General features: G+C 43.3%; 1 protein-coding gene across 9 annotated transcripts; it reads right to left on the bottom strand.

Moving 5' to 3' along the window:
- Positions 1-90035: 90035 nt before the first annotated feature.
- HIVEP2 (HIVEP zinc finger 2) lies at positions 90036-240935 on the bottom strand. 9 transcript variants are annotated; one of them, XM_075708429.1, is made up of 12 exons: positions 240655-240935; positions 230355-230750; positions 203011-203116; positions 174456-174517; positions 149539-149636; positions 118908-118952; positions 112020-117645; positions 111112-111266; positions 105832-106007; positions 103098-103199; positions 101641-102551; positions 90036-91825 (listed from the first exon to the last, which is right to left on the bottom strand). In XM_075708429.1, the coding sequence occupies exons 7-12, from the start codon at positions 117432-117434 to the stop codon at positions 91007-91009; spliced, it is 7578 nt and encodes a 2525-aa protein (XP_075564544.1). In that variant the 5' UTR covers positions 117435-117645; positions 118908-118952; positions 149539-149636; positions 174456-174517; positions 203011-203116; positions 230355-230750; positions 240655-240935; the 3' UTR covers positions 90036-91006. The 9 variants fall into 9 exon arrangements, with proteins under 9 accessions (XP_075564544.1, XP_075564546.1, XP_075564543.1 ...); XM_075708431.1 differs by lacking the exon at positions 240655-240935 and adding an exon at positions 234778-234804; XM_075708428.1 differs by lacking the exon at positions 230355-230750 and having other exon boundaries at positions 174452-174517.
- Positions 240936-257525: the final 16590 nt, after the last annotated feature.

Below are 257525 nucleotides of genomic sequence, written 5' to 3'. Positions count from 1 at the left end.
TATCATTTGCATCTGTGCAGAACAAGTACACAGGTAAATCCAAAGTTTACACAAAGTCATGTTTCAACATTCATTGATTGGTATGTATGAAATGCGACATCTCCCACCGCAATTCTATGTTTAATGCTCTTTTTCACTAAACAAAACAGAAGGCATTCAACTATATATAGATATATAAATATACACCTAGATCTCTCTCCGCACATATTTTTATAATAATGCACACAGTGAATATGACAGAGGAAACCACAATGTGTACCACAGACAATCTAAGAGCAATGAACGGTGCTAAAACTTAAGTTTAAGTATTTAAATACAAGATGAATACTTTGTAAGCCCATGGGTTCATTTGTCAGTCTCTGTACTTCAGATATACTGTATGTACAGACACCTCCATCGGATGGCATTGCAACATTAGAATAACCTGGAATACAATAACCAGTAATAAATAAATAACATCTTTCTGGGCACATAACATTATCAGTATCAGTATCCCCCTCCCCACCCCTGGCTGATTGACTTGATTGAGTTTTTGGGGGGCACAGAGTTTAAACAGTGCTCAGGCAACATTAGGGAATTTCGCATTGCTATTCTGTGTGCATAATGACACTGAGTTGTGTGTGTGTGCGGAGAAGAGACAAGAGCATAAAATGCTTACTTGTTTTTGTTCATAGAGATTAAAATCTATATAAATGTGTGACACATTAGCACATGGCCATGACTGCCAAAAGTGCATCTTTCCTCACGAAGCACGTCTCACCCCATGACAGGTTTTGTAAAAATTGTAGCTACATGTGTCACTGAAATGATGGGCTGAAATATCAAAGGTATTTTCCAACAATGTTTTCAGAGGAGAATGTCTCCTAATGGAAATTTTCATTTTTAAAAAGGCCTTTTTTTCCACCAAAATATTTTTAGCCAAATGTTTAATTAATTGTATTCAGAAGGTGACCAGAAAGTTGTGCTGTGAGGTTTTTCAGTTGCCAAGCAGGTGGATGTACAGTGATTAGGGATGTGGATTTGTGCCTTTCTCTGCTCTTTGCATGCATTTTTGCACGCAGAGATCATTTAATGCTGTGATCGCGCAAATGGCGTATTTTCCCTGGCTGCAAACACCTGGCGGGAGGAGGATGTCCTGATGGTATTCCGTCCAGAAACACTGCTGTCGCTACACGGACCTTAACGGAACCTCAGTCTCGTAACTGCAAATACTTATGTGGTGGTATGAATGCAAGTCAACCTGATTCACTTAAAATGTAATTATTAATGAGTGTTGTCAGATATCTTTAATAAGGGAAATCATTTAGGGAGAAACTATGTACAACCATTTACTGAACTTATATTTTATCAACCCACTTGCTTAACTACTGTAGATAATAGTGTTCACATAGCAGCTTACTGTGAGATTTCTCCCTGATTAAGGTGTTTAGAAGCGAAGAGAATGAAAACCAAACATTCCTGAAAAAATGAGGAATCAATAAAACATAATAGATTAGTAAAATATAAATAAAAAGCAAACACAGTATCCTGACTGAAGCTGAGCTGTAACCTAACTATCAGCTTAATGTACAGCTACCTATATTTTTGCTGATTTAAGACTTTTTTCTCTTTTTTTACTACCATGTAGTAATCTTAAACTGTCTGTGTCAGTTAGATGCTCTTGAATGCTCTCAGTTCTACAAGGTAAAGCTTCTACTTTGTAGTTGACATGCTGTAACCTCCCTTGTATATATTTATTTATTTGTGAGGTTAAATATGTCAAATATATTTAGCTCTATGATGACTGTTCTTGTTACTTTAAAACTAAGCTTCTGCTTCACCATAGAAGAAGAGGGAAAGAATAATTTCTTATATATGTTTTTTTCCAAACACCTTGTGAAACAATTTACTGTAGTTCTATCTTTTAGAAGTATGAGGAAACATGTCAGTGTAATTTGTAATACCAGTCAGTGGAATATAGTGTAACAGGTTTGAAGATGGACTAAAGTGGAAACAAACATTTTCAAGTAAACATTCTTGATGTTAGTGTTCCAAATAATTAAAGTCTTTTAATAGTGAATGGTTGATTTTTTTTCTTTTTTAGTGTTTAATGGCAAAAATTGCTCAGTGGAATTCCGGAAAATAATCTTGTGTTTATTAAGTATGTGAGACAGGTACATGCCTAGCCAAAATGTTGCAAATAAATGTGCAAGATTAATGCCATCTCATCAGAGGAACGCGTTTTGCAGAATATGCTTTTCTCTTATGTGTTTTACTCAATGCCACATCCAGTGAATGATCTGGAAGTTATGTAAGTTCGTTTATTTATGGTAGCAGTCATCGTCATAGAAATGAAAGGAAAATCAAGGCAACAGACAATATGCTGGGATGATCTTTTAGAAGTAATACAAATGAAAAATCTAACACTCAGGAGTTATTTCTATTCATATATTTCTTTCTAGATGAATGTAGTCCCTCATTATCAATAACTTGATTTAACTTGTAATCATACTTTGACTGATCACTGTTGAAATATTTTAGTCAGCTAATCATTTAATACACTAATATATAAACATTAAATGTAACACACTAATAGCCTACCTTTAAATGTTTACCTTTAAAGAACACAGAAGCCTGCTGAAATGTGTCAGATCTGCTCCCCTGTATTTAAGTCATCATAGAAAATGCACAGAATATGAAGATTTAGTGGCAATATTTTTAGAAAGCAATCAAAAACTACCCCATGTGCTAAGTGGCATTTATTAGTGAGGATGCTGGGTATGCCTGTGGACGGCCTGTCCATGCGTGTCTGTGGACAGCGAACACTACCCTTGAGCTTTATGCCTTGAACGGTGTGGGAGGACCCTCTGAGGGAAGGAGCCCAGGGTTTTTTTCCAAGTAGGATCTTGGCAGATGCCAAACTTGTAAGGAGTGATTTGCAGCATTTGGGGGTGGATTTATTTTTCTCCTCGTTTCATCACTTTTTAAATATCAAGAACAATTTTATTTTAATCCTCTACTGTTAACAGCTTCCTACTGTAACCCATTGAGTTACATAAAATGCCACTTCATTTTAGTACTTTTGAAAGGCTGATCTATAATCAGACACATCTATGTAACCACAGGGACAACTATCAAGTTACAGGGCAGCAGTGTGTCATTCATAGAGCCATTATAAAAAGTTGTTATGCATTTACTATATATAAAGATGTAAAACCATATATGGGTCAGCAAATTAGGCAAAGGGCTTAGAAGTTAATGTCAGGGAAACCAGTCACGCAAACTAGTCTGTGGAGCAGCTGTTTCATGCCCAGTGCTTCAGCTGCTGCTATGCTTAGGAGGCTTTCCCTTCACCCTCCACTTAGCCAGTCTTTGGCTACTCAGTCCGTTTAATTTTCAGAGCTCCTGGCCCCATTGTGGCACTTCCATCATTTGGGAACAATCATTTGCTGCAATGCTAGGGAAAGGGAGAGGGGAAAAAGAAAGAAAACGAAACTGAAAGGGAAAGAAGGGGAAAGGGAAGGGTAGTTGCTAAGGCCTGCTCCGCATCTTCTTCACTTTCCACGTGATTTCTTGCCCCTTCCCCAGGATAGGTTACCCTGACCGGTGATGGAGGCAGGCCATTGGAGTAGGTGGAACACACCACCATGGCTATTTGTGCACATGTCAGTTAAAACTCATATTTTTGACCCTCCAGCTTTAAGCTGAAGATCTGCCATGCTTCTTCAAGGCACCAACTCCAGTATTTCCATGCTTGGAGTCTAACCTAGCAATAATATCTCTGTAGTTCAGGAATAACATAATGCCCCTCATGATGAGAAATCAGTCTGATAAGCTTGAAGCACCACACCAGAAATAGCTAAATAAATCTCATGGAAACCTTTTCTGGAAAGATAGCCCTTCCTCAGATACATCTGCTCGTTCAAAGCCAATGCTGCTATTGGTCTTTGATTAAAGCCCAGATTTAGTACTCATGAGGAGTGCACATTGTGGTGATGTCCATATGGATTGTATAACCACAGCCATCTGACAGCAATTTGAATGACACGGTTTTCTCGAGGTGTGTGGAATGACCTACCCTACAAAATAAATGCCAGCTTGAATCTTTAGCACGTACCAGATGATAGCCTAAACTGGGCACTTTGTATCCAGACTATTCTAGTAAGAGTTCTCAAAAAACATAGTTTTAGGTAGAAAAGAGTTCTCAAAAATCCTGACTGTTCCATATGTGAAGTGTAGGAGAAAGAGCAAATGATGATAACTCTGGTCTGATGTTTCCTTCTGCTGCCAGGTTTTTCCCATCCTGGAAGCCCACCAAAGCAAGGGAAGAAAAGGGCTGTAGGGGAGTGCATCCTGCTCTGCCTAAGGGGCGGAGGGCTCCCGCTGTCCCTGTCATGCTGCATTTCACAGCACTCCAGTTCCAAGTGCAGTAAATGCAATAATATTACACATTTACAAAATTCCACTCTGGTTTTCTTTTCCACTCGCCTGGCACGACTGCTCGTGCTTTTCCAGCAGAGGGCAGTGGCATATTGCTAGTTGTAAAGCTGTTAAAATCAAGTGAAAAATGCGACAAGATTCTTCCACATGTAAGCACCAGCGCAGAGATAAGTAGGAGAGTTCATATCAGGTTTGTCTATTTAGCAATCTGTTACATCACCGGATAAACCAAAACACTCTGCGCTCGGGGAAGTGAGGGGAGAGAGCTGTCTGCCTGCATTTGGGCATATTCAGTGAAAAGAGAAATACAGAGCCTCTCTGTCTTTTCTCTTGCTGGTTCCTACATTTTCTCCTTTTTTGCTCTGAGGGGATGCGATGGAATTAGCAACTGCTACGCTGCTGTCAGCTAGGCAAAGGCAGCTCAGCATTTCAGGTTTGCACACTAGCTTATTCCTGTACTGGACAAATGATTTGGTCTGCTGGGCTGCCATCCTGTGACTCAGAAACCCACTGTATGCATAATTATCCAGGGAGGCAACAAAAACCAGCAGTCCTCTGTTGACAGTGGCACACAGGCCCATGCCTACCTACCACTTTTTCCCTCAACAGCAAAGGGCCAGAGCTGCACCCTCTGCTCCACACACTCTTTCCCCATGGCACATATTACCAGGTCAGCTCAAGCAAGGTGCAGAACTGCTTGGCTACATGCTCAGCTGTACAGCTGCCCCTAAGGCCACTTGGTCATGGGGCAGGACTGACCAGAAAGATGCTCCACTGGAAAACGGCATCGTGTTGAAATTAAAATGTCTCATCTCCAAATCTGGCAAGATCTTCAGGGCAAAAAATCTGAAACAGTTTGAATCCCCGCCCCCATCTGTGCTCGTCCCAAGAGTCTCACTAGCTTATCCCTCTCACCCCACAGCTGCACCAGCATGAAGCTGGCACAAAGCTAAGGGAAGAGTGGTGGTCTGGGGCAGATGGGGTCGGAAAGCCAAGGAAGGACATGACCTGCTTTAGACTCTCCTACTTTTTTTTGGAGAAAGCCCATAGCGTGGCTGCCCTGTCTGTGGGAAGAAGGAGCCGTGGGAAGGGAGGCCCAGGAACAGTCAGGACTTGGTGTACAGACTGGGCACAAGACTAATATCATAGAATCATAGAATGCTTTGGGTTGGAAGGGACCTTGAGAGATCATCTAGCCCAACCCCCCTGCAGGGAGCAGGGATTGAACCCGTAACCTTGGCATTATTAGCACCACACTCTAACCAACTGAGCTAACCCCTTAATATGACAGATGTCACGACATGATCACTTATCCAAAACACTTCTGATGTTGCTGTTGCACAAGTTCAGAGTCGCAGCACAGCTGCGTTACTGGCACGTCGCCTCTCGGTGAACTTACACAAGCAGGGCTCCGCGCAAGGCAGGAGCCAGCGTGAGTTCCCTGCTGTTTCTCTGTGCTCCGTACAACCCACACTTGCTTCCCAGGAAAGTAGACGTGCCAGCATGCCTCTCAGTCTGGCTGCAAATGTCTCATTGCTTAGGCGTGGTCGTTTTCTAGACTTATCGGAGGTATGGGGTGAGCTGGGCATCATGCAGGTGCTGACAACACTACCCAGACCACAGAGCACAATCGACAGATTAGGACAGTGAGGGTGCTCAAGAAAGGAGGGCGAGCATGGGAAAACAGGACTTACAAAGCTTTACAGGGGCACTGGAGGACAGGAGCTGAAATACTGTGGTTTGCCATGCAGAGTGCAACTCAAAGAGCTCTCGGAGGAGTTCTCTGTGTGTTTTTGCAACAACTCAGTGTGAGACGGGCCCAGGCTCAGCCCTGCAGGGAGGACAGCTTGGAGGGATGCAGCTCCAGCAGCCTCACTGGACCTTGACTCATGGATGGCTGCTTCATCGTTTCTTTCGTGTAGCCTAGAGGTGGTGGTAACTGTGGAGCAAGATTTGAAGCAGTCAGGCTAATGCCTGTTGCAGGTTAGCAGGATGTATTTAGACAGGCTGGGCCCTAAAATGGTCATCCAAACCAGTCCCCACACCCCTGGTCTGGTTAGGTGGCAGCTTTTACTGGAGATAAGGAACTTTTACATTTATTTTACCTACATTAGATGGAAGAGAAGCTGGGGTCAAGCCTGCCAGTTCCTAGTAGGTGACTGTAAGGATCACACTGTGGAGGTACTTCACTGGCTTTTCAAAGAAAAGGTGAGCCTGTTCAAGCCCCACAACGCAGACCTCCAGATCTTTGTACCAGCTTCAGACAGAGGCAAAGTGAAGTGAGTCTGTCGTGGTGCTTCTGAGGTGGCTAGGCAGAACTGAGAGAAAAGCCAAACGCACATTTCGTTGCAGAAAAGACCAACCTGAAAAGATCAGCATAGGCAGAAGCAGCCTGTTCCTGAGAGTGTGACTGTCAGATACTGTTGCTGGGTAACGCATCCTGCTCTTTTATTCTCATTGATTTTTAATGCTTCCCAAAATGGGTCATTTTCACTTTGCCTGTTGTTTTCACCCAAATTGATGTGTGCTTTGGTTGAGCAAATAAGCAATCCTCTGATCAAATTCCATCCTACCAGATGCTGTATATGATGTTTCCTACATTCAGGCAAAGAAATCTTCTCACTGCAATCAGACTGGACATCAACTGGGGACTAGCATAAGGATAGTCTATAAATTGCCTCCTGAACAAGGCAAAGGTAAAGAATATGTCCTAGTGAAGCACCGGAAGACTTTCAGCGCAGAGAAGACCCTCTATCACAGGCTGATCCTGGGCTTCCTAAACCCACTCATGTGGGTGCCACCATCAACACCGACAACAGTATCAGGTGACATACAGAGACAACCTCCTGCCCTGTGATCCTCTTTAATTTCATGTAACTATTTTTACTAACACAGTACACTGCATGAGGAGGAAGGTGCTCCCAGAATAAATTAATATCAGTGCCGTATCTCCACAACTTATCTTCTCCCCCCTAATTTCTCAGCTGTAAACCCTTTGCCCATAACAGCTGCTCGATCCACCATATAGCTTCACCCTCCCAAAAAAAGACCCCACACCCATCACACTTCCATGCTACCATTAATCACCCTAGTCACCCATCTGTCCCACTGAGGCAACAGCCCCTATCCCTTCGCTTACCGCAGTCTCTGCTGTAGATTTAAAGCAGAGATGGCAGCAAGAGCAATGGCTCCCAGCTCTTGGGCAGCCTGGCATTGGCACGGCGCTGCGGCACAGCCGGCCAGCCGTAACCTGCCGTGTGCAGGCAAGGCATGTGCTGGAGGAGCAGTCGCAGGCGCCGTTGCCACCACTACCTCTCAGCCCTGGCCCCTTTTAGAGGTGGGCTGCAAATCTCTGGGTTAGGCATATGTATCTTAGGGTTGATTTTGACATAGGTAAATTTGCCTTAAAGCAGGGAGGAAAATTAGATGCCCTCCTGAGATCCTTTCTGGTTCCATTTTCCTTTTCTGTTACTGTTTTACTCAGATTAACATCCTTGTAGGAGCATTGCCATCTCCAGTAGGCTTGTGTGGGCTATTTACACCAGAAACCAGGGCTTCTCACCGGTGCCTTTATGGACCAGGTCAAATCTATGCCAGAGCTTCACATACCTGTTTCACTCCTTAACCTTTGTGCTAAATTCATGTTGTTGCCTGTGTGAGCTCTACTATGAGCACGGTGGCCTGCACCTCCTTTGACTCTGCCAGCTAAAACTAACAGGCCCTTAATCTCCCAGTTAAAAGAAAACCATCCATTACTGAAGATGCTACAAAAGACAATTTGGTGTTGTCTTTCAGTGAGGCTGAAAAAAAGAACGTGAGAAAGAAGCTTCAGGGATAATGTTAACACGAAGAAGTTTGACTCAAAGCATTGACATTTGCCAGGGATGGCAAGCATTAGCTTCTCAAATGCTTGGGCATGCAGATGCAGAGGCTGCTGCAGTGCTCCCTGTTTAAGCAGCCATTTCAGCAGGTACTCAGCAGGCAGTGGGACGGGAAAGATGTAAGTAACAATGCATATTGGGACCACATGTGGAGGGAGGAATATCCCGATGCACATACACACATCCCAGCCACATCTGAAAAACAGGCCATGTGTTTCTTCTTTTTCTAAACTGCTGCATACACAATCCAGTGCAAAAGCAAAACACTAGCTGCAATTGCCCCAAAGTCCAGGATACAGAAACTAACAGATAGTTTTCCAGGATATTTTCAAGTAAATGGATCAACACAGTTCCACATTTAGGCATTTAATTAAATGGCTCGATTTTTGTTATTTTTCATACCACAGGAAAAAAAATTCTCCTTTTGGCAGAGAGGCCTTCCTCCTTAGATCTCAATCTCTGCTAACAGGGTTTCTATGCACACAAACCTTGAATTGTCTTGGTGCATACAAATCATGAGGTTTTGGCTGCCTGATGATAGGAGCTGCGGTGCCTTATTCCCGTAAAGCAGACATTTCAATGTGTGTAGAGTAGCCCTATGATTGTGATTGGCATGTAGCTACTTTCAACCAGCTTGTTTCTCCCATGGCTGGCACCATGCCAAGAGAAGCACTTTAATATTTAGGTGGTTGTGGAAAAGCAGCAGATGCAATAGCTGAGGAACAAAAAAAAAAAAAATACTGCTTTATGAAGTGTTTTGGCTCTTTTACCCGTTCTAAATAATTACCAATGACTAAGTGCCTGAGTTCAGAAAACAGAGGTTGTTTGTCTAGCACACCTTCATTTGTCCAGTTTGGGATGGATAGGGTCCTCTGAACCAACACCCACATGTAAGATAGGCAGCTTTCACAGAAATAGGTTTTTTAGATCAGCTAAAATAGGACCAGTTTTCTTTAACTCTTTTGCCATACAATCACGATGTATTTATTAAGCCACACCACTGAAGGAGGATGAGGAACATCAGCTTCACTTAGGCTGAACAGAGCCCTCTTTATTTCTTGCCCCAGATGGAGGCCTCACCCTGAGCTTAGCATTGTGCATAGCCTCCCTACATATTTTTTGGTTCTCTAGCATGGATGTTCTTTCAGTGGAGCATTATTGCAGTGGTTCTCCAGGCCTTTCTCACATGTAACAAAAATGCACAAACAACCCCTATGGGTCATTCACTTTTCCATTTTATCAGGATCCATTTAGCTGCACAGCAATAGCTTTTAAATTCAGATAGTTATGTGACATACATTCTCACTGTAGAGGTAGCAGAAGCTTAAAGCCATGGGGCTGATGTTTCACCATGTGTAATCTCCTTGTCTGGCCTCTCATATCCCATCCACAAAGTTTGGCATCTTTTCTCAAGCACTTAGCTTTCCCTTTCCATAAATCTTGGGGCTCAGACATACAATCAAGCTATTGCCATTTAAAAAGTTTGCCCAATCCTCCTGAGTCATTGGGGCTGCCAAGGTGAATGTCCTTCACTGACCTCTTTTTTCCTCTGACATGTTTTACCTTATACTTGCCACAAGTTAAGAATCGAGCTAGTTGCTGCCAGTCCTCACTCAGCTGATGCACATTGGATTGCTGTAACAGAACCACGTGCCCGAGACCTGAATGCACTGATTTATTGAGTGTGACGTGCTACTGATGTCTTCTTGTTGTGCCTATGAAGCAGGGTGTAACTAGCTATATAAAAAAAGATAAATTATTTCTTGTCTTTGCAATGATTTTGGTCATAAGAATAAATCATTTCAGAGTGGATGAATGAGGCAATTCTATTTGCAGCCTCTATAGCTGAATAATTTCTATGTACGTGAAATTACCATTATTTTTAAAAGGCAGGAACATCAACGTACAAGACCATTGGATAATACATATGTAGTATTTAAAAATATCTGCAGTTTTTTTAGTAGCATAGATTATAACATGTGGGGGGAAAAAAGGGAAAATACTCTGTCACACTGGATTTACCATACCTTTGTCTGTAGAAGGAATGCTGCTTACAAGTTTATGGCAATGGAGTTTTAGACTAAAACAGATTTCAAACCCCTGAGTAAGGAAAAGGGGGTTGCAGCTGGTCAGTCACTGCATGAGGGTGAATGAACAGCACATCTTGCACTTCTCTGTCTAGGAGGACAATAAATCATTTGCAAGCACACTTACCAAAATGTAAATTGACTGTCTCCACTTGTCCTGTTAAATCTATCAATTGCAAGAAATTGTCAGATAGCTTAAACCAAAAGCAAATTTATCATTAAGACTCGGGAATGAGTCAAAGCGAAAAATCAAGGCAAAGGGCAGCCTTAAATTATGTCATTTGTCTCCTGCAGCCATGAAGCTCTGGTGTAAAAGCCATCCCAAGTCTGGCCCATGAGACCGTCCCCAGGGTGGTGATGGCTGACTCCTGTGACACTGTGCACGAGGTGAATGGACCCCTAGGTGGCTCTGCTGGAAGAGCACCAGACTTAAAATGAGGGGGTCCAGGCTTAAGCGTGGTCCTGGTGGGAGAATTTGTATTTACTGCTCAGTGAGGGGTTTGGCCTGACCCCTGAGGAAGGGACCTGCCAGGGCACCCACCTGAGTCGCACTTCCCCTGGAAAGCAGGGAGTGAGGGAGGAGAAGGGGGTTGAGCATTCAGCCTGTAGTCCAACATGTGGACACCATGTACATCCTTACTGGGGATCTGGGAGAGCTCCTGCACTCTGCACGGAGACCAAATGGAGCCCGTCATGAGACAGGCATTACAAGGGCAATGGAGCGCTAATAAATCCCAAGACCTGTGAGGCCAGTTTGCTTTGCTCAGTGGGAGTCGTTCTAGAGCAGCACAGGATGAGAAGCATTTCCCCCACCAGGAGACTGCATTACAGAGCGAGACACCATCTCGCCTTTCCTTCTCCTTCCTGGCCCTTTTCATCTTGCGGTCGCTATGCTGCTGAAACAAGACCTTCCTCCTGACAGCAGTGTTAGGTGAAGCTCCGTTTCTGCGAGTTCATTAATCCGACTGTCATCTTGTCCTTAAACTCCCCCTGGATCTCCTGGTGAGCACTCTGGCACTCGGAGTACACCGACGTTCGGAGGTAGGCACATGGGCAGAAAGGAGATGGTGCTTCCAAAGTGCCTGCTGGCACCCTAAGAGCCTCGTGCTCTTTATCTCAGCCCCAGGCTTCCTCTGTGACTCTCAGCAGTGGTGAGTTTTTCACTATCTGTTTTCCTTCGGCGGCGGTTTGGAGATAACTCCAGCTAATGGGGCACTATTCTTAGCCAGCGGCGTGGCAGCAGGTGCAGCCGTGGGCACAAAGCCGCGCGTGGGACGGCAGCAGAGCCACAGCAATACCATCCCGCCCCACAGCCCCAGGGCTTCAGGCAAGTCAAGAGTGCTCAGGGATGGGTGGATGATTAAAAATAAGCTCAGGCAGGTCCAGGGTACTCAACAGCTAGAGAAAATCCCATCTAGAAATGTAGAGGAATAATCAGCGATAAGTGGCCATGGAGCAAGTTGTAATAAGCCACACGGAAATCTTTGCCAACAGAAGCCGTGCTGCTGTTTGTAACTGCAGCTGTGCCTGTGCTCATTGTGCTCCTGTAGCCACAGCAGTGTCAGAAATGCAGAAGGGGAAGTTTTACCTTTCTTTGAGCTGTTTTCTCTCTGTGAAAAGTGCTGCCACATGTGCTTGGCTCAATAAAGCCATTCCAACTTCTGCGTGGAACAGTTCACGAAAAAGCACAGCAGAGGGGAAGCACAGAAAGGCGAATGTTGCTCAGACTCACCAGTGACACTAAAGAGCCACAGATTCATGAGTAAAGGTGTTCCTATGAAATCTGTCACATGTCAAATGTTAAACTTCTGTCTGGCATAATTGGCTTCAAATTCAGGTAAAGACATAGATAAATTGATGCATAAGCTATAAGGCAACAAAGACATTCAAGAGAAGTAAGAGAAAATGTTGGTAAAGTTTCAAATATTTTTACTGGGATAAGTTTACAAATTATATATTTTTAATTCTTCACCATCTTTTTTCATTTTTAAAATAAAAACTGTATGTACAAAAAACCTGCAGACACTGACAGATGTTTTCTTTTTATTTATTTATGTTTTTGAAAAGAAAACTACTGGGGAGTAGTGGTCAGAACAAAGTTTTATTTTTTGTCAGAAATCACTTTTCATTCCACAGTGGTTTCAAGCCTGCATTTCAGTGTGTTCAGAGGAGCCCCTCTATGCCTGAACAGTGCTACCTGACTGCAAGCAGCACTGAGGACAACACGTTTTTCCCATTCTGCAAGAACTTCTAAGATTTTTTCCTGCTTAATACAGGGAAAATCCACTGAAATGAAAGTTCCCAGCAGAGGATCTAATAACAAAAGGCACTAGTATAAGTTTTTTCTGAATTCATCCAGTGCAGAAGTCCAACAACTGAGGACATTGCAGGCTACAGTGTATGGCTGAATTAAAAATAGTTTTACTGTCTTTTGAGTGGGCAAGTAAGGCTGCAGTAGTCAAAGAGCTGCCTCTACCTCCTACAGCCCCCTTGGGCAGCCTCCTGAAAGATCTTATCTGGTTTATAGGGTTTCATGTGGCTCTTTGCATGCATGAACTTCATCTCACCTGGTATCTACAGAATGACTAAGTTACTTGTTGTACATGCAAAACTTAACTCCCAACATGCCTGCAAAACCTCTGCCTGCATCCAACTTCCCGTTGTGGCACCACCCTGTAGTGGTGGGGTACTGGGTACGGGGGCCCCTGGCTTCTTGTAGCAGCATGACCAGCGAGGCACTCTTCAAACTTGTCACCCCCAAAACACCCTTTGGCTCATGGGCCATTCTTTGAGGCACTGCTCTTTGGTGTTGAAGGGTTCAAGCCAACTCCCTGGGTGCTACCTGCTGTTGGAAAACTGTTGGGCTTAGCAAAATTGGGATGTCCTCAAGAAGAAGAAGAAAGAAAGAAAAAATAAATCCATGTGGAGGGACTGAATGATAAATAGCTGCGGCAGAAATGCCTGATCAGTTGTAGCTGCAAGGTCCCTGAATGCTGGAACACCTGGCTTGAATAGAAGGGGCCTAGAGCTACCTCAGTGTCAGTTTTTACTCTTTTTGGTATTCTTTAAGAATATTAGGCAGAGAAGAAGATTTAGACATCTTTGTAATGTATATTGCTCATGTGTAACATTATTTGTCACTTCACTGAGTATTTTTCTACATTTAAATGGTGTCTGGGGCTTTTTAGTATACCAAGGAGACTGGTCTGTGAAGACGACAGGCATGTAGGTATCAGAAAGGGTTTAGTCTTTTCCCTCCCCTGGCCAGTGCCCACAAGAACACCACACAAACACACAGCATGGTCATGCAAAGGTGCAGCACAAAGCTGTTTTGCTCCCCACCTCCCATCTGAGCTCTGCATTCCTCCAGCCATTGAGTTCACCCTCTCCCAGATTTGCACTCTTTGAAAAGTATGAGAAAATAATTGCCTCTTCGCTTTCCAGAGCCCAGGAAAAACATCCCTAGCAAGCAGGCATTCGCTTTAGGCTGGCTCAGCAGCAAAACCAATAACTCAGTGAACATTGGTAGATCACCACTGAAGACAAGCCATAAAAGTAAGAAAAAATTTCGTAGATTGTACATGCTGCCTCTTGTTCTGTATCTGGCTGGTGGACAGAGAATTCAATCTCTAGTATGACCAAACCAGCACACTCTATTATGCTAAACTCATTGGAAAAAATCCTCCTGAAAAGAATAAAAAGTTTGTAAATAATTTCATTGTGGTCATGGATTTCAATTCTTTTCTTTTTGGTCATTCAGTCAAAGGAGTTTTTAACTATTTTGGTGTGAGATTCTCAGAAAAGGTATTTGCAAATTCTAGAGTCAAAAATTTGTAGGAATCTTTGTACAGGATGCAATTAATAACTTTCTCTAGACAGTAAGGAGGTAGTTTAGTTACTACATTCACTACATCTACTACCGTCAAACTTGCCTAATTTTTATGCTAAAGCTTTCTTACCTTAAGTAATGTTTACTGTCTTTTGGAATGGTTTGAAAGATACACAAAAACACATGGGAAAATACCATTATACCAAACTCCTATCAAATTCTGAAAATAGGCTGAAAAAAAAAGAATAATTTTCTTTAAGTACCACAAGATGAAATAATAATACCATTAGGTTCTCTTGTAATTGCGTTCTGCTTCTTCGAACAATTAGATGCACTTATGTTTTCAAGCACTTCTCTGCAAACATGAGGATTAGAAATGAATACTTTACTTTTTAAATGCAATTAAGACAAGCAAACAAACAACCCCAGCTTCAGTTGGCACAAATCAGCATAGTCACACTGGTGGAATTACAATCTATGCTGAATTGCTTCAGTTAATAATCACAGGTTCTTGCCATTTGTCTTTGTCACTCCATTTATCTCACATGCTGCTTCTTTCCCAGCCCTGTAATAAATTCTAAAGAATTAAGATATAAATGCTTACAAAGCAACATGTTTACCCTGTGACAATCTGAATCCTTTGCTTTTAACCATAACTGATGCAGCTAGAAAATTTGTCACTACAAGAGGTCTTAGTGTTCATAAGTACTTTTGGCAAACTTTCTCAAAGCTGAAAGAGTTAACTCAGGGTCTCACTCTGTTATTGGAACACACCACAACCAATTGCAGAGTAACAGCAGTGCTGTATGACGTCAGGTTAAGTCAGAATTAGCCCCACAGGCTCCAGTGACGTGATACGCACCTGCAAGGTGTCGCAGGAGTGCCAACATCTCCATTTCTACCCCCCTGCTAGGCCTGCCTTGGTTTTGGTTGTCTTACTCCTCTTCCTTCTCTGCTTCTTCAGGTCACTCAGGAGGGCAGGTTGGGGGGAAATGTTTCCGGACGCCAGCCTGGAAAGCTGCAGTCCCTTTGGTGTTTACCTGTGCGGACCTGCTGGTCCTTGGCAGGCACTGTGGGCTCTGTGTGCTATTTTCTCACTGGAAACCAGAGCTATTCGTTCTTCTCTCAGAAAAAATGGCCCCAGGATGGTGGGTAGCCAAAGACCCCAGACTAGAAGAACTGAAGGTAAACTGAGAGTCACAGAGTTCTGTGGCCTTGGCACTCCATTTTTGCCCTTTTTAGGGAGCCTGTTCTGGTTTTCCTTTCTATATCACCATTGTTGGGACAGGAGTAAGCCTAAGTGGTGTAAGGGGACTCCTCATAAAGTTCATTTTCTCAGCTTATTTATTCTGTATCTTGAGTTTACTCATAGCATTTGTAGCCACAAATAATGCAACTGTTCAACTGTCTCTTGGTGCGTAGTTACCAAAGTGACAGAGCAGTGTTAAGTCAAAGGCCTATTTTATATTAGCCATAATCCCTTTTAAACTGAGTGTTTCAATTTGTAATTTCTTACCCTATACTACTGGTGTTTATTTTTGTTTAACTTTTATGTTGAAAATATCTTATTTCATATATTTCAGCACAGTAATGATTCTACATAAGTTTAAAAATTCCAATTATAATATAATTTTAAAGACTCCAACACTGTTTTATGGGCTGGCTCACTGCACCTTTTTTTTTTTTCTTCTTCTTCTTTTATTCTTTTATAAAAAGCAAATTCCAGTTGTGAGTTCATGAGCTGTAATAGAAAGGAAATAGATATCAAATCTTTGTTCTGGGCTCAATAAACTACAAGTGCAATCTAGAGTTTATGAAGGGGAATTCTTTCCATAGATTTTTTTTTTCTACTTCTCCAGACAGAAACAATTTTCTGATTTATTCTTCCTCCCTTTCCAGAGGTTCTGTTTCAGCAATACACCAGGTTCCACTCCCTGCCACACAAGGATCACAAAGCACTTGCAACCCTTGAGCTTATGATTTACACAAGATAATGCTTTTCAAACATGTGCAGCACATTCCAGTATAGAACTGATGACAGCGTCTAGGGGAAGAGCAATCAGAAATAAAAATCAAGAGAACATTCTCTGTCTCTGAGGGTGGGTATCAGTCCTTGATGCCACCTTTCCATCCTACACTGTGCATGGACTACAGCAGAGGGAAAAGGACAGCTAGTGCATTTCTAGAGGACAGCCCTGAGGCAGTCCTCAAGTGGCCAGTCTCTCCTGCGCCCCTGCTCCTTCCACCATCACTGCTGGTGCACAAAGGCCACTGCCAGATGGTTTTTGGTGTATGACAACTTGACAGCATCAGACTGGAAGGCTCTGAACAAGGCACTGATGATGCCACTTTTCAATTTTGTCCTCCAGAGAAGCTGGACCCTTCTGAAAATGGCATCGAAGGGAACCTCTGAAAGCACGAGGGCAATATAACAAATGCAAGTGCAATACAGCATCCGTACAGGAACACTTAGGAGTACTAGGAGAAAAAAAAAAAGCAAAGAAAAAAGGTTAAAACTCTCTATGACATTTACATAAACAGAATATAATCATCCCTGCTAGCTTTAGCCAGGCTAGTATTAAGATTCATTTCTTGTCCAAAACATAATATTTTATGTGTCTCACAGGATCAGAAATGAACTCTCAAGAGATTTAAAGCATGATTTTTTATGTCTTTCCTAAAACGGAAGCATTCAAGTATTTACATATGCTTATATTCCTGAATCCTATCATGTTTGCAAAGTCATCTGAGTTTCCTCTGCTTTTTTGATTGCATGGTGAGAATGACACAATTTATATGTATTGTCCTGTAAGTCTGTCTTCTGTCAATATTACAGTACTAATGGTTCAAACATTTTAAGATAAAAATGATCATCACAGAGAGGATAAGAAAGCAGAAAACTTTTAAAGAAGGGTCATAAAGTCTGCATGTCTTCCCAAATTTTCAATCAAAATTTCTAAACACAACAAAATGGCACATGAGTTCAGACTGAAAATTCATCCAGCTTAGTATTTTGTCTGGCCAATAGAGGCTATCTGCAGGTACTTTGGGAAAAAGTACAAAAAACAAGCCATGTCTGAAGTGATTGTTGGTAGCTGATTTTGAGCCCATTAGGCTGGATTTGTCATTTTTCCCCTCATACAGTACTTTACATTACATTTCATCTATCATTTTATTCCCCTGTTGCCCAGTACTGTGATATCACACTCCAGCTTCTTACTGTCATCTTTCCAGTTGAGTATCCCAAATCACCTTCAGACTTCATCACCTCTCTATTTTCCTCACAAATCATGTATAGTAAATTTAACAGTACAGCCTGCAGTAATGCATCTCTCATGGGGCTACATTAGAAACCTCATTCCATTGCTAAAAGTTTTCGTTCTTTATCTTTTAGCAGTTATTTACCCCAGCGGGGTTTCCTTCTTTGTTGATGGGGATTTTAGGTGGTTTTAGAGGTTTGTTAAGCCCTCTAGAAAAAGATCTTGCTGAAATCTTGCAGAAAGTCCATATGTACTACATAGATCTACATATATTACTTACAAAGGACTCTAACAGCTCTGTGAGGCATAACTGCCTTTGATAACATCCATATTGCCTGTTCCTTCCTGTAATGTGTTATCCAGTATCTGTATATTCTACTCTTTATTAGTTTTTTTACTGATTTCCCAGAATGAAAAATTAGACCCACTGGTCTACATTTTCCAAGACCACTCTTTCAGTGACTGAAGTTACCTTTGTCAGCTTTAATTTCTTTGCTATTGTTGGAGGTTTAAACTATGTGTTATTACCACGGGTAATAGTTTAGCAATTCTGTGTTGGAGATTCTTCAGAATGTGTGGCAACCAGCATCATCTAGTCCTGGCAACCTGTACCGTTTTTCCTACTTCACCTGAAAGCCTGAAATGTAAATACCTGCAAGAAATTCTGTTATAGTTTACATGGTAGCCTGACCTGAAAAATACGTGGTTTTTTCCCTCTGTTTTAACAGAAAAAAAAAGTCTTTCTCATGGTTTATGTGCAAGGCAGTACATTCTCTTGCCAGCAAAAGGAAAATGCATCGTGTCTTTTTCTGGGATCCTCCCTTCCTTCAGGCTGTGCCTCGATACACAGACGGCATCACCCAGCCAGCAGCTGGCCACAAGTGGTGCACAGGGGCAGTTCACCTCTGGGCCCCTCGCTGTGTCTGGCCAGCCCTCTCTCAGTGGCTAGCACCTCACAGCATCAGGAGAGGAATAGTTTAATGGCCTTCTCTACTCATCTAATCACTTTTTGTTTGGGGCTACAAAGTACATAGGACGATGCCAGTCATTTAGTATTACACACCTAAAAATCTATATACAGTCTATACATGCTGTTGCTCCAGCCACGGAGTTAACCATAACTTCAATAAAGTCTGTGTCTGTCAAGGTCTGTAACTGGTGTTGCCCTGTGGGTATCCCATGGCTAACTGAGCACTGAAGCAATCTTGTTCCATAACAGCTGATCAGAAAAAGCATAATTTAGGCATGCTCTATGGGGTACTTGAGGGAACAAGACATCAAGAATAATGACATTTGAGGAGCAGGTGAAAAAAGACCTCATTTTTAATGAGAAAGGATAAGGGAGCATTCTGCTGGAGCAGAGCCATGAATTATGCTGCAAGAAATTTTAACTTCTTAAGAGTTAAGCCTGCATTCCCACTTTCCATGATCATGACTCCTAAAAAGTAAGAGAAAATAATAACCTCATAGATATGAATTTAAGTGAGGCTAGATGAGTCACTAGAAAATATCACGAGGGAGCCCTCCTGTAACGATAACTCTGAATTAGATGGATTAACAAGATCTTTCCATCTCCAACTTCCATCTCTTAACTAAGATTTTCCATATTTTACCAAGAGTGTTAATTCACGACTTTACCCCACATACACTCTCCTTTAGAAAATCTGATGATGGCTATGTCAGGACAATACACGTAGGTTTTCCTGAGTCTTTGTCCTCATTCAGGTTCATCTGCTCCCTCTCCACAAAAGGTATGTTGAGCAGTCTGTAGCTTGACTATAGATACTAACTATGCATAGTTTTGAACAACATAAGGGAGCTCATTCTGGACTTTTCTCAGCTCTTTTCAGTATTTTCCCCAACTTCCTTATCATTCCCAGCCCAAGATTATCTGGCTTTATTTTTAATTGTCCCGCAAACCCCCTTACTCAGGGAGAAGAAATAATTCACAGCTGGTATGTTCCTTAGTGCCTTTGCCAATCAAAACATGCAGCTTGCCATTTACTGGCAACATGGTTATCATGATTCAAGCCACTTGGCTCTTCTCTTAGGTCCCTCTGGCGTGTAAAGGAAAATTCACACCAGTGAAGAAGAAAACCATCGAGTCATTAAATATTTATTTGAATATTTAAATCTTTGGCTGCAGAGAAGTGTCTAGGGAGAGTTCCATATTTAACAAGGGGCTTACTGAAACCATGCCTGCAGACAGAGTTCTTGCAATTCGCTGATACATGTGCTGAACGCCTCTCTGCAAAAGAAAGATGGAATTCTGTATTACAAGAGACACTAACATATAAACAATTCCTTTCTAATTTGGGATTGCAAGGTGATGCTGGTGGAGCACGAGATCAAATTGCCAATGATACTACATGTGGTGAGGAGGAAATTATTCTCCGCTTAGTTACACAGACTCTGGGTTACAAGCTGGAAGTCAAATGCAATGATCCAGAGCTTGACTGAAAGTAGAGTGTGACCTGTCATGTCTCACACACTGAGAATTTTCAGACTTAGACAATCCATGGTCTTTGGGATCTTTGGCCTCAAACTGAATCTTGCTTGTTCTCAGAGAAGCTGTGTTTGGAGCATGGGCTCAGCAGCTGAAAGACCACTTGGACACAGTGTTGAAAGAGCTACAGTACATACTAAGGTCTCTACCTTTTGCAGGTGCTGCTTGGTAACATGGTCCATTCTCACACCTCCTGGTTCATAGAACTGCTATAAGCCAAGGCAATATCCTCTATGTGCCCTCTTATGACACTATCTCCTGCCATGAAGCAGAAGAAACCTTACACGTTTATAAATGAGTTAAAATGAGAAAGGTAAAATCAAGAGCATCTAATAGATGTGCAGAGCAAAGAAGGCTTTTTTTTCCTTCTTTTGAATGAAAAATAGCTATTGTATCATAAGAATTATTACAACATTAAAAAGAGAACTTAGAGAAAATCAAAACCCAGACAGGAAATACAGTAGAGGAATATTTTTTGATCCTTCCAAAAGTTTAAGACCTCGAATGAGGTCTTAAATGCACAAGGGCAGGCAAAACCCATTAATTTTACAGTTGTATTTGTTTAGCAAACCAAATGGGCAATACTCCTAAAAATAATATGTTCCTAAGGCAGGATCAAATAAATTAGTCTAATGCTTGGAAAAGAAGGCAGTTTATTCAGAATTGGGAATGTCTTCCTAGGAAGACTTCACTGGCTTGTCTAGATGAGAAAGAATAATATTGTGATGACATAAAAGTCTTTCTTTCTCCCTTGTTTACCCATGTATGTTCTAAGGGAAAGTTTGTTTCTTCTATGACTGCATGTCATAAATTTGTCTATACAAATCTGAACTGACATGAGTGGCAAACAGAGGTCCCTTCCTGTGAAGTTGTTCAAGATTCAAATCCCTTTTCCTAGGGAGTGTCTCCTTACTAATGGCAAGGAAACAAATCTAATAGGAGAGAGCCATTCCCTGAAATAATCAATACCCATTGGTTACAGTGCTCGGTTATTCTTAGAAAATCAATCCTGATTTTCTAAGAAAATAGACCAGATGTTGGTCGCTGGCACCACCGAGTTCTTGGTCTCACAGCTGACATTGCCCACGGGAATTGTCAGTTTTGTGCTAGACTGACTGGTCAAATAACAAATGCACTGTATTCAAGGACTCATTACCACACACTTAATCATACTCATAATGCCAGGCTGGCACAGCTGTGTACCAATGCAAATAATGCCTTTCAAATATTAAGTTAAAATTTTAAAAAATCCCTAACTCAACAGAAGAATAAGATTATTTTTTTAAATTTAATTTCATTCTTGGCAGACGTCTAGTCTTTAGGAGGCCAACAAATAAGTAAGTTCAAGTAAGTTAAATAAGCTTTCAGGATCTCCTTAGTTTCTTCATCATTAAGCGCCTAACAAATTAAAACTGGAAATATTCCCCGCTGCCCTAAAACATCTCATCAATCACAGACTTGTGTTTGTGTTGACATCTTTTTCTTTTCCCTCCAAAGAAAAGAAGTTGGCTAAACAGAGCATCTGCCTAGAGCCAATCTTTTCCCCAAAGGAATCTGGTGCTTATTGGAGTGAAATGAAACTACCAGTTTCCAACAACTATTTGTGACAGGGAAATAGGAATAAAAAAACCTTTTAGCATAAAAAGTAATTGCTTGATCAGTTTAAACACTTGAATAAGCCCTCCTTCTTCTCCAAAATGGTAATAATTATAACTTTAAGCCTCTCAGTAATAAGTCTTTCTCCTTACTGCCTAACAATTCACACCAAGGCTATAGATATACTTACTAGATGTTCAATATATGTCATAAAAAAAACCCCATCCCTGAAAAGAAATTTCAAACACTGAGGCACCCAACTTGCAGAAAATGAGCAAAATACACAGGAAGGACACATATTTGTTTCATTCCAGTTATCCATTGCACATAAAAGAGAAGTGAACTCAGTCGGGGAAGGGAAAGGAAGACTTAGGATAGAATGTATAACAGCATCTAGTTGAAGGACCAAATCCTGCTATGGGACTTAGGGTCCTAAACCCTACTGCATTCTTCTTTAATGTGCTTTTGGAGTTAATAAGAAATATAATGTAAAAAATGTAGACAGGGATGAATCAGGAATGTAATGCCTCTGTGTGCAAAAAACACTAGAGAGTCAACTAAAAATCTTTTTCAGTTGCTTTTGAGAAAAGAGAGGCAATATTTGCAGGCAGCGCTGAGCACAGGTGAGAGACACAGAAGGACAGAGGTATTGCCTATCATTTTGCACCTGCTTAGCTTTTGCCAGCTACCACCAGAGCCTCTAAATGTCTGCCCCTGGGCAGTGCAAGGCTCCCTGAGTCTTGGTGGTACTGAGCTTCCCAGCACCTGCCTCATTCCCGGGCTTCCTAATGTCCACAGATGGGTGATCCTGGCCATGGGGCCCAGCACGCCCCACTCAAGGTATGCCAGCAGGGAAACATGGAGGGGTCCTTTCCAGCTGTTCCTCAGTCTGGCAGTTAAAGCACATGGGAAACGTGAGGCCATGCTTTAGGGTCCTCTTGGCTTGGACAAAGTGAAGACCATTTCAATTCAGCTGAATTCAGACCCCATGTGAGCCATCCTCACCAGGACTATGTTGCCCCAGGTTAGGAAGTTTGGGGGTTCTATATCTGATCCTGGACCTTCCCCATCCAACCCATCAAAGTGGTTCACATGCCATTACCTCCCTCCTTTTTCTTTTCTCAAATCTGTTCCAACAGTCTGTTTGCCTTGCCTCAGTTTCCTGGCTTTCCTCAGTTTCGTGGGTTGCACACTTCACTCATAACCATTGGTTTAGATTCAGCACACAGAGCTGAGGATGGAAGGAGATGAAGAGGGACAGAGATGTTCTCTGCTGCTGCTGTCAACAGTCTGATCTGTGCTTTCTTCTCTCTCTGCCCCACCAGTGCCACTTCCATCCCTCCAGGCCTTGCCCTGGAAATCCACCCCAGTGGAATGACTGTCAGGCTTTCACTTACGAACTGAGTGCCCCGTGAATATTTTATATTTAAAACTTTTGCCTGCAGACCTGATAAAGACTCACATACAGAGGATTAGGTGAGATTTGCTTATTGTGTACAGTGAGAGCAACCAGCACCGGCCAGGGTTCACTTCCTTTCTGGCCAAAATTTTGAAAAAAAATAAATGCCCAGACACTGATAATCTTACTCAGAAGTTCTCCTCCACATTTCAGCATGTCTTCATAAAAATCTCATCATTGCTAGCTCCAAGTCTTTGGACAACATTATGTTCCCTTTTTCATTTGCTATCAAAGAAAGGGTCCACTCCACTGCTCTGGGACCTGAGGATGCACACCGTGGCGTTCCTCAGACCAAAGGACGTTAGTCTTGCTGAAGAGAGGTCCACTGTAGTGGACAGAAATTGTTTCAGCCTCAACTGAACTGTCCTACCCACAAATGGACATCTATAATTTTTGCCTTTTCAAGGCCATATGCATTTGTTATACAGGAAGTACTGTCATTTCTCATGTGGTTTGACCAAGAGGAGATTGACACAGTGATCATAGATAGCTGAAGGAAACCTGCAGGCACTGAGTTGTAGCCTGCATTTCAGAGCTGCTCCAACATTTGAATACTCTGTGCCTGTCTCCCTAGGGCACTCACCACACCCGTTGCCCCTGTCAGGGAGCACATCCAGACAGCTCTCTGGCCAGCCAAGCCATCAAGGCAAAAGGGTGAGTAGGTTAGCACTCAAATAACTGTTCCACCATGTACTTTCATACCCTGATCATTAATTCTGCATGACTAAAGGTTTGCTGAGCTTTCTATGCAGCATATTACCTTGCCAGGGTCAGCCATGTTGAGATTTCCAACCTTATGATCAGGAGCAGGTGAAAAGTAGCTGCCTTTCTGGCTGTGCTTCAAGCCACATTTGCTCTTCTATTTGGATGTCTCCCTCACTTCAAAATTTACCACTGAGCATACCTGCCTGTATGTTCATTTCTTTAGGTAGTACCTCTTCTAAGCTCCTAGGATGTGCAGTGGCTTGCTTTGGTTCAGTCATGCAATCTGAAAGACTTCTTACAACTGCAAATAATGTCATCATGTGACCGTTTTTGGGCACAAGTTGAAATACAGGAAATTGCACTGAAACATAAGAAAACTGGTTTTTTACTGTGCAGTTGACAGAACACTGGAAGATGTTGCTCAGAGAGGTTGTGACATCTCCATCCTTGCAGATATTCAAAACTGGACTGGACATGGCCCTGAGCTCCCTGCTCCAGCTGACCCTGCTCTGAGTGGGGAGGCTGAACTAGATAATCTCCAGAGTTCCCTTCCAACATCAGCCATTCCAGGATTCTGTTTTACATGAGCCATTTCATGCACATAGGACACAAGAAAATCTTGTGATAGCCTTTCACAGTCTACGATGGTCATTAAGAGTCCCAGTTAGGGCTTTACCTCATGCTTAGTGCTGGACCTGAAGCCTCAGTTGCAGTTAGATAGCAGAAATACCTTCCCAAGGAAGAGGGGAGGGAGGGCTGTGTGGCAGCACTGTAACAAACCCATGAAAAAATCCAATGTAATGATTTTGAAGTCTACTACATCAGAATGCAAAGCATATGTTGAAGAAGTTTTAAATTAAAAATCTTATGGATATTTACCACTTCAGAAAAAGGTTGATTTGCTTTTTCCAGACTAAAAATGTTTTTCTTGCTGCCATCAGTGAAGAATGCGTTAATGAAAACAAATTTCCTGTGGACCTTTGATGCCATCTGAAAGTAAGAAGAGGAATTGCTGTTCCTATTCAGATTTTGGTTTCCATGACGCAAGCTGTCACTGGCAATGATGTTATACTGCCACTTCCACAGCATATATTTATCCAGCACTCACATACCCTGACTGGGCACTAAAATTTGGCTAATTCCTTCTGCATCCCACACAAAAATGTCAGGGTCACTTGCATTACAAGAACACAATGACAATTCCTTGCACATTGTTTGTGCTTCTATAAATGAAATGTAATTCCCCACCCCAAAACGTCCAACAAGGTATTGGATAGTAATTTCATACACTTAATACAATATTTATATTATTCCAGAACATGTTCCAGAATGCTTGTGTTTCAATGAACTGAAATTACTTACAATATATTTTTCATACTAAGCAAGGATGTTCACCATCACAATGAATAGCAGCAAATTAACCCCACATACTGCCTTAAGATGAGGAAAATATTGGGTAAACAACGCATTACTGAAGTCACGTGAAACAGCTTTCGAAGACACATTTGTAAGTCATCTGTATAACTTCATGCTCAGTAGCTTAAAAGCTGAGAAAATCTGTCAAAATATATTCTTTGGTAAATAATCACCTTATTTTCCCACAGCTGTAATTTTTTTCCCCTTGCCTACTATTATAAATGGCTTTGGAAAATAATTCCTTTCTGTTTATTTGCATCCTCATCTGTGAACCAGAATTGCTGATGTTATCAGGATAGACTTTGGAACAAAGCTCATTAAATATTGTTAGCCTAACCCTACAGTCCCTAAATGACTAAAGTTTCTTTTAAAATTAATGTGAGGTTTCTCTGTGAGAGGACTTAGCATTATTATTGTACTGCACTATTCTTCATTGTTCCAGACACCATTAAGCACAGTGCACAAACACGTGGTGAAAAACTGCAGAGCATGGGCAGCAAGTCCCTGAAAGCCACAAAAATACTTAATACTGGTGATGCCCCACTCTACAACTCTAATAATCGTTGTAATGATAGGGACTTGATAGAAATGCTGGTGTATAATTTTTATTGCTAGGATTAGCACACTTGTAATCAAGAGTATTGTTTTTCCTTCTTGGGGAAAATGAATGCAAAAACTAAAGTGAAAAAAAAAAATCTAAAAATACTATTATATTAACTACAGAGAGAAACAGTCCTTTGCCTCACCAGAGTACGAAAGGTGACATGAAAGGGGCAGCCCTGCACAATGCTGTTAGAAGTAGAAAATGTGCAAGGATGAAGGACACATTTATATCTTTCCCTGGCTCACTCATAGCCTGCAGCATGCCTGCCCCAGTGGAGAGGAAACAAACCTTTCAGTAGGTTTCCAATGATAAGACGCAGACATTTATATGAAGAGCCCATGCAACTCCTTCGGTAGGATAACCTTTAAGACCTGATAGTCCTGATGTTTCAGGGTATAATGCAGCCGCCATCCGGGCCAGTGACCTCTCTTTCCACAGACTGCCGATCACAAGCGATGGTGTGCTTTGGGGTGAGAGGCTTCCCGGTGCCGGCACCTTTGCGGTGCTGGATGCGGCAGGGCATTTGGAGCCCCAGCTACCCCTGGCACAGCAGGGACACGGCAGAGCAGACCCTGCCGCGTGCTGGGGACCTGTTTACACACCTCGGCGCAAAACCCTGGCTGTGGGGGTAACAAAGTCACGCTGAGGCTGAAGCCAAACAGACAGCTGGCAGCGCAGCCCGAGGGAGCCCGTGTACCCTGATCTGTTCCCACAGCTGGGAATCTCTGCCCTGGGCAGCGCCGGCCCTTGCAGCCGGCCGGTGTCATGGGGAGGGAGGTCTGGGGGCCATAAAGGCACTGTGCACCTCTCCTTGCCTTCCTTGGGAGGGATACCCGAGAGGCACGTACCCCAGTAGGGAGAGCACAAAGTCGCCGCCTGAGATTTTTCCCAGTAGTTTTAACACCTTCCTTGGACCATGCCACACAGTCCCTACACACAGGCTAATATGGAAATGTCAGTGTTCCTCTGCTGCCCTTCGCCTTCTACACTGCTGCCAGCTTGGGAAGCCCAGCTCTGATTGCAGTGTCACAGTCCCTGCAAGAACAGTGGTTTTGTTCTGCGTCCTTTCCCCTGGGACCGAGGTTTACACTGTTTGGATGCTATTTGGGCCTAGAGAATCTAGGCCACTTCAGAGAGCAGTAAGTTACATGCTAAGCAGTGCATAATGAGAAACCAGAATTATTTATGAGAAGAACAACTTGAAGTTTATTTTATTTTATAATGTTTTTATAAAATGGCATATTTTCATGTTTTAAATAACAATATGTCATTTAAATAATGAAAATATTTGTTGAATATGCAATCCTAGAACTTCTGTTCTAAAATGTGTATGGGTTGAAAATGTCTCTGATCTAGACTGGGCTCTTTAGTCCCTGGCATTACATTAAAAAGTAATTCTAAACCAGAGGAATTTGTCCCCCCATTCATCTATTAAATTTCCATGTATGATTACTTTTCACAACTCTGGAGTTCCTGGATGCTAGACTTCAAGTTTTACAGAAACATTACTTTCTGAATCACATTCTCGACTGATTGTGAGGTATCACAATGTCATGAAATATTGTATCATAATTTGGCTTGGTTTATGTCAACATTTTCTCTGCAATGTAGATGTCTAAAGAACCAATAAACATAGGACTCCATGCCCTTTTTGATAAGCAAATCTTCCATTTGAAGAGTATTGACTGCTTAAATTATTGGTGGTCATATGCACCACCACTGTACATAAAAATCTTCCAGTGACTTATGGATGAAATTTTATTTGGCAACCGATGTTGTTTTGTCTGTACTGTCCATGTCTCTCATATTCTACTGATTAATTAACATTAATTGGATAATAAAAATAAAGGGGGGTTGTTTCTAGAAACTATGTTTGCCACGGAATGTGGCTGATTCAATAGGTCTAGTACTCAGACAAAAATCTCAGAAACCTACACTGAATTAATCCTTAAACTAAAGTCAAAGAAGATACAGAAACTTTCTGGTTAATCATCTGAGCTTCTGTTCAGTTCAATACTACCACAGGTACTGCTTTATAGTAGATGCCATGACGGATTTCAGACCCTGTTGAAAAGTAGTAGAAGTTTATTCTGAAAATGTCCTACTGACAAAAAAGGACCAAGGTACAAGAGAAGGAATATAGCATTCAATAGTTTCCCAAGTAAAAGCTTTCAGGGATTGTTCCAGAGTTGGTGAAAGCATTTTATATCCTGCCACTGACTGCAGAGGAGTTTGGATCGGCTTTTAACAGTGGCGTAGGGGTCATAAGAGCTAAGATTCCTTTCAACAGACAAATAACAGAGTGAGGAACTAGAAGCCTACAATAATTTGATTCTGCAGGGATTTTCTAATTATTTAAATAAGAAAATGCTACAAATAAATATTTTCTTTTGTATCATACTTTCACATCATATTACTTTCCTATAATTCTTTTCACTTGAAAATTTCCAACTGCTTGAAAAACATTAATTAAAGTTAATAGAATAAACAATGCAGAATCTCACTGTCTGAATTGGAGTCAAGTATCTGATTTGCAAATTAATTGCAAAAATGGGGAGAAAGAGTTGTAACTGATTTTGTTCCAAGTTCTTGAACTGATGCCTAACACATTTTGGACATCAACGTTACAGTTTTGAACAGTTTTGGTTTTATGGTATGTTAAAAAAAAAGGAAAATGCACACTCTGCTAAAAAGGCTGTACATAGATTGAAAAATGGGATCAAAAGTTGCCAAATAATAAAGCCTTGGACCTTTTCTGCTTGGCAAGCTCACACATAACTGTAAATTGATTTTTATCTGTTTGGAACAATTTTAGTTATTATCACTTTTAACAGTCACTTTACTACACAGATCAATTTACCAATACCAAAAGCCACTTGTGTATTGTTTGTGCATAGAACATTTATTTGGCCTCACTTTTAAAGATCTCCTTCTAACAAGACACTAATGAAACTCATCTGTATTATGCAGGTGCTCTACAACTGGACCTGATGGGAAACAAAACTGAATTTCTAGGATGTGTGGCAGTAGGATGGCCAGCAATGCCAGGGCACCCAGGCACTCTGCCATGGAGACAGGTACCTGCAAGCCCATGGACTTTCCTGCGAGCTGGAAAATCCACATTTGGGTAAAAACCAACCCTGTCTTTTTGGCCAACTATTTAAAAAAATGGTGGGCTGCAAGAATAATCTTTCTAGAATAAACTTCTCTCTAGAGGAATGAAGGTTTACCAGAAACAGTGAAAATGACCTCTCCTAAAGTCCCAGAAAAACTCAGTTGATCGATCCCTTAAAACTTAGAAAATATGACAGTAGATCTTTAGCTGTCTACACACTTGGTCTGGTACATCATAATCTGGCATATGATTTCTGATGTGTGGTTTGAGGAAAATGGTTTTGATAAGTAAAGACATGTGATTCAGTGTTGGTTTGGGGTTTTGTTGTTTTGGTTTGGGTTTTTTTTTCCCCAGTGATTGCCATGGGAAAGACTTCAACACCCATTTGGAGGAACTGATTTGAATTTTCGTTAGGAAAATTCTAACACTTCCAAGATAATGAATCCCCATGTCTCTCTTTTCTTCACAGAAGTTAGGAGACTGGTAAGGAGTGATAGCAATATTATTGATTAGCCAGCAACAGCAGAATCAAATCACCCAGTTGCAGAAGCCATATGGGACATAACAAAAGTGATATAATAATCACAACCAAGTGCCACTGCAATTTCCCTCCAAACAACTTTCTGATTGAGCCGGCTGACTGGAAGAGAATGCAAAAAGCACAGGCACAGGTTTCCCAAAAAAACCTGCCATTGCCAATGGAAACCTAGCTGCTGGGAGCTTCCCCTTGCTGAATCTATCTGGATGTACTCTATCAAAGAGTACCTCTGGCTACCACAACTCATTGTGTAACTTCAGAGTGTAAATTCCCAGCTAAGAAATTGCCAGCTTGCTCTTTTTCAGACAAGACCTGCTAACAGTGAGCCTTTTAAGGACAGCAGAGGGGGCTCCTTCGTGTTTGATACAAAGCATATACTTCTGGAAAGGCTCTTCTCAATAAACAATAGCCCATATAATCTAAACCCTCCACCCATTAGCAGCAGATTTGCAGATGACCTTGCTGGAAAAAAAAAAAAAAAAAAAAAGAGAACAAAAAGAGATTATATCTTGTAGTTGGACTGCTACGATGGTCTAAAGCTTGCATTCATCAAATCTGATTCTTTCTACACTCACTGCAAAGTCCCTCTTTTGACTTCATTGGAATTACTGCAGACTTTAAAAAATGTAAATGCTAGGAGAAGCCATCTCAGTCTACTGGCATGGTGCTTCAGAAAGATAATTTTGTGGTTTAAGATGTTTATTCCAGGAAGGGAATGTGTATGAAAAATAGTTTAGCAATTTAATCTCCTGAGTCATTTCTATAAGATTATTGACGGATGTCTCTCACTAAGCATTGTAAAAAAACAAAAGGAAGTGGAAATTGCCCTAAGAAAAGATAATGCAGACCCAAGGATGCTTAGAAAATATGTCTGGGTTATAAAGTCTGTCAGAAGAAAGTGAAATGTAAGCAACAGGTGATTCTTCAGTCTTGCTGGAGATGTGAATGTGCAGTGTTGAATCAGAATAGAACAGAAATGTATTTTCTATTGCCTCATCTGTAATAAGTTAGACTGGCAGCCTAGATGGTCAAATAACTCAACATGACCAGAATTTATGCAATGGGCAGTTAAAGTGGATCTTGAACAGTCACCGCGGTGAGTAATGAGTTTTAAGCTGGAACAAAACAAACTATTTTCGGGCAATTTCTCTTGTTCACCTGCCATAATTTCCCATTCCCTTTCCCCTACTCCAGGCAAGTTTTCCAACAGACTCCTTGTATAAATGTAGATGCTAGTGGTAGAATTCTGTCCATCAAATGCAATAAAATTTATGCCCTTTGCTTCAAAGTAATTGGGATTTTCCCCTGGAAGTGATGTTTGGATTACTGCTGAAGCTTGCATACTTGGGTTGATCTGAGGTGGTTGTTCCTTCTTTTTTATGTCAAGGGGAAATATTTGCATAACAAAATTGTTTCACTTTTATTGAAAGTGCATCCTGCATTATTGCTTGCTAAAGTATTTTTTAATTTCTTTGCATATCCAGTTGATGAAGTTAACGTGCACTCATAAACAGAGCTGCAGAAAACAAACAGTGGCAATAGAGCATTTTGACCTGGTGCACAATATACACAGCAGGTCACTGTGCAGATGCTCTGACTTACAGTGCTGAACTGAATGGGACAAGAAAATGCCATGTGCTCACAAACCAATTATTTGTGCCTGGCTGATTCCAGCTGACTGCAAAGTGCTTCTCTCAAGCTCTCTGTCAAGGCTGAGTACCAGTGCTGAAAAAAAACAATGCAGTATGTGAATAATGAAGAGCAGCATGGTTAAGAAGAATAAACACAGAGATGGGAGGTGAAAACTGCTAATTTTCACTTGGCCTTGGATCTTTGTATAGCTTTTGGCAGATTTCTTCGGTCCAGGCCTTGATTTGTCCATTTGCAATGCAGGGGTAACAGTTTCCACCTATTCTATTTCCACGTTGTCACAAGGAGCATTTGATGCTTGTATCACACCTTGGAGACATACTCAGTTGTTTTACTTATGCTTTTCTTTTTTTAATAGAGCTTACGCTCAGCCACACTGCAGAGTCTAGAACATTGAGCACCTTCTCACCATAGCACCAAATATGTAAAGAAGACATCAGACAGTCCTCTGGAAACCTGCCCAAATTTGGTCATAATATCAGCTGTCATGCACCAGCTGCACTATGTGGGAGGCGGCCTGGAGGGGACTGAGCATTGCACTACAAAGCTATACGGAGTGAGCAGGCCCCTTCTCCCAGGGTCTCCCAACTTCTGTGGCTAGGAGAATGCCATGGCAACTGCACGAGGAGATTCGTGCCTCTGTCTTGCATAGGCCTTATAAAGATGTGATGATCACAACACACTTTATAGGAATCTTATAAATACACTTACCTGGATGGATGTGTGACTGTGCATATATGGCGAGAGAGAGGATCGATCAGTCTTTCTGAAGCACTAATTTTCTTAAGCAAGCATAGCAGAAGAAGATCTACCAGGAAATGTATAGTCCTCCAATTCAGATTGTGTCTTCCTGAGCTACACAGATACTACAACAGAGGCAGAATAAACTTAGCTACTTACTGTCACCATTGCTGAACACATCCGTGGGAAAATCATATCTGAACATGTGACTAACTTCTAAAGTAACTGTAACATGGCAGATATTAAGGGAGTTGAACTGAAGCTGAATGGTCCATCTCAGTTCTACCATTTCCTAAATTTTGCATGCTTGACTTCGCAATCATAGTGTTTCTTTAATGAAGTTTTCTCATTTGAAATAAATTATTTGCTTAGATAACATTATCTAGATGATTCATAGCAACAGACCCATCCATATTTGTACTCAACATGTTGCCACAAGTGCTAGTTACAGGCAGCACTCATTCCCTTACACTCTTACTTAAAAGTCAAAACAGAAGGAAGAGCATTATAATGGTCTTGCTGGCTGAAGTCAGATTTTATACTTTGCAGCTTCATTAGATGCCATTACACCACAGGATACAGACAAGCAAAGCCTGGATTGATCCTACTTGACTAAATTCTAAATGAATGGAAAATAACTGCATGGTTTGCCAAGGAGCAGCAATAATGGCATGACAAATCTATGATTTCTATCAAGACTTATGTCTTTACAGAACTTCTTTTCAGTTTATGTGTTTCAGCTGTGGTCATGGAATTTCAAAAACAAAGACCTTTTTGCAAAATGATTTTTCAAGCAAACTGAAAAAAAATATTGATTTCTTGCAATGTAATTTTAGAGTTTTTTCATTTCACTTAAAGATTCATGCCTTATCCCAAGCACAGAAACCTCATGGTATTTTGGAAGCTTATTTTATTACATTGATAATTACCAGTCATCAAAATGCACTCTACTCCCCTCTCCTGAAAGAGATGCAAGCAGGAAAAAATTGGGCATATATGGTGTAGGAATGTATCTGGAGAGGATGAATCCTTTAATGAGTTGATATTCAGGACAAAGTGTTAGGAACCTGGTCTTGTGGACTTTACTTCAGTATGATTTTGAGTAGCTCATCTCATCTTTAGTTCTGATTTTATCTTTCCCCAGAAAATCTCATAAGAAGGATACTCTCATAAAAAATATCTCCAGAAAACTTCAGAAACCATCTTATTCAGAGGATGTGGAGAAGATATGACATCTCAGTTTACTACTGTGATCACCATAACAATTTGCATTTCTGAAGAAGTTCTGTGCAATAGGGAATACGCTACGATTTTTCACTCGAGTTCTTCAGTGTGTGATGGACAGTTTTATTCTCTTCCACTTCCTGCCATATTCTTTCCGATCACACAAAGTAAAAACAGTGTCTTGAAAACAGTTTTATTCAACACACTAACTGGGAGGTTCACTTGCAGGGTCTTGTCTAAATACACAGGTCTAGCTAGGAAAGGGCAGAATAACCCTCTATTTAGACAAAACTCATTCTCAGATAAAACCCCACATTTTTCTCTCAAGGTGAAGAATAGCTTCTTTTGGTATTCAGGAAGCAACAGTTCTCAATAATTTGGCATGGCAGAGGATGGTGTGGGAAGAATCAGATATTAAGGAACTCTTCCATTGCTAAAATGAATGTGCTTGCACATGCTGGGATTTGAAGATCTACATTTTCTTTGCTGGTCTCTCTTAAAATATGTTTTGACCAGACTGGGCGAAAAGAATGAACAAGATGTTCTCTTGTCATGCCCCGTAGGTATGTTTTCAGTGGTGTGGGATTTGTTAATAGAAGGTTAATTCTCTCTCTTATATTAAACTTTCCTCCTTTTTCCATCTGAGATTACTCCATCTCCAAAACAGATTACTCAACTAGCCAGGCAAGTCTAACCTTATGACATAGGTGTATGATTAAAGCAGAATCCAAGTCCACAAATCTGGCTATGACTTACAAAGTATGTGTCCAAGAATAAATGAAAGGGTACCATGACCAGACAGAGCAATGCCTGCTCTGGAGCTGGAGAATGGAGAGCATGCCGGGAGGAAGGTGTCCAAGAATTGCACTGCTCTGGGCTTTTTCAGGAGAGCCTGAAGAGGAGAAAGGAATATGTATAGGTCAGTGGAAAAGAAGTGAGAGTCCTATAGAAGCAAGTAAAAAGGTTTAGAAGTTATTAATAAACCAAAGAAGAAGAGAAAGAGCTCTAAACCTTTTAACTGCTATAGAAAGTATAGTTTTACTTAAATATGGAAGAGTAGAAGTTTAATACTAGTAGGGGCTGACACCAGAATGAAGTAGGCTTTGCTTGTAGAGTAATTCTGATTACAAAACAGATTATAAATTTCTGCCTGATTATGATAATTATTTTGGCCCTCTGTTTCAGCACTCTTCTGGTAGCACAACAGTAATGTCAGTTACCAGAGCCTCTTTCTGTGGCATTTGGCTGTCTGTTTGTCAATATGCATTTGCAGCAAAGAAGCATTGAAAGGTCTGGGGGTTGGATTTGATTCAAGCAACCACCCAAACGTCTGAAAGCTTATCCAATCTTTCTGCATTTTTCATTTCTTGAAAAAGAGAAAAAGCCATTGAAATTTTCACAAAGACGGCCCTTCTCTGAGATTTCTGCTACTTCTGGTTCTGCTTTTAAATGGAAAAATGACGGGGGAAAAAAAAACCCCACCATGTCAAATACTTTAGAAATATATAGAAGTTTATTTCTTTAAAGACATGATTTTTGCTACATTTTCTGTAATTAATTCAAGTGAATGAACCCATTTTCAGTGTTGAAGACACAAGCAGATGTGGACACAACTATCTGAAAAGTCTAGACCCTGGATATCTGAAAGCCTGAAGAAAGAAAATGAGATAAAATTTAGAAAGCTGGGGGGGGGGGAGCGGAAAGAGCTTTTTCTACAGTAGCTGTAATTTGATCACAAAAGAGATCCTGGTTTGGGGCTCTAATAGCAAGTCAAAAGCACTATGACCACTTCACATAAAATCTGATCTGCTATGAACTTGCTTGTCTAAACAGTCTGATTATTAAGCTTGGTATTTTGGTATAGCCCTCACTTCAGTCTGAGCATCATTTGTCCTCCTGCAAGTAGCCTGAAACTGGTGAAAAGGTCCCCAAGGCATCATACAGCCTATATCATTTTATGCAACAGAAATACAGCTGTGTGCCAATGCCTGACCTGGATCAAAACTAGGTGCTATGGCAATGCACAAAACAGGTCAGAAAATGAGAAAATGGCCAAATTAAGGAGAAAGACAATTTGGGTATAAAATACAGAGGAGATTACTAAAATGGAAAAACAAAAAAGGAAGTGTTTTCAAACTCTCTAATTAATTCCTTCAGCAACTCCATTTCATCCTATTCCTCTATCAAATAACACACTGTCTTTTTAGGAGATGTCAGTAAGTCTGGAAAACAAGAAGTACAAAGCTGTGGCATTGCATAATAACATAGTCCATTTTTAAAGGTGATACAAATTGAAATCAAGAAGAAACTTGCAGATAGCAAGGAAAAGGCTTTTTAAAAGAAATACAAGACACCTGATTTTCAAACAGAACTGCCTTTTCTGTGTAATAGAAGCAGAGGCATACAGGCTCCTGTACTGGGACTCTGCTAGGCACTAAGATGCTATACATGCAGGATCCTCCTAGTGTTCCCAAGAAATCAGCTAAACAGCTTACAAGAGGGGAAAGGGGGAAGGAGAAAGTCTCAAGACCTAGCAGCTGTGGGATTCCATTTTCCCCACAGAGAATATTTTCCACCTTTCCTCATATAAAGAAGATAAAATACATACAAGAAAAGTTTAGTCTGTTATTATATTAAGTCATGAATATAATATTTTTCCCCTTGGCTTTCCAAACTGGAACTTCATCAAGCTTTAATAAAACATTTGAATGGTAAGGTACCAATGCATGCCACCGGTAAATTAGCTTTATCTCGGATTAAGTCCAAGTCATGAAAGCCATTTTTTTGGATTAACGTTTAGTGGCTAACCTATTGCATTTCAGTTGCATAAGAGGCAAGGTCATTTTTCATGAGAAATCCCTAACATTGCTTTCTTACTATATTTTGGAGACGTGTACTTCTCTTTTTCTAACATTATGTGTAACAGGAGAGATTGGATGATGAATTAGAGAAACTGGTATTAAAATACACGTTTAAAAGTTCTGGAAACAAATACTGCAATACTTGGCTACAGGAGTCTGTTAGTGGTAGTGGTACATTGCACCAATCGACAGAGCAAGCATCTGTGTTGAGTTGTTTCATGTCCTGCTGATGAGAAGATGCTACCAGTGAAGAAGTGAGATGTATTTCAGCATGACTAATGATTACAGGATCAGATTGATATTTATGAGATCAGACATTCCTCAGGCTTGCTGGAGCACTGAGGCACTGGTGATGGGAGAAAAGAAGAGAGGAGATACTGCTGGTCTCCCACCCAGCATCCACTCTGGGGAAGATGGGTTTGGAAAAAAACAGCGATGAAAGTGTGATGGTCCCCATGTCTGAGAGTTGTAGTGTTATTCTGGGTGCATGGTCATGGCTTCACTGGTTTATGTATTACATACCGAAATAAAATAAAAAAAAACTCAACAGCAGGAATGAGGCTGGGCTTTTTGTTGGTTTTGTCCTCCTCTTCTCTGACAACAAAGAGACTCTGCATCATGATCACTGCTCTGCTAAACCTTTTCCTGATAGACAAGTCTCTGGCCATCACTTTTTCTCACCAATAAGTGATTCTTCTGTTTTCCCTATCCCTACTCAGAACCTCCTCCTTCTTCCTCTCCGAGTACGCCTCAAAACCCTGATTACCAGGCATCCCCTTTCTCTTCTTTGTGTAGATATCAGATGGACCTTTGGACGTCATCATGCTGACATCCAGGTATCCTGCTGATCTCCGTTCTTCCTGCCCAGCCCCTCTATCACCTATCTCCAGCCCTTTTTTTGTTATTCTTCGTGTAACACACTTCTTTTAATGTCTGGGACAGGGAGGAAAATAATCCTCAGATGCCTATCTATAAGGAACATTTCTCCTGTGCTGCCCTGTAATGCCCCACAGGGCATTAACCATGTATCCCTCCAGCAAGTTCCTGCAAAATCATGGGAAACAAGGGATGGGGTGAAGAAAGACCCTGCACCTCATCCTCTGTTGCTCTGTACGCTGCATCTTCTCATAAAATCGTGTGTCCTTTCTTTGGGCGGGATACACCACTCTTGTCTCTGAACAAAAAGCTGCAGTACAATTCAGCATGAGGCAAGAATCCTTATGGAGTACTAAAATATCTGGCATTACAGCATGAGTCTTTGTGATACCTGAGTTAGTTTTTTAATGACTTCATTTCTGAATCCATAGTGACATCAAAACTGAGAGTCAGTCTTTTGGGAATTTTCATCTAAAACATCACTTTTTTTAAGACAGTGTTTCCCTTGACAATGACCAGGATTCCTGCCAGCATAAACACAGACTTTTTTTTCATTGGACCGTCTGTGTGTGAGTCAGTGAAATGGATGCTGTAGTCCAGAGAGAGGTTTAAAACATCAGCTATTGTGCTTCTGGCATTTTCCTCACCTTTCAAAAGGAACAATCTTGGGCTTAGAATTTTCTTACTTTTTTCATTAGTGTGTTCTAGGCAATGGCCTGATTGCAAATTTTGGGCAGAGAATAATGCAGAAATGTCTTGCTGATTTTTGATGGTATTTTTGAAGTTACAATTCCTTCAATTCTACAGGAAATAAGAAATACTAAGGTCAAACAAATGTCAGCTTCAAAGGTGGAGAGCTCGAGGCATTTACAGTTCTGAATACCTCAGAATTTTCTAGTGATTCTGGTACAACAATAAGATTCACAGAAGTCAATTCAGTAAGAGACTGTTCACCTAATGCATAGGGACAGCAAAGTCTATATGGCAAGGGTCAATACTGATTGATTTGATGATTATTACTCCTTTCCTGTTCAGGAGGAAAAAAAAAAAAAAAACACTGCAAATTCAAAACCTCTGCTACACAATACAACTAACCACATTATCTGGTAAGGGACTAAGCAAAACACAGTAAATATAGACCAAAAGAATTGCTAAGGGAATGTGGCTGGAAAATAAAGCCAACAGGGGCGCTGGAGGGAACACTAAGGAAACTGTTTATTGAACCATAACCTGTTCCATATAGGGTAAAAACTGATTTACTCCTCCCAAGCTTTCTAGAGTTTACTGATTCACTAATTTAGGTCAGAAAAGATATACTTAGCTAAAATAGTTCTTCTTTAATTTGTTTTGCATTAAACAACAACATATATGTATTTATTTTAGCTGGCATGTTTATTTGATCAAAGGTTTTTTCTGGGTCACATTAATTTATGAACGAGACTCCCATGATCCATAAGCACTTATGTTAACTGGCTTAACATAACCTTTTCATGACCTTTGAGCTTGTAAAGTATTTTTAAAAAATTTTAGCAGTCTTTCTTTGGACTTGTCAGAGATGATTTATTTATTTTGCACTTCTACATGTCTGCTTTTAAAATTTGCCAGACAAATACCAGTTATGAAGATTTGTGTGTCTGGTACTTCAGTACTTCTTCATATAAGATAAGCAGATGAGATTAGCTCCTTTTCATAATGTGCTATAAACAAGTATGGATATAAACATATATATATGTAGACACACACACGCACATATATATATATATATATATACTGAGCTTGCTGAGTTTCAGTTACTGACCATCCATAAGTCCAGAGCAAGACTTGCCAATATATACTTAATGGGTTATGGACTTCAGAGACAATCAATAAGGTAATTGAACTGCACAAGGTTAATTTTCTGGGGTTTTCTTCATACTAAAACTGACAGCCCATGTTACAGTGATCATCTGACCCAGCATATCCAGGCTGTAAAAGGTTTTCCCACTGCTGGACTGAGCTGTCTTCCTAAAATAAAAAATATTGTAAAGTTTATTATGATAGATGGCAAATTTATCACCATCCAAAGGTCCAATCATCTCCACTAATGGAGATGATTATGGGGACCCATAAGATATCGGGACCCACATCTTATTTCAAGACTAAATGTTTCTGTCTTCAGAGCCCTGTCACGGATCTAAGCTGCACTTATGCAGTCTCTTATCACACTGCTATGTATGTTTAACAAAACAATGAAAACATCTACCCTTTGACATATACAGTCTTCATGTAAGTAACTATAATGTGTTATTAGGGTAATCTCTCAGCATTCCCTTCAATATATTCATGAGTCTGAAGACATATTTACATCATGCAAAGAGGCACAGTGCAGAGACCAATGACCATTATGGGCACCTGCATGGCATGCATGCTTGGTGGAGGTAACAGGGCAAGCTCACAGAAATCTAGCCCCCTCAGCTCCTCAGCTCCTTAGTCCAGATGAAAGTGTGCAGTACATTGTCTCTATGGGGTCTGCATCTGGAGATCTAGATGTAACAGCTAGGTCAGCAGTACCACTGCGCAAGTTCTTTACTTTATTACTGGAATCCAGGCTTGGTCTTCCAGCACCGTATCATTTTTCAGCTCTCTACAATACCTCTACAACATTTTTTAAATTGTGAACATCTTGAACTGAATACAATAACCTCCATACAACCTACCATTTGACCAGAAACTAACCCTGGGAGAGACCCCCACATACTGATGCTTCTCTCAGGCTACTTGTAAGACTAGAGGAGGATACTAAACCGTGGTGGGGCCCTGTACCCGACTGCTGTCCAAGCATCTCAGAGGGAAGCAAAGTGACAGAGCACCCAATGAGGGCAGGACAGAGTGACATTTATAAATGTTTACGAGAAAAGATTGAGCTTAGGTAAGGGGAAAGATACAGAGTCTTACATAGTAGTATAACCTTATGCTCTACGTACTTTAATGTTTTGTTTGGAAGATGCTGTTCCTGTGTCACTGACAGTTAATGGTGGCAGTGATTCCCAAAGGAAACTCATCCATCTCTCAAACTCAGATCAGTTTTCCATGTCAATAGGGTTCCAAAACTGCTCAACACTTTGTCATAATAATTCTTCTTTTCCAGTTTCCATGCAAAGAAATATGTTGTCACCCATGGCTCCAACTCAGTGATGGAATGCAGCCAAGAACAGGAAGGAGATGTACAAACACAGATCCAGGGTCTAAAACTCAGTCACCCTCTTCTGTGCTTCATTTTTCTGCCTGTAAAGTAGAGAAAGAACTTTCCAACTGATCATGATCTGTAAAGATAAGATCCACTATGAAGCATTAATTATTCAGAACCATAATAAAACCAGTCATTTAAATTAAGAGAGAAGAGGGGTAAAGGCAGTAGAACAACTAGATTTACTACTGAGGGTGCATCATTCTGGCACCAAAAATTTGTATGATACCCATGCAAGCTGAAGTACTGGACTCAAAACAAACTCACTAGGCAGAAGCCCTTTAGGACTGATTTACCCTGCAGTAGGGTAGACCCATACCATCCCATGACAGATTAGGTACCTGGGTACACAGTGCTAGATGCACCCAGGTAAATATAGCTCAGGTCTCATTTGAATAGCCATAATTTAATTGTGGCTTAATAAATCTACAGGAGAGAATAATTTATTTTTTTAATTTACTTGAGAAGCTTTGTCAACGGAAATAAATCACTTCATCCTGTTAAACCATTTCACAGAGAATATGTGCAAAGGGGAGTAGACCCCATTTCAAAGCACTCAGCAGTCAGCCAAAGTGACATCTCTCTGACAGGTGACACATTCTTCCTTGCAAGTTTCGGAAATTTAACACAGTGCATAGACTTTTGTTCAATAGTTATGTAATGTTCACAGCTCCTAAGGGAAAGATTAGGATATCACACAGAATGAGAAGTTCTTGTACACATAAAATAAGCCAATATTAAGATTCTGTCAATATAAATGTGTTGGTGTCTGTTTCCTAGTCTATTGTAGGAAAGAAAAATTATGCATACAGCCTCTTCTCTGTCATTTCTAGCCTCCCCCTTTTCAGCCAGTCAGCAAGGCAGTACCATATGCAATGACCTGGACTAATTATTTATTTGTGGCAATTGTTCATGTATTAAGCAGTCGGAATGCTTAAACAGGAAGGTTGCTTCCTTCCATAACACATTTACCATCTGAATTAAATGGATCATAAAAGGAAAGGATTAAAAAAAAGTAGTAAACTTGCATAATTTCCCAATAAAGCTCTGATTCTCCAAGGCATTTAAGCATCTAACTCCCAGTGAAATAAGTGCCTTCCACTACTTACAGATACAGACCAAAGCTTTGGCACAGCTGCCAGAATCCACACATACCCTTTTGGTCCTTCAGAGTAGCTCTCTTTTTAACATTTTAGTCAATGGTAATATAGTGGAGGAATTCTGAAGAGCAGTTTGAATGAATCATAGAGGAATGTTCAGCAATTCCTGCTGCAGAAAAGCAAGTTAACAATGAATAGATGGAAACACTGTGCCCCCCAAAACTGTTTCCTCCAGATGACAAAATGTTCTCCTTAAGCTCCAGTTTGTTTCCCATTCCTGACTTCAGCACGGACACTGAGTGAATCACTTCAGTTCTGCATTAATTTTGTCTTCCACCTTTCGGTTTACTTAATGTGAATTTCATCTTGGCTGAAGTGTCAAGCTGCTAAATAAATATCAAGACAGTATTTACCAACAAATAGTGAGAAACAATTAAGAAAACCATTCTGTATGTAAAGAGAGGAAATACTCTGAAAGCTGCAAGGTAACAACGGCTCCTGAAACCCTTTTTTCTTTTTTCTTTTTCCTGAAGTCGGAGAAAAACAGAAGGAGCTCAGCCTGTTGTTTGGGCTACTGAAGTCACATTCAGAATATGGTGTAAAACTGATCATTAAAACATAGCACTTTAAGAGGAAGAAAAACAGCATTGGGTAATCAGATGTACTCTAACATATTAGGCACAAAATTAGAAGCTCTTTGGTATGTTCCCATAGGCTTTCTTAAGGCAAGCCAACTATTTGAACTGAATTTGTCTGCTTGGAATTATGTTTGATTTCACAAAGGTAAAATGCTTGCAAGTCATATAGGCATATGGGATTCAGATGATTTCAGCTGGTGACTTCAGGGTCATTATTTTTGACCTTTCGGACAATTTCTGCCTGGAGCAGACATGGATCCAGCATTCCACAGAAAATGCTGGCACTTCAAGCATAGTGGCACTGGCTTGAGGCTGCAGAGTTTGTTCAGCAGACGGTGAGCCCTTTTTCGCTCAATAAATCAGCATTTTTTATTTCCAGAAATAATATAAATTTCCCAAATAGCTGATAAATATTCTTAAGTCAGAAAAGGCTGCAACATGGAAAGGGCTTTAAGATGCATAGGGAAGTCCTCTGCTTCCCACGAGGCTGGCAGCCAGGAGTCCCAAGAGGAAGCTCTCTGGGGCTGAGCTGTGGCTGCCCGGTTGCTATTTGACCAAGGCTGTCAGGAAGGGTCTGTTGGCTTCCTGCAACCATCAGTTGGTCATGTTTTTACTGGATTCATCATCCTTCTGCTGGTGTTTGGCTCTGACTGATCTGTGTTGGTTGGGCAGACACATCAGGTCAAAGAGTTGCTTCTTGCTGACAGTGCCTGGTTTGGTGCAGTCAAGGAGGAATAGCTAGAGCACAGCCTGGGGTTATTGCAGCTATGGCTCCAAACTTAGAGTCAACATGAAATGGGGCATAACTGCTTAGAACTTGTGGCTGACTTGCAGAAAAAATCACCAGGCATCAGCTGGCCTCTGACAGCAGGCAAGCTAGAGGAGGCACCCTGTAAATGACAGCAGCCTGCTCCAGGCCCTTGTGCCTTTTCCCAGTCATGATACATATTTTACATACACATGGGCACCACAGTGCTGTTCTCTCACTAAATGAAGATGCACGGACAACCCAGCCCAGCCTGAAGATCATTGACCAGGACAGTAGGCCAGCTAGTATGTCTGGGGTCATCCAGGGCTCCAACCATACAGATTCCAGCTGTGGCAAATAAATACACTGAATTCACAAAGAGTGATTCTCCAGATCAAAATAAAGAGTTCTTAGGCAGGAACAAAGACTGAGATTTCCAGCAATCAAACTAGGTAGATAAATAAGAGAATCATAGAAAATAGACCTGGCTGGGTCACCTAGTTCATCCAGCTGAGAGCCCGGGACATCCAGGACAGAACTGTTGATGTCAGTCTTGTAATGAGTTGGAATTAACTAAGTGTGGGGTAGGCAGATGAGCAGAAAGCCAGACTTGGAAGAGTTAAACCTCAGGAACAGCCAAGCACTCAGAAGATTTACTGTAGGTGGAATTTCATTACACAGAGAAACTCATGGCTAGAATAAGCTGCCAAAGGAAACAAAAGAAGCTACTACCTTACTTTAAAGACTTAAGAAAATATTTAAAAGAAATAAATATTTGGTAGTACATCTGCCATCTCAAAGGATACCTAGCTTCCTTTCATCCCTACAGTGTTTTCTATTCCAGCTGCAGGATATTTTTCCTCGTTGCACTGTTAATTCTTTTTTTTTTTTTTTAAAAAAAACACCTTTTATAGATTAGGCTTTAAAGCAGTATCTGCTACATTTTGAGTTCGTTCTTTATGCTCACCCAAGCTACTGTTAGTCCCAGTCCCAGCAGAATGGATACAAAAGCAGCTTTTCTCTGCCTTTTAGCCTCTCCTCAGCTTGAGGATGAAGAAAATGGCTGTGTCACCCCCCAGGCTACATCCGAGGAGGCTCAGAGCTGCTCTACTCATTGCCTGGCATCTATGGAGTACAGGGCACTTTGACATCTGCTCCAGGCTGGAGAATATGCTGACACTTAGGCGTCCCTCTCTGCTTGCAAGTTGACCTGTAATACTGGAGTTTGGCTTACTTGTTCTGCTGACAGGCAGTGCATAAAGCACTGCATGGGACCATGAAGGAATACCTTCTAAATCTCTAACCTCAGCTGCGACAACAAGAAAGAGTTAAAAAAATTTAAGTTCTGAATTTGGAAGTTATGATTAATTTCTGTGTGGGGAAGGAGAATTATACATGTATTAGTTTCACCATGTGAGGAACATATTTTTGCCATTACCTAAGTAATGAAGCTCCAAGGACAAGAAAAAGGAACTTGGAAGCCCTATTTTTCCCATTTTGATCCAATAGCAGCGGGGGTCTGTGCCTCCTATGTCAGCTTGTTATAATGAAGAGTTACTAAGAGGTTTTTCTGCTTGTCAGCTTTCTGACAACTCTTGAATGTGGTAAAGGTGGGCTAAGAGATGATTAGTCACCACCTGCCTCTAACAAACAAGTTCTCTTGAGTAACTCATGTGAAATGTTTAACTATGAATAAACTCATTTAAAGCACCAGCTCTCCCGAAGGCTATCTGGTGGCAATCAGGCCCTGTTCCTCTTCCCAAGCAGGTGTCTTGAGCACTGTCCCACAGCACAGCTCCGCAGCCACACACTCCAGTCCTGAGTGCCTCCCGGGTGCCAACTGGGAGAAAGCCAGGGGAAGAGGCACGCAGCGCAGTTTATGCTCAGTGCATAACAAGCATTTTGCATTTTGCTTCAAGTCCCATTAGGCATATTTAGACAATACAAGGACGCTGGGTGTAAAGACCTGGACACCGTTCCTTGGCCCGGAGCTGCTTCTCCCAGCAAGGGGAGCGCATGCATCCCGACTGCAGTATGACAGCCACAGCTGGGACACGGCCTGTGGGTGTCCTTCCGTGCTACAGCTTGCTTTTTGCATGGTGCAAGGAGCTTCAAATGCCCTTCCCGCATGTTTCTGTGCCAGATGTGTTTGATATATGCATATTATGAATAGGAACAACAAAAATAATAGTATGTATTATTTTATTACTTTCTGATTCCCTTTAATTCCTCTTCTACCATTTTAATTGCATTCCCAGCTTTGTACTTTCAGTCCACTACACTTCTTACCTTCTTTCTCCCACCTCCTTTAGCTCTCCAGTTGCACTGTATGTGTCAACATCAACATATATTTTGCCCCCAAAGTCTAACATTAAATTCATAGACCACCTGCACATGTACTGACAGAGACACACACGCAAAAAGTATGGAAAGTTGTAACAAAAAGAAACGTTATGTGTGAAGAAGTCAATGCATGTCTTTAGACTTCACACTTTTCTGGCATAAAATGGTTCCCTAATTTGTTACAATACTTGTCTAATAGTAGCAGTCCAAAAGCCTACCTACATAAACTACCACAGTCTGGTCTGCTGGTACCTAAACTAATTCTTATGCATATTGTGCCTTGGGCTGTATTCAAAAATGAGTTTGGCAGCATCCTTTTATCATTTAACTTGGAGTGTCTCATTCCTTTTCTCTGCTGGACTTGTCTTCTAACACATTTCATAAATACCCTGGGCACTAAGGGAAAGTTGGCAACGTTCATTCAAAAGACCTGCTTGAAGAGAAAGAGGAAGATGGTAATTGATGCCTATGTAAGATGATGAAGAAAATGCCTGAAGAGCAAACATGATGATAAACAAAGGAGTAAGTGGAATTAGCTCTAAACATTACTCTTCCCCCTTTGCTGGGAGGTGGGCTCTGCTCTCTCCTGAGAGGGGGCTATGTTCCCTTCCATGTCATCCTGAAGTGTGATTGAGGGCAGCTTGTTATATTTCTACTTACTTGTTGAAAAATAGATTTTGTGTGGTGTTTTTGTTTCTAAGGAGTTGTGGTATGAGCTAGCAGGCTGCTAGATAAATACCCAGATGCGTACTTCAGAGTTCTAAATGGAGGGAGAGACAGTATTGTAATTCAGCTGTTAAACCAAAGATTGTACATGTAGCATTGGCTGAGATATTTTCCCAGGCAAGAGAAACGACTACCCAAGCATAGGTACCATTAAAAGAATTCACATAGTAAGGTAAAAGCAGCACAAGTTTCTGGAGAACATGCAGACCAGAACTGACAGTAGTGTTGTAATAGACACTCATATCCAGGTGAGTCACAGAGTTTTAGACCTTTTGAGAATAAGATATATTTTAGCAAGGCAGATCAACCCATTGAATGTAAGTTTGTTCATCTGACACTGGGAATGAATGGGTCTGCCCCTTGTCACTCTACATTTTGGTTCTCTCTCATTTCAGTTCTCCCGTATTTTCCTATATCATGCTGAACAGAAAACCACCTTCAAGGTGTTCACTTCCCAGCTCCCAGGGATCATATGGTTTCATTTAGATAAAAAGGCTATGTGATTTACAAGGGTCAAGCCAGTATCAAACATGCTCGTTGCACCAATGCCAATTCCTTTTGAAGCACAAAATCCCACAGCTGCTGTTCTAAGTTTCCACATCTGCTCCAGGCTGGAAGAATGTTTTCAGATCATAGAGTGAATCAGCTAAAGAAGAGAAACTTGCATTCTTTGGCAAAGGCTACAGGTGCAGGGTGGGTGGAAGTCGGGGGAAGGGGCAGAAAGCACCATACAAATTTCTCCATCAAGCCTGGGGAGAAGCCTGTTTTTATGCTAGCCCAGTCCCTGGAACATTTCCCCATGAAATACAGTTTGCCATCCATTTTCTGGGGAGCACACTTTTTTGATTCCCACAGAAGTGTATGCTAAATACTTGATGGTATAATTTTGCCTTCAGATAAAAGATCATCTCTCTGTATACAGAATATTTTCAGTACTTTCTGTATTCAGTTGTACTATGGAGAGGGGTTCCTGGCTGCTGAACTGGACTTTGCCATCTATGTTTAAATTCTGCAGGATGATTTATTTGTGAACAATCCATGTTGCTTCCATTTTATGACATGTTGGGCAATTATTAATTTAAAATTCTTTGGTTCCTGTTTTGCCCCCAGATAAGCAGATAGAGTTGCCATTGAACTGTAAGGGCACATGAAAATCACATGATCCTGACACCCACTTCCCTGTAATCCATCCCCCATCATCCAATACAGGACAGTCAAACAATTGTTGAGTCCTCTCCAAGATTAATCCACTCTTGTTTTAATGGGCAGAATAGCCTGGGTAGCTTTTTCTGAGACTGGACTTTGCATTTTCTAATGCAGAAAAAAAAAACTCATTCTGTTCATAGAAAGCTGATCAAAGAGATGAAGAAATCTTCCTTGCACTGATTAAACCTTTTAATTTGCTTATTTGCTGAAAGAGTCACAGATATGCTAGATAACATCCAGGGTCATAGTAAGGGTCTACAGAACCATCTCTGAAAGGATGTGACAGTGAGGTACCTTCAGTGCTGGTGAGGGAGAATAATTTGTGCCTCTGCAAACAAGAATAGCTTGCAGAGTGAATGAGGAGCCCAAAGACAGGAAGGAAGAAGTAAATCAAGAAAATCTCAGCTACACTGAATCCACAAAGCTGTGCAGTTTATGGATACATGATGGTTGCTACAGAACTGACAATTATATTCACATTACCAATGACACTTTCGACTATAAAGCCCTCACCTTAGTCCTGGTGTCAGCGAACTCATTATGACAGAAGGCAAAGAATTTGGTCAACCCAAATATAAACTATCACATTGTCCTTTTCTACCAATACTTCCAAGAAAAAGGAAAAAAAAAAAAAAAACCAAACCAATCTGCATGACATCTTTGCTCTCCTCTGTCACTAAGAGTGAAAACTTTACGGAAGACATAACAAGTCTTCAGGAAACCTTGAAAAAGAAATAAAATTTAGAATTTCTTTATATTCTACACATTAACTGAACTAGCTGAAGAGGAAGAATAGATGAAAAGAGTGTGTTTTGTTGAAGGTAAAGGAATGAAAACCCCTTGCTTTAAAGTACTTACAGTTTGCAGGTCTGAAGTCATCTTCATTTTGATGTTTCTGACCTGTATTGGTACAGCTCGGCTGGTTGACTGAAACAAATACTACCTCAAGCAGAGCTAAAATCTATTATTATTGTTGTTAATTAACAACTGTTGGTTTAAAAAGTACTTAATGTATTTTCCCTGTTTCTTTATAGTTAGAATATACAAAGGGATTTCATGTTTCCATTAGAAATTTAATTTTCTTTCATGTCTTAAGAAGTATTGCAGGAACTTAAAAGTAGCCACTAGATGAGTCCAGATGGCACACCTAATATCTGTGAGCCTAACCCAAAACCATAGACTTCAGCAATTTTTACATCAGGCTGTGTGAAAGGACAGATCAGGATGCAAGAACTCTAACGTAATCTAAAAGCTAAAGCTCTGTGAATATAACTGACTTTACACAGCCTTAGGTGCATGCTTGTATTGCAATACTCAAAAATAAAATAATAATAATAAACATGCTGGAATTCAAAGGTCTCTATTCTTCAGCACCCTAACATGTTGTATGCAATACACAAATATAATGAATCCCTGGTCCTTGATGTTAAGTGTTTTCAATCTCAGCAGTTAGAAATAACATGCTTACATTAAAAGTGTGCTATTCACCTCAGTACTTCTGAAAATTGCCAGAAAACTGCCCAAAAGTGACAAACATGTAAATGAGCTCATTTTCTTTCTTTTCACAGAGAGTCTCTGTGAAGCTGATTCAAAGCAGTGTTCTCCTACACAGGGCCAGTTTGCACAACAAAGTGATCCAAATTACATATTGTGCAATTCCTAAAGTATCCATGTTCCCAAAAGAAAGTTACTTTTTGCCTTTTCTGTTTGTTTGCAGGTATGTTCAGGATGGTGAGGAAAATATTTCTTGTACCTGTGCTAGGAGTAACTGGACCAGAGAAACAAGCTGATGTGTCTGTGCTACGATAAGACATTTCCATGCTATTTCTTTCACTAAGGAAAGAGGAGGACGGAGAATAAATATTTCCATTAAAAAATTGGAGTGTCTAATCCAAGCCAGGTAAAGTAGTAATGGACCAAGTGGCAAGTTCTCGGTGGCTTTTGAGAAAGCTGTAAAATCAGCTCAATTTATTATTGTGGACACAGCCTATGCAATTGTGGCAAGAGAGGCATTGTCAGCTCAACAGCCAGTTTAATGACCCAGGAGAGACCTTTCAGAGCTGAATGGCTGGCTGGAGGGAACTGGGGAAAGGGGATTAGTGGAGACATCTGCTCTTCCTCTTTCCTTGCTGTAGCTGTTTTGTAGATCAACGGAAAACCTGTTTCCAGCTTTGCCAGTTTGTCATTTGTCAACCTAAGTAAACAGACCATTTAAAGAAACGTCATTGCATCACAGGAGCCTAGGACTCATTCTGTTCTGCTAGCTCTCGCCAATGCCAAGATTAACACCTGTGGTAGGAAAAGTAACGTAACCGCTCACCAGCCCAGAACAGGCTCTCACTCGGTATAGCCAAGTGCCCTCTCTTCCCCCCCGCCCCATCTTCTTCTCCCCAGGCAGGAGAGATTTTCAGAGATTCAGAGGTAGATAAAGACCTTCAGCTAGTGCAAACTCGTGTGGCTTCTCTGACTTTTTACACAAGCTGAGGAACCGGTGCCAAGAGCAAAGAGTTATTTTCTGTAGGAAAGCAGGAGAATATAAATTTAATTCTCACACTCTGTTCCACCAAAGCTGGCATGAGCAGCCACTGCTGAGTGACTGCTGTTTACGTGTCCCACTTCCAGCAGGTTTTATGAGCATATGTTATATCTACAGGAGATCTGTGTAGGGAGCAGAAACAAAGACACTATGGAGCAATTGGTCTTCGTCAACTGGAGAAATGCTTAAAAAAAGCACTTTTACACATGGAATCAGAACTGCACCAGTGCGGAGGAGTGAGTTTTATAGGCAAATTTGGGGACCAAGGGGGCACCACTAGCAGTGAAACTGGAGCAGTTCTTCTGCTACGGATGGTGGAGCAGAGAATAGGGATGTCCTAACTCTGCTTTACCAGGAGCCCAGGTCCTTCCATAGAAGCATCCTCTCCATCACTTCATTAAGGGCAGAAAGGACGAGAAGGTGTGGAGGAGACCTTGAAACTGCAGGATCTGCAAGGGTGGAGACCTACTACACCCTGAGGCTTGCTGTGGGAGCACACTGCTCCCAAAGCCCACGCAAGCATCAGAGCTTGGACGGTGGCTTTACGCGGCCTCCCTGTGAAGTTGCAGATGGGCCTGGGAGAAAACGCACTTTCACAGTCTCTGTGGTTGTGAGTAGCCAGCAAAGAGGAAGGCATTCTGCCTCTTTCCAAGGTCAAAGCTTGTCTGCAGAACAAGTCTCAGTCAGACCCTCACAAGTCATATCAGCCGTTTTTCTTTCCCAAGCATTTTGTTACACTTACTAGTAAAAGGATCACTTAAAATTTCAAAATGTTTCATGCAGAAAGGAAACCTTTTGTTTTCAATGCTATTTGTCAGCAACCAGTTACTACTTATTGTAAGCATTTGTTTCATATTGTGACAGCATGAAGCACTCAATGGAAAACAGGTAACTTGCTCAGGATAGTTCATTTTAGATACAAGAGATCATGCATACCTTGATAAGTCCAGATCAGCAGTTCCTATATGTCTTCGGTTCTTACCGCCCTAAATCAGCTTCACAGGGACACAGAGATAAATCTTAAAGCAGAAAATGGTATTTATGTTGAATTCAAACAGCTGAAGACCACCACTGCTAAGCTTTACTAGAATAACGACTAAGTCCTGCTATCTGATATCCAGCAGATTTTGGGAAGGAGCTTAGCTGAACTTACTACCCCAATGACCGGCTTTAACATTTTTGAACAGGCACATAAAGCACATTTCCACCCCTTCTTCACCCCCTTTCCCCCACCAGTGGAAACACTTTCAAGCTTTTCTCACTCAAAGCTAGTTCAGGATTTTGAGGAGAGCTAGTGAAATGATTCATTGGGCAAAAACTCATATGCGAATGCCATACTTTAGGACAGATTTACAAGAGCAGCCAAGGAACAGTATTCAAATTCCCAAATCAGTGCAGGAAAAGAGTACAAGGCAAGAAGAGGCAGTTGCTCTTTTCTGACCTTGCTTTCCACTTCGGGGGAAAAAACCCAACGCTTCCAAAAGACACAGAACTCCCACTCTCTATTCAGACGATTAACGTAAGAACAGTTCTGACATATGTACAGAAAACTTGCCAGATTTAGCTTCTGTACCTTTCTAGTAATTGCTTCCAGTTATGTAGCATGGCTGCAGTATCTGGAAAATGAAGTCAAAAGTAGCGATTAATTCAACAAAAATCTTCTCTGTTTAAAATGGTTTGTTACAGAATCCTCTTGCATGAAGATTCACAGGCCTTTTAAAATCAACCCAGATAAATAAAACCCCTGATCTAGCACTTACTCCAAAGACCTTTGAAATCCTATAGTCAGGCCCTTACAGTCTGAAACGCTTTTCCATACTCAGCATCTTTTCCTTCTTCTGAGGAACAACTCCAACATTTCTGTCTACACCTGCAATTATCTGAAATAAAGTTCAACATGGAAAACTCATCTAGAGGGGAAGTATGTGTTTAAAATATCTAGCTCGGGTCATTCAAACACCAAATTTATATTCTCTAATGTAATTATTTAGTCACAAGGGACCAGACTTTTAAGCTACTTTTAGGCATTTACAGATCAAAAGATCTTTTAGAAAACCCCACTTAGCATCCAAATGCCTCTGAAAAGGAACTCTGGCATATACTTTTCAGTGAGCATGGAGGTGATCCTTTTGCCAAGCAGGTGGAGTAACCAGTGACCAAGGGCTCAATTTTCTAGTGCCCATAACTGACTTTTTCCAGTGAAATGTATCTGAGCCAGAGGTTCGCAGTGACAGAAACCAGCTATCAACCTCTGATACATCAGCATTAGACTGTAGCTCAGAAGAGCTTAACTCTGAAAGACGATACATCTGTTAAACATCTTGGCATTTCTGAAAAGCTGGCTGAGATTGTATTCCTTGAATCAGCTCGTAGGTACTCATCTTGAGGGTCTTTTAACCCAGTCTGAGCAGCACTCTGAATATAGCTCATCTTCAATGAGATATGCTCAGATATTCAGGAATCTGATGGCAAGATGTGGACCAAAGGAAAATAACATATCCTGTATTTCTCAATAATTACTAAGAGGGAAAATTAATTACTTTGGAACTCTCTAGTGTTCATGTACTTCTTCCCTTTTATTCCTTTTTCACATACAACTTGCATGTAAAAATGTGAGCTGACATTCTCTCATGCTTCAGGATATGAATCACCTGTCGATAGACTTGGAAAGAAAATTCCTCTAACAACAGTTATATGTAAATATCCTCTGTCAGGTTTCTTGGGCTGGGGTTCGATGGTCTTATTAAAAACAGGTGAAGGGGAAATTCAAACTGTAATGGCTCAGCAGTGGTAAATTGTGACCAAGGTATGATCTGGCATGGAGGGCAAGAAGGCCCAACTGCAGAACAGGTTAAACTGGCTGGAAGTAGGAATGCCAGAGACAGAATGACTTCATGTAGGGGAGTGAGGCTTCCCTTGGTGCTGCCATAAGAAACAGTCACAGCATTGTCTTGTAGCAGTCCTGTAATGTGAGTGCTGAGAAGCCACCTTTGGGCAGCAGAGCTAGGCTAGGCGATGGACCCAGGGCCTGGCTGAGGGTGCTGATGCACAGGATTGGTGCTAGTGCAAGTGTATATAAGGTGAAACATCTTTGCAGACTCCTTGTAGATCCTCTTATGTCTGTAAAACACTGTCCAACACATTGTTCATCAAACCTTTATATTTAAGCACAAAATTGTGATTAATTTTCCTCCAGGGAGACAATACAAATTCCCCAGTAGGTGGATACAAGACTTGTGCAGCTTAACAGCTCACATCTTGCTAGTCAGCTGATGGCCCTCTGACCCAGCAATTCCCTTCTCTGCCTCGCCTTGCATACTCTGATGAAAAACTAGTTTTACTTAATCTTTGCATACCTATCTATATTGAAACCATACTCCATTCCAACTATTTTTATGGTGTTTAGTTAAAGCATGTACCCAGGAAAAAACTTTATGATGAAAAATATGGGGAACTCATTAGGTTATGACAATCAACCCCTTTGGTTTTCCACACATAAACCATTATAGTGCTCATTTCTCCAGAACAGAACTTGAGTTGAGAGCCCTTATATTGACCACAAGCCACTTGTAGAGGACAGGTGAAATCCTGGTCCTGCAATCTGTTGTGGTTTAACCCCAGCCAGCAATTAAGCACCACGCAGCCTCTCACTCACTCCCCCTGCCCCTGTGGGATGGGAGAGAGAATCAGAAGAATAGGAGTGAGAAAAACTCCTGGGTTGAGATAAGAACAGTTTAATAATTGAAATAAAGTAAAATAGTAATGATAATAATAACAATATAATAATAATAGTAATAATAATAGACAAAGCAAGTGATGCACAATGCAATTGCTCACCACCCATCGACTGATACTCAGACAGTTCCCAAGCAGTGATCGTTGTTCCCCAGCCAACTCCCCCCAGTTTATATACTGAGCATGATGTCATATGGTATGGAATAGCCCTTTGGTCAGTTTGGATCAACTATTCTGGCTGTGCCCCCTCCCAGTTTCTTGTGCACCTGGCAGAGCATGGGAAGCTGAAAAGTCCTTGACTAGCATAAGCAGTACTTAGCAACAACTAAAACATCAGTGTGTTATCAACATTATTATACTAAATCCAAAACACAGCACTATGTCAGCTACTAGGAAGAAAATTAACTCTGTCCCAGCTGAAACCAGGACAAATCTCAGCCAAATCTTAAACTGTGTCAGGAAGGCCACGATGTTACCTATTATTTCAACTTCCACAGAGACACCAGTCAATAAGTCTTTCTTTTTGATATCTGCTGGGGATTTTTACCCAGGTTTTCAGGACTGTGCCTTTAAAGTTCAGGGCAGAAAATTATACCTAAATACAAGAGAGTGAACTAAGGGGAATTTACACTGCAATAAAGACTCTGTACTCCTTCCCAATGTCTCTGCTCTCAAACCCATCCCAGGATGAATTAAATACCACCTAATTACATATCTCCAGTCTGTGGAAAAGGCCAAGAACCACAGACGTATGTGTCAAAGAAACTGTACAAGCACCATAAAGAGAGCTACCTAGGATCAGTCTGTAGGAAGCACCAGGCAAGCCTGCTTGTAGATTTTAGGATATCTGAATGTGGCCTTTAGTAGCATTAAGCTAGAAGTTGCTTACTTGACTTTCAAAGGGAGCAAACAAGGGAGACCTAGAGTCTAGAAAATTCACAGATCAACTTGCTCATCTGAATTTTGTGACACAAACAGGCCCTTAGACTTTGAGAACTGGGACTAGTGAAACCTCTGTTACCCACATAGTCACTCCCATCATCTATCTGTGCTAAAGAAAAAGGACTCAAATGCCACAATGTGTTACATTACTGCAAGATTTCCATCTTGCTATCAAACTTGTCATCAAAAATAGCTGTACACAGATTGGTTTTGTTTGTCCTTCATTACAGGGAGATGGGAGAGACCAAAATGGGTGAAGTATATGTCTTCAGACAATATAAGCTAAAAGCTCAGACCTGCAGTAACTCAGTTGCTTGCAGTCATCTATCCAGGCTCTTGGGTTTGATGAGACATTTTTATTAAGCCAGGGAAACCCATTACAGTATGCTGGTCATTAAAATAAGTGACCGGGATATATATTAATGCAATAAAAGACTTAATAACAGTTTCATTTACTTTTCTGTACCTTAGTCATTTAAAGAAAGGACACTCCACATCTTCTCTCTAGTTGTGCAGAAGAGCCAGCAGGCAGGTGGGTCTGTCCCAGTGGGACTGCTGCTAGCGTACTGCACAAGGATTTTGGAGACAACAAAAACACAGGGAGGTTAGTGTGGTGTTAAAGAGATTTTTAAATACAGATGTACAAAGCCATAAAAGGATGATTCAGAAGTGATTCAAGCAAAGTATCTCAAACCTTTGGAGAAGACCATTCCCAGAGCATTTCCTGTATGTGAAAGTATAATTTTGGTTGAATCCTTTACACAGAAGGTAACATCTTAAGCCTATCACTTGCAACTGTCTGCTGGTGACTCTGTTGCCTCTGTTGCCATGACCATATCTTCATTACAGAATCAAACTATTTGCCTTGCAGTTAATGCCTTTTGGGCTAGCCTGGCTGGAGTGAGAGCACACTGTGAAATAACACCTGTACTACACACAATGACTGGCTTGCCATGTAGAGAGATTGGATTAGCAGCTGGGGAGCTGAGCTAATAAACTGTAGCTAATGTTCCCTTGTGAGCCCACTAATTTGAGTTAAAAATGCCACCCTGCTCGAATTAAGGGGCTTGTGTGTAGAAAGGATTTGCGATGGTAGCAACACACAGGTTATAACAGCAGAAAACTCTCTGATAGTTATGATGACCTTTGAAGCTCTGAGAAAAAATACAATTAATAAATGATATAAGCTTGTAAAATGATCTAAACTAGAGATGATGTGATACACTTCTCTGAGTGTCACTCAAAGCCAAGAAGGAAGGAAAAGGTATCTTTACATTGTTGTTAGGTCTCTCCAGATGTGCAGCCAGCTTGAGGAAGAAAGGGGACTTGGCAACCTCTGTCAGCAAGGCACATCCCCATCTGCACCAGCCTGTCTGTCCCAAACACCACAGAGCCATGGTGACAGCCACAGCCTCCTTCTTACGTGCCTCAGACACAAGAAGCCTGACAATGAGAGCCACAGGATTGCCCTTCTGGCCTTTTCCTGCCCTAGAAACCCTACACCTACACACAAGCACAAAGAGGCTTTTCCAAAAGCCTGTTTCAACATCTAAGTCTCCTTGTATGCAGCAAAGCCAATTTTTAATATTGTTCTCTATAACAGGGGCCAGAAATATTTCTGTCTTCCAGGACCAGAACTGAATGCCAGAAGACACTAAGAGTTGCACCTCTGGGATGCATTGACAATCCAAGTTTTGCTTTACTTTAAACCAGCAGACAAAGTCCCGTAGGACTATTCAAGCCTACACAGAACAATAATGCACAGTATATAGAGCCCTGAACTGATGCCAACTGAGTCCACAACAGAAGCGGAGCAGGGTACTTGTGGCAGCCAGCCCCCGTCCCCTGCCGATGGCGCAGTGCTGCACTAGCACAGCAACTTCCAAACCCAACCTAGCACCAGCCCCACTGCTTCAGGCCAGGATCAGGGTGCAAAGGATGCAAAGGATCCAGGATCAATCTCACTGTTTGGACCACTTTTGGATCACAATACCTGCAATGTTTCTTAAAATTCCTGAATAGATTGGTTTTTCTCCATATATGGTATCTTGCTGACCTGGTATTGATACTGCATCTGCTTGCAATTAGAGGATATGGTGCAAAACTTCAGTGTTACAGAATTAAGCCATGTAGGGAATGCATTTATGATCTTGAGTGAGGCCTAAGTTGTTTCTAGGCTGTGATTAAAGCACAAAACAGTTTAAGAACAGGAAAAAAGCCAGCTATCTTGCTATGTCTACCCTTCTTTCACTTAGATTTCTATTATGCTTACTTGTTTTTTACCATGTCACTCACCTCATCTTTTGTCCAGAAATAAATCTAGGTGACTCTTAAGCTTATTTATGTTCCTTGCTTCAATTTCTTTTCTTGGTACTTTATTCCAAATGTCAACTGAAATTTTTGATTTATAACATTCTCAACTTTTTGGAGCAATTTATAAATTCTAGGTGTGGCCACAGTAGTGGAAGTGTCACCTGAAAAGGAAAAGCAGGATCTGATATCAAACCCTCAAAGTATGTTTTTCAATTTGACTTGCTTCCCTTTTGTTCTCCAACATATGAAACTTTTTGTAATAGCTATTGGCTATGATGAGCCTATGGCTTTTTTTAAAACCACATGACTGTTCAGAGGGAAAAACACCAATTTGGTAATGAGACACGTTATGTAGATACCAGCCTCACATTTGCCATTGCAGGCACAGTCTTGGGATATTGTTCATGTTTCCAAGAGTAAAATGTAGGTGCCACTAACACTTTCTCATGGAACCGTATATTGTTAAATCAATGTAATTTTGAGGCAGCTTCCTCTAAAGGGAATGCAAGATTAGGATTTGCAGATCTCTTCACTTTCTATGCCTCCAGGTCTAATCTCTTAAGGTAAAGTTGGCTCTTGGGTTCTCAATAAAGCTAATCCAAATATTTTCAGTGATATTTCTTATTTCCAGAATTGCTATTCTGCCAAACCTAGAATGTTTTGTTAATCAAAAAGGTTTCCTATAGCCTATCACAGAAGAATGTAGAATAGCCTGAAGTGTTATTTATAAGGTAATCACCTTACCAGGAGCAGCTGTTGTTTTCCCATACGCCAGGTTAGTGCCAGGTTCATCTTTTGACTGTTTTCTCTCTCCTGATTCTTCTCGGTTGTTATTGCTAAAAGACTCTGAAATTCCCATTTTCATTCCACCACATGTGGACCAAAACCAAATTTCAAAACCTCAGAAATACTTACCAAAAGAAACTGCTGTTTTCTGGCCAGGGGTAATCAACAATGCTAACTACAAACACTCTTAGCACAATAACCCAATACAAAAGAAGGGGAAATCTCACAACGAGTGTAAACATTGTGATGCTTGCAAACCACTCCCAAATGTATTTTCAAATACATTCCTTTATAATTGCTCGGGATGATGCCTAATGAGCTGACAGTAAGCCAGTGACAGTCTAACACAGCAGAAGTTTAGTGCTTCCTTTTTTGGACATTCAAGTATTCCCTATTGTTTCAAAACTGGTTAGTAACGCTGTCTCATTGCCTTTGCCATCCAACAAGCCCTTCTCTAGCAGTGACTCAGTCAGGTTCTGGCACCGTGTAGGATAACGGAGAAGTGTTAATAGAAAACGCTTGGTGACATAGATAGGAGGAGAAGGGGAGGAAAGATGCAAAGCAGAGTTCTGGCTCTGTCGTGTTGTCTCTAATTTGTGGAGTTTTCCACTCTTTTTGGAAACTACAGACGCTGGGGGTCACCACACTGCATTCCCTGGATAAGCAGAAATCCCAAAAAGCATAAGTTAGCAAACACCATGTTATTGCATGTTGTTCCTATTAAAAAGATCATTTATTTCAATGGTCTGTGTTACTTTTGTTCTCCGTTATGCATCTTGGATTATTTTTCTGTTTCCTATACTGTGAAGTTTCATAGTTATGGAGCACTGCAGCTGCTGAGTGACACTGCTGTACCAGGGATCGACCCGCTAGTTACTAGTGTGTAGTGATTGTACCTGATTGGAATGGGCAAGAACATTACTTTTCAGATGAGACATGATCATTGCATCCCATAGTATCTATATTTTGTGTAAAATCCTCTCATATGAAAGGCAAGAGGGAAACTCCCACTGTCTTTATCTGTGCCAGTATTTCATTCTGCAAATTTTATTTTTTAGAGCTCATAGAGTAACTGGTATCTTTGTCCTCTGCAGTTGCAGAGCCTTCAGCAAGGTAGATGGGCATGACTAGGAACACAAACTGCCTTCAGGAGTTTACCTTCTTTTCTTTTCACATGTTATCCATGTAATCAAAGAATTTAGCCCATTGTCTTTGTTCCCACATCAGCTTCACATAGGACTAACACTTCTGTGTTAAAGAGATACCTCTAATCTGCAAGTTGAAAGAGTCCCCAAAATACAGGTAAGACAGAATTTTTCAGATAACATGGACATGGTTCTCCTTCTTGATGTAGTGCCGACATTTTAATGGAGTCCTGTAGCTAATGGAGTAATATAACCCTGACATTAACAATCTAAAACTGATGCAAGAGGAGAGTCAGGTTCTGTATATTTTATTAGCTTTTAAAACTAAAACAGTAAAAGTAGTTTTGAAAAGAGACAGAGAGGTGAAGAGGTCTGAATAAAACTGAGAGGAGGCTAAGTTCAGTTTATTTCTCATGTATTTCTTGACTATATGTCACCTTGAACTCCTATGAAAAGCATGCTTTTCTGTACTATTGTAGTTTTTCTCGTTTCTGCTTTACAGTCTCTCGGGACACCCACTAAAAGCATGCCAAAGGGGGGTGGAAGGGTGGGGGCTTAAATATTTTAAATCTATTAAATAAAATAACACTTTTGAAATACTTAAAACATATGGAAATGTGTTTCCCCCCATATGGGAATTCAGCTGTTCCCAGGAACAGCCTGGGTGTCAGGAGACCAGAGCAACATATGAGGAATGTATTAAACAAATGATGGAGGGAGGATTGAATAGCTTGGGGAGCTGGAAAAATATTACATAACTTTTCATCTTGAGTCTACCCCAGACTGACAGTGCAAATGAAAATCATTAGACTCTGAAGACAGTTTGGTGGTCCATGTGGAATCACTTGGTGGTTTCTCTGGAGTTACTAATAGACAGCTTTCTACATCACAGAAACTTCCATACATTTATCACCCTTTTCAGCAATCTTAGTGGAAGCCAAGAAAAAGGGTTTAACAGAGAAAATCATTTAAGCATATGCTTAAAATTAAGCACCTGCTCAAGTACTTTGGATGAGAACCTTAAAAACTGCACTGCTAATACATGTGGTAAAAATGTGAAGAGCAGACAGGAAAGCTGGACTGTTCATGCAGTACCTGTTCTGGAAAAGATTTTATTTTCATTAAATAGCTTTTAGCAATATCACATTGTATTTAAAAAAAGGGAAAAAAAGAAAAAACAATCAAGGCTATATTCCAAAGGCTATCTGTAATGGACTATCAGAAAGGAGTAAGCATATCAGTATCCTGTGCTCTCTTACCAGGTGCAGACCATGCTGAGTCCCCTCATGTCCTTGCATTTCAATGTAGATTCAATTAACAGATCACATCATATTTTCCATTTCTTTGCACTGGGCAAATACTGTTACAAATACTGAAGCAACTTCCAGGTAAATCAGTAGAAGTATACAGCAAAGTGCAGTACCAAAGGTCTCACTGGAGTCTTACCAACTAATGCAGTTGTGTTAGCGCAGTGCAGACACATCAACATTGCTTCCAGGTTTGAAGCCAGCTGAAATACCACAGATTAGTGCTGCATTGAATGGGACAGATATACCCTCCTCTTCCCACAGTGCAGGGAATGGAGCTGCTCAGGGGTGACTGTGCAGGGCCTCACCATAAGTGACAGAGGCAGAGTGCTCTTCTGTCCTATTTTAAGAGACATGTTTTTCACTTATTTATCACATAACTGCAAGGAAGGGTGAATGCATCAATCCAGCCTCAGCAGGGGGACACTGAGCAGCATTGGCCAAACTTGCTTCCAGTGCAGAATTTATACTAATGCCAAGCTGGAAAAAAAAAAAAACAAAACCCAACCTAACAACAAATCAGACTTAAAAGTGTTATCTTTATCTCATCTAAAAACTGCACTTAATTACATTCCTGAAATAAAACTGAAGAGAAATAACTCATTGGCCATGATTGTTTTTTGATTGCACTGAAACTGCATCAGGAGTACTTGAAAAAGTGTAAAAAGTGTTCTGTAGTAAAAAGGGTTTAATTTTGTGAATAGATGTAAGCTTCTTACTAGCAATGTTAATTGTGGCAGACCTTTCTTCTGCCTACACTCTATTCTTTCTACAAATTAACTAGAAAATGAGAAGATATATTTGCTTCCACCTGACTACTAAGTTCATATACTACAATATGCAGCTAAATACACCAGTGATAAGACAATCTTTTATGACCTTTCCTTACTTCCCCTCACAAAAGGATTTAAGAATCACAGGAGCTACCACATTTTGTCAGCCTGAAATGCACGGAAATATTGAAGCATGTCTTGATCGGCTGTTTTCATCTGTGCCAGCTTTACATGCCAGAAATTACATTAATAGAAAAATCTCTGCTACAATTTTTAAATTCTTTAAGAATGGTAAAATTTCAGAAGATAAAACAAGATAACATGTTTATATTTTGTTCATAATGTGCTATTTTTTATGATAACATTCTAGAATTAGTCTACTCCAGTATTTGCTGAAATTTATGACCTAATGGATTAATTACATGGCAAAGTAAGGAATTGATGACAAATTCTCTGGCCATAAAATGTGATTCTGACTTAAAAATACATCATGATAAAGCAGAAAAAACCCACAAGGATTTGTTCAGGCATATATATCATGGCTCACCTTCCTAACTTCATTTTCACCCTACCTAACAGAGTTATCCTACTCCAATTCAGCCAAATTGTCAAACATGAAAGAAACTGAAGGCATGGTCTTGCATCTTGTCTTGAAGAACAGTTCTGAAAGGAATTTGTGGACAGCAGTGGGGTCAGCACACAGTCCTCTTGGGTCCCGTTCCAGCTCTGGGGGCTGGAGCATGCTTGGGTGGGTGCACACTCTTCTGTCTCTTTTCCATCCCAGCACACACCCTTCATCCCAATGTCCTTCAACTTTTTTCTCCTGCACTCTGTTTCCTGACCCCTTCCCTGACCAGTGCCATGGTCCACTCACCAGCTCTCTGGACCCGGTCCTCTTCCCAAACCCAAGACAAGCCCAGCCCCAGAATAAGACTTTGTCTCTGGTCCCCGACTAATCTCAGCCTTTCCACACCCTCCCTTCCTGGCTTCCCCTCCCAGTTTCTTTGCCAAGCTCGTGTGTCCCCACCCCAACGTCCCCAATGACATTCCTCCCTCCTGAGGTCAGCTTCCCACTTCCCCTGACTCCAGCTACTCATTTCATTACCCTCCATGTCCTTATCTGCTCCTTTCCTCTCAACTTAAATCACATGGCTCCCTTCTGTCCCACTGCCCAGGCTGACCACAGCAGGGGAATACAGGGGCAGAGGGCAAATGCTCAGGGTTCCGTGTCCCACCCTCCTTGGCACGGTGCAGTGGGAAGCTGCCTTCGCAAGGAAAGCCCAGCTCCTTTGCTCGACTGCAGGAGAGACCTTTCCTGGCTGCTCTCTGCAGCTGCAGTGTGATCAGCCACAGGCACTGAGAGGCTCAGACCTGCTCGCCACAGCTGCAGTTTTCAAAGCACTTGCTTGACTTTTAGTCAACTCTGTAATGAGCAGGTATACAGAATTTTTCTCCCCCCAAATCTTGTAACTTCACTGATTTTCATGGGGATTTAACTTGGCATTGGGAAAGGGCACATCCCAGCCTTCTACCAAATTTCAGCTTGCTGTTTCAGAGCAAAAAAGCACCAAAGCAATCCAAAGGAGGCAATTCTTTTTTAACATAGTCAAACAAGGTTTTATTTCTTGTGTTGCAGGGATATCTGAACTACTTTGATAGAAATTTTCCTTCAGATTCATAGGACAGCATTTGGCATGGAAAACTTCACCCCAGCTGTTACTGTGACAGGCTAGGAATACTGACAAGAGAGTCATGCAGCAGTAGGTGATGCTACTGATAACCCATGGCCATTCCAGTTCAGCTGGTTGTACTTTCTGCTCGAAAAATGTTGCCTGCATTTAAGGGAACTCTACCAACCTGCCTGCTGGTACGTGGTTTTATGTGTCGAAGTGTCCAAGCACATGCATAGCCCCAGTCTTCATCAGCTTGCAGTTTATCAAGGCGATACCTAGAATGGAAATTGTAAGAGGATCATCATCATCTTCCACAAACACTGCGACACAAGCTTTATAGATTTAATTATAAAGCATGAAACAAACCAAATAATGCTTAGCCACTGCAGGCTACTATGGAGGGACACACATGATGAGCGGAAGATGGGAAGTTGCAAGTTTAGGGTAACATAATGAAAAGTGTAAGAATGTTAAAAAACACGTGGATTGTCAGCCTTGATTCTCTTTATTCACTGGAATTACTCCCCATTTACTCCTGCGTAATGAAGTGGCAATCAAAGTCATGCAGCATGAGCCTTCTCTTGGCAGGCACTATGGAGCATGCAAGTGTGTTATGGGGCTGGCAAGAGACCCAGGAATTTACAGCACTGCCCTCTCTGCTGTGGGTACCATATGCATGTGACCAATAGGTCTTTCCTCTCCAAGGGTTAATAGATACCATGCACCACTCCAGTAGCACACTCATTTCTGCTGGGATTGTTCAGTACAGGGAGGTACGTATGCCAACTCCTGCCTTTTCTGTTCCCCCTCTATTTTATGCTAATCTTTGCTGACCTGAACAAGCAGAGCTTTCTGAAACTGGACTAGAGTTTTCAGGAGGAACATGATAAAAACAATAAGGAAAAGATTTTAATCTCCAGACAGATGTTAAGAGCACTTCAGCTGACACGGTCAGATGCCTACCCTCTCTTTCCTTGCTCCAGGTCTTGCCTAAGGGGACAAAAAGGCAGGGCAAGTCCTAAGTGAATCAGTTACGAAATATCTTCCAGCACTCTGGCATTTGCTTCAGGGACAACAATCCTGCAGGAGTGAGGAACAGGGACAGGAGCTGGTGAGGAAGCAGAGACCCTGGCCTGCACAACCCCCCAAGCAAACCAAAACCCTGGCAGACCCTGACAGCTCCAGCAAGGAAAAGACACATTCCCAAAGAGGGAGCAATACAGCCCTTTGGGCTATCTTGTTCCAGTCATGCCTTTCTGGCCTTACAGAAATACAGGATGGACTTTGAGAAATTACAGACTGTTCAGAAAGGAGTTAAACACCAAATATAAGAGTGCCCCTACTTTCACCCAAGACACCATGATTTTATTACACTCTTCTCTGAAAGTTGACAGGCTGCATGCCAAGCAGTTTTTAATTTTTTTTTTTTTTTTCACTTTCTCACACGCAGAAATTCTCCTCAAAAACCTCTTACTTTTAAGCTAAGTGCCAAAAAATGCTCAAGTGCCAGCCAATGACTCATCTTTTAAAAGCCTGGCTTTTGGAAGGTGGTTTTCATTTCAGGAACTTAGGATTGCTTCCTGGATACTAAACATTGTGGGATCAATAATTAGACTAGAAAAATGTCAAAAAAGAAGGAGTTTAAATATTTAAACATCAGTCATCTTTGGGAGTTCTGTTAACTAGAGATACGTGGGAGTTCCAAGAGAAGGAAAAAACAGGAAGGCCAAGAGTTTGGCTGATGACTCAAAATGGCCAACATCCACTTCTTTTTTTTTTTTTTTAATACTGAAACATATTTTAAATCATTTTAATCTCTTTTTAATAATGGAACCAGACACATACATCACATTGCCTTGGAAAGAGTAGAAACACTATCTTTTTTTTTTATGTGGATGCAAATGGAAAGCATATGATGACATTCCATCTCTTCCTCCCCTGTGCTATGCTTCACCCATTTCTCAACACACAATGCAGACATACGGCCTTTATTAGTGCTGTAGTTACATGTCATCGTTTTGCCATCACGCAAGCCAAACTTTTGAAGTGCGCTTTTGCTTCCAGGGATTTCCTTGTTTACACACCACATAAAACCTTACTTGCACCACGATAAGGGCATGTGGGAGCACAGAAGCCTGTGCACAGGTGAGGGCATCTATCAGCAGGCAGGGAGGAGGAAGAGCACAGATCTGCTTTTAAGCCTGGCACAAGCATGGAGTGTTTCTGTTTGGAGGCAATACTGTTTATCAGCCCCAGCAGGCCAGCAGCGGGACAACTCAAACAGCAGATTTTTAGAGGGACTAAACAAAGTGGTAGAAGAAAACTTAGAAAGCAGAGGGGAAAAAAACCCCATATTTTTTAAGTCAGAAACGAAACATGAATTACCTCTTCCTACGTTTGATGCAGGCTCTCCAGCATAGTATCTGGGGTAACTGTCTTTCTTTTATTATTTTGCTGAGATCATTTATTCTTTATATATCAAGGCTAGCAATTATGACTCTCAAAAGTTGCTTATAAACACAGTTCACAGCTTATGCATAGGACACTCTGACAGGGTGCGGGTGCCCTTGTCCATGGGTGTTCTGGGTGAAATATATATAGCTATCTGGTTATTCTGGGACTGGTAACATCCTGGACAGACATTGCAATATGTTAAGAAGCAGTTTTGAATGAGTCCAATGACATGGTATAGATTTTCCGGGAGTACAAAGGGCTATCAGAATTCTCTCCCACCTAACCTGTTCTTCTGTATCAAAGAGAAACTAGCACCAAAAGTTTCAAAGTAAGGTCAAGAGTCCTTGATTTAGCTAGTTACAGCACTAACTGTCCCTAGAGAAAATTATTCATAACCACTCAGCTGAAGCAGATGTATGTTTAGCAATTAGAAAGCACGCCACAACTTTGGGGCCTTTTTATCCATTGGTTATGTTTTGGAGCAACTACTAATGGAACCATAGCTTATTTTTTCTCCTCACACAAATCAGCCACAAAACAGAAATTTCTCCTATCCTGTCAAAAGAAACAACCAACCATCCAAACATTATACCCACAAACCAGTTTTAGTTCCCAGAAATGAAGATTTTCAAACCATGTTACTAAGTGTCATAATGCAAACATCCCATGCTATCTTTTTTTTCCAGTGTGTTGACAGCTGCAGGTTAGGTAACATTATTCTTTTTCAGTTAAAATATATAAAAACATAGGCCACACAATTCTCTTTAAAAACCTCTCAGTGTGCCACATTGCAAACACAGCCAGCAACAAATGTCACCTACTGCCATAGTGCTGGAGGAAGTTTTTTATCTGCACTGGTGAGCTGGTTCATACAGTGGCAGGCTTCAGACCTCCACTTAATTTCCTGCTTAATCACCCTTGCTTGCAGAGTCCAGTCTCGCAGGATGCTCAGGTCCCAGTTTTGCTACCAGGAGAGCTGCTTAGCTTCCTACACTAGGTGGCATGGAAGGACTAAGTTTCGCCACCCCCACCACCGTCCGATGGCAAACGATACTGCTGCTCTGTGTCTTAAAATTTCTTTTGCTTGTATTCTGCAGAAATATTTATTTTTTAATTTAATCACCTGGCTGAATTTATTGGGATAAATGCTGAAACTCTTCTTTGAGGGGTTCCCCTGTGACTTTTCCATTCCAACTGAGTGGTGAGCTCTTCAATGTCCTTGGTGACTTTCCCTCTTGACTTTCCAACATTGACTTTCAGCAGCCAGATATTACACGCTCTAACTCTGTACCTTACCCAGTTAAGTCTCAGGTTTCCCATTAGTCCTTCTTGTTTCCCCATTACTCTACATTCATATATGCCAAGAAACAGCCCTGACATCTTTGAACTTTTACAATTCACAGAGCAGGAACTTGGAAGCCTGTGTCTGAAAATACTTCCAACTCCGCAGAATCACAACACTTTAGATATCTGAAATAGGCAGAGTTCTTGAAGAGGTCAATTTGCTTCTTACCTTGCTCAACTACTAAGCTGATTACTGCAAATTATTGACCCTATAAAGCAACCAGGCTGGATCCATCAGTGCTGTCATTGGGAAGGGCAGCATTGCTCAATACTGCGATTGCACTAACAGCACAACATATGCACTGCTACTGCCCTGCTGCAGCCCTCCTAGTCCTTACCCCTACCCCACTGAGGATACAGGTGTGTAATGAAGGTCATCTCAGTCAAATCAGGATGGATGCAAAATCATTTGGATGTGAAAACTTAGAGCATAGTCATTACCTTGTATTATTACCTCTCCACTGTCACCGCAAAGCACCTCGTTTCTACCTGGCAGTTTCCAATACTATATGTATGCAACACCATTCCCATTACCTCACCGTCCTCCTGACATGCTACTTAACAGCTTTCCAGCAAATGAACCCTGCCCATGCACACACCCCACCCCCCCCACCCCCCCCAGCCCATGTAAGCAATCTGCCTTCCTCTGCCTGGGGGAACAACAGGGCTTAGATTATCTCTTGAGGTGCTTTCCATCCCTGTTTTCTATGATTCCCTGGGGACAGGCTTATCTCTGAGGTAACATCTTGCAGGACTCCAGGGTTACACTGGTGAACGTGTTAAGGCCAGAAACAGGGAGGGAGATGTTTAGCATTAATGGCAGGGGCCTCACTTTTCGAAGTGGAAGATTTTCTCATCATGTGAACAGGGTTGAGTCATTCAGGTTTTGTCAGCTGGAGGTTCAGAAGAGATGTCCCAAGACCGTTTACTGTACTTTTTAATCTGATCCTGCAGTCCCAGCTATTTAACTCTGTCTTGCCCTACTTTCTGCTCTCTTGTCCTTACTGAGGTGATTTTTCCTTCCCTCTTCCTCACTGCTGTACTGAGCTGGCACCTTCTCCCTTCCCTTCTGCCTGGCCCAACCCTCCATGGCCTTTGCCAGGGTACAAGGAGAACCAGAGAGACCACCTGTACCGGGAGTAGAAAAAGAAAATGTAAAAACCACCTAGAAGCAGGCTGAAGCCAAGGAAGGATAGAGTCAGGCACAAAGCTCAGGAGTATGTTTAACCCTAGTTTTGGTTCAAGGAGGTGTCTGGTGGATATACCCTATGGCCATTATAAATGCCTGTATTTCATCACTTGTTACACAGTTGTAAGCACCACTAGTACATTTCAGTTTCCATGGTATCTACAGAAGTATACTTTCTGGAGGAAAAGAGTTCCCATGAGGAGCTATAGACTACGGCACTGTCACCACTTGGCACAGGGGAGCCCACTGTGCAGCATGAAAGGGAGAAGGCAGTGCTACCACACAGCTCCCTCCTGGCCGCATACCGCCCTGTGTTTCAAAACAGGGTGAAAAAACTCCAAGCAACTCCGAGGAAGACCTGGGAACAAACAAAAATTAAATCATGCCTCTTGGGTGACCATATGGCAATACATGCTGTCCTCAGTTTCACCAGTGCTGGTGTAAACAAGAGCTAAAAATTACACATAGGGCACAAACAAACACATGACAATGTGAAACACTATAAAGTTTTAATTGCCACTTATTTGGTTAAGCCCTTCATAGCTCTCTGCTCGTGAGTCTTGAGCAATGTGGTCATTCCATCCTCGGGCTCATAAAAATTTACTGCACGCCTTCACGTGTTCTCCCTATATAGCTCCGTTTTATTTCACTGGCAAAATACGGCCAGCTGGAGTTGCAGCTCTGATTAACTGAATGCTTGAGATATAGAACGCAGTCCCCAGAATACATCATATTCATGGTAATACTCTGACTGTAAAAAAGGCTTGACTTTTTAAGCTGCTCCAGAGATGCAGATAAATGTAATGTGTCAGAAATAGGGACCACCTACACATCAGATCACACTTACAAGGATAATGTATGCAGGCGTATAAAATTGCCAAGGAACACAAAGCCACCCAGAAAGGGGTACTTCCCCAGGCTACTGACTGGTTTATTCCACATTTCACTGACTTTATAAGGCAGCCGAGTGACATTTGGTTTCAGCAGAGCCACCTGAAGGGATGAAATTGCACTGTTCTTGGACAGTCAGCACCAGGGACATTATGATTTTAAAATATCTTGCCAAAAGACAAAGCCACAAGCAAACAGCATTGCAAATCAGAACCTTCTTACTTCAAAATCATAAACAAAAGTGATGAATATGAGCTTCCTAGTAGAGACACTGAAACAGCTCCATTAATTTTTAAGACTCCAGTTCTTAAGATTGCCAAAGCATTTTTAGGGGGAGGGAATTGAAACATTTTTCTGATATTCTAAAAAAAAAGAAAAGGGGAAGAAAAGAAGGAAGAAATGCAGTTCTGTGACTCAGAGGTGCAACTGAAATAAAAATCTAAACGTTGCCACAAGTGGGATCACTGAAGCCCAAAGCAAAACTCGACATTGTGGAAATTTCCAGAGGATCTTGGAAAAATTCATTGCTTTTAGACAAAGAACAGCAAAATGAAAAGAATGTCGAAATGAGAACTTGAGGATGAAACCAAATGGAGTAGTTAAAGCTAAATCTTTACTATTTCTACAGTCAGAGAAGTAAATATTGATTGATATATAGCTCGGTATTGTAAACATATTTCAAGCTTACTGCCCTTGTTCCACACATCTGAGGAGCAGAAGACAGGAAGAGTCATCATCAGTGTGCTAATGCCAGGTAATTTTTCATGTTTCTCAGTAAATGGGAACACTGTTCTTGTCTGGTTTCCCAGAGTTCATCTGAAGAGCCCTCAAACAAAAGCAGCCAGCTTTGCTTAATCCAGATATGATCCTGTAGCCTTTGGAAGAAACAGCAGGAATGAAAAAGGTGTAGTGGCACCCCAGCTCCCACCTCAAACACGTGTCCGTCACCATGGACTGTTATGTCCAGATGCTCTGTGTTGCCAAATTTACACCCCATGGTTGTGCTGGTGATTGAAACCTTGGATAGTACAGGAATGCCATGCTTAAGTCCTGCACACACCAGTGTGTCCCTGCACTTCCCAGGTGAGTGCCCCAGCTACCTGGCCATCGTTCGCACTCTTGCTCTCACTCAGCACCTAGGAGAGGAGGGCTTGCAAGGAGCTGCCTGAGGCGCACGGGTGCCTAGAGCCTCAGACGCTGTGCTGGGGAGTGCAGGGTGCCCTCTCAAAGCTCTGGTGTATCCTTTAGGCAGATCTGAATCTAGCTCTTCCACCTTGCAGACGAATGTCCTACAAATCCCTTTCTGGCTACTCTAAACTTAGCTAAGGGTCTCCTTAGATACTCCATTTGAAGCCAGTCTACTTGGAATAAAATGCTTTTAACAGGCGCTGAAGCAGAAGACAAATGTGAAAATGATTCACACGTCTGGGAAGTGGATGTTTGGTTTCTAGAGCATGTTGCAGTGAATGTAAAATGCTGCACACGGAGTGGATGTCTCATCAGGAGACACCAAGGAACAATGCTCCGAGCCTTGCATAGTCGCAACCAGCTTGCAGGCGGTTAGTAAAAACATTGTCCTGTGCGGCACATGCTCTGAGATTTCTTCAGAGATGGAAACTGAACTAGTTCTCCTAAGGTTTGATGCGTGCTCCAGGCTACTGGGTAATACATACTCCCACAGCAGCTTTTGTGAATCTAGCATTTATTTCTTTGGTCTGCAAGGACCCAAATCAAAATATTTTGAACACTTTAGATGTTCTGAGATTTTGCTTCACCAAGAAACCAATTTTTTAAAATTTTTTTTAAAGTGTTTTTTGTGTTAGAATGAGTGCATGAGTTGGCATCTGAGCCAAAAACTTCAGTTAAGTGCACAGCTCTTCTGGTGGCAGATTGTTCCCTGTAGGAGGTCTCTGGTTGTTCTTCACATCTCATGGGTGTTACAGAAGTAGTTCTCAGGGAACTATAAAAAAGGAGAAAGCAAGGTTGTTTGGCATATTCAGAATAGAGTGTTCATGTAATCAGAAGAAAATATTGCATTGAGTTCTGTGAATGGTACACAGATACTATGGGCAATTGGAGCCTTATACATTTATATAACTCGTAATTACTTAATTCAATTATTCAAAGAAAATTACTTCACACCCCCACAAAATACCCTGTATCTTACTAAGGAGACAGATATGCCTGGTTTTACACTCAAGTAATGTCACCTCCAGCAGAAGCTCATTTATTAAAATACCAGAATACTGCCATATGATGCCTATCGTAACACCCACCTCCCACACACGCAGGGCAGTGTGCCTCTTATAACAAAGGAGGCATTCATAGCTATTATCTTGAAAGGTAGTAGGGGTGATAAATGTATTAAAAGGACCAGAGAAATGTTCACATCATGAAAGAAAAGCTAAAACAGCTTAGGGGTGTTTTCAGTGGAAGTTGAGGTGCCTCCATGCTTGCTATCCTAGGACCAACTTCCCTTCGCCTTGTCAAAAACTTTATTGTAGCTTTGAACTTCACCTGAGTTTTAGAGCTACCAAGAACCCTGAAGCCAAACACTTCACCCTGTGCTCCCAAAAGGTCCAAACCTAAATTTGGATCTCAGCTTTTTGGCTAGGGCCCTTTGGCTAAGACACTTTGCAGCTTTGCCCGGACCTGTTACCACCAGGACATCTGCTGCTTGTTCGAGCTCGGTCATAGGCAGGAGCAGGAGCAGGGCTTCTGAGAGCCCCTTTGGTTTGGGTTAGACAGATTTGGTGACTGGATTCACTGCTCCCTTGCAGCAGGGTGCTAGCTGCAACTCGTTTTGATTTTATTATCGCTACAACACTCTCAGTCTATTAATATGTCTTTTGTGCAAAAACCAGTCTGGCACTGTCAAGAAGGAAAAGGTGGTAATGAAGAGACTTTCAAGCTCCTAAACTCACTCCAAACTATCAGAAAAAATTATTGAGAGCTATAAATTCTTGGGACAGAATTAAAGAAAAAAATGGAAAAGCAAAACCCAACCTCAGTACTGCCAGGTCACTGCATGCAAAGTGAGTTCTCTGATTTATTTCTTCGCCCTTGCTTTTGGTGAATATTTTAAAAAGATAACAGATTTCCAGTGAAGCAGCCTGACAAATGACATTTTAAATTAGAGGTCAGCCCTCCACATTGGCCACGTGAAGTTAGCGACAACCTGTTTGCCCAGTTGGTAGCTGAAGGTGCTCAGCAGGTTTAACTGCAAAGGTGACAGCTTTGCTTTCTTAGCTCTGATTGTGTTATTCAGAGCAACCTGCCACGTCTCTGGTGTCGAAATCACAAAGCCCCCTGAGACCCAACCCGGGCACAAGCTGCTTCCAAACCGGAACATCCAGATTTGGGTGTTTTTACATTAGCCACAGGACAGAGATCAGCAGTCATGAGGTTCACGTAGGGTAGACCTTCCCCTTTCCTTCATCAGCTTTAACTCCTGAAGCACAGCAGATGCATGCTTCACCTCAATGCCATGTCCCGACCAATGCACGCAGGAGGCAGGAAAACTCAGTGCATGCTATATAAAGCAGCAGAAACACACACATTGTGTAACAAATATCTGTTGAAAGGAGATAAAGAGACAGCCCGATTTCTTTCCCTTTCTTGTTTGCCTGTGTCCTCATTCCCCTCCGCCCGCCTGCCTTGCTGTCTGGGGGAGGTTTCACATTGCATTAGCGTTACCGCCTGTGCCTCGGCCGACCGTCGCAGAGGGTCTGCTGCCGTGCCACCGCCGCTGGCCACCTGGCAGCTGGTGGGGGACAGCCTCCGACAGGCAGGACAGGGACCTCTCTGCAGTGACAGACCCTGAGCCCGAGGGGCTGGAAAGGGTCTAGAGGCAGATCTGCTGGGGAGCAGAGCAGCGACACGGTGTCGCAGCTCTTCCCATCACTAGCCACCACTTCCAGCTGCCATAGGTAGGGTAGCTTTAGTAGCTCTCAAAGTCTACTGTCTTAACACTGATGATCCCCAGCTAGACCTCAAATCTCAGCAGGGAAAAGATATCTTTTCTTTTTTTTTTTTTTTTTTCCCCAGGGAACTCCATGGTACTGTGCAATGCCTCTGGTATCTAACCTCATTAAAGGAGCTCGTCTAACTGCGCTGTACTGAGGAAACTCTCACCTCCCTCAAAGGCAATGACTCAAGATACTAATCAGTGAAGCGAGGATGTCTGAGGGTTTTTCCATCCACTACTTCAGTCTGGGCTATACTTTTCCTTCCCCCATTACTGCAGCCACAAACACTGCGCTCATGTTGCAGAGGAAGGCATCCAGTGGACTGCCTTGGGTATATTTAAAATTAAGCCAAGTGCCAAATAATTAAAAGTGGCCCTGAGCACACCCAGAAGAGACTATTTTCTGCCTTTCCATACTCTTCTCTCTTTACTGCTCTCTGTTACTGTCTTCTCTGGTTTCTGTTATCATTTTACCTTTGCAGCCTTTTGGGGGTTGAGCAGAGGAAGACACCCCTTCTGAAGAAGACCCTTAAAGGAGATATGGCTCCTACATTTGGCCCTGAAAAATAGTCACAGCTGCTGACCATCACAGCTTTATCCCTGGCTGTTGAAGAGATGAGATAGGATCACCCTCAGGATTCAGAAATATACCTTAATAAGGCCTGACCTAACAACATCACACCTGTTAAAGTCACTCTGTTCACATCTCTGGAGATAAAGTTGGGAAGTTATGACCTTCTTGAAGTTATAAAAGGTGAAGGGACTGACAGCAGCCACACACAGAATATGGGGATTTTCTGAAAAACCTAGGATACCCCCACTCCCACTTACTTTTCCTGACAGTGCCTGCCCCGGTCCTTCAGGCCCATGCAGCAAATCCTCATCAGGACTTATTACTAACAACACTGAGCCGCCTCCAAAAGGTTATTATTAAAAGTCATTCATTACAATAATTTGCAACCCTCATTTAACGTCAGCAGACCTTTATCTTTCAGCCTGGGGGGTTATGCTAGCTCCTGCAAGCCAAAGCCCAATCATAACAAGTGTCTCAGGTTGTAATTACAGGGTGATTTCCAATGATACCAACTGCCTATTTTGCCTCCATACATTTTCAAGGCCAAAGGTTGCCTCTTTATTTCAATTCCTTTGCATCTACACAGGGAAAAAATATCCTTTAATAAATGGATAAATTAGTGGAAAGAAAATATATTACAAATAAATCAACTGGACCGCCTATGTCTGTGCTCGACGCAGAGGGAGAGGAGATGGGGGCTGGCTGAGGCGGGAGCAGAGCATGCTCTCGGCAGGCGAGGCAAACGCTTGAGCAACCGGCTGCTCTCTCTTTCATTAGGAGGGGAAAGGAGCGGTGCAATTTCAGACTTCATTCCTCATTTCTTTGAGGTTGATAAGTTGAAATCAGTTCAGATTCCTCCTACATTTCTCCTCCTCCACCACCATGGTGCGTTAAACCTTCTTGACCCAAAAAAATGATGCCTGCTACTCCCTCGGCTCCATCCTGTACCCTTCAGCTGAGGGACAAGCTAGCTCAGTGAGCCACTTAGGCAGGTGCTTAAAGTTAAATACACAGCTAAGTGCTTGGCTGGGTCAGGGCCCTCCTAGTTTGGAAAAAACATGCTTTTGCAAGAGGTTTTTTAAGAGATTTAGGATGCTGTCTTGACCAAGTTCCTTCATAATTCCCTGGCACAGAGCTAGAATCTCTCAAAATGCTCTTGTTGGGTTCTTTTTCTTTTTCTTCCAAAAAAAAATCAAGATGAAGTTATATTTCAAGAAGCAAGCAAAGTAACTGAGGCATATTTATATTCTGATTTACACAACAATTAATGATAAGCAACATAATGAAATCCTAAATTAATGGAGGGGGGAAAGTCATGAATATAAGCACTGCTGAAACATTTTTGATGTATGTTTTCTGGTTGGGATGAACAGTTATGTTTAACCCGAGCCAAATCTCAGGAATGCAATAATTTCCATTGAAAATAACATTGTCTTTCATATTATTTTTTCATGGATATGCAAATATTTGATAAATACACTGTCAATGGACCACAAGAAAGACAATATTTTACCTAGAGAAGGTGTGCTGAGCCTAAGACACAACAAGGGATAATGAATGCTCATGTCAGAGTAATTCATTTTATTGGTTGCATACTAAGAATTATTATTTTTTCTACAACCTGTCACATATACTCCTGTATTAATATCAATTACCAGATAAAGAACATGGTTTTTAATCCAAGCTGTAAGGAAAAAAATAAAGTAAAAGTAGAGCCTAGAAATTGGAAATAATTGCAAGAAATTTTTGTTAACTATAGGCATAAGGAATTTGGTCAGATGTTAGAAACACATCCGACAAGACGATCCCAGCCTATTTAAAGGTTGTGGAATGCATCTTTCCCTTCAGCAATGCAACTGTTGACAAGCTGCCAAAACTCTGAATTGCAAATCCTCCAGCCATTAATAAATCAAAGGAAATTCCAAGAAATAACTAAGGCAGTTTAAATGACTTATTTTGTTATAGTAACTGCAAATTCTCCATGAAGATATATGGGATCTGCCACAAGTCAAATGTATTTAAGCCACCCTCGGTGGGTATTATGACTCTGCTGGTAAAGACATGTTGTATATAATCCAGGCATGTTTGCAAGGACCTGATCTGGCTTCTGCTGAAGGCTGAATTTTGGTGTAGACTCAAGCTAATTAGAGTGAAATGGCCAGTAGGCTGCACTGTTGATCTGGGAACACCATGTACTTTCATTTCAGGGGGTATTTATGTGGCTGGGGAAAATCTTTTCCTCCTAGGGAAGGGACCTCAGGGGACTGCACTCAGGGAAATGCATTACTTCGAGTAGCACACTTCCTGAGCTGCCTTTAGCAAGTCAACCTGCCTGCTACCACCCCAGGCCCTGCTTTGGCCTGAGCAGTTAGCAGTTTGGGCCATGCAGAGTGCTTCCATTAGGATGGCTGGCTGGCACAAGTCAAGTGTTTCTTGGGCATTGACTGTTTTATTTACAAAGAAGGTGCAAAGACCTGTTTCCCTTAACGGGGAGGAAACAATCAGGAGAGCACTGTAACTGATGAGAAGAAGTGGAATATGCCCAGTCCCAGAGGCACAGTGCTTCACTGTGAAGACAGCCAAGCCCCAATGAACTCTTCCCCCATCCTGTGGGATGCTGGGGTGGGTAGACTGCCAATCCCCTGTAAACTCACTGAATAACTCTAGGTTCAAAACCATCTCTGTAGATGACTTTATCAGATCTGGTCAAGAATTTTATTACTCTCAGAGTCTCTTGGCTCCTTCCTGGACAAACTTCCAACCATTTTGTAGAGTAGTTGGCTGCTGACAGCAAATATTGATTGCCTGTTTCTGCCTCAAGCAAAGGCTTACACACATCAAAACCAAATCAAAACAAAGCAAAACCATGATCCATTGATGATCCCATGAGATACGGCTGCACAAGGGCTGCTCTTGTCTTACATGGATCCTTTTCTGTAACATAAACATCACCTCTCCTGTGCCAATGCTCTTTACCCTGCCTGCGTTTTACGCAGTTCTTTATGGGAAGGCAAATCACTAAGCGACTGCATCGAGTTTGCTGTCATCATGTATTTTTTAACCAAGGTGCTGAGGGAAGCTGAAGGACAGGATGACGTTAGGCCACTTCCTATTTTGAAGGGAGACATTTTCATCTCTTTGAACTTTGCAGCTTTCTTATAAATGGTCATTTATGAAATCTACTGGCTCACTTCTTATTTTGGGGTTGTCATAGTTCTCTTTTATAAAATAAGCAAAATATTTGCATGGATTGCACAAACAGGTAAGAATCCATAACCTATGAGACCTCTGGTAGCTAAAATTTAAAATTCATCTGTAAACCTGGACTTCAAAACCAGACTCTTCTGGTGGCTGCTTTTTTCTTCTTCTTTTTCTACTCTTTGCTAGAACACTATTGCAATACAGAATTTATTATGTCTTCTGCTTTCTGAGGCAGTGCTACTTTACCACAGCAAACCATCTGCCTACAAACTATTTGTTTGATCTGTTCCCATAAAAGTCCTCTTTTCTGGAGTTTATGACACAACAGCAAAGAAATCCACTGTCCCAGCTATCCAGAGATTATTGTTCAAACTTCAGAAGTCCATTTTCCAAATGTCCATAATTTCCCCAGATCTGAACAGCTCCACAACACTACATCACATTCTGCACCTGAGACTAATGCGAGGCTTATTTTGGGTCCCTTATTCTCTAGCGTTGCTCTGCATGACCCTTCTCACTACAGTCATGTCACGTGTGAGCTGGCACCCATATTCCTGTGCAGTCCCCAGGTGTTACTGCTTTCAATCCTTAAATTCTCATTCTTAGTTTAAAGTGTCTCATGTCTTCCTTCTTTGCCTGTTGTACTGGGGTACAATTCCCTCAAGTGGCTGAGTGGCCTTCACTAAGCTTTTGGGATGTTCTGTTGTGAACAGCCTCAACCTTATGGAAGTCCTTTCATGACCTTCTTTTTTTCCTCACTGCACCCAGTTGATCACTTGTCTCAAGTTTCTGTATCATTGCCAGTTGCCATGGGTTTACCAAGCAAATATAGCACTTGTCAAAAGTCTTCAGAAATATCACAGCCCAGTTTTACATCCTTCTTTCCCTCGTGTTTATTCAACAGAAAGTTGCCCTTGCCAAGCTTGCGATGACAGGCTGCCATCTGAGCAGGGGTTCCTTCCACTTCCACTGGGCTACTGCAGGGATTCCTCAGTGCATTGCACGTACCCCTGACACCTCCTCTCACGCTCTTCTCACTGCCTTTGCTCTGAAAGGCAAAATGTAGTTCAATACCTAACAGTTGTCCAGAGTCTGTTTACCCTGCAAATCCATGCTAAAATGAAGGTGTGCTCTCTCTCATGCACTTGTGCATGCATTCCCCCACTCTCTCTGAAGGCTGCAAGGGTTAGGTGAGACCTAGTTTCTTGGAAGAGGATTTCCTGGGATGACAAGGATCTTGCTCCCCAGAGGAGATTGGTAGATTCTCATAATTATTTTAAGTCGAGTATATCTAGCGTGCACATCAGTCTCACCGAGTCTGGAGCTGCTGTTGCAACATCTGGCTGAGTGCACCTTGTCAGCCACACAATAGATTGAGTCAGCTGCAACACTGAATCCTTGTGTCTTGAGCCTTTGGGTGTGAGCAAGAGTCCAGATGCTCTACCTGTCTCCGGGGTCAGTAAACAAATTCTTGAGGAATAGATCCTTCACCTAGTACTGTTTCCTGAGGAGTGAGACCCAGGAAAACTACCTGTTCCTGGGGTACAGACAGATCTCCCAGGATTTAATTTTCCCAGAGTTTTAGGAGAGAAGCAAAACTTCTGGTTTATGTATTAACTCTTCAAGAACACATACACAGTATGTAACCAAACGTGCAAAAATGAGTAGATACATGTGTATAATTTTTCTGGTTTGTTTTTTTTTTTTTTACCTTTTTTTTTTTTTAAGCTTTAATTGAATTTCAAGGACAAACATCTTCACTGAACCTCTTTTGTCCCTAGTCCCTTGGTTCATCCACGCTCTTGGGTGTCCTTGTAATTCATGTGCATTCAACAGTGCTGGGATTTCCCTATCTTAAGGATTTCCTCCTGCAGGCTGTTCTTCAGCTGTATAAGCTGATCAAGGTTTAAAATGATTCAAGAGGGTGCATTCTCTATCCTCTGTCAGATCAGTTTCTTATTTACCCCATCTGATGACGACAGTACCTTGCCAGGTGACAGCATTGCCAAACTAAGTTATGCAGTGATGAACAAGTTTGACTTGACAGGAGAGAGCTTATTGCTCAGAATGAGTGCATTGCAATGGTATCACTAATTATCATCGCAAGCCCTGTGCCAGGTCCTCCTAGGAACGTTAGTCCGAGTCAGACGGTGAAAGGTAGTAGCAACACAAAAATCAGGCTTCTGATAAAATGGAGTTTTCCATATCACACAAATGTACAGGAGCCATAACCCATAAACTGTTCTTAGACAGACTCCCCAAATCATCACATCTGCCATAGACACCAGCTGCCTCCCGCATAACAAAATATTACAGTACTTATTCTCTTGTATGTCCTGACTAATATACCTCCCTTGGCTCACTAGAGTAACTGGATATTAATGTGCCACAAGTACAATGCAGAGAAGAATCCAGCAAAATAAATGTTCAGTACCATGGAAGCAACCTATGCTCCCATGATATGAAGCAGCACTTAATAAGAGAGGAACAACTTATATCTGTTACCCATGACACTGGTACTTTAGGATATTGTTTTAAATCAATGCATCTTCTCACTCAGAATACAGAAAAATAAAGGTAGAATTTTCTAGTTTACCTCTGTTCCACATATCTCATTTTATATTTGAAATTTGAATTCTTCCCCTCATGAGTTAGAGTTTTAAAGGAGATATTCTGAACAAAGGCTTGCATGTTTATTTGCTTTTGAGCAGTTGACTTCTCTGTTAGGAACGTTCAGTAAACCCAAAGCTTCCAAAAAGCAATTCACTACAAGTCAGAAGTCAGTTTCAAATATTTTACCTGGCCCCATCCTCAGCAGCGGCCAGCTCCTCACATACAGCTCTTTGTTAGAATATCTCTTCACAAGTTTGAATATTTTAACTTGGTCTCACACACAGACCTGCTGTAATTTTGTTGTTCCTGTGAGGGACTGGTATCTGAATGGGAACATCATAAAAAGATCATGTAATAAGAAATATAACCTGGTATAAGAAGAGATCCTTCCAGCATTTCTAGGGGTTTTTTTCTGTTTTGTTTATTGTTATCTCCCCCTCTTTTGGTTATCAGCTTGCAATTTAAAAAGACCAGTGTCCCATCCCTGACTCTTGGGAAGCTGTGAGCTTTACCCTTTTTTCAGAGCCTTCCTCTGGCCTGGGCATTTGTACCCTGGGGCTCAGTCCCCCCAGGCCTCCCTGAACAGTCTCCAAATTTCTGTGCTGATTGGAACAAACTCTCCAAAGCTTGCAGTTTTTCCTTGTACCTTATTGTCAGCTGTCCATAAACTGTCACTAGGCTGGTGATGAAGGGCAACCATGAAAAATTCTACCACTGAGACAACAGGAAAATGTTTGAAAAACTTAAGCTTGCTGTGACACTGTGAGTTCGCAGCACTGAGGGTTATGATAGCAACCATCATCACAATGTTATATTTGGTGAGGTGGAAACAAATAGATTTTTAAATACAACTGTGTATGGTTTGTTGAAGCCATGTGTAGTCTAAGGCCAGATATATTTGGTCCACAAAAGTACAGATCTGGTTTTGGTTGCCATTAATACATTTTGTACCCACCTGGAAACCTCAGAAAGTCAAAGCAAAACTCATCTCCAGGCAGCTTTTTTCTTCCAGCTGCTCATCAAAATCATGCAAAATTGAAAGCAAAATCCTCTGTTCAATTAAATCGTGATAGCTCTGTTATAGGATCTGCATCAGCAGAGATGAGGTGCTCTGGAGGGCTGCACAGGAGTGGAGTGCTCCCTAGCCCTCCCTGTGTGCTCGGGACAGGCTCACATCTCCCCCAGGGGCCAGGAAGCATGCTCCACGAGGAAATTTGGCCTCCAGTATATGGTAGAGGGTTATCTAGCCCAGGAGCATGGAAACAACTGCCAGGTTTCCTGTGCTGTAGAAATAGGGTTACCCATTACACTGCCACAAGTGTTGTGCTTGGAAGGATGCACTGTCTGAAACAAAATCTTGGCCAAAGAGGCAGACAAAATCTGTGACTAAAAGAGCTTACAAGTTAAGGCACAGACCATACGATGATTTTAAATATGTTTAGTCAATGGGGCCTCTCTGGGTGTTAAATTAAGCACATACCTCCAGCTTTGTAGGACCAACCCCCCCTGAAATTTCTCTCTGTGGGAGTTTGGTACAGACACACAGTTTTTCCATCCTCTCGGTCTTTTCTTCTTACGGAGCATTTGCACACAAAACCTCCCACAGCTCTTCCTGAGGTAGGAAGCCTTTGGAGGGTATGCTGGAGAGCTCAGTTTTTCCTTCACAACGAGCAAGGCGAGTACAATTAATGCACAGAAAGTAAAGCCTTTCCCCCCAGGAGCTGGAAGCTCCTTTTCTGGCACTCCCAGCTCTTCTTAGCAAGCACCAAGCATTAGTCATGAATATGAACTCCCCAACCCCCAGCCCAACTGGGGTGCATTTAATGCTACATAGCACAGGCCTTATTCACATTAATAAACACCCGCTCACTTAAGTAATCCCATTGATGTCATCAGCATGAGCAAGAATTGCAAAATCTAGCTGCTTTTATGTAGCATTGTGTGCTATAGGGATGTTTTTAGCGGTGGGTATAAATTTTTATCCATTCAGCTTGCACAACCTGTCTCATCGTCCAGCTGAGCTCTGGGTCCCCCACCAAGGTGACAGATTCTTGTTCATCACAGAGGCCATGCGGTCTCTTGATCTTCCCTCTGCCTTCTCAGAGGATTTCTGTGGATACAAAGCAACAGCCTTAACAGCAGCTCTCTCCTTAGCTTCAGTCCCTGGTATCACTTTCAAAATTACTGACAGCCAACTCGCCTCTATCATTAGGATCCCAGATGCCAGCAGAAACCAGGTGCAAAAGAAGAAAATAACATTTCCAACTCCAATATGCAATCTGAATTCCTGAAGTGCAAAGGAGTGCACGTATGCTGTAATACAAACCCTGGGAGGTAATGTTTGCCTGTAGTTTGACTTTGCACTAAGATAACAAGAGAGTAAGCATACCTCTGCGTTATGAGCTGAGCCAGTTCCCCCTCTTCAGCTGAGCCAGCCTGCTCATATGTCAGAGTAGCTCGTAGCTGGGCAGGAGCTTAAACCCCAGTGAGAGAGGCTGGAGCTGATACTACTGTGGCTGGACATTTTGGGCAAGCTATAGCCATGTTCACCAACTCCAAATGCATGTCCACTGAGAGAGGCAGGTGACTTACTAAGCTTTGCGGATCAAACGAGATGCTGTGGGATCACTTAACGACTTTGTTAATACAAGAGCCTTTCTCTAAGTATAAAAAAAGCCTGCCAAGAAAAGGGCAATATTTCAAGCTGCGGTTTAAGCACTGAATTTTCCAGGTGGAGGACATGAACAAGGCCCTGGGCAGCTCTTATAACATCCTGCTGGAAGAGGGCACAGCATAAAGCAGAACACCTTACAAGTTCTCCAAGGAGCTTGACCACCACCGAGCAGGGCTCCACCTCCAAGGAGATATGGCAGGGCTGAGCCACATGACAGTCCTGGACTGTGCAAAGAGCCCCACACCAGAGCAGCCTTGGCAGCGGCATGCAGGGATAGCCAGGGCTGGGAGGACATGTGCAGCAGGGCTCCCTGTGCCAGCGGGGTGTTCACTGCTCATGGTCTGGTGTCCACCACTGGGTGAAGGAGATTGAGTTATAGCCTACCCTATCAACTGGTGTTTGCGCCTGCGCTGCTCACTCTGGGTGGATTGTGACACTGTTCAAGGATACATGGCCGTTTTCCTCTACAGGACTCGAGGGTGTAAGACATTATTTCCTTTGAGACCAGGGCTAGCTAGGCTTTGCCCAGCAGAGAGACCCAGAGAATCCGTCTTACCTGTAGCAAGAGGGGATTTGATGTGGGAAGGAAGAGGATCTTGCTGACTTAAACTCTGACAAAGTTCTTGACATTGTACGTGGTAAACAGGGAGTGAAGGGCTGGCAGAGTTAGGAGAGAGAAATAACAGGAAAAGGGTGAAAAACGGACGCAAGGCTCTGGTGAAAATAAAATTATATCTAGGGCTCAAGTGACAAACTTTTAGAAACTTATGGGCCTCTGCTAAAAGCATGCCTGTGCTGTGAGTGCACAAAACAGCAACGGGTGCACAGGCGTGTAGCTCTATGCGGCTGCAGAGAGCCCTTGACACACAGCAATGCCAGCAGCCTGCAGGCAAAGAGCTGGCGGCCCGCTGGCACCGAAATGCCCCCAGTCTGCCCACACCCCCCACGGTTCACCAGCTCCAGCCCTCCCCTGGTTACCCGTTGCCTCACTACAGGCAGTCAAAGCTGCTGGCAGAAGACGGCCCCTGATGTCTCCCCTCCCCACGTCGGTTGTCATTTTCTTGGCATTTGGGTTGGCTTGTGTGCATACAGGCAGGTGCATGCACACCCTCCGCGCAGATACGCGCAGGGCGCGGTTACGAAGCATCCATAGGGTTTCCTGCTAGGCAAGGACATACTTCTACCAGCCTGTATCTACAGAGGACTAAACAACAACGAACTAAAGGCCAACCTTGTACATGTTAAGAAACACCACGAAAGCAGGAGAGCAGCAGAGCAGCACTGGGAATCATGTTTCAATAAGTCACAAGAAGAAAATAGCTTGTGTAAGGTATGAACTAGCTGTGTGAGCAGACCAGGTGGACCTATACCATTGACGGGCTTTGAAACAGACGGTCCGTGCTGGAAAAAAATGTTCACTAATATGCACGTGTAAATTTTTCACAACGAGGTGGAAACATCAGAAATAACAATATCGGCATCTGCCTGAGGACAGTTGCTACCTTCTTATAACAATTTTTTTTTTTTTTTTGCATCTGGTTCCATTTATGACTCATACTTCCCAAACAAGCCATATGTTGCTGCAGAAGGCCTTTAACTTTGCTTGATTCATATTGAGCTGTATTCCTGGCTGTCAGCCAAGTAAATGTAATAAAACCACTTTTTCCATCAAAAAATAAAAATGAAATCCCATTTGCAGTGAGATTTAATTAGCAGCCAGTAAGTCATTTTGGTGTTGAAAGCATGCACACTCATGTTTTGTTATAGCCTGATTTGCACCTTCAAACTCCATTGTAGCATTTTATTTGTTATAATACAGAAAGGTTTCCTCTCCCCCCGCCCCCCCCCCCCCCCCCAGCCTTCATTTCACTGCAGATCCTGTAGCACTTGAATGATGGTAAATTTTTGGAAAATGTTACACCCTCTGAGCTCTTCTCTTTGGATGTCACATTTTGCATCACCTATTTAGAACATTGTGACATTGATGATTTTAACATCCTGAACACCGAGCTGACAACAGTAATTTCTGCTGAAATAGGCAGTCTATCAAGAAACTTGTGTATAGAATCAAGAGCTGGCATCCCATTAAAGCCCGCAGAATACAGATGACTAAATCAGCATCACTGCTGATGTTTCTGAAACTAACAGGCCAAAGGGGGGGAAAAAAGAATCTGTCCTACCTATTTAAAACAGTCAGAGACTTTCTTCTTCACTGCCCTTTTTAATGTAATGAAATTCTCAGGTGATGTGCATTGTGACAACACATTTTTGGCTCCTGTCTCATATTCCCCCAGGGAGGGGTAACGTTTGACACTGTTGGCGTTATTTTGAATACCTTAATTTTAAGAAAAACAGCAAACCGAACCGTTGGAGGGTTTAGCTTGTCCCCTTTCCTGGAAAATCAGACTGCAGGAGCCAGGAAACTTTGCAAGCTCCAGGATACAGAATTTCCAAGTACTTTTTGGGAGCTCATGGGGCACAGGCCGGCCAGAACAGCCTCGAGCAGTGCATCCCCCAGGAACGGGGGCCCTGGAGCCCCCCGCCAGCCCCCTGCCCTGCCCAGCCCTGCCAGGCTGAGCCCCCCAGCCAGCGCTGCCCCACCAGCGGCTTTCCTGGCACTGGCCGAGGCAGCGCACGGCGGCGCAGTAGCAGCTAGAGAGGAAGCCCAGCCGAAGTTTAGGCTGCTGAAAGCAGCATTAACTCTCCCTTGGATTTCTGCATGGAAATCCAGCGGGTTAGCGCAGGGCAATGCTCTAGACAGTGGCTGATCCTTTGCTCTCGCAGCCTGGCGGGGATCCAGCTCTGCAGAGAGCCCGCAAAAAAACGTTTCACGGGATCCCGCAGGGCAGGGGCAACGCCACAGGGGTGTTATCTGCCTCAGCTTCTTCCCGCTGCCTGTGTTAATTGATGGAGCAGGCAGCGGGGCTCAGCTTATAATATCACCCAGCCCTCTTCACCCCCAACCCTGAGAGATCAGCTGGATCTGAATCCCTTCTGCTCACAGTAGGACCAGAGGAAATAGAGATGGAAAAAACTGTTAGACTATTTAGCTCATCTTCTGCCAGAGAAAGACTGCTCCCTGCAGTACACCATGCCTTTGCCTTTTTTCTTTTTTCTTTTTTTTTTTATTTCAGAGTTAAAATCCCCCCTCTCTACTGAGTATCCAAAGAAAACTTCTGAAAGATTTAAGATGAGTCCAAGATGTCTCTTTGTACCAGTCCCATGAGTTAAAATGTCATCAAGAAATATGAAATGGAGAGGAAAAACTTTGTCACAAAACTGGTCAAAGCCTCTGCTTTATCATTTTCCTTTTTCCTGGCAGTAAAAATGAACAGGCTATTTCAGCCATGAGTGTTTGTTAGTTGTTTCATTCATTTGGGGTTTTTTCTTTCTTTCTCTCTGGCTAAATATGGATGTCGTGGAGAGAAGAAAGATTGTGAGAAATAACAAATGGAAGTGAAGTGCTAGACGTCATTAAGTTAGTCATTAAGAAGTTTTAAGGGCCAGATTTTCACATGTGCCCAGAATCCAGCAGTTTCTGCCGAGAACAAGTGCTCAGCACTTTTGAAAACTCTGACCACTCACCTAAGTGGCTCAGTCAAAGATCCCAGCTCTTCAGAAAGTCTGGTTTTTGGAATAGTCACCCTTTTGAAGTAACCCTTTGGAGACTGTGAGTATAAATCTGTTTAGGAAGAATAAGCACACAGGTCCTCCCCAAACCTTCATTTGCCTTGCAGACTACACAATGCCAGTGTTTAGAGGCCCAGCAGTAATATGCCTGGAGGATTCAGGGCATTTACACCAGCACTCAGGGTATTCAGGGACCAGCTCCTTCCACGGCTTGGAGCTGCCCCCCCACAGCCCCCCTGCCCTGGCAGAGCGTGGCTGAACCAGGCAAAGACCTTCACTTCTCTAGGAGCAGATGGGAAGAAAAGGAGTTGGAACGGCAAAATGCCAAGTACTCTGACATCCCTGCAACTTTAGCAGCGAGATTTCTCATCACCTCATGGAAACAAGCCTTCAGAGACTGCATCTCCTGCTGTTAAAATGAATGTGGAAACTCCATTAGTTTCTATGGCATGGTGTCAGCCTCTTCTTATATTCTGGCAGGGGAGAGGGAAAGGAAATGCTGTTCTCCAGTACGGAGCTGGATCTGCCTCCACTGGCTTTCTCCACCTTGCTGGGTGTTCATGGGCCTGTGCACGCCGCCATGCATATTCATCCTGACTGCTTTGCTTAGCAATACTCCTGTCAGTTAAGAGATGGCACTCATCAAGAAAGAATGTGAAAACGCAGTTTATGTGGTAATATTGTTTTTGTTTTTGATTAAGCCTGCTGCTGATCAAGCTCCCCTCATCATGTCAGCTTCAGAATGAATATTCATACAATGCAGAAAAGCAGGGAAACTCACTAGAGCAGAAATTTTTACTGGTTTTCAAAAAAACGTTGTTTTCTTCTACTGTTGCTCCCATCAGCCTGCAGTCCAGCCTGCAAGCAGCCAAGCTCATGCAGATTATTTGTATGCTTGAACAGACCTCAGAGGTGTTAGAATCCCAGAGTCCCTTGGCTGCTCTACAGCAGAGGTGCACAGGCACCCCTGGAGCTAGCTTGATGCACGTTGGCTGAGGAGCTTGCCTGTAGCTTTGATGAGACTGGAGGTGATTTTACAACGTACAGCAATGCACAGTGCAAGAGGATGCCATCCCTGTTTCTTAAAGCTGCGGGGAAAATGACACCAAGGCACCATGTGCAGCCAGTTGCCAGCACGGTGAGCCAGCAGTCCCTGAATGCCAGTTCACCTTCTATGGGGATTCCAGTGGTTCATGGTCATTGCAGCAGTCTGCTCCCAAGGACAAGTTTAATCTAGCTCTGCCTCCACAGTGGTCCAGCTCAAGATTATCTGGTATAAAAAGAAAGAGACATTTCTCTTTTGCTTAAATTCAATCACATACCTAATAAAGCCCTAACACATATCAACCGTATGTACAGGGCACCTCTATGCTTGTAAGTTAAAGAAACTCTTAAAAAGAGTTTTCCTCACCACGCACAATCATTTGGAAAAGACTTATGTACACACAACAAATGAGCTTATTATAGGTCATGTAGGCATCACATAGCGGCAAAAGACAAGTATTTCACAGTGAAAGCCGTTTCCCACATTCCTGGTGCTATCGGTGGTACCGAATCCAGTCAAAAGCAGACATATCAAAGATAGCCCATACACACATGACAGATATAGCATATGCAAAGCCCCCAAGAATAATTGCAGAACAAGTCAACCCATCCAGCAATTTCATCTTAAATTGAGCCTACAGTGAGCATACGTTCAGGATCCGTGTTTAATGTATGTAATCTGTATATGAGAAAAGGACACAGGGACATCATCACAGTAATAAACTCAATTAGCACTCAGACTGCTGATTTTTTCATGCAGGCAATTTAACTGAAAAAGAAACCCCCAAACAGTGGCTAGACTAAAATATATGATGTGCTGTGCAGGTTTTGCATTGAATATCCTGGATTTACTTTAAGGACATTCTTTAGAGAATATTGATTGGGATTTTCAGGGGTGACTAAATGACTTAAAAGGATAACTCCCATTGACTTGTTCCACCATGCAATGGAATAAATCAATAAGGCTTGCTCTCCCTCAGCTATTCAGGGCAAAACCTAATAAAGGATTCAGGCATTGCAGCACCTAACTTTTGGGCCTTGGTCTCTGAAGCCCAGAACTATTAGTCTGTCATCTGCCCCTCCTCTCCATTGGACACAGGATAGTCAATCACCTCAGAAAGGAGCTGGATGCCAAGTAGGAAGCATGTTTGAAACCATGTTCTCCAAGCTGTCTAGAAGGCTGCAGGCTTGAGCTCAGTCCCTGTCCTTCAAAGTCTCTGTCACACCACTCTACTCACTGGCCTTCCAGATGGCTCTCTCCCTACTGAGCAGGGCACATGGAAAGAGCTTTTCTTCTTGGGGACAATAGGCTGCAATCTTGCTGAGCCAATGTATCTTAATTTCTTGCCTCACAGTAGCAGGACTTCAGCAGGGAAGAAAAAGACTCTTCTGCCCCTCGTGGGATGATACTTAGGGCACTCTCCTAGGAGGCTGGAGTTGTTGCTTGAGCAAGGGAGAGGTTTCAACACAGAATTTTGGGATTTTTTTTTTTTTTTTTAGATACCCAGGGAGGGGCACCAAGTCATTAGGCTAATCCAGAAGAGGATACAGCACTTGCCATAAGTATAATTCATCAGGGAGACCCATTTCATCATATGTCAGGTATTTTCAAAGACCCGCTCGGTAGGGCAGGTGCTTTGGAGAGTCTAGGCCAAGAAATGTGTGGTTTCTGGTGTCCAGCTCAGTTTGGAAGGGGAAGCGGCATGAAGCAGTTCTGAGGAGAGAAGTTCAGCTCGTGCCCAAAAGCAGAACTGAAGCCTCAAACAAGGAGGCACCTTGTAAGTCTACCTGCTGCTGGGATTAAACAGGAGCTGACTGCAGCATTCTTGGATTGAAATTTTTGTACTTAAGTAGCTTGACTCCATTTGGGTCTGTAGGGCTAATGATGTCCTTTATTGGTGTTAATTCTTATCCACTGCTGGCAATGTGTCCTGCAGCAGGGAAGTCCTCATAAAGGTATTTAACATGCGACGGAGTTACTACCCTGAGTCAGAATCTAAAGCTTCGTAAGAGCATTGTGCAGGCAGTTATATGAGACCAATATGCTCTCTGTTTTGCTGACGCAAATAAATCCTGAAGTGACTCTGGTGACAGTGTTCTGTGAGAAGGGAATAAAGAGAGCTTGCCAGAGCATCTGTATTTCCCTTGTGCTTTACAGAAGAGACATATGGATCTTCATAGAAAATTATAACCTTCTTGAAAAATATAATAGGTAATTATATTCCTGACTTAGAAATTCTATAACATACTGCATATAAAAATCCTCATTCAGTTCTGCAGTTTTCTAGAGTGCCCTGTTAAATCTCTTCTTTTCATCCCTTTTAAAAACACAGAACTTTTACATTAGAGACCTCAGAGTTACTCTTCTTGGTCCCATCAGGCCTATGTGCACCCACCACACCAGGTATTTTGGAGGAACCCCACCACCCTCAGAGGGGCTGTCAGCACACACAGGCGCCGCCAGTCTTGCCCAGAGACCAACAGCCCCGGCTGGGAGCCATCCGGTCGCATTCCCGCGGCACTGAGCCCGAGCCCGTAGGTTGAGGCGCGATGCGTTAGCTCAGCACAGCAGGGCACAAATGAAGCCCCACGCCGTCGTTCCTGCTGACATCTCGGAGCGGGCTGCACCAGGGAGCGGGCAGTGCGCTCACAAAATTATCTGCCCCCAGTCCCGGTTGCTGTAGCCACTATGTTGGTTCCAAAAACTCCTTATGCCTGGGAAAATTTTGTCAGATGCGTCTGCCTTGCTCCCCCACATCCCTTCCAAAGCATGAAAAGTGGTCATCATCAATGCCTACGCCTTGTATGAGGATATGTTTTTTTTTCAAAGCAACATATAAACAATAACTCATTAAGAAAATAAGATTAAAAGTACCTGAAACCTCTTTAGGGTTGCTCCACTGTAACCCCAAAATATCACATGTAATTTCAGTGATACTTCCTCAATGATTATTAGAAAAAAAAAAAGTTGCCCCAAGGCTGAAAAGGTGGATGGTAAATTGCAGCTGCAAATTAATTAAAATAATCAAACAAGCCAGAGGTAACTCCCACAGTAAGGGGGCTGCTTATAAAAGTAATGTTAATAGAGCTTTTACCATCGGGGGGTGCCTGGTTCCCTTTTAATAAAATATCTGTGATTACCTGATTAGCTGATCATTGTGCAGAGCATTTTGTTCTCAATACAGCCATGCAGCCAAGGAGGAGAAGAGACAGGCTTTTATCAGATAAGGCTTGTTTATTTAAAATGTATAATTGACTTCTTTTTTTTTATGGAAGCATGATCCAACAAGCTGCTCGCCTCCAACTACGTATACTGCTCCTCTCTCCAGTCTGAGATTAGCCAGTTTTCTGGCACACGCTTATCTTGGCAAGGTTAACGTAATGACCTGGAGTAAAGGTAGGAACACTGCGGTCGGTGGATATGAGAGACTAACCTTTAATGGTTAGAAGCGGTCACCGTCCATAATGACAATACACTCGTCCTATGCCATCATGCTAGAATTATGACAACGTACCAGCTGTGGCTCTACGCCCACATGGTATTATTGGAGAAATAAACTGGTTTAGTTTGATAACATCCGAGGAGGCCAAAAGATGATCCACGTTTTTCGCTGCCGCTCACATTCTTAAGGGCGCTTCTTGTACGGAAAAGCCGTGCTTGGGAATAAAAGGTTCTGACGATACACTGGAATGCCAGTAAACTTGGAAAATTCAAAGAACACATGAAAACTAGACACCTCGTGCATGTAACTGTATATTTATTTCTTTTTAAAGAACACTCCTTAAATGTATTGTAAGTCAATATACAAACTTGTTTTCACAGATTTATAATCCACTAAATAGCACAAAATATAACCCAGGCCGTTGGTTTCTTTCATCTGTGCGCGCGCGCGCGCGTGCACGCGCGCGTGCTGCTGGTGGTAGCGGTAACCCACCACGCGTGTTCAAACACAAGCCCGGGCTCCTCCTGACTTTCCTCTGGAGCAAACCTCACCCAGATGGAGACCCTGCTCTGGAAGACTGCGACTTTCCTGCCCGTGAATCCCACTCCTTGAAGAGGCCGGGGTGGCGGTGCTCTTGCTGGCAGGGCCACGCTCCTCCGTCCACGGGACGGGGACGGGGATGGGGATGGGGACGGAGCCTCCCCTGAAGCTGTCCCGGGAACCGCAGCAGGGAGCGACCAGCCATGGCTTTCGAGTGCAAGGAAACACCTTGTTTTCCCGCTCCAAGCCCCTCTCTGACGCTCCGGGGCACCCCTGCACGACACCTACACCCCACGGTCAGCCCTGGCGCGCAGGGGACTGCCGGGGCTCGGCGGGGGGCCGCGTGGCCAGCCAGCGGGCCAGCTCCTCGCCCAGCCCCGTGCGGCCGTAGGGGCCTGGCCACCCTGCTGATGGAGGCAGGGGAGCGGGGCGAGCCGCGGCCGGACTCTGCCTCCCGGCAGCCAGCGGTGCCCCGGCTCCGCGCCTGGCAGCACAGCAAACCTCGCCTGTCCCGGTGGGGTTACACAGACGGCACCAGTGATGCACTTGCACATATTTACATGGGGTGGAATGTTTTCCCATAGCTTTTTAAAGGAGTATATAGATCAACATGTTCACATAAGACCAAATACTTTTAATATATTTATAACTGTTTTATAAAGCTTTGAAAAAACCCACAATAGCACATTGTTTTACTTTAATGCTTTACGGTACTATCAGTTTAAAATCACAATCAGCACTTAAGTTATAGTCAATCCGGCAAACAAGAGACAAAAAAAAATTACAAGAGTTAAGAACTGACTGATACATCCTTTATCTTTTTTTTTTTTTTAACTAATGCATAAGTGCAGAATAAGATAAGATACTCTAGTTTAAATATCTTGTTTTACAATATACATTTTGTTCTAATTACGCAACAGTAAATCCCATGCTTCACATAGAAAAGCAATCCACAACATTAAGAAAAAAATTTACAATTTATGAAACAAAGTAAATAAATATTAGTATTACAGAATCAGAGCTGTACATAAAAGCTGTTCAGTTTTAATCATATAAAAATATGTTTTAGTGCAACCTCACATATATTGATGCTGTTTTGCTTTACATCATTTAGATCCAAGTGTCCAAAAAAGGAAAGAAATTACATTTATTACAAAGCAGATACACAAATTCTAAAATATGTACAAATTACCGCTAAAAAAATGCTTATAAGAATATAAGCAAAGTAAAGAAAAGGCACAAACATCTGTACAATTTAAAAGTACCAGACCCAATAAGAATTTCAAATTTAGTTTTGGTCAGGCTCATGATGACTTGTTATTTTATCTAATTCTTTTGATATAACAAAAGTATATATAATAGCAAACTACTGTAACTTAGAACAGGCATGCTGTAAAGTTGAATATTTCTTCTATCTCTAGAAAAAAAAAAAAAAAAGTGGGGTAAATGTATGGGCGAAAGTCTCCATGCATCTCAGATCAATGTGGCTTGCTCTTCTCAGATGACGGATCTTTCCTTTCCTGTGTGCTTGATGGGGGGTCACTCCTGCTGTGCAAGCCCAACTGCCGGGCGTCCACAAAGCTCTTGCTGTAAAAGGCGGGATGGGCTAACGCAGTCTGTGGTGTACCAAAACTGTCCTGTTCACCACCGTGCAAGTCAGGATGGGTGGCTGAGGCACAGGTCTGGCCCGGCTCAGATCCACTAAAGTGTTTAATGCTAAAATGTGCACTTTCTAAGGGTTTCTGGTGAGGCTCAGAAGGCCTCTGCAGCTGCTCCGCCCCGTGCAGAACGGCTTCTTCTGTGGCGATTCGCAGAGAGGCTATGGCTTTTGTACAAGTCTGTATGTTCTCCTCCTGCTCCCTCTCGGTAGCTACCACGCTGTCCTCCGACGTGCTCTGCGTCAGCAACAGCAACGGCGAGGAGGGCGCGCTGGGGGGAGCGGCGGAGTGCAAGCTGTGCGGAGAGGTACGTTTCTCGTGGTGCTTAGACATACTACACGATTCTTTTGTAAGGATTTCGGCAGTTCCTCTTTGCTTCTCCTCAGAGCTCTCCCTCTGCAGGGCCAGAGTGGACGGAGGATGTAAACCTGAAAGGGCCACTGGTACTGAATGGACCATCTGGATACCCCCGATAGGCATCATGGGGATGGGTGCTCGGATCTGTTGCTGGGAGTGTAGTGGAAGATGACTGAAGACGTAGTCGCTCGGACCTTCGGGGAACGGGCTAGACCCACGGTGCTCCATACCTCCTTTTTCTCCATATACGTTGAAGTAAGGCCCCTGAGACAACCCCCTTCTCTGTAACCAGAAAAAAACAAAAGAAATGTCAGTGCTGCTACTAGCAAAATTCTTGTCCGGCTGCCAAACCACCTATCTGCTTTCCTGTCTAACACAACCTCCCATTCACACAGCACCTTTCATCCAGATGGATCCCAAAGCATTTGGAAAACTCCACTAATTGCTTATCCAAACAACAGAGGAGGTTTTGCTTAGCTCAGCCCTACAGGGCTCATGCCTCTGAGGTGAAAGGCAGCAGCTAGTTAAGAGTGCTCAGCAACACAATGCAGCAATTTAGGTCAGGAAGTGAAGAGTATTATGTTCAACTGAAACTGAAGAGAGAATTTGGGGTGATAGAGTTTCATTCCCCAAGAGAAATTTGGCCAGGACCTCCATCTTACCCTCTCTTTTGGCAAACTCTGCAAACTGTGCTGGTATTGGCAGTCCACACTGGGTATCAAGACTTTCTTGCAGAGAAACACACATCCAAACGCTCCCAGCTCACCACCACTGCTTGGCAGTACGGGAAAAATCTGACTGCATGTACGTGTTTTCTGCCTGATGAAAGATCCTGCTCTGGAGCCCCAGAGAAGGCACTTGTTCCTCCTACCCTCCACCGTGAGCTTTCCCCAGTCCTTGGTGAAAGGGGACGGGTATTTCCATGAAAGTTCAAGTGCCTCTGTGCAACGAAGACACACATTTTTATAGTCAGTAAGACAATGGAGCACCACTCTGGCCTATCTGTAGTGTAAACAATAAATAACAACAAAAGCCCAGGCATTAGCTGTGAGTGAAAGTGATGAGTCTGTCGCAGGGAGACTCACCCACTCATAATGGGCTTGAGAAGAATGAGGGATTTTGTAACAGCTAATAAAAACCGATCTCACAATATTGACATTTTCGGTGCCTTCCCATTAGTTCCTGCCTTGGAAGAATGAATAGCTCCATCCCCACTCACTATTAAATATGCCCTGGGCTTCTGGGTTTCTCTTCGTTTCATTTTTAACTTTTAAAATTGGTTTTCCATCTGATGATTAAGTATCATTTATTGCAGACCAGAGGAATAACGATGACAGAAGTGCAGGATGACATTTTTATAATTGTGTGTGGGACTTGGCCACACAACTCTCGGGGACTCCCATAGGAAATTAAATGAACGAAAATGCTCGTCTCTGCTCTGCAAATTGACCAAACGCCTATCAGTTGCCCCAGAGCTGTACTGCTACCACAGTCTTGGTGTGGCAGCCCGAGGACTGCGCTGCTAAACGCCAATGCATTAAAGTGGCAGCACTTCACTGCTGGGAAATCCTAGCTCTCAAGGCGTTAAGCAACCTCTTGATCCCATCCCAGGGAACTGGTTTAGGGGGCAATTAAAGATTCAGTTTCTGTGCTACCCAGGGGCTCAATCTCACTGTGCTCAGATGCTTTGTCCTGTTTGATATAAATCAACGTCGAGACAGGAAGGGTGACCCATAATCATCAGACTCGAACTTCAGAGATGTTATTATTCAGAGACTAATCTATGTTGGGAATTTTCCTATTCAGAAAGTGAGACACTTGAGTCTCACAAAAGAGAAACTGTCATAAGAAAGCACAGTGACAGCATGTTATACTGCTGAATGGGGAAAAATTTACAGAATAAACTGCGGTTGCCAAGCCACAAGACATAGTTCACCTACCCTGTCAGTCCTTCCTATCACCAACCTCACCTCTGCACAGCTGTCTGCCCCCTTTTTTTTTTCCATCTTTGGTCTGTCAACCTGTTTCTCAGTCATACTGTCCTCTTGGCTGTTTCCTAAGCCATGACATTTATCACTATTGCATCTGATGTGAACTTGGGCTAAGGGAAATAGAGCAAAAGCAACCGAAAAAAAAGGAGTAAAACTCATCGAAGAACAAACCTAGTCATACACAAATCCCTAATTGAGAAAGACACTGGCTTGTACTCTGCCACAGTTTCAAAAGGGAATAGAACAACTGTCTGTCCTTGTCAGACAGAGGTGGCTAACATGATAGAAACTGCTACACACTTCAAGATCAGCAGTATCATCCAATATATGTCTCATATGCATAATTTCTACATAGGCAGTGTGTGCATGTCCACTGGATGCCTTCCAAGCCTGGCTGAGCACATAGCAGATTATCTTTCTCTAGCTCTGGAAAGTAAGTTTGGAAACGGCCAACATAAATGGTTACAGGCATTAGCAACTGTTCATACCTCTTACCCTGCTTTTATTTCCTTTACCAATATCTAGCATTTTTATACCTACAAGCAGACAGACATATACATATTCACGGGGAAAGACTGAATAGTAAAGGAGCTGTCTTCTTGTCACAAAAATCCTGGAAATCCAAAGACTTTACTCTGTTGACAGGGCGAGTATTAGATCCCATCACTGAGCACAGTGCAGAAAGTCACGGTATCTTTTTTGCAGTGCAGTCAGAATGGGTTGCTGCCAGCACAGTGAGATGATCTCCTTTCTTTGTCAGGTGATGGGAATCCAGTTAATTTCCTATTAATTCTCATTTGTTACAGTTTAGCATATTTCCCTCCAGCTCCAGGTGACATATAATTTCCCAAGCAACAATATTCTGTAGGAACTTTTCACTAAATTCTCTGACCTGGTCATAAAGCTAGACTGCCACACCACACCCCTGAGCAAAGCCTTATCCAGCTTCACAGGTCCCACAGAATGCCTCAAGGATGAGATAGGGTTTACCCTGTATCTGGTACATCACCCAAAACAGGCTACAGGGGATTAAGAGGAAGATCGCATTTCAAAGCCAAGCACCCTTCACAGACATCCTCCTGGCAGTCTGAGACCACAGCTGGCAAAAAGATGGCGGGTGGAAAACAATCTCTGATTACCATATCGTAATGTACTTGAGGCTTTTTAAAGTTAAAAAACAGAAGATGTTGAACTCTACTGTGACATTCAATAACACAGCATATTACTGATGTGCTTTCTGAAAGACATGATGCTTAATAAAGTGCCTATAAATCTGAAGAGTGGACTTCAGTTGCAGGATCAGCGTGATTTGCAGTCCTACTGAGAATGCACCATAGCAGCCCACATACACCAGTGGACCTATTTACAGTTTACCTGGACTTTAGAAGTTTTATGCTGGCTCTCTGTAGGGGAATGCATTTCACTCAAGATGATAAAGTATTGAGTGCTTGGGAAGGAATGTAATATCCATATGTCTGGGATGATCAAAGCACCTGAAGTCCTATCAACCTTCAAGTGGATATAGAATCATAGAATCATAGAATCATCTAGGTTGGAAAAGACCTTTAAGATCATCCAGTCCAACCATTAACCTACACTACCAAGCCCACTCTAGACTAATCAAGGGTAGACCAGACTAAACCATATCCCGAAGTGCCACATCTACCCGTTTTTTAAACGCCTCCAGGGATGGTGACTCCACCACCTCTCTGGGCAGCCTGTTCCAATGCCTGACCACCCTTTCCGTAAAGAAATTTTTCCTAATTTCCAGTCTAAACCTCCCCTGGCGCAGCTTAAGCCCATTTCCTCTTGTCCTATCGCTAGCTACTTGGGAGAAGAGACCAACCCCCACCTCACTACAACCTCCTTTCAGGTAGTTGTAGAGAGCGATAAGGTCTCCCCTCAGCCTCCTCTTCTCCAGGCTAAACAACCCCAGTTCCCTCAGCCGCTCCTCATAAGACTTGTTCTCCAGACCCTTCACCAGCTTCGTTGCCCGCCTCTGAACACGCTCCAGCACCTCAATGTCTTTCTTGTAGTGAGGGGCCCAAAACTGGACACAGTATTCCAGGTGCGGCCTCACCAGCGCCGAGTACAGGGGGACAATCACCTCCCTGCTCCTGCTGGCCACAGCATTCCTGATACAAGCCAGGATGCTGTTGGCCTTCTTGGCCACCTGGGCACACTGCTGGCTCATGTTCAGCCGGCTATCTACTAACACCCCCAGGTCCTTTTCGGCCAGGCAGCTTTCCAGCCACTCCTCCCCAAGCCTGTAGCGTTGCATGGGGTTGTTGTGACCGAAGTGCAGGACCCGGCACTTGGCCTTGTTGAACCTCATACAGTTGGCCACGGCCCATCGATCCAGTCTGTCCAGGTCCCTCTGCAGGGCCATCCTACCCTCGAGCAGATCGACACTCCCACCCAATTTGGTGTCGTCTGCAAACTTACTGAGGGTGCACTCGATCCCCTCATCCAGATCATTGATAAAGATATTGAACAAGACTGGCCCTAAAACAGAGCCCTGGGGAACACCGCTCGTGACCGGCCGCCAACTGGACTTAACACCATTTATCACTACTCTCTGGGCTCAGCCACCCAACCAGTTCTTTACCCAGCGAAGAGTATGCCTCTCTAAGCCGTGAGCTGCCAGCTTCCCGAGGAGGATATTATGCGAGACGGTGTCAAAAGCTTTGCTAAAGTCGAGGTAGATGACATCCACAGCCTTTCCATCATCTACCAGGCGGGTCACCAGGTCATAGAAGGAGATCAGGTTGGTCAAGCAGGACCTGCCTTTTGTGAACCCATGCTGGCTGGGCCTGATCCCCTGGTTGACCTGTACTTGCCTGTGGAGTTCGCTCAAGATGAACCTCTCCATAATCTTCCCCGGCACCGAGGTCAGGCTGACAGGCCTGTAGTTCCCCGGGTCCTCCTTCCGGCCCTTCTTGTAGATGGGCGTCACATTGGCAAGCCTCCAGTCATCAGGGACCTCCCCTGTTAACCAGGACTGTTGATAGATGATGGAAAGTGGCTTGGCAAGCTCCTCTGCCAGCTCCCTCAGTACTCTTGGGTGGATCCCATCCGGCCCCATAGACTTGTGAGTGTCCAGGTGGCATAGCAGGTCATTAACTGCTTCCTCCTGGACTATGAGGGCTCCATTCTGGTCCCTATCCCTATCCTCTTGCTCAAGGGCCTGAGTACCCTGGGGATGACCGGTCTGGCTGTTGAACACAGAGGCAAAGAAGGCGTTAAGTACTTCAGCCTTTTCCTTGTCCTCGGTGACAATGTTCCCCCCCACATCCAGCAAAGAATGGAGATCCTCCTTGGCTCTCCTTTTATTGCTGATGTACTTATAAAAGCATTTTTTATTGTCTTTTACAGCACTGGCCAGATTGAGTTCTAGCTGGGCTTTTGCCTTTCTAATTTCCTCCCTGCAGGACCTAACAAGATCCCTGTACTCCTCCTGAGCTGCCCGCCCCTTCTGCCAAAGGCAGTAGACTCTCCTTTTTTCCCTGAGTCCCCGCAAAAGCTCCCTATTCAGCCAGGCCGGTCGATTTCCCCTCCGGTTGGTCTTACGACACACGGGGACAGCCCGCTCCTGCGCCCTTAAGACTTCCTTCTTGAAGAGGGCCCAGCCTTCCTGGACCCCTTTGCCCTTCAGGACCGCCTCCCAAGGGACTTTCCCAACCAGGGTCCTGAAGAGGGCAAAGTCTGCCCTCCGGAAGTCCATGGTAATAGTTTTGGTGCCCCTCCGCTTAGCATCACCCAAAATTGAGAACTTTATCATGTCGTGGTCGCTAAGCCCGAGACAGCCTCCGACCTCGACATTTCCCACAAGCCCTTCTCTGTTGGTAAACAGCAGGTCAAGCGGGGCACCTCCCCTGGTAGGCTCGCTTACCAGCTGCATTAGAAAGTTATCCCCCACATGCTCTAGGAACTTCCAAGACTGCTGCCTCTCTGCTGTGTGGTATTTCCAGCAGATGTCTGGCAAGTTGAAGTCCCCCATGAGAACAAGGGCTAGCGATTGCGACACTTCTGCCAGCCGCTTATAGAATGCCTCATCTACCTCTACCTCCTGGTTGGGTGGTCTATAGCAGACTCCCAACAGGACATCCGCCTTTCCAGCCTTCCCCCTCATCCTTACCCATAAGCATTCCACCTTGTCATCACCACTGTCGAGCTCTATGCAGTCGAAACACTCCCTAACATACAGAGCCACCCCACCGCCTCTCCTACCCTGCCTATCCCTTCTGAAGAGCTTATAGCCCTCCAGTGCAGCACTCCAGTCATGAGAGTCGTCCCACCACGTTTCCGTGATGGCGACTATGTCATAGCCATCCTGCTGCACAAGGGCCTCCAGCTCCTCCTGTTTGTTGCCCATGCTACGTGCATTGCTGTACATGCACTTAAGCTGGGCTGTCGATTTTGCCCCCAATGTTGCCATGCCGCCCCTGGGCTCCTTACTAGCGGGCCTGTTTATATCCCCTTCCCCCTTCAAACCTAGTTTAAAGCCCTCTCAATGAGTCCCGCCAACTCTTGGGCGAGAAAGTGGTGCCTAACTCCCTTCAGCCCTTCTGAATATATTGAGACAGGCTTCAGATTTCAAAATGAATGAAGTGCAACAAAACAGCAACACAAGCAAAATCCACTGCCTCCTAGAAGCTAAGAGAGTTGCTAGGGACAAGTTTATATGGCTCACAGCAAGACATATTCACAGTCTCATTGTGTCTAGCCCTGGGACTGGAAGAAGCAGCAAAAGCTCTGGTCCACACTTGGAAGTAGCAGGGTGTAGTAGGAGTGGGGACAAGCAGGAACAGAGTGAAAACTGTTGGTGCTGGATCCCATGTTCATGATGTGAGTGTTAGGGGGTTGGAGGGGAAGGTTGCTTCGGACTAACCCTATGCGGTGTCTTCTCGCTCACTTGAATGCCCACTCACAGTTTAAGTGCACCTGCTGCGCTCCTGGTGCACATTTTCTGGTCTAATTTCATCTGAAAACAACCCAGGTCACTTACTCCAAGACTGCTCTGCAATGTAAGTCAAAGCACAATAAATGTGACAACAGATACATATGCCTGATCCAAACTAAAATGCTAACAGAGATGCACTCAGTGTGCACAAAAGCAGCCTTCTCATCTCTCCTCCTTCTCTCAGGACTGGCATAAAATCACTGGGGAGAAGAATCAGAGCCCTTCAATAATGGCACCAGCCTCCTCAGAAAGGACAGAAACCTCTGGCATTGACAGAAGAGAACAACCTGAATGTATTTCGAGAGCAATGGGGATCTGCCTTTAAATTTAAAGACAGGCATTTAATTTGCTAAAGCCAAATGTGCACCAGCATCAACCAGAGCCTTAGGCTACTTTGGAGAGAGTATCCTGTTGCAAGAGTGTATCCTGTTATTAACTGCCAAAGAAAAAAAAGTATATTTTTCTGTGTTTTTGTACAATCTACAAAAATAGTTACTTTCCCCATGCTCTTTTCCACTTCCTAAAGAAATAATTTCAATTGCTTTCTATGTGGTGCTTTCAATGCCAGAGCACTTTACAAGCTCTTTGCACAGGACCACCAAAGTGCATGAACGTTCAAGGGGAAGCAACTTGAAGGGGAATTAGACCAGCACTGGCCAAAGACACTAGAGCAAATACATCAATTTCAGTGGAGAAGAAAGAAAACTGGCCTCTTCTGGGAACTGCAGGCAGCAGAAGCACAAAACTACTCTTATTACTGCAGGAACTGGGAACCCAATGCAGCTCTGAAAGAGGAAGCAGGATTGTAAGCTGGCATCTGCATCACTGATGCAGTTGCTAATCATGTTCTGATTTGCTGGATGTCACTTCTCTGAAAGTGAAAAACAGCCTTTATTCCTTTTTCTTCTCTGACAGCTTTCATTTATAGCAAGCTCAGGTGTTCTTTGTCTTCCCACACACTGAGTATAATAACTTGTGTTTCACCTAAACTCAACTACTGTTTGGCTAAAGTATGTCTTCCAGAAAGGCATCAAGAGTTTAGGAATCCATCTTTCCTTCATTGCAGTTTTTTGTCAAGATGGGCAATCATCCTCACTTTGTCATTTCCTCATTTAAATTTGCCTGGGCTCCGCTTCCAGTGATGCCCGTGTTCAGGTTCCAGTAACTGTACTGAGGTCTGGGGTTTCTCTCTCAACACACTCAACATGTCACTGAGTTACAGATGCTTTCTGTAGGACAAATGATCTTTTACATTGGGTTTTTCACTGCCATGTGCCTGGTCCTACCTCAAAAATAAGGTAAGTGTTAAAAGCCCATCTGGCATGGTGGACTTTCCAAAAGAAGGAGCTAAGGGTGCTAAAAGAGTCCTTACAATGTGCTAAACGCCTTGCTGGAAGGTGTGCATAACACACAAGGCAAACATTACAGCAAGAACTGTCAGATGGCCAAGGGTGACTCTTACATACCCTTTTGCCAGTATCATCACACATGCAAAATCTCTACTACAGGATGCCAGTGGAAGTGTCTAACACAGGACATTAGGGACTTGGGCTCCCTGCACAATGTCAGCTGTAGCGTCTCACATAACCCCTTTCATTTGATATTAAGACATAATGACTGTTAAACTGGTGGCTCTTTATCCTCTTTTTGTGCTTCCTTAGTCAGTAGGACTGCTGGCTGGATTTGTATCCTCTCTCAGCTGCGCAGTGATCACCCCCATGAGAGTGCAGCAGGGTTTCAACATGCCCTTCCTCAAGGACCATTTATCAGCCACCCCGCTCTGCTGCTCTCTCCAACAACTTACCAGGCCACGGGGCCATCTCTAAGATGTGGGAGAAGTACCTGTGTTGCTCTCTCCTACACACATGGCCGCTCACACTGCAGCTTTCCCTTAACCCCCTTCTCCCTGGGAAGCCACTTTGGATCTGCCAAGCTGGAGGCATCTCAGCTCTGTTCGGTCCATCCTTGCCTCCGCCACCTTTGCCCAGCTACATCCCTCGCTCCGCTCCCAGGTGCAGGTAACACATCAGCCTGGCTCCACAGAGGAATTCACCCCAGAGCTCTGGAAACACCGATTTTATGAGCTCAGGGTTCAACTCTTCTGCTCTACAGAGAAGAACCACAAAGATCACACAAAAAGCCGAGAAGACTGTCGATGGGGAAGCAGGGAGGAGAGCCGTGCTGGGAGGAGGGCAGGGAGGCAGCGGGAGCCTGTCACAGCTTGCCGGGGTTACACCCACGCATACGGGCTGACGAGGCAGGCAGTGAGAGGGCAGCAGCAACATCAAACATAGCGAGGGAAGCAGACTAAAAAAATAAATAAATAAATAAATAAATGCATACATAGTGAGGCCGTTCCTTAACTCTAAAGACCAAATTTATTTGTGGAGTGAGTGCTTTGTGAATGCTAGGGCCTGTCCAAAGTGCCAAGTCGGCAGTTTCTGAGAGCTGATTTACTGAAAGGGAACAGCACAGACAGCAGCTGTGCAAGTTTTGCATATTTCCATTTCCACCCAGACGGTTGTGTCCCTGTCGAAACAGCCAGTCCTGATGGCGCTTTCTGCGGGGCAGACAGCTGCCTGCTCCTGTCACACGATAATATCCTTTAAACTCCAGTCATAGATCCTGATGTCAATGGGCACCCTGCTTTTCGGAGAGGTTCTATTTTTTTTAGTGTTTTTATTGCATTAAACAATACATCAGTGATGGGCACCATACTGCAGTATCAGGGCCTTAAGCCCTGATCTGGGCTCGATCCCATCTGACAGTCTGGGAGGTAAAAGGTTTTACAGTGCTGTAACAAGCCCCACACGCCATGTAAGCTTCCTGGGCCGTTTTAAAACGAAGACGAGGGCAGTTAATGTAAGCCAGCCTAATTTCATTGAAGTTAATGGAGCTACTCAGGCTTGTACCAAGTGAAGATTTGACCCTTAGGCTGACTCTATGGCATCTAACTTAATCAACATCCAACTTGGTCCCCATCTATTCTGAATTTCTTGCATTTGTTCCAGGACTTCCCGACAAGGGTCAAAGCATATGCCTTCTTCTTCTACAAAGCTGCACAGTTTTTTAAAATACTATGCACAGATTAGGTTAGAACACTGGTTTTGACAACAGGAGTGAAAATACTCTGTCATACTTACTGAATGCCCCACTGCAATAGGTTCAGACTGTAAATATTGACCCATGGACAACGCCGGATTATGGTATAAGCCCCTCCGGGGAGATGCCGCTCTAACAGAGGCCATGTATCTCCTCTCTCGCCTAGGAGACAAATCTCTTCGAACAGACACATCCTTTCCTGGTGACATTGGTCTCCTTGGCGATAGGTGACGTCTTGGTGATGCGTCCCGTCTTGGGGATAACTCTCTCCTCAGCACAGCCTCCTTCCGTGGGGAAAGGTGCCTCATGGGTGAAATATCTCTTCGGGGTGACAGATGCCTTCTGGGTGACAAATCCCCTTTTGGCATTAAATACCTCTTTGGTGAGTTATCTCTATAGGGTGAAGAATCGTAGCCAGGTGACGACTGTCGACTGGAAGGTGAGAGGTCCCTTGGAGACGAACTGGGGTCTATCGAAAGCACGTAATCCTCATCCATGCAGCTAGGTATGTCTAACCTGTCTTTATCGGGCTCTGAATCGGTACTCTTGCTCTGGAAAAACCTCTGATATTCTGTCATCTGTGAGTCTTCACAGGAGTCGCTTGGTGTTATAAGCTGAGTAACCTGAATGCTAGGTAAGGTGACCAAGTAACTGATGAGGGAGGAGTGTCCCACGGGAAGGGAGCCCTCGGGGGAAGCCCCCTGCGACGCCCCAGCTGAGTTCACCGACAGGGAGGAGAACCGAGGGGGCTGTGGGCTGGTGCTTCTTGATCTGGTTTTTGGTGTCGAGTCTCCCTGAGTATCATCAAAATCATCCTCATCTTCATCGTCATCGTCATTGTCATCGCCATCCTCGCCATCTGACTCCTCCGCGTCAGAAAACTGGTGCTCTGCTGAAAGACCTGCCAGGCTGCTACTCTTCTCTGCCTCCTGCTGCATGTCCTCCATGTTTTCTGAAACAGCCATGGCAAGTCAAAATGGTGAGCACACACTCCACCTCTTATGCCTTCCGCCACATTCATTCCCCACCCAGCATACCCATTGCCGTTGCCATCGCTGGATGCTCTTCATCTGGAATGGCTGCATAAAGCCATTCTTCATAGTCTGAAACCTTAATTTTTCATAATAGTACCTTAAAATTCTATATTTGAAAGGAAGTATAAAAATCAAATTCACCCTACCCCACCTTGCAACTTCACTAAACGTTGCCATCTCTCACATCTAAATTGAAGATTGGGAACTTTGTATTAGACAGAAGACAACAGATCATACTTTTATTTCTAGCTCCTCCCCACGTATCTTAATAAAAAATGTAACTCAGACAAATGGATTGGATTGATTTTTTATACTTCCTGTTTATTAAGAAGATGCGTCTTAATTAAAAAAATGCCCCAAATACACTTAATATATCTTCCCATGCCAGCCACTGTGCTAAAGTGCAATGAGTCATTTGCATACTCCAGAGGCCATTCCAACTAAATTAAATCATTCTGACATACCTGCTTCTTCAGTTTCAGCATCATCTATGGATGTCATTGATACTCCAAGCTCCAGGCATTTTTTCATGTGTGCTTTAGACTTCATATGTTTTGTCAGATTTCCTACGGATCAGAGATTAATCTTATTAATGGACAACAGCAAAGATCACTCTTCAAGTCAGGTTTTGGTGTATCTTAACTCCGTTATCCTGCAGATGGGTGGTGGTTTTTAGTTTAAAAAAAAAACCTCAACAAACAGAGCTGACTCATCCAGCCCATTGCCCTCAGAGCCTGTTTTAATGAGAGTGGGTTTTTGTATTTTCCAAAAAACCAAAATTTTCAAATAAACTTCAACTCAGCACCTGAGAGGTATATAGGCATCTCTACAATTTTCCACATGAAATTTAGGCACCTCAACAAGCTAAAAAACTCACTTTTGGATGTTACGTATCCCTGGGCTCAGTGTTCATGATATGTACAGACTGCCTGGACATCAAATAAGTCCAATGCACACCAGCCGTTCAGGGCTCACACTCCTAGCTTCCTTGAAAGCAGTACTTTCAAGCTAAGGGCTCCCATTTACTTCACATGTAGGCTCCAAACGTTCAGTGTGTTCGAAGCATTTTGAAGTAGAAGTACCCCACAAAAAAGACATTTATGGGAGACTTCTCTATGCAAGTTTACCATCTAGCTGCAATCGCAGGACTGAGAGGAGCTGTACTTACATCATTCACCTGGGATGGGGGAGATCCAGGCTAAGCTCCCTACTTTGGAGTACGGATCTGAACCAGACACAGCAGGGGTTTGAAATCAGATCTCCCATTCCCCTGAGGGAGCAATCTAACACTAGACTATTGACTTTCTGGAGTGCCTGTCTTGGTCTGTTTTTTTCACAGATAAGAAAACTGGGTTGAGACTGGCCCCAAGAGACATTTCATGGCAAAGAATCTTGAGCACAAAGCACAAGCTAGAGAAATAACAGTATCACTCTAATCCATTAGCCACTTCAGTCACATTTGCAACACCCAACGGGGAAGCATGGCACAAGCAAGCCCAACCCACTATCACGACATGGTGCTTCTTAGCTCAAGGAAAGCACTCTGTGAATGTACCTATGCTGCTTTTGGGACCCCAACCAGCATCCCCAGAAGGTGCATGTGGCACATGTAACCTGAGGGCAGGAATACTGCACCACGCTGTTGGATAGTGGAGGTGTGGTTAGAAGCTCACAAGCCAGGCTTCTCTCCTCTGACTTTCAGTCCCAGCTAGTTCAAATAATTCCCTTCTGAGTAAGAGTTTCTTATTGTGCCTGTGCACTGCATGAAAAGTCTAACTTGGCCACTGATGCCTCTGGATGGCTAAACACTCAGGGTGTACACTGAAAACCTAAGTGCCTCTGAAGGTCTGTACCCTACTGTTCTCAGCAAAATAGCGACAATTGTTACGAGGCTGACAGCTGCTCATAAGCAGTAATACACCAGTTAAACACTTCATGTACTTTGAAGAATAACTTAGCCTCTTTGTACTCGTGCCCTTCTTGTGCAATAGCGTACCACCTCCTCCCTGTTTCTTCTTCTCTGCCAGAAATGCTAGCCTCAGCAAGCAATTTCACATTTCTTTCCATGCCATCTGCTCTTCCTGGAATGTCCTCTCTGAACACAGCTGCAAAACCACAATCCTCCTTCAAGTCCCTCCTCAAGACCCATTCCTCCAGCAATGGCAAATGTAAACAATGATCCGAGAACAGCTCACCAGATGGTCTATTGGGACTATGAACGAGCAGCTCCTTGTCTTTGTCTCTACACCCCCATGAAAGTTCTCATCTTAAATTAGGTTGATGGGTCTACTACCATTCCCATCTTTGGCAGAGGAAGAAGTGCTGGAGTCATGGAAACTATGACAATACTCAATCCTCAAAACAGCCATGAAGTTGCACTGGGATCTTGGGAGAAATTTCCTTCAGCTTCCTCTCTCCTGCTTCAAGTAAGTTCACCACACTGGGACCAGAATCCGTTTCCCTTGTATGCCAAAGGGAAGCTAAGAAACTGAGAATGTAAGGCTCATTTGGGCTGTGCTACAAAGAAATGCTACCAAAGAAAAGGATTTTTTTTTCTTTTAAGGAGATAGTTGCAACGCAAATCCGAATTCCAAAGAATATCATTATCTGTGGCCTCAGGGTGACAAATGGAAGCTTTTTTCTGTGCTGATAAATACATGTGAACACAAGCTATCAGATCTCTATCCATAATTAATGCCACAGTGGATGGAGTGGCCCATCTGGGAGACATACATTATTTATAAACTTGAAACTGACCCACTGTAAAGCCCGTGAAGGCATGTTTTCCTCAGCAGCTGATGCTCTGCTTCTACATTATGTCATAACAAGTGTACTCTCCTGGTAGCATTTAAGTGTTGCTGCAATTAAAATTTGCACCATGTAACAATTTTGGCAGAAAGTATTATTTGTAAGGGAGGTTCTTATACTACTACATTTTCTCTGCAGACAGATGGACCAGCCAAGAGCCTATAGCTCTTAATGAAGCTATTCAAGGAGTCTCAGAGTCTCACAAAATCCCTGGATCAATTAAACAGAAGAGAAAAACCTCTCTCATGAATTTCTGTATACATAAACACAATAATTTTATTCTGAAGAAAATTCTCTCCTTGATTGCAAAGGGTGCTTGGATCCTACATGGCAAAATAGTTCAAGATTTGTTTGGGAAGTGGCAGGAGTTCAGCAAAAAGGGTCGAGTACCTTTAGTTTTGAAGGCAAAATTGCACAGCTTGCATACATAAGGCCGGACATCAGTATGAGTGCGGATATGTTTTTTGAGCATGCTTGGCTTTTTGCAGCGAATTCCACATTCTTCACAAATGTACTTTCCTCGGCCACGACCTCTGACATAGACATAATCCTCATTTGATTTATACCTGTTGGAAGAGAGCAAGCATTTAAATCATGCAGACTTCAGGTCACATACATGGACAAACATCACCTCTATGCATCTGATCCTGATCCTGTATATATCTCATCATAACAAATCCACAGAAGTCCATAAGAACTAGTGAATTTTCAGGCTGGAACTCACAAAGTATATTTGCCTTTCAGGGAACGCACTGGTCCCAATGTGCTTTAACAATACGAGACCAAAGGGTTGCAGTGTGAGAACAGTATAACCACCTTGTCAGGAAACAGATTAGCTACCATTCCTATAGGCACAGCGCAACTCCAAATACAAGTCTGCAGGCTGGATTTATTTCAGCTAACTGTAGTCTTGTACAATGTAGGCATCTACCACCACTGAAAACAGCGTTGTTTTGTGGCACAGTTCATTTAACTATTTTAGTGTATTTATCCCTTGGGATCAGATAAATTACATCCTGGAAATGCCCGTTTCTCCCCATTAAGCATAAAGGGAACGCAGATGACTAGCAAGGATGTACACATTTACACTACAGATGCCTGACGTTCCAAAGATGGATCCCTCCCTAAGGGACACCAAGTTGAGTTCACTCAGGTACGTGCTGCTTTAGAAATAAAATGGGAAACTTCCAACCTGCATACTCAGCAGAAAGCTGTTAAAGGATTTTTTTCTTAGCACAGGCGTAAGCATTCCATGCTATTTTTGCTGATTACATAGCGTGTAGTTAGACAATAAATAAGATATGCAAATCTATGTAGAGCTGCACATTGCCTTTACTATCTTGATAAATTGTTAATACTGAAATCTAAAAGGGCCCAGGGGATCTGCTCAGGCTGTTTTGAGGTTTGAAGAGTGCTGGGCATTCCCTAGAGGGAGAATTTCATCCTCATTCACCCAAAGTAAAATCCAGAAATTGCGAGAACTGAGAAATAATATTTTTTCTGCCCTCTGTCCTCCGCTGCCCTCTCCCTAAGCAGCACAAAGTACTTTCAGTCACCCTGTGGATCTGCAGCCCACAAAATATCGTTGGTTACTGACAGTCAGTGCTTTAAATAAATAAGGGACTGTGTGAAAGATTCTGTTAATGTGATGATAACTCTACAAGAAGCAAGTGGCAATTTTTGGGTTACAGAGCTGAAATATTTTTCAAGTGTGCTTTACTTAGATGAACACTTCTTCCATATGTTCAGCTATATCACTGGCAATATAAATACTGAAGCTAATATCTTAGAAATACATAAGACACTGTCCTGTTCTCATGTCTATCTTATTATCTATTAAACACATCAGCTCCTCTTTCAAATGTGGGTCCCTAAATTCAGTTCTTTTCATCTTCTTTCCAATAAAGTTGGCCCTTTCCCTTTTCCTTCATTGTCCCTGGTACTCTGGGCAAAACTGGCATAGTCTAATGTCATTTAATATTTAGCCATCTCTCCAGCAGGTATTTTTGTGTAACATTTCTGGGATTCTGCTTTTCTGTCTGCCCCATTTCCCAGGTTCTCCTTCACACACACATGCCAATGACTCCTTGTCATCTATCCACTGCTTCATCAACTACCTCCAGGCTTTCTCCCACAGACAGAAAAAATGTCCATTATTGTTTGAAAGACTGCCATTTTATCTTCTTTTCATCTCTCCTTGCAGTCTGATCTTGCTGGGATGGAGTCTACCATATCACCCCTGACTGATACTAGTAAGATAAATGCTGTGTTATAACATGTGCTTTTCTGTTGCTCCATCTCTGCTGTTCCTCTGCCTGACCTCATTCCACTGGCTTCTGTCACCTGTCAGATCTCATTGGGCACAAAGACAATTAGACAAGATCTGTCTCTTCATCATTCATATGGACGGTTCTTGGCCATAACTGACCTTGACTCTCTAAGTATGCTTCACCATAATGACAAGTGTAAGAAAAATGACACACGCAAATTTGACACTTAAAGATGGCCTCGTCCAAAAACTGAAACACCAGAAGACTGAGTCTATGGTGATTATTTTTCTAGCCCCCAGGAATATTAGCTCTTACTACTAACTCGTGCCTCTCTCAAGGCTTTCAGTAATTTCCCCCTGCCCACTACACAACTTTCATATAAGGAAAGAGCAGGTCATATAAGGAAAAGCAGGTCACTGCTGCTCTGAGCTTGATTTGAATGGGACTCTAGAGTTAAAAAGCATTAACAAGTCCTGCAATTTCTATCCAAAATGTTATTTTATTGGGGATTTTCAATTAGATCCTATTACTGATAGATGTAAAAGCACAAACATAAGCAAACCGTGAACTCTTGCTGTCAGCTGATAATGTGATTAAGTCAGATGTCAGGTGAGCAGGCATGTTTGCCCTGTCCCTCCTTTCTTTTCACTTCATGCCATTAGTAACTAACTGCACTGCAGCAAGTACTGAACTTCATATTGCTGCTTTTCTTTGAGGAACACTGCTTCATATCCCATCAGGGTTTTGCAGTCACAGGTGATGGAAAGCAGATTTTGTGATTCAGATCATTTCATTCAAATCAAGGCACCTGCCAGAGGTAATAATATGGTTGTTAGCTTCTTCCTTCAAAACTCCCTCTGCTGCGATGCTTACAAACTGCTCTTGATGGTCTTTGGTGCAGCGAGGTGGTGATATGCTGTGACATCTACTTTTTGGCTCAACTCCATTCATCCTGTTCCTTCAGCTTCTTCTCACTCTTCCCCAGCCCCGTCTATTTGCTTTTTGCCCACCTGCCATACGAGCACTTCACTCCCCTGGAACAAGGCAGCTGCACAACTGCACTTCCCTGCCTAGTGGACAGGCTTTCCCACAAACCGAAAACTGACAACCGTAGATCTTTCTCAACTATGGATTCTGAATTGCCTTCTTCACACTTACAAAGCAAAAGCAATCAAGAAGCCTAAGCAAATCCACTCCCCAAGACAAACAGAAAACAAAATGAAAATACGCTGCTGAAACAAGGTATCACCATGCATGCTTGTCTGTCCAGGGGAGAAAATGTGAAACAAAGATGACAGACATTTGCTGCATAGTTCAGTGCACCACTTGCACATGCCAAGATGACACGAAGATGAGCTTGACGAGAGTAGAGCAGAACAGAGTACAACAGAATAGCTCTACAAAGAGCAAGGAAGCATGGAAACCCACCCATGTTAAAAACTAGCTTTCAGAAGTCATAAACAAAACCCTGAAGAGGAGGACAAATTCAATAGTCAGGACAGAAAACAATGAAAGACATGGTTATAATACGTAAAGAATATTAGACCCATTTAAAAAAAAAAGACCAACCTAATTAAAATAATAGATCTACCCTTCCACAAATAATTCCTATAAAATGTATGATAAAATTATGATGTATACAAAAAGAGTGGACCCATTAACATTATATCATCTCATTCACTGTAGCTTTGCGGATTATATGCGTGTATTGGGGAAGTCCCAGTCTATTCCACAGATTATTTGTCCCTCCCACTCCAGAAATTAATGTGCACATCAAGGTTTCTTACGTTTTGTTCTACTCAAAGGATACCTAAACATAGCCAAGTATTACTGGGACACATTTCTAGGGGACACATGAATTATATGTCTTTATGCAAATAGTTTCATAGACCTTATTGGTGCACAGGGAAACTTAAGATGGTGTAAGTAACATGCAAAGTTTCTTAAAGAAGGTGTTAGATGATAGAGGCATTTTATAGAGTGATCTGTTGCAGCTCACACTTATCTGAATCCTCCTTTAAGTTGCTTTTCTTAACACACTTTTACTTTTCTGACCTCTCATCACACAGCTTACAGCAGTGCAGACTATCTTCAGCTGGGTGATCCAAATTCAGAAATGATGCATAGCAGGAAGCAGGCAAATTTTGTACTTCAAAGTGGGTGTGAGGTGAAGCAACAGCTCTTTAAACTTCTTGTAGACTTAGGCTCACCCCTGAATTTGGGTCACTCTTGTGCAGCCAGCCTACTGGCTTGGGTACAAGGACAATGTACAATTACAGACAACAGCCAGGATGAGGATGTCTGGGCCAGCATACCTATCACAATCTCCAAAGTAACATTTTCAATCTTTCAGGGAAGATGTAGGCTATACTCCTTCACTCTTGCAGACTACAGAGAAATGCCAATGCTCATTTCATGGAGACTATCCAAGTGGAGCCAAAACACATAATGTTAATGAAGGACAACTGAGATTTTAAAGTGTACAAACTGATGGGAGAAGGAAATGGATGTACGAATTTCTCACATCTCTATCCTGACCTATTTAGTTACCCCAATAAAACAGTGCTGTGAGACCATCTGAGTTTGGTAAGACTGAAAACCACATCTTGTTCAGCTACCTGACTATTCACTACTAACAACTGGCGAATTAATTGCATTGTGTCAGAATTCTGTAAAAGAAATAAAACAATATCTTCCATTTTAGAGTGTACTGCAGAGGCAAACAAGTGTTCATTTCATTTGTGTTTTATAACAAGCTTCATAAGCTTCAAAACAATGCTAATGAACTTTCAGGTCTCCCTTTTCCCTCTCTTACTTGTTTCTGTTATCACTTGAGTGATAGATGGCAATGGTAAAATTAAACATTATTTTATTAACCATATATGACAGATCTATGGATTAGGCTTAGATACCATAGATTTCATTGTCATCTCACATTTTACCTCCAAAATCCAACTTCAGTAAATAATAAAAAATTACAAGAATAAGAATAAGCATGCCTAGCTAACCCGTTCAAGTGAGTGGACATACACAGACTCTAAAAATGGAAAGATAACCTCATGGAAGCCATTAAATACAAAGAAATGGTATAGAAAATATCAAAATGTTAACCATTTATCCATTTCTTTATGACGTAAGGAACAACACTAACAATTTTGAGGGAGTGCTCTCACACAGACAGAAGATATAATTGTCCTAATAGCAAAGTAGAGCCAAGAGTTAAGTACACAGGTACCCTGTAGTTTAAGACTGACATATACATAAAAAAAGAAGAGGCTTGGGAGCTACAAGACATGGCAGGAATACAGGAGACTGTTCACATCCTAATTCATTCATATTCATTTTCAAATGTCTTTAAAATGACAGGCTGAGCTTGAAATTTCCAGTTGCATTTTCTTACCCTCCTTCAAAGATTTTAATTCGTATCGGCTCAGTTTGTTTGGATGTAATGTCTTTATCTCCATGAATGTCTCCTTTTACTCTTTCTTTTATAATATTCCCCACTACTTTCTTTTCAAGCTTGCTGCCAAACAAGAAGAATGGCTCGTGTTTCATCTGTAGAACAAAGTCAAGGAAGGGTGTTACTGCTGGAGCACACAATAAACGCACACTTCATTTCAAGTACTTTTAACATTCCAGGTCAAAGCCAAACTCTCATTTTGGTGCAACTCTATAAGATGAATTCATTTGTCCCATTTAATTTGACGGAGAATAAGAGAGGGGGCAGCATGGACAAATTTTTACAAGAGTCTTGACAGAAAAGACAGCACCATATCCTTCCTCAGAAAAAAATCATGGAAAATAGAGATGGAAAAGCCTTAGACAGTAATTTACTGCCATTACAGAATTTTCCCTGGCACCATTATCTAATGCTTAGTCCATGAGGAAGAGTCAGCACGTAAAAGACATTAAATGGATCTGAAGATCCTTACTCAATTTTAACTTAATCTTTACTTACGAACACACATGGATGTTTGTGTCTGACACTGTTTCAATCAGGACATGGCAAAAACAAAGGACAAAATAAAAGGAGATAATGTATCAGGCTCTGGCACACATGAAGGGAGGGCTTTAAAAGCCTCACTTTTTACCTCTGATTTTGAAAATGGAGACAGAGACAGCAGAAGTAGCAGAGCTTGCAGAAGGGTAAACTGAGGCTCGAAAGTTGTCACGGGAAGATGTCAATGTCTGATTTCCCAATGGGGAATGTTTTTTTTTTTAAAAATCATTAACATACATTTCATAGTTTACTAATATTTTCTCAGATAAAGATATACTAATTTAATTTTACTAAAACCTCTTATTTACCTGAGCAAACTGCTTCCATGCACTTGATGATGTCAGTTTACCAGCTCCAGGTCTATGCATAGCAGCCAGAGTGTAGATTTCTGTGGTGTTTTTTTGCTTGGACCTTAAAAGTGCTAAGGTGGTCTTTGTACTTAGCCCAGATGGGTTTGGGTTACATGAACTTATACACCATGAAGCATAAACAGAAGATTTGAGGGTTGGTTGCTGAATGTAATTGGGTTTTGTATAGTTTAAGAAACACCAGCTCACAGTAGTAGTAGTGCGCAGACTTGGGAACTGAAGGATCTGCTGAAAATCTGCTACGTCTGTCAGGAGAATGGTTGAGCCTGTGACTTTCCCACTGGTATTGGATGACATCTGGACTAACATCCCGAGAGGCAATTTTTGATGTTTCAGTTGGTCTTCTGGCTGAATTTCTCCTGGTGGCAATGAAGACCTCTGTGGACTCATGCTCATATCTGAGGCTGTTTCATCCACATCCAGTTCTTCTGGCGAGTCTCTTCCTTCAGAAGGGCCACTGGACTTCTGCCCTGGTGACGTGGAATCAAAACTGGAAAGTTTCTCCCTGCTCAGGGGGAAAGCATCAGCTGTTGGCATGCTAACAGGTGGGAAATCTTGAGATGATGAGGATGACAGCGGTGAAGAGGATGACATGGATGGCAGACTTTCTTTTGGCTCGGTAGCACAGCTCTGCCGTACTAGTTGAGGCTTCTGCATTCTTGGAAAATCTTTCTTTATATCTGAGTTAGTTAACTCAACTGCACTTAGCTCCTCAACTATCTGCCCATACATTTTTTCTTCTTTGACTCGTTTCTGCTGCTTGGTCTCCATGAAGAGCTCCAAGCTGCTGGCAGGTGAAAGCATTCGTTTGCCTCCTCCCAAGGTAGAAGCCATGTCAGAACTGGAAGGCAAACACAGGGGAATTGGTGGCTCCAGTCCGAGTGGTAGTGTCTGTGGCACTTTCCACAAAGGATATTTTTCTAGCCCTCCATGCTGACCCAACATCTGAGCTATGTTAAATCCAATCCCTTGCATGGTTGCATTAGTTGCCAATGTTCTTTGAGAAACCGTCTCATCAACTTTACAAATTACAATCGCAGGACTGTTGCTCTGTCCAAGGATCTGGGAAATGCTTGTGTACATGACACTACCGTAAGATGGCACATGGGTTTGAATCCTGACGGGAACAACTGTTCCTGGCAAAGACTGTACAGATCCATCACTTGGGGAGTCAAAATCTGTCTGAAGATGCTGCTCAGAGGAGGTATCTGTTGGTTTAATGCTGTGGTCTGACTGGTACTTAGCAAGAGTATTTTTTGAATACTGCCCAGATGTTCCTGAGAAATGCTGGTATGCTTGCTCTTTAGCGTGCACATAATCAGCTGGTTTCTTTCCAATAAGCTCTGGTGTGTGTTCCAGGTGGTAACTTGGAGGAACGTCTGTTTGGAAAGGCTGTTTGACATAAGATTTCTGCAGCTGCTGTACAAAATGATGCTGGAAGTGTAGAGGTTCTGTGCATGGCTGCCACAAGACAGGCTGCTGAGACGGTGGTAAGTGAACCATGCAGACAGGTGGATATGGGAACTGAAACAAGGTGCTATGAATAGGGGGAAATGGGACTTTTTCCTGATGTGCAAATAGCTGCTGCTGCTCTGATGGATGTTTGTTAGGAATATAAGGTGCTTGTTGGATCAAGGGAGCCCTTAACATTTCCGGGCTGTCTGCAAGAAGAGCCTGTTGCTGGGCAAGGTGGGATGAGCTATTACTAAGCTGAGCACAAGAGCCAATAGCCTGTTTTCCAGAGTCATCTACCTGGATGGGCTGAAGTACAGACGAAGGGGAGTGATGCCAGGCAAGCTGGGAGGAGCGAAGACCAGCCTGTGCATGTTCCATCTGCTCCTGCTTTATACTTTGTTCCGTGCTCTGATCAGTCTGGGAAATCTCTGGAAAACCGGTGAAGGAAGCCTGGCGAACCAAGAAGCATTTCTTCCTTTCTCGGGATGGAGACAGTGCCGTAGTAGGTGTCACAGCTGAAGAGGCATGAGACAGGTTCCCATAATCAAAGGATTTACTTCGGATCTCTGGGATTTCAGCAGCATGAGGACAGGGCATCTGTTCAGATGAGCAGCGTCTCATTTCCCTCTGATGGTGATGCCCAGGGACAGAAAGTGAGTAAGCACCAGCTGGAACTGTTAAAAACTCAGACTGCTTTCCAAACTCATCTTGTTTGGGAGGCGTGATGAACTTCATATTCTCTTCTCTTTCAAACGACATTGAAAAACTCGAACTGTGGGACAAATTACTTTCTTGGCTAGGGCTGCGAGAGAGGCTTGTACCTGTGGACTCAAAGCTGGATTCTCCAGAGGAGTGCTCCATGTCAGCCAGTCGTAAACGCTTCTTTTTGGGTGGTAGCTTTTCAGCTGGAAGTTGAGAAAGGGTTTCACTTCTCTGGGGCCACTGGAATTCTTCAGTGGATCTCTCCTGCTCTTTACTCTGCACTTCTTTATCTTTCTCAGGCTTATCTGGCTCCTCTGTGACACGAATTTCAGGTACCTGTATGTTGTGCTGGCGAACCAACCTGGGCTGCATATGATACGGCTGAGGCTGCTGGGATGGAGACGGCTTACTGGTGTCAGCATTTTCCATTTGTGGAGCTCGGTCTGGGCTCATTGGGGACTCACAAATCTCACTCTCGCATGTTTCAGATGGTGAATAGATCTTTTCCTGCTGGCATGCCATATGTTCTGTAGATTCAGACCTTTCAAATGAGTTTGGCCTGCTCAATGAATTTGTGTGCTGAATGACAGAGATGACATTTCCAGGGGGCTTTCTAGCCAGTGATTCTGCAGTCTTTTCTTGCTCTGCAGTTAAGGATGAGTCTTCCAGAGAAGCTGCCGGGCTTCCAGACTGCAAGTAAGGCCTGCAGATTTCAAAACGTTCCGCATGGCAATGGGCAGCATTGTCCAGGCCTTGAAGGGCAAATCCGCTCCTTGGCACTTCCTGAATTTGGGATTTGGGATCAAAGTCCAAAGGCTGAATTCCACCAGTGGTGCCAGTCATACTGCTGCAAAGCATGGGACTGTCCTCCTCATCTCCAACACTCTCCTCTTTCCTGCGCTTTCTGTTTTCAAAAGTTGTTCCAAGCATGGATGGCACCACCTGAGATTGTCCAAGTGGATCAACAAAGTACTCTCCTGCCTTGTTCATCCCACCTAAGGATGGTGAGTCCCTGTAGTTCTGCTTCTGAGCTTCAAATTCTTCCCACTTTCTGTAGTGCTTTCCGCTGGCATCATAGTCATAAAAGGTCTTGTCTCCTTTCTTCTCTTTTAAGGATGGTCCTTTGTCACCGGCTGTCTGTCTGCTGGAAGCAATAATGATATTTTTCCCTGGTCTTCCATGATAGTCTGAATCTGAGTGCCCTTCCTGCACAGAGGGCAGTTCAAAGGCAGCCTGTCTTCTCAACATCCTTTGGTGGGATATTCCCACTGTCCCAGGATAAAATACATCATCTGAGCCAGTCATCTTCTCGTCAAATGAATGGCTTCCTCTCAGAGATGGGGGAATACTTAGGTTGTTTGCAGAAGATGTTGGCATGGAGTTACTTCTAATAAGAGGAGTGGAATCTACTGGGGGCTCTAGAAGGATGGGCACGTCACCCTGCTGACTGACTTGGTACAGGCTGGATTCACTTTTGATGGATGATGTGGTAGTCTGGGATTGCCTAGATTCTGTATTGCTGCCTGGATAAACTTGTGTAGATTTAATAGTGCTCAAATTACTGGAGTCAATGAGTTCTTCTTTATTTGGAGTCAGCTGAGAAATATGTTCCTCAAGCATCTTGATATCTAATCTGTTATTTAAAAGAGGTAATGGCTCTGCTTTGCCCTTTCTACCCATTAAACTGTGTTCCTGATTTGCTGTGGCTACTGTTAGTGCTGTCCTTTGATTAATCCTATAGAACTTCCCAAAGATGATCTCTTCGTAAGACTTTGCATTAGTATTTGGTGGGCTAATTTGCTGCTCAGCACTTTCTGAGCGGGAAAAATAACCAGAGTCAGTGCTTCCTTTACTGTGTGGGCTCAGAAGGTTTAACGACTGCTCAGAATCTTGCCCTTTCTTCTCTGACAGTCTTAGTGCAAGTCGCTGTTTAACTGTATGAGAGTCATCAGACTTAGTACTTAAGGATGGGTTTTGCAATATATCAGAGCCAATATATGGTGAATTCTCACTGGGTAACTGAATTCCACTTTTAGGGATGATCAAAATGGGCACTTTCATTGGCCCCACCAAGGACTCTTCCATGGAGGAGTGAAAACTGCTCCTGCTAGCAATGTCCAGGGGGAGCTGTGGGACAGGGCTCAGTTTGTCAGACCCTTCCACTAGGAGTGGGGTCTCCTCATCAGTGTCCGTGCTCTGCTCGCCATCTGAATGTATTTCAGCTTCCACATCAATGTAACTGGCATCTAGGTCCAATTTAGAGACTGCTGATTCTGTGAAAGGTACCAACCCTGCTTTAATTGCATGGGCATGTGACTTCCTGTGCTTGTAAAGGTTGCTCTTCGTCTTGAAGGAGAAACCACAAGGAACACAAGGGTACGGTCGCTCTCCAGTATGAGACCTAATATGCTTCTTAAGTACACTAGGTTTGGCACAAGCCCGATTACAGTAAGGACAAATATACTTGCCAGGCTTTTTGGGTTTGTGCTCCTTTTTGTGAGCATCATCTGATTGTTCTAAAGATTTCTGTGAATATTGGCTGTATGCAGGGTTCAAACTTGAAATCTTCTTCCTGGAGAAACCTCCGCTATGGCTATGCATATGAAAAGGAAACAAGTCCTCTGAGGCAACTGATTGCAAGTGGCTAGGAAACTGCCACGGAGGGCCTTCCAAGCTCTGATGTGGCTTTATGTTGTGCAAGAAGCCTTGTGGCAATGAATGCTGTGGGAAAGAAAGTGAATGTTGACATGAGTAAGGACTTGGACGATGCTGTGGATATTGCTTCTCTGTGACTTGCTGTGCAGTTTCATTCGATGATACCAGTTTCCCAGAACTAAAAAGTTGTGCTGATGCTGTGTTTCCAATTTGCTCGTGATCTATTTGTGGTTGCCTCTGTAATTCTTGATTGCCAAAAGTGCTCATCTTAATAACAGCTGGATGTTCTTGCCTCCATCTACTTGGTACTTTAGCAGTTTCTCCAGACCTTGAGGTAGCTTTTTGCCCTATAGCTGTGTCCCCAGAGTCCATTTTGTTACACAAGGTCTTAAGTGCTAGTTCACTTGAAAGCTGTGCAGACACATGGAGTGTGTCCAAAGCTGTGCTTTTTAAAGTTTTGTTGCTCCCATTTTTCCAGGGCTGTTGCAAGTTCACAGACTTTTCTTTCTCTTTGGAACTTTCCACGCAGTAGTCTATAGGCATTAGATTTGTGTCTGTACACTAATGTGGGTATTATACAGTTCTGTTCATGGCAGGAACTTTCCTAAACAGTTTATTATACATTTGCAAAGACTTGTTATAGCATTTGGACATTTTCCATTCTTATTAAATACTGAGATGCAGAATGACCCAGAGATATTTGTGATCTACTAGAGCAAAGTTCTCTTCATCTCTTCCATGGTGACACAGCTATCTGTAAGGAAAAAGCAAAAACAAAGAAACCACACACACCAATTAATACAGCCATGCAAAATAACATCGATGCAGTCAGTTGCACTTTCATTGAGCCTTTCATGAAACTTATTGAGGGACTTAAGTAAAGGCAACTACATGTCACAAAACCCCCTTTTGTCAGGCTCCAGAAATTGCACACAAGCGTAATCACTACTCAGTAAAAGCCTTGGGAACAGAAAACAGGGATCTAGACTTTCCAAATTGAATAGAAGCTTTGGAGGGCTTTCTGGGGACAGTTTAAAGGCTCGATTCTCAGAAAGTCCACCACCTACTGTCAAAGCGCTGTCAGTAAATCGCTGCTGAAAATGGAGTCCTAACACCACGGGTGGGAATTACCTTATCCAATATTACTCACCTACAGTTCAGACATGCACTTTAGTCACCCAGCCTTCCTCTAAAGTCAGAGAAGGGTGATCAGTACTTCCAGAGGAGAAATCTTTCCATATCGTGATGGATATTTCAGACATTGGGGATGTCTATGCACATGGCCCTCCACTCTGGAGATGCCCATTTCTAACTGTCAGCTAGGCAGTAATCCCAGATGACTACCTTTGGAGTACATACCAAATTTTAAGATGGCTAAAGTGAGGTACTTCTTACCTTAGACCATCTAACTGGTTTTACAAGAAGATGTTGATCACCCTTTTAAACCACTTTTAAACAGCCAAAGAGACATCAAATAAGCATTCTGAATGCAACATTACTGGTACCCTCCCACATCTCCATCTTCCAATCACTATATTAAATTTTAGTGAGAATGTCTTACTAGAGGTAAAACACGTATTAAAGAAATGAGCTACGACTGTGTTTATGTGCCTTTAGCATTTTAGATTTCAACATCGAAATTTCCATCCAGTTATACATGTACTGTTTATACTTAAATGCACTACGTTTCCACAGCTGTACTATAAAGAAGAAATGCTCAGAGGTATGATTTTCATAGACAAGTACAGCATTTGAATTTGAAGAACAATGTAGGTTTTCTGCTTCCATATTATCCAAACACAGGATATTTTCTGGATGCAACAGTGAGAATTATAAAGACAGTCATGATTTTACAATAGCGAGGAAAAGGGTAAAAAAAGCAGTATTAGAGATACTGGAATATTTTTCATTCCTACAGTGGAAAAACTGAATTGGGCTTGAGGAAACATTAGCAAAGTGCAGGCCAACACATAAAGAATGGGAATATATGATTTTTTTTCAGTATAAAACAATTACCTGCATCTTCTAGGAATCTAATAGGCATGACTATCTTCAAATTTCCTGTAGTAAAAAAAAATACAGTCATAAGAAATTCTTGATACTAAGCATACTGCTGAAGAAAGTTTTCTATTCTTTACAGCAGAGGCCCAAAAAATTTCATTTATCCATCCACTGGAAAAAATTCACATTGTGTCTTAGAGGTCTGAGCAACCACATTTTGATGAATAATGAGTGCGAGTCTTTTTAAAATATTTGGGTTTCTAGCGTGTAGATGAGTAACTGCAAGTCTGAACTGATGCAGTCTCACCTTCCTGAATCGGTCAAAAGAGAGCTGCCAATGTCCCTCTTCATTCCTATGCCTTCGCTAAGCCTGGATTATCCCTGAATCCCATTGGCAAATCCTGTTTCAATGCCTCTCTCCAGCTAATACTTTTATGCTCCAGGCCTCTCATTAAATGTTTCACGGACCAGAACAAAAACCTGTCCTGGGTGTCACCACTCAGGTACAAGAAAACATAATGAAATGCAAGTAGGCTTCCAAATCAGTTAACACCAGTGGGATACTGCTCAAGAATATGTGGCTGCCTTCTCAGAGAAGAAAACTGCACACCAAACGCATGGTTAAAAGACTTCTGACTGCCACGATTTGCCACCTGTCTGACCACCACCAGACTGCAGGCTACTCTTTGTATTGCAGAAAAGACTGGCACAGAGAACATCTCTAAAAAAGGGAGCCTGAACATCATCTCCCTGCCCTAAAAAGCATTTCTCCTGTCAGAGGAGGACCCTCCCTTCCAGTTTCAACACATCCTATCTTGAAAACAGATTTTGGCTTTTGTTTCATTAAAAAGGATATTTGTTCAATTGTCATAACAAAAGCAACACTTATGGCTTTTCTTTGTGGTTTTTATTTAGGACACAAGTCAGAGCATCTCTAAAGAGCAGATGTTTAGAAATAGCTGGAGTATTAGCTTCAGAGTATGGGATATAGGCTACTATAAGGATCCTCAATTAGAAACTGTCAGAAAAACAGCTAGAGCACTCATGCTTTCTCCACTGAATAAAACCAACAGATGACAAAATAGTTGTCGTGGTTTAACCCAAGGACCACACAGCCGCTCGCTGACCCTCCCCCCCGCCAGTGGGATGGGGGAGAGAATTGGAAAAAAAAGTAAAACTGGTGGGTTGAGATAAAGGCAGTTTAATAGGGCAGCAGAGGAAGAGAAAATAATAATAATGATAAAAGAATATATAAAACAAGTGATGCTCAATGCAATTACTCACCACCCACTGACTGATGCCCAGACAGTTCCCGAGCAGCAATTGCTGCCCCCCGGCCAACTCCCCCCAGTTTATATACTGAGCATGACGCCATATGGTATGGAATAGCCCTTTGGCCAGTTTGGGTCAGCTGTCCTGGCTGTGCCCCCTCCCAACTTCTTGTGCACCTGGCAGAGCATGGGAAGCTGAAAAGTCCTTGACTAGCATAAGCACTACTTAGCAACAACTAAAACATCAGTGTGTTATCAACATTATTCTCATCCTAAATCCAAAACACAGCACTGTGCCTGCTACTAGGAAGAAAATTAACTCTATGCCAGCCGAAACCAGGACAATAGTAAAGTCTATAAAAGAAAAAAATCATTAACAATTGAAAAATAATTTTTAGTTCTTTGTAATTAATAACACTTTCAAAGAACAAATGGACGTTAGCAAAGCCCCATGACTTGACATAAGTAGAATCACTACTGTGCCACCTGTTATCAATTATTTATTTAGTAGTACAAATAGCATATCAGTAGTTAGGAGAGCAATAGCTAATGAACGGTTGGTTTAGTCAAATATGGATAACATTTTTAAATTGTAACTATAGAAGAATCCTATATCATACAAAATAAGAGCAAGCTACCAAATACAAACCAGAATATTTCAGGTCATAATGTCATTCAGCTTTGGTGTGCTAATAGTTTTTTAAATAACTGTCTTGACTGATTCTCTAAAAGAAAAAAAGTAATCCAAGTAAAACTTTTAAAAATTTTCCTAATCTGCTTCCTCAAATAACAAGTGTCGCTACAAATGGAAAAAGAAATCCTCGTGCGCGATTTACGAAGTGGTTACTACGGAGCAGCTCTGCAGTGGCTTATGAGGAAACGGCAAGTAAGTGGCAAACCATTTTCGGCAGCTGAGCTATCCTGAATATCAGGTCAGTAATGATGCAAATATACGAGCACAGATGTAAAGGAAAATGTGTGGCTTGAGAAGCTGAAACAGGGACAAGAGGGAATGTTCCTCACTGAGAGAGCATGAAGTTATTAGCCATCTTCAAAGAAAAAATACTTTTCTCCTTATTAGGCAATTTTGCAAATGGTGAAGAAGAAACTTCTAGAAGATGGGACTACCCTTTCTGTTCCATACTCCCTCTATCGAGAGCACCTCTAGAGAAGAAATCTGCCAGTCACGGAAATGTGACAGTAATGGTTCTATTTCAGCAAAAGATGATGCTAATATACTTCCAACAATTTTCTGTTCTGGACTGAGACCTCCATTACAGAGTTCAAGCCATTCTGCGGTCCTGCTATTTTGAGAACGTTCTATATAATTTTTCAACCTACGCTATGAAACAGGTATAGACTAATTACAGGGATTATTGATGGCTTAAATTTGGTCAGAGTCACTCTCCTGGGGAAAATAAATCCCTTTCCAGAACCAACATAATCATTTCTGGTTTGGTTTGAGCTGCCGTCCATCCTGTGTCAAAGATGGTTTTAATATTATTTCTTTTGGTTTCTTTTTTTTTTTTTTTTTCCTTTCCTTCTCCCTAACGGAAGACTGGCCTAACTGGAGAAATCTAAGACGCTGCAAAGCTAGTTTGCATTCTGTCTGTTTTCTCCAGTCAAGCTTCTATCTCATCTGCCTGCATCCACAGCCTAGCTTAAGCTGACAACAGACTTCCATTTTTCAGCTGATTAATGTTCCTCCTTTAGAAAACACTGTAAATATGCTTTTCAATATTGCTCTTCGTCAAACATATACTATTCAATAGACAGAAACTCTGTGTATTTCAAGTACTACATATGTCAAACTAAGGAACTAAGGATGATGAAAATGCACGTTTTTCTTTAATACCTTTGGCACGGTTCAGCTCTGCTGGAGTGACTAAGAGGAGCCCACCTACATGGATCAGAAGCCGTACGGGAGTTGCGCTGAGCACATTGTTTGACAGGAGCTGCAAAGTCCTGCCTGGCCGGGGGCCAAGCCAGGTTTCCCGGTAGGAATGTGGCCCGGGAGCCAGCTCCCCCAGCCACACTAACTGCACTATCTGCCCGTTTCAAACCGGGACATTTTACTTCTGCGAAAACTTTGAACATGAGAAGATTACTGGGAAACTGGGAACTGTATTTATGTCAGATGCACCCACTAAATCAAGACTTTTAAAACTTTCTAGAAAGGAGCATTATCCTGTTGCTCCTTTTCCTAAGGTGCCTTTGTGAGCTGCATGCAGAAGACGCGTGTCTGGTTGACTCCAGAGCTCCAAGATTATTCCTTCCTTCCTCCCCCCCCCCCCCCCCCCCCCTTTTTTTTCAGACCATTTAAATGGTTACACTCAACAGCTTTAAAATAAAATTTGGCAAAATATAACTTTTACTACTTCTCAATTTGTAGCTCATATTACGGCTCTTGAAAGTGAACAAATTGGAAGCTTATGGCTTCCAGGCTAAATCCTGAGTGCACCATACAGAATAAATATTGACTCTAGCGTAAGGACTAAGGGTCAGATCCAGCCCTGCTTTAAATCTTTTCTGTCCAGCTCTGCCAGCACAAAGCCGGCCTAAAACCACAGTAACTGGCCCCTGAAGAATTCGTATTCTATAGGGCAAGCATTAGCACAGACAAGCTGCAGTGGCTCCTATGAAATCCTTGCATTCATGCACAGACCTCTGCCAAGACCCTTATTAGGGAAGTCTAGTTTATTCCTGGGATAAGCCCAGCAGCCTTACAAGAAAGAGAGGCCACCTCTGAGCTCTTCCCCACCTGCAACTCAGAAGAAAATTGCCTTGGCCTTTCAGGAAGAAAGACAGCACACCTTTGGCTTGCTGTCCTACCCCACGTTTCCCTCTGCCCCGCTAATGATATTACCCAAAGAGCTATCTGGTGTTGACACCCCAGTGAAAAAAAAAAAAAAAAAAGACAGGGAACCCTAATAAAGCATGGATTTACAGCTGCTTCTACTTAGGCAAAGTCACAGGTGGGCTAAGTCTGAAGAAGAGCTCTCAACCAGCAGTCAGTGTGCATCTCTGAACTGAAGGATTTAACTGGCACGAAGACAGATAAGCATTTGTTCATCCTTCTTTGCAAGGTTATATATTCATTCATGGGCTGAGGATGTTATGTAGCAACATAACAAAAGGAATGCAGTCCTTGGGATATATAGCTTTGGCATTTTACACAAATGAAAAAAAAGATGACCAAATGACCAACTGCAACCTTTTTTTAACTACTTGACACCACACTTGCAGTCTTTGAACTGTACTTACTAAAAGGGTAAGGAAGAAGAAACATTTCTTAAATTTCCCAGTTTTGTAAAAAGGCTGCCCGTTCTTGACTGGAGGGATTCTCTTCGCATTTCCAGCAGTCCCTGGTTAGGGGTCTGTGCTGGTTTTGTCTGGGGTAGAGTTTATTTTCTTCATAGTAGCTAGTATGGAGCTATGTTTTTTGTTTGTGCTGGAAACAGTGTTGATAATACAGGGATGTTTTAGTTACTGCTGAGCAGTGCTTACACAGAGTCAAGGCCTTTTCTGCTTCTCACCCCACCCCACCAGTGAGTAGGCTGGGGGCGCACAAGAATTTGGGAGGGGACACAGCTGGGACAGCTGATCCCAACTGACCAAAGGGGTAGTATTTCCTTAACAGATGACATCATGCTCAGCATATAAAGCTGGGGGAAGAAGAAGGAAGGTGGGGACACTTGGAGTGATGGCGTTTGTCTTCCTAAGTAACCACTACGTGTGATGGAGCCCTGCTTTCCTGGAGATGGCTGAACACCTGCTTGCCAATGGGAAGCAGTGAAGGAATTCCTTGTTTTGCTTTGCTTGTGTGTGCAGCTTTTGCTTTACTTATTAAACTGTCTTTATCTCAACCCACGAGTTTTCTCGCTTTTACTCTTCTGATTCTCTCCCCCACCCCACCCAGGGGGAGTGAGCGAGCGGCTGCGTGGTGCTTAGCTGCCGGCCAGGGTTAAACCACGACAGGGTCCCATCTGACTGTGGTTTTGTAGCTGGCCTTCTACCTGTCTATTTGAACACCTCTAGGAATGACTGTAAATTCCTATGTCAACCACTGGCACTTGGCAAAGTCTTGAATTACTGGGGAATGCAAGGATGCCTGTGCTTTTGCTGCAGTTTGGCAGGAGTTGTAAGACATCCTTTTACACATGCAATTCCAAGAATGCAGCCCTTTTAAAACAGGTTAGGTGTATTTATTTTAATCTCCTACTTTCTGTGTTGTAATTGCTGTTGTTACCTCTTCAAATCTGAAGACACTACTCTAATTTGTTCATTTAATTCCACCCCAGATGTTCTTCCTGGCCTCCGGATTTCAGTGCTTAATTGAACGTATTGCCATTCTTCAAAACCAGCCAGAGAATCACAGTTTTGAAAATACCCTGAAACATTCAGAATAACACACATGTTTTTTACATTTGGGCAGCTGAACTAATCATTCCACTGTGTTTTTTAAAATGTCATTTAAAAGTACTAGCAAATACAAAAACAAATACTGCTCAGCAAGTACACACTACAGTACGCTGTGAATTTACTATTAAATGATCAAACAAGATGTACTGAGCTTATTTGAGGAGAAGCTACAGGGCAGAATCTGTTCGCCACTGCTATGTTGGGTAAACACTTGTGCTGACACGGATTCCGTGAGAAGCCAGAACTGAGGGGTCTGACTGAGAGGATCCAGTTACAGACGCATCAAGGGTAGACTGCAAGCTCGCTGTGACCAAACACCAACTTCAGGCTTTTACTCTCAGGTTTCTATGAACGCACATTTGTGTCCCTGGTAGCTGCTGGTTTCAAGGGACAGGATCTGTGACGTAAAACTAGAAGTGGTATAAAGCCTGGCATCCTGATTTGTATGAGGTTCAACAAGGCCAAGTGCCGGGTCCTGCACTTCGGTCACAACAACCCCATGCAACGCTACAGGCTTGGGGAGGAGTGGCTGGAAAGCTGCCTGGCCGAAAAGGATCTGGGGGTGTTGATAGACAGCCGGCTGAACATGAGCCAGCAGTGTGCCCAGGAGGCCAAGAAGGCCAACAGCATCCTGGCTTGTATCAGGAATAGTGTGGCCAGCAGGAGCAGGGAGGTGATTGTCCCCCTGTACTCGGCGCTGGTGAGGCTGCACCTGGAATACTGTGTCCAGTTTTGGGGCCCTCACTACAAGAAAGACATTGAGGTGCTGGAGCGTGTCCAGAGAAGGGCAACAAGGCTGGTGAAGGGTCTGGAGCACAGGCCTTATGAGGAGCGGCTGAGGGAACTGGGGTTGTTTAGCCTGGAGAAGAGGAGGCTGAGGGGAGACCTTATCGCTCTCTACAACTACCTGAAAGGAGGGTGTAGTGAGGTGGGTGTTGGTCTCTTCTCCCAAGTAGTTAGCGATAGGACGAGAGGAAATGGGCTCAAGCTGTGCCAGGGGAGGTTTAGGTTGGAAATTAGGAAAAATTTCTTTACGGAAAGGGTGGTCAAGCATTGGAACAGGCTTCCCAGAGAGGTGGTGGAGTCCCCATCCCTGGAAGTGTTCAAAAAACGGGTAGATGTGGCACTTCGGGCCATGGTTTAGTCTAGTCTACCCTTGATTGGTTTAGGTGGGCTTGGTAGTGTAGGTTAATGGTTGGACTGGATGATCTTAAAGGTCTTTTCCAACCTAAACGATTCTATGATTCTATGATTCTATGATTACTATTGCAGTGCTTGCACTAAATCTGCCTCATATTTTGAGAACTATTCTAGAATCTCAGCCATTGAGAGATGGCATATAACAGCACATTCTAGTTAACTGTAGTAGTATTGATTATTTCAGTGATTTTAAGGCTTTACCAAACTCACCTTAATCTTGTTAATTCAGATAATTCAAACTATTATTGGAGACTGTTATCTGAGTATGTTGAAGACAATAACTGGAACCTGCCTGCTTAAAAGCACGCTGAAGCCAACTCAAAAACCAAATAAATAAGCAAATCTGCTGTACTCTAACACCTGTTAACCTTAACTGTAGGAATTTATACCAGTCTCAGACACTTCATATAAACGTCAATGGGTACATTCTGTGAAGAAGACAACGACTCTCCTTTCCTCCTCTGAATGTGATCCGACTGAATCAGAGGTCAAGCACACTCTATCCCTTCTGCGGTGACCTTACAGAAAAATCAGGTATGAAACAAGAGTCTCTCATTTGACTTCAAGGAGCTTTGAACAGATAGGACATTCAACTCAGAGTGACTAAAAGGAGACAAATTATTCCAACAGCAAGTAAAAGTAAGAGCCAGATTCTGCTCCACATTATCCTGGCATGAATCTGAAACAATGAGTTGCAAATCCAAGGACATAATTCCAGATTTATTCCTCATAAAAACAAACAGAATCAGACATCACTTAGGTTTAGGCTCTTACATCCTACATACTAAATACCGGAGGTTATTTGTTCTGAGGTAAAAATAAACTAATCCAACACCTCTAAGATGTCTACAGAGAAATTCATAACAAGTATTGCAATAAATGTTCAATTACACGGTAGTAAGAAAACATGGGCGATTTTCTTGAAGAGATGCTGGCTTGCATCATAAATGCTTAGAGCACAGCTGCAGCAAAACACTCAGTTTTTGCTATGTTAAGTATCTCAAATACAATTTTAAATTGCCACTCTCTATAGAAAAATAGCACCCCCAAAAAAACTTAATTTCAAGTTGAGTGTATTTTAAGAAGCCATAGAAGAAGCCTACAGCAGAAATGCTTTAACACTGACTTTTCACTATAATGACAAGGATTGCTCATTTAAAGTACATCACTGTTTCCTGTTTCAGCATCATACACAATGTACATATTACTACTGGATGGAAAAAATGTATAAAAAAAGCTTTCACGTTGCCAAAGTCCAACTGAACACAGACATATTTCCACAGGATGACTATAAAAAAAAAAAAAGAGAGAGAGAAAGCTACACAGGAGCCAAATTCATCTTAAACACTTCCTTTAAAGGTAAAAGTTTGCAAACAAACCACAGTTCTTCTCCTTGAATTGAACAAAAACCTGCTATCAAAGAGATGCCAAACCAGCTGGCAGGACAAACAGTCTTGTCAGTCAATTAGCTGCTAATTGATCTCTCTGATCCCACTGCTTTTAACGGATCAGGTAAATATTTTGTTTCTCGTTGCCTAACCTTGCTGTGCACATAAGAGCCTGTCGGAGGTGCTTAAGCGTGTCAAAAATACAACATCTACCTGTTCTGACTGACCATCTTCTGACATGGACATCCTGAATTTATCTGTATACAAGAGCAAAGGCTTGGCATTATTCAGATATGAAATTAAACAAGAGAATTATATAAACTGCTAATATTCTCACATTGTTACTTATTTCCTTGGGGAGCGAGTTAAAAAACAAAAAGGGATGAGTAAAATACCAGTCATTTCCCACGTGGACCTTAAAATGTGATGGCAGAGCAATGACAGATCTGACAGACAGCACTTCCAGTGTTATTAAAATTTCAGAAGGCAGCAAATGTATCAGTCATTTTGCCCCCCTGCCTTTTCTTTTGAATCATAGTATGCAGCAACTTAACGAGAGTGAGAGCAGCTCCCATGCAGAGAACAGTCAGAAACACATGCCCACCACTAAGGCCCTCTTTAAACCCTGTTTTGATGGCTGAAGTTAGGTTTATAAGATGCCTAATCCCATTGGTCTTAACCTGCACAAGAATGAATTTCTCTCAAGGGTGAGTTAAGTAGTAAGTAAACAGTATTTACTAAATGCACATTAACAATGTACAGTGGTATCCAAAGTGGTGCGGAGATACAAATGGGCTCTTAATTCTTGGGCTACTCTCTTCATCAGCAGAAACTCAACTCTCTCTCACTTTCTTCTGAGCCACAGGATACCGTGTGAAACCGGAAGAATGTGAAATAGTTTCCGATCACTATTTGTAGGATTACTTTTCTTTTTTTCCGCACCTGCAGTGTAGAAAAGAAATGCAGCTTTGGCCTTGCTGTTGGCCCCGAACTATCATCATGTGACCGAGCAGGCATTATGTAGGCCCCAAAAGGCTAAATACCTAAAAATCTGTGAAAAGCAAAGGCTCAGACAATAACCAATGATGCTATGTGATGCCATTGCGCTTGCGATTCAAGTTTTGCATTTGCAAGAACTGGTGAAAATTACTGAGATTAAAGATTTTTTTTCTCAATTCAACACAAAGAAACATGTTAATCAGAAAGGGAAATTTCACACCTTATAAAGGACAGATTAACTAAACTATGAATTTAGCAGCACTTGTGAAAGATAAAGTATATGCAAAGAGCAAGATTCCCGTGTGGACATGGTTTGTAGTCATTTCTAGATTTATAAAACATCATCTGTGGTAAGAATGGTAAGAACAGTGTCACTGGAGAGTTCAAACTGCCAACGTTGTCAGATATAACAATTTTCCTAACTGAAACGACATGCAAAGTCTGACATGCCTTTTCATTTTCACACAAGAACTGCAGCCTTGGGCAGCAGCTGGGGAGAACAGACCTGTTCTGGTAAGTCTCTGCTAAGATACCATAAAGCTTTTCCCCAAGTTTTCCCAGGAAAAAAAAAATAATCGACATTTGTGTAAATATTGCATTATTTTTAGGTACAAAGTAATTATTATTCTGTTGCCAAATGGAAATATTAGGCAAATATCAGGCCTTTGCCTAGCTTTTTCATCTTAGAGGGAAAATATCGCTGAATTTTCTGGGAAGTGAGGCTTTTTTAGTTTAAAAGTTACACAATCCTAATTATGCAACCACGGCAGATTTTGCGAACAGCTATGCCTCCTTTCACACCATGTCAGAAGAAGCCACTTGCACTTCACATGAAAATATCAGTGTCTTTCAAACACTTTCTTGAATGAGCAAATGCACTGTCTCTGACGGACACCCTCACCTGGGGAAGAATTACATAGGAAGACATTTATAGTATCTGAGCTTGCGTTTGTTTTTCACTCACACCAATTATTATACAACCTTATTTTGAAACCTGTCATTGTTTACTAAGCCCTGTGGTCACCACATGTCAAAACAAAAACAGACAACATGCTAAACATCAGTAGCATGTTCTTACCATTTTTTTTTCCATTTTTTGCAACCAAAGTAGAATGGGCCTTTGTGGCAGTTCTATTTCAATCCATTCTGAATAGTTTGTTAAAAGTTCAGCTGAGATCAGCTGCTAAGCCCCAAATCCTATATACCACACAGATGTCACAGCAGTCACTGCTCTGCAGCCAAAATGTTTTGTTTTGACTAGTGACTCAATACAGGCATTTTGCTGTAGCAAATTTAGTCACTTAGCATTGCCTAAAGACTCTGACTACTACAGTGGTAATATAAGATACATTAATTAGACTGCACATTTAAGGATGCTGCTTTCTTTGCAACCCTCAGGATGCCTGGCAGGGGAAAAAAGAAAAAAAACCCAGCTCTTTAAAATTACTCTGGCCATATTTTACAGTACTTCCTTCTTTTTATTGCATGAAGCATGGAAAGTCAGTATGTATACTATCCAATTGCATCAGAACACCTCTTAAAAATTCAGTAAAACATGCCTATGCTTTCTGCTGCGTTTTGTAGGTATACATGACATTTCACTCTTTGCAGTTAGGTTTCTTTCTACAAAACACAAATCAACTGTGTTTATTAACATGAGCATCACTATCCTGAGCAAACACCTCTGAAAAGACGAAGGTCTACCAAAATGCCTGAATCCACATATAATACCTCTGTTACACCACAGGGTTGTGCTGATATTTGAGGGACAGGCCAAGCTGGCAGCTGAGTTAGATTGTCAACAAGTGCAACACAATAAAACCCAAAACATTTCTTGGGAAAGACGCTGCTCGGGTTTCATGATGACTATGTCTCAGACAAGGTTAGACCACAGTGCGGTATTATAGGGCATTCCTAGTACAAACAGCACCTTAAAGTTTCATACATGTATCCCACATCGCACCAACTTTTGAAACTACTCCAAGGAAATCTGCAATGTGAAACCATTGCCCTGTACTTAATAAGTGGCACAACTGGATGCCAAATCACTCCTACCCAGGAAAAGTCTAAGTAAGGACAGCAAAAATCTTCATTTCAGCCACCAGGCAAGAACTCAGCAGGCTCTGAGAGGACATTTTCAGGGCTGATGGTGTATCGAAAGGGAAAGCAACCGCTGCTCAGCTCTAGAAAACTCTAGACAACTCCAGGTTGCCTGGAGGAACAACCACAGGGTTCTCCTTCTCCTTCATCATGCTTGGCACATTCCATTCTTTCCATTGTCAGAAGTGGAAGTGAAATCAGGTAACGATCCGGCCCAAAAGTCTCTTGGGTGCTTGTGATACACCAACGACGCTTGTACATTACAAACAAAAGAAAGCATCACCAACGTACAATGATAGAATGGTTTGGGTTGGAAGGGACCTTTAAAGATCATCGAGTTCAACTCCCGAACATCCCCTAGTCCAGCCCCCAACATCCCCTTTACAGACAGGGAAACAAACAGAGTATACGCACAAGCATATAGGGCTTCAAGTTTTCTAAGCTACACTTAAACTAATTAATTACTAAATGTTCCTTGGGATAGCTCCTAACAATCTGAAAAACTGCGTTGCGAACCGAAAGCACGTAGGCTATTTTCCTTAAGACTAAAGTGCAATGTTTTAGCACTCAGACCACCCAAAACAATTAATCAACTTGCTTATTCAATTGAACTCTTCCCCTTACTTCCCTCTTCCTACCACCCTCACAGGATTTGAGGACACCCTGTTTGCCTGGAGATGGTGAATCACTACAAGCCAGCAGGCCCACTCGGTTCCTCAAAAGACACAAAAGGTGTAAAAATAGCTCGTACTAATGAAGCAAGTACAGCGTCAGCAGCCAGATGAGCGTGGGTGATCAGATAAGGGTCTGTTGTTGCAAAGGGCAAATTATTAAGAGAATGCTTCTCCCTCTCTCTCTCTCTCTCTTTTTATTAAGCTTTGTTCTTCCTTCGCTGAAACCAGCCCCCTGCAACGCGTGATAAATGACACCTGACAAGATTGACTGCTCCTGTAATTGCAAGTTTCATACCGGCGCAGGAAACGGTGCCTCACTACGAGCTGAAGGTACAGTGGAGGTGTCACTAAAAAAAAAATAAATAAATAAAGAGAGGCAAAAATAAAGCCTAAAAATAGCCAGGACTACCCACTGAGTGTGACTGTGTGGGTATATTTAGCTGGTCTAACACCAACTTTTCTTGTTAAAAACAATCTTACCTTTATGCAAAACAGCTTCCTGTTTCTAAACATAACTTGAGAAATGTGAGAACATGAGGGAGGAAAATTCAGATTTTGAAATTGTCCCTTTTTCACTGAGATTACAAAAAGATTAAATGTGAAAAGGCCAGGTAGATCTTCCGCATGGGTTTTGCATCCTGACATCCCGTAACAAATAGATGAGAGTTTGCTCTTAAGGCATGCTAATACAGCCCATTGGACTAGGAAATGGATTCAGAAGCAAAACCAGAGCTGTACCAGCAAACTTCTCTGGTGAGCAGAAATGGGACTCTGAGAGCCGAAGGAAGGGGGACACGTCCTGTGCCAGCTCCGCTGCCTGGGCCAGCACTGCCCTCAAAAGAAGGCTGCGCCCCACCACAGGTAGACACACAGACCTACAGACTGATGAGATGCGGCTGCACTTTTACAGCCCTGTTCTGCAAGTCTCATCTACTCGGAGGCCAATTTACATCACTGTACCAGCACAAAGGAGCTTTTAGGAAGGGTGTAAATATAACTGACTCCCATTGAAGGCACTCCTATGCTGCCTAATAAAGCGGCACGAGTATAAGCGACCATCTGGCCAAGTGATACAGTTTAGTATCCTACGAGGAATATCAAGAAGCACTTCCAACCGCACGTTTGAATTTCTGATTCCCAAATACCGGTACTGGGAGGAATTAATGAATGCGCCTCTAAAGTGCTGGCACCGTACCTGTGTGCATCAGCTGGCACGCACAGCGCGCTGAGCGGAGAGCAGCGCTCAGGCTCTTCGCGCCGTATCTGCTCCACGCGGCTGCAGCCAAGGGCTTGCCGCACGCCCAGGCACTGGAGGGCTCGCGCCGAGCCCCAGCCCGCCTCCGCACCGCCGGCACCTTGCTCACCGTGCCGCGCTGACCACACGTTGAGGCCACTGCTCGCCCCACCTTACTCTGTCGGGAGCCCTGCAACTCTCACAGGTTTAATTGCAGTAGGTATATCCGCAACTTAGCGGTGCCGACGTTCAGCAGCCTCTCTTCCCAGGGCGACTTTGCACTTCTGCACAATGTGAGTTTTGCTCCCCCTAACCCAAAGGGAAGGCAAGCCCGGTCCCAAGGACTCTCTTAAGAGCGTCTGCAACTGTTTAAAGTACATTGCTGCAATATTACTACTGGAAGTAATACGCATGCCAACTTTCTAGTGCTCCACATGAGCTGCGCAAGGAAATGGTCTTTTTTACAGTGATGGTTTTTCTATTTAATATCGTGACTCCTTTGGCTGATGCTTACATGAGGGTTTTGTTTCATTATTATGCAGCCTTCCTGTGTGGCTCCAAATACCTCACATCAATCGTTCTGGGGCCAGGGTTAAACAAAACCGCACAGGTTTATAGCAGACCTTTTCTCTCATTTACAACAGGAAAAAAAGCCCACTGTGAGACAATGCCAACTTCACATGCAAGGTTCAATGAAAACGATTATTCTGACATTATAATTTTTATTTTCTTCCGATTTTAAAATAAAAAGAAAGTAATTGAAGTTAGTAAGATTGTATTTTTAACATTATATCCAGTGGGAAATTGAGAGCATGCCCTTTTCTTGATATGCTGTGATTAATTCCCATTGAAACAACCATTCTTTGTTCAGCATCATAGTTTTGTCTTTTCATCCTATGCCTTATCAGTAAATTTAATAGTCACTGATTTTTTTTACTAGAATAGATAAACATTGTGATGCAAGACAAGCCAGCTGATGATACTATTCTTCAGACAATGTAATTTTCATCTGAAATGAATAGTAAATGTTATTATATTAGGGGAAATATGGAGGTAAAAATAATTATTAGTAGGTTTAAATACTGAAGACCATACTCTGGCAGTACATTTACATAAAGTTAAGAGGAGACAGGACCACATACTCCAAACCACTCTGAAGTTATAAAGCTAACAGTGATCAGAACCTCAGCCTATCCCCCCACTCAGATTTGGAGCAGAATTTTTGTTTAAGTAACAGTTGTATATTACCTATCTTTTTAAGACTTTACCTATTTAAAAAAAAATGTACAAAGGAGAAGATGAAATTAGAAATATATCAGGAAAGCGTATTAGAAAAATTAAAAATTACCTTTGCTGTACACTTAGGAGAATATTTGTTATTATGCGGTATTTTCCAAAATAATGTAGAATAGACTGGTGCCTTTTCCCCGAAGCCCTGCACCCCGGGGCCGGCTGCATGTGGTGGGCAGAGCCTGGCAGCTGCCCCCCGGTGTTGGCAAGGTGCCGCCTCAGCCCCCCTGCACCCACACAGCCCTTTGGCCTCAGGGCTCTCAGTAACCCCCAAAAGAGACAGCTTTAACCGTGCACAAAGGCAATGTAGAACCGAGAAAGGGGCTGACTGGAAAATAATTCGAAGGAAAGAAACGGTAACAGATGCACCCCTTGGTGGGATCGCTGTGCAGTGGCACAGCTGGCAGACGGAGGGGAGGGGGGCAGCCACGGATCAGGGTGGAGCAGGGCAAGGGGCTGCCTGACCACATCCCATCCAGCCCAGCCCGGTTCAATGCCACCTCCCGCCTTCCCCAGGCATGCCAGCGCTGCCGGCTCGCCTTCTGCTGCCCAAATGTCCACGAGGAGCTGCTGGGCCAGCACAAAGCCCACCCACAGGGGGTTCAAGCGCATGAAAACTTTCTGTTTTCATTGCCCCATACCACACTCAGTCACGACACAGGCAAGGTAACGAGCAGGAGCAAAACAGAACAGGGTGGTCGCTCTTCTTTTCAGTAAGTTCCTGCTATGGGCTTTCTCCATTGGCCAATATTTAAACTGTGGGTGTTGGAAACTTGTTTTCCTGAGTGTAAATAAGTCCCTAACTTGTGCCTCCACAAGCACGTGGCATAGGTGGCGTGGGAGACCAGGGACGGTGGCTGCCTGAACCTCGGGTGGGACAGCGGTTCCATGACAGCGCTTTTCACAAAATGAAAGCCTACACTCGGTGACGGCACCACCGACTTCGCATCCTGGGCAGGGGCACCCCACCGCGGGCGAACGGAGGCAGCGGGCGCCAGCACAGGATCGCAGGGGAGGCTGCGACGGGAGCCACGGGCAGCAGTGAGAAGACAGGGCATTAAGTAACGAGGGGCTGCGCTATCGCACATCTTCCTACATCCTGCCGCAGGTCGCTTTTCCTGCCGCAGCCGCCTCCCTCCCACCCCTGCGCGGTGTCACTTTCACCGGCGTGCGCTCCCCTCCCACTCACCAACGTGTAACGCGCACCATGATTTATGTCACCTCTCTGGTCCGGGATCTCTTAGGTGCGAGCAATAGATGCAGTCTACAAAAGGTTAGGATTAATGCTTTATTGGCAATTACAGCAGGCAAGCGGCTCAGCTCATAATGCAATTTTTCCCTCGCGAAGACCTGTAGGAGCTGGGAGCAGGTTGCCACAGACCTGGCGCCTGCTGCACGCTGACATACGTCCTCGCTGCTGGGCGAGAGGGCAGGTCCAATTAGGTGTCTTGGATTATTAACATTCTGCTGCTTCATCTGTTGATCACGTATCCTCCTCTCAGCCCCTCTGCACCCCAGCTTGTGCAACGCACCGACACCTGCGGAGGCACTGCTCTACTCGGGAAAGCTCCAATGGAAATCTGGTGGAGGAGATGGGCCACCTCCCTTTTGCAGACCCGAGCAAGGGGGCAGAACGGCCGCAAAGTCGAACAGATCACTGTAACTAGGATCCCCAAGCTAAAAGATGAGAAATATGAGATATCTGCCCTGCCGGCAGTAATAATTACGATGTATTATTAACAAAACTCGGGTTTCATCATTAACTTGACTCAGGTTTCAAGAGCTGATCTCACCCTAATCATCCTCCACATTACATCCAGTGTTTCCCTCGGAGCTGAACCAGTACCAGCAAGAAAGGCTGCTGGTGACTATTACACCAAAGAGAAAGCACAGGTAAAAATGAGCTATAAATACCACAATCAAACAGGTGCAAAAAATTACAGACAGATTTTTAAGTTGCCCGAACCCAGGGCGATCTCACCACTCAGACCTGTTCCTGCCAGAAAGATGGAGCCTGTAACTTCAAAGCAGCTGAGAGAAAAGGGCTCACTGTCAGCATGTGCTGCGTACGGCACAGCTGACACGACGCTGCTTCTGCAAAGGATTGACTCCACTCCCCTCAAAGGTGTCAGTAAAGTCACAGCTCCTCTCTTGGATCTCAAAACATGAGAATGGCCACCTACATGTTTGCTGTAATGAAGCAGCCAACTGTCTCAGTCACAACCAAACGGCTGCAACAAAAGACCCTTGTTTGATTTTGTTCCTCTACCAAGCTCATCATCAGAGCAACTAAGGTCTTCAAAAGCTTTTTCTCAACCTCTAAGTGTGAGATGAAAATGCCGTTTTAATTGTAGATCGGTGAGGTCTGCTTGAGTAAAATAACCCCAATCACTCAGATGCAACTGCGTAACAAACACCACTCTTCTAGCAGGGAGCCTAATTGCTCTGCTAGCACCAACAAAGAGCTGCCGGTTCATTAGAGCAAGCTGGAGGAGCTGCTGTTTGCATCTTCACAAGCTGGAGTATTTGATTGCAATACTGCTACGGATGTTTGATCCAAAATTCAGCCTCTGATTTCTGATCAGCAAAACTTAAAAGCAAAGAAGCTATCAGTCTGATATTTTTCTTCATAGCTTTCTTCAGGGTAACTATTTTTCTCCTTGATCTGTTCAAGGATGTCAAATCTAATCTTAAGATAGGATTTGGACTTTTATATTCTATATAAACCTGCTTAGTAAAAAAAGTAGCAAGAGCAGAACTGATGTGAACCAAATTGCGGTTTCACATGACATCTGGATGACACGATGCTGGCAGTCACAGTGCTGTCCTGCAGTCTGACTTCACCAGGACCTCGCCAGAAGGTGCAAAGGGCAGAAGGCGGCCAGAAAAAGGCCAGCAGAGGTCAAAGGCAGCCACGCTTCCTGCTGGCTGCTCACAGCAGCTTTGGACAGCGGGTGACCAGGCAGATGGCAGAGGAAGCTTACTCCTATCTTGTCCAACGGTGAAACGATTTGCTGAATCACACTAAAGGGGAACGCGGCAGCCAGTCCCGCCATGACATCCAGGAGCTCCCTTTACCTGTTGCAGTGGCCCCCAGGTGCAGTCCTGTGCCCCTTCTGGGAGCCCACGCTGCTGTGCTCAGGTTTGCCTGTCCACCCCCTCCTTCCCTCATCATACAGCTTGGATAAACCATTGCCTTGCTTTATGCTTTAAGAACATGTATTTCTGTTCCTTCTTCCTTCGCAACCATCTTTAGCCTGAACACTTTCTGAATGGAAAACATAAATCTAATTTCAGGCAGATACCTGCCTCAGCAAGTCTATCAAGAGCAGCTTATTTTCTCAAACTCAAACTCCACATGCGAATACCTCCACATACGGGCTCAGACATACCTACGTAAAGAGGTCCATTTGCCTGAGTGTTTGCTAATGAACGCTTGGCAGTCAGAGGGACACCACAAGAGCATCCAGTCGTTTTTCATTTTTTAAAGAAAAGGTTACTTACACCTCTAGGAACAAAGCATTGCTGCGGTTGCTTATAAAATGCACCACCCCCCCTGGATTCAAATCCAAATCTTAACATTGACATGAAAATTAAAGGTGCAAAGAAGAGGAACTTTTTTTTTCCCACCTTTTTATGCAGTTTGAATCAGCTTGTGGGAAAGTTAATAGAAATATTCCACCAGTGAAATGGAAAGTGGATCAAACCAGTACAACACAAGCCTTCCAAGACCGCGGAAAACTCCACATGGGATGCCTTCAGGAAAATCACTCAAATGCAGTGCTACCCAGCGTGCTGAGGGCTTGGGGAGGTCAGCTCTTTGCATAGCCAGGACCACGCTCTGCTTTTCACCCAAGGTGCTCGTCAGGATTGGAAACCAAAACCTTCTTTTCTGACAGGTCATGAATTAAATAACTACAGCTGGTTTCCAGGACCTCTCTCCTTCTGCTAGCAATCTCACACAGAAACAACAAAAGTACTGACACTGTAAATTAGTTCTGGAGGTATCTTTTTAATCACAAAGCTGCTGCAAAGCATTTCTTCTCCGGTAGCAGTGAGTTCAGGAAGCACAGAGCACCTGGCAGCATTAAAAGAAGAGCGAATCTAAAACCACAGGTCCCAGTTGTCAAAATGCTGCTTGTTACAGGAATTTCATCTATGCTAACACTCTGCTAGAGCAGTCCAGGTAAACAGCAACAATAAACAACAAGGAAAAAGTTGAAGGAGCACTAATATAAATGGGACAGCATTGTTCACTGACATTTTTAAGTCCCAGTAGTGCTGATCCACCCATGAGCAGGTCTGGATTTATAACAAAGGAAAGAGTAAGTGCATGACTACCCCACAGAAAGTTTCTATTTCAAAAACTGTCTGCATTGCCTGAAAATCCAGATCACACCGCTGAAATTCCCATCCATCCAATACTATCCGTTTCCTCCTTGGTTTTCTTTTTCTCTCTACAGTGAACTGAGCTGCTCTAAGATTATTTTTCTGTGATTTTCAGCAAAAGTAGATACAGAAGGAACTGTGGACAAGCACTGAGGGCATCAGGCCCACAAGAGACTTAGCCTTTGTCCCTCTTGAGAAATGGATACAATGCCAGCTTGAGCGGACTCTGAACCCTAGTTTTAATTAGAGAGAAGGTGAAATCAGGCGAACCTACCTCTTGCTTAAATACTATGCTTTCCTCAGTATCCCTCTGTCTCCAGAAAAATGGTCTTCTCCCTGTCGGTGACCATTTATGCAGGCACAGGATCCAAACTCTTTCCCACTGTGTCCTCACCACTTGCATGTTGTCTACCTCGCTATCAACAGCTTCCAATAAAAGCTTCCTTTAATAGAGTTGTCCTGACTCACAGGTGTGGGGGGAGGGAAGCTGACCTTGCTGCAGCATCAAGAGTCTCTGACGCATTTTGGGAGGCTGTGGTTTCGGGTCTGAAAGAATTCAGCCTTGTTTTCAACTAGGTTTTACACGCTTAACTTCCAAAATATCACCCTATAGCTCCATGTCCGTTTGTGACTCGATGTTGTTTAGTGGTTTCGACTTAGCACTATTCAGGGCTTTAGCCATATGCTTGGCAAATTAGCAGTACTCACCAGCAGAAGAGAGTTTCTCAGAAACACAGCCACCCAGGCTCCTGGCTGGCTCCACCTCTTGTCCGCCCACTCCCAGTTTCAGACATTTCGCATTCCAAAACTGGAAGTGTCTACGCAACATAAGGTCACGTTATTGCACAATGCGCTCCGCTCCTTCTAAGAGCCACTGCATCCTCAAAAGTACATCAACTCCAACAGCAAGAGAGCTGTTTACAGTGAATTTCTATCTGAGTGGGAGTATTTTCTCCAAGAATCTTATAACAAGGACATGAAGTGTATGACTCTTCCGTACATTTGGTAAAATTGTTACCGAGATGGCATTTATTTAATACTTCCGCATCAGCATTCCTTCCCCCTTAAGCTGCCTTTTTAAAATTTGAGAATTAATTTTTACACTTCCCCAAAGTATTTCTGTGATGGATAATTTTAGGACACGCTAAACAGAACAATTTCTGCCTATCTTAAATTTAGAACTGAAGCCATTCGTAGCTTTTGCAATCCAACTGTGAAATACAACTGATTGTCACCAATGTAGGTTTTGCCAATTTTTTTTTCTTGTCAAATGGTCTGAAGAATTGCTATGATCCTTCCTGCACTTAGTCTTTAAATTCTAACAGGTGAGTAAAATCTCCAGTTTCAATTATAACTGAAGAATACCACCTCTTTTAGTAGAGGGGATTAAAAGTGAGGTGGGCTTTATTTTTTTCCCCAAAGGAGAGTACACTGGTGGAAATGGTGGTGTCACATCGTGTCATCTCTGAAACTGTATTCAGCTTTTCAGCTACAATTAAGTCTTCACTGTTAGCATGCAAAGCCTATTTGGCGTTCCCCCAAATGCCAATGGTATCTCCTAAATGTAATTTTTGACATATTTAAATAAAGAATAAATGACCAGTCTGTATGTGCCACTTCTTTCAATTCAGACCTGTCACCTTCTTCCTCAGCACCACCAGGACACCTGAGCAGTGGGGAAGCAGAAGCATTCGGGACCGGGGGGGCTCCCAGCACCCTCTGGTGAGAAAGGGGATGCTGGCGGGGCTAATGGCTAAGGCAGCTCCCAAAAAGCCCTCCTGATTTCACAGCCAAGCGAGTTCTTCATAAGCTGTCGCTCCTGTCCTCCCAGAAGTGAGACGGCTCAGATCCAGCAGTCAGCATTCAGAAATCTGATTCAGGCTACCCAGTGAAAATTACGATGGCCAAAACAAACCAGTGACAGAGTAAGAGGGAGAGGGAAATAGAATCCTACGAGAGGAGCAGAACGAGGGACAAAGGAGGGCTTTTGCACTTATCTGTTTCATTACATGCACTGGCACCATGCTCTGCTGTAGGTAAGGGTAGCCCAGGATTTTCACTCCGAGTCATTCATGTGGAAGATACAACATGATTGAGAGTCAACTGCCCTTCGTCCCGTGGAAGAGATACTTAAAATGGAGCTAATGGTTTAAAGTTACTTAGCTCCTGTTCGGTCTCTGAGCAAGTAAAAGGTTAGACTGTAATATTTAACCACAACTCCCGTGCCTTTCTGAGAAGCACGGAGGAGGCAGCCCGAAGGAAAGTCAGACATCTACCATGCTGCTTCCTGTGTGCACGAGGTGAAGAAATCTGCACCAGCCTTCAGCCTCGTGTCGATATCGAGCTTCCTCCGGTGCAGTGGCTGTCACGCAGTGTGCTTTCTGATACAGCCCTTTTCCTTCTGGGGGACACGTTTCCCTTGGAGACAGAAGGGGCTAGTGCTCTGTGCATGCCACTAGCCACGATCATCAAATCTGCCAGCTGGTCACTATGCAATACAGCCAAGGTTTAGCGCTTTAAGTAGAACTGGCTGCATGTCTAAATGAGAACAGGATGAAGAACCAATGAGGGATAGCGAGAAAAAGAAAAAGATTCATAAAAGTCTGGAGACACAGTACCGTAGGGAGAACAGAACATCTACTACAAATCTTGGGGCACTATTCAAACTGTTACTTTAAAAAGTAGAAGTGGGATGTGCGTTCATTCTTTTTTAACGTTCATCCATAAGAGGTCACTGTGTGATTCAATGAACACCTTGGTGTCAGCAGCATTCCTCTCTCCCTTCCCATATGCTCAGCACCAGGTGTCCAGTCACCTACAGCAGTGTCCCAGCCATTACCCAGCTGCCTTTCACAGGGACAGTTAGGGCAGGCAATAAAGCAAGACATGTGTGGGAGTCCGTCATGCACTCTGATGGTGAGACCTTAGCCAATTTTACAATCACTTAAATGTACTCACTTTTTATTCCCCATTAATCTTAAATGGAATCCAAGAGTTTTACAACCCCCATAGATGTTTTAAATAACCAGTAAAAAATACACAAAAATTTGGGAAACTGAGTTTGAACAGCAAAGATACAAGCTCACAAATGGCCAAGGCTCCTCTGGTTTCCCAGGGTTAGGGGCCTCTATTTTAGAATCTGTTTCACTCTGACGTTGTTTTTTCAGTAGTTAGTAGACTTTTTCAAAAGGGTGACTACAATACAGCGTGGGACATGGAGGACTGTGAAGGTGACCTGCCCACAGGCACTTCTTAAGCATAAAGTTTTTGCACTGCCATTCACCATGAGACCAGAGGGGATAATAGGCAGATGCAACTTAATGGCAACTGAAACGGCTTTAGCTCAGTTCAGCTAATGGAAGATCTTCTTCATGGAGTAAGATGACTTAAAGGGAAGTATTTCATTCAGAGATTTCCACGGGAAAACAAAACCAAAAAAATAAAAACAGCAATATGGAGATTTTCCAGTGGAAAACTTGTTCTTGTGGAAATTCCGCTTTCAATTGACAAATTGTTTTCATGGGAAATTCCTAAGCAGCTGTAGGCACAGCCCTCATGCTGAGAAGTTTAAAAGCAGCTCATGTCTGACCCAGTGCCCTCAGATTTCCCACATCAGATAAACTGCAAGAGCACAGCCCTCATCTCTCCCTCACTCCCATGCATACCCTGCAGCACACAAGCGGTCCCACCGCAGACACGACAGCAGGGTATTGACTGCAGAGGCAGTACACACCTGGTTACAGGTGGGATGCTTGAAGGATTAATCTTTTAATGTCCCAAATCAAGATTAATTACAGGCTCTTATATATAAGCTGTCCCTAATGCTCTGATACTGGTAAAGCTGTCGTTGACTTCAGCAACATGTTTATCTGCACTAGGGATTGCAGGCTTGGAAGAGTCTTAAATGAAGCTCCTCACAGTAGACTGCACCAGAGAGAGAGAACTTGGGGCTGACCTTATGTGTTTATGTGAATGGTCACAAATCATGGATGTAACTCCCTTGTTACTGTTTTACACTGGCTTAAACCCATATGAACTACACGCTCCACAGCTAACAGTACAGAGAGTAAGACAAACTTTTTCAGTGAGCTTGCTAAGGGTCTTCTAAACTTGCAGAAGGAGCACCGAGTAAGCATCTCCTTTACAGAGTGATATTAGAAAAGCATAAACCATTCATTATAATGCATTTTCTTTCTACCGACCACTTCAGCATGAATCATCATACTGTGTAAACAGGCTAGAAATTATATTTATGGCAGGGCTCAAAGTATCTCAGAAAGTCTGAGGAAGAAAAAAGCTGTTAGAGGAGGCAGGCTTGTGCAACCCCTCACAGTCCAGAAAGGTACTAAGCACCTAAATTGTTCACCTAAACATTTGCAGTGATTTACAGTATTTCTGTACCAGCCCTGTATTTTCACACTAATGCATTTTTAACACAAAATAAAATGTAGATCCCTGCGAGTAAAAAAGTCAGTTCTACTGACTGCATGGGACTGGTCTTCACAATTTACTCTCAAGACTAGATGTTGCCTCTTTCCCGACCACCTTCTGTCCCATGTAGCCTATCCAGCAGTAGAGCGGATCCAGCATCCCCCAAACTGAGCCGAGCTGGAGGAGCTCAAGCACAGCGGAACGGTGGCAGGAGCGGTAGCCCCAAGGTGCCATTGAGGAGGCTGTCGGCAGCTGGCCGGCTGCCAGGCGCTGCAGGCTACAAGGTGAAGGAGTGGACAAAGGTCACTGCTCAGCTGCTACAGTGACCTTCAGCTGTGCTGATCTGCGATGGGAACGCACCCCCTGGCCATGCCCGTGTTTCTAAACCGCATGCTTTCTTGGCTATCTGCAACACTACATGCACACGTATGATACCGAGTTTGCACACGTACACAGCCCATGTCCGTACCGCACACGAGGCCGATGAGTTCCCCTCTACCCCTAACCACGCAGTGGCTAGCCAGTTACAGCAGGGCTACTGCGGCTCTGCACCCAGGGAGCGCAGCAACCACGCATGCTCACCAAGGCGTGCTGCACGGCTGTGAAAATCATACACGCCGAGATCGAATTGCAAGCAACATGAATTTCAGAGATCAGTGAAAAAAATCCTGCGTCTCTCCACCTGAAGGAGTTATTCTTTTGGGACATCACAGTAATAAAATACAATCGCAATGAAAACCTTATTGATACAAGCTTTATTACTGAGGTGACAAGAAGGGCATTTATTTTCAGAGTCAGACACTGGAAGGCATACCCCACGTGCTACATAGTGTAAGCTGTCTTTTCCAGTATACAACAGAGATAGTTCTACTACACTGAAACACGTGTGATAAGAGAAGAGGGCCCAGGCTCTTCTCCATATTCTCTGCATACCTGTTACTATCACACAGCTGCTCTCAAGTCTACAGTTTCCTGTGCAGAACAAACTGCATACCACTTCCCCTGCGGAAAAAAAAAGCCTTGCTTGTTCTTAATTGACGATGGAAATACTGTCATATTTTCCACTAGCCAAGCTTGAAACCATTACTGAACGAACCTTCATTAATTTTTCCACAACATTTTGCAGAAATGTCAGGAAACAGCTGCACCAGAAATGATTAACTGTCCTTACCACTAGGGCTTCATTGGCCAACTTCAAATTATATAGGTTTTCTCCTTTCAAAACTCTACATTCAATGATGGTTTTTGTTATTCTTTAGTTGACTGTCTCAATACACTACTTTCTCTTCAAAAGTATCCGATAACACAGGTTCAGTGGCGCATAGACATTTTATGACCAGTGGAAGAATTTGTACAGTTTGGAGCTGCATACTTCTAGGAAAAGATTGGTTCCTGCAGATTGCTCAGCTGTGTCTTTCTTGGATCAAATTCAATGAAATTCACAACTTGCAGTCAAATTGCATTTGCCAGTCAGACTGAATTCATTACACTGACATAAACTCTTCCTACTGCATTTTCTTACTCCTTTCCTTTCCTGTCCTACTCTTTTCCTTTCCCCTTCTCTCTCCCCACACTCGCTCTCTCACCTCTTCTTTGAGCTATACTATGTGTCAAAACTTATCAGACAATGCCCTGTACATTTTCTGGCAAAACCAAGTGGAACAGTATACATCATCATTCCAAACATGCAAACGCTGAGATGCTAGAAGGCTTGGTACAAAATAAGAGTGCAGCCATCTGGAGATAACTGCTAGCGTGGATTTGAGATTCCCAGCTGGCTGAAACTTTGCAGTCTCAGAACTTTTCAGCAAACCGTCAGTGAGCAAGAGACTCCGCTCACATGGATTTGCACAGGCCACTGGGTATTATGTAATTTTTCAAAAATGTAAATTCTTCAAATTTCTGATAAGAACACAGCAACAAAAAGCAAGGTTCACAGGATTACTTTTAAAGACCGACATAATACTATAGTGTCTTGTTTATATGTTGAAATATTTAATGTACTGTTACTACAGCATGGCATGTTACAATAATTCTGCATATATGTCACTGGCAGATTTAAAATTGCAATTGTTCACTCTATGTCTTCATTGAAGCTGTAAGCCTTGAATCCGTAACCTTAGGATATTTTTAGGCACAGGGAAATATAGATGTGAATAGGTATATATATGCATTGGAAGTTACACAAAATTAATCCCATCAAGCGTGGTTCAGTGTTAATACTGTTATGACCCCCCCATCCTTAACAAAAGGTAGATTACTTGCAGAAATGGCCTAATGGTCTTCTATGATGGAGTCACTATATCAGTGGACAAGGGAAGAGCTACAGATGTCGTCTATCTGGACTTCTGTAAGGCCTTTGACATGCCCCCCCCCCACACATCCTTCTCTCTAAACTGGAGAGATACAGATTTGATGGATGGACTATTCGGTGGATGAGGAATTGGCTGGATGGTTGCATCCAGAGGGTAGTGGTCAACAGCTCAATGTCCAGATGGAGATCGGTGACAAGTGGTGTCCCTCAAGGGACCATATTGGGACCAGTACTGTTTAATATCTTCATCAATGGCGTAGACAGTGGGATTGAGTGCACCCTCAGCAAGTTTGCAGATGACACCAAGCTGAGTGGTGCCACTGACACGCCTGAGGGACGGGATGCCATCCAGAGGGACCAGGACAAGCTCGAGAAGTGGGCCCATGTGAACCCCATGAGGTTCAACAAGGCCAAATGCAGTGTGCTGCACATGGGTCAGGGCAACCCCTGGTATCAGTATAGGCTGGGGGATGAAGGGATTGAGAGCAGCCCTGCAGAGAAGGACTTGGGGGTACTGGTAGATGAAAAGCTGGACAGGAGCTGACAATGTGCGCTCGCAGCCCAGAAACCCAACTGTATCCTGGGCTGCGTCAAAAGAAGCGTGGCCAGCAGGTCGAGGGAGGTGATTCTGCCCCTCTGCTCTGCTCTGGTGAGACCTCATCTGGAGTACTGCGTCCAGCTCTGGGGCCCTCAGCACAAGGAGGACATGGACCTGTTGGAGCGGATCCAGAGGAGGGCCACAAAAATGATCTGAGGGCTGGAGCACCTCTCCTATGAAGAAAGGCTGAGAGAGTTGGGGTTGTTCAGCCTGGAGAAGAGAAGGCTCCAGGGAGACCTTATGGCGGCCCTTCAGTACTTAAAGGGGGCTTGTAAGAAAGATGGGGACATGCTTTTTTTTAGCAGGGCCTGTTGCGATAGTACAAGGGGTAATGGTTTTAAATTAAAAGAGGGTAGATCTAGACTAGATGTAAGGAAGAAATTTTTTACAATGAGGGTGGTGAAACACTGGAACAGGTTGCCCAGAGAGGTGGTAGAAGCCCCATACCTGGCAACATTCAAGGTCAGGTTGAACAGGGCTCTAAGCAACCTGATCTAGTTGAAGATGACCCTGCTCATTGCAGGAGGGTTGGACTAGATGACCTTTGAAAGTCCCTTCCAACGCAAACTATTCTATGACTCTATGATTCTATGATTCGATGAAATGATACAGCCACATAAATAGAGGTTTATCTAGGTATTATAAAGAAACCTTCCTGCTGCCTGTAATTCAAAACGATTTGCATTTCTTGCTTTTTAAGTGGGTCCCTTCCACAGCAGCGTGCGTTGCAGCACACAATCCACATGCAATTCTGCTCACAAGGAGCCAGCCACTGATAACCTCACCCTGTGCTAGGTCAACTCCCGAGTGTCTTTGTTGCCTTCAGCTGGCAGATCCTGGCCCAGAATGCCTAACATAGGCCAGCATTACTATTTAATTGGCGCAGTGCTGGCTACAAAAAAAAGATCTGTTTTTATATGATTCTACCAAGATATTTGCTTAGATAGCAGAAATTGCAGTACACTATATTCTACTTAAAATACGCAAGAATATATATGGGCTCTTTTTACAAGATACGAGATACTGCCAAAAGTATCCAGTTTTATTAAGGATTAAATTTTATAATATGCAATGCCGAATTTCTCCTTCACGATATCCTTATCTGCCTATGTTCTAGTTTGAAAGCAGTAGCCTGCGGTGCCAGAGGATTTGAAGGACCATGTCCTTCTAATATATGGCACGTTAATGCGCTGCTGGCTATCATATAGCCGTCTGTGGCTGCACGGGACATGCACAAAGCTCATCTTGTGAATGGGGAAAAAATGAAGCTAAGTTGTTAAGATTTCACTAAGGAAGTCCTGATTTTTATTTTCTGGGGGGAGCTCTGAAATACACAGAAGATAAATACTGCACCGCAACTGCACCTCCTCGCCAGCAAAAGGGTGCCACAGCTTCCCGCGGGGACAAAGGCTGGCAGGTGGCAGCTGAGGCAGACGCAGACTTTTTTCTTCCATCCACACCTCGTCCAGCACTGGCCCACGGTGAGCACCGCCGCCACCGCCGCCCCGCAGGTGCACACTCGCGCACGCATCCGGCAGCCCTGGCAGCACCCAGGCCCTGCGGCGGCAGGGGCCGTGGGCAGCAGTTCAGCTGCAGAGACATTCCGTGCCCGGGGACGGCGAGCCTTGGCAGAGCCCGTTTCTGCCTCCTCTGGATGTTTTCGAGGCTCTTTCTTCCCACCCCAGGCTGTCAGACACCTAGCAAATGGATTTCTTGCCCCGCCACCCTGCTCGGCCACCTCCTGGACGTGGAAGAAGAAACATGTTTTTTTCTCTCTCTGACTAATAGCGAGACAAGAAATGAGTGTTCTTGCTTCCCCCTGAGTTTGCACATCTTGAGCTCAAACCGCCAGGAAGACACAGCCTCCTCCTGTTCACACCATCAGCAATGAGCAGCAGGATCTAGGGGCAATGTCATAACAAAAAGAGAGACCTTGAACTTGTTTCACCCTTTGCATAGTCATTTATATTTGGGCAAAGTGGATAACAGCTCCTTTAGCACTAGGGTAGTGGCATGTGATGCTTGCTCGGCATTCACTTTACCCAGGTATAAATAGCAAAAGGTTTCAGGCAGTAGAGAATCAGGACCAGTATCTTCAAAGGATTCTCAGCCAAAATAAAGCAGCTAGTCCTCCACACCTCAGCTTGTGCAATCGCTCTGCTGCAAGAATCATTCCCTGCAGGGCGCCTGGCACTGCTGGTTTGGCAGCATTGCATGCTCCGGTCTTCAGAGAAAATGTGCCTTCCTATCACCCCATATCTAGCCGTGGAATCAGACTGCAAGCTTTCACCTGTAAAGTAGGCAGTAATGGGGTTCAGTTTCTTAATGGGAGCCTTTCATTAGCTCACACAGCGTATTTACTACCCTACCAGTATTAAGCGCTTGCCTTAATATCCTTAGCACACAAGGCAGCGGTACATATTGTCATAGTTACAATAACATTGGTCTGAACTACGTTAATTGAGAGCATCTATTCTAAAATTCAATTGTTCCAAACAAAAAACTAAAATGTGCTGTTATTTGGCTGACACATTATTGGGGAGAGTTCTCAGCATACAAGAGAGCCGCAGCAATAAGGGCCCAATGCACAGAAGTACCATTAAGTTACACGCTAATGAAACCTGAAAAATTTATGCTAAAACCCCATTTCAGAGGATGGCTGCCACGCTCTTGTGTACCAAAGTTCTCAGTTTTCCACTTAAATCCTGCCTGGTGAGTCAGGACGTGGCTGGGTTTCTGTACTGCAGGAGTATTCCATTACTCCTGCTTATAAATTTCACACGCTGTTAATGCTTCCCAAACTGGCAACAGAGCTCAGGGTGCATGAGGACAGTTTGTTTTCCTGCTGAACTTTCAACATAAATTCCACAGGACCTCTGGCAGGGATGATGCCTTGTTTTTTGCCGACATGTTCGTTGGTAACACCCCTGCTGACAGCCATCAGTTTGCACCCCTCTCACCCACCCAGCTCTGACCCCAGGCTGCGCGGAAAGATCTCGGTTAGCTCTCAGAGACTGCAGAGGGGAAAGAGTGCCACGCAGATAGACACAACTTACACTGCAGGGACTTGGAGAGGGATCCATAAGAAGAGATAGCCCATATAGCACTGCCCTGGACTGCAGAATATTTGGGATCAGTTCCAGGTTTGAGCAAAGGTTCAAGGGATAACCCATCTCAATTTAACTCCCTCCATTCCTTCCTTCAATTCATATATAGAATGAAACATAGGTCCAAAACCATTTACATAGTTCTGAAAAACCTGGGGGGTTCATCTCAAAATATGTTCTGCATTTTCTTTGAACACCTCCTGTGGTCATGATATCGCATGAGAATCTCTGGTGTCTTCCTTATATGCTTAGCTCCTGTGGTTGCAGATAAATATTAGACAATTAAAAAAAATAGAAGGCCAATGAGAAGGATCAAACTTTTTCTGAACTTTTCACTATTTCAAGCCAGTCTCATTAAATTCTGAGGGCTAACATAATTCTCTGACCATCAAGGATGTGCCTGTACAGAGAAGATTAAAGAAGAGGAGCTTCTCAGTACCTCAGTCTCCTACAGCAACAAAAGTAACTGACTGTACTGCACGCAGGCGCAGTTTTTGAGGCAAAGTCAACGTGACACCTGCCCAGCCTGTGACTACCAACCCAAATAAACATGGAGCTGCAATGAGTAGCTGAAAACAGACCTTTTCTTGACAAGATAAACTGGCTTCTGAACTATCTGATGCCATACTAAGACTGCTGCTGGGGATCAACTAACTTTAAGCTAGCTTGGGTGTCATTACACTACAGTATCATCACTTTCATAACAGCAGTTTATATGTGCTCAAGTGTTCAAGACCCAGAGTAAAAAATAAACCTTGAACAGTATCGCCAATGGTGCACTTGAAATGGCAAGATGATCAAGCAGAAATCACCAACTTATACTTTAGGACAATTTAAAAATGAAAACAACAAAAAAAACCCTGTTTCAAATATCAAAACCCCACCCACCATTTCTTCTTGTAGTTTTACAAGTACATTTTCATGTTTATTTGGTTCAAAAAGTGTGCTCGCTGGATCCTTGATGCAAGAAGTGCATAGAGAGGGGAAGTGGCAAACCAAATACATGGACAAAGCAAAGACAGCAATTCCAAATGAACAAAAACATAACCTGCCCCAAGAGAGAAATGTCTCTGATTTCAGCAAGAGCTGACTTCAGTTGTAACAGAAGGACATGTAATCAGCATTTAAACGTGAGTGACTTCCACATGAAGCCTTCTGAGAATGATGATATATTCACCCAGGCCCACTCCCTCCGTTCACTCAAACCCATCCTTTCTTTGCTCTCCTACCTGGCTGCTGCCGTCAAAGGTGCAAGTGAATAATGGTTCCAGTCAAGGCAATTTGGTTCACCGCTCCAACAAATATGGCTGTTAAGTCTCTCCTCCACCTATTTGGAAAACAAATATGAAAGATTTTTAAGGACTGTGGTCGATTCAGCCTGCTGTCTGATTTTATAACCTAATTGACATTATGGCGTTGGCTACATCAATACGTGTAAGAACTTCAGAGATTCAGTCACAGCCCTTCTTGCTACTCAGGTCTTTTTCCCTCAGAGCAATGTAGCACCAGCAATTAGTAGCTGTCCTGCGGCTTCCAACTCGCTGTGGACTAGAATACATATCAACTAATATATTCGAAGGTGAAAACAATAGGCATACAAGACCAAAAGGTGCATACAATGATGTATTTTCAAACATGATGTATACAACAAGCAGTGTAAACACACAAAGCACTGAAGTGCCTTTGTATTCTTTTTACCTTTAGGGCTTGCAGTGCCAGGCTTTCTGCCTAATTTTGAAAAGATCATGCCCAAATCAGAAATTAAGAGCACATATTGTTTAATTAAATGCAAATACTTTCCTGTTATATAATCAGTCATGCAATTGTCTTTCATTCATCTTCTTTCCCGTCTAGCACTGTGCTTTAAAAGTGAGATCACCTCTAAAAATTCCCTTTCCATATGATGTTAGTCTGGTTTAGAAAATAAGTGACTAATGTACACTGTGAAAATCACCCTGGTGCTCTGGGAAAGACCATAAAAAGGCACTTTCTGCATACGAAAGACCTGCTATACGTGTGTATGCAGGAGTGTATGTATGTGTGTGTTTCCAAGGCACAAGAGCACCAGGAGACATGTTCGTTAATGTGTTAGACACGTTAGACAGCTGTAGGCTGCCCTACTTACACCTGCAGGGAGGGGGTTATTGAATACATGGAGGTTACCCTTAATCGGGGCATACAGGCAATGCATCAGGAACTGGAGGTTCACATCTAATTTGCACATAATAGAGCTGACTGGAATACAAGAAAGACATTGAGGTGCTGGAGCGTGTCCAGAGAAGGGCAACGAAGCTGGTGAAGGGTCTGGAGCACAGGCCTTATGAGGAGCGGCTGAGGGAACTGGGGTTGTTTAGCCTGGAGAAGAGGAGGCTGAGGGGAGACCTTATCGCTCTCTACAACTACCTGAAAGGAGGTTGTAGTGAGGTGGGTGTTGGTCTCATCTCCCACATAGTTAGCGACAGAACGAGAGGAAATGGGCTCAAGCTGCGCCAGGGGAGGTTTAGGTTGGAAATTAGGAAAAATTTCTTTACGGAAAGGGTGGTCAAGCATTGGAACAGGCTGCCCAGAGAGGTGGTGGAGTCACCATCCCTGGAGGTGTTCAAAAAACGGGTAGATGTGGCACTTCGGGACATGGTTTAGTCTAGTCTACCCTTGATTGGCTTAGAGTAGACTTGGTAGTGTGGGTTAATGGTTGGACTGGATGATCTTAAAGGTCTTTTCCAACCTAAACGATTCTATGATTCTATGATTAATGCCGAGACAACGAACCTTCAGTGATCTTCTAGCGACCACACACTCCAACGGGCCTGGCTGTTCTGATTTTGTTGAAGACCACCGTGAACACACAGACAACCACAGTGCGCATTTTGCCCAGGGCACTTTCTTCCAGGCTTCCCTCTGTCCTTGAACACGCATACGTGAGATGCCACCCCGGGTGACGTGACAGGGATGGGCGATGACACGTGGGAGTGCAGGGTGCCAGTGAGAAGCGCAGCTCGTGTCACCCCTTCTCCTGCTCTTTGCCCTGGCTGTGATGCTGAGCCTTGGCTGGCCGCTGTCTCAGGGCAGTCGGGCCACCTACTGCTGCAGAGGAGCATGCCAGAGGACTCAGACAGGAAAATATCAAACACAGCATGCCGAACTTGCAGGTTTGCACCCGTGGCCTCACCATACTGGCAGCAAAGCCAACAGTGAACCTCGCTCTGCTTGCAGGGCGTGCGGCAGCTGCCCACGCTGCCCCATCCGCAGGGCAAAGCCTCTCCACCGTGGGGTGGGCAACGCACGGCGCTTCCACCGCTAGCAGAGCGCAGACGTGAGCTGGTGGAAATGGAGTGCCAAAAGCTGAAGGGTAAAGCGGGCCTGGAACCGGTTAGCAATAAAAGGCATATGCTTATGCTTTTTTTCTCCTGTAATGTTTGCTATCAGCAACAAAAACAAATAGCAAATGATAATGTGTTACTGACCGGCAATGTCAACAGTGGTCTATACAGGCATCTGAGTGTATAAAATAACATATGCTCTGGCTCCAGACCCTGACGCTTTATCACATCAATATACAGCTTTCTAGGAAATGATCTGGATGTGGAGCCAGGAACCACTTTTGAACCTTTGAACAGACAGGGCCCAACACGCTTTTAATCTGTGGGTGAAACCTTGGCACAGCTGGACTCAAGAGCAAAACTCTGTTTTTAGCAGAGACAGTATTTCACTTGCTACTTTTACAACTGGCCCGAGAAAAGCTCCAGTCAAAAAACAAAGGAAAGGAATAAAAAAGTCATGAGTCCTTATTCTCCCATCCTTCAGCAGGACCTCGGGGTGCTCTAGATTGTAGTGTCCTCCCCCTGGTGCACCTTCCAGCCCCCAAACAGGTCACCCTGTGCTTTCGCAGGCCTAACTGCCTTTAGTGTTGCTGGCTACGCTTGTACACAGTTATTTTTAATTAACGTGCATTGTGAATCAGTTTATCTAATCTGCAACCCAAAGACAAGGGTCTTTATTTTCATTTACACTAAATCCTCTCTATAGCATCCTGGCAGGAGCAGAGGGGACTTTCATGAAAAGAGAATGAAGCCATTAGTGAAAGATGTTATTTTTGAAACAAAAATCACACTGCTGCTGCTCCAGCTTCATAAAGAGTATTTAAACTGAAATCCATGAGGAACACTATATTCCGTTTTCCCTAATTTCATTTTAGCTCTTAACTGATGGGAGCCAGCATCTCCCCTCTTGCTGTGGTAACCTCACTGTCTTCAACGGCGTTCCTCAGTGGATACCTTAGCATCTGATCCAAGGACTCCCCCTGATTTCAGCGAAGGCTGGATCACTTTCGGAGTCTTTGAGAAGCTTAATCTTTACTTACAATTAGGCACAATTTTATCCAGAGCAAGATCTGGTTAAGAACAGTAAGATTTTGCCTAGGCAGTACTACCGCATCTCCTTACTAACATCTTACAGCAGCACTGGTGCTAGCAAACAGGACGTGGTCTGAGGGAACAGCCAACCTGCAGAGTCTCTAACAACCCCAGATAATGCATGTGTCATCAAACAGGATTTTACTGCCCAATTAAAGCTCCCAGAGGCATTGTTGTGATACTAAACCCAGGAACTTTTAATTTGCTTTTATCACCGCATTAGTAAAAATTTGTGCAATCCTTGGTTCTTTGGCAGCAAAAGTAAACGAGCGTGCCTTTAATGACTGCCCACCAAAGGCAGACAGCAATGCAACCACCGCTGCTGAGCATTTGCTAGTATTTGGTCATATCTGGTCACGACTCTCCTAATCTGCTGCAGTTGTTTGCCAGCCACGGAGACTAAGATTAAACAAGTGCATTGGAAGGAAAATGAGAGTATGAGAAGCATGGCATGTCCTACTGCTTGGAAGAGTTTTTTTCAATTTGAACTTTGTATCTCGGACACTCAGGGATTAGCCTTTTAGAGGGGACATGGAAACACACCGGCAGAAGTGCTCTGATAATGACTCTTACACCACCTGCTTTTGAAAGACTGCTAGCTTCTCCCTTGGCAACGCCCATAATCATTTTGTAATCGTAGAACTACACCTTCAGCGGTGAAACAAAACCATAAAGATTAATTCATTTTGTGGCTCAACAAGAACAAGGACTTTGTTTTATATCACTTCTTACATATCTGTTATACTGACACTTTAAGGTCAGTTGGGGGTAGGGGGGTGACAGAAACATGCCCGTGCACTTTACAAGGTAAAAAATAACAGAAATCTCATGTGCATTTTAATCAGAAACTGAAGTTTAAGGAAAGCAATTGGATAATATTTATTTTACTGCTAATTATTCAAAGGTTCTGAAATAGCACAATAAATGGGTGAAATTGCCTCAAGAGTACAAAGAGCAAATAAAGCCATGCCCATGTTACTCCTTAACGGGCTTGCAGCAGATAGCGTCCCAGCACAGACTGTACCTTACCATGGTTTGGGAGTTCACCTAAAGCCTCAGTTTGACCAGGTCTATAAGAAAGCCAGGTGCCAGTTAAATTGCAGCCAGGTTCCAGGATTGTATGGGATAATTTGTACCAAAGAAGAGCCAGGCAACACACGTAGAAAAATGTGCATGCTTCTGTAGCCTACCACCCAAGGGCTTAAATTCATGGCTGGTAACTCAAAGCAGTGAGGCTACATGCCAATCTCCCACTTCTCCTCCACGGGTTCAAATCCCCTTTTATAGATGTTTTCTTACTAAATACAATGAATTGACCATGCAAGCTTCCGTACTGTGGTATGTAGACTGTGAACCCAGTCTGTGTGGATTTTCTAATGCTCTCTTTGCCCCCTTTCTCCTTTTCAAACACAGAAAGTCTGGAGAACTCTGTGAATTACGGTCTGTAATGGGAGAAGAAATCTAAAATTTGCTTGATTGCAGCTATGATGCATTAAGCTCCAGGCATCAATCTCAATCTCAGTACTTTTTCTCTGAATGGGCAATATTTTACAGTTATCGCTCTCTAAACAAAGCACAATTTATTATACGCACAACTTGATAGCTACAGCACTAACTCTAGAAGTAGAAATGTTTTCCTACTTGAGGAAGGTAAAAGCAATGACATACTTTAAATTGACTTCATATGATCAATGGCAGAACACAATCATCTGAGAAATGACATTCATGTCCTGATCAAATGCAATCATACCATATGCAATTGAATTTGGAAAAAGTAGAAGAAAATTATTCCCATTACTTTACTGGTGTTCTTAATGTGTTCACACAAATCATCTGTGAATAGATGAATTAAAATACTTAGACTGTCTCTACCTTTGCCCTCTTCATTCCAGGTCATTCTGACAGCTCTTGATATGCAGAAATATGTTTTCCTACAAGCAGTTTGATGAAATTAATGGATCAAATCTTGCACTACCTCCAAGTTAAAGGGACATAATTTTTTTTTAATCAAATGTCTCTATGCTGTAAACATTTTTGTCTTCATTACTAAAGCAGAAAGACATTTGAAGCCTAATTTATTTTTCGGTATTTATGTTGGTTTTGTTTTCCACATTTTTCTCAATAGGAGTGTGATAGCCCATTTAAATTTTGTTTACTCACAGCTTTTCTTCATTTTGGTACTTTGGTTCCTGCATGCTAGCACCATGTTGCAGATCTGGATGCAAAGAGCACCAAGAAATTCTTCTAAAATTTTAATTTGTTGAAATTTATACATGCATGAATTCATACACATGCATACCTACATGTGTGTATATACATAAATATTTGTATATGTACATGTATGCATGCATATGTATGCATATTATATAAATAAAAATAGCCATATTTACTAACACGTGTGTGTATGTGTGTTAGCGGAACTGGTTTTATTGTCTCCCAGGCTCTGCAGAAAGTTAGCAATCAGAACAAAATTTACCTAAAAGATATATCATGCCAAATGACTTTTGGAACATCACCTATGAACTTTGTTTGTTTACTTTACAGAGAGGTGATTCACTTTATTAAAATCAAGCACATGATTTCTTCTTTGGATCGTCCCTACATTATCTCCTCTATCCCCAGAGCCCACTCTGCACAGGATCCTATTTTGCTGCTACTGCTGGAACTATGATTTTGGGTTGCTTTTTTTTCCGCTTCAGCCAGGAGCTAAATTAGCAAGAGCACATCCCCCTAAGTATAGGTCTATAACCTCACTGCAAATAACAGTTTAGACACTGCCAGCTGAGATCAGTGCCCTCACTAACCAGGCTTGATGCTTTTAGACAATGGTCAGGCTGACAATTGACACAGAGTCCACATACGCACGTTGCTCAACCCATTTGTCTGGCCTGCTGTTGCCAAGAGAAGAGGGCTGTTTGTGCAGGCAGCTGGCAGCAAGATGCAAGTGTATCTGGCGATCCTCCGAGAGTGGGCAGAGAAGCAGAAAACATCGGGTCTCAGCGGAGCCCAAGATAGGATTCCAGGTAAAGCTCATGCACTACACGATCCAAACAGGCTTCAGCAAAATCACCACGAGGAACCTCCTACACTGAGTGCCTTGGCTTTCCTTCCCTCTTTGAATGACTACCCTGCTATGACACCCATGCATTGGGAAAAACCAATACAGCCACACACATGATGAAGAAGCTGAGGCAGAGCCACTCGTAGCTGCTAAGCAGGCAGGCTGCAATGTGGCAGGTGTCCTACAAGCTCATGACAATCACTTGAGCTGTCAAAATTATCTCCATCTCCACGGAAAGACCATTGCCAGTTGAAGCCCATGGCAGAGTGATGGAAGCAGCACTGGACTATCTCAGCAGTAGAATCATAGAATCATAGAATCATAGAATGCTTTGGGTTGGAAGGGACCTTGAGAGATCATCGAGCCCAACCCTCCTGCAGTAAGCAGGGATTAGATGAAAGCTAACTTGCCCCTGAGAAGCTGGCAACTAGTCGGACATGCAGGACACCAGGAGGGAATGCCTGGGAACAACGGAAATTTGTCAGCGGGAAGAATATTCTAAGGACTTGGGATCTGCTTACAGAGTTTTGGTTGTTATTACCTCAAAATCTAAGCCAATGTTCTCTGTAAAATAAAATGAAGACCTCAGTGAGACTGGTGTTAAATCACAGACCTCATTCAACTTTCTCTGGATTTACACCAGATAAGCTGAGATCGGGCTCTGACGCCATGCTCCTGGTTGCAAAGACAGCCTGTACAGCGCAAGATAGGCTACTGTAGTTTCAGGCCAGCAGCCACAACCATCACTGGCACCATCACTGGCAGCAGATTGTCTTGAAAATCTGGATGGGCCACCAAAACATCTCTGACCGCGTACTTTGTTAGCACTTCCGCTGGATGCTGTGTGACTTCTTTACAAGGAGACGAGCGCTTTACCTCACTATCCCTTGTTATTGCCACATCTAGAAAGGGAATTTTTAAAGTGTCCTCATTCCCACTACCTCCAGGTGGTCCTCCAGGTCTAAAGACAGACAAGAGAAAGGCAGCAGTGGGGTCTTTGGTCCTCCACAGTGAGGCAAGATCCCCCTGCACTGATGCCACGCTGCTCTTGGTGTGTGCTCAGTAAGTCAGTAATTTATCATGAGCGTGGGCCCTATCCATACATGGCAGGCTGGAGGAGGAATGACCTCAAACTCCACTTCTAATCCAGGGGGCGTTGCCAAAGCACAGTGTTTGAGTTTGATGCATGAAGCGCAGAGATATTTTCAGCTCCTGAATCACACTTTTGGCTCCACAGCTAACTTGAACTTCTCCTTAGGTTTGTTTGCAGTTTTTCACCTTCTGCAATCACCAGTGACTCTCAGAAAAGAAAAATACGAGCTGGTACGTTAAAGAAAAAAACCCAAAAGCCATAAATACGAAGAATTTTTAAACACCACTTTTTTAATAATTTTTTAAATAACTTCTATGTTATTCTCTTGCATGTGTGGAAGAGTGGAGTTAAACAAATTACTAATAGACTAGTGGTGCATCACAAATGTCTGGTTTCTTTATTTCATGTTCTAAATATGTGCTATTAAATGCTGCCAGTGAATGTTCTCTAATGATTTTGGTGTCCAACACAAGAATGAAATAGTCTGAAAAATGAGGCAGTGCAGCAGCAAGCAGTTAGCCTGGATACAGCTACAGGCGAGCTTTTAGCTATATATTCCTATAGCTGAAGCAAAACTGTTTTGCTATACTTGTCCCATGAAACCATATTGACTTGACCACAATTCGCAACGATAACTTGAAACTGGCAGTACTGAGAAAGCAAAAACTCATTTTACAATAAAAAGGGAATAAGTTTTAATTGGCATATCCTGTCACTTACAACTGCATCACCTCTCTGTCGCTGCAGCCTGACTCTGCTCTCACTGAATTCAACAGGAAAGCTCCAGCAGACAAATTATGCAACCTCAGTCACAGCTAAGCAAGTCATTTAAGCATATGCTTAATTCCATCTCTAATCAGTAAAGCCAATTCAGCAAAGGAAAGCCTGTGCTCAAGTGAAAAGTGACTAGGTAGCGTGCATCTTTCCAAATATGGGGTTTTCACAGACTGAGGATGTTGCACAAAACTTCCCTTGATTTCCTTTAGAGCTCATCATCCTGGAAGAAGGTAGAATTCAGCTGTCAATCAAACTGTCACTTATGCATGTAAAGTACTAGTATTTTTAACTCACCCATAGATTGGTTAAGTAAAAAACAAATTGAAAAAAAGCCACGGGACATATCCTTGGGCTGGACACAGACATACATGCACACTACCCACGGATTGCAGGGGACTCCAGAGGAAGGAGGTAACACAGAAAAGATGAGGTAAGAAGCCACCGTAGGAAATCCCTTACATCCAGAATTGCTGATGAGCCTCTCTGAGCCTTTTCACAGAGAGAATTGGGACCTTTCTTATCCACTGGAAAGAAGAGTGGAAAATCATGGGCATTTCAACCCCTCCGTTTCCATTTCCCTCCCGTGGGAATGAGGAAAGAGTAGGGACAATGAACACACTGCTTTGACAGGGAATGTAGCTCTTTCCTTGACGCACTGAAGTAACTGGGCAGCCTCTAGTCCTCTGAAACCTCTTCTTTTCCTTTAAATTTCCTTTAGTCTTAGCAAGCACCATTAATCTAACAGAGACAACGTCCAGGCAAGCACGGATCCCCAGGAGCATTCCTCGACTGCAGGCAAGAGGGAAAGGAAAAGCCTGTTGCAAACAGCCGGGCTGTAACCGGTCACGGGGAATTTTCAGCAGCCGGCTGCACCGCTCGCCTACCTCTGCCCTTCTCTTCCGATGAAGGGGCCTTATCTACTTTTGCATTCCATCTCGGAGATCAGGAATCAATTACAAACGCCGCGGGGCTGCCCTAAATTATGCTCAGCTGCCCAAGGCGGCTTCCTCCCAAGGGGGTCCCCCAGGCCGAAGGCTGGGGGAGCCGCGGGGAGGGGAGCACTGCGGGCCAGGCTCTACCTGTTCTCCAGCTCCTTGGGGCTGCTGGAGACAGCCAGTGTGGGGTCAACCCTCTGATCTGTTCTCTGTTTGAGATTACAATCTGTCCCTGCCCCAAAGGCACTGCGAGCTGTAGAGTATAAATGTTTGCAGAAATTAAACAACTCCAGCAAAATACACATTATGCAAACATCTCCTCTCTTCCCAGATGACACAACACGGAGCACCAAGCACAAACAAAAAGCGACCAAACAAAGCGTGGAGGCATTGTGGAAAAAAAATCATTTAGCAAAAAGCTTCTCTGCTCTCCTTACAGCCATTAGGACAGCGATAATGCTGAAATGGCTGGCCAGCCCTGAAAATTAGATAAACTGAGACACAGAAGACGCAATTGAAAGCAAGGAGACAGACAGCAAAAGTAAGTGAGACAACAGATGGAAAGCAGAAATGCAATGTCTAAACTGCAGCTGTAATTCTGCTAGTAACAAGCATGTTTAAGCGTAGTTCGGCTTGCTTTCTTATTTTGGTGAGGGCAAGAGTTTTCTTTCACAAAAACCCAACTCGTTAGCCAAACTGCCGTGGGTTGTCCCCAGATAGTTTGTGGGACAGGAAAATTATTTCTCTCCATACTTAGGAGTGGAACAACACTTCCAAGAAAGGGCAAAGTTCTGACACCCTCTGGTGTCCTAGTTGTCCTAGTACTGCTGGGGGCAGAGGGGGGGTCACATCATTAAAATCTACATCCAGAAGTGCAAGAGCTGTGTTTTAGTTGCTGCTGGCCAGGCGTCAGTCACAGGAATTGTTCAGAGCTCTCCCGTGGCAGCGCAGCTTCCTTAGCCTTTCTCCTTTACTAGCATGGTTGTTACAATTAGGCAGGAAAAGGGTACTTACTGTTCTAGTAACATTTTATAGACTAATTTGGCAGGTTTTCTAGCAGGGTTTTAGTATAGTTTTGATAACACGGCAGTAGGGGAAAGAAGGATTTCCACACTGGCTAAAGAAACAGTTGTGGCAAGACTACCTATTTTTAACACGGTTTATTCCTAGCACTATTTCAGACACACCATTTTCTCTCCCATCTGTTGACACAGTTGTTTTGTTTCTTTAAAGACACAGTTGTCTGTCACTTGGGGGAACACCCCCCCCCCCCCCCTTCAATAGTTGCAGAGAAAAATACGAAACGGAAACCAAATCAACAGTGATCTGGTCAAAAGGTAATGCTGGCAAAGCTTTATGACTGAAATACAGAGCAATTCTTCAGATGCCTCTTAAAATTTACACCAGGCTTTGGCCTCTGCGGTATTGTAAGTGCGACTGCGGATTTTTAAAATTCAAATCTGATATACTCAACAACTAACTAAGATGGTTTATTGATCTAAGGAGTCTGACTGCAAGCCTGCCATCAGAGTGACATACCAGTCTGCTCAGGAGGAATGCTGTCACAAAAGCACAGAGCAAGATGCAAACGCTTTCTTTAATAAAGGAAGGAAAATGTAATGAGAGCACCAAGGGGGGAAAAAACAAACCCCAAAGTCTGATAAAAATTAAACTGGTATAACAGGACAAAACATTAAGCAATTCTTCTGAGACATGGGTTGCCAGGCTGTTCTCTCTGATTTTTGAAGATAATTTTTTTCCTCATTGGCCCGCTGGAGTTCATGGTTATGATCTCCCAGGCAATCTGAAAACCTTATCTCCTCTCAAAGGAATTTCAGGCAGCTTGAGAGTTTGTAGGTGGAAGCAAATAAAACTGAAGCATGGCCGAGGTGGGACCTCTGCAGATCACTAAAGCAACCTCAGTTCTTGGAGGACAGCCTATTTGCTGGGAAAGTTGCAATATGAAAACCTGATATATTAAAGGTCAAGACTCCAATACAGGGCAGACTCATCTGTATTGTGTTTTAATTTCTTTTTATGCTGAGAGGTGCCTAGGGACCTGAAGAGGTGACAGAAAGATAAATCATGCATGACAAACTGGAACAGAAAACAAGGCTGTATTCAGAACAGGATAGCTCTGCTGGTGCAGCTGTCCTAGCAAACTGTACTGACAGTGTGTTCCCAGCACAGCCTTCATTCGTACCAGCAAAATCACATTATTTGCTGGCACAGCTTTTTCCTGAGGTCCCTCTTCCCTTGTCCAGCAAGTGAAAAGCATTTCAGTAAAAGTAAAGGTTTGTCCTAAGTGTATCCACAGCGAGAGCTTTTGTGTCAGTCAGGGATCGAGTCGAGGATCAAGCTTCTTTATGTCTTTGGCCAAGTCAGCTATGACAGCAAAAATCTGTAAAACATGCATGTTCTTCCTTTGACTTGAGTGAGAAGTCCTTTGTAAAGACTTCAGTACTGGCCTCTGCCACTAACGCGAATCTCACATTCTCATTGGCTTTTGCAGAAATGCAGAGATAAAATATCTCACCACACGTGCCCTGATCGGAATAGTTACGGTATTTCCATGAGCAAAAAAGATCTCCAGCACACCTACAACTGACCCCAGCTGCTGCTCCACCACCGTTCTGGAGGAGACAGCTCACCCTCCTGGCCCTGCCCACGTCGGCGAGGCTCAGCCTGGGCTCAGCGCCCTTCCCCAAAGCCACGAGAAGGAGGAAGCAGACACGGGCTTGGTGCCGCCGCCTTCTGCAGGCACAGCCTTCTCCCTGGATGCAGAAGGGAGGATCACGATGTACAGCGACATGGGAAAAATTATGCCAAACCAAGTGCCTGGGATTAGGTGTGCAGCTTTAAGGAAACAACCAAATTCACTAAGTTGATGAAAAACACAGCTGATTTAAGATGCATTTTAAAGCAATTTGTAGATCTGCTTTCAGGAGCTGTGTGAAAAGATATTTTCCAGGTGTGCTATGTGGCACGACCTACTGGTTACAATCACCCAAGTGATTTAAGATTTTAACGCTGTCTATGATTTTCATAAGAGAACGGGCAGTGACTTTAATGTGCCCTTGAGGAAATTAAGATCTGCGAGGGATCTGGCAGCATATTCATACACGGCTTTCAGCCTGTTAAAAGGGCTTACCTGCTTACCTGCCTTTGGTTTGACAATGGCTAGAGCTGTGGTCCTTGGCCACCCAGTATTATCTAATTTCTTTACAAGGCATGCAGTACATATTTCTGGAAGGCTGGACCTAATCCAGGCTACTATGGTTTCCATGGACAGGAAGCTTGAAGGTTTGGAATTAAAACAGCAGGAGGCTGAAAAGAAAATTGAGGACCTGGAAATAACAACTGATGGTCCTGACGCAATCATCACTGGGAACAGTGCAGCTCTGAAAAATGTAATCAACAGCCTGGAGAATAATCTCAGATAAAAGGCTAGGTTTTGGAGGACAGTGGATGCAAGTACAGTTACCAGACAGGTTCTGGTACGCTTTTGCATATGAATTTCAACCAGTTCTCCACAGCATCATGTAGGAAAACACACAATACAAAAGCTTGTAGCTATGTGATCTACTGCAGCACGTCTCATTTAAAGGAAAACTCCTGCTGGCTAAGACCTATGACGAAAGCCCTCTTCTTCCTCTAGCTGTGGAAGCTGAAGATGCTCCTGTCCCCACTTGTTCCCAGATGGCTGGACACTCAATTTCCTACCTCAGTCCACACACTCCACTGACCTTCAACCAAAGGCAACCCAGATGGCTTTGCCTGGAGTGAGAAACAGAGCACTTCCACAGCTCTTTCAACAAGTAGAGTGGTGGAGTAGTAATTTCTAGCTAGTAAGCAATGATGATCCATGAACAGAATGTCATCTTCAACCTTTGTGGCCCCTTGCAAAGGCAACACCTGTCCACCATCTGAGATCTGCAGCATAGATGAAGAGTTATAGATAAGGCAAGATGGAAAGTTTCAATTTCTGTATCACTACAGTACTAGCTAAAGAAATAAGCTTACCAGCAACCCTACTGAACTTAAAAGCCCTAAGTAACAATTATCCGTGATGCAGTACTTGACAGAAGACTCATTACTTTAGGGCAGACACACAGATTTTATCCTGAATTTTCAGGACTCGTGAATGTTGTTGTGGGCAAAGTACCACCCTGATATCCTTTTGTGATGGTCAAGACAACAGAGTCAGAATAAAACAAAGATTCCGAAACAGTGTACTAAACCGATCCCTCTCTAAACTACCTTTATTTGCTATCCCCAGAAGGGTCTCTGAAAAGCAATATATTTTAAAGAAGAAAATTTTATTGACCTTTGAAACATGAATGGCAATGCAGGTGAGCAGAACCTTCCCTGAATTTATTCATGTCTGTGTCCAAAAGTCAGGTACCACCTCACATGGATACCCTACCACTAAATGACAGAAAGAGGCCTTAAGGCTGACTTAAAGAGACTGGCAGGGATTACCTAAACCTGGTTTCTGAGGGTGTTTCCTATTAACGTGGAGTATCTTCAAGGCCTGGTTGGTTGCCCCAGGAACCAGACAAATGGAAAAAACTAGTTTTAAGCCACCTTTGCTCTCTGTTGTGTTCAGCAGAGCTTTAGTGCAGCTGCAGGCAAAAGACTAAAGACTGCAAGGTGGAAATTTCATCGAGACTTAAAAAAACTCAAGGTTTTATTCTAGGTTAGGGCTTCTGCTCAAAAATTAATAAAAAACAGGAAAATGGTGAGAGGCCACACTGACTGTAGAAAGTCCAACTGAGGAAAAACTGCCCTAGGAAAAGAGCCAAGAAAGTGCATGGGACCTAAAAACACTTTCAGATTAACACAGTCAGCATGCTAGACAGCAAAAATGTTTCTGCCAGGAAAACATAACGCCACTGCTAAGAAACATAAGAAATCAAGTTAAAGGCTTCTCGTGAGGAATAAAAGGCACAACAAACAATAATGATCATTCAGAGACTGAAACACAATTAAAGACTAAGAAAGTGATAAGTTAGAGAAAAAAGGAAAAAAAAGACCCCCACTGAATTCTACATCTCCATAGAGTTATTCAAATTCCCACTTGAGTGTTTCCAGAGATGAATACCACCGATTCTGATTCAGGAAGTTACAACAGATATATTAAAAATTCAGTCAATTATATCCCAAACCATTATCATGCTGTTCCAGAACCTTTGTGACCAGCAGAAATCACTTAAATGATAAAAGAGCAAGCACTCCAAGAAAACAAGCTATTTTTCTATCAGGACTACTTCACAGGAGACAAGCAGAATTAGGAGACCCCAGGAAAAGGCTCCAGGCAGGCTCACTATACCTGATCTACCTAGTGTGCCCTTAGGATACAGTAAAGCTCTTCTCACCGCTTCTCTAAGGATTGCTTACTAATGCGCCAATCCTACAGCAGTTTCAAATGGGATTTAATAGGGATAAGTAAATGGAGTCAGAATTACTTTTGCTGGGGCTACTCCTTTTCTTTCATTCTGACAAGTCAAAGAAATCCTTAATTTGAACTGCAGATCTAGGTTTCAGCACCTACATTCCAGTGTTTTTCATATCATTTCATTACGACTAGCCCTGACAATGAGCAGTAAAGTCCCCAGTGGGTTTGCAGATCATCACAGCAACATGATTAGGAAGCTTGATCCAAGTATCATAAAAGTCAATGGAACTTGGATTGAGCCCAAAGAGAAATGATTTTCCCTGCTATGGGTGGTTAGCTATACATTATGATGCTTCTGTTGATAAAAGTGACTCTTTCTGCATGCACCAATTTTAATTACTTAACAATAGAGCCTGCTTTTGAACAATATATTGTCATGAAAGAAATCATAACCTGGAGTAGAAAAAACGTGTCTTCTGTGCCCCGGGATCAAGTAAAAATTCCACTGACTACAGTAACTGTTGCGTAAGGCTATCACACTATTACATAAAGGTATGCAGATATGTATGTACACACACATGCATTGGCTTACTGATCTGTAGGTCCTCTAAAGCCTTCCCTGGGAACTAGCACTACGACAAACATTTGTAGGAGGAGAGCTATAGCTCATGTGGTCATGGGAACACGGTATATCTTGCCTCCTGTATAACATTATTTTCTAAAATTTTGTACATTTCCCATCTTTAAAATATGGAGACATTTCTGTGACACAAAAGTTTTATTCTAAAGAAGAAAACAAAATGTTTCAAGAATAGTCTAAATATTTATAAGATATTTTCATTTTAAGACAGATTTCAAGAGATTATTCATAAACACAAAACCACTATTGAGGTTATGTAATCATTGTTTGGCATTTTACATCTGCTATAGCATGCAAAGTAGTATTGGTAAAATTTCTAGCTTACATGCTGTTCTTAGCATAGAGGGCTTTTTTGTCAACAGGGCTGTAATAATTCACATACTAACTGGAAGACCAAGTCAATCTGACAAGAGTTGTACCTGAAGAGAACAAAAATCACAGAAACGTTTGGGTTGGAAGCCACCTCTAAATGGGTCATCCTAGATCATCTATAATAGAGACTTATCTGGTCTAGCCATGACTGACTCCACACCCTCCCATGGCAGTTTGCTCCACTGACCTAAATGTTGCGTAGTAGTAACCCCTTTCCAATATCGAACAGTCTAGCAAAGTGTTCCCTGCTGCAACTTAACCACAGCTTTTTTCCCCCTTTTCTCTTCAATAACGTGACAATACCTTGCCCTGTTCTTTCCAGCCTTTTTGCATATATGTCTGCAGTTAAAGCTCTGACTTCCACTTTCTCCAGGCTCAATGTACCTAGATTTCTTGTCTCAAATACTCTTTCATCTTGACTTTCAGTTTTTTCATCTTCCTGAAGAGTCCTGTGAATTGAGGTTACCTTTTGGCTCTTGATTTTGTGGGCTGAAGAGGATTTGAAATGTTTGCACCGAGTCTAGTTAGGAATTTATTTTATGAAGCTTGAAGTTACAAATACGTCATTGCACATCTCCTCGCTTTATAGTGGCATTTGTTCTTTCAAATTTAATATTGTTCTCCCAAGAAACACCTTGAAAAAATCACATATACAAGATCGATACGCACATTAATGAGATATCTGGAATTTAATACTGCTGTTCTCCAGGTTGTGCTCCATAATTCCAGGGAACTTGCACCCAAACTTGAACAAGGAGTGCTACCTCCTTATATAAACATATATCACCTCCACTAGGTATTGCTAGGAGTGAAGCCACGTCAGCACCAAGATTACCTGAGCATTTACACAGAGCATCTGAAGGCTGTTGAAGCCACACTAAGTTCCAGTAGCAGGAACTTAGAAGCTGCTTCTGATATGCCTGCTCGGGCTGCAGTCATGGCAAGGGCACCATATACTTTGATTTTTAAATAACACCCTTCAGCCGATACACGTTAATGACTGTGACACCCCTGTGCTCCCAACACAGAGGAGGTCCAGGAGCACAGGAGAAGCCGGTGGCCGGCTCACGGTTACAGAAAGTCTTTGGCTATCTGCCTGGAGTCACGCACTGTGTGTACAAGGTGCGTGCTACCAAACACCCACCCATCCTAACTCTGCCAGTGCCTGATTGTCGTGGTTTAGCCCCAGCCAGCAACTAAGCACCACGCAGCCGCTCGCTCACTCCCCCTACCCCGATGGGATGGAGGAGAGAATTGGAGGAGTAAGAGTGAGAAACACTCCTGGGCTGAGATAAGAACAGTTTAATAATTGAAATAAAGTAAAATAGTAATGCTAATAGTAACAGTATAATAATGATAATAATAATAATGATACACGAAGCAAGTGATGCACAATGCAATTGCTTACCACCCGCCGACCGATACCCAGACAGTTCCCGAGCAGCGATCGCTGCTCCCCGGCCAACCCCCCCCCCAGTTTCTATACTGAGCATGATGTCATATGGTATGGAATAGCCCTTTGGTCAGTTTGGATCAACTATTCTGGCTGTGCCCCCTCCCAACTTCTTGTGCGCCTGGCAGAGCATGGGAAGCTGAAAAAGTCCTTGACTAGCATAAGCAGTACTCAGCAACAACTAAAAACATCAGCATGTTATCAACATTCTTCTCCTACTAAATCCAAAACACAGCACTATGCCTGCTGCTAGGAAGAAAATTAACTCTATCCCAGCCGAAACCAGGACACTGATACAGACCTCTGTCAGGCTGCTTCGCTCTGAGTGATTCTGAGTAACCCATAAAGAAAGACTCGGGTGGTCAAGTTCTGCGTCCGCAACAGAACACCTGTGCCAGTTTGAATACCTGACGATTTGCAAATATTTCCACAGTCGTGGATTTAAAATACAATATTCATTTGGTGTATCATTGTATCATAATGCACATGCACTTAAGGAGAATCTGGGATGTTACATCACTTATTTGCCTGTAACACAAAACAAGTGCATTTTCTCAATGAAAATATATCCCTAAAGAAAGTGGTAAAGAAGGGGCTCTCTTACATGAAGAGGAGACTTTTTTCCTCTGTTTTCACAAAAAAATTGGCAGAGGGTATTGAAACAGCTCGCTCCACAATTGCTTCAAATAGCTGCAATGTAATACTCATCCAACCTGTTTTCAGAATCAATATGAGGAAGGTTGGGGTTTTCTAGTTTTTCACTCTTTCAACAAAGAGAGGACACCGTTGCCAGGACTGCCTCTGCCTATTGCCAGCGGGAGAAGCTGAAAACACACTTAACAATAGCATGGCAAGAGCAATTTATGTATTAAAGAGATAGCTGTAAAGTCTGATACAAACAGACAAGCGTTACGTTTTCCAATATGCAGCTCAGAAGACAGGATTATTGACCATAAAATGAATTATATAACCCAACTTGTATTATGTCACCTGAGACCTTGGTTAGGCCACTACCTTTTTTATATATACACATATATTTTTCCCCCCCCAGACAACTGCCAAGTTACGTTCTTTATATAATGCTGCTGTGGTGCTAACCTGAAGTGTAATGACGGTGCTCATTATAGGGTTGTTATGAGTTCTGGGATGAAGAGCTGTCAATAATTTGATTTGCTCCATATAAGGTAAAACATTGTCTTTGCTGTAAAGGGAATGCCACTTACATCTTTCTGAAACAGTAATTACAGTAATAAACAGATTAAAAGTGGTAACTACAGGTCTCCCTCCAGCAAGGCATGCAAGCTCATGTCTCAGTGGGTGCACGGGACAAGGAGACAGGGTGCTGCCATCTAAACCGCTGGATCGGGCCTTAGCGCACAGTCCTCTGCACCCTTGAATGAAAGAAGATGGTACAGAATACTGCGGTGCTCGTGGCCAAATAGATTCTATGTTTTCTGTATAAATAAAAGACCTCTACATAGTAAATTTTCTTGATTGTTCAGTCTAGCTTTTCCTTTTTTGTTGTTTTTGCTGCCGATTCAGTGCAGCCTATTAAAGACTGTGAAAAGAAATGACCTTCAGCAGGGATTTATATTCCAATCACACAATCTCAATTTCTTCAGAAAAACAACTGGTTCTCCAGCTTTCAGATAAGTCAGGTCCAACTTTTAGATGTGATATTGTGATTATGTATTGCCAATGAATTCCTACTTAATATACTGCAAGATAAACTGAAACCTGTGCAGTTAGGTTCCAAATATGTTACATCAATTTGATAATGACAGTACAGTAGGTAAGTCTCTAACACTTTCCTGTCCATTTATACAGAAGGTTTTCTGGCCATCTTATTTTTTTAAAGACCTCTGATCTAAAGGTCTTTTAAAGGCCTCACCTCTGGTTGAGGTTGCTACAAGTTGCTACAGGCTCTTGTAGGAAAAAAGCAAAGGTGTTCCTTTCCTAGGATTTCAGTTTAACCCTTACCATCAACATCCAGTTGAGTTGCAAAGGATGCACTGAATTCTGTTCAAAACCCTTACTGGTCTGCATGCTGGTTTATTACAGTTGTTTGCCTACTGGCAGCATTTGCATCCCCAAGCACCAGTAAGGACCTGCTCACCGCAGGCTGATGGAGCAGTACAAGATCACAGACCTCTTGAAACGCTCCCGGCAGCTGCCTGTTTGCCCACTCACTTGCTCTCTCCCCTAAAGCCCGTGGGCTACTTCAGAGCAGCCAGGGCTCGAGGCCCGGGCTGCAGGATCAGACCCCTCTGCTATCTAAAAGAGAAGTTTCGATGTCTAACGTTCATGTGTAAAGGCCAGAGGCTGAAATGAAAACCCCAGAAACAACATGGAATGTGGGTAAGTCTATTTCCGTGAGTTATCAGTGTTTTTAATTTTTTAACAAATGAGGAAAAAAGAAGAAATTCTAAATTCAAGGCTTCAGCGCCACCCACATCACCTTCTTGTGTTGAGGCAGTTCATCTGATGCAGCAAAATACAAACCAGATGCAGTAAGACAGCCCTGTTTTCACAAGCTCACTAATACAATGCACTTCCATTTCTTAGGCTCCAACCCACAACCCTCCGCCTTGCAGAGCCTCCTCCCGACCCCTGTCCCTGCAGGGCGAGCCAGCAGCTCCTACCCTCCGCTTTCAGCCCAGCGACACGGGCTTACAGCTAGAGGTGGAAGAAAGGTTGCCAAGAAAGAGCAAAGCTTCTCGTGACCACGGTGTCCCTACCCATCCCTGCTGCTCTGCCAGTGCCGCCCAAAGCCTCCTCTTTTGGGCTCAGCCCCCACCTCCACTGCCCCCCAAGCCCTTTTTCTGGGACTGGTACAGGCTCCACTCCCCGCCTGAGACGCTGAGGAGTGATGACCAAGAGTCTGGTCCTGCACAGTCCGGCCCAAGCCATAACTCTAGATGTGTCCTCCAATTCTACTCACGTATTTATAGGCCCCTGCACAGGGACATATTATTCTTTCAAAAATATTCCAGGAAAATGCTGCAAGTGATTGTCATAAAAAAAACCTCCATCATAATTTCATTAAAAATTAACAAAAAGAAAGCATTAGTGTTGTCCTGCCAACTGGGGGTGGGGGTGTGTCTCATATTATTAAATTATTAAAATTGAGAAGGGCAGCAATGGAAAGTCTTTTTAGATTGGTGTTTCCATTCTTTCCTCTTTTGCTTGGTTCAAAAGTCCTGCATAATTAATACTGTAGTACTTAATAAATGCTTATGAACCTACTACCTCTCTGCTCTTTCCGTTTAATTAGGTGATTGACTTCAGGCGTACTATAAATTATAATGACAATTTAATTACTTTTTTAATGTGCGCGCTTAAAAGATTTATAAACAGGAGTAGAGTAGTACAGTGCACTGAAAACTAGAAATACCGCGAAGTGGAGAACAGCACAAAGTAATCCCATCTAAAGTATCTCTCCAGTGTCTGAGCACCTGCAATGACTGGGAGATACGGTATTTACAGTGTCTGGTACAACCACAGAGAATTGTGTATTTCTATCCAAACGCCTGTGTACGCCCCTTTTAACTTTTTCTTCTAGCACTTGCGTATCTCACTCAGCTTCATGGCAGGAACCTAAAGCAGTTCCAAGCAGAAGCCAGGCTATGGACTTCAGCATCTCTTAGGTAAAGTGTTCATAAAAAGTGGAAGACCTTTTCCCTTCTTTCAAACAAATCGTAAAACTTCTGCCTCATTTCGTCACAACACAGTCGTTAAAATTTGCAGGGGGCCAAAATCTCCCACAGTATTCCAGCTGGCACAGGCAAATCGTCAAAGACCACGAATTTCATCATCTCATGAACAGATCCGTTCTAGTCAGGAGACAGAAATGTCTGTCTGAGAATATTTCACGCCATCAGCACCATGTACTGCAACAGTCAAAGTTAGCTCTTCTGATACCGTTGTTATGCCATCTAGAACTCATTCCCCTGTCACTTACAGGAATGTAAATTATAATTAAATTCACAAACCTAAGACAATTGCATATATAACAAATTGAATAAGAATCAGACCCTGGTTTTCACTTCAAACCAGTGCTCAGAAAAGTACAATTGATAAACTAAAAATAATCTTGTTAAAATTAAATAGTTTAAGATACTAAGAGAAGAGTTAACCTACCTAAATGTCGATACATTTCCAACCCGTGGTTGGTCACTGAAAACAAAGAAATCATCACTATTTTCTACAAGTTACCTGTCACCAACATAGAGAGACGACAGCATTTGTTTTAAATCACACTGTATGCTATATTGGTGAAACTTTCTCATGTAAAATGTCATTAAAATTTGGGCTAGAGGAGACGCTTTCCCATCTGGGAGCTGAATCTGGTTTGGTGTGACTATTCCTGTCTGTTAATTTAGCAGTATAAAGTATAACTGCACATTCTTGGCATACTTACTGGGGATGCTGGCATCTCTGTAACCAGAACTGCTTTCAGGGAGGGAAAAAAAAAAAACCTGGGCAATTCACAGAGCACTAGAAAAATGATGGGCAATTCAGTGTTTTAAGCATCATCTATCAACAGTGTTGAATAGTCAAAAGGGAAATAAATTTAAATATATTGCCAAGGCACAGTGCTGTGATAATTGTCTCTGGTTTTCCTTTTTAATACAGAAAAAAAAAAAATCGCAGACACTCGTCTCATTCATGCCCAGTGAAGCTGAGTGGAAAGCAGATAGATCCCACAGCTTCCTCGTGTGTCCGTCCGCCTCAGCCGGCACAGAGCGGGGCCAGAAAAGGTATAGGTGAAAGAGAAAAGGCCGGCCGTGGTGCAGTGAATCACAGGCAGCTGCTTTGTCTGCAGCTTCCGTTCCCGGAGGAGCTGCGCGGGGCTGAAACAATGGCTCTCCTATGGAGCTGCGTCTCATCTACCTCATCTACAGCCGGTGATGGATGATGGGTCAAGAGGGCAGCAGACTTTGGGTGCACAACCCTTAAATACTTTATCAAAGATGGCAAAAGGCCATATACTACAATAACATAGCAAATACTTCCTTTTGCTGTAGAGCAGACAAATTCCTTCCTCTCTGCTAGCTGAATCTGAAGCTTTTGGTTCACGGCTCAGAGTGTGTGCAAGTTCTGTATTCGCAAAACATACGGATAAAAAAGCTGCATTTTTATTCCTGAGACCGGTCAGTTGTAAACATTCTCACAGAAATGAAAAGTCAGCCCTATCTGTGCTGAAATCCTATGCAGTCATAAATATGGAATTCTAGGGATTTATGGGGTTTATAGACAATAAAAGAGGGCACGTTTCACTCATTTTAAAAATTGAAACTGCATAGTAAGAATTGAAAACATTTGTAAAAGTGTGTAACATCCAAACTTTTCATACTGAAGGGGTTTCCTGAAAGAAAAACATACTGATTTGATAGAAGTGAAGAGTTCCATAAAAAATAGAAATTTTGTCCCTGGTTTAAATGAAGATTCGTAAAAGTAATAGGCCTTGTGATATAACAAGATACTTCGATGCTAACAGTTTAACGGTATTGTTGTGCTACCCTGTGAATTACAATTTAACAAGACATACGAGATGAGTTGGAATACCTTCACGCCATCAAAATATCTTTATGCAAAAAAAACCTGAAGCAACATTTAAAATGTGCTGAAATAAGATATCTTACTGTATAAGAGTTGTCAAGGGTTTGTCCCGGTTTAGAGCGGAGGTAAAGTATTTCAGGACCTTCTGCCATTTAAATGTTCTTCCAACCAGTTTTATCTTCTGTTCCTCCTTAGCTGCTTCGCTCTCTATCCCCCTAGAGATCTTTAAAACTTGCTCTAACTGCGTGGAATTTGACAATAGAACTTAACGCTCTAAGAGGACAGAAAGCTGTGGCCCCACGTCTGGTTTCTAAAGGCAGTGGCAGAAAGGAATCTCCGAAGAAACCTCCAAATCAGCTGTGACCATTTCAGCTCCCCTACCAGCTGACCAGAGCATCAGCAACAGAAGACGACCGCTTAGCTGCCCACCCACGCGGCCCCGGAAGCCAAGGTGATAACCTGCAATAACAGAATCATGGATTAACGGCAACACCACCTCACACTGGGTCATAGCTTTCCCGTTTTGGAGACTTGGAGGAGTCCGTTCATATCAAAGCGTTGAAGCGACTGGCGCGGGTTTTCCGGCAGCGCAGTGCAGGCAGTGAGGCGGCACAAGCTGTGCCGTCCCACCGCGCGCGTTGCAGCGACGTGGGAAACCTGCACCTTCCGCCTCTGGGCGCGCTAAGGCAGAAGAAACGGGCGGTTTCCCTCCCAGAGATCTTACAGCATTTTATGCTACAGCAAGGGATTTGCATAATTTCAATCAAATGGTGTCTTACAAATCTCACCGTAGATTTTGAACTTAAATGCTTCGGAACTGAGCACAATAAATGGTGCTTATGTTCAGAAAATGGAAGGTCTCGGGGTGGAGGTATCTCAATTGTCTTACGGCCCTATTGAACAGATTACAAGCAAGCCTGTCATCTCTAATTCAACCGAGTGTAAATTTCAGATTAAAAAATAAGTGATTTTAATTAATAGCCATAATGTGTACTGAAAAGCTTCTAAAGCAACAAAAACTTTTGCAGAGCCTCTAACACCCAGAAAGCAAATCTGCACATAGGTAACTTCGCCCTCTGAGTATTTTCGTTCCTTTTCAGAGTGTGAAGCTATGATTGGCACTAAACCGCATCATATTTTTAATGCGTTTTCCATCTGAACTGAGAGGCACTTGAGGAGCCACAGTGATGTCCCTGAGGAAAACATTCTGAATGTAACTTTTCTGCTACACCCACCTTCAGCTTGTGGCCCAGCGCTCTGCTCCCTTTTATTCATCCAGGTAAGGAGAAGCTGACAGCCGGGGGAGGGAAGAGATGGGGAGCCATATGGAGCTAGAGTCAATTTTTGGTACGTATTTGTGAATAGACACAAAAGAGATAAATGCTGGCATGCATAAATTCGTATTTTATCGGTATATATTCTGGTACTTACTGTCAGAGTAATTTATTCAAAAAAGGCATTTAAAGGCAAACACTGGTTTAAAGAAAAACCCAAATCCTTAAAGAGACACATTCCAATCCTGACTTATTCCTTGCAACAGCAAGTCCAGGATTCCGATGGCATGAAGCAGGAGGCAGAAGCCCGCTCGCTGGGTTTACCTCCCAAAGCCAAAAGGGAAAACGGGGCAAATAACCAAGAACCCAAGAGGCAATTTCTTCAGGCCGCTGCCCAAAACGAGTCCCCTGGGAGCAGGGCTGCTCGAGCAGGGGTGGGCGACCAGCCCGCTGCACAGAAGCACTGAGGGTCCACGTCCAAGCTGCTCATGCAGAGGGCAAGCGGAGCTGACGGCTTTGCATGCAGTATCTTGTAATGACAAAGCCTATCAAAATTACCAGGTTTCACTACTTTTTGCTGCCTGTGTTTGCTGCACCTACAAATGTTCAGTTTCACTTCTCAGAGTTATTCAAATTACCCATCCCTCATGGGTCTGCAAACCTGAGCTGCAAGTCTCAATGTGGAAGGGGATTTATTAAAAGACTGCTGGTGCATCTGACCGTGATGAAATGCTAACATAATAAAGTAATGAAACACACTGAACATTTCTGAACCCCAGATTATGTTTGGCCTGGATCCAGTGGACACGTGTGATTTCCACTGACTCCCCTATCACAGATTCTTATCTCCCCGAACTGTGATCTAAGGCCACCACACAACAGAAGCAGGAGGACAGCAGAGCAAAAGTATCTGTGAGAGTCACTTATTCCATTAGTCAGAAATCGAAAATTAAAAGAGCCACTTCAAACGCTAACAGAATGCAAAAACTCATCACTTCCTTCCTGAGGAGGGCAAAAGACCTTATTTGTAAGTATTGATCAGAACACGTGCCGTGGCAGAAAACTTCTGGACTTTATTCACGGCTCTTAAATAGCTCTGTGTTTGGACTCGGGCAAATGGTTTGAATTTTCTATGCTTTTTCAAAATAGTAATAAAAACACATACCCACCTCACAGAATAGAGGCTTCATCAATGTTTCTAACTCAGTCTCAGCTTCTTAAGTAGACAGTCCTGCAAAAGTGCAGAGTACCATTATTTAGATTTGATGTCCTTTAAAAAATTTTAATCCTGTCTATATCTTGGGGTTTTTTTTTGCCAGATAGGAACAATTGTGGATGCAAAATCAGTGCCTCTGCCTGGAGGCTGGTCTCAGGCTCCTGCCTCACACATACATGTACATCATATTCCTACATCTTCCACAATACATACCACGAGTCTATGAACAGGTCAGTAGGACACAAGCCAAGCAATGCACATCTAAATCTGAATGCAGAACAAACAAAAAAAAGTGGTTATTTTTAAGATCAAAACTCTTTCCTAAGAACCTAATTTCTCCCGGTCACACAGTCTGGGTGCGACATGTAGGAAACGGCTTTCTGAGGCACTGTGGTGTCTTCTGAATCACTGCCATTACCCGAGAAAACCCCAGGAAGTGGTTTGGATGAGAAGCTGGACCCGACTTGCGTAGGTATCAGCTGATGTCAGAGTACACACAGCACAAAGCCCTAACAATATGGACATTGTGAAACCAGGAATAACCTTCTCTTATCTCCTGCAGTTTGGGAAATCATTTCTAACCCAGTGACCACAGAGCTTAGGAACAAGTCAAACAGTTAATTATTCACTGCGCGCTTCATAATTAATCTCCATTTCAGGCCAAATCTTTGCATGCCCATAATAACATGAAGATCTCCAGTGAGGGAAACAACAGCATGAGCTTTTGGACCTCCTTCTGCAAAGCAATTCGTTTTTCCATAAACAGTTACTATTAAGCAAGGACAAAGCAACAAACCAGACAGCCATCTGTGTAAACCAATTTAAAACAATGGTGACCTCATAAAATTTTTCAAACTAACGGTCTCCATTTAACTTCTGCTACCCCGTCCTGCCCCAGCAGATGCTGGGTTTGAGCAGGTCCTCAGGCAAGCGCAGTACTTCCTCTCTAGGGAAAACTGGTACTTTAAAGCCGCAGCGATTTCAAACCTGTGAAAAGAACGTGTCAATGAAAATACCTCGGCATATATGGAAGCAGGACAACCTAACTGGCAGCCCACGCACCTGAGAGGGTGTTGCCACAAAGGTCTGCGCTACGTTTGCCAGCTGAGCTTCCCAGAGGTATGAGGTCAAGCGAGCACAAAGGTTCAGGCCACCGACGTTAACACAATCCCTGCTGAAGTGCGTTCTTTCTTATGACCCGGAGAGAAGCCAGCACAAGCACAGATGGCCACCACATTAGAAAGGAAGACAAACCTGGCAGCCTTAGAGCAAAACTCACAAATCCACATATAGCGCAGCTATCCTGCACACACCTGAGGTGGCCACAGTATCCACAGAGCCTTCAGCCTCTTTAGACTTGAATGTAATGAAGCTTCAGGCAACACATGCAAAATAAAATACCCAGTAGAATACCTACAAACAGGTGCAAGTAATTAACACCCAAGGCCATGTCTTGCACCAGGTCACTTGCAGAACTGCCCTTTATTCATTCCATTTACTGAAGTCGGCCAGAGGCACACAAGAGCTGAGAGCAGGGTATATCAGGAAGATGTTGGTGATACCAGACCATTGGTAGCACAACAGAAGGGAGTACACAAACTCGTTTACAAAGGCATGTGGACTACAAACACTTCAGTATCAAAGGAGGTAACTGAAAGAAATACAATCTCTTCCCATTTCCAAGCACCGGAACAACATAACAGTGTATTAACTTTATTTAAGTGGTGGAAGGAAGCATTCGCTTCTCCATTATATAAAGATGATGTTTCTAATCCATATAGTGCAGACATGGTAAAAATTACCTCCCACAATGCCAAGGCTTGTTACATTGACTCTTTTTCTCTTTAGCCTGCATTTTCAAACAGTCACTGCTTTACTGTTCCCCTTCCACAGTGCCTGATATTTGTGTGCCTGATAGTTGTGTTTGCTTTAAAATAATGGTTGAGGTGAAGGTAACCTGCCCTTCTGACCCGGTGCGTAATTGTACAAGTGTTTGTGTAGTAATAACCCATCGTACATATAAAGTGACATTTCTCTAATTGGCATTTGCTGAACACGAGGGCACACTCTGCAAACACAGTGGCCTTTTTATTGGCAACCTCTTTCATTATCTCACTTTTCCTAACACAGAATCTCCTTTCTATCATTAGAGAAGAACAAACTGCTCCTCACCACAGCCACAGTAATGCTACATATTTCATATTACGTACGAGTGAATACTATTAAAGATTAGCCTTAAAAGACAAGAGTAGTATTAATGGCTATCCTGGGAATTTGTTACAGAAAAGGGAACAATTCTGACCTTTGAGTCCATGTTTCAATGCCTTTTCGATACGCTTCAGAAGAAAAGTTCAAGTTGCATCTCATTTCAGTTTTTCACATCTTGTTGCGTGTAAAAGTGAGGACAGAAATTCGAGAGAAGTGGGGTTGGCACGGCTTTCCCTTGCCTTCAGTTCTGTTGTGTCAGCCGATGCTGGCACATGCAGTGTATTTCTCTGCTTTTTTTTTGTCTTTCCTTGGTCACTGCTTTGAGTTCCTACCCAGCCATCTCTAACAGCTCTCCTGTTGGCTGCTGCATTACATAAAAACTCAGAAATGGCTTAGGAAACATTTAAATCTGTGCTATCTTGGCAAGCGGCTAATCCTTGAAGCAAATGCTGCTTACACAATGGAGTGCCCATGTCTCCTAGCCCACCTTGGAGATGTTGTGCCTCATCTCGTGAGGCTGGAAGGAATGCACAACACTTTGTAACATACCTCCGACTTCCCATTTCTACTATATAAGCATCTTGTTATCAGTTTTTATAGGGAGGGAAAATGGGAAAGGAAATTCCTGGAAGAGATTACAATTGTCAAACAAGCTTTTGATATCTCTTAAACAGCTGAAGCATTAATTTTTTGGCGGCGCTGTCAAAAGTCTATGAGGGCTTCCTGGCTGCAGTAGAAGAAATAGTACATTTAGTTCAACTACAAGCTGTACTTTTCTAAAAATCCGTATGAAAACAGACTCATTATTCATTTTTCTGTTAATATGTGGGTTTGCCCTGCAGTTTCAACAATATTTTTTGTAAGACTTTGCAGTCTCAAGAAAGAACTGCAACTTAGAGCTAACACTTTAATAAACTCTTTTTTATATTATAGTCAAACCAGAACAAACAAAATAAAACTACAAATGACATTTTTATAGGAAGTCAGGAAAAAGATTCATGTGTCTGAATATTTTAGTTACAGTATGGTAGGCATGATTATTATTTCCTGTAAAGCCAAATCATAGTTTTAAAGAACTGGAAGAAGGCTACTCTGGGAATAGAGCATGGATATGACTTGGGCCTCTAAAGAGCAGCTAGATATAAATACCACACAATTCTAATGCAAAACTCCCATCAAGTATTCTGGCAATTTTACAATGGAACAATGGCAAGATATGGCCATGAAAAATCTGTTTGGAGTCTTCAAAATACCGCCATGCTGGATTTCTGCAAATGCCTCCCTTTGTGGTAAGAAGTGCCAAAAACTTTCAGGAAGAAGGTTTGCAGTGAGACAGGCAAGAAAATGACCTTTTTTAAAGGTGATCATGGAATCCCAGAAATTAGATCAAAAAGGAAATGGCCAAAGTCTATTAGATCAGCTCATACCCACATAAGAAAATCTATGTGGTATATTTTACAGTGCTTTGTCCAGGTCACTTTTGAGTTACTCAAACTCATCAGCTCTTCTGGTTTCCATCAGGAGAACAGACCTTCACAGTAATGATTTTTTTCCTGGTAGTTAACCTAATACTCCTTTAGCTCATTTGCACCATTTTACTCCTTTATACCTCTTTGAGACTGCTATTCCCTTCTAGGTGATCTTGGCTTTGATCTTTTACCACTGTGATATCTAATTTAATAGCAATCAAGGTAGAAAATGCTAAACTAAAAAGAGCAACTGATCTTCTGATTTTCAGCCTTACTCCTTCTGTAACAAGCAGCAAGTTTCTGGTGGAATGAGACCTGAGCTCCTGGTCAAGAGTCAAGAGGATGAAAAATCACCACCATTCACATTTAAAGACAGGCTGTTATTTCATCAGCACATGGCCCTAAGCTTTACGGAGGGCGGAGATCTACTAGCAAAGCAACCTCAAAGGTTCCTATTCTCTTTTCTCAATGTGATGTTCCAAGATTTGGTTACACTAAGATAATTTGACTACTATTACTTCCCCCTGCACATTAGCGAAAGAGGGTTTAAAGAGTTTTGTGTCTCCTAGTTATCATAACCCCATTTCTTTCTCATTCCCAAATTACAGACTTCCAGATTAGGATTTGTGGCTGGCCTTTGTATATGGAAACAGAATTCCCTGGAGGAGGGGAAGGAGTTTCACACCGCAGATTGATATCCTACCTCCCAAGCAAGGGACAGCAGATGTCAGGACCTCACGGACTGACTTTGTATCTCCTCTGTCCCTGAACAAAGACAGTCACAAGCAGCATGCAGAGTAACTCCCAAACGTACATTCACTTCACTGCCTAAAAGTATAAGTAAGTGTACAAGAATAAAAGCTGCAGAGAGTCCATCCTTGAGCACGTTGGAATAAGTTTGTGAAAACAAAATGACTACCTGATAAGGAATCTCATTTTTTAACTTACTGGCTATTATTTCTAACTAGTAGGGTAGCAAGTGGCAATTGTGCTTGATAAAAAGAAAGGCTGGATGAGTTTCTGGAAAACTTCTCAGTGCTAGAGGCCTGTCTGCAAAGGGACAAAATCATGACATGAAACTACAGACACTTGGCAAACTCCTCAGCAATCTTGAATTAGTGCCTTGTACTGCACTCATGTTATTAGCTGTTGCAGTATCATGTAAATCCTTCACGACAGCGATATTTTTGAAGTACCACTGTACTGTCAGGTGTCCTGACATTATCAAGGCTCCTGGAGATGTCAGTGTACGGCATTTCTTTCTCACCTCCTTTACACCAAGTTTCCAAGCCAATCTGAACACCCTGCGAAGGGCCAGGATCCGCTTCGCGAAGATTTTAACCTGGGCTGGAAGGGAGTTTCTTCCCTTGCTGTCTCCTTGGGGTACGGGACCTCTTTACCCAGGATAACCCTGTCCCTTACCCGCTCCTATCTCAGGATTCATGTATGGCTTTGCCTCTGAAAATAGGAGGCTGGTAGGGAGTGCTCACGGCTGTGAGCAGATGGACAGGGACTCTGCGCTGAGTCACTGGCAGCACACCACTTGTTGAGCTGTTTGAGGTCCTGCAGGAAAAATGCTCACTTTGCGGCACTAAAGAGAATTACTGCCAAGAGCTAAAATTCCTACAGGAATTACTGCGCTGTGTACATATACAGGAAACAGAACAGGAGACGAAGAAAAGGCTTTGCCACAGTTTACAGGAGTTGGTGCTGGGCTACTGACAGAAAGGAGGTACCTTCCCGTCTGCCACAGTACACAGGCTTCGCCTGCAATATCTTCCTTCTCTCTTCTTCCCCATGTGCAAACAAATAGGTGGATTCCTTTCAAACTAACTCAATGCCAGGGTAACATTTACAAATCTGTTAACTTACTGACAGCCTAGTCCTGGATCTCCAACAGTCTTATGAAAGACACTGGCCGCTTGCAGGAAGGACTGAGCTGATGAGCAAAGGTTTCAGGACCAAGTTCAACAGGCACAGAGCGTGCAGGAAGCACGGAAGTGTTACCTGACTCCATTAATTCACATTATTGTACACAACATCAAAAAGCTGGAAGACTCTTCATTTATCTTATCAATGGGATTAAAAAAATGAAATACCACAAAAATGAAATACCAATACCTTTTTCCATTTTTCCAACTTTTCTTTACGCTGTATTTTCCTTACACTATTTCACTGCATTGCTTTTCTTCCTCTTTGCTCATTATTACTCCACTCACATCAAACATCAACAATGTTTACGAGTAACTCCTTATTTTTCCCTGCAGCAAAATAAGGCGATGGCTAACCCATATTTCCTCCACAACACCTGAAGAAACAAAACCCAGAACAAACCAATGAAACTACCCAAGCTCCTCCTCACACAAGCTGACCAAAATTGGAGTTTCCTAGTATCTAGGAACCAGTTCGACGATTTCAGTTTGACTTCATGGAAACACAAGGATCACCTTGAGAGATCAAGTATGTATAACCATAATAAGAAAATTCTGAAGTGTCCTGAAGTAGTGAAATCACTACTTTGCCTCATATTCCAGAATACTTTTACAATGTATAGCTGGCTCACAGTAGCAACATATCTCTACTTGCATTAATGATTTCATTAGTGACTGAGCAGGACTGCCTGCTCCATACAGTCACTCTTCAAACAAAACAGTGCTGTCAGAAGGGAGGGCGATGGGCAAGGTGAGCTTTGTACTGCCTTTGCTGTTCTTCCCATCCCAGGGCACCTCTTTATTCTCAAGAGTATTTAAGCACTGAGAGTACTTTGTCAAAATGATACAAAACTATTAAATACCGATTCATTGTTAAGACCCTCAACAAATATCCAACACTACAGCAGCTGTACAGAGCGTACAGTCATAGATTTAAAAGGTAGGAGACAAATTAATTGCATTTAATCTTTAAAAGAATTTTGAAATGAAGCCCCTGATATTCCCGTGTCGGATTCAGTCTCCGTTTTCGCCTCCCAACTATGGTAATTACAGTCCTGTGCCCACTGGGAACTAGTTGCACACTGAAACACCAAAACGCTTCACTAGAGGAGGGAGAGGTTTGCCGATGGAGTTATTACAAGATGTAGCAGCCGATGCCTTGACTTCCAGTGAATGTGCAGTATCCTTTGCTCACATCACCTAATTATTTTAACTACCAAGATGAAATATCTGGTTAGCCGTTGTCCAGGGCAACTGACAAGATTTTAAAGGTGGCCATTGAATAGGCAAGGGCTTTTCCGGACAAACAAGGCTTTAGCCACCGCGGTCATCGTTCTCAATTCAAGCTGCGCAAGCAGAACTTGGTGCCTGCACTTAGTCACCGAAGTCAACAGGGCGTAGGCATACGGACCCAGGCATCCACCTGGCGTGACTTCACTGCAGGGTCAGCACCTAAATTAGTTTGTCCCCAACATGACACCTCTGTTACAGCACACAGAGAGGTTCGTAGACACATTGCCACATGTCAGTTTGGACTTCACCCCTCCACCTTGCAGACAGCCCCAGTGCCAAGCATCAGGAAACGGCAGACAAGTTGCCAACGCCTTCTCCTAGCAAAGAACAACCCTTTCTGAAATGTTTTGAAGGACTGCAGAGTCTTTCTGGGAAGTTGGTGTTGCTGAGCTTTTGCACAAACACTGTAAATGAAAGCTACCCTAAAATGCTATCACTACCCTAAAATGCAATCCCCCTAAAAATGGAGGGAAAGGAGGTCAGTATTAGCCAAAAGATATTACTGTGTAGCTGGGCATAATGATTCCTAGAAAGCTGTGACAAATAATACGTACAGCAACATCAACCAGTTAGCAAGCGTTACATTTTCTAAGCACAGTACCCCAGGAAAATTCACTGAATTTTAATGCAAATGACTCAAGATTCATCAAGCTTTTTGTGCTTAACCTTTCACAGATTTTGAATTATATAACCAGTTTGTCATGAATCACAAAGTCTTATTGAAGTGACTGCAAAAAAAAAAAGATATAGAAACAAAGGAAGAGTATACTCGTAAATCACAGTTCAATGAAAACCTTTTCATTCCCTCCTCTCCCTTGATCTTCCAAGCCTCTTTTTAATTGCCCCTTCTCTTCCTACTACTTCTGTTGAATGCAATTCTTAACCAGCACTCAACTAGCCAGAGAGCAGATGAGGAAACTTGCTTCAGACCCAGTGCATGTGTTGTACCAGGCACCCATCTGCAAGGAATGGAAAGATATACACAACCTGCATCCCTCAGGGCGAGGGCATCCACACTACGACAGCACATGCACTGCTACTGAAGGCAGCTTTATGTAAGCACTTTATGTGTCAACAAACGCGCAGACGTGGGTTAACTCGCTCCTGCAGGAAGCCTGGTTTCATTCATTAACTACGACCTCTGGGCTAGTACATGCGGAGGAGGAGACACACAGGCGAGTTAAAACAAAGCTCCTGGTTTCCCTCTGACAGCTTTCACGTCTCAAAATCCTGCATAAAACTCAGTCTGCTGTCACCTGAGTGAAAAACAATAGCAGGCACTCAAATAAGTAAGACCCGCGTGAGAGTTTGCAAGCCCAGCCCATGCAGAGGGCCACCTGCCAACAGGAAGAAGTGGTGAGGAGGAATTTGGATCCAGCTGCTATCCTCCCTCAGCCAAACAATGCGGCACAATAAACAGCATTAAGGACTTCTTTTAATCATCAGTCACACCGAGAGCATCCACATCTGTCATTTTTACTCCCTGGTTGCCAGGAGAAGGGCTTGGGAGACTTCTGAGCTCAAGTTTACAGAGAGCTGATCTCCTGTTTCCTATCACAGCTGTATCGAAGGGACTGAGCCTGGGAAAGCAGGAAGAACAGGGGGGAAAGAAATAAAAATGACAAGGTGCCTTGCTGTAGGGCTGACTCAAGCTGCTAAATCCATCACATGTAGCACTCACAAAAATCTCTTAGCTGTCTTGCAGCCCCATTTCGCATGTCAGCTTCTGACAGAGAGGCAGAGTGGAAGGAGAAAGAGGGGATAACTCAGTATCTGCAGTCCTTATTTTTGTAATATGAAGTACTGAACACCAGGAAATGAACTGCGACCACATGCTCAGTGGGTCACTGTGGCAGGTGCAACTTAACCTTAAAACCACATAGCCTACTGCACCTTCAGATTTAGCCCAGATAGCACCTGGGTTAAGCACTCCAATAAATCCGCTCGCTGCTCACGGGCAGTAACCAAAAGGGTTAAGAAAACAACCAGGCTGCAGCTGAAAATTCCACAGCACTTCCCTCCACAGGGCTGCAAACTGCGCGTCTCGTCTCCCTGGGATAAAACAGACCCATGAACTGCCCTAAAGATCAGCCAGTTAAAGACATTGAAATGCCGCTGCCACCGGCGGACACGTACGGCTGGAGAGCTCGGGAGAGTTAGTCAGAGCATCACGGTTGCTCGGCGGTCCTCCGGCGCGGCCGATTCCCCGGCATCCGGGGAAGCGTACCTTTCGGCTACACGTCGGAGCCGGATTCACCGCCTTGCAGCCAAGGAACCCCCCTCTCCTTCCTCCCCGCCTCGGCCCCCGGTGAACACCCTGTATCTGGGTACTACCTGCGTTTATCAGCAGAGCCATCCCGTGTCTTCAGTCATTCAAGGAATTTAACAGGCTGGAAATTCCTGTTGTCCATTATTTGAGGTCACAGATAAAAGCTAAACAGCAGCCGTGACTCCCATCAATCATAAGTCACTCACTGATAGAGTGTATGGTAGGAGACCTACTGATGTAAGCTAGTCACCAGAGAAAATACCCACTGATGACGCATATCCAGGCACAAAAATAGTTACAGGGCCCCCAAAGGGATTATTCAACAGCCTACATTTAGATATTCTTACAAGAGACCCGCAGTCAATTTGCTGCTATTAGATGGCTGGGGAACATTGAAGTTTAAGTTTCCTCAGCAGACATAACCACAAATAGCTGGTTTAAATAAGCTACTGCAATTACAAGCTGTTTTGTAAATTTTAACACTGCATTATAGGGATTAAGTCTAAACAGAACCACTGGCTATAAAATGCTGTATAGCCTTTGCTCTTACTATTTACCAATTCCTTCTGTATATTAGCCAGCAAAGAAAAGAACAATTTAAAATTAATTCACAAATGCTCAAACTAAGTCCCTCGTGCTACCCAAGAGCAATGTTTCTTCTAAAAAAAAAAATCAATATATGGGAAATGGTGTGGGATATTTTGGTGATGCTTCAATGCTATCTGGATCAACTTCTTTGTAAAATACTTTTGGCTTACTTTTTAACCCTCTGGCATTTGCCTCTCTACTACTCAAAAAAAGACCTGAATAGTTAATCTGTCTTGCACAAATCAAAACCACATTAAGGTAAATTATCGATGACATGCACAATCATATACCATGCACCAGCTTCAAGCAGGGGCTGGAAAGATGACCCCCAGAGATCCCTTCTAGCCTAAATTACTCTATGATTCTGTGCAAATGGATTTTTTTTGGCATTAATATCAAGTTAAAAACATAATCCTCTAAATTAACCGATCAGCTGGCAATCCCACAATACTCCTGCCCCCTTCAACAGTTTCAGGATCCTTCTCATGCCCCCACAGCAGCCAAATTCACTGGGCTATAACTGAGCCGACTAACACTGCTGGTGGCAAAACACTGACTGTGCATTTCTGGCAATATTAAAATATTTATTATTTTAATTAACTGATTTTAATATTCAGGCCCTCTTTTCAGAAGCAATTTTGGTGCTTAGGAGTCTAAAAGTTAATGACTTTCTATTGCATATTTAAAATCTAAATATAGGAAAGTATTTTATAACTCCGATGCCTACTTCATTGACATACTTTTAGAAAACTTCACCTAGCCAAACAAACACTTAAGGGTTTATGGTGTTTACCCTGTAAAGCAGGAGAAAGAAATGTCCCAGGCTACAAACTTCTACCTCACTTTCTTCACCTGTGATAACATTATTAAATATAGCACCGAAAATCCTTTTTAGCACAACTGTATCACAAAGCCCTCACGTTTCTCTCATGCATCTATATGCTGACAGTCCACATGGCCTAATTTAACAGGCCTAAGAAGAAATATTCATTGGTGCCCTCTAGCTGATTATCCTAACCAATTTGCTGCAGACACCTAGCACCGGGCTCTCTTTTCTCCTCCTGTCATTCCTGGGTCTTTCGCTGGTGCCCACTCAATGCAACACCCTGGAATAAAACAATTCATTTCCTACAGAAGATGAGGGAGTCAAAACATTCAAATCCCCTAGGGCTCTCAATTGTAGGAGCACTTACAATAACGCAAATGTCACGAAAAATAGGAGAGGTGTAAATGTGTATGATACCACCTCACCAAGAACCCGCCAAGTACCTAAATATACTTTGAAGCAAGTTTGCAAATTCCGTGGGAAAATACAACCTGCAATGTTTCACGTGAAACACACGAAGCCCCTCACCTGCTCAGAAGTATTATAATCCCCCCCTTCATCAAGAGCCTTTAAACAGCTTATGAGACATATATTATGTTTTGCCACGCATTCTGAAATTCATGTAACGTTAGGCAGTGATGGGTCAGAAAGTTTCACAACTCACAGCCCGGGACCTCCCTTTTGCCATGGCGCAAGCCCGAGCGAGCGGAGAGAGTTTGCCGCCTCTTCCACTCTGACATCTGTTGAAGGGACGCGCGCCCCGATGCACCCGACGTGCTCCCCTCCCCTCTCCCTCCAGCCCCTCCCCGCAGAGGCTGTATGGGGTACGACTGGGGTGCATGGCCCCATCACCACGCCGTCGCATGGCTGCGGCAGGCACGCGCCCGGAGCACCGCTGCATCTTCAAAGATGTGAAAGCTGCGAGGCAGGGGTGCTAATGCACACCCTGGACACCAGCCCTAGTGTGACAGGTGAGGCAAACGAAATGGTGTCCAAATCCCAAACAGGAGACTCCCCCAGCTGGAGGGAAATCCCCGCCAAGGAAGAGGTGCCCCGGGAGACGCCGTGCCTGCGGCGTCCCAGGCACCAAGGGAGGAGCAGCACGAGGTGCCCGGCGAGCGCGGGCTGCCAGCACAGCTCTTTGGCAACTCCACCGGCGGGTGCATCCGCTCCGAGTCACACCAGCGGCCGCGCAAAGGACCCGAGAGCTGGGGAGGCTGTGTGGGAAGCAGGGTTAAAGATCTCTTCTCTTCCTCCTTGTCCAGCTGCAGGAGGCAGAGGCTAGCCGGAGCTGGCTGTCTCTGTGCGTTTAGTTAAAGCCATAGAGATGTCCATAGCACCACATCAACCATTAATCAAAGTAAACGAGGAAGGGAGACCGGGAGACCAGGATCTGAAGGTCAAGATAAATACTTTGATATTGACTAACTTTTAATTCTCAAAAGGTCTGTTTATACGTTGATTGGGAAAGAGAAAGCTGCAGCATACACTCTCGTTTCTGTGTCTGAACAGCAGCTGTAAAGCAGTAACTGCTCAAATGTTTGGGAAGCGCCAGGCTGCTCCTGCAACATCCAGCTGTGCTTGGAAAGTGTACTACCCACATGCCATTTGCCTGTTGAAACACAGAACGGGTTAACCACAGCGGGCAGGCATTTTGGAAGGGTCCTGGGGCTCCGTTTCTCTAGCACCTTACAACATTACAGCTAACATTACTTGCACACGCACCCCCAGGAAAAGGACACCACAGACTCGGTCAATACTCATTAAAGGGATGCAATCCAAATCTCTACATCATTAAAAGACAAAGGGGTTGTTTGAGCAAGGAATAGTCAAAACCCTTTGTTCATGTAAAACAGGCATTTTACTCCATTTGGAGAGTGAAATTTTTGGCATAGTTCACTTTTCTTCCTCCTTTTTCTTTTTTTTGCAAGCAGCTGTCAGTTCTCATACAGGAGACCTAGCACAAGGCTGGTTTGTGCAACTGCTTCTGGAAGCCAACAGACTTTTCAAAAGCCTGTTTTCTTGAAATATAAAGGAACCCAGCAAATCCTTAGACAGAATAGGTACAGATGTGAGAATGTGACAGATGGGCAGTGAAGGTGTTATCTATGGGGTAAAAGGAGATGTGGAAAAATGAGGATCCGGTAGGAGCAGCTTTTACTGTTCCCAGTAGTAAAAATGTGTTGCTTTTCAATATAGAGAAAAAATAACGAAAACAGGTAAAGGACAGAACAGGGAATCATGGTGGTAACTAAATGTACCCATCTAAATAAGTATAAAATAGTGCAGAGATGTAACAAAGCTTCATGACAGTTTTAAAAATGCCGTATTTGAACTAGGAAGCTGATGAATTATCTCTTACTGACCCATGAGTATTCAATTAGGAATATACATTAATGTGGTGTAGGAATATTGTTTATGAAACATAAAGAGACTGTATTAGCTTTCCAAACAGACAGTAAGAGAACACCCCAAATTAGCAAATTATTTTTTAAAAGTTTCTACAACTTTTGAAACAAGGGCCAATATTGGAAAAGATGTTCGGCTGACTGAGGATGGAATAGTATGGAGCATTTAGTCACTGTGTCATACAACATCAGATAAACCAGGACAGTGATGTCAGAAACATAAAAATAAGTCATGCTATTCCCATTCTGCCTGCACATCAATTTCTTAGGGCTTTTCTCCCAATGCTAGCATTGGCAACACAGGTAATATTGATTATAACTGAAAAGCAATATTAAAATATTCTAGAAGTAGAGGTTTCTGAGACTACATAATGATTTTTCTCTATTTGGAAGTAGGAACATGATACTTCCCTTTGCAAGCAAACACCCCTGAAGAAACCTAAGACGCGTAACAATGGATGGTGGTGGTGGGAGTTAGCTTATTTTAGATATTTAACATGAAAATCAACATTTTTATTTTTGGAAATAAGTATACTTAAAGTTAAATTTCAAATTATCACTACCTATTATATAGTCTAAACTGATTACATTTGGTAGCATAGTTAACAGTAAATTACAGGGTTTATGCCAAAGTTTTAAAGCAAATCAAACCAGGAAACTAAGGAAAGCTGTTCCCTGAGCACCTGGAACCAGGTTTTGTTGAAATGAGAAACTAGCATTTGATAGCAATAACCTCTTCTGCAGCTGCCAGCAAAAGGATCCAAGGGTTCTTCATTTCACTGTACTCAGTTTGGGTCTGTTAAATAACTAGCTTGTTTACAGTTGAGTAACTGTAAGTTGAGGAAAGGGTACTTTCCTATTCCAAGATACTAATTAAAAATACTTTGGAGATCTATTCTTTACCAAAATTCTTTAAAAGTATTTTTAGAATATGGTGATGAAAAATAATCGTAGTCTCAGCAGTCTGTTCACATCATATATATGCCACTTGACTTGAAGGGACCAGATAAATTTAACCATCAAAACATGTCAGGTTTATTCTATATATTATTCTACAGTGACGGCATTGGTAGATAAGGGAAGAGAAACTGATGTCATCAGCCTTGAGTGATGTAAGTAAGTAAGTAAGGTCTTTGACACAGTCTCACACAACATCCCTGTCTCGCTACATTGGAGAGATACGGATTTTACGGGTAGACTATTCAATGCATAAGGAATTGGCTGGATGGCTGCATCCAGAGAGTTGCAGTCAATGGCTCAATGTCCAAATGGAGATCAGTATCAAGTGGTGTCCCTCAGGGGTCCATATTGGGACTGATACTGTTCAATATCTTTATTAATGACATAGTGGGATTGAGTGCACCCTCAGCAAGTTTGTGGATGATAACCAAGCTGAGTGGTGTAGTTGATACACCTGAGGGACAGGATGCCATCCAGAGGGACCTTGACAGACTTGAGAAGTGGGCCTGTGTGAACCTCATGAAATTCAACAAGGCCAAGTGCAAGGTCCTGCATATGGGTTGGGGCAACCCCCAGTATCAGTACAGGCTGGGGGATGAATGGATTGAGAGCAGCCTTCCAGAGGAGGACTTGGGGATACTGGTAGATGAAAAATTGGATATGACCCAGCAATCTGTGCTTGCAGCCCAGAAAGCCAACCACATCCTGGGCTGCATCAAAAGAAGCATGGCCAGCAGGTCGAGGGAGGCGATTCTGCCCCTCTACTCTGCTCTGGCGAGATCCGACCTGGATACCACCTCCAGTTACCGGGTCCCCAGCACAAGACAAAAATGGACCTGTTGGAGCGGGTCCAGAGGAGGGACACAAAAATGATCCGAGGGCTGGAGCACCTCTCCTATGGAGAAAAGCCGAGAGAGTTGGGTTTGTTCAGCCTGGAGAAGAAAAGGCTCCAGGAACACCTTATCGCAGCTTTTCAGTATATAAAGGGGGCTTATAAGAAAGATGGAGAGAGACTTTTTACCAAGATCTGTAGTGACAGGACAAGGGGCAACAGTTTTGAACTGAAAGAGGGCAGGTTTAGATTGGAATTGAGGAAGAATTTCTTTACAGTGAAGGTGGTAAGACACTGGAACAGGTTGCCCAGAGAAGCTGTAGATGCCCCACCACTGGAAGCGTTCAAGGTCAGGTTGGACAGGGCTTTGAGCAACCTGATCTAGTGAAAGATGTGCCTGCCCACAACAGGGGCATTGGACTAGATGATCTTTCAAGGTCCCTTCCAACCCAACCATTCTGTGATTCTATGATTCCAGTGCACAGTAACTAGGAGTACCTAGGAGATACTGTAAAGCCTTTTATCTCGTTGCAAAAAATAAAAACAATGACTGTAAACAAACTATTCTGAAATCACATTCATTTCAGTTCAAAGTTTGATTGCAAATCTGCACAAACAATCTTTGATTGTCTACAGGTGCTGCCAATAAGGACCCAATTCTGAACATATATCCATTTCTAACTCCATCTGGAAAGGGAAACAGAGAGTGACTTGGGGTCATCAAAAGCGGGGAGCAGAAAAGGGCAACATAGGAAACACCACTGTCCTTCACCATCATCTTCTCAGTATCCATTCCTGACTACCATGATAATGTAACATAGTACTCAAGTGTGAACTACCTTGCACATACAAGACCTGATCTGCACTTTGAGGAAGCAGTTTCATGCTCCGGCGAGGTTGGTCCAATGGCGAGCTGCCACCCAAGAGGGGGAGATGCCGCTTTGCTTCTTCCCCCCACACCAGCCGTGTGCTCCTGGCAGCTATAGAGTTTGCCCGTGTCCATGGGGAGCCAATCCATCAGAAACCCCTGCCCGCCCAACAGCTCGCTGCCTGTACAGCTGCCCAAATGAGCCCAGCGTGGGCTCAGGCAGGCAGCCGCAGAGGACAGGTAGCAGGAGCAGCCCCGCTGGGACGTGAACCCACAGCCAGGACAGTGGGAAACCCTTCCTCAAACCCCAACCACGCACTCGCTCCGAGTATCAGCACTGCTGGAGAGCCCAGGCTGCAGAGAGAAAAGCCAACCTCTCAAAGTCGAGGGGTGTTTCAGACGTTGCTGCCGACAGCTTCAAGGAGGACCACCAGGCAGCCAGCAAGACCAGGGAGGAGGCGCAGGGGGAGGAGAGGGGAAGGTCCAAACCACCCCATGCAAAGGAGAGAGCCCCACCTCGGCTGCTGGCAGCCTGCCTGCTGGCCCCCGCTGCCAGCACCCACCAAAAGGGGAACTTGCCCCCAGAAGCTGAATTTAGTTCTGTGTTGATTTGCTTATTAGGCCTGTCCAAAACCAAATATGTCCAATGTTTCAAAACTTTCCGTTTCTGATTTTTTCAAAACATTTGTCCATTTTTTTCCTCCATGCTAAACTACTACAGCTTAAATCCATGAGTGGTTTCCTCTAAAAGAGGTGGCTTCTTTTCCTCTTGCAAGATTTCTTCTTATTGCTTGACAATCAGGGAAAGAAAGCAAGGATCAAACTCAGAATGTATTCTTCAAAAATCAAATTTATTGATAAAAGCACCATTACCAAATCACATTGCTTCACCTTTTCTTTTTTTTTTAAAAAAAAAACCCACAACACAGACAACAATATGAAATCTTGTAGGGACTCTCCAGGGATTTCTCCTCCAGCAAGTTTCTCTCTTTAGTTATATTCAAATTCCTCCCTTCCTGGGACTCCCTCAAACCACCAGCTGTAACTATTATCTCTGGAATATGTTAAACTGAGAAGAAAGCATTACCTTGTCTATTTGGCATAAGAAGAGGGGGGGTTTCTCTCTTTGCTCTTATGGGAATGGCTACTGAAATGGAATTTTTTGAGTTGCTCATGCTTACACACTCATAAATTTGACTGTTCTCTTACTGATGTCTCCTTCGCTTACGAAAAGTTCAAAAGTTCAGCTAGCAACAATCTGACGTCTTAGCTTGCTGCACAAGCCTCTGGGTTAGTTAATCAAGAAATTAGAGAACTACAACACATGGCAGTACATACACAGCATTCAATATTACAAACTGTTGTTAATAAGCTTAAACAAAAATGCAAACATACACTTATTTACGATTTTAATTATTTATAGTATACATAAGCAGCCTATCTGTAAGAAGTTAGACTTAATCTCTAACAGACTTCCTGCTGCTGTGCTGCCAGTCTCTCAGTGCAACTGTGGCCGTTCTTAATTAAATAAATAATTTACCCTGGAAGATTTCATTGAGTGCCAGCCACAAGCACCGGGGCTGGGTGAAAATAAATCACTGCCGGCGGCATGCCAGCACTCCTTCCTAGAATCTACGGTAAACGGTGATTTCCCTACAGTGAGCATTTTGCATAACCATTCTGCACAGCTTAATGATCTCTGCCATAGCACAGGAGTAAAACGCCCTCAATTTCTATGTATTTTAAGAGAGTACTTCATGTTCTGTTGATTTCATTCTCTCTTAATGTACCTGACTTTTTGCATCAGTTGTGCATCTTCTTGTACAGAATCATCTGCCTCTTTTTTTTCTTTTTAATTTAGGGTTAAAGTCCTGCTCATTATCACTTCTTGTTATGTCGCTGACTCAAACCCATCCTTCAAAGATGGCATGTTACTGCTCTGAGTCTACAATCATCCCCCGCTTTGATTTCCACCATACTCCTATCAGCTTTACCAACCAAACTCAAGTTACTTCCTCCTCTACCAATCTACTCTTATCAGTACACACAAAACCAGCTTTTAATGTTTAACATTTACTCTACTACACTGCTATTTAGGCATTTTCATAACCGCAGCAAAAATGAGGAAAATTCCCACTTTGTGCTGTGATATTGATCTATTTTAAAATCCATTGCAAGATCCCACAATAAATATTATGGTGTGACTTTAATACCTGACAGCAGTGTAAACATCAGCAAATTTTCGTGGGCAGTCACAGGCATCTCAATTACCTGAATACTGTCTCAGTTATCAAAAGGGCAGTCTGACCTACCGTATGGTCAATGTCTTTCTACGCGCTACTGATTTTAGAAAACCTACACAGAAAAAAGTAGGTTCTTGGGTGCTCCTTTATACAAAATTGCTCCATACATTTTTGCATTCAAAACGAAAGATGTGAAGTGATCACCTCCGTGCCGAAGAGCTCAGATGGTTTGGGGGTCCAGGCTCACCACTGCCTGCCCCATGCCCCAGAGCCAAAAGGTGAGCTCCCAGTCCCCCTGCCAGGTCAGCTTTCAGCCACTATTCCCCAGGCTTCCAAAAAATTTGTTTTTTCTTGCAAAGTTTGGCAATCGGCATGTAACACTTCTAATGTAAAAACATGATAACATTTCAAGAAAAAGCCAACCACCTTGATGGGGCTGCCCCACTGAGGAAATAACAAAGGAAACATTTTCTTCTCTACATACAATTTACCCTAAGGCACATAACCTCCCAAGTGCTACCAGTATTTCACTGCTCTCAACACTCTGCTCGACCACCTACCACTTTTTGGCCAACTGGCTGACCCAGAAAAGCAGAAGAGAAACGATGGCTGCTGCAGGGAGGAAGCAGCGAGCATAGCTTGCAAACCGGCATGCTTCCGCATGGGAAGAAGTCGCTTGCTGGGCACAAAGAGCGTGGGCTACAGCTTGCCCTGGAACAAGCGATGTGATGGGGGTCAGACCACGGAGGTCACGAGAAGAAAGGAGAAGGAAGAAAGAGCACACCAAGGGCAAGAGCTTTCTACTTCTACTGCAGTTAACTCCCCTAAATTTCATCCCTCCTCCTGGTTCCCCAGTTTCCAAAAATAACCTATACAAAGGGAAGAACTGCAGAGGCAGGAAGCCTTAAAAGAGCTGCAGTTGGAAAACACAAAAAGGTGGCAAGGGAATTAAAAAAAAAAAAAAAAAAAAAGACGTTCTTTTTGGAAAAGAACAGTGACATCTTTTAGTATGGAGGCATATCGGCCGGGATGTAGGTCGGTAGCTGGAACCAGCACCCGCGGGGTCTCAGGTCCTGGGGGCTGGTGCAGGGGGCTGCAGCAGCAGAGCAGTCAGAGGGGACGGGGGGCTGTTTGGCCTCTCCCTGGGAGGCTGGCAAAGGCTTGGGCTGGCCTTGGCCATTCCTGCCCTCACGTGCTGCAGCTCAGCAAATGGTTTCTGGTTAGGCAACCGCACATTTCATATGTCTGGTATCAGAAGATGCTTGACATTTTCCCTTAAAAGTAAAGGCGCCTTAACGTGAAAAACATCTCTTAATGACTAAGCAGCGAGTCAGCAGCGAGCATTTGCACCCAAAGAATTCAGTTCCTCCCACATCAAAGCAACCTCTTGGAAAACTGATTATAAACAAATTAACAAACAACCAGTGTGTCTATCAAAAATAATTGTTTTGCTGCTGGAAAAGAATTAAAGACTCATAGGGCCTGAAACAAACTCTGAGGGTTAAATCTGATTCCTAATTGCCAGACTGGACACCAAGGTGAGGGAAGGGAAGAAACCTCCTCCGGTTGTGCAGAAATGGCTGCCCTGCTCACACGGCATATGTGGAAAGGGTGATTTTTCTCTAACATCTGAGAAGTAAATTCAGGTACAGGTTGAGAGATTTGGGGTTACACAAACATCAGCCATCATATTCCACCTCAAACTGGCTTTGACGTCAGGTGATTCAGCCTTGTATTACAGCACCCCAAAGCCACATTCAATTTTTTGCTTCTGTTTTTCAGCACTAATCAAAATAAGCAATATCAGCACATCTCTGCATAACTACGGTGCAATACAGGAACATCCCTACTCACTCCACCAAAGGCAGCGAGACTGTGCTCACTGTCAAAAGGCCTGTTTGCACCAACATTTCCTTCTTGTGCCACTTGCTTTCTCTGTAGTAGGAAAAATTAAGGTCTCCAGGTAAGCTCAGGTTCCCAAGTTTTCACCGTAAAAGCATTCATCTTTATCGTAAATACTAGCACATACTGCAGAGTATTTCAGACACGACTGCCCAGTGAGAACCATTCCCCTTCTTGTACAACAAACCCACTACTTGAACGCACATTTCCCCACCTCTGCAGACATTCATATCTTCTCTCCTAGACAATAAATTTCACTAAATTTCAGTAATTACATTCTCACAAGTCTCGAGAAAATTGGTAGCCGGCTCTGAGGAGGAAAGCCAGACCGATGGCCCGAGCTCAGCCCTTGGGTGTTGCACGGTGACCCTGGTAGCGAGCAGGGGTGCCGCTGCCCACAAAACAACCTATTTCAGAGAAAGGGTATTTCTCACCTTTGTGGTTCTGGAACAAAGCTGAAAAATATAACACAGGTACAGCCCAAGTGTTTGAGACCAGGAAGCAGAAATGGCAGAAATTATCTGGAGATTTGGGGCTTTGGGCAGGGTTTAAATCTCGTAATTCCTGATCCTCCTCTTCCCTTTCATGCTTAAGTAACGATTTTCAAACGGCACAGCTAGCGGTACCTATGACTTACTCCACAGCAATCTTCTTCAGCCTCCTATCATGATGAAAGTCACCGCAATCTGAGAAAAAATCCCCTGGCAAACGATGGCACTAAGTAGGCCAAGCCATGCCTCCTTCAGAGAAGCAGCAAAGCCGTTGAAGGAGAAGCATTTTTAGGAGCAAAGTTTAGGAGAGTGGGAAGGAGACAGCTTCACACAGCCTTAGCTGCTTCTCCCAGCGGAGCAGAGATTGAGAAGGAAAAACACCACAAGCCTCTCATCTTCTCCAGCTTGCCACAAAAGAGGGGTGTATTTTTCAGCAGAATCTGGCGAGTCTGACACTGAACTTAGCTCAAGTGACATGAAATGTTAATGTTTAGGAACAAGGTAGGTGGAGAGGAGGAGGAAAGAAGACATTCATTATTTGATGCAGAATTCATTCAAAAGCTTCTTTTCAAAGCCAGAACTAAAATTTCCATTCAGCTGTTTATTTCTGGTAGCCTAGATAGCTTGAAGAAAAGGGATCTGGAGGGAGCCCTTATCCCTGCCCGCGTGGCAACAGCCCTTCCTCAGTTACCTTCAGAGAGAACCGGACATGTTTTTCGGACTGCCAGTCTTCAAATGCAGGATGGGCCATTTTCCTCAGGGATATTCATACTGGCTTTAGGCTTCCAGCCAAGGTACACAGAAGAGATCTGCCTCCAGCCACCCACTCTGGTGCCTGCAGCAGCCTCCTGATGTGGCCCTGCTGCTCCCCACCAGCCCCCAAAACCTCCACATGGAGAATGTCACAATCTCTTGATGCTACAAACTTAGCAGCTACTATTTAAGATTGGCTGGACCAGCATATGAAATTAATCCATGTGTTTCTATATTTTTTCCGTTCATGCCAATCTGAATTCTCTTCCCCCATCACTCTGATACCCTCTCCCACTTTATGTATTTCAATTTTCTTGCCCCTTTTTTTTTTTTTTTTTGTCTACATTAGATCTGAAAAACAACTTTTCCCTCATAGGCACCAGGGGATCATCTCTTTCCTGCATTGTGCTCTTCCCAGCCCCCTGTTGTTTCCCTGCTCGCCCTTCTGCCTTTGCCGTTTCCTCACTCTTCCTGTCCTTGATTTCTCTCCTCCTTTTCTTCTTTTTTTGATGTTCCTCTTGGTGCTTTCTCTTCATCCTTCCTGCCAAGCTGAATGAGGTGCTCCACTGGGAAGGTGCTTGCAAACAGCAGCTAGCATGTTTGGAGGGTTATGCCAGGTCAGGACACCTACACGGGAATCCTTCACCTCCCTTACTATGCTGTTGACTGGAGTAATTCCTCCTCTTCATTCAGAGTTGTATGCACAGTCCCTTTGTCAAAAGCCGGGAAAATGAAGGTGCCACATAATTTGGGAAGCATATGCTAGTATTTAATGAGCTATGTATGAGTTTTTTTGTTTTGGGGGGCTGTGCAGAAACTAGAAGCCACAACAACAACAACAAATTTGGGAGAGCATCAAGTGCAGCATTAGCAAGTGGCTCAGGCTTACCAGTTCTGCTCTCCCTCACAAAGTGGCTGTTTAAAAATGACACCTTCTTATTTTGCAGTCCTGTTGCCTCAAGGGTGAAATCCACCCCTTTGTAGAATGCCAAGACAGGATCACTTAATCATTTCAATTCTATTTATTCCCTTAGAAAAGATTTACCCATGTTGCACTGGTCTCCTGAACAGGGACAAATTTCCCCCAAGTAGAATCTCAAAGACAGGGTTCCCACTTCAATGAAAGCAAGCCTTGTTTTTAAGAAAAAAAAAAAAACAAAACAAAACCAAAACTCCTGTTGCTAGTTAAAAAAAAAAAGGATACAGATAAGAGAGAGATGAATTGTATTCCTCCTGGCACAGCAAGAGGAGAGCGGTTGACCAACTTCCAACTGCAGAGCTCTAGTTAAACAGAGAAACCTCGCTGAAATCTATAGGCCAGATCCACTGATATGTTCTGGCTGCTTTGCCTGTTTTAGCAATGCAAAGCAGCTGCAAATCCAGTTTAACTTGCCAGTTTCTGTCAGCTTTACCACGCCAGATTAGCACTGCTGTTAGCCTCAGAAATACCAACATCTGGAGGTTCCCCCACCATCCAGTCTTTAAACCTTGGAAATCTGCAATTCATCCACCCATCAGCACAGCTGGCAGGACCAGCCTTAGGTCGTTCTTCACCCTGAGCAAAATACATTTGTCACAATCCCCCATCCTGCATTCACGCAGCCAACCGAGCAGATTAAACAAAATTCAGGTAATGATCAGCTCTCGGTTATTGCCTGGCTGATTGCCCAGTTGCTCCGGAGGGTGACTCCTGACCTTGTCTGGGAGCAGGTGCCTTCCTAGTGTGGGTCTGCGAATCCGAGTTGGCTGGCAAAACAAAATCCACCGTTTCCTCATACTTTTATATTTCTTTGGATGTCAGGAAACAGAGCTCAGTCTTGTTTCCTGCTCCTTAGCCAGGGGAGGTGGGGGAAACTGGAGGTGGATGTAGAGAAAGGCAGAAAGAGGGCAGATCAAAAAGATCAAGGAAAATAATAATAATACTAAAAAAACCCAAACACTGCTTCACTCTGCTCTGTAAAGCAGTACATCTTGGAAAAAATACCTCCCCCCCCAAGTCTTTCTCCCCAGGGATATACAACAGTCTCAAGAATTAGTAGCATTTTATTGCAACATTCAAGTGCTGCTGCACTTAGAGCCTTATATAAAAAAAAAAAACCAACAAAACAGCCTCTTCATTTGCTTTTTGCCCGAGAAAAACACATGTAAAAAAGAATCAGAGAGGACTGGGGGGGAAGAGGGGGGTATATTCATGTTGGTTCTGATTTTCTAAGAACAAAGGCTACTTTATATATAAATAAATGAACAGGAAACATTCAGCATGTTTTATTTTTCCCCAGCTCACTCCCAACCCCTCACTCTGAATGCATTAATACATACACCTTCAGCACAATCGGGTTCTTCGTGTTGCCATGGAACTGAAACCTTTGCAGTTTAGACGGTGATGTACGCCAGGAAGCATACTGTTCTTACACTTCCTATAACAGAAGCAAAATCACTGCATAGCATTAACTCCCTTAGTATTTAAGGCACTCGGTGTCTGTCTTGTCTGCTCATCTTCACACAGAGTTTGCTTTTTCTATCTTGCCACATGCAAATGAAACACATTTGACATAGCTATTCTCGTCTTCGTGAAGTCAATAGCTCACACGCTGAGCACATTATAGAAGGTCCAGAAGACTACGGACTTTCCCTTTTTAATAAGAGGCTGTTTGCAGGCATGCAGCAGCTGAGACGAGGGCTGGAGAAAGCATATATATATATGAACTATATGTGGATACAGCAAAGTATTATATATTAAGGTAGCATTTAAGCAGATTTTTGAAATCTAGTTAACACATTTATTGCTAACGTTCTTGACGTTACTTCTGAATATTCTTTTGTACCCATTTGTCCGGACAACCAAATTACAGTATAAAGCTCCTGCAGCAGGCACCCGATCTTTCCACACCTTTTTTTTACAACCTAGGCTGGTGGTCTTTCAATGATGACCACAGCTTTGGGCACTTCAGGTAGAGAAAACATTAGGCAGTGCAACTCCGTGTCGTCTAAAGATTTAGCCTGCAGAGATTATCTTCAGCAGATCTGAGCTTTTTGACAAATCTTCTAAAAATGGCTGTACACACGTTGCAAACACATAGATTTTTATGTTCAAAGCAAAAACAGGGGACACAAATATCCAAGTTAATTATAAAAAGATTACCATAATAAATAAACAAACAAACAAATAACCACTTGTGTACATAAACATTGGATCTGTACCTGCAGAAACAGCTGGAAGCCAGTCCATGGTCTGAAGCCAGCTTGAGGCTTTTTTGTCCAAAGTTAAATATTTGCACAGTATTAAGCTTAAAATTAAAGCATTTGCTAAAGAAACTGGCTGACTTGTGTATACGGAAAAACAAGAGGGAATTTAGCTTCCCTGCACACGGGGGCAGATTCTTGGGATGCCTTCTCCATCCCATGAATTCCTGGACAGCAGAGAGACAGACAGACTACCAACCAGGGAATTCCCCTCTCGCTTTCCAGAGGATTTTGTGCACAGGCTGGACAGAAAGGCAATAACCCAGGTAGTTATTTTATGAAGAAGGTGTTTGTTGCTTAGGTGCCTGCCCCTTGACCACCTGGTAACACTCCTTCCTTTTAGCGTTGTCCCCGGCACAGAAAAGATCCATTCACCCAGCGCCTCCGTCCGAGCAGGTCTGCCCGGTCCCCGTGCCGCAAGCGATCTCCTCCTGGCCAGCCTGCCGGCTGCTAGCAAGCTCCGGCAGCTCACTGCCCCGGGGACGTGGGCTGGGGAATGCTCATAGAGGGGCTTTCTGCAGCAGGGTTTGGCCCCCGGTGCCCCCCCACTTGCCAGCAGAAGACACAAAAGCACCGCTGTCTGTCTGTCTGTCAGTCTGGGCCAGAGCGAAGCGGCTGGTCCCCCGTTCCTGGGTGCTAGCGGGTGCATGCTAGACCCCGTGAGCACCTGCGCCTTCAGGTCCCCTCTCCTTCCCTCCGCTGAGGGAAGAGCTGTGCTGGCAGAATAAGCTCCCTCTCCTCCTTTCACCGGCAGCAAGCGTCTGACAGTCGCACGTCCCCGTCACTGTGTCCACTACCTCGGGTTTACGTAAGGCTCTCGCCATCAGTTTTCTAGTTACAGGAAAATGTATATTGTGCTGTGATGAAAGGCCAGTGCAATGTCAAGAGCATTAAAAGGACTCCAGGGACTGACTAGAGTCAAAAGGGGAAGGATTTACGATGGTTAATAAAGTTAAATCTGCCAGAGTCCTGCTTGTTCTTTCCAATTGCAGGTAACCAGATCTTATAGGAAAAATTATTAAAATGTTGCAAGTTATTACTGTCCCCTTTGAAAGAAAACCTACGTTTTGCCGTGAAGCACCTGGCCAGGAGAGAGCCTGGCTCACCCCATCACCTACACTGACCCCGAGGAGGAGAGGAAGAGGGGACACGTCACCTGCCCGTGTTTGGGCAAAGAGCAAGGACCTCGGCACCAACAGACCTCTTCAGCACGTGTGTAACCTGAACGGTGCCCGGCGGGTCTGCAGCCTGAGCGCACCTGCAGCACCAGCTCAGGGGCTGGGACGGGGCTGGGGCTTCCACCCGCCATCAAGCACGGCGCTGCACCTTGGCGAGGGGCACGGGCAGTCGGGGAAGGAAAGCTTCCCCCTGTGTCAGCACCGCACGTCCACATGGCAGAAGGATGAAGCAAAGAAGGAAGCTCTTGCCTGTCATTCCCAGTCTGGTGTCACGTATGCACCTTCTGCTGAAGAATGCAACCTAACTGGACTCCATAGGACTGCTCTGAACCTTGTTTTAAATGCTTTATTATCTAACATGCCCCCAAATTGACATAATTTTACAAGACGTTAATGATTTTCCTCATTGAGATAACAACAGCGAGAAAGAGCAAAAATAAGCGGAGGGCCAAATTTTTTTAAAACTATTGGGAATTTCATACTCATATCTAAATTACATGCACTTTACTGGATCTCAGGTTTTCATTTTTCTACCACTTAATAATCACAAATACGTTATATATGCCCTTTCCATTTTGTCATTCTTTCACTGTATTACATCAAATTTAATTTCCTGTGGAAGTGTGTAATCTTTTCAGCTGTGACTGTCTCAGAAGCTTTTCTGTAATAAGCAGAGCCTCGTCCTCCGGCAGGCTGATCTTTTATGAGCTATGCTCCTGCAGATTAGTTTCCTGAAATATTTGCAATGCTATATGAGAACTGGCAAAAGAGGAAAACCAAAATAACACCCAAAAGGAAAAACAAACACAAAAATCTTCACTTCCTTCTGACTCCTGCATTCACCGGTCAAAGGAAATTTCATTTTGATTTGGTTAGATGGCAAATCCGTGAAGGTTATTACCACATATCAGCAGAAGCCTCACAACATGCAAGACACAGCATCCCTTGCTCTACAGCTCATTAAAAGCACGGCAGCGAGATGGCTGCTTGCTCTTTGTGCCCGGGGAACATGGAGATCTGCAAGCGGTCACCACTCCGACAACCACCTCTCCCCACCACCTGCCCTTGGCTCTCTGAGAGGTCCCTTCCACCGGCGAAAAGCCACGTTCCATCGAAAAAGTGAAAATGTCAACCAAGACGCATTTATGCTTTTCATGACAAGATACCTGTGACGGCAGGAAAGCAGACCAGCTGGCCTGCTGGGTCCTTTCCAGACCTCTGCCCGTGCAGAATGTAAAACTCATCTTCTTCAAACCAGCTTTCCATTACCAATGCTCCCACACACCCCAAAACAAGTTATTTACAAAAACATGTATCAACAAACAATCCTGAACATTTAAAAATGAATCAACTCTGAAGAAACAAGAGCAACAGAGTTTATTATTCCTATATCCCTCCTGAAAAGGTGCTTAGATATAGATGATAGAGGAGCCATCTGAACAAATGCATAGCAAAAGTCTGCACACGGTCGTGTTAATGGTATTTGGCCAGCAGGGATTACGGAGGGTGGCCGCACAGGCGTGCTAGAAGCCCTGCCAGCGCAAGCAGGATCAACGCTCTCACCTCAGTGGGAGACGTCACCTCCGGGAGCTTCCCTTCAAACTGACCCAGAGCCCAGCCAGATTTGGAAACCTCTTCACCATTCAGCACACAAGCTACCCGAGTTGTGAACTCCTCTCCCAAAACACACTAAATTGATCGATGAAGCATGACTTTTCTCTCCCCATTCCCTGTAAGGCTTTTATCTTGCCTTCCCTCTCTCACATCACAGATGTAGCAGCAAATCATTCGCATTTCTAACAAACATTGTCTTCAAAGTTACATATAAAAACACAGCACATTAAACCCAGACACATACTTTTAAGCAAACAGTCATCTCTCCCCATCACTTTCTAACTTTTGAAGCTAGACAAGCATTTTCAATAATTGAGCCCTCTTTTAGTTTATTTTGGCAATCCATTTCCTTGTGATTCTGTTTTATACTTATGTCTTTAATACTTAATCTCTAAAAAGTGGCTAATCAGTAAAAAAAACTCAATGCGGGGAACATTACTTAAACAAAAGTCTCAGGTGTTACATGCAGTGCAATTCAACTCCCATCAGCATGAAGAAATGTTTTTCCACCAGCTTCAGCGGGAGTTGCATCGGGGCCATAAATCAGATGAAGATGCTCCATGCTAACGGCTATGTGGTGTGCTATGAACTGCTTCAGAACATAAAATAATGATGTAACCACTCTCATAAAAACATGCTCATGGTTTTACAGGACCTGAGTGTGTGTTAACAATTTTAAGCCAGAACAGTAAAAAAGAAAAACATGCCAGCTATCAGTGACCTTACATTTTTGGCCTTGTAGGCCATAAATTAAATAGCCTCCCTTCACTAGACATGGGTCTCAGTCTCCAACTCCTTATAACAGGGTGAGGAAAAAAGGCTCAATATATGGATTTAATTTCTATTGAAATCTTGGTCAAAGATGGTGGGTGATGCAAAGCTAAACATCAAGGGAATAACTGCCATCATCTGGCTGAGTTTGGTAAAATGGAGTTAATTTACACTTCTTTAGGGATTCATTGGTGTGTGAAATTAATCTAATTTAGATAGACCAGAAATTGAAAATGGAATGAAGGAGAAAAGCAATTAAAGACCTTTCCTAAATGCAAAAACAGTAGTGCTTTAAGTGCAGCAATACAGTTAAAGCACAGAACCCTTCACGCTACTGCTACCACCCTCTCCTGCTTGAGGAAGAGAATAATAGTCTGTATATCTGCATATCATCACTGTATCAGTATAGCTTCATCCAACGGAAGCATTGGCAGAACATTTCTACCAATACCTGTAAATAAATACATTTGCAAATTAAAACAGTTCACCATTCTGCATACAGACCAGGCCTAGCAGAGAAACATCTGCTGGAACAGCTCAGTGTAATTGATTGTACATGTGGCTTAACATTTACTTCAATGACTTTTAGCACCTTCGTGTTATTGTTACCCGCGTTGTTCCAACAAGCAATGGTTAATGTAAGATGCAGACGTTCACATACCGTATACTTATGAATAACTGGTTCCCAGAGATGTGGCAGTGATAACATTGTCATCGTACAATTCAAAGTAGCTCACTGTAGATCACATATCAGAAGAGGGTCCCACCTGAAAACATAACAAATCCAGATAGTAAGTTCATCATATTCAGAGGTTTACATCCAGCTCTGCTAATAGATTTTTGTGTTTTCACATATTCCTCCTCTGCATTAACAGGGTCCCTGCTCTTCCCAGGCTTACAGAAGACATTTTGCTGTTCACAATGGCAAGTAAAAGTTTCCTGCTGTGGCAAAACTGTTTTGGCCCACTGCTCCAGACCAGATTTCAGGCATGCTATCAAAGCAATGAAAACTAGTTTTCAACGCTAATGCAGAAGCTGTAACGGTCTGGAGGACAGATACAGAATTTCAGATTTCCCGTCGGGTCCTTGACGGGCACGTAATTCCTTTTGCCAGTGCATTGTCAGTTTGGCTCTACCTTTCTTCTTTTCTTCTGTTTTAACATTGAAAACCACTGCTTTACAAGAAGACACAACATCGGAGCTCAGGGGTCTTAAAAAAAGCATTTCTTTCCTATTGTGACTACAATCACCTTATTTATAATCATTCAATCATTTCAAATCACTTCATAGGTGAGTCTGTTTTTAAATATTTTGATACATATTTTAGGTAACCAATGCATATATGGAAAATGAGCTTGTACTAGCAGCGTTGTCTCCAATGATAAGACACATGGCAGCAACCAAACAAACTTTCCAATTTAAGAGCTGAAAAAGTTTTTTCTTACTAAAACTAATGGTAAAATCACAACTGATTGAAACAAACATGGGTTCAGGCAACCTAAAAGTCTACAGCATTAAAGAAAAATTGCTTGGACTGTGTATTCCTGTAAATAAGTGTTTGAAACAAGAAACTCTTGTTTGTTAATTGTATTGACTCATCCTGCGATGCATGAGGAGGTGGATAAAGCTATAAAACACAGTTGCTGATAAAAAAGGCAGATTAATTGGGTTCCTTTTATTTTGAAAATGTGAATAATATGACTTACAGGATACTCATAAATATACCCAGACACGCACAGACAGACACACCCACAGTGATGAGAAGTCACATCAGAGATAAAGCTGGGGTCATATCTTTTTAAGTCAAGCCTCCCCAAACAGAAGCTGATCTTCTTCCTGCTCTACAAGCTGCATCTCATCCCAGGGCAAGAGGTTTTCAGGAGGGAAGTCTGGTAAATAACAAAGAATTTTAAAGAAATGAAGTTTCTAAGATTTTAGCCACAGTTTACATTTTTTAAATTACTCTAATGCTTCTTTGACTCTTCATACCTCCAAAGTGGCTTGGCTTTTGCCTTTATTAGGCTTCACTGGCCAGCCACAACGCCATGCAGTTCGCTAGCACCATGTACTTCTTCATTTGCTGCCACCTAAGCAAGTCAGTGTCTCCCATATTCTGTATTTGGTCTTCAACAGGAAGCGTAAAACTTTGTAAAGATTAAGTTAGGAAGAACATACTCTGTGATCCAAAACAAGAAAAAAACCAGAATCGGCACAGAGTAGAGGACATATATTTAGGTATACACATACTTAAATGCCAGATGCTGAGGTGAGCTGCTGAGCCACAGCATGGGATCCAGCAGTAGTGAGCAAGATGGAGAAGCAGTGATTGCTAACAGCACCCAGAGGCAGCCCCGGCTGGCGGCAGGCGCGGTGCTCTGCCGTGCCCCATCGCCAGGATTTCAGCAGCGCTCCCCTCCATCGGGGAGTGCCCCGTCCCTCCCGGCAGGCAGGCAGCGGGGGTTCCTACACTGCCAAGTTGCAACACGCTGGCTGAGGCTGAGGCACCATCTCACTCATTCACCCACCTCCGCTCCGTAACCCCAGCAGTGGCTCCTTCCCTTTCACTCACAGCCACCTCCGACTGCTCAAGCAACAGACGGCTCACCGGGAAACTCGTGGAGGTCTGACGTACGCGAATCCAGCTTGGGGCTACCGGTAAGGAAGCGCACGCGCTGGCTGACATAGGGAGGACCAAGCAAACGCACGCTGGCAGGGCTGCACCGCCAGACGGGCTGGGGATCTGGCGCGAGCCGAACCGGCAGGTACGGCTGAAAAACTGCAAATGTCGCAGCATTTCTGACCTAAGAGAGCACGAACGTGTGAAAACCACTCACCTGCCTGGGGAGTTCTGCCAGAAAGCACATACAGAGGGCTCACCAGTCCCTCGTTTTCAGAAATGCCAAAAGATGACCGGGTATCTGCATTCCCAGATACACACAGGTACGAAAGAATAAGAAAGCATTCATTATCTAGATTTGGTGGACAGCTTTAACTTAGAAAGAACACTTAGAATTTTTAAGGAACATACATCCCTAACTCTTCACATACAGGCTTGATGTTATAAAGGAGTTTCCCTAGAACAGACATCTTTCTGAGTGTTAGATAGATCCATTCTATTGAACTGCTTAAATTTTGCTTCCTAATAACTCTGTTTTACGTATAAAAGCAGTTCTTTTTCAACCCATTGAAGGCTTAAAAAGAATCTTCCCTCGCAGAGAAATCTTTTGTAGCATCCTCCCCACAAAAGGATGCTGCTAAACATGGCCAGCTGTCTTCAACAGCAAAATACAGTAAGACATGCAGCTCATTCTTTTCCTGCTTGCTGATTTATTTAGAGTCATTTAATCAATCTGTCCCTAATGACTGCACCTAATCATTTACCTTGTATCACTTCATTTACCTTTTAAAAAACTACCAGAACTTTCCAGGTGAATAGTTTATTTAAACCTTTTTCCTTTCTTTTTTCTTGCTGCCTGTTAGCAGTACTCTTGGAAAACAAATACTCTAAAACGAAGTCCTAAATCACCACATGAATTGAAAAGAATGACCACAAAGTAGCTACACTGTGAACAGAAATACATCGCAACACATGGAACCAAGTGAAATGCAGCCTTTCATCTCTAGTGAATCAGTCCAAACGTAATTCAGGTTGGTAGCTGCCACCAGCTCCCATTGGTTTCCTGCTGTTCAGTGTCCTGTAGGAAATGAGTTTGTAATCCTCCATTTGATTCCCTTTTGCTCAGATTCCTTCGCTGAGTCTTTATCCTCTTCTTTGGCCAGGCCAAAGCCATGACCCAGATTTTCAAGGCCATAAGTCATGCCCCATTTTCAGCACTTACTGCCTCTCTGCTCACAGTTGGGATGGAGGGATCTCAGAGAGACTGAGCAGCTGCTAAGTCAACTGCACTACTCGCGAACCTGACAACTTCCAAGATCTTTCACAAAGATCTTTCTGGCAGACTTCCTAGGGCCTTTCCTTCGGTGAGGAAGAAACACCAAAGTCCCCAAAATACACTTAAAAATTGCAAGTCCTAGAAGAGCCTCTTTAAGGCAAAGGCAAAGTCTTTCTGGGTGAAGCAGAAGCATGGAAGCCGTTGTGAAATCTGGAAATGGAAATTATATGGGAGGTATTTAAGTACGTGGTTCTGGCAATTATGGAAATAGCTAGTGTTGACAGGAATACACTGGGGACCCAGCACTTAAAATCTTGGTAGGAGAAAGATTGGGAACTAAACACACAAATCAGTATAGTCTCTACAGAAAGAGAGAATTCTAAGAAAATACACACAGTTCTTGTCCAAACTCTTTCTTTTCTATGGCTAGACAGTGGTAATCTCCAGTGCCATCAATTAAGACCTTCATTTTCACAAGCAATGTTTTAGGAAATGCAAACATTAGGCACAGTTCAAAAAATTAATGGAAGCTGAAACATAATTTTTGCTGCCAACTTACTTGCACATAAGTGTGCCATCACTTCTCAGAACTGAGTCTATCGGTCTTAAGACAATCCTGAAACTGTATTTATACATACTAAACTACAGATAAGTTACTCTCGCACCCCAAAGAACTCCTTTTTTTACAACAAAGTGCAGCACTGAAGAAGCAAATATACAGTCTTCTGCATTACAAATATTCACATTAATGCACACAGCATATTCACACCAATAGAGCTGAAGAGGCCTTACAAACATCGGTATTTAGAAAGTGCCTACAAAATCACTGCTGTGCTCTAGGACTTAGCAGGGTTTTGGCAATTCTTTCTCCACCTTCATTAAATACTATTTGCTCATTTGAAAAATGAACAAGGACTTACAAAATGGGCAAAGTATCTAAACCAAATGCCTAGATTGGTTAGATACAGGCCTTGAATTGTTTACTAAAATCAGGTCTAAGTATTAAGGCTAAAAAACTCCCCAGATACATATCTTTTATTATGGATTTTAAAAAAACTATAGTTTCTAATTTCAGAAAGATATATCTGTGAATAACCTTTCAGAAAAACATATTTTAAGATGAAAGAAAAAATGTAATTAATGATCTGAAAAAACTTTCCTCTCCTTTCCTCTCAATAAATTTAAGGAATTAAGAGAAAAATTACAGTCTCAAGTCTTACTTTCCTGGCATCTGTCTTTCCGTTTCAGAACTTCAGCATTATTTCAATAAAGTTTGAGAAAGCTGGTAGTTAGTTCTGACATCAGAAGCTATACATTACAGACACGACAGCGCTTGTATACTTCACTATGCAACACAAAAAATGGATGGATGAATCAACTGTCTGTAAAGTATGTCAGACTGACATCCACGCAGACTGAAGCCCTCTTCTCCGTGCAGAACAAGCACGGTGCACAATGACAACGCAAGCTACTTCTCAAACCATGTCTCCCCATAGACTCCAGCTATACTCTGGAAGGAACAAGAGCAGTAGTTTCTCAGTAACCTGGAATTACGTTGCTGATAACGGCAATTCAGTTTGCGCTTGTGGGCTGGTTTTGGCTGGGAGAGAGTTAATTTTCTTCATAGTAGCTGGTATGAGGCTACGTTTTGGATTTGTGCTGGAAACTGTTGACAACACAGGGATGTTTTAGTTACTGCTGAGCAACGCTTACACAGAGCCAAGGCCTTTTCTGCTTCTCACCCCACCCCACCAGCGAGTAGCCTGGGGGTGCACAAGAATTTGGGAGGGGACACAGCCAGGACAGCTGACCCCAACTGACCAAAGGGAAGAATGGGAGACATTCGGAGTGATGGCGTTTGTCTTCCCAAGTAACCATTACGTGTGATGGAGCCCTGCTTTCCTGGAGATGGCTGAACACCTGCCTGCCGATGGGAAGCAGTGAAGGAATTCCTTGTTTTGCTTTGCTTGTGTGTGCAGCTTTTGCTCTACCTATTAAACTGTCTTTATCTCAACCCATGAGTTTTCTCACTTGTACCCTCCCAATTCTCTCCAGCCCCGCCCTGCTGGGGGGAATGAGCGAGCGGCTGCATGGTGCTTAGTTGCCAGCTGGGGTTAAACCAGGATGCCTTGTAACATCTGAACACAAGTAAGTGGCATCAACAAGTGGGAAGGGAAGTGGGAGGGAATGAGAGAAAGAAAATGAAACTGCAAAAAGGAGGTAAACTGCAGCAGGAGGTTCCACAGTGATGCACACCGATCTGCTGTCCGACGGCATCAGGGGATTTAGAAACAGCAGATCAGAGGCACTCTCTGGCACAAAGCTCCTCAAAAGGAGTGAGGGACATGCCAGAGCAGCAGAAAAAAATAATGCATTAAAATCTCCTGACAAACAATATTTTTTCTTTGACTTTCTTTGATAACCTGTACAGAGGGCATTTAAAATAAAAAAATACTCATCAGATTGTCTCTGGTATGATACACTCCACCAGCACTACTTAATTAATCAAGTGTATTGTTCTTTTCCACACTATGACTTGCTTTGACCTTTCTCTTTTTTTGACTAATTTTTTTTTTTTTAATTCTGCCCCTCATTTTCATGAATGTTAGTGATCACAAAATATATTGAGAGTGACAGACAGTAAACATTACTGGAGGCTGTTGGACTTGGACTGTGATGTAGATGATCATCCGGAGGCTGGTATATGAGCTCAGAGTTAGAAGGTCACTCGAATACCCGTCCCTCCAAAGATGAACACTTTTGAAAAACAGCCTCTGAAATCTAAATCCAACACCAAGAGTACTTCACAATAATTTCTATTTCTATTCCAGAAGCAGTAATGAAACTTCCATTTCAGAGAACAAAAGTCATTGAACAGAGTATGTTGTCAAATGTGACAGTAGATGCTGGGGCTATGAAAGCATGGGAGAAAACACCCCATTCCCTAACATCACAAGTACAGGTGAGAGATGCAGAAAAAGAGAGACGGAGAGTCAGTCTAAAAAAGCACAAAAAAGATTTGATCACTAATCAGAGACAGAAACCCATCTGAGAGTCACAACTGTCTCTGCAGGCTCTGAAAGACAGAATTAAATTGGCTTAGTACTATATTCAAAAATGAATTTAATTAGCTGACATTAAGCAGGATAAGTTTGCGGTACCATGTTGCTCTGACAAGCTGTCTCCAGAAGGATAAGTGGAAGGTAAAATCTTATTTTTCAGGATGAGATTATGGCCATGCACTGAGACAGAAGGCAGTGGCGTGTCTGCTGAGGCCAGCTTAAAATTGGTGCTGGACATTTCATCTCGCACTATAAAAGGATGGTATGTGATAGATGAGCCAGAAGTGCGAGTTTCAGATTCTGCACATTTATTCATACAGCTGTGCAGCTTCTTCTCTTTCTGATGTTGCCACTTATGTGAAAAGGCCTCGGTATAACCTCTGCCAGGAGTTTTTTCTCCAGCTTCTCTCAGTCAGAGCTGTCCCCTGGAAATACTGCAATACCCTAGGTGCAATTTATTTATTTTTGTTTGTATGTGAGCATGTTGTCCTTAGTTGGAAAAACGAGGTCTGTGCGGGAGGCAGTTTCTGTGCTAATCTGGTGAGCTGCCAGATCTGCCAGCTGCTGCGCACCTATCGTCTGTTTTAGGGGGTCACCCGCGGCACCCTTGCTCCGCTCCCAGCATCTGCCAAGAATTCTGCCACCTTCTTTACATGGCACACAACCTACGTGTCACGGTGCAGCCTGCAAGCAGAATGGCAGTGGCTGACAGAGAATAAAGTAGACAGAAACTGTGGCCATAATCTAGAGGCAGATAGTGACAACAGAAGATCCGATGGTAAAATGCATAGGAAATCAAAATTAAGTGTTTCCCCAAGGAAGACTTGGAGGAAATGGAATAACACATTTCAAAGCAAGAGTCCCATGCATATGAGGCTTAACAAGCCTTGCCTTCTCATGCCTCCTTCTATTTAACGATAAAATCTAGTTCTGGGGAAAGGCATCTCACTGTCAGTGCTAGAAATTCTGCTTATTTGCAAAGCAGGCACACACATCCCAGGCCGTGACCGAGGAAGCTATTGCTCACATCACTTATATTAATATCTCAGCTCTGTCACACCAGAACCAAGCCAGATTTACCAGGCAAGACAGAGAAGCTTTGGCCATCCCATTAGCAAGTCATTAGGGAGGTGTTCCTCCATCACAGGACACAACTGCACAGCAATACAAGCTCTCAATTTAGGCTGGCAGTGCTCTTCTTCCTCCCCCAATTCCTCTCACCAGGACCGTATGTAGGCTGCGTGACCTTGCGTAGCAGTTCGCAGATTTTAAGAGCAAGCACAACACACCGCATGCCCTTCTCTGGCACCACATTAATCACCCTACTTTAATGACTCCTTCTTCTGATAAACCACCCTGTGTACCTAACCGTCCTCCCCAGCGGCTGCATCTAGACCAATAAATTTAACATGCCCTTTCCCATACCCTCCCACTGTGCAATCCACTAGCAGAGACAAAGCCACTGAGAACATCAGCTGGCAGCTACGGGTGAAAACCAGCAGGGAACAAGAGACCCCAGTTTTACTAGCCATTTGATGGGTGACCTTGAATCTCTCAGTCTACGTTTTCTCATAGTTACAGAGAATAATCATATTTCTTTTCAGCTATGCTGAGAACCACAGATACAAGATACTACTTATTACTGGTATGTATCTACACCACCTATTTTACCATACATAACTACAGATAAGAACTGCCTTCAACTAAACAAGCGTAGCTACAGAGAACATATGATTTTGTAGTATTAATTCTTAATTATTTCGCTCTCTTCCAGGAAACTCAAGTCCACAGCTGAGCACGAATAAAGACACAAGATCTTTATGATAAGAAAAGCAAAACAATGGCCTGACATGACCTAACGAAAGCACAGGATACTACCCCCCCCAGGGCAGAAATCTCCTTATTCCAAGACTTCCTTTCAAGTGCTCTGAATATGTTACTAGACAAAGAAACAAGAAATTCACTTTTGCAAGGCAGTAACATTTTTTAAAATAGCGGCACCTGACAGTATTCCATAAATCTTCCCCAAAATCAATGTGCTTTATGTCAGACGGGACCTTTAAACTTCAGAATAAAACAAATCTAGGTCTGAATTGCAACAGAGATACATGTAATAAAAGCTTCACTGGAAAAAGGTTTGCTGAAGGTTTAACATAGAGCTAAAGGCTCACACAGTATTGCAAGATTGACCTCTGTGCTGTTAAGCGATGTATCGTGCTGGGAGTGCTACCAGCTCATAGGACTTGAGAAACAGACTGAGCTCTTCGCTGCCACAGATTTCGTATCTGACCATGGAGGGCATCTCACAATCTGTCTCTGTCTTTGATCCCTGTGATAACATTTCTTTCCTCTCTTTATCTTCACCTATCAGATACTTACATTGTAAATTCAGTGTGTCTAAAGATATGAAGACAAGGAAGCCTACATCTTCATAGAAGCCTTTAGACATTACCACAGGGAAAATAATAGTCACCGTAATAAAAAAATCACTTCTATCACACAATTCCAACATATTACCATTTGCACACAGCTTCCTATCCGGAAAGTATTCTCAAAGGAATAAATTCTGCCTTCCTCCCGAGATCTCTTTTGTAGCTTTGTTTCCTACGTAAAAAAACCCTGCAATCACACACCGTGTATAATGTCACGCCTGTGTCTGTCTGTCTTCCCTTAATAATTTCTCTGAAGACATTTAACAAAGAGGTAGCAATCTAAGAATTACCCAGTTGCCAGAAGCTCCTTCCAATTCCAACTTGTGCTCAAAGAGACAAGAGAGAGAGAGAGGATCAGCGTCCGCATTAAGGGAAAAACCTTCCATGTTGACTCATAAGACAGCACAGAATCCATGAATAAAACAGATGTACGGAGATACAAAACTGTGCTGAAAGTTGAAGTTCACAACTACAGGTGCACCCATATGGCTAAATAGAAGTAGGAGAGGAAGCAAGTTTGGGCACTGCAGCGCACTGCTCAATAGCTTGCCTTCTGCGTCTTTTTGGACCACTCCAGCCACCTCCTCACAAGACGAGTCTGCTGTCAGGAGGGCTGCCTGAGCAGTGCGGACGGGACCCAGCCAGTGCGACCTGGCCCTCAGTCCAAGGGCCAGTCCTTTGCCTCCTTTTACACAGCAGCCCAAACACAGCCAGGGACGGCACCCAAAAGACAGGCACTTACAGGAAGCTGGGGGTCATGATTTCTGCTGCACACCGAAAAACTGGAGGCGTTTTCTATTGCATCTGGTGGGTACAGTACTGAAGGAGCAGAAAACCAGGGGAGTGGGAGGGTTCGCAAATACACACATGTACCATTGCCTCACAGTGACGCCTCGCTGACCTTCTGTCCCACCACTCTTCCATCTTTGACCTGAATTCGAACGTTGGTTCTGTAAGTCAAGATGCATGAAAGCACCGACTGGGCGATATCCCCGCTAGAGCTGTTGCTGGAGTTGAGCTTCGCTGCCCAGCACACAGCTGCTTCAGAGCGAGCACCCAGCCCTCCCCATGGCCCCCTGCCTGCTTCCATGCCCCTCCACGCCGGGCACTCCCAAACAGTCTCTTCTGAGTCTCATATTATTGCCACAAAAATCTGCCACTGCAGACATCGGTTTGCTTCCTACACATCCTCCACCCGGTATTCATTATACATTTAAAAACAGCAACCTGTGCATACTTACAAACTTTAGAGCCTTTACATTCAGGAGACAAATCAATAAACAGCACATATAGTGTATTTTATAGAAATAGATATCACCCAGAGTTGTGAAAATGCTCGCTGCTTTATAGTTCTCTACCCACAACTGTTCAAGACTGAAATTTGGTAACAGAAAGCTCCGTGACATCTCTAGGCTTCTTTGAAAGTATCAGGGGAAATACTGGACAACATACTACCATACCAGAACTCCATGGCTGTATTAATTATATCTTCCTTTTAGTGGTCTGCCTTAAGTCCTTATCAACCGCTGTTTCCACCAATGCTTTATCCCAAGACCTTCCTCCCATATTCCAGCAGCATCGCAACAGGGGTCTTACCAATTGCTTGTCTAAAACTGAACTAATTTAATGGCCTGATAAACAGAGGAAACCAGTGTTGCTATTTGACCCAAGCATTTAAAATCAGGAGCTAGTTATTCCCTCACTGAAGCCTGAAATCTGTTAGTCGCTCTGTGTGGGACTACCCCTAGTCCAAGTTTTGTCCTCAAAATCTTTCTCTATGGGGAGAAACCTTCCATATTAGGACTTTCCTCTGAGTGATTCACCTCCATTACCTAATCCCAGAAAGTCACCTCTGTAAGACTGGGAATCTGTGAACGGACATCAATGGGATGCTCTTGGGCCACACACTAACCTGTTAAGAAATGGCTCCCGCCAAATGATCCCCCATCCGGGACCTTCCGTTTCCAAGGGGATGGTTTCAAGAGAGGTACCGTTCAACTGGATCCTTGGAAATACTAAATTGTTAAAGAGAGACTGGGATAAGAGTCTAGGTTTTAGGTGTTGGAAACAGAAGTCCCGGTAAGATGAGCTGTTTAGCAGACAATTAACCACATGTGGTGAAGGCTTTTGTGTTCTTCATACTGGGGAACAACTGAACAAGACTGGTCACCTCCCAACACAGATGCTGCTCTAAAATTGAGCACGAATCCTTACAGGGCATTGACGAGGAATAGAGACAGGTGTCAGCACTGAACTTCTCATGAACAGAGGTCTATGGCCTATCCAACCATCACGAGACGGACAGTTGTTTGTGATTTACATCTCACTGGGAAAAGGCTACAAAGCTCCCATCGCCCGAGTGTCTCCCATGGGGTTTTCCAGGGAGGACACAGTGCAGTATTTGAAAAATCCTGAAGCCCTGAAGGAGAAGCTACTGCTTGGAAAATGGTGGGAGAAAAGCCACGAAGCTGTAACAAGATGTAAATACACACACGCGTATGCACACACCCCTGAGTAGTCGCTACAGTTGCAAAGAAAAACTTGCAAACCTGAAACAATATGATCTTGTCTCTCTAGTTCTGTCACAATTGGATGTTTTACCAAAATGCAACAACAAAACTAAAATAAACAAGACAGATGAACTTCACTGCTGCCCTGTGGAAAAGCAGTGTATCTGCCAAGAAATAGGTTTGTGCTACTGCCACTGCAACACAGAAAAGTGGGATCAGCAGCAGGTGAATTATAATCAGCAGCACTGGAATAATAATCTTATTTTGCTGTAAAAATAAAAAACAATGAAAAATTGCTACATTTTGTTACACATCATATATTTGTGTCACAAATTATATTAAAACACATAGACATTGATGACACTTGAAATATACCATCTGTGTAATGAAAAATATGAAGAAACAACTTTTAAAGTAACTTATTGCTTATTCCCACACTCAATAAGAAAAAACTATTATATCAATTTATTTATTTTATACTATCAAAAGCATCTTATTTTGAAAGTGGTCATTTCTTTCTACTACCAGTTTGTAAGCATCCTGCTTCCACTTTTGCAGTTTAAGCAACTCAGAGTTTCATCTGTTGGTGGGAGGGAAAAGATCTGAGTGGCTAGAAGTAAGTGTAACTACAAGAAATGGCTTGTAGTTGAAAGACAGATGACAGCAGGATGGAACACGTAAGCAGAATATTTTAGAAGTCTAAAATTTTTCTTCCTATTGATATAATATGGACAACAGATGGGTTTTTAAATGCAGCTCTTGGTACAACTTTGCATGTGAGAAGGAAAATAATTTGGAGTTCACGGGAACAGGAGCAGATTGTTCTGTGCATCCAGTTGGTGTCATTCTACAGCCTTAAACTCTCTGCAAAATACTGTAAGCAGAACAGCAGGAGTCCCAAAATTCCCCACTCTGGCTCCAGCTCAATAAGCCATTTCTATTCATAAAGTATATAAGCATATACTTAACTTCAGGAGCATGTGTAGGACCCAGTGATTTCACTACAACTTCGGAATCTGCCTGAACTTAAAGCCTCACTTAGGGGTTTTGCTAGGTAAGCACCAGATACATCTGGCAGGTGTCTACGGGCTTCTCTTTTCACTGGGTCTGTGTTGTACGTTTTCCACCTGCCACAGCATTTTCTTCATTTGCTAAGCAATGAGCTCACCAAACTGGCAAGGATGGGCCTAGCTGCATGTAGGAGGCATCCGAGCAACAAAAGTTGCCGGGCAGAGGACAAGACAAGCAGAAAGGACCGCGAACGGGCAGGACGTCCCCCCGAGTACACAAGAAGCATCACTGACAACACAGAGGAAAACAAGACAAGCAGTATCAAGAGTATTACTTTAATTACTTAAATTCTTCCTGTTTAAGTCTTAAACTAGCAAATGGGGGAAGAAAAAACTGTGGGAGAGAGAAGACAAGGCCACTGGTGCTCTGCCTTCTCTGGCTGGGGAGGTCCAAGCCTCACCGCGACCCGGGCAGCTGGGAGCAGCCGGGCACCGCAGTCCCCTGGCATCGCCCGCTCTCAGCCACTGGAGTACGGCTGTGAAAGACTACGAGCTCTATGCATGTAGCAATGATGATTAACATTTTCTCAGAAACGTCCGTTAGTGAGAAGTGTGTGTTGCTAACAAGTGGACGCGGTAAAGGTTACGTGTACTGTGTAAAACCAGCCCCATCCACCGGTCTCCTGAACGCTTCCACATTTACAGAGCTCAGTCACATCCTGGATCAGGAGGAAAAACAGAGCAACTATGCTCTCTTCAGACACAGACGGACAGATCATCACCTGGCATAAACTGGGGGGAGGGGGGGCTTTCGGGCTGCCCATGGTGCCAACTGATTCACACCTCCCAAAGGTTTAGCAGAGGCGAGGCTGAGAGCATCCCTGTGGGCACTCTGCTAGTTTAGGAAGCAATGGTGTGCCCTATAGACCCTGAAACATTTTGTAGTGTTCCCAATAGCTATCTTAAGCAAGGCTTTGCTCAGGCGGTTACTCTTTGTATTGCCCAGTACTTCAAAATGCAAATTTCACAAAGTTGCACAAAGCCAGAGTAAAACTGGCACGTTCCGCATTGCCCACATGCACCCGCTCAACAGCAGAAGCATCTCTTCCCTCCGCTCCGCAAAGCTGCTGCTCACTCTAACACTCGCCACAATACAATGTCTTACACTACAAATTTACACCTTGAATTTTACCAGTTTGTTTTGGGAGGAAAATTTACTTTCTTCTTCTAAACAAAGCATTTAACATCTGGATCCAGGTCTATGCATGCTGCCCTTCTCTAATGCCTTAGCTGCTGACTGTACCTCAGTTGGGCTATTTTCGCTCTTAAGTAAAGGAGACAGAACTGGATTCCAGAGCAGCATGTAGCCTGACTTCTGCCATGACTTCTATGATCTTTAATAGCATAAATACTGTGAGCAGAGATGCTCATAGCAAATAGCGCAACTATTGATCGCTCTGAGAATGGTCACTTAAAAACAGACACACAAACAAACAAAAAAAAAATATGGTTCAAATCCCACAGTCAGTTTTAGCACGAAACCCCTATTGGCTCCCTATGGATCAATAGCAAAATACAGCATCTGTCTACAGGACATCTCCATAAAATAAGGAAGTGGAACTGACATAAAGAGAATACTGCACAACAATGGTGTTTGTGTGCCTAACTCATACTTATGAATATATTTCACATGAAAATCAGTATAAGCTGTTTTGAATCTTACCCCAACCTCATGAACTGTGTAGCAGAACCAGGAATTGAACGTATGGGTATTAAGTCCCCACCTAGCCTGCTAGTCACTAGACCGTATTTCCTTAGGTAGAGAATTACAGTAAAAACATCAAGTCAGCTGTGTACTGATCACAGACAGTAAAACATGCCACCATAAACGAAAAGGTATATTCCATGCATATGACACTGTCATTTCTAGTTTTGATGCAAAGTGTTCAAATTCCAAGTGCAAATGCACAATTTAAAAGCAGTTTTACAGGTGAAATAAAATATACATGGAAGCAGGGAGTGTTATTCTAGTTTTCAGCGTATCTTTAAAAAATGGTTATAAAAAATTGTCATTACCATTTTGAATCTACAAGAATGGCACATCAGCGGAAATGAAAAATTTCCTTTCTCACTAATGTAACCAGGCACCTTACTGCAGTACACCAGCAAAACTGACTTGCTGCAGAAGGAATTGAACTGACACAACCACAACAGAAAGGATTTTAATCTACAAGTGCTGCACTGTGGAAAGCAACTGCTCAAGCAATGTGCCATGCAAATAAACCAAATCTTTCATGCTGCACTTACAGATTCCATTGACAAAGGAAAGTCTCGCTACAAACGTCCCCAAAGGTTGGGAAGGTTCAAAGCCAGGGTCAGCTGAGGTAAAGAAAGACAGCACACATATTTTTGGATGGTGAAACAAGTTCTCTGCGATACAATGTTGGTGCTCCCAAAGAAACACGTACCATGGCAACACCACTGCGGTGTTCAACTCACGTTGGTAAGACTGATGGTGCCCTCAACCCACCCCTACGTCTTGTCTATGACTGCCCAAAAGCTTTTGCTGCTCATCCCCACAATCAGCAGAGCCATCATGGCTCATGATGTGTCTCTCCCAAAGCAGCGGCATGTTCACAAGGGACAGGCTGTGGGGTAGCAGAACTGCAACAAGCACAACTGCAGGAACCAGGCAAACGCTCTGAAATCCATTCCTGCGACAAGGAGCCAAGACCATGTACCCGCTCAGGTTATGCATTTTACAAAGTTCGGTATTACCTAAAGGCTGATTTCACGCACACAACAGCTTTGGGGACGCTACAAAATGTTTGTGTTTCAGCAAGACAACCTGGAGAAAGCGTGGCCGTTGCACAGCTCTGGAGGTCATACCAAGGCACACAGTGTAACCAGAGTTAAGAGAAAGTAAGCCTGCAATAATGAGAAGATTTTATTAAAACTCTCTCGTCTTAATCTATTCAGCCTAAAACTTTGTTTTTATCAGCCTAACTGTACATTTGGGTTTTTTCTGAAAAAAAAATGCTTCAATCTGCTAAGAGAAGTCTTCTTGCAGATGGACTGGTAATGAAATACAAATAGAACATTAAATATGAAAAATGTAATACACAACGTATTTTTCTCCTTCACTTATTTAATCTTAATTTGCACCTAGTCATTTTCATGCTGAGCATCTCGTGTAGTTAAATAATTAGTGTAAATGAAATTTCACCTTTTTTAACAGGCAAAAATGGTGAACCTGAGTTGGTAATTATTTCAAGTTTTGCTGCAACACAGGAACAACTTGATAACCTGAAGACACTTCAGGGTTTGAACGGACAAGATACACGGGCTTTTAACAAAAGCAAGGAAAATGGAACAACTATGTACAGCAACTTTCAGGGCAAGAAATCCCTCTCTGCAGAGCACTATGACCGGGACTATTAACCTCTGAAGATCTATTCAAGGACCTCAGGATGTGAGAGTTTGCTCCTGAGCAAGCCACTGCCTGCACACACACAGATACACCCCCTCCCTGCCCGTGCATCAGTGTCACTCAAGGCAATTACTTTCTTTCATCTGGCAGCCACGTACTTGCCCTACTCTGCTCACTCAGATCAAACTGATTTCAACAGAAATTCCACAAGAAATCAAGGCCAGCCCACACCTCCCATGGCCGACGGTGAGCAACCCTGGCTCCTCCCGGGTGCCGAGCCCAGCGGCACCCATCTGCCGCGGCTCCTGCCGGTGCCCGCACAGCCCCGGCTCACCCCCCAGCTCTCAGCCCACCCCTGCTCACCCCCAGCAAAGACCTGCGGGCACAGGCTCTCACCAGACAACATAACGCAGCAGGCAGCCACAACAACGCCCTTTGCAGCTATGCCCATCCCATGGGCTCTACCGAAATGTGGGGTGAAAACTCCCATGGGCCCCACAGTGCTCCCTCCTACCCTCCTGGCCTTACAAGTCTCAGCTCTTAACAAAACCATGAGGACTTCTCATCCAAAAGAGTAAGGGAAAAATCAAGAAAAGGACACTCAAACACTCCTAATTAACCACATAGGAAAACTGCGCCCATGCTACTATTGATAGTGTGCACAAAAATTTCAACAATTTTATACGATGCCCCTACATAATATTCATCCGCATTAAGAAAAACATGGAGTTGCAGGAAGGACATTACTATTAGCCAGCCAACAACCACTACAGAGTCAAAAGTAAAGAGTTTTGGAGTCGATACAAATAGAAAGCATTTGATGAACTCTATATTTGGTTATAATCATGCAGATCCAGGAAGAGGTCTTTCTCCACCTACAAGATCTTGGTGTCCTTATATGCCACTACTTACATCCCCAGCTCTAAGCTTCTGCCACTGTAACAGTAACACATGACTACACAAAACTAAGTCAATTTAGTACGATAAATGAAAATTCTCCTGAAGACTGAAATTTAAGTTTTCATAAAAAGCAAGTTCCTTCCGAAGGATGTTGCACTGACAGGCCAAGAGAAATCCTGCATTTCTTTGGAAAATAAGGACATTCTGAGAGCAACATGGTCCACTTCCTTATAGTGCCTTTTTGACATCCCTTGGCCATGACCTGAATGGCCTCCTGTGTGAGAAAATACGTTTCCGCCTGTGCTTGTTCATCTCCTCTTCTCCATGCTGAGATTATCAGCAATGGTGCTAGCTACAGGATTGACTTACAGATGTAACTGTTTCTCATTATAACATCTCAGCTGTTGTCTGTGCTAACGCATAATCAGCCACTGTGTATGTATGCATGCACAGTAGTATACAAGAGAAGACCATAAATATCAGCACTTACTTTTGAATATTTTTGTTAATAACAATAAAATCTCAAAATACAGTAGTTAATAACCCTATGCCACAGTTTACAGCTATTTCCTCTATAGACAAGAGGAAGGAAAAATACAGAATTTGGTCAAAACAAGAGGGAGCAGGACAGTTTGAAGGGGAATTCAGGAGCACTAAACCACTCCTTTCCTAAAAAGTCATTATTCCCACCCCTTTACTAAAGACCTGTTATTCTCATGCCTTTATTTCCTAATATTATTATTTAATATTTGTATCCACGCCACCAAAGCAAAAGGTCATCCCAGGCTTAACAACACAGCATGGCTTTGAAGATCAAAACTGAATAACAGCAGAGAAAATTGTCAAGGAAATGTTATTAAAGGAAGATTTAACTTAAAATCAATTGATTTTATTCTAATGCATTCATATAACTACTTGCTTCTGCTTTTCCATAAACTGGTTGTTAAACCCCTTGAGACAGGGGACTACTGTAGTATGTACTTGCCTAATGACCCTATAGGGGCATATTTAAAAGAAGAAAAGAGATTTATATAACACTTTATAGGGGCAATCACAGCTCATCAAGTTATTTTCTTTTACACATGAAATCAGTCCCATTTAAGAGACTTTTCCCATTTATTACTCTACAGTGCTCTTCCAGACGAAAAACAATGGGGGGGGAGGGGGGGGGGGCAGGGGGGCGTGGAGGGGGTTGGAATTTGGCATGCATTTATACAAAACCCTCCAAGGAGTGCACATGCCTGAGCAAATTCACTCCTCTGTCTGTTAAACATTTCCATCCCAAGACTTTGTTTCAAGACACATCCTCATAACGAATAGCTGGACCTTGTTTGTATGGCTGAGAGTACCAACACACAGTATTTCATTTCAAAACCCGGTCATATCCTACTCCGCAAAAGGTTGAGCGCCGTTATTTCTTTGCCTATCTTGCTCTTCCCTGCTTGCAAGCATCTCGCCAGGCATGATTCACGTTACATAACTCCAGCTTGTTAAAAACAACAGTTATTTAGCCAGGTAGTGTGATAGATTAATGATGTAAATCCAGAACTTGCTTATTACAGAACCCAGAAAAAAGCTGCTCCTCAAATAATATGCCTATGCAACATTAAACAAATGAATAAGCAACTGCACCCCAGCACTGTTTACATTCAAAGTTAATTAAATCTTTCAAATTCAGGATACCGTACTCTAGACTACTCAGTGCCTCTTCTCACACCAGAATATGCAAAATCCCTAGAGCATATGCGTTTTATTTTTTAAAAGAGCGACCCGTCCCCCCAGTCATTAGAGAATAACAGTTGAATATTGAACCAATTAATTTCACTCGCAAGAACGCTATATGGCTTTAACATTTTGGCTGACTTTGATGAGATGAAACCCTCCTCCCTGAGTTAGCTGCAAAATGCTTGTGTTTCTCAATAACCATTCTTACTCATATCCCTGTTTTGGTTACGAAGTATAAAAGCAGCAGCCGGAGAGGGTTAAACAGGTTTCCTGTCAATGCTCTGCAAGAAGCAAGCCTCCGTATTCCAGCAAGGCAAAGAAATCTGTTCAGGCCCTGTATATTCAGCATTATTCAGCGCTATTGGGACCGTATTCCAGGATCCCTGAATGCCCACCTGACAGTGTGTCCTCTATATTATGCAAGTGATGTAGTCTCCCCAAGGCAAATCATCACCTGACCATCCCGGTCTTTGCAGCTGAGCTGTATCCAGTGACATGCTCTGTGGAGCAAGCCATTGCCACATAACTGTATTCTCTTCTCAGTCACTTCTCCGGGGGGGGGGAGGGGAAAAAAAGGAAAAAAATTAAACCTCTCGTATTTCTGGCATCACCCCCAGAGCAGAGCAATAGGGAGGCTATTGGCTGCCCCGGTGAGAAGGCAGCAGCGATGCGGGCCCTGTGCGAGCACCGGCTGGCTGCCGAGCCCAGACCTGAAACTAGGACTCAGCCCGCTCGACTGCAGGGGAAGGGAGGGAAGGAAAAAAAAAAAAAAAAAAAATAGGCAGCACTTTCTCAGAGCAGGAAGAAGGGGAGGCCATGAGCGTTTCCTGTTGTGCAGCTGAAACAAGCAAAGACGTCATTACATTTACACTCCCTCAGGGTGTCAGCAGATTGAGGGCCAAAGTTCAGTCATTTCCAATGCACTGCAAGGAGGGAGGTTTTGGAGGAGAAACCAGCAGTGGCTTTATTGCTAACAGCGTTCTCTGCACTTGCATAGCAAAACAGCTAAGCAGCGTGTTACCAGGCTCAGCTGCAAAGTATCGTATGTGACTAGAAACAATATTTGCTTAGGAGCCGTGCTGCTCTTATTTTTCCTGTACAGCTTGTGTAAGAATATTACTACAATATAGAAATGCACTAAGCTCTCACTACAGCCCGTACTTCTGCAAGCATCTGGAAATCAAGCCTCACATATTTTTGGATCCCATGGAGTAAAACATGTTTTGTGAATACATTTGGGGCACAACTAGAATGTAAAACTACAGGATTCCCTTGTCAGATGTGGCTGACAACCCAGCAAAGCGAATACAGATGCTTCTTTTCAATTTTGCCCCTGCCCTTCTGAAGCAGATAAGGGCCCAGCTTAAGGAAAAGGGTGAAGGCACAGGAGTTGGGTAGTGGCATGCGGGAGTTCAGCATTTGGTAACTGATTGTCCCACAGGCTGTCCAGCTGACCCCCAGTAAATCATTAGTATACTTAACCTGGCAAGCATAAGGAGAACCTGGATTGCAGTCCTACTCACCATTACTACCTTCTTAAGTTAAACATTAGAAAGACTTTTTTAATGGAAAGCATCGGTAAGAATCCAAATGAGACCATCCAGGAGGTTTCAGAGTCTCCACCACGGAAGTTTTAAAGAGCAGACTGAACAACCACCCATAGGAAATGGTTTGGTTATAGTTGACCCTCTCCGGGGCAGGGGGACGGCCAGGCTTACGGCACGCTCTCACTCAGGAGACACATTCTAGAACCATTTTCGTTAGTCTCTGAACAACATGTCAAAATACAGCGACAGATACAGTCATTCCACAAGAGCATGTCCCAGCGACAACCCCTGGTCTCTGGGACGCTAGACTTTTCCTCTGTACACTGAATGAGGCAGATAGGTAGCAGTGCTCCACTTGACGGAGGCTGATTTTCAAACAGAGGCACTGAATTCAACAAACCTCAATGAAAAAGGTTACAGGGAGTTTGGAAAATGCTCTTCCAGATTCTCATCTCATACTTCTACCATCACTAGCTGAAGAGGAGTATTTTTGCTGTGTTTCTGCAATAACCACCCTGTGGTCACACCGGGAACTGAAGCCAGCCTTTCAGCCCTAGTAATTCGGAGTGTTAGAGCTGAAACTAGGGAACCACCAGTCTGTATCTTGGAGTCATAAGAAATCGTACCTTTTGTAGGACATATGCAATGCCACTTGCTTACCAAAACTGCTCATTTTACTAAAAGAAGGTCAAAGATAATATTTTTAATTATTTATAAATGAAACATTTTGGATACATATTCTTCTACAAGGATATGAGCTGGTTTGGTTGTTTTCTACCCTTTTCTTTAGAGGTAAATTTTTCAAAGACAGCTTATCTTGAAGATTCACTGCTCAGTCAGCATGAAGAAACATCTACTGCTTCTTGTCCTGACTTTAGCTTGAAGACTTAATCCTGAAGGTTGTCAGTCTGGCACTAATCATCAGGACTCTTTTCAATATTAAAAAAGCAGACAAATGAGTCTTTGGTGTTGGCAATGATTTGCAGTACACAATACACCATCTAAGGAAGAAAATCTGATTTTAACACTGCATCGAATCAAAGAAGCATAAACTTCAGCAAAGGCAGTTTGGATTAGTTCAATCAGAGTAAAGTGATCAGAATCTGGCCCTTAAAAATGGGCGTGCTGGATCAGAATCCGGCCCATATCATACACAGTGATGGGTGCAAGTAGTGATGTTCAAAGGGGACAAAACCTTCTAAGTACTGTAAGAACGCTTCCACTGTGCACAGCATCCTAAACACCACATAAGAAAGCCATTCGATTTTCTGAAATCTGACCATAAAGTACCACACTCCCTCAGAATAAGCTTGGTCAACTATTTTTAGCCCCATATCCGAGAATGAAAGAAATGCACCCACGATTTGTACTTTTGACCGTACTGAGACAATTGCCGCATGGCACAACAGCAGCAGGCGGCCAGGCTGTGTAGCCATTCAGCACCAGCACAGAGTATTGCAACAGGCATTTTTCATACATTTATGGCTGCCTGTTGCAATAGTGTCTGTTAAAGAGCAGACAATATCATAAGGAACAGCAGTGTTTTCACACGCCCATCCACATCCTGAGAGTTAATCTTCAGGTAATGACATCTTACTGTTCCATGAGTTGAAGAATGGTAGTGAACCATCTCTACCATGGTTTGAGGTGAGAAAGTGCCATGTGTTCTCTGCAGTATACTTTGTATCCAAATATGACCCTAATAATATTTTAAAAAGAGATGCATCTGTGGTGTTGGGTTTTTTTCATTTGAAGTTCGAAACTTAAAGTAAAGGGACAGATGCAAACTGTGATCTGGCCTCACTGTCACTGCCCTTAGTATGCCGATGAAAACACGTGCTCTTCCACTCCAAAACAGAAGTTGGTCGTGCTAAGTACAAATAGTGGAAAACAACTCTTAAACAAACCTGGCTACCTACAAAATATTTAACACCTTTACAGATTCCCACAAATTCAGTTTTACTTTTACCCTCTACAGCCCTCTGCGTAATACTTTTAACAAAGCCACCATATTGTATCACTCAGGAATTTAAACTACATACAAGGTTTTTATAATTCTTTCACTTCTATTTGAAGGAACGTTTGAGAAGTGCAAGTGGAAAAGCCATTACCTTGAGATTTTTTGTTGAACTATCTCATCGCTGAGGGAATTCTCTCAAGCAATCCTATAAATGGATAATTAAAATATCCTGTGCCACTTTTATGAGGAAAACAAGGCAAATGAAGATGACAAGGTCCAAGCTGCCAAACACCTGACAGCAGTTAATTATTTACCTTCAAAATATATGTGGCAGAAAACAGAAGTGGGGGGCTTTTTTTTCACTGTGAACCTGGACTAAACATGGCAGTACATGGGATGCAGCATGAGAGACTGCCCACCACTGAAGGACACAACCCAACCACCAGCAAAGCGGCGGCAATCGGAAATTCCTGAAGTATCCCTCATCATCCATCTTCTCATCTACTGCACTCGGCCCCCCCGTGCCGTGCTCTCCTGCCCCGGGAGGACTCCGCCACCCGCGCTGGTCTCTTCCCCCCGTGTACCTCAGGGGGTCTCCAGACATGAGGACACACAGCCTCCCGTTCAGAAGCTACTGGATAAAACGCTACATTGCAAAGAGAAAAACACAACGGCCATTATGTGGTAAGGAGCAGGTTTGGGATGCAAACATAAACCTTGCATTTCAAATGGGATGATCCCATGCGTTTCAGGTGTGTGCGAGCATCTGTATAGTGTGAGAGTGTGTATGTGGGTGTGTTGTGTGTGTATGCTTACGTACACACACACTCGTGTACGTGTGAGTGTATATATATAGAGTAATACACACGTCTGCGTGTATATACAATAATATATATATATACATACACATAAAAAATAAAAGTTAATATATGAAAGTGATTTGGTTAAGTGGAACCAAAACCCTGTGATTGTAACTATCTTTTATAAGTAACAACTGACGGAGGTTCTTTGGACAAAACGCTTTAAGTCCTGGAAACTACTTTGGGGGAAAAAGCAAGCTCTTGTTTTGGGGCCTGCTCAAGTATTTATGTTTTATTTCAAATGTCTGATCAAGACAAAGTAGATCTGAAACCCATGTTTAAGAACCTGCAGTTTTCAACAATAGGTAACCTAATTTCAAGAAACCAAAAGTAATTGCTAAAATATTTATTGAAATTGCTTTCATGGAAACAATGAGAAAACACTATAAAAATGTTAAAAATATTAAATCAACTTGACTGCTTCTGTATCTCATTAATTCAACACGATCCTAGGCAACAATAATATTTAGAATAAATATTTTTCTTATGGGAATAGCATTTTCACTCAAATTGACCAGATGATATCAATTAAAAAAACCAAAGATTAGATACAGAAAACACATCTACTGACTTAAAAACAAAACTGTACTCCAGTAAGTACAAAGCTTGTTCGAGAAGACATTTACTTTTTCCTTCAAAGATCTTCTTTCACAGGCTTTTTTCCCTTAAAGTATTTTGAACTAATTTCAATTCGAATGACGAAAATGCGTTCACTAACACTTCAGGAAGCACGCACCAATCAGTGTAAACTACTGCACACATACAGAAATATAAAGATTAATATATCAAAGGCAAATCCAGTATCAATTCCAAATTCTGCACTTATGCTATATGCCTACTTTAAAAAAAAAAGGGGGGGGGGAAGACAAACTGCGAAATAAATAAATAAGAATCAGCGATACAAAAATACAGTAACTTTCTACGTAATATACCATCTGTTCCACCAGAAAACCATGCTGCAGCAAGCCACAGGGGCTACAGCTATGAAAAGCCCTTGTAGAAGAGCCAAGCACTGTAATGAGCACTTTCAGAAGCTGTGGAAAACCATACCAGGCACCACAGTAAGGAGGCAGCCTGCGACGCGCTCAGTGGGAACTCGGCGTCCCCCCGTCCCGCGGGCTGGGGGGAACCGGGCTGCCGCGACGTCCTCAGAGAGCTCCCCGGATCTCGCAAGCCCAGAGACAGAGGTTCACAGCATACCAGCAAAGCAGGGCAGCGCTGAGGAGCAAGTGCTAGTTGTTTGAGGTTGTGGTGTTTTGCCATGGCTTTTTACGGGAAAGTTTTGTCTCCAGAGTTACAGACACAGTAAACTGGATTTCCCCAACTCCTCCACAGACCACACCTCCACCGATGCTGCTCCCTGCTCTTGTACTACGAATCTAGTATCCGCACACAGAAATAGTTTCCGGAACGTGGGAATGCGCACCTTAGCACGCCTGCTACCCCGGAGGCTCATTAAAAATAGGAGCTGCTGTTGCATGCCAGATGCTTGCTCACTGTTGTGTGCCTTACAGCAAATGAAGTACGATTCTTCCAGCCACTCGGGCAAAGAGGCAGGCAGGAGAGACCCAGATCAAAGAATTACTAAGGGGTGCTCTGTTATGGTTAGGAAGGCCAATTAAGGTGCGCGTCCCTCTCCTTCCAGCTGGCAAAGTCTCCGGTACTCAGGATTATGTAGTAAGAATTTGTTTCTGCCGCTTCGGTTACTATTCATTAGGCGTGTGTTAAAAAGGTATCCTACCTTTCCAGCCTTTGGTTGCAATATCACACCAAATACAGGCCTTAGGGCAAGGTCTGAGTTCTTTAAACCATGCTTGTAAAGGCTTTGCTTTTGCTCTCCATCACCATCCCTGGAACAAACGATGGAATTGCAGAACCCTGGGCAATTAGGAGACCATACCTGGACTGGAGGGAATTCATGAGCCAACACATGATCATAGCTCTCGTTAATAAAATAATAAACTGTGCAATTGCAGCGGGTTGTACACATACCTCAGGGTATCCAGTAAGGCACAAATTTAGAAATGGAATGTTTCCAATAACCAACAACTTAAACAGGCAAGGATCCTTATCAAACAATTAGGTTACTCAACAACTACTCCAATCACTGGCCCTTTTTGCCCAAGGTTATGCATTCTAAAATCATGTCATAAACTGTGGTTGATCTGAGCTTGCTCCTCTCCCTTTTTTTATTTTGTTTGTAGTATTTAAGAAAAGAAAATACCTCATCTCCCCTCTAATCAACCCATCAGGTGCAAGATCCTTTCAAAATTACATCTAAAAATGGGAAAGCGCAAAGAGAAACCCAGTTATCAGCAATAAGCCAATTCAATTTGGTGCTACTGGGCTTCAGATGGAGAACTAGATATATAGGACAGGTAGGTTACATACACTGAATGAAACATTGTACTAGCACCTTGCAAACCTATTGTAAATATTGTTTTCATGTGTCTCTTTTTATGCTGAACCGTACCAGAAGCAGGGGGGAAAAAAAAAATATCTCTGAAATTATGCCACTTGAAACAAGAAGGTATCAGACCTCATTAAAAAAAAAACACAACACCAAAATGACATCATGCACAAACTGAAATGAAATGCAAGTTTCTCACATCTTAACAAGCATTTGCAAATCCAGATAATGGGATTTCATTGGGGAAACAAGCGTACAGGACCGGTGAGGTACAGTCCAGGCTCCAAGCTCACAAACTCTGCTGGAACTGCGATGCCCTCAGGAACCCAGCATGTTCCTTTCTCAGATGCATTATAACTACAAAAAAAAAAAAAAAGCTAAAACCACAGCTCTAAGCTGCTGTTGGTTCCAACACTTGTACCTAAGACTTCACACATTTTATATTCAAATCACAATGAAAGCACCTTGGGGTAGATAATATATCTTTACTCTTTCTTTCCAAATTACCTTATGCCATCTGGCAATGTAACAATCATTTCTGTTGAAAGTGCCTTTTGTTTTATATCTTCTCTGCCTAAAGTATCCAGAGGCTGTTTCCATGTAGACAGTTTTTCCAGTATTCTCACCTAGTGTTACTACATCCAATGAAGAGCAAACCTCACATGCTGGAGGTTTCCATTTCTAGGCTGAGACAGTCACGAGGAGCACTATTTCAGTCATACAAGTCCTATCCACAGCTCATGGCAAAATCCTGGCCTCATGAAAAAATCAGTAACAACCTGCCATTCTGCACTTTTATTGAAGTCAGGATTTGATGCAAAATGACAGTTTTCATTTTATTCTCAAGAGACGAGGAAGTTCACACAGAAACACAAGCTGTGCTGAGCACGGTTTGGTGTCATCTTCTCAGCTGTGCGGCACCAATTAGAAAACTGTGAGATGAGGGCAAGAGAGTTTTGCGCTTGGCACCAGAGAAAGCGAAGGTCAAGCAACAAGATAACAAGTGTTGGCATGATGCAAGTGTTTTTATGGTATCTTTCATTTACATAATCTATTTACACAGGTAATCTGTTCATGGACTGACTCTCTGGTCACATTTCTACAGCCGCGAGACCTGGCACAAGTTCAGCCACGGCGTGCTGAAGTGGGCGTCCTACCAGAGGGCTCATGAGCACCACGCACAGGTTGACTGTCATGCACCACCAATGACAGGGCCTCAGAACTGATCCTTTAACGTTCTGACTAGACTAAGAGTGATAAGATTATGGACCTTCAGAAACAACAGGATATAAAAGGAACTCAAAGTGCTTCAACTTAGAAGGCAAACATCTTCAGGGTCCAACAAGACATGACCTTGGCTGAATCAGTCACAGGCAATAAAACGCCCCATGCTCAGTTACTGACTATGACGGCACCATCGTATCAGCAGTGTACCAGGAACAGCGAATAACACTTCAGAAAGATCACCTGGGCAGATTTTGATACCCACTGCACCAAAGTGAAACCACAGCAGTTCATCATAGAGAACTAATATGATTTTTCACCTGCTTAACAAAATGTGGCTGCATATATGCATGTATATACACACTTGTGAAATAAATGCTAATACTCACACACAAATAATGCAAATAAGTTTGTTTATTTAAAATATTTTCTTTGATATTTAAATAATAGCAGAATTCCAATCTAGGACAAATCTTCCTCTCAGTGACAAAGAAGCCAGACCTGCAACCACAAGCTCTCATAAACTTATTCCAGGTATACTGTACTGTGAAAGAGACAGGACATGACTGGAGGCAAAAGCTATGATCACATAAATGTACATTAAGTGTATATGTATATACTTATACATGCATGCTTAAATATTTCTTCATGCAATATAGCAAAACCCCTCAATTTTCTGGTGTCATCTGTTCATTTTTATGGGAAAACATCAAAGCAGGAGCCAAAAAATCACATATTTGGCTGAGATAAAAACAGAGGTGTAATCCCATCATCTGGATGTGACACTGCCTGAATTATGTGATGAAACTGGGAAGCACGTCTCTCTGTTTTCCAGTGTGTGAGTCTGTAAATAGCCACAAAATCTATTTATTACACTCTTGGCTTGCCAGACAACCCACTTGACTGAGAAAGAGTTAGTCAAAATTGGTTTCATTTATTCCCCTGCTTGCTAGTTAAGTGGGTTGAACTATTGACCAGGATTCAATGATGCTGCAACTAAATTAAATCAAAACAGTGCATAAGCAAATGTAAAGAGAAATACCTGCAAGCATTGAGCAAGATAAGAAGGCACTGTATTCTGCGTGTGAATTATCTGTGGAGATGTCAAACAATGGAAGTTAGAGGATGCTACCACTGTATCCAAGACGTTGCCTTCTATCGGATCTTAGTTACTCATCAAGACATGCTTGTACGACTTGCGACTGGACAGGGATTTTGAAGGCTGTAGCACTAAAATTCTTTAGGTTGAGGACTTAATGTTAGAGGGAGACTTGATCTGATAAAAGTAACTTCTTGTGGGCAATTATAATCCACTGTCAGTCACATTCAAACCTCCGCTCCCCATCTTATTTATCTTCCCCTCTAGGCTTCATTCTCAACCAGCATGCATCCAAAAATGTGTATTTAGCATCCTCGTTTTCTTCTTTAATTACTAAGGCTGTGAGAGAGAAAGAGAAAGAAAATTAGAAGGTTTCTCTCACAGTCACTCCATTTGTGGAAAATATGCTGCACTGAAGCTTTGGAGAGGTGTGCGTAAAGGAACTCCATCGTCCCATGTGTCTTTCTCTTTCCTGCCATGCAGAGGGTGATCTGGGGAGCAAGGGAAGGAAAGTCAGGGTATATCTACTGAAAGCTACTTCGCCGTTACCACAGAAGAACAAGCAAAGACACCAGACACACCGCTATAAAGCATCACATAGAGGACACAGCCCAAAACTAAAGCAGAGAGTCTTCTCCTTGTACACTTTTACAAGTGAATGTGTCCGGGCCAACCTGCCATCATGGAAGGTTCAGGTTTATCGACTCCGGATGCTAAAATCTGTACAACCCAGAACCAAAACAAGCATTTCCAAAGTGCTGTATAACGGCACCTTGTCCTTGCTCCAGAAGTTCTGAAGGATCTGATATGCTTCCATTTCCTTGTCTATACCTTTCTCACCTCTCTGCCCAGCCTGTTCATAAGAGCAACATACAGAGTGATGAATTTTTGTCCACAAAGAGATCACTAACTCATTTAATGGAATCGCTGAGCAGTTATACGGTAACAGTTTTCAACTACTAGTGAGCTGAGCTAAAAACAAAGCAGAGAAAATGAAGGTACTATATGTCATCCTTTTGCCTCCCGACATTTCACAGACCAAAGTCCCGTCAGTAACAGACCAAAGAAAAGTGCTATGGGAACCTTCGTACTCCTGCATTATCAGTTCCAACTTACAACCTTACTCCTTTACAAAAACATAGCTGACTCAAAACTGCCCTGCTAATTACTCCAAATTATGTACCAGTTTTATTAATGCATGGCTGATTCTGAAGTTTTTCACCAATAATTAACATTACCCGCTATGATAAATTAGGTCAAAGATGACTACAATTTGTGTATTTTTTTAATTAGTAATTAAGTAAATCAGAGATTAGAAAACTAAAAAAGATGACACGTATCAAACCTGACAGATAACTTAGTAGAACAACTTTATTGCCCTCTCCATCCAAACATTTTGCCGCTATACCAACGTACTGCAGAGGTAGCGATGCTGTATTTGGCATCACGCTAGCTCTAAAACAAACACCTTCCTGTGAGTTCGTATTTCACTAGCATCATGCTAACATCACTAACACCATTTCACTAACATAATTTCCTACTCAAGTGTATTATATAAACAACTCCTACCCTTACATCTGAAGAAATTTGTGATAAGTGTATTAGTACAACTTGCTAAGCCCGTATCGAAATTCAACTGTACCTCACAAAATTAAATACATGTAGCTTATCCGTTCTTTAAGCCTTAAGAAAGCAAAGATTCCAGCCAAGCAGCACTGTGCAAATATCCACTAACTTCTAGAGGAATTTTACCAGTATTGTAAGACCAAGCACAAAATAATGGAACAGGCTGCAAGTTCTGTTTGACACAATTTTACTAAGAATGTTGGAAGAAATTACATTCGCATAGCTTTGCAGAGATTTGAAAACAAAATCTCTTTAAGAGCCTAGTACCACGACCTCTCCTGGTGATCAAAACAGACTATCATATCACACAGCATCAAGATGTCCAACTTTATGGTCTCAAAGTTCATAGTTAAATCCTGCCTTTACCAAAGTGTAGAAACTTTTATTGACTTAAATGGGACAGGGAACTTGGTTGTAGCAGTCTATGAATGTCCAGCCAAAGATAAATACCTTGTTCACTAAAGAACTATTTTATCTCAGACAAATGCAGGGAAAAAACCTTTCAGAAGCAGCTTCAGAAACTGTGTTCATAAACATTTTAAATGGGAAAAAGTCAAAACTAGTCTATCTGTATTGTTACAGAAGACCACGAACTGTACACAATTCTCTCTTCTGCAATGTTAACAAAAGTTTTAGAAATTCAACTCTAAAGATGAATCAGCGTTCACAGGTGTCACAGAGGACTCAGCTAAACCCTGTCAGCATGCACAGATGTCAGTTTACCAGGGGCCTGCATTACTCTCTACTGCATCTTTTTCATTGCTAATGCTTCTACAGAAAGAAATAAAATCACTTTCAAACCCCACACAAATTGACAACAGTGAGAGCAAATAAAGACACATTTTCCAACTACCTGAACTACTTTAGCTGTCACTGAAAGACAAGGAACATGAAACTCCACATACTTTTAGGACTTTTGTGAGCAGACTACACTCAAAATTAACTACACTGAGCTATGAAGACTGTTAATACATGCCAGCAACTTGGGCTCTGTTGAATGCTGACTTTGGTCTAAACTAAGTATTTTTTGCTCTGACTAAATAGTGTTATGTCTTGTTGTCAAGGAAGGGTAACCCCAGCTATTATTTCATGCTGTTCTTTCTTGACACACTACACGTGTTTTGTTTTAATGCAAACCACAAATACAAAATATGTAAGTACAGACATTGGGCCATTTATGTTATTTAAATGAAAAAAAACAATATGCAAGAAAACCCCACTGTCTAATAAGACCACTTCTGATAATCCTGATCCTGTCCTGTTAGATTTTTTTTAAACATAAAGCTCCTTTCTGCCTAAGCGCAGGTATTACTCTATGGGAAAACTGCTCATTAAATAATATTATTTCAACAGAGTTAAGCATCTGCTCTACTAAATTCTCTGAGACTATACCATGTCCTACAATGTGTAACTAGACATTTCTTTCAGCTTTTTAAATTGCTTATTAGAAAACATCCAGTATTACTCCATATTCATAAATCACTTGATAAGGAACACACCCAAGCTCTGACAGGCCACCACCAAGCACAGCAGAGGAAAATTCCAGGCACACCTCTAGGGTTTGGGGAGGCAGAGAGGATTAAGTTTGCAGTGTGCCCAGGTGGCCAAGAAGGCCAACAGCATCCTGGCTTGTATCAGGAATGCTGTGGCCAGCAGGAGCAGGGAGGTGATTGTTCCCCTGTACTCGGTGCTGGTGAGGCCGCACCTGGAATACTGTGTCCAGTTTTGGGCCCCTCAATACAAGAAAGACATTGAGGTGTTGGAGCGTGTCCAGAGAAGGGCAACGAAGCTGGTGAAGGGTCTGGAGCACAGGCCTTATGAGGAGCGGCTGAGGGAACTGGGGTTGTTTAGCCTGGAGAAGAGGAGGCTGAGGGGAGACCTTATCGCTCTCTACAACTACCTGAAAGGAGGGTGTAGTGAGGTGGGTGTTGGTCTCTTCTCCCAAGTAGCTAGCGATAGGACGAGAGGAAATGGGCTCAAGCTGTGCCAGGGGAGGTTTAGGTTGGAAATTAGGAAAAATTTCTTTACGGAAAGGGTGGTCAAGCATTGGAACAGGCTTCCCAGAGAGGTGGTGGAGTCACCATCCCTGGAAGTGTTCAAAAAACGGGTAGATGTGGCACTTCGGGCCATGGTTTAGTGTAGTCTACCCTTGATTGGCTTAGTGTGGACTTGGTAATGTTAGGTTAATGGTTGGACTGGATGATCTTAAAGGTCTTTTCCAACCTAAACGATTCTATGATTCTAAGTTAGCCCAGTCAGGCCAGCAGCAATACTAACCTCTGTAGCCAAAAAAGTCTAAACTTCACTATAAATTACAGAAAATAATCTGTGGTTTTTCTGCTTTGTTTTCTCATGAGCGTTTTCTTATGAAGAGGGTCAAACCCTACTTTACTGCATTACCTTTAAAATGTCACCTGACACTATTTTCAATTCCCTTTAGCTCCTCTAGTTCTAGTTTTCACGTTTTTATTAAACTGAACTATACATGCAAATTATCTAACTGCTTTCCTTTGTACCAAATTTCCGATAAACCACTATCTAAAAAAAAAAACCAAACTTTCTGCAGCAATCAAACCTTGCGTTCCTCCCATATGACACAACAGCAATGAAAGCATGCCTTTCAAAAAATACTGTACATCCTTTTTTTCCCCCTTTTGGCAGCCTACATAAATCAAGAGATTTTAGCCAGAGCTACAGCAGTTTATTACAACTTACTTAAGCTGCAATGAAGTGAACTTACATTTTTAAGAACAGAGATATTCTGTACAATTTTTTTTGTGCAGGCTGAAATTTCTTGTATATTAGAGTTGCGTTTTACAGACTCTGTAAGCATATTGGGACAGAACTGTCAATCACAAGAAAAAACAAAACAATAACATAATTTTCTGTCAAACACAATTTGACGTGCAACAAAACAAACCCCTGTGTGCATGAAGTGGCCATAAACCCATTACCAACTACATTATTACATTACTTATGGTTCCTATGCCATTTTTAGAAAGAACTTTTCTGTTGAGACCAAGTCTACACTGACAAAGGTAGAATGTGCATAAACAAACTCAGAAAAATGGGTATAATCACTATACAAACTAGTCATATCAGCGTAACCACGTACCGGGGGAATTTATATGATAATTACATCCACATTGGTACACTGTATTACTGTAACAATACTACCATCTAAGTGGCACTTTTTTTTTTCTCTTTCCAGAGAAAGTGGATTAAAAAAAAAAAAAACCACCCACGCATAGGTTTTTGCTTACTCATATATAAATCTATGAAAAAGTAGAAGGCAATATTCAGTTTCAAGAAACAGTAAGAGAGGCATGCCCAGGGCAGAATAAGGAAATACAGAAATGCAAGCAATGTTGTGACCATAAACAGTTGTGGTCCACACTCCGCTGCTATTATCCTGGCATACAGGGAACAGAGAGCGACCGTATGGCAGATGTACAAAACGTGCCTGAAAGACAAATGAAAACAAGCACCCAGAATCCACAGAACTTCCTCAGAGCAAGAAGAAACTCTTACGTTTCGACCATACTAAGGATGGTGAGAAATTAGTCACAAGACAACTGAAAAAAAAGGCAAGATACTTTTAATTTGACAAGCAAAGTTGCATATGATACTTGCAGGTCTTCTGATTATTTCACATCAGGGATTTGGAAACACCACATCAGATTGTTTCCCCTACCTATCCCCATACCCTCTCACCCCTTGTCCCCAGAAATCTCTCTCACAAAGCTATGAGCATGGACAAATCTTACTGGGGGCAACCTACTACAAAGGAGTGGTTAGGGTAAAGTCAACTGTTTGATTTATGAGCAGAACTTCAGAGTGCTGAAATAAGAGGTATGTAGTGCCTCCCGCTCGCTATTTCAGTTCCAAAAAAAAAAAAAAAAAAAAAAAAAAAAAATCAGATGTTTCCAGAGATTAACATATTCTTTAAATTCACTGATGATTTCTTAAGGTCCAAGTAAGGGCTCACTAGTTGCTTATCATGGAAAAACTTCTAATACTTTTATTTACAATGGATTTTTGCTCTCGGATTGTCAGACCAGCACTTTTACAAGTCCTAATTTCTCTTGAGAATGAAAAATATGGCCCCAATGAACAGCTTTTTAATATTTCCTGCTGAAATAGAACAGTTGTTGCGAAGTCTTATAAAAATGTTTAAGCCCCAAAGAGAGAAACAAAACTGTACAAAGCTGCTATTTCCTAGTAAAACGGTACAGCCAGCTTGAAACCTTTTTTCTTGTGTGATAATTCTGTGCTACTTTAATTAAACGTAGCATCCAAAATTACTGATTGAAACACATGAAAAATACTATTCTCCATTTTCCATCTAGCTTAGGTTTTCCCTTGCTGTTTCTTCACTTCTTCGGGAACTGCTAGATAGTTTCTGTTACTGAAGGAAAAAAAAACACAGTTAAATTACAGGAGAAAACCAAATAACTTAAAAAATAGTTATTTTAATCTGTACCATACTACTTCAGAGATGCTGTTTAAGAAATCCGTTAAGAAAAAATAATCTGCCTCTTTAAATAAAAGAATGTTTAAAGCAGTTTCCTCATAACTTATCGGACCTTCTTCAAATAACGAAGGTATGCAGCCTCTGCACTCAACACTTCTGTGGAGCTCCCAGGAGTATTTGCAATTAACTCTTACTGAAGACTTTAACCCATCAGATCTAATAATAATTATGTATTCCTCCTGCGAGGAGGACCAATAATTTAAAACCACGCACTGTCAGGTTCACCTCTTCTCAATGATTGAGGTAAGATGGATAAAACATTTTCCTCTCTTTACCCTGCGTGAAGGCCACAGACATGAAGAGCCAACTTTTGCTAGGCCTGATTTATGTTAGGACCTGAGATGGGCAGAGAAAGCTAGTTCTCAGCTCTGGCAATCTACCTGGAATTCTTATACAGAATCAAGTGAGAACTACGTGGAAGTAGTACTCACTGAGCTCTACTTACACCATATTCAAATTTGGAAGATAGCTTGCCATATTTCATAATACAAGTCACATAACTGTGACTTGTATACTCTACAGTAAAACTCTTAAATAGCAAGCATTTTTCTCTTTGATGGGTAAGTCTTGCAGTACTTTGCTAAGTAAACTACTTCTGCCAGACACACAGCTCCTATATTCCCATTACCTTACCCAATATGGTTAAATTTCAAAAGTAGTAACGGTAACTGCCCCGCCGATGACTCAAAAACGATGGGGAGAGGGACATGCGAAATGGTACTCATTACTTTCACTTTTGTTTAAACCCAATTCACCTTAGTTCTTTTAAAAAGAAGCACCTAAATAAATGAACAAACAAAGACGTTTGGCAAAATGCTCAACAATAAGTGTCCTGCTTTAAAAAACTCCAAGCTTAGTTGCAAACATGTGGACCAGTGTCATCAGTTTACTTGTATAACTGAGTCCAGCCAATGGTATTAGCAATAGTTAAAAGTCAAAAAAGAATGGCCTTGTAGGGTGCCACCACATAAACTAAACATGATATACTGCCAAACGCGCAGGCAGACACATGTACCATTATTCAGCAAGGACCACATGAATGCATATGGCTCTCTGTTTTGTCTTCATAGTAACAAGAAGGTTTGTAAACAGATCTCACATATGAGGCAATCTAGTCACTTGAGAATGTAAAAATCTGCCTTTGTAAAGAAGCGTTCTGCACTGTTGCCACACAAATGGACTTAGATACACAATTAAAAGTCCTCTAAGTTTGTGCTTTGGGACAAGTGCTCCTTCAATTTTACTCCTATCCATAGCAGTGGTGTTTTAACATGCCACCTCAGCCAGGATGTATACGCCTGCTACGCCAAATAGCCACTGGAAAATAATGTCAACACAATAGCCTATAAAACATTAAAAATTTGGATCGTTCTATCAACAAAAGTAATGACACCCTGAATTTGAACCATACCACTGCTGCCTTTGCACAGCTGACGACCGCAGTAACCTTACACGTATTTACAGATGACAGCAGTGACTTTTTAAAACTCACATGAAAGAAAAGCCCTCTCAGCCTAGTCTACAACACTAACGATTTTTTTGGAAAAATGAGGCAAAGCGGAAAAAAAAAAAAAAGCATGAGGACAGTTTCAGATAATTCATACGTGAAGTTTCAGAAGTATCTCCTGACTGGAAGGATAAGGAAAGATTTAACATCTAACTGTAAATAAATATAACCCCCTTCTGGTTACAGTGCATCTATCTAAATATGTCCACATGCTGCAAACCTAATGGGCAGAGACTCTCCTATCTTTAAAAACAGATGCACTTTTTTTAGCATGTCTGCGTATCATTTTCACTATCAAAATACTGAGGATTCTGCCCTGCGCCCTCATAACCCGAGGCTCAAATTCCTCCGGTAGTCAGTGCTGATTCACAACAACAACAGAATTTAAAAACTGGGCCCACTGAATCTGCACCTTGTTAGACCAGCAGTTCTTTCAATTTAGTAATTACTGTAATTACTCGGTGTCCCCAGAACTGCTAATGATGACCGGAGCCCCCTTGTGCTAGGAGCTGCACAAAGATGGGACAGAAGGCACCGTCTGCATGCACAGCTCCGAGCAATAAACACAGACCTATCGATTAATGGTTTGCTTTTGCCGCCCCGACCACTTGATTTACTGCCTTCATAGTAATTTACAGTACAGACTTACGGGGGGGGCGGAGGAGGGGTGTAACACCCTTGACTAGGTAGGCATAAAATGCTTTCTATATTATTTAATAACGTACAAACCCAGACAGGCTTTATATTAAAGTCGACTTCATTTTAAAATGAGAGAAGGGAAATTATTTAGCAAAATATTTCTGCTGAGACTCATTAGTACTTCTGTTAGTTTAATTTAAAAGGATATTTAAGAATTATTGTAATCAAAAAAAACCTTTAATGTTTGAGTAGAAGTTTAATTTCTGCAATTGCCATACGAAGGGGGGGGGGGGGGGGGAAGCCACCTCAAAATAACGCTTGACCATTGCTGCCAACTAATAAGAAAAACAGAGACCTCTCTTTCTGGGAAATTAAGCTCGGAGGACTTTTATCGTTGTCCTGGGGCGAGCCCCGGCCGCCTGCCCGCGGAGACAAGGCGGGCTCGCCGGCGGCCGGCCGAGAGCCCGGGCCGGGCGGGCCGAGGCGGCGGGGCCTCCCCCCGGCTTCCCCGCCCGCGGCTCGGCGCTCTCCGGGGCAACACCTGGAGCGGAGCCGCCGTCGCCCCACTCCCCCCTCCCCCCCCCCCCGGGCTCCCCCTCGCCGCGGGGAAGGCCGCGACAGCCGCCGGCGGGGAGGCCGGGGCGGTGCGGGCCATCACCCGGGATGAACCGGGGCTTCCCCCCCCCCCCGCACCGGCGGGGACGCGCAGAGGCAGCCCGCGGCGTCCCCGCCCGCCGCCGCGCGGCGCGGTGCCGGCCTGAGGTAGCGTGCGCGACAGGCGCGGATGTGCCGCTTACATAATCCCCGCCGGCCCCACACGCGCCCCGCGTTACATAAGGGGCCGTGCCCCCGGTCGCCCCCGCGCCGCCCGCCCCCGCCGCAGCCCCGCCGGCGGGCGGGGGGGGAGGAAGCAGGGCCCCGGCGGCGGCGGCCCCGGCCGAGCCCCTCGTTAACCCCCTTCCTGTGGCGTTTACACGTCATGGAACATTCCCGGAACGGGCCAGCCTCCCACCCACTTCAGGGAACAGTCACCGCGGCGCGGCGCGCACCCGCGGACGCACCCCCGGCACGGCGGCGGGTCCCCCCGCGCGGGCGCGCACCCCCTCTGCCCGCCGACCCCCGCGGGGACGGGCCGGCGGCCGGGCCCACCCCCAGCCCCCCGCCCGCCCCCGCCGCCGCGCCGGGTGGCCCCGGGCGCCCCCGCCGCAGGGCGGCCCCCCCGCAGGGCGCCGGAGGCCGCCGAGAGAGCCCCGTCGGGGCGGCCCCCCCGCGGGCGCCTCTCCCCGGCGGTGACCATGCCCATGCCCCGCCACAGGCGGGGATTACGCAAGGCAGCCTGCTCCTCATCTGCATACGCTTACAAGCTGGGTATTCCCCGCATTTCCTAACGGCGTGTCACCGGCCGAGGCCCGGCCCCGGCCCCGGCCCCCTCCTGCGCCGGCCCAGCGGGGCGCCGAGCCGGGGGAAGGGCCGCCGGCCCTAGTGCCCCGGGGACGCTGCCGGGGACCGCCAGCGCCCGCAGCCGCCGCCACGGAGGTGCCTTACCGCTCCGGCGGTCCTACGGCCCCGCCGGCTTCCCGCCCCCGCCGCCTGCCCTCCGTTCACCCCTGCGGCCCCCGGGCCGGGGGGCGGCCGCGCCGCCAGTTGCTGGGGCGGCACTTGGAAAGCGCCGGCGCCAGACACCCCCCCACACCCCCCCCCCCCCCCGGCTCGGCAAGCGCCCTCTCCGCCGCGGCCCCAAACGCAGCCCCGCGGCGCCCCGCACCCGAGCCCCGCCGGGGGAGAGCCCCCCGCCGCCGGCAGCCGCCCCCCGCCGGCGGCTCGGCGCGGCTGTCAGCTGCTGCCGGTGACAGGGGGCGAGCGGCGGGGCAGAGCGGCGGGCGGGGAGGAAGGGGGGAGGGGGGGGGGGGCCGCCCGCAGCAGCCGCTGCTGCTCACCTGGAAAGTCAGCGAGGAGGCAGGAGGGGAGCCCTCCCGGTGCCCTTGTTGTTGTTGTTGCTGCCGCTGCCGATCCCGCCGGGCGCTCTTGTTGCTCCTTTGCTAAGGGCTCGCCTGGAGTGAGGTGGCGCGCGGTGCTTCTCGATATATAAAGACAGACAGAGATATTCCAGCGGCCGCGGGGCGCCCGTTTCACGCATTTATCTTAAGGCAGGTCACTTCTCTCCCTCTTTTTGGGAAGGCTCATCACCATCATCACCCTGACAGTGGCGGAGGGGCCGGTGTTGCACGGGGCGGGCGGGGGGGAGGGGGGGGGAGGCGGCGGCCCGGGCGCCGCAGCCCGCCCTGGCCGAGGCGGGAGGGAGCGCGCGGCGCTGCAGGCGGCTCCGCCGGGCTATTCCTGGCACCACTTCCCAGAACACAGAAGTTACGGGGCGGCGAGCGCGGAGCGAGCGCGGGGAGCGCGCCGCCGCCCGTGACGTCACCGGGTCCCCCCGCGCGCGCCGGCGGGGGAGCGAGCGGGGCGCGACCGGCAGCGCCCGGCCGCGGGGTGATGGGCGCTGCCCGCCCGTGCGCGCCCGTGTGTGTGTGCGAGGCGGCGGGGAGGCGGCGAGGGGAGAGGTGCGCCGGGCGGGCGGGGAGGGGGGAGGGAGGGAGGGAGGAGGCAGGGCTTCCGAGGGCGAAGCCGCGGCCTCTCCCCGCCGGCGGAGACCGCCGCGCCCCCTCCCCCTCCCCGCCGAGGGAACTCCCAGGAGGGCCGGTCCCCGAGCCCCGCCGGCCTGAGAATTTCCTCCGAGGACGCGGGATCCTCCTGCCCGCCCCCCCCTTCCTCGCTCTCCTCCCCCGCCCCCCTCCCCCCCCTTGCCTGGTCACGATCGCCTTATCTGTCGGGGAAGAACAATACAACACCGGGACTCCCCGTGCCGGCCGCCGCCCCCGGCTCCGCAACCTGCGGGCCCGCCCGCCCGGCGCCCCCGAAGCCGGGCACGGCTCTGCCCGCTGGGCGGGCGGGCGGCCGCCCCGACCCCCGCTCGCCGCCCGCTACACGGCCCTTTAGCGGCGGCCGCAGAGCACCGCGGCGCGGCGGGGCCCGCCGCCCGCCCGCAGGGCAGGGAGCCCGCCCGCGGCAGGCACCGCCGAAGGCGCTCCAGCCGCCCCGGGCTCTGCCGCAGAGACACGCGTTTATTTGAACAGCCTCTCTCGCCGCCAGCGCCGCGGCGAAGCGCCTTCCCCCGCAGCGGCCCGGGCCACCGGGAGGACGGACAGATGGACGGACGGACGGAGCCGGCGGTGACCGAGGCCGCGGGACCCCGCCGGCGCCGCCGCCTCACGCCGGCTAACGGCCGCCCGGGGCTCGCGCCCCCACCTCCCCCCGCCGCCGCCGCTGCCGCCGCTCACGGGGCCGCCCGCAGCCAATGAGCGCCCGCGACGTCCGGCGGCGGAGGGGCGGGGCCGGGGGCGGGGCAAGGGGCGGGGCCTGGCTACCGCCTCCCGCGGCAGCCACCGCCCCCCGCCGGCCCCGGAGCCGGCCCGCGCGGGGCAGGGGGGCCGCGGCGGGAATGGCCGCCAGGCCGGGCCGGGCCGTGCTTGCGCTTCCCGGCAGCATCCCACCGCTCTCCCGCCGCTGCGAACCCAGCGCCGGCTGTGGGAGCCGTGGCCGAACCGGGAGCCGGCCCATGCCCCGCACCGGCAGCCGCCTGGGCTGCGGCTGCCAGCAGCGGCTTTGGGTTCGCGAAGCCCGAGCGAGGCCCCGGGGAGCGGCGTTTGGCCGCCTGAGGTTTGCGGTGGCTGCTCGGAAGGTTGGGCCGGCCGGTTCCCTCGCTTGGGCGGCGCGGGGGGCCCGTCCCTGCCTTCGCCCGGTTTGGCTTCGCTCTGGCGCAGGGGCGGGCTGGGATTTTGAAAGCGGGTCTTCATTTAATTTTTGCAGAGCAGAAATAATGTTCCTTTGGGCAAGCCGAGTTCGAAGCCTACCGGAAGGTGACTGGAAGCGATGCCAACTCGCAGCGCTCCCGCCGTGACATCGGAAGTCGCGCTAGCACCTGAGATTGTTGCCTCGACTCGTACCGAGAAAAAAAATCTCAGCCTCGTGGGTGAAAAAGAGCGTGTACGCGTAAATCCTGAAAGCTGCAGTTCCTACGGCAGATGCCAGAGCAAATAAAACGACCATTTCACCATTTTAGTAGTCAAGAATTTTAAGTCGTTCCTGCAGCTTTTAGGGGCTAGCAAGAGCTCAGTGCTTGGGGCTGGCAGCGCAGGGGCGCAGCATCTATTAATAAATATCCTGTCATCCCAATACGGCCCTTGGCCTCTCTTGACTTGGGTGGCCTCTCAGCCAGGTTCACAAGGCTCCACTGTGCTCCATGCAGGAGGTGCAGGAGAGTCGCAGGATTTCCTGGGACTCGCCTCAAGTGATACGGGCACAAGCGTCTCGCGTGATCGTAATTTTACGATAACCGATCGCTTCTGTTACATAAAAGGCTTGCCCCCGCCAGCACGTTCAACACAAAGAGGACTGAACCACAGCTAACACAGATTGGCGTGCTCCTTGTTAAGTCTGTGAGCATGTCTGTCTTTGTTTTCCTGGTTTTCGGTGTAAGCGATAATGTCATTCCTGACACTGAGAACTGTTTGACTGAAATTATTCTGTCTGAGTAAACATATTGACCTTGGGCCTGTGATCTTTATTTGATGTCATGTCAGAATAATTCAATGGGAGACATGAGTGCTTAGGATTTGTTTTAAATTGAGGTTTTCCCATCCTGCCGCTTTCCACAGCAACTGCGTTTACCTCTGCCCCCAAATGACGGCTGCCAGTACCTTCCCCTCTGGGAAGCTGCAGACCCCGGACCAGCACGTTCGACCTCTTGCTGTATGCCCAGCGCTGTCTGCTTCTCTTCTGCCTCTCGCAAGACTTTAGAAGTTCATTTTTATTGTCACAGAGACAGAAGCTACTGCAACAAGGTTCAATGTTCAAGACAATTTTAAATGAAGTGTTTGTTGACAATTATTCTCAAAGCAGAGTAAAATTGTTCTCTCTGTAACGCTTTTCGAAATAAGGGTCTTTTTCCAATTATGTTGGTTATCTCAAGTTTTACTTTGTGTCCTTTCCCACATTCTCTCGGTATCGCAGCATCTGAGCCACAGCCATTTCCTTCTCTGTGGCTCCACAAGGTACATGCTGGAGTTCCAACTCTTGGGCACCTCGGTGGTCCCAGGGAAGAGGCTGAGGCTACACACGTGCTCAGAGACCTCGACCGTCGTACACAATTTGTTTGGCTCAAGCCCCGGGGCAGGTTTTGACAGGCTGTACAACTTGCAGCTGCAAGAGCCCCTAGCTTGGAGCAGGTCGCCCAGCCAAAGCGGCAAGGAGGTCTTTGTGTGGTTCCTTCAGCCCACTCCCCCTTCGTGCCACATCGTAGGGGAACGGCTGTAACTGAGTGCAAACATCGCTTCGGCCCCAAACGATGCCCCTTTCCCCTCCCACAGGGAGCAGGAGGCAGGAGCGCTGTCCCGCAGGGCAACTGCAGCTGGCATGCCGGGGCAGTTTTCCACACAAACTCCCGCCAGTAACTCCAGAGAGGCAGCAGGCATCTGAGTCACTTTCTCTCGCCTACTTGTGACAACAACATAACTTAATAATGATATCCTTGCATCACACGGTCCTATCATTTCCCTCTAGATTTTTTTTTTTTTACATTTACATCCAGCTTTTAATAAAACCATCACTCTAACTAAACTGAGAAAGAAACTAAGGGAGCTTTCAGGTGTGAGATTTACAGCTGTTGCTCAAGTACTGATTTTACAGATTCATCAGAAAAGAAGTCAGTCTTGCTGCTTGGAAAGCACCTTGGCCATCACAGCTGCCGCTAGCAGCAAGTGCAATACAGAATGACAATATTCAGCAATGATGTTCACAGTTTATTAAACACTATAAATTATTTTGAAAACTTGGTTTGATCTCAGAACGTACAGAATCCATTGGTTTTGCAAACTGTGCTGCTCCCAAAGTAGATAATAGAAAGCATTACATAATTTTTCTGTAATAGTACAGTTGAAATGTTAGATAAGCATTCCTAAAATAGCTAACAATTTCAAAGCGATTTATCCTTTCTTACTTTGGGAAAAATTACCTGGTCCCTAAGCCTGTACCCACAAGCTCTTACCTGTTTCTTCACAAAGTTGTTACAGATACAGCCGCACCAAAAGAGACAATTCCTTTATATAAAGGGGATGATACTACCTATCGATTTCAGCGTGAGTAGTGTAAAGCAAAATGGACCAAATGTATCCAAAGCTCTGAAAGTCTCAGAGGGCAGGAGCGCAAATTAAAATTAGTGTTGGTGGCGTTATTTCGCTGCTTAGCATCCTCTTTCTTAAGGTTTGATTAAGTGACAAAATCTATGGGAAACTGTCTGGGAATGGCCTTCCTCATAAATAAACAAATACTAATAGTTTCCTATCAATGCTGTTTAAAATGCATCGTGCTTATTTGTGTAGGAGCTTCCTTCCCTTTGCCTTCACTCTTTTTTCCGACTGCCTGGACTGCGATGTCTCTCGCTGTCCTTGCCCCTTCCCACCACTGCCTTTTCCACCTCCCTAGTTACACTCAGTGCTCCTTACGTCTACCAGTAAAACTGCGGGCTTTCCGATGCTGGCAGGGGGATATACTCCCTCTTCCGTATGGAGAAAGGACTCTGGAGGATCTGATCTTCCTCCCCTCATGAGTGAGAGAAGGGCCCTGAGCTGGATGCTGGGGCAACGAACAGCTGGCAAGGGTGAGGGCCCTGCCACTGGCCCCTCCTCAGGGACTCCTGGAGAGCCTGAGGGGGCACCCCCAGCAGTTTTGAGGCTGGGAAGGAGAGTGAGAAGGGAGACCGAGCTAGATCGGAAGACTTGTCGAGAGTCCTGAAAGGGCTGCAGTTGTCTCCTGCTTTACTTTGGATGCCAAACGCCTCACAAAATCAGCTTGCAGAGCAGGATTAATTCGGATAACTGAGGAGATTTTTATTTTGAGAGATACCTACCTCCTACTGACCATCTCAAGCTCTTCTTCTCAGAGATAACTAGCAGCTATGAGTTGCACATATCAGTCATTTAATACCATAAACCATATTTCCAGCCACAGCATTCCACTTTCCCATTTGTACGCATTGCTTTCATTTTGCTCAAGTGCCGTCTTCCCGTATAAGAAAAGAGGAAAAGGCATTGCCAATTCACCCTCCCAGCACCTCTCCCTATGCGTTCCTTGAATCTGGGCTGCTGTATCTTGTTTGTCTACTCTCCTATGTAAACAAGGGTAATCTTTCTTCATAGGGGAGTGTGCCCATGACTCCTCCACAGAACACAAAGGAGTCACAGTGAAGCACTTCTTTATCCGCAACAGCTTCAAGCTCCTACAGTATCAAATGGTGTGAAGGAGCAAGAAGCCAAGGTGGTTAGCTTGAACAAGCCTGTGTGTAAATAACCCTGGCGGAGGGCCCAAAGGAAGGGGAGTACTATTTGCCTAGTAATGAACAAATGGCTCTATTTCCTGAAGGAAAAATATTTTTCTGCTATATCGAGCCTTCTCTCTCTCTCAAAAAAAAAGTGATTTTCTCCACATAAAGTATTTCCAGATGCAGAACTAACATGCTGTGTGTATCAACAGCTTGATAATAACATGTCATCACTTGACCTTGGAAGGGGGGAAAAAATGAAAAAGGCAGAATTTTCTGAAATTATGCCCTTTCATGGGAACATTTTTTAAAGCTCATGAATTCTGGAAACAGATTTTAAAATAAAATTTGACTATTTTTACTCATTTCCATTTTTTCACAGCTAATTAGCAAGCTGAATAGGAAAATCTACAATGCTGACCAGAAACTCAGTGAAGTGATTATGTGCACTTCTCATGTGAGATAAATGAACCCTGTAAGTGCTATAACCAGATTCTCTTTGATCATCCTGTATAATATCACAACCCAATTAAGTTTTTGAAAGGCCCTTACTTTTAGGCATTTTGAGAAAATATTTTGCCTTGCTGACGAGTGGGCCATGTTATCAGGCACTGGTTATTTCTCTTTAAATAAAAAGTAATAGCTCCCATGCACTTTGTATACTGTACTCGGTTCTCTCCCCCTCCTTGCCCCACTTTTTCTAGGAAGACCTGAAGTAAGAGCCTGCCAAAGACATGGCGTGATTTAGCAATTTTTGAGTTATATATAACCTGAACAATTAAGTGACTTAATTTTGTAAAAGCTTACCTATTTATATTCCTATTAGACCTGATAGCCTTTCGTTTAGCATTCTTCTCAAATAGGCAAGTTACAATTTTGCATCATCTTCCAGTTCAAAGAAACCTCAAGTGCTTCATGTGTACAGAATGTCATGTATGGGCTGGAGAGAGACAGAGGGGCAGACCACTCTTAGTAGCGAGTGGTGATAACTTGAAAACACAGTAAAGGAGAATATCTCAGCATCTCAAAATGGCAGAGGGCACTTTGGATTAGAAAAATGACATTAACTAAGTTGCAGCTACCTAGAATTTGCCCATATTATCCTATCTCCTTTACTCTTCTGGCACACGCCATGGGAACCTTCCTAACCACATTGGTTGCCCTCCTGGTTTTGCATCCCAGGAATCTTCCCGCAGGCCAGAGCCCCGAGCATCCTGCAAATACCTCCCTTCGCAACAGATCCAGAGGGAAGTGTGCCACCTACTGAAGGGCCTCAGCCACTTTCTATAGGTCTTGGGCTTTCTTAAGCTCCTTCCCATTCCTGAACCTTCCAGGCCTTCACACTACTGATTTGAATACGGAATTAGTCTTTGGTTTACAAAAGTTTGTAAGCTCAGCAATCGCAAGGTCATGAAGGTGGACATAAGCAAATGCAATCCAGCCTAGTTCCACCTAATTCACGTGTAAGCAGCATAACTGGAGATAAAAATAAATCCTCTGTCTGAAAGTAAGTATAAGTGTTACTCCTACATCGCCACTTCTGCCGCAAGTGGGATAGATATCAAGGATTATCTCTGTAACTGTAAGAAAAGATTAAATTTGGGGATAACCAGTACAACACATAGATGTGTTGGCAATACTGACACACACAATACTTGCAGTTTAGGTATTAGTTAGGCTTTTTTAACAAATGAGTGAACAACTTCCTTTACTGCCAGACAGTAGCTGCCTTTGATAGTGCACTTTCTTCAGCTAATTATTCAGTTGAACAAGCTCAAAGGAAACTTTACACAGTTGTTGTCATAACTTGCTTGACACACCTAGAGAGTGTCCTTTCATTACCTGTGTCTCATGCCACTGAGTTATTCATGCATAGTAATAAATCATTTTTGCTATCAAAAAAATTGAAAGAGATGTTGATGTTTTTTCAACTGCTGTAATAGTGGATCATGAATAAATATTTTAACAAGACCAATTGCTTTCATTAAAATCTGTGGAACTAGGTAACTGAAAAGCTTTCAGTTCTGAGGCTTATCGGAGCCTTTCATTTCAGAGTCAGTGATTTAAACTCTGCTCATGTACATTACAGCAGATAATCAAAACATCTAAAATTCTGATTCGCTGAAATTAACAGATGATATATATCTTCAAAGCTTATCACGCTCCTGTATTGGACTCATTTGTTCCTAAGAAATGTCATTCTCAGAAATTCTCATGAAGAATTTCATCAAAACTTCAGCTGGAAAGTAAAGAAACAAAATAATATGTTTTAGAATAAACATCTTAATGTATTTACAGTTTGAAAATGTGTATAATAAAAGTTTGACATGTTTCTACCAGTTTCGTCACAGTCTTAACCAACCTGTCATGCAGGACATTAAAATCTCTGTAACACCTGAAACTGTACCATTCAAGGTTTCACATATGCAGGAGATAGAAGGGAAATAAATAAAATTCATTGGCAGCAAGCACAAAACAGATAGAGATCTAACTCTAAACTCATCATCACAGTCACAGGGTCTACACTAGTTATCACCAAGCAGAAAAAGGTCTGGAAGTCACTGTGAGCAGTTCTGCAAAACTATCAGCTCAGTGTTCAGAGCTGGCCAAGAGGACAGAGCAATTCTTGGGAGTTATGCAGAAATGAAAGGGATAAAAAGGCTATCGAGCCATAGAAATCTAGGGTGGCCCATACCAAATGCAATTCTGGTCATTTTCTGCCCGCTGTGCTCTCAGTGGGACTGCTCCATGGGCTAAATCTTTGGGCAGGCAGGGCACGAGCCCGTGATGGCTGCCGCAGTGGCAGCGCTTCGGGAGCTGGTTGTTTTTCCTAGCTGTGAATCGCTCCTTGAGCTCCCCGCCACGCAACTCCCAAGGCAGGCATGCCAGATGCCGGGGCTCTCAAGTGGAGGAAGGGTTTTGTGGATTACGAAGGGTGGCCATCCCTTTGGTAGTATCTATTAAACTATTAATCATGAGGAGAGGATGAGCTAGAAGTGAACACTCACTGATATTCTCAAAATCTAAAACCACACAAGGTGCCCTCCCCCCCCGCCTCCAAGAAAACTACCAGATAGCAGGTTTAAAACAGCAAAAAGAACCACTTATTGACACAGCACACGGTTAAACTATGGACCTGGGGCAGAAGAATGCAGTGGGGTACCATAGTATGAATGTCTTCAAAACAAGATTCGCCTCATTAGCTGTGAGATAGTCCATTACGGGCTATTAAAACAACCGCCCATATGCACACAGATGCTCAGGGGATCAGTCCTTAAACCACTTGCTGACTGGCAGAAGAGGGTGTATCACAGAAAAGATATAGGAGACAAAACGAGGAAATTCTTTCCCTAAGCGATGTAACTGGCCACACTTTGAGGACAATAAATTACACGGAGCTTTCATCTGGCTGCAGCAGTGGCAGCTCTTACCTTCCTACCAATTTATGAGGGTTTTTTTCAGTCACAATTAGCCTCTTTTTCTGCAAACATGTGACTCCTTTGGGTCTTTTTCATGATTTTCAGTTCCAAAGATTATATGGAGAAGCATTCAGTGAAAATTTCATTTCATCCTTGCACTGTTTTTCTTCTTCATAATGAAAGAGACATTGCAGAACATGTTATATTTTCTACTTCAAAAACAGAAATACATTAAAAGATCTCCAGCAAGATACTGCTTTGTCATGATGTAACCAATTCTAATAGTTAAAAGATCAATATAAACTCTACTTTCTGAATACCACAAGTTTATAAATGTGAAACACCCAGACAGCAAACTTTGTATTAACTGATTTTTTGAACTTCTAATATTTTTGAGCAATTGTCAGCCCAATTAGGTGTTCAGCATATGTTTTGCATTTCAGAATCCATATACCATTCATCTGTAAGAAAAAGATGTGAAAGGGATGTGAGTCATTAGTCATATTCAGGAAACATGTTTCTGAAAAATTAATACATGACCAGTTGCCAGTAAGTAGCAATCTGCTACACATACGAACAAAGTATGTTATAAACCTACATATTTTAATGATAGTCTTTAAATGTTAAAATTGTAAACTGTAATGGAAACAACATTTCTCTAATGGATTATTTAATATCACTTAAGACCCACTAAGGACTGCACAATAATTCTTACATCAATGGGAGCTGGATAAAATTGCATAGAGTCAGTACCGTACAGTAAAGTCTGAAGTCAAGCTGGTACGTAAAGATATACTTACTGTTAAGTGCAGGAATAAACCTAGTGATTTCAGTGATGTTCTCTTGGTCTTAAAGTTAAAAAAATGCTTAAGTGTCCTAGACTTTACAACCCTGTGCCCTCCGTCCTTTCTCATAGATAGTGACATTTCTTACACTCCTCTAGGAGGACAAGTACGATTTGGCCCAAATCAGTACACTAATACAAACCCTTTCCCATCTCCAGTGACTATTAGCATGCATGTACATGGTTTTCTTACTTTTTGAGAACTATTTGGTTTTTCACTTGGGTGGACAGTACTGATTTCGAACAGGTTGCATTCATTGGATGTTGTTTGTTAACAATTTTAGTTGCGGTCTCAGTATAATAATAAGGAATCACTGGAGACGGGAAAAGAAAAAAAAAGGTGTCAGACTGTCTTTTTGGTCAATGAGGACATTGACAGACTCTTTAAAAAGCATTTTCACCTTAAAGGTAAAAATTGTAATTGCCAGTGTAGCAACAGGATTTTGTTAAGGAACTAGCAAGAAGCCTGTTCAGCTGGGGAAAGTCAATTAGTGGATACCAACATGTATAAGCAGAGATTCATTCCTGGGCTTACAGCATGGCCATCCACGTTCCTGGCTTAAGGACCCTGAACTGTAGAAATGACTAAAAGAGCAAATGAAAGTCTGTGGCATCTTCATTTAAACTAATTACAGTTCAACAATCCAGAAATTTCTGAAACTAGAGAAAGTAGTTGGCAGCAGCTAACCCTGTGTGCTGTGAGCAATGGGCACAGAATACTCACTGATAGCCATATAATAAATTAAAGGCCATCTTTTTGTCTTATTTTCTCTGACGCAGGTGGGTGTAAAGGTCTGTTAAATAGTTTAGGTGAAATGCTTTTCTTTCAAAAAATCAAAACTGCATCTTTGGTTTCAGAGCAAGAAAACTGGCTAAAGACAGTTCATGACTGTAGGCAACAGAGGTTCCTGAAGTGTCAATTAATGTGGATTTTGGTCAAAAGAATGAAATGTAAAAAATATTCGATCAGCCAGATATAGTAAGAAAGTGGGAGACATTGAGGGGGGAAAAATTGCTGAATCCGTGAGGTCAGATATAGCTTCAGATAAATTAAAGGAAACAGGAGTAGAATAGTCTATTAGAGGAGATAATACACAGTTCAAAATAGGTGGCTGTGTTGACAGTAAACCAGCCTGACAGATTTGCTAGTCCCCATCAGGACTAGTCCTCCAGCATCATCCCAACAGGACTTCAGAGGCTGCACAGGCATTAGCTATTTAGTTGAATATAACAAGTTATTGCCTGCATACTCTGTGCCATTCAAGCTACCACAACTGAAGAAGAACATTTGTGGAAAGCATAGCAAAACGTCTAAGTCCTGAGAAAACAGAAAGTTTCAAGTTTGGCTTCAGTGAAGTGCTGTTAGTGCAATCACGAGTAAAACCTTCTTCTGATTAAAGAAATAGTCGGGCCAACAAATCAGGTAGCTGGTGACCTAAACTTGTCTACTGTTTGGGATCTTTAGTTATGCTGCCTTGGACTGACTAGCTGACTTACAGCGTAGCACTTACAAGCTTTTTATTTCCCCTATCTACCTCTCCAAGGCCACAGGAGACAGTGCAGCAGTTAGAAATGGTGCAGAAGTAGATTTTCCCTCCATACCATAAGTTCTGATGCCAGAACAGGCTGGTATGGAAATCTCAACCCAAATTTCATTTAAAGATATTTGGACTTTTTAATTTGGTCCTTACTACTTTTCAACCAAACTCGTACAACGCAGAAGACAACAAAGCTATAGCTACGCTAGCCCATGGACCGGGCTAGGGCCCATTCTCTGTCCCTGAGGAACTTGCACCTTTAATGCCTTCCCAAAATAGAGCGGTATCACACGCAGTACCCGGCAGGAACAGCCCTGAGCCCATGCTATTCCCCCGGCTGTGCTCAGGTGTATCTGGCAGGCTGCTATTTGGCACAAACCCTGCCAGGAAACGCGTTCACTGCCGAACAACGTACATGATTGCACGCAGAGGGCTAAAAGCATGCCCTGGCCCTGTGTTGCTCATTAAGACAGAAGTGGCCTACGAGAATGAAAAGATATGCAATTGGAAAGTCGAGGGATCGCTAGCAATATGCAAAGAGGGAAATGAAATGCATGTTGGAGGGAGTGAAAAAATAAAATTATGCTGGATAGGAAGAGAAGAAATTCTGAGAAGGAAATCATCTCAATTCAGGAAGCACTTAATAATGTGTTTTAAGTTAAAGCATATGTTTCAGTATTTTCTTACTGATTGTCTGCGTGCCTCAATTTAGGCATATATTTGAGCAGCTTGCTGAGCTGGGGCTCTGCAGTGAACTTTCAATGGGGGCTGGAGGACGTGAGCAGGAGAGGCGAGAGCAAAACTGGCTTTTCCAGGATCTGCAACTGAACTGGACGCAAGCTGAAGACACCTCCAAACTGCACTCTGTGTGTCCTCACCCACTCCACTCCTTCTCGTTTAGCAAAGCTAAACAGAGATTTCAAACTTATCTTGCATGGGCTGCCTGAGCCTTCACAATCTTTTTCTGAAGTAGTTAAATAAGCACCATATCTTTGTGCAGACATGGTGTAAGAAACAGATCCATCTACGTGACTGGAAATAAATAGAAAAAAATTAATTTGCATTTTCAGAGCAAACATTTCTAAAAATTGTGGATTTTTTTTTTTCCTGAAGAAGTAAGTGCCTGACAGATGGTTTGAGTGAAGAGTGGTGAGGCACTCAAACAGTACCAATTTCCTAGTGTTCTGTCAGCTATTTACAGTTTCTATTGCACACATTAAACATTGAGAGCACTTCTCCTTCATAAACTTCAACTTTACCTTTTAATGTATACGAAAAAACCTTTCAGATGTCCCATATTGATACCACTGTAATGATACGGCTTGAATTATTGGTCTCCATCATTCAAGGTACAGTGCATATATAGACTAGTTCATTACTCAGGAAGAGACAATAAAATAGCACCAACCATTTAAAACCTATTAATCTGGATAGCACCATTAGCATAAGCAATACTTTATTATTACCAAACTAAATCCATTATAAGTATCCTGAGTATCCAATCAGGTTAGTAATAAACTGACAAAAGCTATCTACACGAATGACTGTACTGCTTGATGGAATACATTTTGTATTGGTATACATTAATCTGACTTTTAGTGCGCTGTACTGCTATTTATAACTCTGATAAACTGACTTTTATAACATGTAAAAGAGCTAAGCATTTTTTGAAAGAAGAGTTAGAATGTTTTCATAGGTTCTGTGATCAATTTTTTTTTCTGTTTAGGGGCTATAAGATATTTTCTAACATATCACAGTTCCGTCAGTCAGATAATCCTTGATCACTGTGAAACTTAACTACCTATTTTTGCCTTCAGATTTTACAGGATCTAGGTTAAAGAAAACAGCAGTGAAGACCAAACATAAAATATTTGAAAAAATAAGATGCTAAATGGGTGCTAAATGGACATTCCAGATGACAAGACTATCGTGTTGTCATTGTCCCCATGGATTCAGAGCCCTGCTAGAGCTGACTGAACATGGGTGTGCTAGTCTGTTGGGACAGACTGGGATTCAGACGGCTCCTCAAAAAAGATTTTAGATATTTAGAAGGGACAGAATAAAGTCAGAGATTTGCTAGGGAGAATTTTATGAAGAAAGGTAGGTTTTTTAACTATTTAACAGAAATGTGTATTTTTATCTTTCTAAGGACACAGATATGGTTTTTAATCAGTTAATTGACTATTTTAAAAACCTGGTATTTCTTGTAAGTGCTACATATGCCAAGTATTGTATATGTGTCTACGTAATGCATGCTAAAATGTAGGATACAGCTAAAAGTCAACTCCAGGCTCCCCTGAAGATTTTGCCAGTGGGGGCTGCCTCCTTATTGTGGCTACTCTTGCTGTAGTGTGCAACTGCTTCTAAAAAGGTTATTCTCCCAAGCCTTCTGTATAAGTAAGAAAATAGGCCTTTTCTACAGATGGGAAGCCGAAGCTAAAAGATTATGACTTCACTTTGTGCTGGCAGGCAAGAAAATCAGGAGGAGCAGACCTCCCTGGTCCTTTCTGTGACCTTTATTGAGTGGGTGCAATTTCCTCCTTTTTGGTGCGTTTCAACCACACATGGATGGGGTTTGTATATTGGACGGCAAGTGGAACCAAGAACTTGATTCTATTTATCAGAAGTCAGGTGTCAAAAAATTGCTGTCACTGTCAGCACTTGCCTCCCATATATATATATATATACATACACATATACATATATATAAAAAATTCTTTCCCAGTGTGTTCCTAGGGCAGTACAACTAGGCTTTCACAGGGACAAAGATGGAATATGTTGCTTGATACCAAGAGAGGGAAGATTTCTATCATTGCCCTGGACTTTCCTCATGCGATTGGGGAAGAATGCGGTAGGATCAGCATCAAGTTTAGCTGGCCCCCAGTCTCCATCCGACATCTTACTCCATAGGTGGGATTACAGGCAAGGAACCAGAACAAATACCCAAGGCCCCCAGACATCAGGAGTCCACTGGGATAAACTAAGTCGCAGCACCGATGGGCTGGCATGGGAAGGAAGGGACTGTGCCGCTTTCATTTGCCAACTGCTCCCATTTTTCTGGTATCAGCCACATCTTGGTACTCAGTGCAAATTTTCTTCAGGCTCTTGTAATTTTCCTCTGAAGTAAGAGGATATATGACTGGGTCCTTTCCAATAAACCGACAGGGTAATAACTTACATACACGAATCAGATTAGTTGACAATAAAGATACATGGGATGTGTTGTTTGAAGGACATGAGTAGTTGTTGCTGTTGTTCAGCCTAAAATAACTTTGCTTTCCTGAATGCAATGTGAAAACCTGCCAAGAAAAGTAGACTATCACAGCCGAACATAGCTCAGTGTTACAAGACTGACAATAAGATATGCCTAGTACTTTAAGCTGGCCTCTTACTGCTTTTTCCAAGGTTCAGCCTTAACAATCATTCTTCTGAAAGTCAGATTGGTTTGTGTAATTTTCCTATGTAGCATGACTCAGTTGCTTAAAAGTCTTTGAAATTCAAGAAGGAAAGAATCTAATGGAACCAGAAGCAAAATCTACTGAATTTTAAATCTCAGGGCATCTCTCAGGCTCATTTTTTCCCTTACGCGTGGGTAAATAAATTTAATTTGAGGATAAGAGATGTAGCTTTCTCCCACAAAATGAATAGATTAAATACAAGTGAATCCTTTTCTGACAGTCCTTTGAGGAAAGAGTTTTTGTTGGTTAAACTGAATGGATTCACGTTCTGATCTTTTTTGCTACGTATTTACTACAGTCAAATCAGTTTGTGCATATATAGAGACAGAGGCATGCCAGCTTCATTTAGTCTTTCGCATTTTAGTCCTCTTTTTAAGCAAAAGGACGTTCAGTGATCAACTGAATTACATTAATTAAATATACTTTGTAATCTATGCAGCAAAGATAAATACATTCCCTGGTTTCGCCGGTGAGGTTGCCCTGGGATCAAGCAGGAACCTTGCAAGCTGTGGCTCGCAGTGCGGTCCTGCACTTCTTTCCATCCTGAACGGGAGGGGGCAAGTTGAAGGGACAATGTCAGCACTGGTCCTTCTCCAGATTTGCAGCACCATCACTGCAAGCAGGATCTCGACCGCCGTGACTTACTCCGAGGCACACCTCCAAGCCCAAACTCCCAGGGAAGAGGAGCTGCTCTGGGGGGGTCAGTGCCCATGCCCCAATGACAGAGCCGCCCCTGGAGCAGCCACAGCCCGGGCGTGCTCCCGGCCCCATCTGCTTTCTCCCTGCACGACCGCTCCGCAGGCAGCATGCAGACGGCCGGCCGACGGCCCGCACGAGCTGTTCGTCATCCCCCGGCAGCAGCCAGGCACGCAGGGCCACGGCTGAGGAAGTAGGAGCCTAGGCTGGGGCAGACCGAGCCAGCTGGTCGCAGACCTGACCTGCTGGTGAGGAAACATCTCTTGATGCAGAACTTTGCTGCAACCAGAGCACGAACCCTCTGGCTTACCTGAACAGGCAAAGATTTTGCTGTCAACAGCCCCAACCAGGCACATTTGCCAGTTTGTTCAGTCTATATTTTCATGAGAAAGGAAACTTCCCCTGGACAAGGTTTTTGTTACCAAGGGAGAAGATAGTGTCAAGTATCAGTTCCACCAGCCATGTCTGGGGACTCCTCTTAACCAAGGAAGAACATTATTATTAATGGGAACCCAAATCTTTGCTTACATGGCTTAACGCAAGTGACCAGTGTGACTAACATGGCCTATCTCTTCAACCAAGGCAGTCTCTGTTTTGCATTAAAAAATAACATGACATGTAGGTAGAAAAAGGCAGCTTCCTTGCATCTCCGTGGCATTAGCAAGGGTTTTGATTTCTTACTGAACTTTTGTTTAAACCTTGCCAGTCAAGCTTTAGCCATATACGCCGGGAATTTTCTGGTACTGCTGGTGAATGGTGTTCTTCTGGCAAGAAATAATTGTCTAATTTTCAATAACAATATTCAGCCCAATATTTGGTTTAGTTCCAGAGGTACCACTTTGAAATCTTCCTTATGAACTTCAATTTTAATATCTAATATTCTTATATTAATAGTTCTGCAAGATGCAAGTGCTGGCAAAAAAAAGAGAGAGTCAGTTTTCTGACTAAAAGCCTTTCAAAAAATTTAATTTTCCATTGTGTCCATAGAAAAGACAAATGGACTTGGGAAAAAGATGTAGTAATTCTTCTTGAATAAATACCTTTTAGTAGCAATTTCCCTTGTGAGGAATTGAATCTGGAGGACTGTCTCAGAGTATGTGGAACTCAAGAGATGTATCAAATTGGATCCCTGTATTTCTGTTATGTATTTACACTAACCTGACTGGTTCACATGCTTAGCTCCTTTGGACTACAGCTATAAGTGCTGGAGACCTCCTGAAATCTCTGGCCATACTGCATTGTTCTTGGCTCTTGTATACTAAGACACAAATGAGCTTTTACTACATTCTCTAGTAGAGCTATTTTTTAAAGACTGTTTTCTCTGCTAACAATCTTTAATGTGCTCAGGAAAGTCACATGTGCCCATCCAGGGGGACAATGTGTTCACTGTGCCTATGTAGAATTAAGCAACTAAAAAAAAAGGAATAGTGAATTCAGGAAAACACATTTTTAATAGTCTATTTATTATTTGCAAATACTTG

The sequence above is a fragment of the Pelecanus crispus genome, chromosome 3 (genome assembly GCF_030463565.1).
Source record: "Pelecanus crispus isolate bPelCri1 chromosome 3, bPelCri1.pri, whole genome shotgun sequence".
Lineage (NCBI taxonomy): Eukaryota > Metazoa > Chordata > Aves > Pelecaniformes > Pelecanidae > Pelecanus > Pelecanus crispus.
The sequence above is the reverse complement of the archived record's forward strand: the minus strand, read 5'-3'. Positions and strand labels throughout refer to the sequence as shown.

Coding starts and splice junctions, on each gene's coding strand:
- HIVEP2 (XM_075708429.1), bottom strand. CDS start 117,434: ATGCCTATAGACTACTGCGTGGAAAGTTCCAAAGAGAAAGAAAAGTCT. Junction 111,267..112,019: donor CATGGAAGCAGTTTGCTCAG/GTAAATAAGAGG, acceptor TTTGTTCTACAG/ATGAAACACGAGCCATTCTT. Junction 106,008..111,111: donor ATTAAAATCTTTGAAGGAGG/GTAAGAAAATGC, acceptor CTCTTCCAACAG/GTATAAATCAAATGAGGATT.